This window comes from Neoarius graeffei, chromosome 14 (assembly GCF_027579695.1).
Source record: "Neoarius graeffei isolate fNeoGra1 chromosome 14, fNeoGra1.pri, whole genome shotgun sequence".
Lineage (NCBI taxonomy): Eukaryota > Metazoa > Chordata > Actinopteri > Siluriformes > Ariidae > Neoarius > Neoarius graeffei.
This window is the reverse complement of record NC_083582.1, coordinates 61,188,763-61,477,120: the sequence shown is the minus strand read 5'-3', so window position 1 is coordinate 61,477,120 and position 288,358 is coordinate 61,188,763. Positions and strand designations below refer to the sequence as shown.

Sequence of the window (288,358 nt, the reverse complement as noted above, 5' to 3'; positions counted from 1 at the left end):
AAAAATTTCTCTCTCTCTCTCTCTCTCTCTCTCTCTCTGTGTTTAATAATTCATTTACGAAATGATTAGATGACAATAAAGGTAAACAAATCTTTCATATTTTACAGTGATTATGGATCTGTGAAATAATTGGGCTGAATTTTGTTCCCTAGATTGTGAATAAAGTGAGAGCCGGTCATTTGTATGAACTTTATATAACACAGAAAGTGGCGGCACGGTGGTGTAGTGGTTAACGCTGTCGCCTCACAGCAAGAAGGTCCTGGGTTCGAGCCCAGCAGCCGATGAGGGCCTTTCTGTGTGGAGTTTGCATGTTGTCTGCGTGGGTTTCCTCTGGGTGCTCCGGTTTCCCCCACAGTCCAAAGACATGCAGGTTAGGTTAACTGGTGGCTCTAAATTGATCATAGGTGTGATGATTGTCTGTGTCTATGTGTTGGCCCTGTGATGACCTGGTGACTTGATGGATGGATTACACAGAAGTGCATGATTGTCGCACCCTTGTGGTCAAAGTTATGAATAAAGGCTCAATGTACATTTCAGACTTGGAATCAGAATCGAGTTTATTGCCAGGTGCGTTCTCACGTATAAGGAATTTGCTTTGGTGGCTGGTGTCTTAACAGTTAAGATGCAGGATATCGAGGGAGGTTGGGGGGTGGGGGTTGTAGGATTAGAAACATTTTAGTATTCATAGTTTTGATTGGATGTTTTAGCGGCTGCTTTATTTATTTGGTGTCCTTCGCATCCTGTAGGTGGGAGTTTGGCTCATGGGGGAATGTACTCTTTTGGGCAAGGAGGGAGGGTGGGGTAGGGTGGGGTGGGGGTGGTCAGGAAATGGGAATAGGGTCATGGGTATTGTTATGTTATTTAAATAATATTGGCTGGCTTTGAGTGGTCTATCAGATATATTCCATTCAGCTAGCATGATATTGAATGAGTCGAAGATGAGTTCAGTATCATGCTAGCTGGATGGAATATGTCTGATACACCACAACAAAAAGCCAGGCAATATTGTTATTATTATACATACACACTCTTCATATCAGCATTCTCAAAGGCCAATGCTAGCTTACCCGCAACTCGGTGCTGTTAGCACGGCAGTCCAGTTACCTTCTAGCTGGTGTAGTGCTAACGCGGGTGTGGCCAAGCAGCAGTCTGTGAATGGAGGGCGGGGTCGGGGAAGGTAAGTGGCTAAGTCATTCCACCTGCTGTCAATTAGTGTGTGTGTGTGTGTGTGTGTGTGTGTGTGTCACTGTTTGTTACAGGGACTGAGCAAAGAAGGAGAGAGAGAGAGCAGAGGAAGGGAGCTCTCTCCCCAACCACAATGCATGTGTGAGTGAGTGAGTGAGTGAGTGAGTGAGTGATAGATAGATAGATAGATAGATAGATAGATAGATAGATAGATAGATAGATAGATAGATAGATAGATAGATAGATAAAAAGGAAGCTAAAAAGCTCAATAAAGGTTTGGATAAACATCAACTCTCGCCTGCCGTGCTTCTGTGCTCTACCCACATCAGGAAGTGTTACAGTGGTGCTGAAACCCGGGAGCACAGAAGAGAATCACCCCATGGAGTCCCCGCCATTCGAAGAGCTCATCCTTGCCCTCACTACCGCCCAGCAGAACCAGCATCAAGCGCTGATCGCCCTCTGAAAGGAGCAGGAGCAACGCTTCAAAGCCTTGATGCTGGCCCAGCAGGAAGATCGCCAGGCGTTCTGGCACCGGCTCGCGTCAGCAGGGGCATCGACCACCGCTACTGCCACCCTCACAAAGATGGGACCGCAGGACGATCCGGAAGCATTCCTCGATCTTTTCGAGCAAGCAGCCGAGGCGTGGGGGTGGCCGCAGGAGCAGCGCGCGGCGCGCCTTCTCCCGGTCTTGACTGATAAGGCGCAGCTCGCAGTGCAGCAGCTCCCTGCTGACAGCCGGCTGGTCTACGCTGACCTAACAAAAGCCATCCTGCAGCGGCTCGGCCGCTCCCCGGAGCAACATCGCCAGCGCTTCCGGACACTGGCGTTGGAGGAAGTCGGCCGGCCGTTTGCATTCGGCCAGCAACTCCGGGACGCCTGCCGGCGGTGGCTGAGGGCGGAAAACCGCGACGCCGATGAGATCATCGAACTGGTGGCACTGGAGCAGTTTGTCTTTCGACTTCCGGAAGGAACGGCAGAATGGGTCCAGTGTCATCACCCGGCATCGCTGGAGCGAGCCATCGAGCTGGCGGAGGACCATCTGGAGGTGGCTCCCCTCGCTTCTCTTCTCTCTCTCTCTTTTCTCCCCCTGTCTCTCGTCCCCCTCCCCACCCCGTTCCCCTGCCATGGAGGTGGTGGCTGGCCCCTCCCCAGCTGGCCCGTCACACCTGTGGTGTCCTCCCCTCTCCTGTGTCTGTATTGTCTCCCCCTCAGGTGAGTGACACCCATAACACCAGTGCAGAGGGAAGGCCTGGGCCAGTGTGCTGGCGCGGCGGGGAATCGGAGCATCTCCGAGGCCAGAGCTCTGCAAGGGAGGTGGGTGCTGTAATCCGGATCCCCGACGTGCCAGAAACTGCCCCCGATCAGGCCGGAACATATCGCATACTGGTGAGTATCCAAGGGGCTACATATCACGCTTTGGTGGATTCTGGTTGCAATCAGACCTCAATTCACCAATGCCTGGTGCAAGGTGAGGCATTGGGGGAAGCACAAGCGGTGAAAGTATTGTGTGTGCACGGGGATGCTCACCATTACCCTCTAATGTCTGTCCAAATTCTATTCCAGGGCCAAATGCATAGAGTAAAGGCGGCGGTTAGTCCCCGTCTCACCCACTCGTTGATTTTGGGTACTGATTGGCCGGGATTTAAAAACCTAATGGAATATTTAACACGCAGTGGGTCTTGCACTAGTAGGTCACGGGAAGGTCCTGGTGTGGCGTTGACTGGAGAAGCTGTCGCGGAGCCGTCTACATCAACACCGCGACAGAGTGAGGAGCAGCCCGCTCCTCCTCCCTCTCTCGGGGATTCCCTCAGGGATTTCCTGTTAGAGCAATCGCGAGACGAGACTCTGCGGCATGCGTTTGACCAAGTGAGAGTAATCGATGGTCAAACTCTTCAGCCAAGCGCAGCACCGACCTTCCCCTATTTTGCCATTATTAAAGATGAATTGTACCGAGTGACGCAGGACACTCAAACCAAGGAACAAATAACCCAGTTGTTAATCCCAAAGAGCCGTAGGGAACTCGTGTTCCATGCGGCTCACTTTAATCCCATGGCTGGACACTTGGGGGAAGATAAAACGCTAGCCCGAATAATGGCCTGGTTCTATTGGCCAGGGATTCGCGGGGATGTCTGTCGGTGGTGTGCGGCATGCCGTGAATGCCAATTAGTAAATCCCACGGCCACTCCAAAGGCGCCTTTGCGCCCTCTTCCTCTAATCAAGACCCCGTTTGAGCGAATTGGGATGGATCTCATCGGGCCATTAGATTGGTCAGCACGGGGATATCGCTTTATTTAGTTCTAGTGGACTATGCAACGTGATATCCGGAAGCAGTGCCTCTCCTCAATATCTCAGCACGCAGTATTGCGGAAGCGCTCTTCCGCTTTATCTCCCGGGTCAGGATTCCGAAAGAAATCCTGACAGACCAAGGCACTTCGTTTATGTCACACCCACTGTGCAAGCTGTATGGGTTACTGGGGATCAAGTCTATCCGCACCAGTGTTTATCACCCACAAACGGATGGCTTAGTAGAGCGATTTAACCAGACACTCAAAAACATAATCCGTAAATTCCTAAGTGAAGATGCGCATAATTGGGATAAGTGGCTCGAGCCCCTGTTGTTTGCAGTACGAGAGGTCCTCCAAGCCTCCACGGGGTTTTCTCCCTTCGAATTATTATATGGACGTAAGCCGTGTGGCATTCTGGACGTGCTACGGGAAAATTGGGAGGAGGGACCTTCACCGAGTAAAAATGAAATCCAGTATGTTCTCGACCTGCGCGCAAAACTCCACACCCTCACGCACCTAACCCAGGAGAATTTACGGCAGGCACAAGAATGTCAAAGCTGGCTGTATGACAGGGGTACACGCCTTAGAGAGTTCACGCCGGGAGATAAAGTGCTCGTATTATTGCCCATGTCAAGTTCTAAATTAGTCGCCAAGTGGCAAGGGCCCTTTGAGGTCACACGGTGAGTCGGGGACGTCGACTATGAGGTGAAGCGAATGGATAGGGGTGGGGCACAGCAAATCTACCACCTCAACCTTTTAAAATGCTGGAATGGGGGTACAGTGCCAGAGTGCGTGAATATAGGTGTCCAGGCAGTTTTGAGTACAGTGAGGGCAAATGTCTGTGGAAAAACCCATGCAAAACAATTTGTGGCCCGTGAGATGAGTCCTGTGGATAATCTTATATTGGATTAATTGTAGGTTGGTATTTTTGGTCATGAGAAAGGTATTTTTGCAGACTTGAGTCCAGAAATTGGCATCAGTAGAGATAGAGAGATCTGAATCCCATTTGGCAGATGGTAAGCTCATACTGGTATCAGTTTGTATCAATAACTTATAAATTTTGGATAATAGCTTTTTTGAAGAAGATATATTAATAAAATTTGAGATGGGTGTAGTGAGTTCTAAATTGGGTGTTGAGGTATTCATTGTGGATGTGATTGTTGATTTGATCTGTAGGTATTGTAGAAAGTGCTTGTTGGTGATGCCGAATTTCTGGACCAAGTCCGCAAATGTGGAAAATTTGCTGTTCGTAAACAAGTGCTGTAGGTGTGTAATGCCTTTATCTTTCCAGGTGCAGAAATTAAGTGTTCGTTTGTTGCAAATTAAATCTGGGTTATTCCAAATCGAGGTGAGCTTTGAGAGTGAGTGCTTTGTGTTAGTGACTCTGGCACTGTACCCCCATCAAACAATTTTGGGAGAAGGTAACAGATCTACTTTCCACTTTCTTTGGCTGCTGCATCCCAACCTCTCCATCACTCTGTTTGCTTGGAGATACCACTGTATCCACCTTGAATCACTTTAACAACATCATCCTATTGGTTGCTCTAGCTGTCGCCAAGAAAACTATCCTCATGAACTGGAAATCAAAGAACAAAATTCACATATCTGCCTGGAAAAACTTGTTACTGGACCACATATCATTAGAAACCTCTAATATCCCATCTAATAACAACCTAACCTGGTCATCACTTTCCAATTTCTTACAGTTATAACTGCTCTGCTGGCCCTCTCTGCCTGAGACAGGATGAGACCCCCCAATCCCCCCCACCCCCCCCTTTCCATTGTTTATCTATCCCCCCCTGCACCCCCCATCAAAAACACAACATAACATCAGTCTCTCCTCTGTACTGCTTTGGCTTCCAGGGGTCGGGGGCTGGCTGACTTGTGTGGGGGTTCTGGCCATGGTGGGGCTGTGGTGGGGCCTCTCCCCTGCTGCCTCTGCTGCAGACCCCATCCTCCCCTGGAATGGACCGGGCTGCCTCCACTCTGCGTGTCTCACTTTTTAACGCTCCACATTAGCTGACTTGGAAGGTACATTCCCACTCAATAACACAAACACCTCCAGTAAGTAAGGGCCGAGGTGGGGCGCTCTGTAGAGTGGCCTGTAAAAAGGCCCGAATCAGCTTGGGCCTCACTTCTTTTAATGCATCACATCTTAGAAAAATCACAATCTCAATTTATAGGAAAGGTGGGGGTGGGTCGGGGGGGGGAGTCTTTAGTAAGGCTCTCTCTCTGCTCTGCCCCCCTCTTTTTAATGCATTTAGACATTAGATAAAACACATCATAGGGCCAGTGAGGCACGTGGATTGGGAGAGCCTTGGGCTCCTGTTCTGTTCGGGATGGTGGGGGCCGGGGGTGGTCTGGGGGTCTCTGCGGCGGCCCTTTCCTGTCCTCTCCTCCTGCTAGGGTTCGGCTTGTACCTCTGATGCACTGGGGCTTGGAGTGGTCAGAGGAAGTCATCTTACCACCCCCCCATTTTATTTTATTTATTTTTTCTCTTGGGGGTGTGATTGTGTCTGGGGGGGTGCGTCAGTTTGCCCGAAGTCTGCTTCTCCCTCCCTTGTCTCTTCCTCCCTTCCTCCACTCCCTCCCAGTGGGACTCATCCTAATCCCCCATGCCCCAGACTTTTCTGCTCACATATCATTTACATAGTTGCTAAACTGATAATATACATATGTATTCATGTACACACACACACACACACACATACACACACGCATACACAAATACCCCCTCACACCCACACTCAAACATCCCCCTCTAACACACTCACAGACACACACACACACATACATTCTAATACCCCCCCCCCCCCCCCCCCCCCCCCCCCCGTACCATGTCCCTAGCCCTCATTGAATGTCCCATGTCCTGGTTCACTAATGTTGTATGTTTTTTGTTATATTGTTTGTTACACACATCTTGGTTTTGTAGTAAATTAAAATAAAAAAAAAACGCTGGAATGAGGGGGTCCCTGTGGCGTTGGGGTCAGTAGTCCCAGAGAAGGCGGAGCTGGGACCAGAGGTAAAAAAGAGAACATCTCAGACCACTCCGGTTCCTTGTGGAGACCACCTCTCACCGACCCAACTCACGGAGGTAGCAAAGTTGCAGAAGGAATTTTCTGACGTGTTCTCGCCCCTTCCTGGTCGTACCTACCTCATAGAACACCACATCGAAACGACCCCGGGAGTGGTAGTGCGTAGCCGCCCTTACCGCTTGCCCAAACACAAGAAAAAGGTGGTTCGGGACAAACTCAAGGCCGTGCTCGAAATGGGCATAGTCGAGGAGTCCCACAGTGACTGGAGCAGCCCAGTGGTCCTGGTTCCCAAGACTGTGGGGTCGGTCCGGTTCTGTGTGGACTATAGAAAGTTCAACGCGGTGTCTAAATTTGACGCATACCCAATTGATGAGTTGCTTGATCGATTAGGTGCTGCTCGCTTTTATTCGACACTGGATCTAACAAAGGGATATTGGCAGATCCCCTTGACTCCTCTATCCCGAGAAAAAATGGCCTTTTCCACACCGTTTGGATTACACCAATTTGTCACGCTCCCTTTTGGGTTGTTTGGGGCGCCTGCTACATTCCAGCGGCTTACGGACAGGGTCCTCCGCCCTCACGCTGCCTACACGGCCACCTATCTAGATGACATTGTAATCTACAGTAATGATTGGCTGCGGCACTTGGAACACCTGAGGGCTGTCCCAAAGTCGTTGAGGCGAGCAGGCCTCACAGCTAACCCAAAAAAGTGTGCGATTGGGCAGGTGGAAGTACGGTATCTGGGGTTCCACTTGGGCCATAGGCAGGTGCGTCCCCAAATTAATAAGACCACAGCAATTGCAGCCTGCCCGAGGCCCAAGACCAAAAAGGAGGTGAGACGGTTCTTGGGGCTGGCTGGCTATTATCGTAGGTTTCTACCTAATTATTCTGACGTCACCAGCCTGCTAACCGATCTCACTAAAAAGGGGGCTCCAGATCTGGTCCAGTGGACGGAGCAGTGCCAACAGGCCTTCTCGGAGGTAAAAACTGCACTGTGTGGGGGGCCACTTTTACACTCCCCGACTTCTCTCTCCCGTTTATTTTGCAGACTGATGCATCGGACAGAGGGCTGGGGGCCGTTTTGTCTCAGGAGGTGGAGGGTGAGGAACGCCCCGTGCTGTACATCAGCCGGAAACTCTCGATGCGTGAAAGCAGGTACAGTACAATCAAGAAGGAGTGTCTTGCCATCAAGTGGGCGGTCCTCACCCTCCGATACTACCTGCTGGGGCACCCTTTCACTCTCTGTTTGGACCATGCGCCCCTCCAGTGGCTCCACTGCATGAAGGATGCCAATGCGCGGATCACCCGTTGGTATCTCGCCCTCCAGCCATTTAAGTTCGAGGTGATCCACAGGCCGGGGGCGCAGATGATGGTGGCAGACTTCCTGTCCTGTCGGGGGGAGGTGTCAGCTTCAGGCCAGATGGCTCCCCGGCCTGAGTCGGGCGGTGGGGGTATGTGGCAGCGGGGGCGTGGCCAAGCAGCAGTCTGTGAATGGAGGGCGGGGTCGGGGAAGGTAAGTGGCTGTCATTCCACCTGCTGTCAATTAGTGTGTGTGTGTGTGTGTGTGTGTGTGTGTGTGTGTGTGTATGTCACTGTTTGTTACAGGGACTGAGCATAAAAGGAGAGAGAGAGCAGAGGAAGGGAGCTCTCTCCCCAACCACAATGCATGAGTGAGTGAGTGAGTGAGTGAATGAATGAGTGAATGAATGAATGAATGAATGAACAAACGAACGATAGATAAAAAAGAAGCTGAAAAGCTCAATAAAGGTTTGGATAAACATCAACTCTCGCCTGCCGTGCTCCTGTGCTCCACCCACATCAGGAAGTGTTACAGCAGGCCAATGCTAGCGCAGTCAAGCAGAATATTATTATTATTTTCCCTGTGTAATTTACTTAGTCACTTTTAAAATAAACAACGACACACAACGGAGTGACCTGGCAGCCAAAATTCTCTCAAAATCTTCAGCTTTTAATGAAACAAACCTCACGGCCATGTTTGTTTACAAACTGTCAGTCACTCACTAGCGCGGAAGTTTTACATCACCAATGTGTGTCTTTTCCAGTTTTTCAATGTCTGTTGGTATGTTTTTCTCTTGTAAATACGTGTGAATATATAACGAAGTTTTGGTAGCCTTTTGGGTGTTCAGCGCATCTTTAGTTTCAGTTTATTTATTTAGTGCTTAAATCTAGCACTGGATTAGCCTTGTCTTCTCTCTCTCTCTCCCAGCCAACAAAGAAATGATTCTGCACATGCGCAGCAGAAAAGATTTGTCATTGGATCTTCACATGAGCTCCGACTTGTGACGTCGTGTTTTCTTGATAACATGCAATATTAACAATATCGCACGCTCATTCTCTATTGGGGAGAGTGGCATAATACATGGAGGATAAGCAATATGAAAACAATATCACATGTCATCAATAAACCCACTTGAAGGGAATAGAATACATGTTTTTATTCCATAGAAAAAGTGTCCCATATGTATAATAATTTGTGATGTTGTCTACCTTTTCTATTGCCCTACCCTACCGATTGTTCTTGTGTCTGTCTACCTGTTGCAGGGATTACAGATGGAAGTTAGCTAAAAGCTATACTCTGGTGCAATACATCTTCTCATATATTTGAGTTCAATGTCTGTTGTACATGGTCCCTGACAAATAAACAAATGAAATAAATGAAAGAATTTAAAAACGTTTCATATTTTAGATTCTTCAAAGTAGCCGCCGTTTACCTTGACGACGCTTTGCACAGTATTAGCATTAGCCTAATCAGCTTCATCAGGTAGTCACCTGGAATGTTATTCAATTAACAGGTGTGCCTCGTCAAAAGTTAATTACTGCAATTTCTTGCCTTCTTAATGCATTTCAAATCAAATAGTAAATAATAAAAATACAGTAAACAGCCCTATTCCGTAACTGTAGTAATAAATATTATGTCAAGAACCACTTAACTAAGTAAAGAGAAACGACATCCATCATTACTTTAAGACATAAAGTGACTTTTAATTCATAAAAATAATGAAAACCATTGAATTAGGTGTGTCTAAACTTTTGATTAGTACTGCGTGTCTGTTGCAAAAAAACATGATCAAGTATTAAATTGATCAACTGTCCTGTAAATATGATAACAGACTGTAATACTGTAATCAGTGCCGTATTAAGCCAATACGGTGCCCCTGGGCACTATACCTCAAGTGCCCCCCACCACCACCCTGTGCGCACGCGTTCAGTAACCTCCTGCACACACTCACAAACCTTGCCCTTTGCTGTCAAAAATAGTAGCATATACATAAACAATAGTACACATAAACAAGGTCATTCTTCCTCATTGAAAATGTATTAAGTAGGCTACATCAGCCCATCAAATTCACTGAAAACAACCAATGATATGCATGTAGGCATATTGAAATGTCTTATTCAAAAATGAGCAGCATATATTTGTATGTCTCAATAAAAACCTTCAAAGCATCCATACTCTATTCTATCCATATTAAAATGTCTCAATTCAAAATGTGTATCAGTTCAAACAGCATCAGCAATTTAAACAGCATCCATCTATATACAATACAGCATATTCAAATGTGTCAATTCAAAATGTGTATCAATTAAAATAGCATCGATCTAGGCAACATATTCAAATGTCTCAATTCGAAATATAAATTCAAATAACATCCAGTACGGCATATTCAGTCGCCGATCCCTCGGCTAACACTGGCTGTGGTTGTAGCATCTCCCCGGCTAGTGCTAGCAGGGCCATCTCCCTCACTAGCATCGCTGATTTCACTAGCTTCGGCTTCAGCGCTGGTAGTGACAGCAGTTGTCGATGTTTTTATAAAAAAACGATCTAACACTGGAACATTTTTAATTGCAGCTACACGCCTGGAGTCTCTCTTTTTTTAATTTTCTCTTTGCACAACCACTCAATTGATGTCTGTCCATTTTTCATTTCTACCGCGGTTTTTAAAAAATTTATATATTTCACCGTAGGTGGACTGGCTCAACTGACAGGTTGAGGAAAGGGGGGTTAATGGTCACATAGGCCACTCTTGCTCAGAATTATGATTATTGTTGTTGTTCTTATGAAATTAATGTTCATAATGAATTATATATGACTATTTAACAATGTCAAGTGAATAACCATTTTAAGTGTACAAACATTCACGAAAAATATTTTTAAAGTTTCTGTCATGTGGTGCCCCCCCACTGGCTGTGAGTGGTTAGTGCCCCTGGGCACTGTGCCACAGGCCCATATAGTTAATCCAGCCTTGACTGTAATTCATTTGCCTTTGAAATGTACACTTCTCCATCTTAAATAATTTACAGTTAATGTAAAAGTTTATGGAGGATAAATATGATAAAGTTATGAGTCAGGTATATTAGCTGTTTTGTAAGACACTTGTGACCCTGATTGTTTGTTTGTTTGTTTGTAGTTAGTCTAAGAGAAACGTGTTTGTGCACACATTAGGCCTATAAGAATTATGTAGAGACATTAAAATGTAATTTTGATTCAGGAAAAAAAAGAGTTATTTATGCCCAAATCCGACCAAACTGACCACATGACACTGCCAAATACACTGCCAAAGGTCTCAGTGATTTGCGGTGGTTCGCGGTTAAGCCCGTGTTGGCCTTCGAGAAGGCCGAGGGTGATATATTTTTGGTCCCTCCCACTATAAATCCAAATCTGATTGGTTAATTCATCTGTCACTTCCTACATAAACATACACTGCCATGGTCTTCTGTCCTGACAGTTAAGTCCTAACCAATGAGTGAGCCAGCTCTAAACTCTTCAGCCTAAAGACAACAAACAAAAAATACAATTGATTAACTCTCCTCCTCTGTCTCGCAGTCAGTCAAAAATGACAAGGACTGTGCTATGATATAGACTTGGGTTTAATGATACTTCTCCATTTTTCTTTTTGCTTCCTAACTTTTCACTGGTCGCTGGCGCGAAAGCAGACCAGCGCAAACCTTGTTTACCCAGGCGAAACCTTGTTTACCCGGGCGACGTTCGAGCCGGTATGAGAATTAATTTCCATATCCATAATCCATAATAGTGTATTGCAAAAGTTTAAGTGATACTGGCTTTTGCATTACCAGAATCACTCTCTCGGCAGGGCAAAGGTGTAGTCCAGCGGGCAAGAACAGGTCGAGACATGCTGGCATCTTTGCCATGTTGCAGCGGCTGGCTGGAAGATAAGTTTGTCTATCCCCACCCTTGAGTGCTGCCACGGGGCACTGTGCCAGGACTGATGCCGAATTGACAAAACAGCCCTGTCATTTGCCAGAACTACCATTGAGTTGTCGTGTAGAACTGCCATTTTGTAAGCCGTAACCCTGGCCAAGGGAGGCTGGGGGAGTACTGACACTTGCCCAAGGTGAGCACCCAGACTAGTGGAGGGAAGGGGGCATCTTACTTCCCCATTCTAGACTGGTTTCCAATTCCAAACTAGGTCTAGCCACTGCCCACAATTCTATTGTAAAGTTTTCAGAACAGTAATCCTTTTATTTCTGAAGCAAATTTCATAGAAAATGAAGCCAAATTATAAGAGAATAATTATAACGAAACTATGAAAGAATGAAAGCAATTAAATGTAACATTTAAAATCCTGACATGTTTGGGCCTTTTGGGATTTTGACCTTGCGTGTGAACATACTTGGTCAATAAACATGGTTCTGATTCAGATTCTCTGCTGCTCTCAGCCAATCAGAACACACTGCACTGCTCTCAAACTGTACTGTGTGACTGTTACACTCTTACAGCACGATGACATAGTGGCTACCGCCTCTATATGAAGCAGTAGACACAAAAACCTTGACCTTGACTGGATGACCCCCAAAATGTTGGAGGTTCTATTGAGACCAATGCCCGTCTATCCTGAAAGTTTCATGAAGATTGGTCCAGTGGTTTTCCCAGAATATCATTAACAAAAAAACAAAGAAACCACACCGAAAACAATATTTCACCCTCGTAGCGGGCGAGGTAAATACGTTTGGGCCTTCTCTGAAGGCCGCCCTGACGGTTCCTATCTGATGATAACAGGCTATAATACCTACAGTTTATTTACCTTTGAAATGTACACTTTTCCATCTTAAATTATTTAAGATTAATGAAATAAATACCAGTTAATGTAAAACTTTATGGAGGATAAATGTGATGAAGTTATGAAGCATGCAGCTTATATTAGTTTTTGTGTAAGACAGTTGTGACCCTGATTGTTTGTAGTTAGTCTAAGTGTTAGAAACGTGTTTGTGCACACATTAGGCCTATAAGAATTATAGAGGGACATTAAAATGTAATTTTGATTCAGGAAAAAGAGTTATTTGTGCCCAGATCCGACCAAACTGACCACATGACACTGCCAAAGGTCTCAGTGATTTGCTTTATTCACTGCCAGAAGCCATAACAGAAGCACTTTAGGGCCTTGAGAACAGGAATGTTGACTGCGTTCTAATTGAGAACGGTTTTGGAATATCACGTGACACTGTGATACTATGACAACGTGAGGAATTAATTCTAAACTTCTTGAGCACAAACGCAGAGTTTTCAGTAACCCACCGGTTTTCCTGCGACTCCCCGTGTTTAGACAGGGCTCTGAGCAGTACTGAGCGACGGTTTAGAACATGTTTGGTTTGAATCTTTCTTTGCGACCCCTGCTGTGTGTGACTGGCATTGCAGTCACGGCCATTGGCATTTTTTATTCCGTTAAAAAGCGTGGCGATGGAGAGAGAACAACTGGGACCGAAGGTAGGTGAATTTCTTTTACTTTCTTTCTCAGTCCTGGTGTAACCATGCATTGTTAAGTTTACAGCGCCCTCCACAATTATTGGCACCCCTCGTTAAGATATGTTCTTAGGCTTCTAATAAGTTCATTTTTAAAAAATAATAATAATATTGGACAGCAATGCAAAAAAAGAGAGAGAAAAAGCCAACCTTTAATTCAAGTGCATTTATTCAGTGAGAAAAAAATCCCACATTAAGAAATAATTATTTTACATGAAATCATGTGTGCCACAATTATTGGCACCCCTGATGTTAATACTTTGTACAACTCCCTTTTGCCAACAAGAGTCAGCCCCGTCAGAGAGCAAATAAACAACAGCGCCCCCCAATTTTTGTTGTTGCTATACTTAATGTTCCATTCGTATTTAAAAAAATGGTTGTTGTACACATTATTTTTTTTTATTTTACACATTTTAAGCATCTGTGCTTTTAAAAAAAACATCTTGTTTTACACATTTTAAACATCTGTGCTTTTTTTAAAAAAACATCTTGTTTTACACATTTTAAACATCTGTGCTTTTTTAAAAAAACATCTTGTTTTACACATTTTAAACATTTCTGCTTTTTTTAAAAAACATCTTGTTTTACACATTTTAAACATCTGTGCTTTTTAAAAAAAAACATCTTGTTTTACACATTTTAAACATTTCTGCTTTTTTTAAAAAACATCTTGTTTTACACATTTTAAACATCTCTGCTTTTTTTAAAAAAACATATTGTTTTACACATTTTAAACAGCTCTGCTTTTTTTAAAAAACATCTTGTTTTACACATTTTAAACATCTGTGCTTTTTTAAAAAAAACATCTTGTTTTACACATTTTAAACATCTGTGCTTTTTTAAAAAAACATCTTGTTTTACACATTTTAAACATTTCTGCTTTTTTTAAAAAACATCTTGTTTTACACATTTTAAACATCTGTGCTTTTTTAAAAAAAACATCTTGTTTTACACATTTTAAACATTTCTGCTTTTTTTAAAAAACATCTTGTTTTACACATTTTAAACATCTCTGCTTTTTTTAAAAAAACATCTTGTTTTACACATTTTAAACATCTCTGCTTTTTTTAAAAAAACATCTTGTTTTACACATTTTAAACAGCTCTGCTTTTTTTAAAAAACATCTTGTTTTACACATTTTAAACATCTCTGCTTTTTAAAAAAAAAACATCTTGTTTTACACATTTTAAACATCTCTGCTTTTTTAAAAAAAACCATCTTGTTTTACACATTTTAAACATCTCTGCTTTTTTAAAAAAAACATCTTGTTTTACACATTTTAAACATCTCTGCTTTTAAAAAAAACATCTTGTTTTACACATTTTAAACATTTCTGCTTTTTTAAAAAAAAACATCTTGTTTTACTCATTTTAAACATCTCATTAGCATCGTTAGCTAGCACCTCTTGGCAGACAACACACTGTGGCAGTGGAGCATCTTCAGATCCAGTCCATGAAAATCCAAACTTTAATAAATAATCGTGGTCATACTTCCTTCTTTTTTTTGCTTGGCCCAGACTCTGTCTCCTCACTCACTGTAGCTTTAGGTACTAAAAATCGATCCATTTTGTCTCTGGCAAAGGCTAGCTAGGGGAGGCGCGCCCCACACTTTGAAAAGCCCTGTCTATAACATTTCACAAGATGGGAGAATACAGAGAGAGGGCTATTCGACCATTCCTCTATGTACAATCTCTCTAAATCAGGCCTATTCAAATAGCGGCCCGGGGGGATGAAATTGGCCCGATTGAAATTTAATCCGGCCCGCGGCAGATTTTTTAAAACAAAACAAAAAAACATATCTACGTATCTGCCGCGGTGCACAGTTTTCTCTACCGCTCTGGCACAGACCACAATACAGGTCGTCTCCATGGTGACAAACACTCATTCTCGCCGATTCTCGCGATGTGACACTCCATGCAGCTACAGCAGTGGCACCATGGCGCTGTCCAAGCAATATCGCAAAGTTGACAGAGAAAACCGTAAATTTCAAAGCGAATAGACTGAAAAGTACTTATTTACTTTGCCAGCTACGGCAAGCGATAGACCTGTGTGTTTATTGTGCAACGAATCTGTAGCTGTGGCCAAAGAGTACAACGTGAAGAGACATTTTACACAGGGTGACCAGATTTCCCTAGTCTGAAACCGGGACACTTTTGCGCGCGACCAAGCTCGTGCACGCACACCTTTTTTTACGTAACCGTGACACTCAGAGAGGTGCTCTTATCATTTTATTGAAGCTCACATTTATCAACATCTCACATGAAATAAAACAAACAGGCATTTTGTTATCTAGTAACATGGTGGTATACAGATCAGTTAAATTATGGTCAGACAACAGATTTTGTAATGGCTGAGAATAGGCCAGGCTATGTCCATAGGCCAAATTTAAACTGATTTATTTCACCTGTTTGTAAGAACACCAAGAAGAATGCAGATGCACATGTAGGCTATATCTCTAAAATTGTATGCACTATAGCATGAACTTCAAAAGTAGATATGTGACCTCAACATAGCCTAGGTCAGACTCAACCTTATTAACCATTCCTCACAACTGAATGAATAAAGCAAGAAGATGTGTACAAAAGTGAACACTTTAATGGAAGGTGCAACAAGCTGTTCAACACAGCAATATGGCCAAACTGTCAGAATGGTATGTTAAACAGAAACAAAAAAGAGACAAGTGATTTGAGAATATACACTCAAACAAAACAGCAATAAAGGAGGAGAGGGGCGACAGCCCGAGGAAAGCCCCCACAGGAGCGCACAGCATTTGCAACATAGGCTACCCAACTCAGTACAAGAACAAAGCACTTACAGTGTGTGCAGTAGGCTTCGTGCGCATTGTTCTGCACCTCTCGGAGGAAGGGGTAGGTGCCCTGTAAATCTTTGGAAAAGGTACATTTTCTTTTCGGCATAATTGCTGCGGCATTACTGCTGCTAGCTACTAGACAAAGAACATTCGTGCCAGTTAATGTTTATTTTATTGTTGCATGGCAACACATTCTGTTGTCTGGAATAATGTGGCTAAATAAACACCCATGCCACAGGGCCAGGGGGCAGTAACCAGGAAAGTTTGCGATTCCTGTCAATTCATCAAAATAGTAAATGCAGACATTTCTCCGCTAATTATTCTCACGCTGCTCAGTCGCAAACGTCGCGAGTGGTGAAAACCGGGACATATCCGTGTCCCGACAGACTTTTGTCGGGACTCGGGACACACAACCCCAAATCGGGACTGTCCCGGTAAAACCAGGACGTCTGGTCACCCTAATTTTACAACAAAACATGCTGCATTTTCTGAGCAATACCGAGAGGGCTCCGAGGAGAGACGAAGGAGAATAGACAGACTGGTAACTTCTTTTGAACAAAGTCAGCGTGCAATTGGTGGCTTTTGCACAGAACAAGAGAGAGCTTTTATTGCATCTCTACAAGTGAAGAAAAAATTATAAAATTGAATCAAATTGAATTATATTTCATAATAAAGGAAAAGAATAATGTACCTTATTTTATTTCATATATTATGTACCTTAGTATAGTATATTTTAATTGCCTTTAGCTGATATCAATTTTATGTCACTTGTCTGTCCGGCCCTCACAAATTTTGTAATTTTCTAGTTTGGCCCCCCTGCAAATGTATTTGAATAGCCCTGCTCTAAATCGTCCAGAGTCCTGGGTCCTCTCCTATGCACTCTCCTCTTCAGCTCACCCCACAGGTTTTCAACTTGGTTGAGGTCTGGGGACTGAGGTGGTGTTTACATTAGACCGTATCCGTCTCGTTTTCATCGCGGATGCACTGTCCGTTCACATTAAAACGCCGGGAAACGACTCCACAGGCGGAACAACTTGAATCCGCCAGGGCCCACGTATTCAACCCAGTTCATATCTGATCCGGTGCTGTGTAAACATTGAGATACGAGGAAATGCAGTGCTGAGCTCCAGCTGACGTCGTCATTGGACAACGTCACTGTGACATCCACCTTCCTGATTCGCTGGCGTTGTTCATGCCACGTTGGTCATGTGACGCAACTGCTGAAAAACGGCGCGGACTTCACTTCCTGCTATTGTTTCCGCCTTGTATCACCTTTTTGTTTTTCATTAAAGAGTATAAAAGTATGAATATAATGCTTTGCTTTGTCATTCTTAATGTTGTTCATGGTAAGATGCAAATACTGCCCATTGTGTAGTTATGATTGTCTTTAGGCTTGCCATCCTTCCACTTGCAAGTGGTGAGTGACTTGCGCATGCCCGATATGCACTGGGATCACACACACAGCGGCTCAGTCCCGAATCACTGCTCGTGCGCTTCACTCGCGCGCTCTGTGAGCTGTGCAGGGCCGGAGTGCGCACCCTCCAGAGGGCACTCGCTGTTCAGGGTGGAGTGATTTGGAGCGCAGCCGCTGAGGAGGAAGTGCTGAGCCGCACTGACACATTTCAACTTACGTGCCGTCTAATTAGTCATGTGATTAGCGTATCCGTGTATTGGCGTTGCTGTGTGCACGCGAATTGTGTATTGGCATTGCTGTGTGCACGCGAATCGTTTTAAAAACGTTAATCTGATGATCCGCTGATACGGTCTAATGTAAACACCACCTGAGATGGCCATGGGAGGACCTTGATTTTGTGTCTGGTGAACCATTTTTGTGTAGATTTGGCCACATGTTTAGGGTCATTATCTTGCTGAAAGACCCAGTGATGACCCATCTTCAGCTTTCAGGGGAGGCCACCAGATTTTGATTTAAAATGTCCTGGTATTTCATGATGCCATGCACCCTAACAAGGTTCCCGGTGCCTTTGGAAGAGAAACAGGCCCACAGCATCACCGATCCTCCCCCATACTTCACAGTGGGCATGAGGTGCTTTTCCGCATACTCATCTTTTGTGATGTATTAGAGTGTTTGTTGCCAAAAAGCTCTATCTTGGTCTCATCTGACCAAAGCACACGGTCCCAGTTGAAGTCCCAGTACCGCTTAGCGAACTCCAGACGTTTATGTTTATGCTTGTAAGTGAGAAAAGGCTTTTGCCGTGCATGCCTCCCAAACAGCTTGTTGGCATGTAGATAGCACCTGATGGTTGTTATGAAGACTTTGTGACCCCAAGATGCTACTCTTTGATGCAGTTCTCTAACAGTGAGCTTTGGAGAACTTTTTACTTCTCTTACCATCCTCCTCACTGTGCGTGGTGGCAAAATAAACTTGCATCATTGTCCAGGCTTGTTTGCCACTGTTCCAGTTGTTTTAAACTTCTTGATGATTCCTCTGACTGTAGATATGGGCAGGTGTAGGCGAGCGGCTATTTCCTTGTAGCCATTGCCTGACTTATGAAGGTCGACACACATCTGCCTTACTTGAATGGTGTGTTCTCTTGTCTTTCCCACGTTGAAGAGTGGATAAGAGAAATAGGCCTCTGTGTCACATCATATTTATACCCCAGGGAAACAGGATGTGATGAATTACTAATTAAAGGTTCCTAGATACTCTGATCAACTTTATAAACTACAGTAGAAATGACAGAAATGCTTCAATTACATTTATTTTCTAGGAATTGTTATGAGTGCCAATAATTGTGGAACAGGTGATTTTATGAAAAAATAATTATTTCTTAGTCAGGGATTTTTTTTTAATTCACTTGAGTTAAGGGTTACATTTTTCTACAATTTTCAGTGTGAGATTATGCTTCTTCAATAAAAACTGAATTTATTTTAAGGTTTTAAACACATCTTAACCAGGGGTGCCAATAATTGTGGAGGGTGCTGTATTTCTCTGTGTTTTATGTGGAAACACATTTCTATTTCGAAGAAATTTCTGTTCAGCTGTTCATAAGCTGAGTGTATTTGAGCAGAGGTGTTAAACTGAACTAAGGGTCTGGAGTAGAAGCGCAGCCTCTTTCCAATTATCCAGATGAGAAAGGCGACGTGGTATTAAACATAAATGAATTAAGAAGCATTGATTAAGTTAAAATTGTTTACTCATCCTACTTCACCTTGTATCCATCTAATTTTCAACCTGTTTTTAAACTGTATTTATTTAAATTTGATGTGAACAGACACTTCCTGTTTACTTCCGCCTGCACTGTGTTCAATTTAGCTAATATTGGACATGTGCACAGTTACCGTAATGTCAGTTCAGTATATTTACTACAGAGGCCATGGCAAACAAACAAACAAACAAAAAAACTGTTGGGCTTCAGGCAGGAAAAAAAATTTTGGAATATGTCTGTTGTAGAAATGCATCAAGATCAGAACTGGTAAATACAGCTTGTCTAAAAAAAATTATATATAAAATAAAGAGCTTATTTTATTCACACTCTGTGGATTATGTGGTGATGTTATGTCATGGCTTTTTGTATTTAGACCCAGTGCAGTCCATGGAACCTGTTCTGGTCCAGCCCACAAATCTCCCGAAAGACCAAGTCACAGAATGTGTTCTGGATCACGCCACCTTCTGCCTTCCTCTTGCTTGCTGCAGCGCTCCAGAGGTAAAACTAAACACAATTCTTATGCTTCAAACCCTAACCCTAAATTATAAGAGATATCAGTGTCTTAATGTCAGCAGAGTTGCGTTGCAGGAAGTTACTGTAATTAATATTTACAGCATTCATACTGTGTTGTTTCTTTACAGTAATGGCAATTTGTACTGTGTATTTAAACAGAGTAAATCTGTATTGGTACAGGATTACATATTGGTAAAAGTATATTCCTGTAAAAAAGTAATCGCTGCAGTTTTACCTCTTATTGCTGCATTACCTCTTTTCTTTCATCAGTAGATATTTTGAGTTGCCAACGAGATAAACCTGAGAGCTAAATATTAAACTGTTCAGCTGGGGCTAGCTGTTAGCTAGGTACATTGACAGCAGCTCACTTTTTAACACTGAATTAACGTTTAGGTCCAGTATGTTAGAAGAGTCTCTTTATCCATCAGAGCATCCAGTTTTAATTGGCTGTTTTTTCATTGTATTTGTATAGGTAATCGTATGGGGCCGAGTAAAATTAAGGATTAATTTCACGAGTGATTTCAAAACTTTGAAATCATGAGTGAAATTGATCCGTAATTTTACAAGGAACCATACGATTACTTGTTTATAATATACAGGGCCAAATTCATACTTCGGAAGCCATTCAAGTTCACAACATTTGTCATTCACTTTTTCTGAACCAATCAGGGCGCAAGACTATCTAGCACGTTTGAATCGGTTTCTAAAGCATTCCTTGTTTTCGCAAATCTCTCGCTTTTCCCTCGAGGACTGTTTGTGATTCTTGAAAAGTAACATCTTTCAGGATTGATCCTGGATATTTCTCTTGTCTCAGATGCCGGTCCAATGCTGCCTGCATTACTTTAAGAGAGTTTCCCCATGTTTTTGCACGTTTGAATCAGTTTCTAAAGTGTCTTTCATCATGACACGGCGACACGACATGAGGATTTTGAAAGTGGTTTACAAAATGTTATTGGAACTTCTTTACAAAAGCCATTTTGTTGACAAAATTTGCTAATTTTTGTAACCGTAACCAAGCAACGAACTAGCCAATAGCATTTCAGAAATACGGCCCCGTGTTAAGGAAAAAAGCCCTCCTTGATTGACCGCTAGTAGTTACTGCCAGGGCGGCACGGTGGTGTAGTGGTTAGCACTGTCGCCTCACAGCAAGAAGGTCCTGGGTTTGAGCCCAGCAGCCGGCGAGGGCCTTTCTGTGTGGAGTTTGCATGCTCTCCCCGTGTCTGCGTGGGTTTCCTCCGGGTGCTCTGGTTTCCCCGGAGATTAGGTTAATTGGTGGCTCTAAATTGACCGTAGGTGTGAATGGTTGTTTGTCTCTGTGTGTCAACTCTGTGATGACTTGGTGACTTGTCCAGAGTCTACCCTGCCTCTCGCCCATAGTCAGCTGGGATAGGCTCCAGCTTGCCTGCGACCCTGTAGAACAGGATAAGCAGCTACAGATAATGGATGGATGGATGGATGGATGGATGGTTACTGCCAGCTGTGTAAACTAGTAGGCAGTCGGGTCACTCACTGGAGACCTTTTGTCTCAAAGTGTTTGTGTGCCCACAGTATGTATGTACATGTGTGTTTGTTTGTTCTTGTTTATTCTGATTTGAGTGTTTTAAACATCCCCAAAATCTGGCTATGACATGAGATAAACCCAACAATATTTGGATAATAACTTTTAGGATTCTCTGCCTGAGGCTGTCGAGAAACATCAGGAGCTTGTAGCATGCAATGCTGAGCTGGAAGATAGAGTGAAGGAACTGGAGGGACTGCTTCGTGAGGCACGCAAAGAGTGTGAGGAAAAAAACAAGGTATGAAATACCAAAGACAAAAATGTGTATTGTGAGGCAGAAAAGTAAACACAGTATTTCCTGACATTTTAAAGACATACATGGTTAATACTAACAGTGTAAAGATAATACCTGAAGCCTATTCCAGGAATGCTGGGTTTGAGGTGGGAATTCAGCCCAGAAGGCATGCCAGTTCATCACAGGGCACCAGGCACACAATTTACACACTCATTCACAGCTAGTGGGAATATATCTTAGCCAATCCACATACTGGCATGATTTTGGCATGGAGGTGAAAGGAAACCAGTGAACCGAGAGGAAATGGAGAGAACATGCACAGAAACTCCACACAGACAATAACCTGATCTCAAGATCAAACCCTTGAGCCGTGAGGTAACAACGCTACCCGCTGTGCCACTCTTCCTTCCCTGAGCTAGTGGTCACAGTTCAAATACGTTTAATTTCTTACGTAGTAATGCAGGGAACTATGGGGAACATCATTCACTGAGAACCTCAACAGCAAACTTGCAAACACACCCAAATAGATACAGAGGAGTTCAAGTATTTATATACATGGACATGAATGTCATTGTGTGTGTCTGTGTGTGTGTGTGTGTGTAGTAGTAGTTAAAGTTAACAAGCCTTGTTCTTTGAACTTCCATTTGAGCAGAAACATCAGAACGCAGTGGAGTGCATCAGTCAGCTGGAGGGAGAGAAGTCTAACCTGACACAGCAGGTGACATCATTGCGTGCATCAGTGTGTGAGCTGAGTAACGAGCTCATTCAAACTAACATGGAGTTAGACACGCTAAAGCAGGTAAGTGAGAAAAGCGTTGCGTTATGCAATTCCTTAAGAAATAATGTTCATTCTGCATGATGACTTGCACCACAGGCCATACTATGTACTAAACCTTACATAATTCAACAATAATCAACATAGGGTCATAAATATACATACAGGGTCAAAAATGTACAGCACACCCAACTAGACATTTTGGTAGCCATCAATAAGCTTCTGGCAGAAGTCTGGTTGGATGTTTGACCACTCTTCTTGGCAGAATCAAACAAGTGTGTTTACAATCCTACAGCAGAAAGGAAATACCTGCAGACTGGAAATGATGCTCCTCAAACAACATTTTGACTTTTCACACCCGACCCAGCTCAGGATAACTAACGGATGCAGAAAAAACAAGCAGAAATTTACACACAATATCCTGAATGTATCTCTGTGAATGGGAAAGGTTTTTTTTAATTATTATTATTATTAAAGATGTGAGGCAGGTAATAGTAAAAGGAAAACAGTGAGGCAAAAGTCTGGTGCAGGTTTAATTACATCACAAGATCAGTTTAGTACACATTTGAAAAAGTGGAATGGAAGTGGTCTATTATAGATGTGAACATTAAGCACTCAAGTTTGAACCGCTTTTGCTCCATGGCTGTGTTTTAGGAGTGTGAGGAAAGGCAGGAGGATCACGATGACCTGCTGCTGGAAATTGATGATATGATGAGGGCGCTGACACACAAGGAGGACTTACTATTGGTAAATCTTTCTTCTCTTGATAGTGTGTGAGAGACTATGGCTGAGAATTTTGGCTTACAGGGCTTTGAGTGTGTGTGTGTGTGTGTGTGTGTGTGTGTGTGTGTGCGCATGCGCACGCTTTTTTTTTCCCACATTTTGGGGAAGTTCTGTTCTCGAAACATTAAAAGTATTTGAGTGAGTGTGTGTGTGTGTGTGTGTGTGTGTGTGTATTGAGATAAATAAAGCTGATAAGCCTTGGTTGATGCATTTCCAGGTGTCCCTGGCTGATGCTGAGGAGAACCATCGCAATGCTCTCGAGTCCATCACTCTGGTGCAGGGAGAGAAATCTGCCCTGATTCACCAAGTGCAAAAACTGGATACATCACTGCAGAAGATTGGGAAACTGCTCTTTGAAACTCAAGCAGAATGTGACAACCTAAGAAAGGTAAGCAGAAAAAAGCTTTGCACTAAACGGTTTCCTTAGGATTAATGTGAGGACTTGATGATGTGTGTGATACCATAGCTGAGAACTTTGGCTTACAGGGCTTCTCGTGTGTGTGTGTGTGTGTGTGTGTGTGTTTACTGCTTCATGTGATTGTGTGTGTAGAAGTAGTTAACAAGCCTTGTTCATTGAACTTCCATTTGAGCAGAAACATCAGAACGCAGTGGAGTGCATCAGTCAGCTGGAGGGAGAGAAGTCTAACCTGACGCAGCAGATGAAGTCATTGCGTGCATCAATGTATGAGCTGAGTAACGAGCTCATTCAAACTAACATGGAGTGTGACACGCTGAGGAATGTAAGTGAGAAAAGCATTGCATTACACAGTAAGTAATAATGTTCATTCTGCATGACGACTTGCACCACAGGGCTTATGTACTAAACCTCAATGAAAGCTGTATTTTAAGTTGCTATTTTTTTATTGAATGGAAGTGAACCATTACAGATGTGAACATTAAGCACTCAATTTTGGACCTCTTTTCCCTCATGCCTATGTTTTAGGTGTGTGCCCAAGAGCACCTGACTCGTAGCAGTTTTCTCCAAGTGTGAAAAAATGAAGAATTTGTGAAAAGAGCATGAAGTGTTCCTCATGGTAAGCTTTTCTTCACACTAAGCAATATGGCAGAGTGCGTGTCCGTTATGGGCCCAACAAATAAAAACACTGCGTCTGGGCATTTCAAACAGATTACAATGAACTATACAATTTCTAAACTATTGCCCATCACTCGATAAGGTGATTCATAAATCTGCAAGTGTACTGTTGTGGATACTGTAGTGATCCTGAACAGATGGTCATTTCTGTTTTCATATACAGCGTATATATATATTGCAAAGATTGATTTAGGATGCTCATTTGGGGCCACAATGTCATTACTACAAACAGTAAAACCTTAAATTAGGCCCTGTCCACATGGCAACGGATTCAGGTGAATCTGATAAAATTGTTTATCGTTTCGGCCTGGCGTCCACACAGCACCAGCGTTTTTGGTGCCCCAAAACGAAATCTTTTGAGAACAGGTTCCAGAGTGGAAAAATCTGGCAACGGCGCTGTTGCAAAGTTGTCTGGATGAGTAGAACGGATTTGTTTACGATGACGTCACAACCACATGACTGTCAGTGCTTTGCGCCGGGTAGAAGTGTAACGAACTCGATGTGAGTTGTCAACAAATCCTATAACTTGGTTCATGAAACGCGCTTACAAAATATTTTCACTGTGAATATTTATTGTGTAATGGTGTAAAGTGAGAGGGTGAGAGAGAGAGAGAGAGAGAGAGAGAGAATAGCCCTTAGGGCAGAGTCTTTAGTCCAAACACTGCGGAAGTACTGAGTATAACCAAACTGCGCACCGCCCGTGCGCTTTCCAAAAACAAAAACAATCCCGCCAGCAAAAATAGAAAAAAAAAAGGAGCCATCTCACCTCTTCAGATGTTGGTTTAAGTCTGACAATACATTCCTCAAAAAGGGCGTAGAAGAACAAAGTAATCCATCAACGTGTAGCATTCAATTTATTCCGGACCATTATAGAATTCTGGAGGATATCAGAATGTTGGCGTACCGGCTTCCATCTACCCCCATTCATTCCTCTTTCCGCGTCTTTCCTTTTTTATGCTACTGATTAATAATCAAAACTTTATGTGGCTAATGCTTCAGAAGAAGGGGTTTATGCGTGTGCGTCTACTTCTTCTATTGTTCTGGTGTCTCCGATGGGACCGTCTTACAGCGCACGTAGAGGTGTGGCATGTGTATTGCATCGTTTTCAGCAAGCGTTGCGTTGCAATATGTACCTGATATTTTACTGATCCGTTGCCCATGTGGACGCGATATTTAAAAAAAAAAATCTCATTGCCGTTGTCGTGTGGATGTAGCCTTAGTCTCAACACTCAATTGATCCACCATTGTTTTGAAAGCAGCGCCAGTACGTTTGAGGTATTCATATTCACGTCACCCTCGATACCGACACCCTGTTGTGATGCATCACGCCTCTGGTTGCGAAAAGCCCTCTCGAGAGAGAGAGAGAGAGAGAGAGAGAGAGAGAGATGGCAATTTCAGCAATAATTAGTTCAGAGGCACGTTTTCGTTTTGAGCAAACAAATGTGTGAAAATACACTTTTAATACAAGAGCCATTAAAAATGACAATATAGAACAATAAATACAGCAATTTTCTTTCACAAATGTTACACTATATGCGATAAAGATGAAATATCTGATAGTAGAGTATCTCTTGCTTCTCAGTCAGACAGGATGTCAGTAAAATATGAGAAAAATCTTTTTTGTTGTTTTAATCAACAGTGTCCAGTGGCCTATGTTTCTGTCCACCGGCGGTACGGTGATGTGGTGGATAGCACTATCGCCTCGCAGCAAGAAGGTTCTAGGTTCAAGCCCAGTGGCTGGCGAGGGCCTTTCTGTGTGGAGTTTGCATGTTCTCCTCGTGTCTGCGTGGGTTTCCTCTGGGTGCTCCGGTTTCCCCCACAATCCAAAGACATGCAGTTAGGTTGACGTGGGGCGGCCTTGGGCTGAAGTGCCCTTGAGCAAGGTACCTGACCCCTGACTGCTCCCCGGGTGCTCTGGTGTGGCTGCCCACTGCTCTGGGTGTATGCGCATGTGTTCACTGCTTCAGATGGGTTAAATGTAGAGGATGAATTTCACTGTACTTGAAGTGTGCATGTGACAAAGGTTTCTTCTTCCTGGTGAACGTGATGAATAAAAAGCTGGATGGATGCAGTTGACCATCACACCATTTTTCACACCAGCTGAACTAGAGCCCATCATCCACCGCATCACATTAACATCCTGTTCATTTTCATTTTATTTGTTTTATTTGTTGCTGCCAATATTATTAATTTTATAGTCAATTTATTCAATAAACTCAAATATTATTTTACCATGACTTTGTGTGTGTTTGTGTGTGTGTGTGTCCAGAGTACCAGTCAAAAGTTTGGACACCCCTACTTATTGATAGGTTTTTCTGTATTTTGACTTTGACATGGTAGAACAATACTGAAGACATCAAAACTATGAAGTAACATATGGCATAATGTGGAAAACAAGAGTGTTTAAAAAAATATATACATATGTTTCATCTTTTAGATTCTTCAAAGTTGCCACCATTTACAGTACCTTGACGCTTTGCACTCTATTAGCATTATCTTAACCAGCTTCATGAGGTCGTCACCTGGAATGCTTTTCAATTAACAGGCGCCTCGTCAAAAGTTCTCATCTCATCTCATTATCTCTAGCCGCTTTATCCTGTTCTACAGGGTCGCAGGCAAGCTGGAGCCTATCCCAGCTGACTACGGGCGAAAGGCGGGGTACACCCTGGACAAGTCGCCAGGTCATCACAGGGCTGACACATAGACACAGACAACCATTCACACTCACATTCACACCTACGGTCAATTTAGAGTCACCAGTTAACCTAACCTGCATGTCTTTGGACTGTGGGGGAAACCGGAGCACCCGGAGGAAACCCACGCGGACACGGGGAGAACATGCAAACTCCGCACAGAAAGGCCCTCGCCAGCCACGGGGCTCGAACCCGGACCTTCTTGCTGTGAGGCGACAGCGCTAACCACTACACCACCGTGCCGCCCTCGTCAAAAGTTAATTAGTGCAATTTCTTACCCTCTTAATGCTTTTCAATTAACAGGTGTGTCTTGTCAAAAGTTAATTAATCTTCATGTATTTCTTAGATGAAGACTATTGTTTTTGCTGATATTCATTCATTCATTCATTCTTCCAAAAGTTGTTCAGTTTTAGACGAATTTTAATCACTGGTAGCCACGAACAATGGAAGCTCACTGACCCAAGATGAGTGACCTTGACCTATTTTTCAAGGTCATAGAGCATATTTTGTGTTTTTTTGTTGAAAATGTCATTTCATTTATTACAGTATCTATGAAAGACATGGGGCGGCACGGTGGTGTAGTGGTTAGCACTGTCGCCTCACAGCAAGAAGGTCCTGGGTTCGAGCCCCGGGGCCGGCGAGGGCCTTTCTGTGCGGAGTTTGCATGTTCTCCCCGTGTCCGCGTGGGTTTCCTCCGGGTGCTCCGGTTTCCCCCACAGTCCAAAGACATGCAGGTTAGGTTAACTGGTGACTCTAAATTGACCGTAGGTGTGAATGTGAGTGTGAATGGTTGTCTGTGTCTATGTGTCAGCCCTGTGATGACCTGGCGACTTGTCCAGGGTGTACCCCGCCTTTCGCCCGTAGTCAGCTGGGATAGGCTCCAGCTTGCCTGCGACCCTGTAGAAGGATAAAGCGGCTAGAGATAATGTGATGTGTGTGTAATGACGTGCTCATTTCTTGCTCAAAAAGCTTCGATGCCAGTCAAGCGGAAAGTGACACGTTCTGGACCGTGGTCGAAAACAGTTTGTTTCCTCAATAGCCAAAACCACAACATGTTCAAAAATAGGTATCCTATGGGTACATGTGGCTACTGCTAAAAAATAAATTGTTTTCTGATATATATATATATATATATATATATATATATATATATATATATATATATACTCTGTGAGGCAGTAGCCACAAAAATGAAGCGTAATCCAAAAATGAACAATTTAAAATCACAGAAGTAAAATATACCAAGTGTCTGTACTTTATATTATTCTACTCTTACCTCTTACAGTTTTCAAAACTGAAACCTCCAAACTGAGGCTGACATACACACGCTGTCGCCATGACCCAAACTCTTATTTCCTGGAAAAGGCCCAGCACTCGGAAGCGCGTCACATCTACATCACACATGGGACCACTGGCCGAAGAAGACGAGGAAAGGTGGACGACCTGGAGTACATTTTAAAATAGGAACGCACTTTCCCTCGGTAATAAGCATAAACATGTCTGAAAGCAATTTCTTTAGTCCATTTATTTCGAAAGGTGAACCCAATTGTGTACAGTCAGTGGCCATTTTAATAGGAACACCACCTGTATGCGCAGTGCGCCATTGTTACACTCATTCTTATATTCTTACAACATGATGACATAGTGGCTTCAGCTTCTCTCTCTCATATATATATTATAATCTCATTGGATAACTCTATTTTAATGCTTTCAGGACAGCAACCCTTTTATTTATGAACCAAATTTTATAGAAAATGAAGCCAAATTAGAATTAGAAGAGAGTAATTATTATGAAAGAATGAAAACAATTAAATATTAACAAGTGTTGCCAGGCAAAACAAACCTCGCCAGGTAGCACTTATGATGAATATGAAGGAAGATATTGCAAAAAAGTGATTGACCTTTTTGGTGACAGTGACCTTGACCTTGATTTTGACCTCGCGTGTGAACATACTTGGTCAATAAACATGGCTCTGATTCTGATTCTGTGCTGCTCTCAGTCAGTCAGAACACACTGCACTGCTCTCAAACTGTACTGTGTGACTGTTACACTCTTACAGCACGATGACATAGTGGCTACCGCCTCTATATGAAGCAGTAGACACAAAAACCTTGACCTTGACTGGATGACCCCCAAAATGTTGGAGGTTCTATTGAGATCAATGCCCATCTATCCTGAAAGTTTCATGAAGATTGGTCCAGTGGTTTTCCCGGAATATCATTAACAAAAAAACAAAGAAACCACACCGAAAACAATATTTCACCCTCGTAGCGGGCGAGGTAAATACGTTTGGGCCTTCTCTGAAGGCCGCCCTGACGGTTCCTATCTGATGATAACAGGCTATAATGCCTACAGTTTATTTACCTTTGAAATGTACACTTTTCCATCTTAAATTATTTAAGATTAATGAAATAAATACCAGTTAATGTAAAACTTTATGGAGGATAAATGTGATGAAGTTATGAAGCATGCATATTAGTTTTTGTGTAAGACAGTTGTGACCCTGATTGTTTGTAGTTAGTCTAAGTGTTAGAAACGTGTTTGTGCACACATTAGGCCTATACGAATTATAGAGGGACATTAAAATGTAATTTTGATTCAGGAAAAAGAGTTATTTGTGCCCAGATCCGACCAAACTGACCACATGACACTGCCAAAGGTCTCAGTGATTTGCTTTATTCACTGCCAGAAGCCATAACAGAAGCACTTTAGGGCCTTGAGAACAGGAATGTTGACTGCGTTCTAATTGAGAACGGTTTTGGAATATCACGTGACACTGTGATACTATGACAACGTGAGGAATTAATTCTAAACTTCTTGAGCACAAACGCAGAGTTTTCAGTAACCCACCGGTTTTCCTGCGACTCCCCGTGTTTAGACAGGGCTCTGAGCAGTACTGAGCGACGGTTTAGAACGTTTGGTTTGAATCTTTCTTTGCGACCCCTGCTGTGTGTAACTGGAATTGCAGTCACGGCCATTGGCATTTTTTTATTCCGTTAAAAAGCGTGGCGATGGAGAGAACAACTGGGACCGAAGGTAGGCGAATTTCTTTTACTTTCTTTCTCAGTCCTGGTGTAACCATGCATTGTTAAGTTTATTTCTCTGTGTTTTATGTGGAAACACATTTCTATTTCGTAGAAATTTCTATTCAGCTGTTCATAAGTTGAGTGTATTTGAGCAGGCAGGATTCAGAGCAGAGGTGTTAAACTGAACTAAGGGACTGCAGTAGTGACGGCTGGTTAGTAGGGGGTGCTGTGGCACAGCCCTCCATTATCTCTAGCCGCTTTATCCTGTCCTACACGGTCGCAGGCAAGCTGGAGACTATCCCAGCTGACTATGGGCGAAAGGCGGGGTACACCCAAGTCGCCAGGTCATCACAGGGCTGACACATAGACACAGACAACCATTCACACTCACATTCACACCTACGGTCAATTTAGAGTCACCAGTTAACCTAACCTGCATGTCTTTGGACTGTGGGGGAAACCAGAGCACCCGGAGGAAACCCACGCGGACACGGGGAGAACATGCAAACTCCGCATAGAAAGGCCGTCTCTGGCCACGGGGCTCGAACCCAGGACCTTCTTGCTGTGAGGTGACAGTGCTAACCACTACCCAGTGGTTCCCAACCTGGGGGTCGCGACCCCCTAGGGGGGTCGCCAAAGATCCACGGGGGGTCGCGAAGCCCTCGTGATTTTAAGGGGATTGATAATTTTAATGCAAGTCGTATATGTTAAATAAATGAGAGAGCATTTAATTCATATACAGTATGTTACAAAACCAACAAAATTCAAGGGCTGCATTAAACATGTATTCAGTATTTAAATACATAAACAAAAAATAAGTTACGATAGGACAGTTATCACGAGAAACAGTGTGTGACGTCACGTCATTGCTTCTCGTGCAGCGCTGCGCAGCCGTTGCTAGCAACGTAAACTGCGCTGGGAACTGTGAAAGATGGCGAATCGTCAGGTAGAAGAGACTGCGGAATGTGTCAAAAAGAAAAAGAGGGGGTACCAAGAAAGTTATTTAGAGTTTGGTTTCACAGAAGCAATGGATAAAATTAAAGCTGAATGTGTCTTTTGTCATGAGAAACTAGCCAACGAAAGTTTGAAGCCCTGCAAGCTGAAGCGACACCAGACAACTAAACATCCCGAGACGGTGGGTAAACTGAAAGAGTTTTTTTTCAGAAAACGAGAGCTTGTTGTCACTAACAGGCCCCAAAACATCAAGGACCGTTTCTTTAGGGCTGGCAGCGACCAGAGGCAAGCAACGATTGCATCTCTTGAGTGCTCTCTCCTAATTGCCAAAGCCAAAAAGCCGCACAGCATCGGCGAGACACTGATTAAACCTGCTTGCATTAAAATGGCTGATATACTGTGTGGACCGCAGGTGGCTAACAAATTTAAGACTGTACCACTGTCTGACAACACAGTGAAAGACAGAATCGACAGAATGGCAGGAAACGTTGAGCGCACACTCGTCGAAAAACTCAAGACCGGCCCGTTTTCAATCCAGCTGGATGAAACCACCACTGTGGCGGAGGAAGCAATCCTCATTCTTTATGTAGGGGAGAGTGGGGAGGAGTGAGCCGCTTTTTTTTATTTTTGGACCCCTAGCCAAAATAAAAGGGCTGAAGTTAAAATGATCCTATGCAAATGAAAGGTATTCAGAGTAGTTGCAACACGAACCAAGTTGTACAACTAATCGTGCAACCATCAGTTCTACAGATGGGAGAAAAAGCCTGTTAATTTTATGGCTCACTCCTCCCGATCTAAGGGAGGTGTGAACCACCCCATGGGGAGGACTGGGCCACTGGCTTGAAATCATGAACAAATGACATTTGTCATGAAATACAAACTTTTATTTGAACTGTAACAAATGAAACGTATTAAAAAAAACAAATCAGACTGTAAAACTTGTAAAACAGTAAAGATATCAAAAAAATCTAAAATCTTAAAAAAAAAGTCCAGCTATTATAAGGTTTTTTTTGTAGGAACACGTGTTTGCACAGCAGCATTACAGTCTATAAAACATAATTAAACCTGAGGCCTGTCTTTAGCCGAAACACCAAAATAATCTGAAATGAGATACTAGTAATGGGCACGCTTAGCCAAATAACCAACTAACCTGAAATTGGAACTCAAGGCTTCTTAAAGCCTACAACAGAAGTATAGGTACCTCGTATGCCAGGGCTATTCAACTTTAGTACCAAGAGGGCCGATTGGAAATATCACTGAGTTTTCGGGGGCCGCATACAAAAAGACACCGCAAAATAATTGCATCCAACTGCATTTAATGTCAAAGCAAAATTTTATCCAGTGCAAAAGCAATTACTCAAATTTGTAAACAAAAAACACACCATCTTCTAACATCTTCTTCTTTTTTTTTTAAATAGTTTTTGATTTAGCTATTTCAATTTGATTTTATGCTGACATAACACACTTGTCCATAACACACATAACACTATCCATCCAAAACATTCTTCCTTCTGACAAAAAAAAGTTTTCTGTTGACGTTCTCAGCAAGCAACTCCACTCTACGTAGGGTAGTCGTGTCTGATAGAGGCACTTTCTTGACAGCCGAAATTACAGTTTCTTTCATTTTTTCGTCAGTTAGCACCTCATCTATGACCGCTAGCATGCATTCCCTCACTGTCTCTGCCTCTGTGAAGGGTCGTTTTTTACGAGTTAGCGTCCAGGCCACTCGCAGTGATGCTGACATAGCCCTCTCTTGAGCTGTATAAAAGTGACCAAGAGCCACTTGACTGTTTTTAAATGATCCGACCAGTCCTTGTACCTTTTTCCTCCGTTCCCCCGAGCCCTCGGGAAAGTTAGTGGAAAAGGAGCTGTGGTTTGAAGAGAAGTGCCTCTTGACATTATATTCCTTCATTACAGCGATGGATTCATTGCACAATAAACATGTGGGTCTCCTACTTGTTGAAGAGGGTAAAATGAATAAATATTTGTCAGTCCATTCTACTTTAAACTGACGATTCTCGTCGTCAATTCGACGTTTGGCTTTAGACAGAGCAATCTTCAACCCACTTGTGGGAATGAGATTGTTTACTATTAACGGCACGCTCTGCTTTCGAATCTTGGCGACTTGAAATTGTTACACAGAGACGTATGACACGGAGCTGCAGACCTATCAGTGGCATTTATTTTTATTTTAATTCAACACTAATTTTCTCGCAAATATTCAATCAGGAAAGGTCAGGTTGAGCAGTTTCATGTGTTGTGCTTGTGTGAAAACTCAAGAATTAGTATGACCATTGGGGGCAGCGTTGCGCTACTTGCAAATCATAGGCCTATGCTCGACAATCACAGCAAGTATGATTCAGCAAGATCACGAGGAGTCCGTTCTCATGGCGGGCCGCACAAAATTTTCATCGGGCCGCATCTGGCCCGCGGGCCGCTAGTTGAATAGGCCTGTCGTATGCCATCCCAGCATACAAAAATTAACAGTGTTTCAATTTTGGGTGATAGTTTAGAGAAAATTTAATCTTGATTAACAGGCAATATTGTTGCCTGGAGAGAAGAGATTTAACAATGGTAAGGGTTGGTAGGATTATTGGTAATCTGTGGATTATAGCCCCATACCTTAATTACATGTAAAAGTATTAGTACGGTATGTATCACCATGACACAAGATTAGTTAAGGGAGGAGTGGGCCACTGAAGGGAGGAGTGAGCCTAGGCTCACTCCTCCCATGCACTGTGTGGCTCACTCCTCCCAAAACGACCCGCCATTGCTTCTGATGTCGACCTACATTTGAACGGAAGGATGTGGCCCAGGTTATGTCATCACACAATACCATAGTACATGCCTAATAAACAACAACAACAATGTGATTGTTATCTTGGTTTATTAGACAATAGGATGAAAAAACATGTTAAGTGAAATATTTACTTACTACCTTGAATTTTAGACTTTTGTTCTCCTATTGTGAGCAGGGTGCCAGGCTTCCATCCACTGTGGGTTGAAGTCAGGGGAATTCCCTGGTGACTTCATATGACAAGTTAACTGGGATAAACCCTGGCTAAATTTAGAAAAATTTTAAGTGGTTCACTTCTCCCCATGGCTCACTCCTCCCCACTCTCCCCTACAGTACACTGAGGAAAGTGAGCTTAAACAAGATATTCTTATGTCTGTCAATCTCACATCCACCACAAGAGGAGAGGATATATTCAGTGTAGTTGACACATAGTACTTCACAAGCCACAACATTCCCTATGAAAATATAGTTGCATGCTGCACAGATGGAGCCGCGTCAATGATGGGGAAAAATAAGGGCTTCAACAGCCATTTGAAAGAGAAGGCACCGCACTGCTTAGTGTTTCACTGTATGATACACAGACACGCACTGGCAGGCAAACACCTCTGCGAAGACCTGAACGAAACCTTAAAGACTGTGGTCAAAATAGTAAACTTTATAAAAGCTCGTCCGGTCAACAAAAGAATCTTTGCACAGCTGTGTGAGGATGAGACGCATCAGACACTCCTCCTTCATACCGAAGTCCGCTGGCTTTCTCGTGGGAAAGTGTTGATGCGATTCATGGAACTTAAACAACAAATACAGGAATTCTTAGCTGTGCACAACACGAAATTAGCGGACGAAATGACAGTCGAGTTTCTCATCAAGACTGCGTATCTTGCGGAGATATTCAGTCTGTACAACGAGGCAAACAAACGTATGCAGGCCGCGGACGCCACCGTCATGGAGTGCAAAGAGACAGTGGATGCGTTTTTGCGGAAAGTGGAGTACAGACGGAATAAATTGGGAAAGGGGGACCTGCGACAGTTTCCCTTGGTACTACAGTAATCAGGGGGGAAGCTACCTGATGCGTTGGCCAGACAATTCATCTGCCACATGGATCAGCTTCAAGAGGAGATGCGCTCGCGTTTTTTGGATATTAATGAACATATCTCAAAAGACGCATTGGTGATGGACCCATTTCTCGCTAAAGAGGAAGATGTGGAGCACCTCCAGGCTGAGGATGAGCTCGTGGATATAAAGTCCAATTCTCTCTGCAAGCGGTTCTATGATGAGCATGGATACAAGCGGTTTTGGTTGGTAAAGGGAGCAGTAGTCGCTCCCAGGCTTGCTCATCATGCGATCACCAGACTCATCTTGCCTTTTGCCACAACGTACCTGTCAGAGACTGCTTTCAGCACGCTGGTCACCATCAAAACAAAGGCACGCAACAGACTGGATGTGCACAGTGACTTTCGTTTGGCTGTTACCAACGTCACCCCAGACATCCCAGCACTGGCTCAGGAAATACAGTGTCAAGGCTCTCATTAAAAGTTAGGTTGCCTGGAGATTAAAAAAAAAAATCAACGAAAATGTGTGCCTATTGCAAGTGTGTTAATTTTACACAGGTTTTCCTCATTTTCCGTGTTGTTGCTGTTTTTTTTTAATTTGGTAATATATTGAAATATAATTAAGAAACATGTTTTACAAGTATAGTTTATGTAGCCTAATTTCACACTGGTTTTTGTCATTGGTCTGTGTTGTTTAAGCAGGTAATAGGCCTATATTGAAATATGATTAAGAAAGATATGTTTGTTAAAGTAGGCCACAGGTTCTGAAGTGAAATTGCAGGTAGCCTGAATTATTCCAAAATAATAAAGTACTTCATGTAAAAGAGGTAGGCCTATTATTTCATAATAAATTTCATAAGGGGGGGGGGGGGGGGTCACCGAAGCTTACAATGGTAAAAGTATGGGTCCCTTCAGAAAAAGGTTGGGAACCACTGCACTACACCACTGTGCCACTGTGGCGCAGCCCCTTACCAATTATACAGATGAGACCCAGTCAGTGACAAGATAGTGAATAATACTTCTAGGATATCTGAAATCATGATTAAACATTTCATTTCTGTTGGTTCCAAGTTGGCAAGCAAGATAGCCCTCAGAAATAAAAAAAAAATGCTGATTATTTAGCTCATATAAAACAAAAAAAATTTGTTTTTCTTTGTACTGGTTACTAAAGAGGAGGTAGAAGAGGGAAAAATCTAATTATTTGAATGAAACTGTATTTATTTAAATTTTATATGAACACCAACGGGGCGGCACGATGGTGTAGTGGTTAGCACTGTCGCCTCACAGCAAGAAGGTTCTGGGTTCGAGCCCAGCAGCTGGTGAGGGCCTTTCTGTGTGGAGTTTGCATGTTCTCCCTGTGTCTGTGTGGGTTTCCTCCGGGTGCTCTGGTTTCCCCCACAGTCCAAAGACATGCAGGTTAGGTTAACATGGGGTGGCCTTGGGCTGAAGTGCCCTTAAGCAAGGCACCGAACCCCCAACTGCTCCCCGGGTGCTGTATCATGGCTGCCCACTGCTCTGGGTATGTGTGTGTTCACTGCTTCAGATGGGTTAAATGCGGAGGATGAATTTCACTGTGCTTGAGTGTGCATGTGACAAATAAAGGCTTCTTTAAATAAAAGCTTTCCTCGTTATTTGACTATCTCTTTACACAAACTAAATAAAAACTCAAATAAATCTAGCTCTTAATTCACAATCTGGTTTAAATAAACCTAGCTCTTAATTCCTAAAAAAAAAAAAAAAAATCAAACTAAAACCGCTTATGCACTCAAACTAGACTGAAATGAACAGACACACACACACCGGTTTTTTAGCACCAGCCACCACTGGACTGTAGTGTGAACAGTTATCATTATTAACCTTGTAATACATTATAAAATGGACATTTTGATACTTTAGTTCATTTCCTATCTCATTTAGGAGCCCTGTAGTCACAGTTTAAAACTTCGACCCATGTTTAACACTGAAAATAGCTACAGTGCCAAATGTCACACTCAGTATAATGAACAGAACTGACCACAATGTTTTCAAATCATCTACCTGCAAAGGTAAACTAGATCTGCAAGCAGCACAACCCAGAATATATATTATGTGTTACGGCTTGGAAGCAAAACTTAGGTAAAAAGATAGCTGAAAATATTATCTCATTACATGCACATGCTCACACACACACACACACACACACACACACAAGTACTTCTGTTTTTGTAGTGACACTCATTAAAATAATGCACACCCGAGCCCCTTACCCTAACCTTACCCATCACAACGAAATATCTAATCCCAACCCTAACTCTAACCGAAACCTCATTCTAATCTGAACCCTAAAACTAAATCTTAACCCTCAAACAGCTCTTTGAAGAAGTGAGGACCAGCCAAAATATCCTCACTTCACAAACATATTGTGACTTTGTTGGTAAAAAACATTTTCCAGTTCTTAGTATGTAGCAAGTACACACACACACACACACACACACACACACACACACTATTCTGAGAGACCATGTATTACTAAGTAAAGTGATATTAGTAAAGGAAAAGTTTATAAACTTATTATATGCTTTATTTTTCTAAAATGAAACATAAAAATTACATATAAAGTGTTTTTGCTAAATACATTATTCACAGGTTGGCAGGAGAGTTAGATTGGAAAAGCTGCGATTGAGAAAGCAAATAGAATTCTGTAATTTTTTACCTTTCATGGCCAATACTGAGCAATAATGTAGACGTATCATTACGGACTCCTAAATTGATCCATACGAACTATACTTCCGATCAGTCCTGTGGACGTATCAGTATGAAATCTGAAAATGCACTGCTGTCTGTTCCTGTGATGGTGAATGTGACTAAATCAGTTAGATGTATTAAGTAGTTGATTGTTTCTTGGCTTATTGTTTGTGTTCATTCATGATGTCTGCACTGCTCAGCATTATACTGTACATGTAGTTCATAATTGAGGAGTCCATATATGTTTACAGTATTGCTCAGTATTGTCCAAGAAATGTTAAAACATTACATAATTCTATGTCCTTTTTCAAAAATACACGAAAAATTCTGTCTTCGTGTTTTATAATGACGACAGATAAGCCGTTATCTGTGTGTGTGAGAGACAGATAGCTTAAACTTTCTTTAATTTTAATGTACCAATAACATCAGCTACCCTCAAGTGTCAGGAGTGTAACAAATCTGACTATTTTAGCATACAAAGCTCAAATAATTATGGCATCATGATGCACCAAGATGCCACCTGATATTTTTTTCTTATTCTTATCAACAAACAGTATATACTTAGAATGTGAATCAATCAAAGTGCCATAGATGTCCAAGAATTAAAAATATTTAATATATCTATATATATAAAATTTATCAATTACTCCCAACAGCTGATGCATTTTAATTCAGTTGCTTTGTCTGTAGATTGAATCTTGTACTTAAAATACTTCAAAGATAAAAAGGAAACATTTGTCAGATTTAGTTTTATATGATAACTAACTAAACAAGATTTCCAAGCTTGGACGTCCCCCAAGGAGTTCATTTTTGTGGAGTTGCAGTGTATAATTTAAGTTTTGCGTCAAACTAGGGAACCATTTTTTGATTTTCATCCACTAGAAACATCCAGCAGCATCCTCACTTTCTGTCAAGTTAAATGAAGGATGAAAATTGAGTTCATTATTGTGAAATAAAATCTGTCAATGTGTTCAACTTAGCTAATAAAAATAATAATAAGAATAAGAATAATAAGAAGAAACCTTTATTCATCACATGCACACTTCAAGCACAGTGAAATTCATCCTTTGCATTTAACCCATCTGAAGTAGTGAACATACGCACACACTCAGTGTTAGGGTTTTGCTGGGATTCGAACCTGGTTCGTAGGTGTGTGATAATCCAGCAAACCCCCACTAGGCCACCAGGGGGATGACTCAAATGCAGAGGCGTGAGGCAGAAGTAGAAAAAAGTATCAAAAGGTTTATTTACAATATATACACAAAAAATCCAAAAAGTAATAATCCAAAAACGCTCAGAAGATAAGGGAAAAAAATAAATCCAAAAGTACAAAACAAACGCCAAAAAACCAGAAAAGAAAAGGCAAAAATACCAAAGCTCAGAAGATCCAAAAACACAATAACTACTAGGTCCAAAAGAAAAGCAAAATGCAAAACAAAGAACACGGTACAGAGGAAACTGGAGATAAGCATAACAGCACAAAGACTCCGTGACAAGAGGACTGAACTCAGGGGGTATAAATACACAAACTAAATAGAACACAGGTGAAGATAATCAGGACTAAACAGGCAATTAACACAAACACAAAACACAGGAACAGTGGCGGCCTCTAGAGGCCAAAATAAACATGACACGAAAAGGAAATAACAGCGGCCTCTAGAGGCCAAAACAGTCCTAGTCCTAACACTCAGAGCAGTGGGCAGCCACACCAGAGCGCCCGGGGAGCAGTCAGGGGTTCGGTACCTCGCTCAAGGGCACCTCAGCCCAAGGCCGCCCCATGTTAACCTAACTGCATGTCTTTGGATTGTGGGGGAAACCGGAGCACCCAGAGGAAACCCACACAGACACGGGAAGAACATGCAAACTCCACACAAGAAGGCCCTCGCCAGCCTCCGGATTCGAACCCAGAACCTTCTTGCTGTGAGGCGACCGTGCTAACCACTACACCACCGTGCCGCCCATATTAGACATGTGTACAGTTAGTGTCAGTTAAGTATATTTACTACAGATGCCATGGCAAAAATCAAAAAAGAAAACTGTTGGGCTTCAGGCAGGGAAAAAAATGTTTGAATACGTCTGTTGTAGAAATGCATCAAGATCAGAATTGGTAAGTACAGCTTGTCTAAAATTAAAAATATACATATGAATAATAAAGAGCTTATTTTATTCAAACTCTGGGGATTATGTGGTGATGGTATGTCATGGATTTTTGTATTTAGACCCAGTGCAGTCCATGGAACCTGTTCTGGTCCAGCCCACAAATCTCCCGAAAGACCAAGTCACAGAATGTGTTCTGGATCACGCCACCTTCTGCCTTCCTCTTGCTTGCTGCAGCGCTCCAGAGGTAAAACTAAACACAATTCTTATGCTTCAAACCCTAACCCTAAATTATAAGAGAGATTAGTGTCTTAATGTCAGCAGAGTTGCGTTGCAGGAAGTTACTGTAATTAATATTTACAGCATTCATACTGTGTTGTTTCTTTACAGTAATGGCAATTTGTACTGTATATTTAAACAGAGTAAATCTGTATTGGTACAGGATTACATATTGGTAAAAGTATATTCCTGTAAAAAAGTAATCGCTGCAGTTTTACCTCTTATTGCTGCATTACCTCTTTTCTTTCATCAGTAGATATTTTGAGTCGCCAACGAGATAAACGTGAGAGCTAAATATTAAACTGTTCAGCTGGGGCTAGCTGTTAGCTAGGTACATTGACAGCAGCTCACCTGTTAATGCTGAATTAACGTTTAGGTCCAGTATGTTAGAAGAGTCTCTTTATCCATCAGAGCATCCAGTTTGTAATCAAAAGTTGTTTTTTTGTTGTATTTAAAATTTAAATGTAAGTAGCTACTGCCAGCTGTGTAAACTAGTAGGCAGTTGGGTCACCCGCTGGAGACCTTTTTGAGCTTGTAGCATGCAATGCTGAGCTGGAAGATAGAGTGAAGGAACTGGAGGGACTGCTTCGTGAGGCACGCAAAGAGTGTGAGGAAAAAACCAAGGTATGAAATACCAAAGACAAAAATGTGTATTGTGAGGCAGAAAAGTAAACACAGTATTTCCTGACATTTTAAAGACATACATGGTTAATACTAACAGTGTAAAGATAATACCTGAAGCCTATTCCAGGAATGCTGGGTTTGAGGTGGGAATTCAGCCCAGAAGGCATGCCAGTTCATCACAGGGCACCAGGCACACAATTTACACACTCACACCTAGAGAGAATATATCTTAGCCAATCCACATACTGGCATGATTTTGGCATGGAGGTGGAAGGAAACCAGTGAACCGAGAGGAAATGGAGAGAACATGCACAGAAACTCCACACAGACAACAACCTGATCTCAGGATCAAACCCTTGAGCCATGAGGTAACAACGCTACCCGCTGTGCCACTCTTCCTTCCCTGAGCTAGTGGTCACAGTTCAAATACGTTTAATTTCTTACGTAGTAATGCAGGGAACTATGGGGAACATCATTCACTGAGAACCTCAACAGCAAACTTGCAAACACACCCAAATAGATACAGATGAGTTCGAGTATTTATATACATGGACATGAATGTCATTGTGTGTGTGTGTGTGTGTGTGTAAGTAGTTAAAGTTAACAAGCCTTGTTCATTGAACTTCCATTTGAGCAGAAACATCAGAACGCAGTGGAGTGCATCAGTCAGCTGGAGGGAGAGAAGTCTAACCTGACACAGCAGATGAAGTCATTGCGTGCATCAGTGTATGAGCTGAGTAACGAGCTCATTCAAACTAACATGGAGTGTGACGAGCTAAAGCAAGTAAGTGAGAAAAGCGTTGCGTTACACAATTCCTTAAGAAATAATGTTCATTCTGCATGATGACTTGCACCACAGGGCTTATGTCCTAAACCTTACATAGTTAATGCATGTTACTATGGGGAACATCATTCACTGAGAATCTCAACAGCAAACTTGCAAACACACCCAAATAGATACAGATGAGGTCAAGGATTTATATACATGGACATGAATGTCATGGCTATATTGGGCTTTCATCGACTTCTTTGAACAGTTTTCATCCTTAATAGAAATTTATTTTGGGTTTTCTGAAATCAACACAGGGTCATAATTATACATACAGGGTCAAACATATACAGCACACCTATCCAGACATTTTGGTAACCATCAATAAGCTTCTGGCAGAAGTCTGGTTGGATGTTTGACCACTCTTCTTGGCAGAATCAAACAAGTGGTTTTACAATCATACAGCAAAACTGAAATACCTGCAGACTGGAAATGATGCTCCTCAAACAACATTTTGACTTTTTCGCACCTGACCCAGCTCAGGATAACTAATGGATGCAGAAAAAAAAATCAAGCAGAATTCTACTACAAAATCCCTAACATATGTCCGTGAATGGGAAAGTTTTTTTTTAAGTTGTGAGGCAGGTAACAGTAAAAGGAAAACAGTGAGGCAAAAGTCTGGTGGAGGTTTGATTACATCACAAGATCAGTTTAGTACACATTTTAAAAAGTGGAATGGAAGTGGTCTATTGTATACAGTGGTGCTTGAAAGTTTGTGAACCCTTTAGAATTTTCTATATTTCTGCATAAATATGACCTAAAACATCATCAGATTTTCACACGAGTCCTAAAAGTAGATAAAGAGAACCCAGTTAAACAAATGAGACAAAAAATATTGTACTTGGTCATTCATTTATTGAAGAAAATGATCCAATATTGCATATCTGTGAGTGGCAAAAGTATGTGAACCGTTGCTTTCAGTATCTGGTGTGAGCCCCTTGTGCAGCAATAACTGCAACTAAACGTTTGCGGTAACTGTTGATCAGTCCTGCACACCAGCTTGGAGGAATTTTAGCCCATTCCTCCGTACAGAACAGCTTCAACTCTGGGATCTTGGTGGGTTTCCTCACATGAACTGCTCGCTTCAGGTCCTTCCACAACATTTCCATTGGATTAAGGTCAGGACTTTGACTTGGCCATTCCAAAACATTAACTTTATTCTTCTTTAACCATTCTTTGGTAAAACGACTTGTGTGCTTAGGGTTGTTGTCTTGCTGCATGAACCACCTTCTTTTGAGATTCAGTTCATGGACAGATGTCCTGACATATTTTCCTTGAGAATTCGCTGGTATAATTCAGAATTCATTGTTCCATCAACGATGGCAAGCCGTCCTGGACCAGATGCAGCAAAACAAGTCCAAACCGTGATACTACCACCACCATGTTTCACAGATGGGATAAGGTTCTTATGCTGGAATGCAGTGTTTTCCTTTCTCCAAACATAACACTTCTCATTTAAACCAAATATTCTATTTTCGTCTCATCCATCCACAAAACATTTTTCCAATAGCCTTCTGGATTGTTCACGTGATCTTTAGCAAACTGCAGACGAGCAGCAATATTCTTTTTGGAGAGCAGTGGCTTTCTCCTTGCAACCCTGCCATGCACACCATTGTTGTTCAGTGTTCTCCTGATGGTGGACTCATGAACATTAACCTTAGCCAATGTGAGAGAGGCCTTCAGTTGCTTAGAAGTTACCCTGGGGTCCTTTATGAACTCGGCGACTATTAGATGCCTTGCTCTTGGAGTGATCTTTGTTGGTCAACCACTCCTGGGGAGGGTAACAATGGTCTTGAATTTCCTCCATTTGTACACAATCTGTCTGACTGTGGATTGGTGGAGTCCAAACTCTTTAGAGATGTTTTTTTCACCTTTTCCAGCCTGATGAGCATCAACAACGCTTTTTCTGAGATCCTCAGAAATCTCCTTTGTTCGTGCCATGATACACTTCCACAACCATGTGTTGTGAAGATCAGACTTTGATAGATCCCTGTTCTTTAAATAAAACAGGGTGCCCACTCACACCTGATTGTCATCCCATTGATTGAAAACACCTGACTCTAATTTCACCTTCAAATTAACTGCTAATCCTAGAGGTTCACATACTTTTGCCACTCACAGATATGTAATATTGGATCATTTTCCTCAATAAGTAAGTGGCCAAGTATAATATTTTTGTCTCATTTGTTTAACTGGGTTCTCTTTGTGTGTAAATCTGTTGATGTTTTAGGTCAGGGCTTTTCAAAGTGTGGGGCGCGCCCCCCCTGGGGGGCGCCAGAGTTCTTCAGGGGGGGCGCAACGTGAGAGACAAAATGGATCGGTTTTTAGCTGTCTATGGTTTTTAGTACCTAAAGCTTCAGTGAGTGAGGAGACAAAGTCTGGGCCAAGCAAAAAAACCAGAGCCTCCAGGATGTTGCGATTTGCAACTTCAGCGCAAATTCAACCAATCCCCGCGAATTCAGGGCGGTGTTGCAATTATATCCAATCACCGCAACTTTCCCGCAAATTTGACCAATCGTTGGCGTCGTCTTGAGGTGACGTCGACAAACTACCTACCGCCTTACTTCCGTGTGTTCAAGAGAAGCAGCATGCGCGTCGTGTTGCCAGATTGGATGATTTCAAGTGCATTTTGGCGGGTTTTGAACATATTTTGGACTGGAAAACGTCAGCAGTATCTGGCAACACTGAAAGTGTGTTATGTTTACAGTGAAGGACTGTGTGCACTTTATTATTTTTTTTACTTAATACAAGAAGTTAATGGATGCCAACATTTTTGCCAAAATGGTATTTTATTTTCCATTGTTTAGGCAGCTTCAGCATCATACTCTGAGATTCTGTTCAAATTGTTTTTTTCTTCTATGAAGCCTGAGCCATTTATTTTATTAGTTTATAATTATTGTTTAATTTAGTCTTCAGGAGAGACTGCCTGTACACAGTACTAGGATTAATAGGGTTTTTTTTCTTACATGAAAGCTGAGGCATTTATATTATATTTTAAGGTAACTTCATGTTGTGCTGTGAGGTTCTCTGCACTTTAACTTTTGAACCAACAGGTGCATTTGGATAAGTAAAGCCTATTTTTCTGCATTTTTGTAGTCCTGCTAATCTTTTATATTGGTAAAGTTGTTTATAGGACCATTTCTCTTTGTTTTTTTAATCAATAGTTTTTCAGTAATAACTTAATATTTAACATATCACTCAATTTTAATCACAAAAAGAGAAAATCGCAACAATTTCTCGCAACTTTCACTTCCTCCCGCAATGTAATCGCAACAAAAACCTAAAAAACACCGCAACTTTCATCGCAACTTTTTGGAAAACCCCCGCAACATCAGACATTTTAGCCCGCAACAATCACAAAAAAGGCCCGTGGAATCCTGGGGGACTGGAAAAAGAAGGACCACGATTATTTAAAGTTTGGATTTTCATGGACTGGATCTGAAGATGCTCCACTGCCACAGTGTGTTGTCTGCCAAGAGGTGCTCGCTAACGATGCTATGGGATGTTTAAAATGTGTAAAACAAGATGTTTTAGAAAGCACAGATGTTTAAAATGTGAAAAAGAAAAAAATAATGTGTACAACAACCATTTTTTTTAAAAATACGAATGGAACATTAAGTATAGCAACAACAAAAATTGTAAGGGGGGGGGGGGGCGCTGTTGTTTATTTGCTCTCCGAGGGGGGGCTGACTCTCCCACACTTTGAAAACCCCTGTTTTAGGTCATATTTATGCAGAAATATAGAAAATTCTAAAGGGTTCACAAACTTTCAAGCACCACTGTATGTGAACATTAAGCACTCAAGTTTGAACCACTTTTGCTCCATGGCTGTTTTAGGAGTGTGAGGAAAAGCAGGAGGCTCACGATGACCTGCTGTTGGAAAGTGATGGTATATATGATGAGGGCGCTGACACACAAAGAGGACTTACTGAAGGTTGACTTTCTTCTCTTGATAGTGTGTGAGAGACTATAGCTGAGAATTTTGGCTAAAGGCCCCGTCACACTTATTCAGAATTAGCAGGAATCAAGCAGAACCAGCCGGAATGCAAAATTTTTCAAAATTCGTGCCACATTCGGGTGGGAATTTCAAACTGACCAACATTCTTACAGCTTTGTAAGAATGCCGTTCAAATACTTAGAATGCGCTTTGAACCCGCCTCGAATGATTCTTGCACATTCCGGCTGTATTAGCTTTCAAATGCAGTTCAAATGTAGTTGGAACGCAGTAGGAATACCTAGAATGCTGTTAGAATGCAGTAAGAATATTAAGAATGCACTTTGAATGCCGTATGAGTGTGGTACGAGTGCGGTTCGATTGCTGCCCGAATACCACCCGAAGTCTGGTCGGAAGGTGCCTCGAATGCTGTACAAATTTGCCTCGAATGCAGTCAGAACGCTCCCGGAATAGCCGCCGAATATGTTTCGAACGTCAAAGAATTCAAAGAGAATGCAGCTCAACTACTTAGAATATACTTTGTATATCCTGGAATATACGAAGAATTTTAATTCTGACGGCATTCCGGCTCATTCAAGGCCCATTCGGTACATTCTGGCAGGATTTGAAATGGCTTGCCATTTCGATTTTTCCCTCGAACGCGATCAGAATGTTTTGAATGCTGTAAGAATATTTAGAATGCAGTCAGAATACACTTCGAATGCCGTTCAATATTTCTCCTCTTCGAATGCACCTCGAATGTTTTGAGCATGAGCAAAACATTTGGGCTGGCCACAAGAATGGGCCCGAATGTTTGGAATGCACTCAGAATGCAGTCAGAATTTTTAGAATGCACTTCGAATATCCCGGAGTATATGAAGAATTTTCATTCCGACGGCATTCCGGCTCATTCCACCTCTAGTGTGACTACCCTATTACAGGGCTTTGTGCGCGTGTGTGTGTGTGTGTGTGTACATAAAGCTGATATAAAGCTGATAAGCCTTGGTTGATGCATTTCCAGGTGTCCCTGGCTGATGCTGAGGAGAACCATCGCAATGCTCTCGAGTCCATCACTCTGCTGCAGGGAGAGAAATCTGCCCTGATTCACCAAGTGCAAAAACTGCATACATCACTGCAGAAGATTGGGAAACTGCTCTTTGAAACTCAAGCAGAATGTGACAAGCTAAGAAAGGTAAGTGGAAAAAGCTTTGCACTAAACGGTTTCCTTAGGATTAATGTGAGGACTTGTCATGTTTATTTTGCATGATGACTTGCAGCACAAGCTGAACTGTTGATTCCCAAGAACAATCCTGGTGACATTTTTGTGTCTTCCCTTCTTTCAAGACTCTAATAACAAGCTAGTAGGTGCACATGATCAAACAAGTGTGACAATCATACAGCAAAAAGTAAAAAAGGAAATACCTGCAGAATAGAAATGATGCTTCTCTAACAACACTTTGATTTTTTCTCACCTGATCCAGCTCATGATAATTCTTACTAATGCAGAGTTGCTCTGAAAAAAAGAAAATCCTAGCCGTCCATACATGTCAACCTTTGGTCAATCAAACCTGTATAACCAACCTCCAAAATCCGTATTTCCCTTATAAAATCCGTATAAGATGCAAATTAAAATAATTTACCTAAAATTTGAATGATAATTAACAATGATATATCCAAGTTATTTTTTATTCAATATTATTAACAATAAACCTTCAGAATGAATACAAAGCTCCAATGTTTGACAAAACCACAAAGTGTCATTCTAATCTTCTGAATTGTACTCCATGACAGCTTTTTTTGAGCACTCTGCACCATAGGCTACATGTCACAGCAAGTGTCTGTGTTGATCTTGCCGGAGTGCCCATTCAGAATCTTTTCAGTCGCTAGTGAAAGTCGCTCAGGTGGAAATACGCGTTTCAAACAAAATGTTACTTCCCGGTTGGCGGGATTCTCGCAATGCAGTGTGCGCATGATCAGAAGTGGAACGAAGTCTCGCTACCACAAGATAACGCGCGATTTCATAAGACTCTTTACTGGCTGTCTGTGCTTTCTGTGGTGTACAGTACGTTTGTAAATGTTATGCGCTCTTTTATCATCGTGGGAATTGATTATAGCTCTAAATAAATATTGAAGTTTTTTTAAAGAATCCATATAACTTTATTTGTACGCCCGTATACTATGTTTATTGAATCAAATCCGTATAAAATACGGACATTCCGTATAGGTTGACATGTATGGCCGTCATAAAGCACAAGCAGAATTTTACTACAAAATCCCTAACTTATGTTAATGAATGAGAAGGTTTTTTTTTTTAAAGATGTGAGGCAGTTAACAGTAAAAGGGAAACAGTGAGTGTGTGAGAGACTATCGCTGAGAAGTTTGACTTACGGGGCTTCTTGTCCATGTGTGTGTGTAGTCAGGCCCGTTTCAAGCTATTTGGGGGCCCTAGGCAAAGGGGGATCTGGGGCCCATAATTATCCCCCCCTCGACGAAAGGCCTTATGGCCGCCTACCCACTGAAGACTTAATAAATAAACATCACACATATTGTAATCATTCTTACGATTTTTACTTAATAAATGAACTCTTTACATTATTATAAATAATTATCAAACCCAATTAAACACAAGAATAGACAAAATATACACACATATATAACTACCATTAACGTAAGCTAGCTACCAAATTTGCTTGTCGACCCGCTTGGTATTAATGAGTGTGTACATTCTCACTTACCAGTGTCTTGTTTTTTTCTGTCTTCCTCTTCCCTTTTCTTCTTTCTCTTCTGGCTCCCTGAGGGGTAATTTCGCTTCATATTTGATTTTTTTTTTTTTTTTGCCGCGGAGCTCTGCAACCACTTGACTGGACGGAGATGGGCATTGAGGGGTTGACAACAGACTGTCATTGCACTTTTTAGCCAAAGCATGTAGGGAGGCGCTGTTGTGCATTAGGGGGCCCCCCTTGGAACTAGGGTATTTCAACAAGTGTCATTAGGCGCTGCGCTGCCGCGCTCAAAAAGTTGTCATTGCTATTGAATACATAACCAGTCGTTCGGCAGCGGGGGCCCTTCGAGGGCTGGGGCCCTAGGTAATTGCCAAGTCTGCCTACCTTGTTGCAACGGGTCTCTGTGTAGTCAAATTTTGTGAATTTTTTTTTTCTGATTGCGCTTCATGCTTCAAAACATTAAAAGTATGTGTGTGTAGAAGTAGTTAAAGTTAACAAGCCTTGCTCATTGAACTTCCATTTGAGCAGAAACATCAGAACGCAGTGGAGTGCATCAGTCAGCTGGAGCGAGAGAAGTCTAACCTGATGCTGCAGATGAAGTCATTGCGTGCATCAGTGTATGAGCTGAGTAACGAGCTCATTCAAACTAACATGGAGTGTGATGAGCTAAGGAATGTAGGTGAGAAAAGCATTGCATTACGCAGTTCCTTAAGAAATAATGTTCATTCTGCATGACGACTTGCACCACAGGGCTTATGTACTAAACCTCAATGAAAGCTGTATTTTAAGTTGCTATTTTTTTATTGAATGGAAGTGAACCATTATAGATGTGAACATTAAGCACTCAATTTTGGACCTCTTTTCCCTCATGCCTATGTTTTAGGTGTGTGCCCAAGAGCGCCTGACTTGTAGCAGTTTTCTCCAAGTGTGAAAAAATGAAGAATTTGTGAAAAGAGCATGAAGTGTTCCTCATGGTAACCTTTTCTTCACACTGAGCAATGACTGCTGTAGCAGAGTGCGTGTCCGTTATGGGCCCAACAAATAAAAACACTGCGTCTGGGCATTTCAAACAGATTACAACGAACTATACAATTTCTAAACTATTGCCCATCACTCGATAAGGTGATTCATAAATCTGCAAGTGTACTGTTGTGGATATTGTAGTGATCCTGAACAGATGGTCATTTCTGTTTTCATATACAGCGTGTGTATATATATATATATATATATATATATATATATATATATATATATATATATATTGCAAAGATTGATTCAGGATGCTCGTTTGGGGCCGCAATGTCATCACTACAAACAGTAAAACCTTAAATTAGTCTCTGTTCTGAAATTACACTGAAGAAAATTCATTGAATTCACCAGATTTAAATGTGTACATTGGTTCTAAATGAATAACCGGAGTTGCATTTACTGTACACAGTTTGTTTTTGTAAAAACAAAAGTCAACTCAGCGTGTGCTGACCTCAGCTGAGGATCGAACCAGGGATCTCTGAACCACTACACTGCCCAAGCATATCATGAAGCTGTGCTCATTTACGTCTACTTATTTCTTCCTGTCAGCAGACACATCACATATTTGTTTAAAATCCTTTGAAATCACTTTTTTATGAGAAACGGAATATTTTCTGTAAACTATCCATAATATTTCTTTTACATCTGAACAACCACAACTCCCTTTTTTGAGTGTACTGACGTACAAAAATGCAGAAGATGCGGAGACTCATTTAAGAATTTAACGATTGTACTGATGACATCACGATCCCAAATGAGTGTCTTGAGAGCCAAACAGATAACATCGTCACCCGTGGACTCACTGTTACACCGGATACATTGTTCTTAATCTAGCACAGCATGCTGGGAACCTGGCAACCCTACCGCCACCATGTTTTCTCAGGAAAGCACACTCTGAAAAGGCGGGGTCAATTAGCATGTGAAAAAAAATTATGTTTAGATAAAAATTACATTTAATATTTAACATTTAGCTTGAACATTTATATTTAAAACACATTATTTACACTTGCAAATAATGAGTAATTTTCACGTCATTTTACATGGAAAGATAATGTGAAGAAATATATATATATATATATATATATATATATATATATATATATATATATATATTATTTTTTTTTAATTATGTTTCATCTTTTAGATTCTTCAAAGTCACCATCGTTTACCTTGACGCTTTGCACACTATTGGCATTATCTTAACCAGCTTCATGAGATAGTCTCCTGGAATGCTTTTCATTTAACAAGTGTGTCTCATCAAAAGTTAATTAGTGCAATTTCTTGCCTTAATGCGTTTGAGATCAAACAGTAAATAATAAAAATACAGTAAAAAGCCCTATTCCACAACTGTAGTAATCCATATTATGGCAAGAACGGCTCAACTAAGTAAAGAGAAACAACATAATTAGAAGTTGTGCCGAAACCTTTGACTGGTACTGTACAAAAACACATGCATAAATATATCTAAGAAATCTCATCTCATTATCTCTAGCCGCTTTATCCTTCTACAGGGTCGCAGGCAAGCTGGAGCCTATCCCAGCTGACTACGGGCGAAAGGCGGGGTACACCCTGGACAAGTCGCCAGGTCATCACAGGGCTATATCTAAGAAATGAAAAAAATTATTATATATTACACACACACACACACACACACACTCTGGTGCTTGAAAGTTTGTGAACCCATTAGAATTTTCTACGTTTCTGCATAAATATGACCTAAAACATCGTCAGATTTTCACACAAGTCCTAAAAGTAGATAAAGGGAACCCAATTAAACAAATGAGACAAAAATATTATACTTGGTCATTTATTTATTGAGGAAAATGATCCAATATTACATATCTGTGAGTGGCAAAAGTATGTGAACCTTTGCTTTCAGTATCTGGTGTGACCCCCTTGTGCAGCAATAACTGCAACTAAACGTTTCCGGTAACTGTTGATCAGTCCTGCACACCGGCTTGGAGGAATTTTAGCCCGTTCCTCTGTACAGAACAGCTTCAACTCTGGGATGTTGGTGGGTTTCCTCACATGAACTGCTCGCTTCAGGCCCTTCCACAACATTTCGATTGGATTAAGGTCAGGACTTTCACTTGGCTATTCCAAAACATTCACTTTATTCTTCTTTAACCATTCTTTGGTAGAATGACTCGTGTGCTTAGGGTGGTTGTCTTGCTGCATGACCCACCTTTTCTTGAGATTCAGTTCATGGACAGATGTCCTGCCATTTTCCTTTAGAATTCACTGGTATAATTCAGAATTCATTGTTCCATCAATGATGGCAAGCCGTTTTGGCCCAGGCCATGATACTACCACCACCATGTTTCAGAGATGGGATAAGATTCTTATGCTGGAATGCAGTGTTTTCCTTTCTCCAAACAGAACGTTTCTCATTTAAACCAAAAAGTTCTATTTTGGTCTCATCCGTCCACAAAACATTTTTCCAATAGCCTTCTAGCTTGTCCACGTGATCTTTAGCAAACTGCAGATGAGCAGCAATGTTCTTTTTGGAGAGCAGTGGCTTTCTCCTTGCAACCCTGCCATGCACACCATTGTTGTTCAGTGTTCTCCTGATGGTGGACTCATGAACATTAACCTTAGCCAATGTGAGAGAGGCCTTCAGTTGCTTAGAAGTTACCCTGGGGTCCTTTGTGACCTCACCGACTATTACACGCCTTGCTCGTGGAGTGATCTTTGTTGGTCGACCACTCCTGGGGAGGGTAACAATGGTCTTGAATTTCCTCCATTTGTACACAATCTGTCTGACTGTGGATTGGTGGAGTCCAAACTCTTTAGAAATGGTTTTGTAACTTTTTCCAGCTTGATGAGCATCAACTACGCTTTTTCTGAGATCCTCAGAAATCTCCTTTGTTTGTGCCATGATACACTTCCACAAACATGTGTTGTGAAGATCAGACTTTGATAGATCCCTGTTCTTTAAATAAAACAGGGTGCCCACTCACACCTGATTGTCATCCCACTGATTGAAAACACCTGACTCTAATTTCACCTTCAAATTAACTGCTAATCCTAGAGGTTCACATACTTTTGCCACTCACAGATATGTAATATTGGATCATTTTCCTCAATAAATAAATGACCAAGTATAATATTTTTGTCTCATTTGTTTAACTGGGTTCTCTTTATCTACTTTTAGGGCTTGTGTGAAAATCTGATGGTCATATTTATGCAGAAATATCGAAAATTCTAAAGGGTTCACAAACTTTCAAGCACCACTTTCAAATACACAAAACACACACACACACGCGAGGTTTTTAATTTCAAAATGGCGTTTTTCAAAGAAATACTTTATTTCCGGGGACTTTTATTTTCTAAAGCCACATTTTGTTCCCAGGGCTTCCTATGAGGTCTTCCCCCCCACACCCATCTTTAAACTAAAAGTCCTTTAAAAAAACATTTCGAAGTCAAAACCTTTTTATTTAATTACTGAACTTTTATTTATACATTTATTTTATTTATATACAGTATGTATTTTCTCGTTTATTTATTTCAGCATTTATTTCATAGAAATGTTTATTTTATAGGCATGGTAATTTGCGTTTATTTATTTCTTTAATATTGACTTAAATGGCATTCTATAGTTGAAACCTGTTGTCACTTGCATTCTTTAAAATAAAAAAAATAAAAAATAAATCTTTGCCTGACGTCATCAGAAGGCGCCGTCTCGCTCTGCCTAGTGTTTATTTATTTAGCTAATTTCGGAAGGCTCATGTGGTGTATATAGAGCGTGATGGAAGTGAACAGGGATGAAGCGGAAAGGTGCATCGATATTGCAGTTAAAGCAATAAAGAGTCATGAAGCTGACAAAGCGAAACGGTTTTTAGAAAAAGCACAGAGACTCTTTCCGACGGACAAGGCACACGGTAAGCAGTGATAAGCCGACTAGCTAGTTTCCTACGGTCACTTAGCTTGGGTCTAGTCTTTAATCTCAAATAAGACTCAATAATCGCCTTTGTCATGTTTTACAAGATGCATATTATCGCTACCTCCGTGTTTTAGATGAACGCCTCGGCATGTTATTGCCTACTGTGTCTATCTTTAGGCTATATTTTAGGTGTTGACTGTGTGTCAGGTTTATTCTGACTGCATGCCACAAATATCTACATGCAGAAATGTCATTCTGTAAAATTGTAAAAAAAAAAAAAAAAAAGTGGAATTATACCTGTTTTATCAGAAGTGATGGTGAGTAGCTGTTATTCTACTGTGATTAAACCAGCCATTTGTTTATATAGATTTTTTTTTTATTGCAATAAAACAACAACAATGACATTGACGTGACAATAAGGTAAAACAAGAACAAATGACTAAAACAAGTATATAAAGACAAAGTAAATTACATTAATCAACTAAAAAGAAAAAAAGAGGAATATATATTAGAGAACGTTCAGAAGTCTTCATCTCATCTCATTATCTCTAGCCGCTTTATCCTTCTACAGGGTCGCAGGCAAGCTGGAGCCTATCCCAGCTGACTACGGGCGAAAGGCAGGGTACACCCTGGACAAGTCGCCAGGTCATCACAGGGCTGACACATAGACACAGACAACCATTCACACCTACGGTCAATTTAGAGTCACCAGTTAACCTAACCTGCATGTCTTTGGACTGTGGGGGACTCCGGAGCAAACCCACGCGGACACGGGAAGAACATGCAAACTCCACACAGAAAGGCCCTCGCCGGCCCCGGGGCTCGAACCCAGGACCTTCTTGCTGTGAGGCGACAGCGCTAACCACTACACCACCGTGCCGCCCTCAGAAGTCTTGTATTTTTCTTATTATGTACAAACTTAAGAGAGTTGAGAAGAGAGGTCATTTCTAGAATCTCATCTCATCTCATTATCTCTAGCCGCTTTATCCTTCTACAGGGTCGCAGGCAAGCCGGAGCCTATCCCAGCTGACTATGGGCGAAAGGCGGGGTACACCCTGGACAAGTCGCCAGGTCATCACAGGGCTGACACATAGACACAGACAACCATTCACACTCACAGACATGTAAAAGTTTTTACCTTTACCTGACATGTTTCGACGGTGTAACTTACGTCTTCATCAGAGGGTCACCAGTTGGTGACCCTCTTATATAGATGGAAGTTACAGTACACCATCGAAACATGTCAGGTAAAGGTAAAAACTTTTACATGTCTGAAACAAAAGAAAACTAATGATTTGGTTTGAAGTATTCAGATCAGCTCTGCATAAAGCAGCTAAATACTCTCTCTGTCTCCTGGCAGAAAGCTCCTTGGTTTGCTCCCCTTGTGTCTCAATCACAGCTGGTATTCTGTAGAAAGACTTCTTTTCCCCTTTCCCATCAGCTTTGTTAGAACACCCTAACGCAGCACAAAAGTTTACCATTGTAGGTTGTTTGATGAACCAAGTGCATGAAATTCTAACGAAAACACCTTAGTCATTAGACACACTAAATGTGTCAGTGGCTGGCTGTAATAAATGCAGCCAAGGGACAAAACCATCAATCAGAGTCAGTTTCTCAACATATCGCTTCCTTTCAGCAGGCTTCAGGGTTTTGAAATAATCTGCCATGTCCACAGATCATGCACAGACTTATCCACAGTTATATCCACAGTTTTTTGCCAAGTCTCTCACAGGTTTCTTTCAAGTCTACTGTTGGGCCAATAAATCATAAATAAAACAGCTCAGATTTGTTTGTTTAAGTCGTTTGCCACTCCACTTTATTCTCGTGGGTTCACATACCGCTGCCATTATTTCCCCCAATCATGAGTTTGTTGGTCTTCCAATATGGCGCAGGGTCTGTTTACTTCCGGTTTCGGGTGACGTCAGTAATATCCCTCTATACGGTGGTATGCAAAAGTTTGTGCACTCCTGGTCAAAATTGCTGTGACTGTGAACAGTTAAGCAAGTTGAAGATGAAATGATCTCCAAAAGGCATAAAGTTAAAGATGACTCATTCCCCTTATATTTTCAGCAAAAACTATTTTTTTTTTTAAATTTTCATCTTTTACATGTTCAAAATGACAAAAAAGGAAAAGAGCCCGAAGCAAAAGTTTGGGCACCCTGCATGGTTAGTACCTAGTAACACCCCCTTTGGCAAGTATCACAGCTTGTAAACACTTTTTGTAGCCAGCTAATAATCTTTCAGTTCTTACCTGGGGGATTTTCACACATTCGTCCTTGCAAAAGGCTTCCAGTTCTACAAGTTTCTTGGGCTGTCTTGCGTGCACTGCTCTTTTGAGATCTATCTACAGATTTTCAGTGATGTTTAGGGGTCATCCATAATTTCATTATCATGAGTCTACAAAGAGTAGACTTTTGAGCAACCCCCTCCCCCCAAAAGTGTACATTAGCGGACAAAAATATGATGATGGCTCTACGTGGAATAGGAATTCAAAATAAAACCATGTCTTGTATTACTTTTTATTAGAATTGGATGACAGGACAATACAAAGATTCACAAGAGAAGAAAAGAAGACACAAGACGGGTCCAGAAGTTTTCATAGAAAGCAGGCGATTCATTTTTCAGTCCCCCCAGGATTTTGCGGGCCTTTTTTGTGATTGTTGCGGGCTAAAATGTCTGATGTTGCGGGGGGGTTCCAAAAAGTTGCAGTGTTTTTTAGGTTTTTGTTGTGATTACATTGCGGGAGGAAGTGAAAGTTGCGAGAAATTGTTGCGATTTTCTCTTTTTGTGATTTTAAAATTGAGTGATATGTTAAATATTAAGTTATTACTGAAAAACTATTGATTAAAAAAAAACAAAGACACTGAGAAATGGTCCTATAAACAACTTTACCAATATAAAAGATTACCAGGACTACAAAAATGCAGAAAAATAGGCTTTACTTATCGAAATGCACCTGTTGGTTCAAAAGTTAAGGTGCATAGAACCTCACAGCACAACATGAAGTTACCTTAAAATATAATATAAATGCCTCAGCTTTCATGTAAGAAAAAAAAAACTATTAATACTAGTACTGTGTGCAGGCAGTCTCTCCTGAAGACTAAATTAAACAATAATTATAAACTAATAAAATAAATGGCTCAGGCTTCATAGAAGGAAAAAAAAACAACAATTTGAACAGAATCTCACGGTATGATGCTGAAGCTGCATAAACAATGGAAAATAAAATACCATTTTGGTAAAAATGTTGGCATCCATTAACTTCTTGTATTAAGTAAAAAAAAAAGTGCACACAGTCCTTCACTGTAAACATAACACACTTTCAGTAACAGCATTTAAGCCTATATAAACACTGACTCACACATGCTGCTTCTCTTGAACGTATACATGGAAGTAAGCAGTGTTGCCAGATACTGCTGACGTTTTCCAGCCCAAAATATGTTCAAAACCAGAGGTGGAAAGTAACGAATTACATTTACTCATGTTACTGTAATTAAGTAGATTTTTTGTGTAATTTGTAATTTTTTAAGTAGTTTTTGAAATGGGTAATTTTACTTTTACTCAAGTACATTTTGATTCAAGTATTTTACTTCGCTACATTTGAAAACCGCCCGTTACTGAGTAAAAAAAATTAAATGCGGGGGAAAAAAACACAATTGGCCTGAACTGAAAGGAAACTGGCGCAGGCGCGCGCGGAATATCCATATTAGCCTACTACATGTATGGTTGGATGATGGCTTGTGCCGAGGTAGCCGAGCAAGAGATAGAGGAGGTCATGGAGGAGGTTGAGGATTGCCAAGAAGAGAATTCCCACGGAACAGATGTGCCAGACAGCGTGGGAAATCCTTGGCCGTATCTCAGCCAGTACTTTGCATTCAAACGCAAACGAGGCAATAACATAATAATGCAATGCAAAATGTGCCTGCCCTGCCGTACAGAGCTATCAGTCTACAAAACTTCCACATCAAATCTGTGGAAGCATGTGGTGGTAAGTAGATATGTGCATTTACCTGTGTATCCCAAACGTTATATTTATTGTTTGGTTAAAACGTTCCACTGCTGAGTAAAATGTGCTTTCATTATCAATTCTTTTGGCCGCCTAGCATTCATACTGATCACTAACGTTTCAAGTGAAGTAGCCTAAATGAAATGAATCACCTCACGTTTACAAATTTGTTTTATCAGGGCTACCTTGCCTGTGTTTCAGAGAGCATGGACCTTCTTAACTCCTTTCCAAAAAAAAAAACTTTCCCTGAAACTCAACACAGGCCTTCCGGCCTCAGCTGCCTGTGAGCGCCTTTTCAGCTCGGCTGGTTTATCGTTTACCGCAAAGAGAGCACGGATTATTGCAACAAACTTTGAGAATCAGCTCCTGCTGAAACTCAACAAGAGCTTTTCGGTTTAATGTTTTAGTATTCAGTGGGCAGAGTGGGCAGGGCACTTTATTTCATTTCTTTTATCAGCAGTCAGTGTGTTCATTTTTCAGTTAAGACAATTAATATAATTTATGTTTGCTACAGAAAGAAAAAGAGAGCACAGTTTGTTAATAAGGAATTGCTCAACATTTTCACTGTCTTGGATACTTTGTTTGATTTTGGTTTTCTTTTCTTTTTTTTTATTGTGGTGTTTGAGTTGGACCATACAATTCAGAATTTGGCACTTTGCTTAAAAATGTTTTATGGGGTGGTCTCAAAATAGTTTGCACATTACCTCTCGACAGGTTGTAAACATTATGCAGTTAATTTGTCAATTATATTTTCTATCTAAGGAAGAGCACAGTGTTACTAAGGAATCGCTTAGCTGTCTTTAAATCGTGAGAGCCCTGGACACTTTGGTTGGTTTACGTTTCATATGTGTCATTTAGTAAGTCTGCTTTAGGGCAATTCCATGTAAATGTCAACCTCACCATGCAAAAATAAAGCAACATGTAATACATCAAAACCACTCCCAGAGATATCACCTAGGCCTGTATTTTACAGATGTGAATAAGTTGAACCAATTTGTAACCAACCTAATATGTCACTGTCAGTCTTTCTTTCTTATAATGTAAACCCCAAGCTAAAATCAACTTTGATCATGTACAATTCTATATTATTGCCACAAGCCACAGAAATGTATGCTAAAATCCACAAAACAGCAAAACAATAGCCATCCTAAATATTAAAGAACTTTGATAGTTTTAGCTGATATTTAGAGAGTTTTCAAAGGGTTATGGTGGTTAAATTGCTGATTTTCTAAACATATGCCATGTCTATTTCAGACGCGTCACATCCATAACGGAATTTCGTCACATCCATAACGCTGACTTTTCCTTCCGAAACTCTGCATGAAATACAAAATATTTTAAACAAAGATTTTTTAATATTCACCTTGGACCCCTCTATCAAATGGATATCTCCATTTCGACATTAGGTTTACAATTTCACAGAGTTTGATAAAAATGTACAGTAACCCAAGAAAAGTGATACTTTTTCTGTCACATCCATAACGCATCTTTTATTGGCATTTTCTGGCATGCCCTAGATGTACTATGGGAATTGTTCTTGTTCTATCACTTCTCCAGTATGGTACAGCCTTAAAATATGCAACACCTGTTTAAATACTGGGAGACAATAAAACATGCACTGGGTCATTTGTTGCCATTTTGAGTTCAAGTGTCACGTCCATAATGCTGGAATTGCTCTTTAGTGGCTTTAATAGCAGGCATTTGTCAGTAAAGAAAAAAAATGGATGATAGAATTTACAAGTTATGCCACTTGTACTTGAAAATGTTTTATGGGGTAGTCCAAACAAAGCTTTATACATTATACTGCCTGAAAGATTATTATGTGGACTAATAGTTCATTAAAAACAATTTGATTTATGACTTGTCCTTTCTTTTTTTACATCAAATAATTGAAAGTAACTAAGTAACTTTTACTCAAAGTACATTTTAAATTGAGTACTTTTTTTACTTTTACTCGAGTAGATTTTTAGATGGGTACTTTTACTTGAGTAGAATTTAAGCAAAGTAAAGATACTTTTACTTAATTACAATTTTTCAGTACTTTTTCCACCTCTGTTCAAAACCCGCCAAAATGCACTTGAAACCCCCCAACTGGGCGGGAAACCGCCCAATCTGGCAACACTGGAAGTAAGGCGGAAGGTAGTTTGTTGACGTCACCTCAAGACGACTCCAACAATTGGTCAAATTTGCGGGAAAGTTGCGGTGATTGGATATAATTGCAACACCACCCTGAATTCGCGGGGATTGGTTGAATTTGCGTTGAAGTTGCAAATCGCATCATCCTGGAGGGTCTGATTTTTGAAAATTAGGAACTGTCTTTTTAAGGGGAGCTGTTGCCTTTTGGCTTTGAAACGTTCGTTTTTGATTCTTTCCAAGCAGCCTGTCCTGCCCTAACTGCCTCCTGCCACTTCTCAGATGAATGCAGGAAACAATAAATGTTTAAAAACTGTTCGTACTCATTTGAAGGAGTCTTGTGAATAGCGGTATTTCTGCTATTCACAAATTTGTAAATGCGGTCAAAATCTGGGTCAGCCATTGTTGTATTGAAGAAAGAAAGCGTGTAGAGCTAGCTGGCAACACCGATGTGGCGCGAAATTTTTAACGTGGCGGCCGCTGATTCACACATTGACGGATCATAATTTTTTCATTTTTAAAAAGTGTACGCCTGGTCATTAACCCCCTCCCCCCTGCGTACGGTTTGTACGCTCGTGGTAATAATGATAAATTATGGATGACCCCTTAGGTCAGGGGACTGTGAGGGCCAGGGCAAAACCTTCAGCTTGTGCCTCTTGAGGTATTCCATTGTAGATTTTGAGGTGTGTTTTGGATCATCGTCTATTACCCTGTCCACACTAGGGATTTTGTACCGATACGAAACTACTTTCGTACCGCAACACCTGTCCACACTAGCAACTATACCGGTACTGTAGCGGTATAACTGTATCGGTATGAAACCCACGAATGTATGGGTTTCGTACCGGTACAGTATCGGTACTGTAGCGCTTCGCTGTAGTGTGGACAGATGAAGCGGCTCTGTATCGATACAAATATAATGCGCATGCGCAAAGTCACACACCTCAATCGATGTCTTCGCCGAATAAAATAGTGAAGAACGGAGATTCGTTTGTTTCTTTCTCAACTGCTTCGCGTGTTTTATACGATTCAACTGAATAAATGACCACCAGAAATACAGACTGTACATTGACAACAAAAAGCACACACGCGTTGTTTCATCCGCCATATTCTCGGAAGGAAGTTACTCGGTAACCACGGAAACATTTCGCGCACGCGCATTTCAACTACCGTGAAAGAAAACCGCAAACGTTTCTCGCTAGTGTGGACAGATGCACTAAACTGTACCGGTATACTTTGTATCGATACAGTTATACCACTATCGTACCGGTATATATGTGAACACAGCATTATTGTAGGACCCATCCTCTTTTTAACTTCAACTTTTTTCAGATGGTGTGATGTTTGCTTCCAGCGTTTGGTGGTATTTATTCGAATCCATGCTTCCCTCGACCAATGAAATGTGCCCTGTGCCACTGGCTGCAACATAACCTCAAAGCATGATCGATCCACACCCATGCTTCAGAGTTGGAAAGGTGTTCTTTTCCTGGAATTTGGCCCCCTTTTTTCTCCAAACATACCTTTGCACATTTTAGCCAAAAAGTTCTGTTTTGATTTCGTCAGTCCACAGGACTTGTTTCCAAAATGCATCAGGCTTATTTAGATGTTCATTTGCAAACTTCAGATGCTGATTTTTGTGGCTAGGATGCAGGAACGGTTTTCTTCTGATGACTCTCCCACGAAGGTCATATTTATTCAAGTGTCGCTGCATAGTAGAACAGTGCACCACCACTCCAGGGTCTGCTAAATCTTTCTGAAGGTCTTTTGCAGTCAAACAGGGATTTTTGAGGGCCTTTCTAGCAATCCAACAAGCAGTTCTTTCAAAAAGTTTTCTTCATCTTCCAGACCTCACCTTGATCTCCACTGTTTCTGTTAACTGCCATTTCTTAATAACATTACGATCTGAGGAAACAGCTACCTGAAAACACTTTGCTACGTTCTTGTAGCGTTCTCCTGCTTTGTGAGCGTCAATTATTTTATTATTCAGAATGCGAGGGAGTTGCTTAGAGGAGCCCATGGCTGTTGATTTTGGGGACAAGTTTGAGGAGTCAGAGAATTTATCGAGCTTTGAAATCTGCATCATCTGACCTTTCCGAATGAAGAATTTGAACAAGCCACAGCTCAATGAACTAATTAAGGTCTGGAACCTTGGTAAAAGTTACCAGAGAACTCAAATGTATTGGGGTGCCCAAACTTTCGCATGGTGTTCCTTTTCTTTTTTCACTCTCCAATTGTACAAAACAAAAATAATACACAAATCCTGCAGAAAATGCTGAAAAGAAATGTGTCGTCTTTACCTTTATGCCTTTTGGTGATCAGTTCATCTTCTGCTCACTTAACTATTCACAGTAACAGACATTTTCAGTAAGGGTGCCCAAACTTTTGCATGCCACTGTATATTTTAATTGCTTATTTGTCTTTTTAATTTATTTAAATCACAACTGTCTTGTAATTCTATTCACCAAGATTCTAAAATCAGCAGAAATTCTTGGTTTACTCTGCTGAGAACTGCATCTCTCTGGTTTAAAGCTCATCTCATCTCATTATCTGTAGCCGCTTTATCCTGTTCTACAGGGTCGCAGGCAAGCTGGAGCCTATCCCAGCTGACTACGGGCGAAAGGCGGGGTACACCCTGGACAAGTCGCCAGGTCATCACAGGGCTGACACATAGACACAGACAACCATTCACACTCACATTCACACCTACGGTCAATTTAGAGTCACCAGTTAACCTAACCTGCATGTCTTTGGACTGTGGGGGAAACCGGAGCACCCGGAGGAAACCCACGCGGACACGGGGAGAACATGCAAACTCCGCACAGAAAGGCCCTCGCCGGCCACGGGGCTCAAACCCAGGACCTTCTTGCTGTGAGGCGACAGCGCTAACCACTACACCACCGTGCTGCCCTGGTTTAAAGCTTGGTGTATAAAAATGGATTAAGTAATATTACCGGATGGTCAAAATCCATTGGGGATTCAAAAGTGATGACTGGTTTACAAGATTAATTATTTTGTCTTTATAGCATCTTGCGTCTTTCCCTGTTCAAGTCAAGCCTTCATAAGTGTGTGTGGGTGGGAGTACTACACAGCTTACCACTTTCATTACTTTATCATGCCAGATTCAGATAATGAGTTTAATGTTCATGTTGATATGATGACTTTATTGTGACCCAGTCAAGTTTATTTGTATAGCGCTTTTAACAATAGACATTGTCGCAAAGCAGCTTTACAGAATTTGGATAAATTAAAACATGAGCTAATTTTATCCCTAATCTATCCCCAATGAGCAAGCCTGTGGTGATGGTGGCAAGGAAAAACTCCCTCAGATGACATGAGGAAGAAATCTCGAGAGGAACCAGACTCAAAAGGGAACTCATCCTCATTTGGGCAACAACAGACAACATAACTATAACATAACTTGAAGTCGGTTTCGTTGATGTTATAAACTCTTCACTGATGGAAACTTGAGTGCAAAACTGTTCATGACAACTGCAGTCCTAAAGTTAGCAAGTCAGCTGTAGTCCTCAGCCATAAAAGCATTACTGTAAGAGTCCAGAGCGTCTTCCAAGTGTGACTTTCAACTGTCCGTATGGGGCCGTCCTCTACAGGAGCGATGTGATGAGACTCCAACCAGACACAGGGCATCAGGATGGATCAGGCAGGTCTGAGGAGCAGAAGAGGTCAGCATCTCGATCCCAGGATTGACATGTAACTCAGAGGAATAGATTGTGGGGGGGGAAACACAGGTTGTTAGGTATGCCCAGTGTCACCTGAATAAGTAGGAACAGTATACATTTTGCGCTGAGCACAAGCAGGGACTCTGGCAAAACTAACTGACAGCATAACTAAAAGGGGAGAGCCAGAAGGTAACACAGGCATGAGGGAGCCCTGGGACATAAAGCAGCAGCCACTACACCGTCAACAAACTCGAGTGAGCAAGTGAGTTGGGGACTGACAGCATCCATACATCCCAGTTTACCAAAACACTCTGTCTGAGGACCCTCCAGATCTACACCTTTACCTCATAAACACCATTTACAAAAAGCTTGACTAAACATATGTTTTCAGCCTAGACTTAAATGCTGAGACTGTCTCTGATTCCCGAACACTACTTGGAAGGCTGTTCCATAACTGTGGGGCTTTGTAAGAAAAGGCTCTGTCCCCTGATGTAGCCTTCACTATACGAGGTACCAGCAGATAGCCTGCACCTTTTGATCCAAGTAGGCATGGCGGGTCATAAAGGACCAGAAGTTTGCTCTGGTACTGTGGTGCGAGACCATTCAGTGCTTTAAAGGTCAATAGTAATATTTTATAATCAGTACGAAATTTGATTGGGAGCCAATGCAGTGTGGATAAGACGGGTGATTTGGTCATATTTTCTAGTTCTAATAAGGACTCTTGCTGCTGCATTTTGAACTAACTGGAGCTTGTTTTTGCACTTTATTGGAACATCCAGACAGTAAGGCATTACAATAATCAGAAATTAACTAGACCTGTTCTGAGACTATGCTGCAAGAAATGAGATCAGCACCTTCCCGAGTGGGATGGATACTGTCCCACCCTAACAGGCCAGCAGTGCCCTCAAAATTAGCCCAATTATCTACAGTGGTGCTTGAAAGTTTGTGAACCCTTTAGAATTTTCTATATTTCTGCATAAATATGACCTAAAATATCATCAGATTTTCACACAAGTCCTAAAAGTAGATAAAGAGAACTCAGTTAAACAAATGAGACAAAAATATTATACTTGGTCATTTATTTATTGAGGAAAATGACCCAATATTGCATATCTGTGAGTGGCAAAAGTATGTGAACCTTTGATTTTAGTATCGGGTGTGACCCCCTTGTGCAGCAATAACTGCAACTAAATGTTTCCGGTAACTGTTGATCAGTCCTGCACACCGGCTTGGAGGAATTTTAGCCCGTTCCTCCATACAGAACAGCTTCAACTCTGGGATGTTGGTGGGTTTCCTCACATGAACTGCTCGCTTCAGGTCCTTCCACAACATTTCGATTGGATTAAGGTCAGGATTTTGACTTGGCCATTCCAAAACATTAACTTTATTCTTCTTTAACCATTTTTTGGTAGAACGACTTGTGTGCTTAGGGTCGTTGTCTTGCTGCATGACCCGCCTTCTCTTGAGATTCAGTTCATGGACAGATGTCCTGACATTTTCCTTTAGAATTTGCTGGTATAATTCAGAATTCATTGTTCCATCAATGATGGCAAGCCGTCCTGGTCCAGATGCAGCAAAACAGGCCCAAAGCATGATACTACCACCACCATGTTTCACAGATGGGATAAGGTTCTTAAGCTGGAATGCAGTGTTTTCCTTTCTCCAAACATAACGCTTCTCATTTAAACCAAAAAGGTCTATTTTGGTCTCATCCATCCCAAAACATTTTTCCAATAGCCTTCCGGGTTGTCCACATGATCTTTAGCAAACTGCAGATGAGCAGCAATGTTCTTTTTGGAGAGCAGTGGCTTTCTCCTTGCAACCCTGCCATGCACACCATTGTTGTTCAGTGTTCTCCTGATGGTGGACTCAGGAACATTAACATTAGCCAATGTGAGAGAGGCCTTCAGTTGCTTAGAAGTTACCCTGGGGTCCTTTGTGACCTCGCCGACTATTATATGCCTTGCTCTTGGGATGAACTTTGTTGGTCAACCAATCCTGAGGAGGGTAACAATGGTCTTGAATTTCCTCCATTTGTATACAATCTGTCTGACTGTGGATTGGTGGAGTCCAAACTCTTTAGAGATGGTTTTGTAACCTTTTCCAGTCTGATGAGCATCAACAACGCTTTTTCTGAGGTCCTCAGAAATCTTCTTTGTTCATGCCATGATACACTTCCACAAACATGTGTTGTGAAGATCAGACTTTGATAGATCCCTGTTCTTTAAATAAAACAGGGTGCCCACTCACACCAGATTGTCATCCCATTGATTGAAAACACCTGACTCTAATTTCACCTTCAAATTAACTGCTAATCCTAGAGGTTCACATACTTTTGCCACTCACAGATATGTAATATTGGATCATTTTCCTCAATAAATAAATGACCAAGTATAATATTTTTGTCTCAGTTGTTTAACTGGGTTCTCTTTATCTACTGTTAGGACTTGTGTGAAAATCTGATGATGTTTTAGGTCATATTTATGCAGAAATATAGAAAATTCTAAAGGGTTCACAAACTTTCAAGCACCACTGTATAAAGCCCACACTGTTTTCAGAGCACCACCTGGACAACCAGCAGTTCAGCGGCCATAACCTGCTGTAAGCTATATCACCACGCCGCATTGGGATGGGGCCAGAGCATACTACAGCATCGAATATCGCCTTTGCTAATTTAAACACCTCTACAAAGTTGCTCTTAGTACCCTCAGACTGATGAAGGCGTATATCATTAGCTCCTGCATGGATAACTATCTTTGAGAACCTGTGCTTGCCTAGGACCCTAAAATTACCGGCTATGTCCGGCGCCCTGGCTCATAGTATACACCTGACTAAAACTGCTGGTGCCCCTAAAGGCCTAGCTAATTTCACGTTCCGTATGATAGAGTCCCCTATAACCAGAGCTCTTTCAGGTTTCCCAGTGGGTGCGTTACTAAGGAGAGCAAACCTGTTTGACACATGAAGCGGAGAGGAGTGGTGCTCCCGTGGGCGAACCTCAGCGGTAGCTTTTACTCTACACTTATGGCCCCAAGTCGTCACCCATTCGCCCCGCTGTGAGGGCTCTAATGCTGGAGTTGGGGGATTACTAACTCCACCTAGGGCATCCAGACTTTCTCCTCCTTTTTTATATTTCTCCTCCTTTTTTCTCCTCCTCCTTTTATAGGGCCTCCTATAAAAACTACACTGTTCTCATTCTCACTGGCCTTCTCTAAAGCCTGGATACACACTTCTAAAACTGCAATCTTCTCCGTCAGAGAGCTAACTAATCTGCACTTTTCACAAATAAAGCTATCACTAGTGACGGAGGAAGAATGACTAAATATCCTGCACTCAGCACACTGAACAAGCAGGTGTGCCATGATGAAAGGATTCACGTACCTTAATCGAGGATCTGTTGATATTAAAGCAGGTCTGATGTGGATGGCCTCCGCTTGTGGTCTTTACGCAGGAGGGGAAAAAAAAAAGAAAGCTTCCGGTGTTGGTGTTCTTCCGAGGAGGAAAAAAAACAGAAAAAGGAGAGCAAAAGTGGAAAGTACAAAAAGGAAAGTGAAAGTACAATAAAAAATGAAGAGGATACTGGAAAATTATTTATAGAAAAAATAAAGATTAGTGATTAACGCCAACACTCGCGGAAAAAGACTGGTCACAAACAACTCGGAAACGAGGAAGTGCATAGCACAGAATACGCATGTGCCAACTCCATTAAACTGTCCTGAGATGTGCCAGAAGGTGCAGGGAACATGGTAAGATCTTATAAGGACACAAAAGACATAAACATGCCTAAGAAGTGGGAATTAAAAAAACAAACATTGTTCCAGTTTTTCCCTACTTGTCCACCAGTTTGGAACAACCCTATACATGGTGACTGTGAGAGAGTCCTCCTTTCCCTCGATTCCCAGTTGAAATCGAATAAATGTCCTGCTGTTGTGGATTATAAGGTGTGTGTTTAAGGTAATACAGTTGAGTCTTGTATTTGAAATCTCTTTCATAGCTTGGTTTACTGTGCTGAGAACTGCATCTCTCTGGTTTAAAGTTTCTGAATTAACGGGAATCTAATTATGGAGCTAGCAGCGTCATTAAAGCTAGCACTGGGCAATATTATGTCATTATGTGCCGTTAAGTATTTTTTTTTTTAAGATAAAATTTCAGCAAAATGATATATTGTGTGTTAATATCATCATGTGCTGTGCTCTTCTATTTTTGCCATATCGCCCACTGTTGTGGCTGCAGTGTTTGCATACTGTGGAAATGCTTTAGTTTATTTCCAGCTAGGGTTTTTTTTTTTTTTTTAAACCCCCATCTGAGAGTAGCTTTTAGTAATTTGGTAATTGACTGACTGCGAATATTCACTTTCTTATACTTTTGGTGTTTGCAGCATTGTTGGAGTCTCTGCAGCAGAATGGACATGCGTCCAATCACAGCAGTTCTGCAGGAGACGGTGAGAGTCCAGAGGAAAACCAGTCCAGTGCTAATAACCATAGTGCTGCAGAGGAGAAGAAATCTGAATCAGCCAAAGCATATACTACAGAACAAGCAGATGCTGTGAGAAGGTAAGGGTAGTGGATTGTGTCATTTTAAATTTTCGCCTGGCAGACATAGTGTCGCTAATTCTTACTGCAGGCATGCACTTTGATCCAAATAGAAAGCCTCTAGTCATAGGGTTTACTTGTATTTATGCTAAATTATACTGACATTGCAGCTTTGCGCATGTTTTGTTTTTGTTTTTTTCTCTTTTTGACGAAACAGAATGAATCATACTGTCTGCATGAGGTCTACTCAGCCTTTGAGTAGCCCTGTAGATAACCATTAACCACCATACAGTGGTGCTTGAAAGTTTGTGAAGCCTTTAGAATTTTCTGTGTTTCTGCATAAATATGACCTAAAACAACATCAGATTTCCACGCAAGTCCTAAAAGTAGATAAAGAGAACCCAGTTAAACAAATGAGACAAAAATATTATACTTGGTCATTTATTTATTGAGGAAAATGATCCAATATTACGTATCTGTGAGTGGCAAAAGTATGTGAACCCCTAGGATTAGCAGTTAATTTGAAGGTGAAATTAGAGTCGGGTGTTTACAATCAATGGAATGACAATCAGGTGTGAGTGGGCACCCTGTTTTATGTAAAGAACAGGGATCTATCAAAGTCTGATCTTCACAACACATGCTTGTGGAAGTGCATCATGGCACGAACAAAGGAGATTTCTGAGGATCTCAGAAAAAGCGTTGTTGATGCTCATCAGGCTGGAAAAAGTTACAAAACCATCTCTAAAGAGTTTGGACTCCACCAATCCACAGTCAGATAGATTGTGTACAAATGGAGGAAGTTCAAGACCATTGTTACCCTCCCCAGGAGTGGTCGACCAACAAAGATCACTCCAAGAGCAAGGGGTGTAATAGCCGGCGAGGTCACAAAGGACCCCAGGGTAACTTCTAAGCAACTGAAGTCCTTTCTCTTCATGAGTCCACCATCAGGAGAACACTGAACAACAATGGTGTGCATGGCAGGGTTGCAAGGAGAAAGCCACTCCTCTCCAAAAAGAACATTGCTGCTCGTTTGCAGTTTGCTAAAGACCACATGGACAAGCCAGAAGGCTATTGGAAAAATGTTTTGTGGACGGATGAGACCCAAATAAACTTTTTGGTTTCAATGAGAAACATTATGTTTGGAGAAAGGAGAACACTGCATTCCAGCATAAGAACCTTATCCCATCTGTGAAACATGGTGGTGGTAGTACCACGGTTTGGGCCTGTTTTGCTGCATCTGGGCCAGGACGGCTTGCCATCATTGATGGAATTCTGAATTATACCAGCGAATTCTAAAGGAAAATGGCAGGACATCTGTCCATGAATTGAGTCTCGAGAAGATGGGTCATACAGCAAGACAACGACCCTAAGCACACAAGTCGTTCTGCAAAAGAATGGTTAAAGAAGAATAAAGTGAATGTTTTGGAATGGCCAAGTCAAAGTCTTGATCTTAATCCAGTTGAAATGTTGTGGAAGGACCTGAAGCGAGCAGTTCATGTGAGGAAACCCACCAACATCCCAGAGTTGAAGCTGTTCTGTATGGAGGAACGGGCTAAAATTCCTCCAAGCTGGTGTGCAGGACTGATCAACAGTTACCACAAACGTTTATTTGCAGTTGTTGCTGCACAAGCGGGTCACACCAGATACTGAAAGCAAAGGTTCACATACTTTTGCCACTCACAGATATGTAATATCGGATCATTTTCCTCAATAAATAAATAAATGACCAAGTATAATATTTTTTTTGTCTCATTGGTTTAACTGGGTTCTCTTGATCTACTTTTAGGACTTGTGTGAAAATCTGATGATGTTTTAGGTCATATTTATGCAGAAATACAGAAAATTCTAAAGGGTTCACAGACTTTCAAGCACCACTGTATACTCACTAATCCTTGTTACCCTGCACACTGAATGGTTTAGTCATGTTGGACTACAAGGCACATAAAGAGGATTCGTTGTTTCCTCATATCTCTAGATTTCTGCTGAAGCTTTGCTGTAAACTTGCACAACGCACAAGAAAAATCTCATGTTCAGCAGCACTGAAATTTTTGCTGTTCATATCTTCATAAGCAAAAGCCAGCCTGTCTGATCTGTATTTAGAGCCTGACTTCTCGAAGCTGCTTAAAATGAGTTCTTTTTTTTTTTTTTAATTCCGCTCCTGTCTTCAATATCTGTTCGTTCTAGAAGTTTTTAAAAATTGCTGTTAAAATTAGTTAGTTGCCTGATTCACACAGACGACGCATACAGAGCCTGTACTTGTCCTCACATCAGTGTCATTCTATTCTTGGTAGAATAAAACAATGTAAAAACTACTATGAGATTCTCGGGGTGCAGAAAGATGCATCAGATGATGACCTGAAAAAGGCGTATAGGAAACTGGCCCTGAAGTTTCACCCTGATAAAAACCATGCACCTGGTGCTACAGAAGCTTTTAAAGGTGAGCGAGACATTTTAGTTATATTGCTTATTTATATTGCAAAGTAATTCAAGCCTTCTCTTGACACTGATGTATGCCATTTCTACATTATACATCGGGCTGTGTGATCTGTTACTCAAGACTGCTAGTGTTTTCACAGCTGGAAGTGGTACTCATCATCTTTACATACCTTACACAGTACTGACCACTGTTCCAGATGTTCCATATGTATTGCTTTTGTGGTTGCATGCTAACGGTAGTGTGTTGCGTAGCTATTGGGACTGCGTACGCCGTGCTGTCCAACCCGGAGAAGAGGCGTCACTATGATCAGTATGGGGAGGTGAGAAGCTGCGCTGGTAGACGAAGGCACTCCGAGCGAGACTTCCAGCCTGATATCTCCCCAGAGGATCTATTTAACATGTTCTTTGGAGGAGGATTTCCCTCTAGTGAGTCTCTGTGTGTTTATTACACTGCACTATTAGACTCGCAGACATTATTTAATTCTGATACACACCTTTTGTACACCGTGACTCTACTGCTGTCTGCAGCAACACATTTCCATGTGTTGTGTTTTTTTTTTTTTGTATCTCCTCAATGACCTCATGTTAGCATAGGACATACACTATATTGCCAAAAGTATTTGCTTACCCATCCAAATTATCGGAATCAGGTGTTCCAATCACTTCCATGGCCACAGGTGTATAAAATCAAGCACCTAGGCATGCAGACTGTTTTTACAGTTTGGAGCTGGCCCCTTCCTCTTCCAACATGACTGTGCACCAGTGCACAAAGCAGGGTCCATAAAGACATGGATGACAGAGTCTGGTGTGTATGAACTTGACTGGCCTGCACAGAGTCCTGACCTCAACTCGATAGAACACCTTTGGGATGAATTAGAGCGGAGACTGAGAGCCAGGCCTTCTCGTCCAACATCAGTGTGTGACCTCACAAATGCGCTTCTGGAAGAATGGTTAAAAATTCCCATAAACACACTCCTAAACCTTGTGGACAGCCTTCCCAGAAGAGTTGAAGCTGTTCTAGCTGCAAAGGGTGGACCGACGTCATATTGAACCCTATGGATTAGGAATGGGATGTCACTTAAGCTCATATGTGAGTCAAGGCAGGTGAGCAAATACTTTTGGCAATATAGTGTATAATAAAAAGCTGAGCAGTGATTTGAATATTCAAATACTGGTATCTGATCCCCTGAACTTGGGGAAAACCTGACGATAAAAGGATGATGATAGGATCTGATTATGATTAAAGAGGTGTTTGTAGCCATGCACATCCCTTGAAACTAAGTATTTGATAGCTCTTGGATGAGCTGTTGTAGTCTACTCATTATGTTCTGTGTGTGTGTGTAAAATATAATCTAAATAAAAACAAAATGGGTGGCACGGTGGTGTAGTGGTTAGCGCTGTCGCCTCACAGCAAGAAGGTCCTGGGTTCGAGCCCAGCGGCTGACGAGGGCCTTTCTGTGCGGAGTTTGCATGTTCTCCCTGTGTCCGTGTGGGTTTCCTCCGGGTGCTCCGGTTTCCCCCACAGTCCAAAGACATGCAGGTTAGGTTAACTGGTCACTCTAAACTGACCGTAGGTGTGAATGTGAGTGTGAATGGTTGTCTGTGTCTATGTGTCGGCCCTGTGATGATCTGGCGACTTGTCCAGGGCGTACCCCGCCTCTCACCCGTAGTCAGCTGGGATGGGCTCCAGCTTGCCTGCGACCCTGTAGGACAGGATAAGCGGCTACAGATAATAGATGGAGATGTATTATACCTACATACACACACTTGTGTGCAAAATAATAGCAGTGTCTTTAAAACAACTGACAAAAACCTCAATCCTCATAATAGCATTTATTTCCATATACACAAAGGCACTGGGAGCACTGCACATTCAATTCCAAATGAAAACATGAACAAAATATCAATTTTAAACTGAAAATGAAGAAAAAAAGAATAATAGGCTGTTCAAAAAAATAGCAGTGTCTGCGTTTTCATTTACAAACTCGAATATTTGCGGTATAAACTGAAACTTGTTTACAGATTTAGCTTTTCTGTTAATCACTGAACTAATATTTAGTTGTATAACCTTTATTTCTGATAACTGCTTTACATCTGTGTGGCATGGAGTCAACTAACATCTGACACCTGTGAAGAGAGATTCCAGCCCAAGCTGACTGGACTACATTCCACAGTTCTTCTGCATTCTTGGGTTTTGCATCAAAAACAGCATTTTTGATGCCAGTCTACAAATTCTCAATCGGCTTGAGGTCTGGAGATCGGGCTGGCCACTTCATAACATCAATCTTGTTGGTCTGGAACCAGGAAGTTGCCTGCTTAAACACCCATTTCAAGGGCCTTTCTTCTTCAGCATAAGGCAACATGACCTCTTCCAGTATTTTGATGATATATTCAAACTGGTCCATGGTGCCTGGTATGCGATAAATAGGCCCGACTCCAAAGTATGAGAAACATCCCCAAACCATTATGCTTGCACCTCCATGTTTTACAGTCTTCACAGTGGACTGCGGCTTGAATTCAGTGTTTATGGGTCGTCTCACAAATTGTCTGTGGCTTTTAGACCCAGTAAGAACAATCTTGCTCTCATCTGTCCATAGAATGTTGCACCACTTCTCTTTAGGCCAGTCAATGTGTTCTTTGGCAAACTGTAACCTTTTCAACACTTTTTTTTTTTTTCCCAGCAATGGAAGAAGAAGAAGAAACCTTTATTTGTCACATGCACACTTCAAGCACAGTGAAATTCATCCTCTGCATCCCAGGGGTTTGGTACCTTGCTCAAGGGCACCTCAGCCCAAGGCCGCCCCACCTTAACCTAACTGCATGTCTTTGGACTGTGGGGGAAACCGGAGCACCCGGAGGGTTCCCACGCAGACACGGGGAGAACATGCAAACTCCACACAGAAAGGCCCTTGCCGGCCGGTGGGTTCGAACCCGGAACCTTCTTGCTATAAGGCGACAGTGCTAACCACTACACCACCATGCCGCCCTCTCGGTACTTTACGAGGGTTTCTTGCAAATAGTTTGGCTTCACATAGGCGTCTTCTGATTGTTGCAGTACTCACAGGTAACTGAAGATCTTTTGATTTCCCTGGAGCTGATCATTGGATGCTTCTTTGCCATTCTTGTTATTCTATGATGTACGCGGATGGCAGTATTTCTTTTCCTACTACGTGTTTCGGGTTTTGTTTGCCATTTTAAAGCGTTTGAGATCATTTTAGCTGAGCAGCCATTTATTTTCTGCACTTCTTTATATGTTTTCCCCTCTCCAATCAACTTCTTGATCAAAGTTCTTTCTCCTTTGGTACAATGTCTGGAACGACCCATTTTACTCACTGAGCAAGGGCTAAAACCAGCAGGTACAACGTTTGCTGCCCTCCTTTAAATAAGGGCCCTAATTGACACCTGTTTCTTCACCGAATGAATGACCTCACTAATTGAACTCAATTACACCCAATTAGCAGAGTGCATGTCATGACTATTGATTCTGTTGGTTGCCTGTTACTCGGCTGCACCTATCCATCCATCCATCCATCCATCCCCCCCCAAATGTTGTATCATCTTTTCTGCCAAAATCAGTAATTAAACACATTAGTAATGTTAGACTGCTATTATTTTGCACATAACTGTATATGCATGCGTGTATGTGATGTTATTTCTCAAATAACAGCAAGCTTAGCATATAGTTATGCAGATTTATTTTATGTCATATTGTGTTCTCAGGTAACGTTCACATGTACAACAACGGGCGAGCACACTTTAGCCAACAGCGTGGTGCAAGAAGGGAAGAAAGAGGTGTAAGTATAGTGTACTTAACTCTGTAAACTCAAGTATGAAAGCAGATTCCTGCCACACCAGGAAAAAAAAAAAATCAGTGTCAAGTTATAACAGTATATTTTTCACTTTATTACGTGATAATTTGGTATCGTGCTATAACGTGATAACTTTAAACACATGTTTGAAGCTATGGTTTGAACGAGGTGTGTGGAGAATAAACTGGGTAATATGGAGAATAAACTGGGTACACTGGCTAATATGGCTCATTTACATCAGTGTTCCTCAACTACTGGGCAGCGGGATGCGAAGCACCATCTAGTGGGCTGCGAATTATGGGTGTCCATATACTTTTGGCTATAGAGTGTACTTCAGACGAGTTTTGACTATACAGGAGTTTTGTGAACTGTTGTTTCCCCACAGTATTTGTTAAAATTGGAATCGCTGCAGGATTTATGTAGAGCATCCAAAGCTTGGGTGCTAATTCTTGGAGTGTATTGCTGTGGTTTTGCTAACCTTTGGTGGTATTGTTTATGGATATGATGATGGCAGGATGGTGCACAGTAAGACCTTTGGCATGTGACGAACAGGAGAGGGCAGCAGTGAGCTGTGTACGCCACTGACACTACAGTATACACGACCTGTAGCAGTCCTGTAATGTTGTAGAAAGCTGATTGCTTACTTGCACAAATACATTTTGTCAAATAGTTCACCATGTTGCGCGTATTTATTATTTTCCTTTAAGGTACTATTTCGAGTACGTGGGTCATTTTACAGGCTATTTTGTCGAACTTTATGTATAAATGTGACCTGGCTTTGGACTATTTAATTAATTTAACCCTCGGCCCGTATTTCTGAATTTGGATTTAGCTTTGGTTAAGTTTGGTTTCTGCCAGCAGAATGGTGACACTGGGCTTTGGGTCATGATCTGTTTTTCAGTTTGGGTTGATCAGTAGGGAAAATTTAAAGAAGTTTAAAGTGCATATCCTGGACCAAATTCTTTTTTTTTTTATTTATTTTTTTTATAAATATATGAAAATATGTCCGTTTACACACTCATCCAGAAGGGTGATTTTGCACAAGGCCATCTGTCTACAGCAGAAAAAAATAAAATAACAAAACACGTCTGGAAAAATCTCAAGGGAGTCTGGAGTCAGATTCGTAACGCCACCTGCGAAAGCACCAGCAGGCTGCAAGAGTTTGCAGGGTCTCAGTGCACAGCCTGTGTAGACCAAGTTTAGCAGCTAGCGATTTTGCATTGAAATATGGAATTGTCACCTGAGTGCAATGCTGCTTCACGTTTGGATGAAAAATGTAATGTTGCTACACCCTCCTACGATACATCTGTTAACCATTTTAATAATTACGTGATAACGTTGAAGAAATTTGCAGAAAACCACCAGGTCGTTTTCTCATAAACAAACCAGCGCTGACGTAGGATTCAGAAGGAGGCGTCCCGCACGCGACGTCACGAAAATCAATGTTTGCCGGGAAATCCAAATGCCAAGTTTTTTCAGAGGCGGACCAATTCGCCTCAAATGGCTTGATTTCAACTGAATTTTTCTGGTATTGCGCAAGGTAAAAGAATTGCCCAAAATGTGACAGATATTTGACCAAAATAGGAGAATTACATTGATCTTGCTCCTGAATTTACCCGTGATATGCACTTTTAAGGGGTGTGTGTGTGTGTGTGTTTGTGGTGGTACAGGGTGGTTTGGCTCTCTTCGTCCAGCTCATGCCCATCCTCATCCTTGTTATTGTGTCCACTCTCAGCCAGATGATGGTGGCTGACCCTCCTTACAGCCTCAACTACAGACCGTAAGTTCACACACACCACATACATCTTTAGCCCAAGGATTTAATTATGATTTGAAGATCTGTCTTGCATATTAAATGCACAGACTCACACAGCCGTCCACTTTGCCACTGACGGCCGCACACACATTCTCGCTGCCTCGGTGACTGTCACACACACACAGGTGTGCAGTATGTAGTCAGTGACACATACAGTCTTGTGAAAAAAACAAACAAACCGTTATTTAACATGCAAGAGCCACGTCATGTTCATACACAACACCTTCTGATCATCTGTGGGAGGCTTTTCAGCTAACTGAACCATCTTTATCAATAATGTTTTGTAAAAAGCAGGCAAAGTTTACCCCAAAGACTTTATTTTTGAAAAATCTAAAAGGAAGCCATGTTCTTTATGAACTTGGGTTGCTTAGATTGCATCATTCTTTAATTGTTAATTACTAAATTCATTACAAAGTTAATTTTAAAGCACTTTCTCTGTACCTCCACCAACATCAATAAACAAAGTGAGCATTTGAGTTATTGATCCAGACTGTTCACTCAGTGGTGTTATGGGAAAACCTATGAGGACATGATGGCCATGTGGATGCTTAGTACTATTGTATAATCCAGCTTTCGTGTGCTCATGCTGTCACTGAGTCACCTGTTGATCAATAACTAATCTTCATGGAGTGACCAGCCTGTTCCAGCTCCAGCAGACACATCCAGTTCTTATACTTTGACGTAATTCCTGGCCACACAGACCGTGAGATTTACTAAACCATTCTTTGCATGCACATATGGGCCTTTTAGCGTGCGCGCACACAGCTAATTTACAGCTAAAGTAATTGAACAGATATAAATCTGTATGGCCTTCCTAAAGAAGGGAGTGTTAATATTGTGCAAATTGGACATGCATGCACCATGATATTTTATTTATTGGAGCCCTAGGAGCCTTTTATTTTTATTCCTGAAATTTCCACCTACAGAACCCACAAGTCTCCCTGTCCTTTCAAAAAAAAAAATTAACCTCCGTCTTGGGCCTGTGTGCTGTTCATGTTCTTAGCTGGGTCCTTAGAAACCTCATGTCACGTTCCTCAGTCAGACCACCCCAGTGATAATGATGATGATGATGAAAGAACGAAACCCTCAGCAGAGTGGACTGATTTGGGCCACAGTATCACCTGAGAACATGATGTCTTCAGCCTTCCCTTTGACCCTAACTGCCTATCACATGTAATTTGTGTTGAAAGAAAAGTGTTCGAGACCCTCAACCTTCTCTGTATCTCATTCTGTCGTCTTCTCCCTGGTTGAGCTGAGCAGATGAGTGAACAATAAAAAAAAAAGTCCAGTGACGCTGACTTTATACTACTAGACAGTAGGGTGCATCAGTTGCCCTCACTTTCATAAAATCTGATGCATTTTTGTTTGGGTGTTCCTTTTCACCAATAAAGACATCCTGTAAAATTTTTTGACCATATTCAAAAGTCTAATGGTGGCACCATGAGGTTCATTTTTTGACAAAAAACGCTTATTTTATGTTTTCGCGTAAGGTTTGAATCTCAATGTTGGACTCCATTTATTGATTTCTTGTGAGCCAGAGATCATGTTAAGAACCTTTGCAAGGGATTGAGAAGCATTAATGTGATTCATAATACATTTGTATTGTTTAAAAGTAGTTGAGCAATGATTCAATGAACAGCTAAAACTCAAACTGTGCTTGATAATATATTTAGAATATGGACTAAAAATGTGTATCTAAGATATTTGGTATACTCTATAAGGTGCCATAATGTTTCATGAAAAGTGATCGAAATTTTGTCTTAAAAGTCATAAAATAGCAGCTTTTTCCATAACTTTGAGCTCCTGGTGCCACCATTAAACTTTTTGAATTTTGTCAAAATATTTCACCCAGTGTGTTTTCTTACCAAAAGGAACATAAAAACAAAAATGCATCATGATCGGAGGAGCTTTTCATTTTTAGGGGGCAACTGATGCACCCTACTAGACAGTTCATTGATCAGGCTTCCGCCGCAGCTGCAGTTGTACACGTGATCAGTTTCTCTGGCTTTAAAACATATGTGCTGTTTTGGGTTCTAGGTCTGTAGGTCACACACAGAAGCGACTGACTGAGACCCTGCATGTGCCGTACTATGTGACGGAGCGTTTCAGTCAGGAGTACAGCGGCATGAGTCTGAGACAGGTGGAGCGCAGCGTCGAGGACCACTACATCTCCAACCTCCGCAACAACTGCTGGAAGGAGAAACAACACAGTATGCATTTCCCACAAACATGCTAAGTCTTTCCACCATTCCTCAAGACACGTTCATAGTGTCGCTAGGAAGTTTGTGAACCCTTTACCGTTTTCTGTATTTTTTGCATAAATTGGATCTGAAATGTGATCAGAGCCTCAAACTTGAAAGAGAACCCAATTAAACAAACAATGTGAAGCATTATAGTTTTTACATTTACTTATTGAGCAAAATTATCCAACATTTAAATAACTTTATCAGGGGGGGAAAGTATCTGAATGTTTGCCTTCAGTAACTGATGTGAGCAGCAATAAGTTCAACAAAACTTTTCTGGTAAGTGGGGGATCAATTCTGCACGATGGGTTGGAGGAATTTTGGCCCATTCCAATTTACAAATCCGCTTCAACTCGGTGATGTTAGGAGGCTTCCTTGGATGAACTTCTCTTTTTGGGTCCTTCCACAACATTTGCTGTTAGCTTAAGTTCTGGACTTTGATTTGGCCTTTCCAAAATGTTAATTTTTTTTCCTGCTTTCACTACTGCTTTGTAGACTTGTTTGTATGCTTAGGGTTGTTGCTGCTTGACTCACTTGCAGTTAAGCTTCAGTTCACAGAAAAATACCCTGACATTCTCCTGCAGAATTTGCTGGTACAATCCAGAGTTTATAGATCTATCATTAATGGCAAACTGTCCTGGAACCTAAGGAGGCAAAGAAGCCCAAAATCATGATACTACCACCCCCATGTTTCACGGTTGGGATTAAGTTCTTATGTTGGAATGCAGTGTTTGGTTTTTGTCAAACGTAATGCTTCTCTTTTAAACCAAAAAGTTCTATTTTGAATTCATCTGTCCACAGAACATTCTTCCACAAGGCACTGGCTTATAACTGGTCTTGAGCAAACAGGCAGCAGTAGGGGTGTCGTTCCAAAAAAAAAAAATTTTGGCTTCTTCCTTGCTATCCTGCCATGCACACAGTTCTTGTAGAGTGTTTGCCTGATGGTGGACTCATGAACATTGACATTATTCAATAAAAGAGTGGCCTGCAAGTCCTTAGATGTTACCGTGGGGTTCTTTGTAACTTGTAATATTTGCCACACCATATGAGTGAGGGTTTTTTTGCGCTGGATGGCCATTTCCTCCATTTGTACATCATCTGCCTCACAGTGGAGTGGTGGAGACCAAACCATGTCTTTTTAGAAACAACTTTGTAATCTTCTCCAGCCTGGTGAACATTGTTACCCCTTTTTTTGAGGTTCTCGGGAATCTCCTTTGATCATGAACACGGCACACTTCAATAAACCTGCGTAGTGAAGATCGAACTTTGAAAGTGAGGACCCATGTTTATGTTCTTGAAACATGGAAAGGCCTGCTAAACCCAGCACGGTGGTGTAGTGGTTAGCCTCACAACAAGAAGGTTCTGGGTTCAAGCCCAGTGGCTGATGAGGGCTTTTTTGTGTGGAGTTTGCATGTGCTCCCCGTGTCTGTGTGGGTTTCCTCTGGGTGCTCCGGTTTCCCCCACAGTCCAAAGACATGCGGTTAGGTTAACATGGGGTGGCCTTGAGCGAGGCACCTAACCCCCAGCTGCTCCCTGTAGCATAGCTGTAGCATGCTCTGGCCATGTATGCGTGTGTTTTCATTGCTTACTTGTGTGTGTGTGTGTGCGTGCATGCGTGCAGAAGATGAATTGCACTGTGCTTGAGTGTGCTTGTGGCAAATAGTCTTCTAAACCCATGCCTGATGGCCATCCCACGACTTCAGTTACCCCTTTAAATTAAGTCACACTCCTAAAGGTTAACGTACTTTTTTTTGACGAAGATATTTAATGTGGGATAATTTTGCTCTGTAAATAAATGTAAAAACTATGTTGCATCATTTGTTTAACTGGGTTTGCTTAATCTAGTTTCACGATTTAGATGACGCTCTGATCACATTTTAGGTCATTTTATGCAGAAAACTGTAAAGGGTTCACAAACTTTCTAGCAGCACTGTATGCCTGAGTAATAAATAATAAGATACGAAATAGTAAGAATAAGATTTCAGCCAATTGATGTGTGTCTCAGATTCCAGTAAGAACTTTGTTCTCTTACTTGCATAATGTGCTAATCTGAAGCCATGGGGTGATCGCTGTTAAATGCTGTCAGCTTAAAAATTTGTGTGCAATGCACTAGAAGGTAGATGATAAATTTTCAAATGATCAGCCTCGCCGATTTATACCTTTTGTAACAAACATGGGCTTTAATTTTCCTCGGATGCAAGGATTACCAATTTGAAATATTCACTATAGAGCTGTATTTTTAGAGTTGGAGTTTAGAGTAGTTTAAAAGGTACATCAATATTTTATGTAGAGAAAATTCTCCGAGTTATGTGAAGTCGCCGCTCAAATTTCGAGTCACTTTTCATGCTTCTGAGGTCGCTAGATTTTCTTGGTGAGACCTGTCACAGGAAGTGAGTTTCTCAAACGTGTCTAGGTCACGTCCTGTAAAATAAGCAATAGGAAATGTGACCTGGTTACGCAAATAGCATTTGAAGGGTAAAATATTCTGACAATATGCAACACAATACAGCATAATCAAATTCATCATAAAATTTGGACTGATACAAAACTGTTCAAATTTGTATTAGACAAGATTCCAGTGAACAGCTAATACGTGGCCTAGTTATAACCTGCTTCTTAGAGATGGGAAGGAAGAAATTAACTAATTAAATAGTGGTGCTTGAAAGTTTGTGAACCCTTTAGAATTTTCTGTATTTCTGCATAAATATGACCTAAAACATCATCAGATTTTCACACAAGTCCTAAAAGTAGATAAAGAGAACCCAGTTAAACAAATGAGACAAAAATATTATACATGGTCATTTATTTATTGAGGAAAATGATCCAATATTACATATCTGAGTGGCAAAAGTATGTGAATCTTTGCTTTCAATATCTGGTGTGACCCCCTTGTGCAGCAATAACTGCAACTAAACGTTTGCGGTAACTGTTGATCAGTCCTGCACACCAGCTTGGAGGAATTTTAGCCCGTTCCTCCATACAGAACAGCTTCAACTCTGGGATGTTGGTGGGTTTCCTCACATGAACTGCTCGCTTCAGGTCCTTCCACAACATTTCGACTGGATTAAGGTCAGGACTTTGACTTGGCCATTCCAAAACATTCACTTTTTATTCTTCTTTAACCATTCTTTGGTAGAACGACTTGTGTGCTTAGGGTCATTGTCTTGCTGCATGACCCACCTTCTCTTGAGATTCAGTTCATGGACAGATGTCCTGACACTTTCCTTTAGAATTCACTGGTATAATTCAGAATTCATTGTTCCATCAATGATGGCAAGCTGTCCTGGCCCAGATGCAGCAAAACAGGCCCAAACCATGATACTACCACCACCATGTTTCACAGACGGGATAAGGTTCTTATGCTGGAATGCAGTGTTTTCCTTTCTCCAAACATAACGCTTCTCATTTAAACCAAAAAGTTCTATTTTGGTCTCATCCGTCCACAAAACATTTTTCCAATAACCTTCTGGCTTGTCCACGTGAACTTTAACAAACTGCAGACGAGCAGCAATGTTCTTTTTGGAGAGCCGTGGCTTTCTCCTTGCAACCCTGCCATGCACACCATTGTTGTTCAGTGTTCTCCTGATGGTGGACTCATGAACATTAACATTAGCCAATGTGAGAGCGGCCTTCAGTTACTTAGAAGTTCCCCTGGGGTCCTTTGTGACCTCGCCGACTATTACACGCCTTGCTCTTGGAGTGATCTTTGTTGGTCGCCCACTCCTGGGGAGGGTAACAATGGTCTTGAATTTCCTCCATTTGTACACAATCTGTCTGACTGTGGATTGGTGGAGTCCAAACTCTTTAGAGATGGTTTTGTATCCTTTTCCAGCCTGATGAGCATCAACAACGCTTTTTCTGAGGTCCTCAGAAATCTCCTTTGTTCGTGACATGATAGACTTCCACAAACACGTGTTGTGAAGATCAGACTTTAGATCCCTGTTCTTTAAATAAAACAGGGTGCCCACTCACACCTGATTGTCATCCCATTGATTGAAAACACCTGAATCTAATTTCACCTTCAAATTAACTGCTAATCCTAGAGGTTCACATACTTTTGCCACTCAGTTATGTAATATTGGATCATTTTCCTCAATAAATAAATGACCAAGTATAATTTTGTCTCATTTGTTTAATTGTGTTCTCTTTATCTACTTTTAGGACTTGTGTGAAAATCTGATGTTTTAGGTCATATTTATGCAGAAATATAGAAAATTCTAAAGGGTTCACAAACTTTCAAGCAACACTGTAACTAACTAATTAACTAACTGCAAGTGCCATCAAATAATACTTGATACCAAAGGTGTTTGCAGGAAATCCTAATTATAATGAAAAATGTATTCAAAATGAAGCAATTCTTAGGTTGGATGCAGCTGTTTCACTCCTGAATGACTCATTGCTATTTTTCGAAATCAGCCAAAGTTCCTCTCGGTTATTTAACTTTGACAGCAACTTGTGACTATTAAAACAGTATTGTACTTTGCATTTGTTTAAAAAAAAAAATTCAAAATGAATGTAAAACCAATGGTGATGTTTATTTGCACTGACGAACCAAATACATAATCCTTCCTGCATTATTATTGCACCTGCTGTGTCTGCACTTAACTTTTTTTTTTTTAAATTAAAAAGTAGAAATTGAAGATCGCCGTCTCATCACTGATATTTAGGATACCTCCCAGTATTCACCTTATAATGAAGCAGTCAGGCTCTTAAGTTTTTCCAGTCAGATTGAGAGCAGAGTATATCATAGTCACCCAAAAAAACTGGCTCTGCTTCATTCATTTATTCATTCATTCATCTTCAGTAACCGCTTTTGGGTTGAGGAGGCTCCTGGGTGCAAGGATTGAGAATTCACTGCAGATGTGACCCAAGTCCTATTTTTGTGCATCTTTTTATCAGTTTTTCTGGATCAAATTTCTTCAAATGCTCAGAGAACGTGTGTGTGAATGTCGCTTGGTTCCCTGACTCAGCACTACTCCTTCAGCTGTTCCCATTCGTCCTCCAGACAAAGCCACAAACCACAAAACATTTCCTCCAATTGTGTTTGGGTTTTTTGGCTATTTCTACACAAGCGGGCACGTCATACTGTATCATGGTTAATCAGAATTGCCTTAGGGCGGTTAGTACAGGTTTCTCAACTCACTTGCATTCTGACTCGCAGTTTGCAGCTTCGTCATCGTCTTGCTTCATCATCAAAATCGTTGTCGGACGTCAGAGTATTCAGTAGAAAGAACTGCTGTCTTCCTTTTAAACCATGTATCAAAATGTTTGCAGTTCAGAAATCGAAAACCTGGACTGACCGAAGCGCTGCTTATCGGCTCTGCTTTATCAGTATTGATGGTGTCGGTGTGTATTTTCTCAGTAGCTGAGTAAACACAGCCCCTGATAATCCTGCAGCAAGACGATTGAAGGGTTCGTGGGTACATGGTGGTGTGGTTGTGGTATAATTTTTTTTTTGTGTGTGTGTGTGTGTGTGTGTAAATATAAATAATGAGGGTAAGTCAAAAAGTTCTAAGACAAATGAAAAAAAATCTTTATTTATGAAAATAGCAAAGGTGTTTCTCTACATATCCTCCATTTAGGTCTAAACACTTCTGTACATGATGTTTCCATCTGAGAATTCCGTCTTTGTATTCCTTTTTTTTTAAGTTCCTTTTGAAATTATAACATCTGTCTGAGAACTTTTTGACTTACCCGTGTGTGTGTGTGTGTGTGTGTGTGTGTGTGTGTGATTATTTATTATTTTTATTTTTCCCCATATACGGATGTGATTCTGGGGAAGAGGAGTTGCCATGACGACTTGTTCATGTTAGGAAGACTGAAAATAAAACCGTTTAAACGATCAGTATTGCAGTGTGCAGATTGAATATCATGTCCATGTGTGTATGTCCACAGAGGAGGGTTTGCTGTACCGTGCACGCTATTTTGGTGATAGTGACCTCTATCAGAGAGCTCAGAGAATGGGCACCCCCAGCTGCTCCAGATTGGCAGAGGTTCAGACTTCTGTCCACTGATAAACCAGCACGATCATGGCAGGTGAGGAGGAGAAATGTGTGACACTGTTCGACGCACTGCTTTATTTGTTTTAACAGGTTTGTATTCTAATGGCTATAGATAATGTTTACTAAAGAACCAACCCAGATCAGAGAATAAGGTGCAGTCTGACTGTGAGCGACTAATTCTTGAATCCTGATGGGTGCATAGGTGTAGAAAGTGAACATTTGGGATGTACGATTGTCATTAGCTCATACACATCAACAAATATGAATTGTGTACAACCATGCAATCAGTTTTATGTTAATCTTTAATTAAACTGTGTAAACTATCATGCACGAGTTAATCCCCCCTGCATGTATTGTACCTTAATCAGTATGTTAAGGAAGCATTTTTGGCAAGATATCACTCTTAAACTCTGTGCTGATGCAGGGTTAACAAAATGGTGCATTTTATGTAAGGAATAAAATATGATTGGGGCATGTGGGTGGTAGAAAAGAGCAATTGGACTCGCTTGAAGATTCTTGAAAACATTCCACCTCTCATCCGAAAGGCTTCTTCAGTTCTGTCTGACTAATAAGGAGTATCAGATTGCCCGTTAGGGTGATCAGTGGAAAGCTGACTCTCTCTTGCCCCTTTTCCACCAAAGCAGTTCCAGGGCTGGTTCGGGGCCAGTGCTTAGTTTGGAACCGGGTTTTCTGTTTCCACTGACAAAGAACTGGCTCTGGGGCCAGAAAAACCGGTTCCAGGCTAGCACCAACTCTCTGCTGGGCCAGAGGAAAGAACCGCTTATGTCAGCGGGGGGGGCGGAGTTGTTAAGACCAACAACAATAACAAGACCACGAAAGATCGCCATTTTTAAGCAACGAGAAGCAGCAGCTGTACAAACGCGAAGTCATCCATTATTATTATTGCTGTTGTTGCTGCTGCTTCTTCCGTGTTGCTTTTGCTTCGATATTTGCGCCAAGGTTTATGCAAACGTAGCGACGTAACTAACGTATACAGTAACGTAATGACGTGGCTTCCCTTAGCACCGCGAGCTATGGAAAAGCAAACTGGTTCTCAGCTGGCTCGCAAGTTGAACGAGTTGTGAACCAGCACCAGCACTGGCCCTGAACCAGCCTTGGAACTGATTTGGTGGAAAAGGGGTATCTGTCCTCCTGTGAGTCACCGAAAACAGCTGGGTCTTGGCGTGCACCCAGCCGTCTGGGAAGTGTGCCCAAGACCACATTGTAGATGGTTGATAAATGATGTCTTAGACCCCCACCTCTGTTCAGTGATGGTCGTTCCAGGTTGACAAAAATAGCTTCTTTAACTCCTCGCTCATACCAACAATCCTCTCTGGCTAAAATGCATACGTTACAATCCTGAAATGAGTGTCCTTTTGTTGTTAAGATGAATGTAGACAGCAGAGTCCTGGCCTGAGGAGCTGGCTCTCCTGTGTTGAGCCATGCGCCTGTAAAGCGGTTGTTTTGTTTCCCCAATATGAGTCCGTGCATTCCTCACTGCACTGAATTGCATACACTACGTTGTCCTGTTTGTGTCTGTGTATTCTGTCCTTAGGGTGAACCAGTTTCTGCTTCAGGGTGTTACTGGGTCTGAAATGTACCGGAATGTTGCGTTTGTAGAAGATCCTCCTGAGTTTCTCAGATAGACCAGAAATGTAGGGAATGACAATGTTCTTGCGTTTGTTCCTGTTGTCATCCTTGTCCGTTATGTTCCTTTTTCTGCTCTTTAGGAAAGCCCAGTTGGGATACCCGCAATTCTGAAGTGCTTTCTTGATATGATTCTGCTCCTTCTCTTTTCCCTCTACCGTTGTAGGGATGTTCTGAGCCCTGTGTTGTAAGGTCCTAATGACCCCCAATTTATGTTCCAGTGGATGGTGAGAGTCGAAAAGTAGGTACTGGTCTGTGTGTGTGGGTTTCCGGTAGACCTCGATACTAAGGCTTCTGTCTTGTCTAATGTGTACATCACAATCCAAGAAGGCTAGATTATTATTAGTCAGACAGAACTGAAGAAGCCTTTCGGATGAGAGATGAAACGTTTTCAAGAATCTTCAAGCAAGTCCAGTTGCTCTTTTCTACCACCCACAGTTTACTATGACCTGGATGACTGAGAATCTTCACAGACATGATGGGGGCATGATATTGTTTTCCTAAAAATCAACCAAAGGGTGGTACAATAAAAAGCAGAGTCACCACACCACCCTGAAGCTGATGATTTGCCAACAACAGCATGCATGTCTTAAGTGTTTTTTTTTTTTTAAATATAATTACCCCAACAATTTCCCAACGATTACAGTTTTAATTTAGTGAGGAATAACCTTAAGTCAGGTGAACTTTTTTTTGTCCATTCTGGCATAATAGGACATGCACAGGATTGAAATGTCGTTTCTCCCAGACCCTCGGTGTAAATGTAAATAGACAAGTATTTAAAAAAAAAAAAGCCCCACACAGATTTTTTTTTTTTTTTTTTAGACACGAGTATAAAAAAGGCACACTCGTATACAAAAAAAAAAGCCCACGCAAGCAGAAATGGTGCAAATGTCTGAACATGTATGGGAGTATCTACAATGCACAAATGTTCCATGCTGTGGTATTAACCATTTTATAGTTGTTTAATGTTGTGGAACGTCCGTGAGACAGATGGGCACATTTTCACTGCTGTAGTTTTCATAAAACCAGGCCCAGTGAAAGGCAGCATGTTTATGTAGCAGTTAAAGTACTTTTCTGCATAATAGAAGTGACTGGAGAAAAGGAGAGCAAACAGCAGTAGAGTAGCGCTGAAGAATTGTCAGAATTAACATGTTTGCAGAGCTCTCCTCTGTCCAGTGTCCCCTTTCAGTCCCTTGTCAGACCTTTAGTGAGTTATGAAGCGTGACCTGGTTCTTAGGTGGTCCATACCTGACCCTTATCAGTGTGAGAAGACCATACAGCCCCACCACACTGTGTGCGTCATGTTCATTTCATCATGACTATATTTTAACGATTTTCTCTTCTTTTTTTTTAGGTGTAAAATTGACTCCCTGTTAAAATGGTGGCAAACTGGTGACTTTCAGCCAAAGGAGAGGGGGGTGTGTGTGTGTGTGTGTGTGTGTGTGTGAGAGAGAGAGGGGGAGAGAAAGCGATATCCATGTTGAAGGATTCTCTTGTAAGGGTTTGTAAAGGAAAGGATCTTTTTCCTGCCCTTTACAGACCTGTGCTACACCTCAGTTAAGAAATTATCCTATCGTTTTAGAGATATGAAATGTATTTAATTCCCTTCAGGCTGAAATATGTGTTTAGATCTTTATCTGGTTCCTTTTAGACCATGATCTAGTCACTTTGTATTAATTTATATAATTGTACATTTGAGATTTAGCTATGCAGGAGTTTATTGATTGTCACATGTTAAATAAGCATTAATAAGTGCTCTATACACTTTAAGTTATTCCACGAAAGCGAGTCGTACATGAGCCGATAGCCGACGAGGCACGTAGCACCGATTTGGCTATAAGCCATGTATGATGAGATTGAGTGGAATAACTGTTTTTTATTCTATCCACATTCACTGGATTTTGAGAAACGGAGCATTTTTTTTTTTCAAATTCAATAAATAAAAACTTTTATACAAAACGTCCGTCAAAACAATTTCCACCTAGAATGTAAACAAAACCGTGCAATGACGGTAGCAATTTGTGAAAAATGCTATCATTCTTGAAAAATAAAGATACATTCTTACCATCAAGTACTTTTTATTCCATATTTTGTTGCTTTTTTTGGGGGGGGGTTGAGTAGTTTTTATTTCGTCTTCGGTTGGTTCAGCAACACGTGCCACCATTTTGTTTTTCTCTACTCACGGTGTGCGAGCTGATAGCCTAGTAGTAGAGTAGCCAATCAGAGCATGCAATTGCTCATATCCAGTGAATGTGGATAGAATAATAACCTTTATCTTCACAACTAGAATTTACGCAGCTCTGTAGTGAAGTAACATTTATTCAAGGATCAGGACATTTTTAAAATATCTAATATAAATTTGGAATGCTGATTAAACATCTGTAGCAATGCTTCTCTGGATGACAACGGAACAATAAAATCCTATATGCCACTCTTCAACCTTTCAAGTTGGTGTGGTTTGTTTGTGCTGAGGAAGTGTGATATTGTGTGCACAGGCGTGGGACTGGTGGGTTCTGTGTGTGTTTCAGGAAGGGAGGAGAATGAGAATAGGAGTGAGACTGGAACTGTGTGTGCCCGGTTGAGTCATGGCCAATTTTGGCAGGCTGTGTTGTCAGTGAAAACATGCAGCAGCGCACGTTCCTCATCATGGCGAGATCATACCAGTCTGTGCTGGATTTGCATTTCTGCTGTGGATTCTTTTGTTATATAGATTTTTTTTTTTTTTCTTTCAAGCTTCAGCCTGTTGAATGGTTTTCTAATTGAATAAGCACTTCATAAGTACACCATTTCAAACACTTCTTACAGTATCAAGTTGATCAAATATGAATTTGAAACTTGTGAAATTCACTTGCTTTTGAAAGCAGATCTTGGTCATTTAAATTCACAGACGAGGAAAGTTACAGTTGGAAGTTTTCCCTTCTCTCTTAAAACCTAATCCAAATGGGCTGGGTTTCCCAAGAAGCATCGTAACACAAATACGGTAGAGGGAGCAAAAAACCCATCTCTATACTTGTGTGAAACTGATCAGTTAGTTATTTAGCATAAGGGACTCCTTTTCAATTGGGGAATGAGCCCTGTTCTTCTCCCTTGCCACCATGTTTTTGTATTTGGTTGTATTAAATTTTTTTGGTATTTTAATTTTTTTTGCAAACCCCAATAAACTAAACACAAGGTACCTTAATGAAAACTCACTCATTCTCCAGCACAGAAATGTTAAGGTCCTGAATTAAATCTGATGGAGCTGGTTTAGTAAAGCATTCTCTGAAAATTCATATAACGTGCACACCTCTATGCAAGTACTTGACGGATTTGTACCGTCAGGAAATGAATTTTTACTTGTGCCTTTTTATAGCAGCGGTCACGAACCTCTATTGCAGCAGAAGAAAAGGCCCAGCGTCTGCAGATCACAGGGTATTCTGGGTTTTATTCTTGGGTTCCCCCCCTTGAATGACTCTGCAGTATTGCTGGTTCACAGGGCCCTCAGTTCAAGCCTGAGAAAGTTACTGCCCGAATTTGCATTAGACTTCCCGTGGACACGTTTTAAAGGGGAGCAGAACTTTCACGCAAATTTGCCTTCAATAGTGATGGTTAGTTTATACAAATGCACATCAGGCAAAGTCACCACTAATTATTACTGTAATTCTCCACGTACATCCTAGAAGTAAAATCTAGGACCTTAACAGCTTCTGTTCATCATTCTTAAGAACCCCTTACAGCAGGTTTCTTAGCAAAAGAGGAAAGGGGGGGGGACCCCAACCATCCAACTAGAGCCTGGATGATTAATTGTTCCAAAAGAAGCCCGAACACCCTTGTGTAGTGTCGTGTAGGCATCTTTCAGAAATCAAACGCCATGTTTTGCAGCACAATGAGGCCAAATCTCACACTGGTGAACATAGTCACTGAAGCAAATATTTCTTAAAAAATAAATTTTCCATGTTCCCTTAATTTACATATAAAACATTTGAATATCAAATAAATAAATGATGCACAAATGAATATGCATGACGTGCTAAAACAATTAAGATGCTAAGAGTCCATTTTAACTAAAAGATCAAGCTTGGGTCATGAAATAGTGCTTGTTGGATTAAAACAAAACCACAAATTTCGAGACACGGGTAAATCAGGTTGATAAAATAGCTGCCGCAGTCGTCATTTTCAGAAAATAAAAAGTGAGGTAAATATTTCAACACAGTCAACAAAACGGCACCAGACAGATTAAAAAACTGCCTGAAAGGAGTGCAATCTATGATGTACATATAGCAATCAGCAAGTATGAGAATGCCTTTACATTTGCTGTACCCTATGCTCTTTTTGTATAAATACCCTGGTGATAAGTGAGACCTGCAATGTCTGGTAATATTGTCAATAGATACACAGTATTGTCTTTAGTCCTTTGTTGAGAACAGCTCTCAGATCACTAAAACGGTGACCTAATAGAGCCAGAATGCCTCAGAAATGTCCAGATTTGGCACTGGGGCTCAACACTCTTCAATAAGCAGCTCTTCGGAGCTGTACAGTTTCCTTTTGATCACTCTGAAGCCAGTGCAGAGTTTCAGGGCACCTCTCGGAGACGTTGATGAGGATTTAGCAGCAAACAAGCCCTGGATCTTCGGCCAGATGCCCCCTGACTCAGGCCTGAGGACGAGCGTGAGCTGAAATGTGGGTACAAGGCAGGGGTCAGCAGCAATCTGGCTTATGCTATGACACATCTCTCCCTGCTGCACACACAGATCAATGAGTGCCCCCCGGAGGCCGCATGGCTCGCTCACTGCCAGCTGCACCAACTCGGTCCCTATATGCTCCAGAAGCTTGTTGGGGATGAGAAGTTTGGAGCAGTGCAACGTGCAGCCTTTTGCTTCAATCAGGCTAAGAGCAATCTGTTGGACTACTTCTTTACAGAGGCTCTCCTCTGTTGGATCGTAGAACATGTCAGCATCCAGAGCAGACAAGTCAGGAAGACATACAGAACCTGGAAGAGAGAGAAATTGTGAAGAAATTAGTTTTATATAAGAATACTGAGTAACAAGAAAACATGTTAACCAGCATGCATCATAAAGCATCGCAATATGAATGTGATGCTTTCGCTCGATTAATTACGTCATAATGCGGTTTTCTAATCGTACTGCAGGTATCAGGTGTTTTTATAAATTAAAAAAAAAAAAAAACCTCGCCAACCCCACTGCTGCTCACAGTAACAACTAGCTGTCTAAACAATTCAAGACCCCGAGTACCACATTTGATGCTTGTGATAAGATGAGATTGATTCACACAATGAACAAGCCACTTAAGACTAGAGATTTATATGTAACTCACCAGTGTCCGAGCCATCATCTGTGCCGCTGTGTTCGGAGTCAGAGTCTATACTGTAACTGCTGTTGAGTTTCTGCACCAGGCCGCTCCAGGACAGTCGCTGTGGAGCTCCATCAGCCCAAACACCTTCACTGTGGATCTTCTGCATGACTCCAAACCTCTAAGTGCAGCTGTACAGGATCAAATGTGCTTACCTGAGAAGGAAAAAAAGATAGCAACTTCTAAATGTACGTCTAAGACAATAACCAAAAATTGTCATTCAGGCATTCAAAAGAACAATGTTGAAGCAACATCTAATTATGCATTCCTCCCCCCATGCATAGAAAAATCCAGATTTTTGCTATAAAGTGAGCTTCAGAAGATTACACAGTCAGAAAAATAAGCTCCTTCTGGATGGCTCAATGCTTCAGTTAGCTTAAGGGATTCGATCTAGAACCTTCTGTCACTTTGTTGAAGAAATTAAATTTAAAAAAAAAATTAACATGCTACATTTAACCTCGTTCCTTGAGTACTGGCTTTGTGTGTTAGTGCTAGAAAAGATCAGTTTTGCAAACTGCATGACTGAATAGAAACAAAACCAAGCTTCAGACACACAAAAATAACCTCGACACTCACCCAAACCGTGTGGTGATAACCTACGGGGAATGTTTTGCCAGGACTTAATGATATATATCCTAAGTTTTCGGCGAATTACTCTGTTCAAAGTAACAAAGAGCAGAGAAACCAGGTTGAGTGCTCAGTCCTTCCTTCAGTGCAGCAGCAGAACCTCTTCTGCAAACACTGATGTCATGAACAAAGCTGTTTATATAACTCCGCCCAGCTCCAGCTTTCCATGCCCCCTGGAGACAACTCAGCCAATCAGCTTTGAGCGCACGTTCAGAGCGTTCCACTTTGCCCAGTAACACGAAACGTGCACCAGTTATTGTCTGCCGAGGAAAGGAAAAACACAGCAAGTAGTCTTTTGTTTCACCTTTGACAAGTTGGGACAAAACCTGTCTGTCTGATTGTGTGTCCGAGCTAAATGGACAGTTAGTATTTGGTAGGCTATTTTATATTATGCTGTATGTGTGTGCACACAAGTGTGGTGACAAACAAGAATACATTAGCAAAATGTGATATTGCAGTAAAAAAAAACAACTTTGCATGCATTTTTCATGAAGCACATCTGATGAAATGATAAAATAGCAGTACATGTAATACAATTTAAATAAAAAAAAAATATGCATGCATTAAAACTGATTTCAGTATCCAGAAAGAATAATTTTTGTGGGCTACCATATGACGTCATCATCATCATCATCCTTGCACTGCACTGTTTGTACACTCATACATCAGACTAGATATCTATGAGAAGCGAGTGTACAAAAAGATGCAAGTTCCAGAGAAGATTGCAGCCTGTGATGCAACATTACATCATTCCATATAAGTCAGGTGATGTCTGTCTGAATACACTCCATGCACCAGCACTATGACATAAACATTAATTTAGTGGCCTAGTGAATATTTGTAACCACTCTTTGCTGAAAACGAAACCGATCGTGTTAATAAATGTGCCTTGATATGGTGGGAGAAGTCTACTCTGCTATTACAGCACCTCTTGTGGAAACAGAATTCAGCATGATGCAATGTTACATGGTATCGTCTTGGTATCATCATCTTGCAACTTCAAGAACATCCTGGGAATGATGAAGATCTGAGATAACTGGCTGGAAATGCACAGATATATCAACAGTCACGCATCCCGTCCATCAATTATCTGGAGCAGATGGGATGTTCGACAGGGTTGCAGGCAAGCTGGAGCCTATCCCAGCTGACTACGGGTGAAAGGCGGGGTACACCCTGGACAAGTCGCCAGGTCATCACAGGGCTGACACAGACAACCATTCACACTCACATTCACACCTACGGTCAATTTAGAGTCACCAGTTAACCTAACCTGCATGTCTTTGGACTGTGCAGGAAACCGGAGCACCCGGAGGAAACCCACGCGGACACGGGGAGAACATGCAAACTCCACACAGAAAGGCCCTCGCCGGCCACAGGGCTCGAACCCGGACCTTCTTGCTGTGAGGCGACAGTGCTAACCACTACACCCAGTCACATATCAGTCATTTGAATTTACATAATGCCACTCATCTCATCTCATTATCTCTAGCCGCTTTATCCTGTTCTACAGGGTCGCAGGCAAGCTGGAGCCTATCCCAGCTGACTACAGGCGAAAGGCGGGGTACACCCTGGACAAGTCGCCAGGTCGTCACAGGGCTGACACATAGACACAGACAACCATTCACATTCACACCTACGGTCAGTTTAGAGTCACCAGTTAACCTAACCTGCATGTCTTTGGACTGTGGGGGAAACCGGAGCACCCGGAGGAAACCCACGCAGACACGGGGAGAACATGCAAACTCCGCACAGAAAGGCCCTCGCCAGCCACGGGGCTCGAACCCGGACCTTCTTGCTGTGAGGCGACAGCGCTAACCACTACACCACCGTGCCGCCTCGTGTCAATTTTAACTAACATTTTATGACAGATAAGTGGAACAATATAGTTCTGTATATTAATACATTTCTTGAAAATTAATTCTGTTTAGCCATAAAATCAGATGTCTTTTAATCCTCGTCCTGTTTTACATTTTGATTTTATTTTAGATAACCATGTTGGAGGCAAAAACAACCCCATGGCACATAAACACCAATAAAATGACACCAGTTAAAAACGAACCCTGTGGATATTTACTCATTAACAGATACAGGTAGTTGCACAACAATCAGGACATGACATTTATTTTAGGATATCCTTCCAACATAAACATGTTCATGTTATGTTGGAAGGATATCCTAGGAAGCATAAACATATGCTTCCTAACTTTGACTGTAATGGAGCAGTTTATTGTTAGAAGTCAGTTAAAATGCGTTAGTGATTTACCTGAAGCTGTTTGGCCAACTGAATACATCCGTTCTTCTGTGTGCATTTCAATTTGCTCATTAAAAAGTGTGAAAGTTTTGGCACATTGCCCTGAGTTCATGGATATTTTGAGGGTACAAGTGAGAGCTGGACCTGTACAACACGTACAATGTGCAAGTATGAGCATGAATGAAGATTTAAAAAATAAAAATCACAGGTATGGTACAACACTGTTAATAATTCTAACATACATAAAACAGGTTTTAGATTGAGGATGTGAGTTGAGATGGTTTGTAGTGTCTTCAGGACCCAGCAGTATGTGCTGTAGGTTTGGTCCCACCCTTTTTTGGAACAGAATGTACTGTACTTTCCCTCATGTTTATCACTGCCCTTTTCATTCATTACGATGCAAAACATCCAGCAGGACAAACCGTACCACAAACTGAGTTCTGCAAAGCCAACTTAGGAAACAGTGTATATGAGCAAAGCTCAGTGGACATTGTTTGTTCTACTCTCAAAGAGAGAGGGGAAAAAACAACCCAAAGCCACCAACTCTGCATAGATTATTTTTGCCACTAAATAGTTAACAAAAACTATGAAAGCTACATTAGATATAAGTATGCATATACTTAGTGTGCTGAGAGCTTGTTATGAACACAGTAGTTAGCTTTATAAGACAAAAAGTGTGGGTTTTATTTGGCATCTTCCTGCACCCCCATCTCACTTTGTCTTCGGTTTCTACAGCTGCTGCTACAAGTAGGCTACATGCAGTCGCTTACTTTCTCTCTCTCTCACACACACGGGGGTGGGGGGTTAACCTCACAGACCACAGCAAGAAAATTAATAGTAACAGTGCAGGAGTATGGAACAAAGCATAGGGCTCAGGTACACTGAAGACAAAAACAAGATAAGTTTGGGCTCCTATCAGCTGACTACATTTGTAGCAAAGATATGTGTATGCATCTAAACAGCTTTACATTCAATAATTATTCAGTTGGTCGGGTTCAATGCCCAAACTGATAATCACATCATCAGTTTTTCATTGGTTAATCAGACACAAGGTACACCACCACTCTTGGCGGCGCGGTTGGGGGTTAGCTGCCTTGATCAAGGGCATTTAAGCCAGTGCTGCTGGTCAAGGGAATTGAACCAGCAACCTTTTGGTCCCAAAGCTGTTTCTCTAACCATTAGGCCATGGCTTCCCCTAATAATAATAATAATTATTATTATTATGGGCGGCACGGTGGTGTAGTGGTTAGCGCTGTCGCCTCACAGCAAGAAGGTCCGGGTTCGAGCCCCGTGGCCGGCGAGGGCCTTTCTGTGTGGAGTTTGCATGTTCTCCCCGTGTCCGCGTGGGTTTCCTCCGGGTGCTCCGGTTTCCCCCACAGTCCAAAGACATGCAGGTTAGGTTAACTGGCGACTCTAAATTGACCGTAGGTGTGAATGGTTGTCTGTGTCTATGTGTCAGCCCTGTGATGACCTAGCGACTTGTCCAGGGTGTACCCCGCCTCTCGCCCGTAGTCAGCTGGGATAGGCTCCAGCTTGCCTGCGACCCTGTAGAAGGATAAAGAGGCTAGAGATGATGAGATGAGATGAGAAATAATACCTAGAATTGCAGCTCTGAGCGTACACTCATTGTGTAGCTCTTTGAAATGGATAAAAGGACCAATAAAATGATTTTTGAACTGATATTCTTCAAACGTTTTAATCTCACAGATTATGGCACTTTTATTCCACAAAAAAAACAAACTTTAAAAACAAAACATATAAAAAGTCTGAAATTTTGGGTACACGTGATTAGTCTGCTATGACATAATTTGTAACATCAATGAAACCATTTTGGACATTTACCCAAGTCTGCAGGGAAATGTGCATAAATAAATTACATGAAAATATGTTTCCGTTCTGGTTCAAACATTAAAAAAATAAGAAACAAAACTTTATTGCAATTCATGAATTAATATGAGCAGCAAGTGGTTAGCTATGAAGTTGTGAAACCCAATAGCTGTTCAATCGGCTTATATTTCCACTCATCTGCCTCCAGCTCCTCTACCAGGCTGGCCAACTTTTCCATACGTGATACCTGCTGATCTGAGAACACACACACACACACACACACACACACGAGAGCACACCATACCAAGGAGTCATTAGAATTAGGTTTCCAGACCTTAGAGTTAAATTAGTAGCAATTGTACTTGTGACAATGTGATCACAAGGGCTGACATTCAGTTAATTATTGTTGATTAAATCAGAACAATGTACATCTTACCATGCTTCACCTGCTTTAGAGTCGATGCCACTTGATAACTGAAGACTGATTCACACAGAAATCTGTCTGAGCCATCTGAAATATAAAGAGGAAGAGTGACTTTCAAATATCTACTGACAGTAAAATACCTTTGCTTACTGGCCCATAAGTAACAAACAAAAACACAACTAAACTGTTATAGGATTATATAATTAAATGACTGTCATGGCAATAATTGGCATTCAAGGATTTCTTCAAACTGTTCTTTTTCTGCAGAACAACAATTGTACAACATCCAACCCCGGTTCCAAAAAAAAAAAAAAAAGTTACCACCCGTGATGATATGGAAATGCATTCGTGCACATGACAGAGGTCGCTTGCACATCTGGGAAGGCACCATAAAAGGTGAATGATATATAGGGGTTTTGGTGCAACATATGGTGCCTATCCAGACAATGTCTTTTTCAAGGAAGGGATTGCTTATTTCAGCAAGACAATGCCAAACCACATTCTGTACGTATTAAAACTGCATGGCTCTGCAGTAAGAGACTGGGTGCTAAACTGGCCTGCTTGCAGTCCAGACCTGTCACCCACTGAAAACTTTTTGCACGTTATGAAACAAAAAAATATGATAAGGAGACCCAAACTGTTGAGCAACTGAAATCCTCTGTCAGGTATAAATAGGACAACATTTCACTTTCAAAACTACATCAGTTGGTCTCATCAGTTCCCAAATGTTTACCAAACATACTTGTTAAAAGTAGAGGTGATGCAAGACACTGGTAAACATGCCCCTGTCCCAGCTTTTTTTTTTTAAACTTGTTGCTGGCATCAGATTCAAAATTAACACATTTAAATTACAATAAAATTTCAATGTTCGAACATTTGCTGCATTGTCTTTGAAATATTTTCAATGAAATATAGGGTTTCCATGATTTACAAATGATCACATTATGTTTTTTATTTACAACCCAAAAATATTGGGACATAAAAGTTGGGATGGTTGAAAGCAGCAATTTCTAAATTTAGTTTGACTTGTATTTCATTGCAGACAGGATGAATCCAACATATTCCATGTTTTGTCTCGTCAACTTCATTTTATTTGTTAATGGACATCCATTCTTGCATTTCAGGCCTGCAACACATTCAAAAAAAAAAAAAAAAAGTTTGGACGGGGCAATTTAAGGCTAGTAATGAGGTAAAACAATTAAATAATGATGTGATTTGAAACAGGTGATGTCAACAGGTGATTGTAATCATGATTTGGTACAAAATCAGTATCCAGGAAAGGCCTAGTCTTTGAGGAGCAAAGAAGGACCAAGGATCTCCAGTTTCTCAACAAATGCATGAGAAAAGTATTGAAATGTTTAGAAACAATGTTCCTCAAAGAAAGATAGAAAGGGATTTGGATACACCTTCCTCTACGGTGCAGAATACGATTAAATGATTCAAAGAATCTGGAGGAATAAAAGGGCAAGGGCACAAGCCTAAGCTGAACACCCGTGATCTCTGATCCCTCAGACAGCACTGCATGGGCTGGGGATTACTTTGGCAAACCTTTGTCAAGCACTACAATACAGAGTTACATCAACAAATGCCAGTTAAAACTTTACTATGCAAAAAGGGCGCCTTATTGTAACTGTATCCAGAAGTGCCGTTGACTTCTCTGGGCTCAGAGGCATCTGGGATGGAGCATCACTCGGTGGAAATGTGTACTGTGGTCAGACAAATCAGTATTCCAGGACATTTTTGTAAAATATGGACACGTGCTCCAGACCAAAGACGAAAAGGACCATCCAGACTGTCGCCAGCAACAAGTCCAAAATCCAGGTTCTGCCACGGTATGGGGTTGTCAGTGCTCTTGGTAAAGGTAACTTACACTTCTATGATGGCAGCATTAATGCAGAAAGTACATTTTTGAGCAACATACGCTGCCTTCAAGACGACCTCTTTTCCAGAGATATTTCAACAAGACAATGCAAAACCACATTCTGCACACATTACAAAGGCATGGCTGAGGAAGAAGAGGGTCCCTCTGTCCCCAACAAAGAATGTGTGGTGAATTTTGAAACGAAAAACATGACAATGATGACCCCGTACTGTCGCACATCTTAAGACCTGGTTGCAGGAAGAATGGGACAAAATAACACCTGAAACGCTTCATCACTTGGTGTCTTCAGTCCATAAAAATACTTTAAGTGCTGAGAGAAAGAATGGCAACATGACAAAGCCGCAAATGCTTTCCCGTCCCAACTTCCTTTGAAATGTGTTGCAAGAATCAAAATGAAAATGTGTTTCTGAAAAATAAAAAAAAAACATTCATGAGGTCTCATCTCATTATCTCTAGCCGCTTTATCCTTCTACAGGGTCGCAGGCAAGCTGGAGCCTATCCCAGCTGACTACGGGCGAAAGGCGGGGTACACCCTGGACAAGTCGCCAGGTCATCACAGGGCTGACACATAGACACAGACAACCATTCACACTCACATTCACACCTACGGTCAATTTAGAGTCACCAGTTAACCTAACCTGCATGTCTTTGGGGGAAACCGGAGCACCCGGAGGAAACCCACGCGGACACGGGGAGAATATGTAAACTCCACACAGAAAGGCCCTCGCCAGCCCCGGGGCTCGAACCCAGGACCTTCTTGCTGTGAGGCGACAGCGCTAACCACTATGCCACCGTGCCGCCCCCATTCATGAGGTAAGACATCAAATAACGTGCTGTTGTGTTGTTTTGAATGCAATACAGGTCAAAGATTATTTACAAATCATTGTTTTCAGTTTTAATTTCAATTTAAACATTGTCAGTGGGGGCATCATGGCTCAGGTGGATAAGGCGCCATACCATAAATCCGGGGACCCGGGTTCGATTCCGACCCGAGGTCATTTCCCGATCCCTCCCCATCTCTCTCTCCCGTTCATTTCCTGTCTCTACACTGTCCTATCCATAGGTGAAAAAAGCCCATTGTCAGTATGGGACAACGCTACTGCAAAAATAGAAGTGAGGTATTTGGCAGACCTTCCATCATCTCCCCAGCTCCTTTAGGGTATGTGTAGAGGACTTTTCTAGGGGGAATGAGCTCTGATGCACTGAAGCCAGATCCAGTAACGGAGCTTCCGCTAACCCCTCCAGCAGAAGAGGATGATGAAGAAGCTGCTGCCATTTGGCCTGGAGTGCTGGATCAACACGAGGCAGCTTTTCCTGTGTGGGGGGGGGGGAAAAAAGATTGTCCAATCCATAAATAAGCTGAAATAGCTTCAACACAGTGTTTAAAATGGGGCTACGCTGGATTCAGCACACAATTCTAGATACAAGTGCATTACGAGGGGATGAAACAATAGCTTCTTCACCATATATAGTTGATATATTAAGTATACCTACCTTGTATCTACAATTACCAGCGAATTTATCCGTTATACATACCATATTGGTGACTCTGTAAGTATGTACTGATTGTAGCTGATCTGTTTCAGCAGTTTGTCAGCACCTTTCTACCCTGTCCATCAATGGACCACAACTAACCAGACATTTCAGTGATCTATCATTCCCAAAACTGCAGCGCAGTGTGTGTGATGCTGAACTGATAGCAATGTTATTGGACTCACAGAGACGTGCAATTATTACTGACAATACGCTCATCGGTACGCCTCCACTGCTACTTAGAATAATAGTTGATTGAACATACATATTTTAACTGAAAACAACACTGGATTTATAGTTTTTCATATTGTGGCTCTGCTGTTTTGAAGTATTTTGTGTGTGCACCAACAAAATAGCGTGATACATATTTTGTAACACAAAGACATCTTCAGGCGATATGTGATCTATACTTTTATTAGACCACAGCATTGGTAAATTCTAATTGGTCAAAAGGTGTTGATTAATTTTCCATGAAACCAGATCTGATCATAGTGTTGACTGCAACGGTGGCATCACACCATTCCATCACTGATTATTTTTATAGCAGCAAACCCCATCGAGTGTTATTCCTTCCAATCCACACACATCCCATACTATGGTACACGTTAAAGCTAGATGGCTTTTCGATTTCATAAAATTAATGAAATTTCGTTCCCTCTGAAATTTGGTCATTGTGATATATGTTTATTTCTGTAATATCTCACAAAATACAGGGATGAGAATGAAAAATATTAAAAAAGTCTGAAAAAAGCCGGGGGTTTGGGGGCCGCAGGCACCCAGCGGGGCCCAGGGGCAGAGAGCTAATGATTTTTGGTTATTTTTTTTTACCCCAAAACCATTAATTTTATCAGCAAAAAGTTGCAATTTATTTGGAAATAAATTCCCCTTCTTGGTGGACTACCAGGTGAAAATGATTAATATGGTACAAGAGACTTGTTTTTAATCAATTCACATTTGATGATTTCAAAAAATCAATACACCTTTTAATATAAACGAGCTCCACAGTATTATATTTCTGCATTTTTGCTATTCATGTCTTTGAATACTCTAATCCTTTAAAATGAAGTGCAAACCGGAAAAAAGTTCTATCATATAATTCTCTTAAGCTTTCTTCTGATGTTATCATGGTAGCAAGAGGTCTTGCATATTAAGCAGGCAACATTCAACATCACTCATCACTTCCCTTTCAACTGTTGTGTGTAGTAACAGTTTTATCTGGACAGGATGTTGTGTAATGTAATACAGATACCATATGGTCAATTTGAAGATCAAGATGGTGATTTTGAATTAAAGAACAGGCATGTACAATTGGCATTACATATTGGAAATTTTTTTTAAATCAAAAACTATAAGTTCATCTCGGCCTAAAAAATTTGGGCAGACGCTCCCGCGCGGCACATGCCAGCAATTCCCCCCCCGTCCCCCATGAAATGAGCAATAAATAGGAGAGTTCATCTCATCTCATTATCTCTAGCCGCTTTATCCTTCTACAGGGTCGCAGGCAAGCTGGAGCCTATCCCAGCTGACTACGGGCGAAAGGCGGGGTACACCCTGGACAAGTCGCCAGGTCATCACAGGGCTGACACATAGACACAGACAACCATTCACACTCACATTCACACCTATGGTCAATTTAGAGTCACCAGTTAACCTAACCTGCATGTCTTTGGACTGTGGGGGAAACCGGAGCACCCGGAGGAAACCCACGCAGACACGGGGAGAACATGCAAACTCCACACAGAAAGGCCCTCGCCGGCCACGGGGCTCGAACCCAGGACCTTCTTGCTGTGAGGCGACAGCGCTAACCACTACACCACCGTGCCGCTAAATAGGAGAGTTATCATACCTAAAATTTTATCAGAAATATAGATATGATACTATGATTCTCCCCAACATGCTACATTAGATAAGCTAACCCCATTTATAAAAGATACACACTTATATATGACGTGTATTTGATATATATGTGTGATATACAGTGCTCAGCATAAATGAGTACACCCCTTTGAAAAGCAACATTTTAAACAATATCTCAATGAACACAAACAATTTCCAAAATGTTGACAAGACAAAGTTTAATATAACATCTGTTTAACTTATAACAGGAAAAAGTAAGGTTAATAATCTAACTTAGATTACACATTTTTCAGTTTTACTCAAATTAGGGTGGTGCAAAAATGAGTACACCCCACAACAAAAACTACTACATCTAGTACTTTGTATGGCCTCCATGATTTTTAATGACAGCACCAAGTCTTCTAGGCATGGAATGAACAAGTTGGTGACATTTTGTAGCATCAATCTTTTTCCATTCTTCAACAATGACCTCTTTTAGTGACTGGATGCTGGATGGAGAGTGATGCTCAACTTGTCTCTTCAGAATTCCCCATAGGTGTTCGATTGGGTTCAGATCAGGAGACATACTTGGCCACTGAATCACTTTCACCCTGTTCTTCTTCAGAAATCCAACAGTGGCCTTAGATGTGTGTTTAGTCATGTTGGAAAAGTGCACAATGACCAAGGGCACGGAGTGATGGTAGCATCTTCTCTTTCAGTATAGAGCAATACATCTGTGAATTCATGATGCCATCAATGAAATGCAGCTCCCCGACACCAGCAGCACTCATGCAGCCCCACATAAGGACACTGCCACCACCATGTTTCACCGTAGGCACCATGCATTTTTCTTTGTATTCCTCACCTTTCCGATGCCATACAGTTTTGAAGCCATCAGTTCCAAAAACATTTATCTTGGTCTCATCACTCCAGAGTATAGAGTCCCAGTAGTCTTCATCTTTGTCAGCATGGGCCCTGGCAAAATCTAGGCGGGCTTTTTTGTGCCTGGGCTTTAGGAGAGGCTTCTTTCGTGGACGGCATCCATGCATGCCATTCCTCTGCAGTGTACGCCGTATTGAGTCACGTGAAATAGTCACCCCAGTTTGGCTTTCTACTTCTTTAGATAACTGCAGTGAACTTGCATGCCAATTTTCTTCAACCCTTCTCATCAGAAGACACTCCTGTCGAGGTGTTAACTTCTGTGGATGACCTGGACATCTCTGTGAGATGGTTGCAGTTCCATCTTTCTTAAATTTTTGTACCACTTTTGCTACAGTATTCTGACTGATAAGTAAAGCTTTGCTGATCTTCTTGTAGCCTTCACCTTTGTGGTGGAAAGAAATTATTTTCTTTGGGAATTCTGAAGAGACAAGTTGAGCATCACTCTCCATCCAGCATCCAGTCACTAAAAGAGGTCATTGTTGAAGAATGGAAAAAGATTAATGTTGCAAAATGTCACCAACTTGTTCATTCCATGCCTAGAAGACTTGGTGCTGTCATTAAAAATCATGGAGGCCATACAAAGTACTAGATGTAGTAGTTTTTGTTGTGGGGTGTACTCATTTTTGCACCACCCCAATTTGAGTAAAACTGAAAAATGTGTAATCTAAGTTAGATTATTAACCTTACTTTTTCCTGTTATAAGTTAAACAGATGTTATATTAAACTTTGTCTTGTCAACATTTTGGAAATTGCTTGTGTTCATTGAGATATTGTTTAAAATGTTACTTTTCAAAGGGGGTGCACTCATTTACGCTGAGCACTGTATATGATGTATATTCATACATTGTTACTTTACGGAAATCTTCAGTAAGTTTGGTCTTTTCATGACAGCCTGTTGTAGACCTAAATATAATGCACATGAAATGACACTCCTCACCTCAACATGCCCTTTACAATCATTTAAGCCACCATGGGCAATGCTGAAACCACTGCTGCAAACAGTACATCGCGCGAAACTGTCATTATTTTTTACCCTTATTAGACAGGGAGATTCTTTTGTGTAATCTGAGGTGAAGTGGGTTTTGTACTTTGTTTTTTTGGGGCGCGCGCGTGCTCTCTCTCTCTGCCATGCCGATCCTGTAGGCTGCACTGACTCAACTGAAAACTTCGGTCCTCGAGAAAAGAGATAAAAGCCCGCCCACACTGAAAGCTGATTGGCTTATTTTGCTGAGTAACCCAATCAGGATGCTCTTTGTCTAGCATGCGCTACATGAACAGGCACACACGCAGTCTCTCTCGCGCACTCCGTCATATGTGCGATGCAGACATTAATGTTTCGCGTGCACGCTCTTGCTCTAGATTCCGGGAGATATTATCCAATTTGCGGCCATCAGGGAGCCACTATCAATATGCGGGAGACTCCAGGAACTTCCGGGAGACTTGGGATGTCTGCCTTATAAGGTGACCATTAGGGTTGGGCGGTATTACGGTAAGAAGGTATCCCGAGGTATCCAAAAGTACCAACGGTATCGGTCTCATTACCGTCATTTTAAAAAAAATATATAATATCTAAATATGGAGTACATGAGGTCATAATATAAAATAATAAATTGAAGATCATCCCGAATAACTGTGTGATCGTATTTTCACTAATTCTATCAATTTCCTAAAGAAGTTCTCATCGCGTGCAGGGTTGTTTATGTCGTTACCATGGCAACCCTGCGTGACATTGGGAGTCTGACAGAAAGCTTCGCAAGAGACTGAGACTGCGGTTGAAAGATGGCAAGTCAAGATAACGAGTTAGTGGCAAAAAAAAAAAATACAACATCGGCAGTGTGGCAGTATTTTGGTTTCAAACCAAACGAAAAGGAAGAGCCAGCAATAATGTAAATGACCGCGCAAAATCGAAAAAAATCTAATGTGTCCCCTAAGGCACACCATAGCCTGGGGTACTCCACTTCCACGAGATCTCTCCAATGAGTTGTGTTTTGAGTAGGTTACATGAGTAACAACAAGGTAAAATAATATAACCTATGACATTTGGGATGTGGGTAATAAACGTTTGAAATGTCATCTACTGAAGAAACGGAAAAAAACATCGTAGCGTAAACTGTTAGGTTTCTGGTGGGAATTAGCAATGCGCTTGCTATCTTTGTTGGGTGTGTTAAACCGTATGGATTTAAGTGGAATAATTGTAAGGAGTTATGTGATCAAGACAACGTTTTAAGCAAGGTAAGGCCATTTGATTATTAATTTCCCCGCCATGGCATGACGTGGGCCCATATGATTTTGCCTTGTGCAGCTATCACGCATTTGAATTAGGTTCGCCTCATTTGCGCTGAAGAATATGGTTTATCGCGCAGTCTAAACGGACTTGGGTGTTGGTTGATTCTTTTTCTTTTCTTTTTTTTTATTTCCCATGCTTGAAAGGGTATGATCCTGCTCATCATGTACTTTTTTTTTGATGGAGTAGGTGAAATAGTGCTGCAAATGGTGTTTCAACGCAGACGTGTAAACGACAGTTGAATGCTATTTTCAAGATGAAGGAAGAGTTGCGTGATGCTTTGAAATATCTCTTAATCCATTCATCAATGCACAAAATTCGCTTTGCTGCTTAATCCATACCACAATGCACATAATTCGCTATGCTGCTTTTAAATAGTACATTTGAGGCATAGGCGCAGGTCTGGACAAGGTCCGCCGGTATAGGCGCACGTTACACAGTAGGCCGAAACAAAATATTTTTTTCTCGGTAATACCGTATACCCCGGGAAAACACAGAGACAGTTTAAAGGTATCAAAATTTGGATACCGCCCAACCCTAGTGACCATAGATCGTTAACCATACACCCCCCCCGAACATTTCTCAACGGATTTACATCAATCTCAAAAATGATCATTTTGGTCTGAAAAAGTCGGAAATCCGCCGATTGGCGGAAAATTCTCATCCCTGAAAATATCAGGCCATTCTGTGGCTGGGAAGTTATTTAACTTGAGGGGATTCCCGAGCAAATAATGTGCATGAAATCACTCGCTTTGCGCAGTCAAGCAGACAGAGGAAGTCCGTGGGCGCATGCGCAGGTTTACCACCTTCTTCTTTTGGGTCTTACAGCAGCTAGTATCCACAGTGTTGCATTACTGCCACCTACAGGTTTACCTTGACCGTGCACTGACGTTATATAATTCTGTCACTAAACGAACAGCTGATCACACCAAGGTGCTCGCTGACCGCCGATATTTATTAGTTTGGTCCTGCGTTTCCTTCGCAACATAATGTATTTTCTTCTCGCTTTCTGTTACTGTAGTCGGTCTTTGCGCGAATGAAACGTGACTCATGTCCTCCATTTTTCTCTCCTGTTTCAAATTTGTATCCCACAAGGCCTTGCGTGAATGGGGAAAGCCCACTGCATGATGCATGACGTAGTATCTTGAACTGGGTCATGGTGAAGCAGGAAAAAACAGTGGAGAATTTAGGGCATGTGGCCCTAAATTCATTAATTGTTCTATTTAAAAATAACATAAAATTGGAAGTCTGTGATTCGAATTTGGCAGCTTTCAGTCCACTCAACAAAAATAATTGGGTGTCAAGGAAAATTCTTTTTATGACCTACACTTGAAAAATCTGAAAGGCAGTCTAGCTTTAAATCCCCATTAAACCACAGCCTTACCTCGAGGTCACCTTCCAGCTCCTGTAGAACTGATTTAGATCCCATTTGAATACCATCAAACATGCCCAAAATCAGTCATCTGTTAAACTGTTTTCCCTTTTCATTGAAGCATTAACTACTATTGGAACGAACGCACACAGAGTAGCTATTCATTTAAAATAATTATAGAGTATGGATAGAGGATTAGGCATTAGTCTGCTCACATATGACGGTGGGGTGTTTGAGTAAACCCAAGCACATTAAAGATCTGAAATATAAGCAAGATACTAGTAGCTGCAGATTAATTGTGAATTGTGGTAACTAAATCATATTGTGAGCATGGCATGACTGAAATTGAACCAGGGCAGCAGGGATGAGCTGTATCGCTTCACAAGTACGACATCATCTTCCAAACAGGGTTCTTGATTGGGTGTCAGGGAAAATTATTTTTATGACCTCCACTTGAAAAATCTGAAAGGCAGTCTACCTTTTAAAGGTGTTTAGTTTTTAAAACAAACAAAAAGCCCTACTCCATCTGAAACACTGTCAGTGTCACTGCTGTGCTGGTCCGTAATGGTACTGTGATAGCCCCTTTAGAGAGAAACAAGGATGGAGGGCATGGCGGAGGGATGGCAAATTGTACACAGCAACAGACAGGTTACAGGTCAGTAATTGTATATCTGTAAAGTGAACTATTTGGTAAGTCAGTCACAGGTTCCCAAACGTGGTCCTGAAGTACCCCTTTCCTGCAAATTTTAGTTTCAATTCACCTGATCAGATGTGTTAGAGCAGAGAAAGCACCAAGAATGTAGAGGAAAAGGGGAACATCAGGACCAGGGCTGGGAAGCAAATAGATTCCAGACAAAGTGCAGTTACAAGGTGTCAGAGATATTACACAAATACTACAAAACATTTTTGTGGACACCTGAACATTAACACCCATACGTGCTTGCTGAACATCCCATTCCAGCGTTAGAAAGAAAGAAAGAAAGAAAGAAAGAAAGAAAGAAAGAAAGAAAGAAAGAAAGAAAGCACAACTTTATTCAGCACACACTTGTGAAATTCCTCTCTGCATTTAACCCATCTGAAGCAGTGAACACACACGTGAGCAATGAGCGCACACACATACCCAGAGCAGTGGGCAGCCATGCTAACAGCACCCGGGAGTTAGGTGCCTCGCCAAAGGGCACCTCAGGCCAAAGCCGTCCCATATTAACCTAACCGCATGTCTTTGGACGTGTCTTTAGTCCCCCTTTGCTGTTCCAGTAACTTTCATTCTTTTGAGAAGGGTTTCCACTCGATTTTGACGCGTGGCTGTAGGGATTTGCATTCAGTCAACTCCAAGAGCATTAGTGAGATCAGGCACTGATGCCATGTGAGGAGACCTGGGGTGCCATCGGTGTTCCAGTTCATCCCAAAGGTGTTCAGTGGGATTGAGGTCAGATCTCTGTTCAGGATACTTGAGTTATTCCACTCCAAACCTTTGGAAATCCTGTCTTCGTGGATATCGCTTCATGCACAGGGGCATTGCCATGCCGGAACAGCCCTTTAGTTTCAGTGAAAGGAAATTGTCATGCTACAAAATTCAACACAATTGTGTCCTTCCAGCTTTGTGGAACAGTTTGGGGAAGAACCACATATAGGTGTGACAGTCAGGTGTCCACAAACTTCTAGCCATATAGTCCATCTTAACTCATCATACATGAATTAGATCCTTATCTATAAAGCTGAGCTTTTTCTAGTCGGCTTGAAAACATAAGGGTTGTTTTACAATCAGGGTACGCAAGCTAAAAATCACACTTAAAACACTTATCTTCAATATCAAAAGGCTTGACTAAATAAACTTAGTTGTTTATTGTAGCCCTGTGATAGCTCTATTTACCATGCAAAAAAAAACATTTGGTGATAACGTTATTTTTGGTGAACGTTCCAAAAAATGTGTGTCATATTTAGCAAAATTACTCGTGTCATTTAGAAAAAAGTGCTTTTTTGACCACAGGTAGCTCCAAAACGGATGCACTTAAATCATTCTTTATACCATAAAACAAATATTTGGTTCCATATCATTGGAAACATAGTTAAGTTTTAATGTTGAATGCCAGTAGGTTTTCAGACTATTTTGATAAAATTAGTATGTAATTGTGTCAAAAAAAAAATCTCCTTTCCGAGACAGCTAATTTTTCAATATAAAATAACATATCTAAAATGATTATTTTCATCCTAAAATGTGGTCAAGATATTGGGACATAAATATTAGAGACAACTAACACAAAGCTTACAGCCTTATATTTAAAAGCACTATGGAAGTAGTGGATTCTGAATTGTCAAAAAAAAAAAAGTCCTCTCCGAGAATCACTTCATTTGTTTCTCCCATCTTATGCCAGATTACACAAAACTACCATACACATATGTCAAAAAATTACCTGAAATCTGTTCTTTAACTTGTCCTTCACTTAACTGGTACAAGAACCAGTTTGAGTCAATTTGAATTTTGGACCCCTGTGACACAAACTTTGTACCCTGATTGTAAAACAACCCATAAAAAAAATCAGTAAATAACTCAGGAAATGTTGTGTCCTATCGTTGCACGAGATTTTAAAAGGTTTATTTTGAAGCAGTTGTTACAGCAATGTTTCAGACCATCGATCATTTCAAATGTAACCAAACACCAGAATTAATGTTAGTTAAATAACAGGTTATTTGTGACATGTTTACAGTGCGTAGCAAGTTAACCAGCTAGCTGGAGAGCTGACTGTATGATAGTTCATCATTCATTTAGTTATAGCACAGAAACATTTTGAATTTGAACAGTTATTCATAAGAATCACTATAAAACAAACACTTACGCTGTTTATATCCTCGTTCTGGTGCTGCTTTTGGTATACTACATACGCTCTTGCACATCATAGCGCCATCTAGTGCTTCGGAAGAGCGGCAAAGCTAAATACGACATGTATTTCCGGTGACGTAGCGGAAGTAGGAAGTCTTCTTGAGGGCGCCGGCATCTAGAAGGTATTTAACTGTATGATGTTATTTCTCGTTTATGTCCCACTATGGGGATCCCAGTCTCCAAAAGTTGTCTTAGATTTAGTCCTTAAACTCTCTAAACAAGAGGATAGTAGTTGCTACATGTTACAATCAACATTAGAACACATTCAACTCACATACAATATATTTACTGATGGTTAAAAAAAAAAAAAGATTTCGATTGTGCATCTGGTATTGTAATTCCAAGTCTAAACATTTACAAAGATTATAAATAATTTTTTTCGCGGTCCGGTTTCCATCAAATCCTGCGCTCTGATTGGCTGGCGAGTGTTATGAACCTGTGGCAACTCGCTCGTTCACAACAACAAACATAGGAGCAATTTGTCAACATTTATTTTCACATTTCTCAGGAGAATAGCATTAATTTTGCATCATGGATAGTGATAACGACAGTGTTCACAGCAAAAGCGAGTTTTACTACCCTGAGGAAGACAAATAAAAGAAAATATTGCAGGAGAAAAACTAAAACCTGTAACTGTTGCTAACACCGAGCAAAAACATGGCTGAATCCTGAATAATTTTTATTTAAAATAGATGTAAGAAGTTGATCATATATTCAAAAGATATGTTGCACATTTAAGATAAAAACAACAAATTATTCCTCAATTAGTTTAAAACAAATTACAAAACCTCAGCTCTGGCAGAAAATAATGTTTCCTTGGTTGTTTTCTGAAAACATTTCAGGAGAAAGCTAAAAACCTCTAACTGTTGCTAACGCCGAGCAATAACATGGCTGAATCCTGAATGACTCCTATTTGTATAAATAGGGGACTACATAGGTGGCAAAATGTAGTTTTTTTCCTGCCATGGAAGTGCACTTATATACCGAGGAGGAAGCTATTTGCATTACAGCCATGAATGAGGATTCAAAATGGCGGCTCGGCTCGGTTTTCCCTTTTGGGCGCTCTCGTTTTCTGTTAGAATTTGGTAAAGAAAAAAATAAATATATTATTTAAAAAAAACCTGTAACTGTTGCTAACGCCGAGCAAAAACATGGCTGAATCATGAATGACTCCTATTTGTATAAATAGGGGACTACATAGGCGGCAAAATGTAGTTTTTTTTTTCTTGCCATGGAAGTGCACTTGTTTACCGAGGAGGAAGCAATTTGCATTACAGCCGTGAATGAGGATTCAAAATGGCGGCTCGGCTCGGTTTCCCCTTTCGGGCGCTCTCGTTTTCTGTTAGAATCTGGTAAAGAAAAAAAAAATTATTTACCAGCTTAAGGTCGGTCCGTATGGTGAAATACCGTGGTACTTTAAAGACCTCGGTCACGGTATTTCACGATACGGACCTCCCAGCTGGTTTCCATCAAATTCTGTGTTCTGATTGGCTGGCGAGCGGGTCCGTATCCTACGGTACAGACCCCCGTTACGGACCTCTGGCGACTCGCTCATTCACAACAACAAACATAGTAGCATTTTTTGTCAACATTTATCTTTTTTTTAAGAAAAATATATTTTTATAAGATTATCAAATCTTATAAATTTTTGCCAGCATTTCTCAGGAGAATAGCATTAATTTTACAGCATGGATAGTGATAACGACAGTGTTCACAGCGAAAGCGAGTTTTACTACCCTGAGGAAGAAGAAATAAAATAAAACATTTCAGGAGAAAGCTAAAAACCTGTAATTTGCTAACACCGAGCAAAAACATGGCTGAATCCTGAATGACTCCTATTTGTATAAATAGGGGACGACATAGGTGGTAAAATGTAGTCTGAGATGGTTTGGGCACATACTGAGAAGGATGCTGCCAAGCACACGAAAATGAGGAAGGCCAAAGAGGAGATACATGGATGTGGTGAGAGAGGACATGAAAGTGGCAGGTGTGGCAGAGAAGGATGCGGAAGACAGGGAGCAATGGAGACGAAAGATCCGCTGAGGCGACCCCTAATCGGGAGCAGCCAAAAGAAGTTGTTACTAGCGATTACAAAGGCTTTGGAACTTCTTATTGATAAACCTCCCTTTCAAAGTGTGATATTTTCTGATTCCTTGTCTGTCTTACAAAAAATTCAAAAGGAAGATAATGACACACGATTATTAGATTTCCGGTATCTTATGTACCAGTTTAATCTTATGGGTGGTAAGGTGTTTTTTTTTGTTGGATTCCAGCTCATGTGGGTATTATAGGAAATGAAATGGCTGATAAATTGGTTAAAAGATCCGTAAATAAAACCTGTTATGACATTCATTACCCTTTTACCACTTCTCATATTACAAAACATATCAAAGATGTTATTTTTACAATATGGCAAGACAGATGGGATAATTCCCAAACTGGTAGATTCTTCTACCAACTTGAACCAAATATTACAACGCATACCACATATTCTGACAAAAACAGAAATAAACAAAGGATAATTACAAGACTTTTATTTGGAAAATGTCTATTTAATGATACACAGTTTCTTTTAAAAAAATAACCTCCAGTCAATGTACAACTTGTGGTGTAAAAGAAAATGCCAAACACCTGCTTCTAGGTTGTATCAAATATCCAAACTTTCATGATAAAATTGTTCAAAAAATGAAAAATAAACACTTAGAAATTAATATTAAAAAATTACTTTTGCGGGCGGCACGGTGGTGTAGTGGTTAGCGCTGTCGCCTCACAGCAAGAAGGTCCAGGTTCGAGCCCCGTGGCCGGCGAGGGCCTTTCTGTGCGGAGTTTGCATGTTGTCCGCGTGGGTTTCCTCCGGGTGCTCCGGTTTCCCCCACAGTCCAAAGACATGCAGGTTAGGTTAACTGGTGACTCTAAATTGACCGTAGGTGTGAATGTGAGTGTGAATGGTTGTCTGTGTCTATGTGTCAGCCCTGTGATGACCTGGCTACTTGTCCAGGGTGTACCTTGCCTTTCGCCCGTAGTCAGCTGGGATAGGCTCCAGCTTGCCTGCGACCCTGTAGAACAGGATAAAGCGGCTAGAGATAATGAGATGAGATGAAAAAGAAACTCTTATTTAATGTGTGTGTGCTTGGTCACAATATGTGAACTGGTAGTTCCAATCCTTATAGGACGCCAAATCACTTCAAGTGGGAGCGTCCCTAAAAGAAGCTCAAGCAAGCTCTCGTTTATGTTATGGAGAGTTTACTTGGCGTCACTATTTATACCTTTGGGTTCTTTTTAAAAATAACTTGGCTATTAACATGCTGTATTTATAGATATTGCTTTTGTTATGCTACACTTGATAGATATAAGCTAGTTTCATTGGGCTCTCTAAGTGTCCTACATCTTCTTTCTTCTTCTTTTGGCTGCTCCCGATTAGGGGTTGCCTCAGCAGATCTTTCGTCTCCATTGCTCCCTGTCTTCCGCATCCTTCTCTACTATACCTGCCACTTTCATGTCCTCTCTCACCACATCCATGTATCTCCTCTTTGGCCTTCCTCGTTTTCGTGTGCCTGGCAGCTCCATCCTCAACATTCTCCTTCCAACATGCTCTGCATCTCTTCTCAGGATGTGCCCATACCATCTCAGTCTCATCTCTCTTGGCTTAATTCCCAAGCTCTCCACATGCGCTGTCCCTCTGATGTGCTCGTTCCTTATCCTGTCCAACCTCCCATCGCAAGCCTTAAAGGAACAGTCCACCGTACTTCCATAATGAAATATGCTCTTATCTGAATTGAGACGAGCTGCTCCGTACCTATCCGAGCTTTGCGCGACCTCCCAGTCAGTCAGACGCAGTCAGACGCGCTGTCACTCCTGTTAGCAATGTAGCTAGGCTCAGTATGGCCAATGGTATTTTTTGGGGCTGTAGTTACATGCGACCAAACTCTTCCACATTTTTCCTGTTTACATAGGTTTATATGACCAGTGATATGAAACAAGTTCAGTTACACAAATTGAAACGTAGCGATTTTCTATGCTATGGAAAGTCCGCACTATAATGACAGGCGTACTAGCACCTTCTGCGCGCTTCGGCAGCGCATTGATACGGAGCTCAGATATCAATGCGCTGCCAAAGCGCACAGAAAGTGTTAGTACGCCTGTCATTATAGTGCGGACTTTCCATAGCATAGAAAATCGCTACATTTCAATTTGTGTAACTGAACTTGTTTCATATCACTGGTCATATAAACCTATGTAAACAGGAAAAACGCGGAAGAGTTTGGTCGCATCTAACTACAGCCCCAAAAAATACCATTGGCCATATTGAGCCCAGCTACATTGCTAACAGGAGTGACAGTGCGTCTGACTGCGTCTGACTGACTGGGAGGTTGCGCAAAGCTCAGATAGGTACGGAGCAGCTCGTCTCAATTCAGATAAGAGCATATTTCATTATGGAAGTACGGTGGACTGTTCCTTTAACATCCTCAACTCCGCCACCTCCAACTTTGCCTCCTGTCTCTTCATTAAGGGTACGGTCTCCAATCCGTACATCACAGCTGGTCTCACTACTGTCTTATACATCTTACCTTTCACTTTTGCTGGGACTTTCCTATCACAAATGACTCCCGAAATCCTTCTCCAACTGCTCTACCCTGCCTGCGCTCTCTTTCTCACCTCACTATCGCAGCCCCCATTTTCCTGCACAGTTGACCCGAGGTATTTGAATTCACCAACTTTCTTTACGTCTACTCCTTGGATCTTCACTACACTCTCATCCCCATTCTCATTGATGCACATGTATTGTTTCGCTCCTGCTCACCTTCATTCCTCTTTGTTCCAATGCATACCTCCATCTCTCCAAACCCAACTCAACCTCCTTTCTACTTTCACCACATATCACAATATCATCTGCAAACATCATGTTTTATGGTGACTCTTGCCTCACTTCGTCCGTCAAGCTATCCATCACTATGGCAAACAAGAAAGGACTCAAAGCAGATCCTTGATGAAGTCCCACCTTCACCTTGAACCATTCAGTCGTTCCAACTGCACACCTCACTGCTGTTTCACTGTTTGAAGTGTCCTACATAGGGGATGAAATAATGGCTTCTGCACTGTGTCAAATAAAGAGTGAGATGGGATTTAGGATGTTGAAATTGGTTGTGAGACGTCATATCCATATTAAAAATGATCAAAATCAAGAGTTTGAAAAACTCTGGTATTATAAGAAGAGGAAAAAATGCATCATGTTCTTCACATTACATGTATTTGAGTCAAGTCAAGTAGGCTGTATTATCATTTCTGTCATTATCGACATATAATTTGAGGAAATCAAATATACATTGTTCCCCCAGAATCATGGTGCTTCACAACACATGAAACAATGTCAGACATGACGATGTGTAGCACAGTCAGACAGTGCAAAGTTAAAAAAAAAATACAATAAGCAATACAGGACTAAATAAACTAACTATACAGTGAACAATACAACAACTCTATTGCACATACTGTTGATGGCGTAAATAGAGATCATAGTCCTGAGCAGTAGTGTGAACAGGTAAAGTGACTTGTGCATGTAGATTTGGTAAATACAACCATGTTTCCAAAAAAGTTGTGATGCTGTATTAAACTAGAAGGGCACTTGATAGAGTGCATATCTCCTCCAAACCACATATTCATGTTTCATATCATATTCAAAATCAAATCACTGAAATCTAGAATAATACCAAAACTGTACACCAAATTTCATCAAAATCCGTTCACTATTTTCTGAGTAACATTGGGAACAGGCAAGAAACTCCTGAATCCACATACATATCCTGATTTGCATCAAAATCCAATCAATTGATCTTGGCCTATGGCTCATTTTTCTTCAAAATTTTATCAAAATCTGTTCAACAGACACAAACAGACAGAGATAAAAACATAACCATCTCCAGCAAAGTTGGTGGAGGTAAAAAACAAAACAAAAACCAAAGGCAGTGATATGCAAGTTATGGAAACCCTCTGAGCCAGCGACACCAACAGACTCAATAAATTAATAAAGAAGGCTGCCTCCATAATTGGCTGCAAACAGGACACTTTTGAGGCTATGGTAGAGAGAAGGACTCTGAACAAACTGTTATCCATTGTGGATAATCCTGACCGCCCTCTCCACCACACACTCGACAGACTGTTACAGCTTCGCTGTCGTAGGGACCAGTACAGGAAATCTTTACTGCCCCGAGCCGTCATCCTGTACAATAACTCACCTCTGTCTGACTGAGAGAACTCTGACCTCTCTGCTGTATAGTCCTGTTTATAACTCTGGTCCTTCCTGTAAGTTTGCACTGTCAGAGCTTATTTTGTTTACGGTCATATTTTGCACAACGTTATATGGATTATTATTATTAATAATAATAATAATTATTAGTATTATTAGGGCGGTACGGTGGTGTAGTGGTTAGCACTGTCGCCTCACAGCAAGAAGGTCCTGGGTTGGAGCCCAGCGGCCAACGAGGGCCTTTCTGTGCGGAGTTTGCATGTTCTCCCCGTGTCCGCGTGGGTTTCCTCCGGGTGCTCCGGTTTCCCCCACAGTCCAAAGACATGCAGGTTAGGTTAACTGGTGACTCTAAATTGACCGTAGGTGTGAATGTGAGTGTGAATGGTTGTTTGTCTCTGTGTCAGCCCTGCGATGATCTGGCGACTTGTCCAGGGTGTACCCCACCTTTCGCCCGTAGTCTATGTTTATAGTCAAATCAAATCAAATCAAGTTTATTTGTACAGCGCTTTTAACAAACATTGTCGCAAAGCAGCTTTACAGAATTTGAACGACTTAAAACATGAGCTAATTTTATCCCTAATCTATCCCCCATGAGCAAGCCTGTGGCGACGGTGGCAAGGAAAAACTCCCTCAGACGACATGAGGAAGAAACCTCGAGAGGAACCAGACTCAAAAGGGAACCCATCCTCATTTGGGCAACAACAGACAGCCTGACTATAATATTAACAGTTTTAACAGGTATAACCCTCAACTGTCCTCATGGGGCCGTCCTTCACAGGAGTGGGGCGATAAAACTCCGACCAGACACAGGGCACCAGGATGGATCAAGCAGGTCCGAGGGGCAGAAGAGGCCAGCATCTCAATCCCAGGATCAACATGTAACTCAGAGGGACAGATGGGGGGGGGAGAGAGAGAGAGAAAGAAAACACGTTGTTAGGTATGCCCTAAAAATGACAAGTATTAAATCTGTGTGGTAGGCTCGCAGAGACGAGAGTCTTTACATCAGGCATAACACACAATGGCATGTTAATATGGTAAAAAATATATCATGACCTGCTCTGGCTGGATGCTTGATTGGGTGATGGGAGCACACTCCTCAGCAATGATGAGATGCAGAGGGGACCCTTAGGCCCGGCCAAGACAATTCAGTTACATTTCACCGGGTCTGGGACATGCGACAGAATGTCTGACGGCCGATTCCCTGCAGGCTACGATAGCCAGTCGAGTTCCCCACCGTCTCCACCAAAAGATTTCCTGTTGACTCCATGTAACTCAGAGGGACAGATTTGGGGTGGGGGGGAGAGAAAGAAAACACAGGTGGTTAGGTATGCCCAATGTCACCTGAATAAGTAGGAACAGTATACATATTGCACCGAGTACAAGCAGGGACTCTGGCAACTAACTATGACAGCATAACTAAAAGGAGAGAGCCAGAAGGTAACACAGGCATGAGGGAGCCCCGGGACATAAAGCAGCCAGCCACTACACCGTCAACAAACTCGAGTGAGCAAGCGAGTGGGGACTGACAGCATCCATACATCCCAGTTTACCAAAACACTCTATGTCTGAGGACCCTCCAGATCTACTCCTTTACCTCATAAACACCATTAACAAAAGGCTTGACTAAACAGATATGTTTTCAGCCTAGACTTAAATGCTGAGACTGTGTCTGATTCCCGAACATTACTTGGAAGGCTGTTCCATAACAGTGGGGCTTTGTAAGAAAAGGCTCTGCCCCCTGATGTAGCCTTCACTATACGAGGTACCAGCAGATAGCCTGCACCTTTTGATCTAAGTAGGCGTGGCGGGTCATAGAGGAGCAGAAGTTCACTCAGGTACTGTGGTGCGAGACCATTTAGTGCTTTAAAGGTCAATAGTAGTATTTTATAATCAATACGAAATTTGATTGGGAGCCAATGCAGTGTGGATAAGACAGGCGTGATGTGGTCATATTTTCTAGTTCTAGTAAGGACTCTTGCTGCGGCATTTTGAACTAACTGGAGCTTGTTTATGCACTTATTGGAACATCCAGACAGTAAGGCATTACAATAATCCAACCTGGAGGTAACGAAAGCATGGACTAGTTTTTCTGCATCATGCAATGACATTAAATTTCTTATCTTTGCAATATTTCTGAGATGAAAGAAAGCTATCCGGGTGATGTTATCAATGTGAGTTTCGAATGAAAGACTGGGGTCAATAATCACTCCGAGGTCTTTTACTGCTGCACGTGAAGAAACAGAAAGGCCATCCAGAGTCACTGTGTAATCAGAAAACTTACTTCTAGCTGTATGTGGTCCTAGCACAAGTACTTCAGTCTTGTCGGAGTTAAGCAGAAGGAAATTTATAAGCATCCAGTGTCTAATGTCCTTAACACATTCCTCAATTTTATTAAGCTGGTGTCTCTCATCAGGTTTTGCAGAGACATACAACTGTGAAGTTGTCCTGGTCCTCCTGTCACTTTGCACCTTTAGAGCTTACTTGTTTTTATTTATTTATCTTCCTTCACTTTTGTATAGTTTTTATATTCATTCAGCTCAATTCTTGTCTTTAGCACTATTAGTGTACTGATATATAGTTGGCTTGTTCTGCGATTTATTTTCATTCTACTTTATGTTGTACAGTGGTGGGGTGGGTTTTTTTTTCTTTCCCTTTTTTGCATGTCTGACAACTTGCTGCTGTAACATAATTTCCCAGCTTGGGAGGAAGTGAGTGAGCGAGCAAGCCTGTCTGTCTGTTAAAAATAGTACAGACAATGTATTCAATGATGAAACTGAGAAATTTCTGTTTTGGAAAAATATATGCTCATTTTGAATTTAATGCCAGCAATACATTTCAAAAAACTTTTTTTTTTTTATATCGTTTTTGAAACATGTTGCTGCCATCAAATTTAAAATGAGCATATATTTTTCAAAGAACAATAAAAATTCTCATTTCCAACACTTGGATATGTTGTCTTTTTGTACACTACCTATTTCCAGGGAAAATTATACTGCTGTACCCCCATTATACTATTGTACCACTTGTACCTCCAGTATACTCCTGTTTGCACGACCTCACTGCACTCTGTGTATTCTGATTGCCATGTATACTTTTAGTATGTTGTGTATTGTTTGTAAATATCCTGTATATTGTCTGTATATGGTGTACTGTTTATATTGTTGATAGCATATATACTTATAATGTGCATTGTATATTATTGATATTTTTATGAATAATATAGTGTTTATTATATATACTGTATACTTGGATTATAGATAGATATTGTATAATGCAGATATTTTAGACAGATTGTGTATAATATAGTTATTGTATATTAGACATATTGTGTATATAATAGTTATTGTAGATTGTATATTATTATATTGTGTATATATATTGTCCATATTGTACATTACATATATAAATTTTTCTTATATTACATATACATAACTTATTTTTTCCCTTCGGTATCGCTAGAGAGACATCAACTGCCAGAACCAAATTCCTTGTGTGTGTCAACATACTTGGCCAATAAACATGATTCTGATTCTGAAAACGTACTGAAACAAGTGTAACTGAACTTGAAACATCTGCACTTCCTCTGTGAACATACTCTCTGAATGTGTCACACCTGAGACAAGCATGTGATGTTTATTCATGGCTGTTTATTGGCCTTCAGGTATTGGAGATCGCCATGGATGTATTGAGGCCAGTTCTCATTAACATCAACGGGAGGATATACCGAAAAAATCCTGTTAAAGAAGAACATTATGAATATGAAGAGGAGGAAGCTTTCTCCTACTCGGGACCAGGTTATATGTTATGGATATATTTTATTGAACTACAGTTAAATTAATGGCACGTTCATGTTCTTATCTAATCAGCCAATCATGTAGCAGCAGCACAGTACAAAAAAAAAATCATACAGATACAGGTCAAGAGCTTTTAGTTGATGTTTGCATCAAACATCAGAATGGGGAAAAATGTGATCTCCGTGGCCTGGTGGGTGGCACGGTGGTGTAGTGGTTAGCACTGTCGCCTCACAGCAAGAAGGCTCTGGGTTTGATCCCAGTGGCTGACTGGGGCCTTTCTGTGTGGAGTTTGCATGCTCTCTCCGTGTCTGTGTGGGCTTCCTCTGGGTGTTCCAGTTTCCCCCACAGTCCAAAGATGGGGTTAACATGGGGTGGCCTTTGGCTGACGTGCCCTTGAGCAAGGAATCTAACCCCCAACTGTTCCCTGGGTGCTGTAGTATACAGTAGCTGCCCACTGCTCTGGGTATATGTGTGTGCTCATTGCTCACTTGTGTGTGTGCATGCATGTGTTCACTGCTTCAGAGGACAAATTTCACTGTGCTTGAGTGTGCATGTGACAAATAAAGGCTTCTTCTTGGTGCCAGATGGGCTGAATTGAGTATTTCTGTATTTGATAAACTGCTGGAATTTCTGCCAGGGATTTCACACACAACAGTCTCTAGAGTTTACACAGAATGGTACAAGAAACATCCTGTGTGTGGAGAGACTGTAGGCTGAAATGCCTCGTTATTGAGAGAGATCAGAGGAGAATGACCAGACAGGTCTGTGCTGAGCTGATCTGAAGTCTACAGTAACTCAAATAATCACTCTTTACAACTGTGGTGAGCAGAAAAGCATCTCAGATTGTACAACATGTCAAACCTTGAGGTGGATTGCCTACAAAAGCAGAAAGATTCACTGGGTTCCACGCTTGTCAGCCAAGAACAAACATCTGAGAATATCATGGGCAGAAGCTCACTGAAACTGGAGAGTCTGAAGACTGGAGGAAAAAAAAACCCAGGTCATTTTTTTTCTGTCCAGTTTGGCTGAGCCCATGCCCATGATAGAAATGTTCAAGCCATCTGGCACCAATATCCATGCCATGATCAAAATCACAGAGATCATGCATTTTCTTCATTCTGATGCTTGATATGAACATTACCTGAAGTTCTTGGCCTGTATCTGCATGTCTTTTTGCATTGCATTGCTACCACATGATTGCTTGATGACATAACTGCATGACCGTACAGGTGTTCCTAATAAATTATTATTATTGTTTTTTATTTATGCTGCTACATGATATGAGACTAATTTTAGCTGTGGCTTTTATTCATCAAACTTGAGAGAGAGCTCAGTTTAACTTGAGTTGATATTTTGTGACTAATTCAACATGGCTGTGCTGACAGAAAACCTGTAACATAAATTTGATAAGTTACTTCATATGAACTGGACGCTTATGCAATCACAACTGACTTCAGAGAAAAAAAAAAGTGACACATTTCCTATTTTTTTAAAAACTACGTTTTTTAAAGTAGTTATGTAAACATAATTTAAAAAATAAGAAGAATCTAAAATACAGTGGTGCTTGAAAGTTTGTGAACCCTTTAGAATTTTCGATATTTCTGCATCAATATGACCTAAAACAACATCAGATTTTCACACAAGTCCTAAAAGTAGATAAAGAGAACCCAGTTAAACAAATGAGACAAAAATATTATACTTGGTCATTTATTTATTGAGGAAAATGATCCAATATTACATATCTGTGAGTGGCAAAAGTATGTGAACCTCTAGGATTAGCAGTTAATTTGAAGGTGGAATTCGAGTCAGGTGTTTTCAATCAATGGGATGACAATCAGGTGTGAGTGGGCACCCTGTTTTATTTAAAGACCAGGGATCTATCAAAGTCTGATCTTCACAACACGTTTGTGGAAGTGTATCATGGCAGGAACAAAGGAGATTTCTGAGGACCTCAGAAAAAGCGTTGTTGATGCTCATCAGGCTGGAAAAGGTTACAAAACCATCTCTAAAGAGTTTGGACCCCACCAATCCACAGTTAGACAGATTGTGTACAAATGGAGGAAATTCAAGACCATTGTTACCCTCCCCAGGAGTGGTCGACCAACAAAGATCACTCCAAGAGCAAGGCGTGTAATAGCTAGTCGGCGAGGTCACAAAGGACCCCAGGGTAACTTCTAAGCAACTGAAGGCCTCTCTTACATTGGCTAATGTTCATGAGTCCACCATCAGGAGAACACTGAACAATAATGGTGTGCCTGGCAGGGTCGCAAGGAGAAAGCCACTGCTGTCCATAAAGAACATTGCTGCTCGTCTGCAGTTTGCTAAAGATCATGTGGACAAGCCAGAAGGCTATTGGAAAAATGTTTTCTGGACGGATGAGACCAAAATAGAACTTTTTGGTTTAAATGAGAAGCGTGATGTTTGGAGAAAGGAAAACACTGCATTCCAGCATAAGAACCTTATCCCGTCTGTGAAACATGGTGGTGGTAGTATCATGGTTTGGGCCTGTTTTGCTGCATCTGGGCCAGGACGGCTTGCCATCATTGACAGAACAATGAATTCTGAATTATACCAGCGAATTCTAAAGGAAAATGTCAGGACAGCTGTCCGTGAACTGAATCTCAAGAGAAGGTGGGTCATGCAGCAAGACAACGACCCCAAGCACACAAGTCGTTCTACCAAAGAATGGTTAAAGAAGAATAAAGTTAATGTTTTGGAATGGCCAAGTCAAAGTCCTGACCTTAATCCAATCAAAATGTTGTGGAAGGACCTGAAGCGGGCAGCTCATGTGAGGAAACCCACCAACATCCCAGAGTTGAAGCTGTTCTGTACGGAGGAATGGGCTAAAATTCCTCCAAGCCAGTGTGCAGCACTGATCAACAGTTACCGTAAACGTTTACTTGCAGTTATTGCTGCACAAGGGGGTCACACCAGATACTGAAAGCAAAGGTTCACATACTTTTGCCACTCACAGATATGTAATATTGGATCATTTTCCTCAATAAATAAATGACCAAGTATAATATTTTTTTATCTCATTTGTTTAACTGGGTTCTCTTTATCTACAGTGGTGCTTGAAAGTTTGTGAACCCTTTAGAATTTTCTATATTTCTGCATAAATATGACCTAAAACATCATCGGATTTTCACACAAGTCCTAAAAGTAGATAAAGAGAACCCAGTTAAACAAATGAGATAAAAATATTATACTTGGTCATTTATTTATTGAGGAAAATGATCCAATATTACATATCTGTGAGTGGCAAAAGTATTTTTTGATACACTGAACACAAAGAACCTTTGTGTTCAGTATCTGGTGTGACCCCCTTGTGCAGCAATAACTGCAACTAAACGTTTGCGGTAACTGTTGATCAGTCCTGCACACTGGCTTGGAGGAATTTTAGCCTGTTCCTCCGTACAGAACAGCTTCAACTTTGGGATGTTGGTGGGTTTCCTCACATGAACTGCTCACTTCAGGTCCTTCCACAACATTTTGATTGGATTAAGGTTTTTGACTTGGCCATTCCAAAACATTAACTTTATTCTTCTTTAACCATTCTTTGGTAGAACGACTTGTATGCTTAGGGTTGCTGTCTTGCTGCATGACTCACCTTCTCTTGATATTTAGTTCACGTACAGATGTCCTGGTATTTTCCTTTAGAATTCACTGGTATAATTCAGAATTCCTTGTTCCAACAATGATAGCAAATCATCCTGGCCCAGATGCAGCAAAACAGGCCCAAACCATGATACTACCACCACCATGTTTCACAGATGGGATAAGGTTCTTATGTTGGAATGCAGTGCTTTCCTTTCTCCAAACATAACGCTTCTCATTTAAACCAAAACGTTCTATTTTGATCTCATTTGTCCACAAAACATTTTCCAATAGCCTTCTGGCTTGTCCACATGATCTTTAGCAAACTGTAGATGAGCAGCAATGTTCTTTTTGGAGAGCAGTGGCTTTCTCCTTGCAACCCTGCCATGCACACCATTGTTGTTCAGTGTTCTCCTGATGGTGGACTCATGAACATTGGCTAATGTTAATGTGAGAGAGGTCTTCAGTTGCTTAGAAGTTACCCTGGGGTCCTTTGTGACCTCGCTGACTATTACACGCCTTGCTCCTGGAGTGATCTTTGTTGGTCGACCACTCCTGGGGAGGGTAACAATGGTCTTGAATTTCCTCCATTTGTACACAATCTGTCTGACTGTGGATTGGTGGAGTCCAAACTCTTTAAAGATGGTTTTGTAACCTTTTCCAGCCTGATGAGCATCAACAACGCTTTTTCTGAGGTCCTCAGAAATCTCCTTTGTCCGTGTCATGATACACTTCCACAAACATGTGTTGTGAAGATCAGACTTTGATAGATCGCTGTTCTTTAAATAAAACAGGGTGCCCACTCACACCTGATTGTCGTCCCATTGAATGAAAACACCTGACTCTAATTTCACCTTCAAATTAACTGCTAATCCTAGAGGTTCACATACTTTTGCCACTTACAGATATGTAATATTGGATCATTTTCCTCAATAAATAAGTGACCAAGTATAATATTTTCATCTCATTTGTTTAATTGGGTTCTCTTTATCTACTTTTAGGACTTGTGTGAAAATCTGATGATGTTTTAGGTCATATTTATGCAGAAATATAGGAAATTCTAAAGGGTTCACAAACTTTCAAGCACCACTGTACTTTTAGGACTTGTGTGTGAAAATCTGATGATGATTTTAAGTCATATTTATGCAGAAATATCGAAAATTCTAAAGGGTTCACAAACTTTCAAGCACCACTGTAAATACATTTGTTACAGTATACTTGATCATTTATGATTTTCTTTCAAAAGCTTGTGTCCAAAGTGCCTATATTACAGCAATCATTAGAACTTTAATCCTGATTCATGATGTTTTCCAGTCAGTGACCAGTGCATGGATGAACCTTGTGACACGAGTAACATTGAGCAAACAGACAAGGGCTTTCGCTGTGCCGTAGACGTCCCGAGTGTTCTTTACAAGTTAGTATGTAATCACTTTAATTTACAACCATGTCTAAGTTCTACAGCCCAATCAACCGTTCTTTTTCTTAAAGATGAAATAACAAAATGCTTTGCAAGGGTTATGGTTCAAGATCCCTCCAGAGTAAATTAATAATCAATTAAAACCTGTTTTGGGATTTGATGCCTTTTTTTCTTTTTCTTTTTTTTGTTTTCAAAGGTACATCATTGGAAAGAAAGGCGAGACACGGAGACGACTGGAAGCAGAGACTAAAACTACAATCAGCATTCCCAAACAAGGAGTAGAGGGACTGATAGGTTAAAGATCTTTTACCATTTTTATAGAAATTTTCCAGGGCTGTGAAAATTTACTGTTTCTTTTGAGGTTCATAACATCTTAAGCTTCAGGATGGAGCACCCTTTTTTTTTTTTTTTTTAAATCATCATCACAAAATGTTCTGCTAATGTTTACAAGAATGGAAAACTGTGGTTATGTTGTGGTGGGACTGTTTTATGTGGTGTACTTTTGGTTGAAGATTTGTACAGTATGTTCTCTTGGTGTTCTCTGTGCAGCGCTAAGCTTGTGCTTGTTCTTGTTCTGTGGTTTCGCAGTGATCACAGGCTCTCATAAGGCAGCAGTCGCATCAGCAGTAACACGTGTGGAGGTTTTGATCGAGAGCTTCCGTCGGAAACAGCCGTTCACTCACTTCCTGTCCTTCGCTCTGAACCACCCACAGATCCAGGAAGGGTTTAAACGCTTTAAAGAGGAGGTTCTGGATCACTGCTCTCAGGTGGGCAGTAGGCTTCGCGCTTCAAAGTTGTGTTTAACAGTGTTACAAAATCCACAGGTAATATTCCTTAATTAATTTATCCCTGGATGATAAGATGAATCGATGTTCAATTTTTATACTTACCTCATCTGTCTTATACTGCATATCATAAGTAATGGCACCCTGGTTTATTTATTTATTTTTTTAAACCGTGAAGGGCAGGGATTTGTGGATAATGAGAGAAATCAGATCTTTAAATTGAAGTAAATTTATTGTAAAAAGTAAATGATGATGATAGATAAATAGACATTTTCATGCAAAACCATGTTTCAAAACTTTTGGCACCCATGCATTTAGTACTATACATTTAGTGCTTGCGCCGCTGCACTGAGTCTCCTCAGTGTGGGAGTAAATCCACGTGAAACACCACACAGACCGTAATCCAGGCTCAGGATTGAACTGATAACCCTGAAGCTGTGAGATGGAAACACCACCCACTGCTCCATTGTGCTACCTGATTGCCACCCAACCCATGGCTTTGTTATAGATAAATATTTAGTGGCTTTAAAGTTTTTTGTTTTTTTTTTAATTTTGAAGTTTAGTTTTCTGTCAGATTTTCAGTGTGAGATTAACCACAAAAATATATTTCCAAAAAAAATTGTCGTTAGCCATCGCCATTTTTCCATAATTCATAGTCTTCTTTTTTTTTTTTTCTTTTTCCCACAATCATTGCCATTAAGCTACCAAGGGTGCCAGTACTTCTGGAGCTGACTGTAGTCCATAGTGTATAACAAGATAACTTCAGAATGAACAAGATGCAGTTTTTCTTCTCTTTTTTCATGTCTGACTTTCTGTACAGGATATGGGAGTGGATGCGAGCATCTTTCAAAATCAAGCAAAGCTGCACCTCACCATAGGAACCCTTGCCCTCTTAAATGAACAGGAAGTGATGCGAGCATCTGAGCTTCTCGCACAGTGTCAAGGTTTTATCAGGTGTGTCTGAGATGTGTAGAACTGACCTGAGTCTTCAGTTGATTTAAAAAATATATATATTCTGGATTTCTTGTAAAAACATACTGTACATACTTGGTTAAATCTGGTACTTTGTAACATTTATATGTTAGTTTGAAGATGCCTCAGTTAATAAATCCTAATAGAACAGTGCAGAGAAAAATAAATGTGCAGGAACCGCTTAGAGAGAGCAGTTGATCCTGGGTGAAGTTGAACGGTTGTGGAATTAAGGAGGAAATTGCTGTGTATTGTAATATTCATGAGGAATATTATGTTCCAGGTAAAGCCTTTTGTTGTGCTGTGTATTCATACAGGGACATAACAGAAGGAAAGCCTTTAGCTCTGGAGGTAAAAGGAATAGAGTACATGAATGACGATCCCTCCATGGTGGACGTCCTGTATGCTAAAGTGTGTGTTCAGGATGAGTCTGACAAGTAAGTAGCACACCTCACACCTTTACCAATATTATAATAATAATAATAATAATAATAATGTGAATTTTTATGGATGATAGCAAAAACTAATCATTTTGAAAAATCTAATTTGCTGATAAAGTTTTGGTGGTTGTATTTCGTTATACCACAGTGCTATTACACGCTCGATTATGATTGGCCAGAAGGTGTTGATTAATTTTCTATAACACGCTCGGGCAGTAGTTCCAGCTGCAAGGTTTATATTCATACGCACAGGGACTTCACTTCACTTAAGCGGATTTAAAATGTGTAACGTTTTCTGACCTTTACAAACAACCTCAGGACAGAGGAGTTCTGGTTTCTCGGTAATATGACAAGCTGCTTTTTTGTTTTGTTTTATTAACTTTGAGAAAAGGAAAAAAGAGAAGATGGTGAGGGAACACTTGTTTATTTCTTTTATAATGCACGTGATAGGAGGAACTGACTTGTTTCACAGATGTTCCGCACCATTAAATGTAATTCTAAATTGAGAGAAACTATACATTATCATTCTTGAATAAAAAATTGCAGCCGTTGAGAAATTGTTGCGGTAAGGCCATTATTAAAAAATGTTCTGTTTCCGGTCCACCGGCCGGGTGAGTGCCGTTTGTGCGGTTGAAGTTTTTTTTTTAATGCTGGTTTTTCGACATTTTTTTCGGGTTCGTAAATCTAAAATCGAACTTGACATTTCCGCATTCCCAGGGCTTTCCACTAAGGCTCATACTAGCCAGCCATGGCAAATAAGTAGCCAGCTGGGGGGAGTAAACACAAAATAAACTCCTGTGCACGCAGTTCCCAGGATTAAATGTATTTTCCACAGACCATTTATTTATTCACTTTACTCAAATACAAAGTAAAATGGCAGTAAATCTTCTTTCTTTTCTTGCATATTGCATCATGAGGCGTTCCTGGCTTGTAAATCTCTTATTTTCGGTGCATGACACATTCATGCAGCTGAGCATGCTATGAATTAACAACGACAACGGTCTGCAGTGGGGCTACAAAATTAAACACTCAGCGAACATTTCTCCATTTGTGTATGAAAATACACTCCAACCACTCAGTTTGGTTTCATTTACAACCAACGGTGTCTTTTGATGCCAGCACGTAATTGAACGAGAGAAGACTGGGTTTACCGGAGACAAAATAAGCGTTATCTCTGCTTCTGTTCCCTCCGACGGCCCCGACACACTACTGCCTCCGCCGAGTGCGCGCGCGCACCGCATGTCGGGGCCGCGGATGAGTTACTCTCCCTTGATCAACGAAGTCGGCGGGGAATTTGTGGTTATTATCAGTACAAACAGCGCGAATCACAACTTAAATGAGTGCGGTTCAGTTTGACATTATTGTCAGTCCGTTAGATAAACATTTAATTTTAATTAAAATCGAAAATTAATATTTAGAGCCTGTGGGCTACAAAAATAATAGTCATTAAAGTAGCCGGCTGGACTTAATTGTGTAGTCGGCTGTATGGCCGGCAGCCGGCGCTTGTGGAAAGCCCTGCATTCCGCGCAGAATATAGAATTGAATCAGCTCTGCGCATGCGCCGTGCGGCACAAAAAAATGGCAGCCACCATGAAGGAAGGAGATCCAGAGTTTTCAAACATTTGCTTAAGTGTGAAATCGCAAAATGGTACTCTAGCGAACAACAAAATAGTAAAGATTCAGAAAAACAAATCATTCAGTGATCATTTTAATAGTGTAATTTAATCCGAACTAGGCCTAACGCTCGATTTAGAACTACAAAAAGTCCGTGTGTCGGACATTTTAAGTACCTTTGTAAAAGTTTTGCAAATGTTGCAGTCAGCATTTAAAATGCTAACTTAAAGTTTTTGTACAAGTTTCAGTTGATTAAACTGTCATATTTTATTAAATGTCTGCTTTTGTAATAAAAAAGTACTGAAAGAAAAAGCAAACACAGCATTGCGATTTCTTATCCATCCATATATATATATATATATATATATATATATATATATATATATATATATATATATATATATAAAAATCCCTCCCTCCCTACTGAAAATTTTTTTGCTCACCCGGTGGACAGGAAACGGATTTTTTTTAAGGATGGCCTAATGAGAAGAAACATGAATGCATTTGTTTAACTAAAGGAATCACTCCTGAACAAACTGAGTGCAAACTGACGCTTTTGCACTTTTCATGCAACCATGTTTTCTATTATATGCGTTTTATATCTTGAAGTCATTTTTGAGGACTAAAAATGAAAAAGTAAATCTCAGTGGTCTGTGTGCACATGTTGACGTGTGTGTGTGTGTGTGTGTACAGACTGCAGCAAATAGCCAACAGGCTGGTGGAGTGTTTTGTAGCAGCAGGACTGATGAACAAAGAGTGGGACAGAGTAAAGCTTCACGCTACTATCATGAACACATTGTTCAGGAATGATCCCTCAGGTATGCGTGTTCGTTGTACATGTGACATTCCAACACGTCGGTTATAGTACCTTTCCTATAAAAAGGAGTGCATGATGTGTTTGTGAATCAGATTATTTTTATACCTCATTGCACTTGGCAAACACTCATTGCCTACACTTCAGTAACACATGCACATGTTAAAATGAAGATGAGCGAATGAACAAAAATTGGAGTTTGTTTATTTATTTATTTTTATCCTTGTTATCTCCTATCTGTGCAGTGATATCAGTGTGAATATCAGCGTCAGCAGCCCTGGACTGGACAAAACTATGTAGTTTGTAGTAGCTGTGACACTGTTTTTATCAAGCAGCTGATGTGTGATATACACGAGCCTTGTAGTTGGACTGTATGTTCCTGTTTGTTTCTCCTCACTGCGGTACATATTCTAAAGGTCACACCACCTTCGCTCATACCATCATGCTAAAACTGATGCTTTGATTTGTATGGGGTAAAATTTAGACTTTTTTTTTGGATGCACACACACACAGAGCTTTATGATCATGTCTCTTTTCAGGGTCAAGTCAAGTTTATTTGTATAGCGCTTTTAACAATAAACATTGTCGCAAAGCAGCTTTACGGAATTTGAACGACTATAAACATGAGCTAATTTTATCCCTAATCTATCGCCAATGAGCAAGCCTGTGGCGACGGTGGCAAGGAAAAACTCCCTCAGACGACATGAGGAAGAAACCTCGAGAGGAACCAGACTCAAAAGGGAACCCATCCTCGTTTGGGCGACAACAGACAACATGACTATAACATTAACAGTTTTAACATGAAGTTGATGCTATAAACCCCCCACCGACAGAAACCCGAGCACAAAACCGTTCACGACAAGTCAGCAAGTCAACTGCAAGAGTCCAGAGCGTCCTCCAGGTGCGACCCCCAACTGTCCACATGGTGGGGGGAAGAGAGAGAGAAACCCCCCACACACAGGTTGTTGGGTATGCCCAATATCACCTGAATAAATATGAACAGTATACATATTGCACTGAGTACAAGCAGGGACTCCGGCAACTAACTATGACAGCATAACTAAAAGGGGAGAGCCAGAAGGTAACACGGGCATGAGGGAGCCCCGGGACATAAAGCAGCAGCCACTACACCATCAACAAACTCGAGTGAGCAAGCGAGTGGGGGACTGACAGCATCCATACATCCCAGTTTACCAAAACACTCTGTCTGAGGACCCTCCAGATCTACACCTTTACCTCATAAACACCATTAACAAAAGGCTTGACTAAACAGATATGTTTTCAGCCTAGACTTAAACACTGAGACTGTCTCTGTTTCCCGAACACTACTTGGAAGGCTGTTACCCATGACAGGGTAAAATATGATCTAGCCACTCGAGGCCAGAGTTACTGTCTATAAATAACCTCCAGTTCTCCCTTTCAGTCTGTCTCCCACATTTGTAGCATATGTGCAACAATTGCTGACAATAGTTTTGACACGTTTCCACGTATTAAGAAAATAACAGAAAATACTTGATACTCACTTGTAATGAAAGTCTAAGGACAGTTGCTGAGGCATCAGTAAAATTTATGGGAGGTGTGTAATTTTTTTATTTTTTTTAATGCCGTTTTTTAATTCAATGACCTTGCAAATGAAGCTTCAGCTGTGTAAGGTACGCTTTCAGAAATTTCATAAGCAAGGATTTGTGCATATGGATACTGTAAAACTGTAAGAAATGATAGCTAAGCCCAATTTCTTTTAATGACGTTGCTGTAGTGTTGGAAAGTTGACAAAACAATGAGAACAGAAGACATTCTGTCATATCAGTATCTCCTTTATCAGGCGTTTTATTGGTCGAATGAAACGTGTTTTGAATTCACATAGTGTAGTCGTGTATGGGTTGTTTTACAGTCAGGGTAAGTAAGCTAAAAATCACATTTAACACTTATTATTTTCAATATCAAAAGGCTTGACTAAATAAACTTGGTTGTTTATTGTAGCCCTGTGATAGCTCTATTTACCATGCAAAAAAAAAATTTGGTGATAACGTTATTTTTGGTGAATGTATGGCAATATATGTCATATTTAGCAAAATTACTCGTGTCATTTAGAAAAAGTGCTTTTTTGACCACAGGTAGCTCCAAAAGGGATGCGCTTAAATCATTCTTTATACCATAAAAATTTGGTTCCATATCATTGGAAACATAGTTAAGTTTTAATGTTGAATGCCAGTAAGTTTTCAGACTATTTTGATCAAATTAGTATGTAATTGTGTCAAAAAAAATGTCCTCTCCGAGACAGCTAATTTTTCAATATAAAATAACATATCTAAAATGGGGCGGCACGGTGGTGTAGTGGTTAGCGCTGTCGCCTCACAGCAAGAAGGTCTGTGTTCGAGCCCTGTGGCCGGTGAGGGCCTTTCTGTGCGGAGTTTGCATGTTCTCCACGTGTCCGCGTGGGTTTCCTCCGGGTGCTCCGGTTTCCCCCACAGTCCAAAGACATGCAGGTTAGGTTAACTGGTGACTCTAAATTGACCGTAGGTGTGAATGTGAGTGTGAATGGTTGTCTGTGTCTATGTGTCAGCCCTGTGATGACCTGGCGACTTGTCCAGGGTGTACCCCGCCTTTCACCCGTAGTCAGCTGGGATAGGCTCCAGCTTGCCTGCAACCCTGTAGAACAGGATAAAGCGGCTAGAGATAATGAGATGAGATGAGATCTAAAATGATTATTTTCATCCTAAAATGTGGTCAAGATATTGGGACATAAATATTAGAGACAACTAACACAAAGCTTACAGCCTTATATTTAAAAGCACTATGGAAGTAGTGGATTCTGAATTGTCAAAAAAAAAAATGTCCTCTCCGAGAATCACTTCATTTGTTTCTCCCAGCCCTGCTTAAAGCTACACTTAATCTTGTTATAATACAAACTATTACACATGCCTATGTTCATATGTGTATTAATTTCCAAAAGTGTAGATTTGATGGTTTTTTTAAAAATCAGTTTGAATCAATTTGAATTTTGGACCCCTGTGACACAAACTTTGTACCCTGATTGTAAAACAACCCGTATTTTAAACTTTTATTGACAGACTTCATGAACTGCCCTTAGAGTTGCATGATAACTGAGATTTGAGCCAGTAGATTTTCTTAGTATATGGACACAAAGTGGGGAAATGCTGGAGTCTTCTTTTAGCCACCTTCTATCATTTTGAATGTAAAAGTCCATGTGGAAAAACTTTTACCTTTACCTGGACTTTCTCTCTTTCTGTCTAACATACACACGTGTCTCTATGTACAGTTTGGCTACTGAAAGTGCTTTTGCTGACACACACGCATACAAATGTGTCTCTCTCAGTTACTTTGACGAGCGTGGTGGTGTGAGCGAGGCTGTTTTTCCATGCCGCTAACAAAGAGCTCTTTGTGTTTCTTTGAGTGGAAGGTGGTCATCTCTGCACTAGTACACAAACTGCCACTTTGCTCTCTAAATCAGACCAAGTCCTGTTTACCAGGTCTGACCCAGGACTCCAGTTTAGTACGTGTCTTGTGTGGTTCATTGTCACGATCACTTGTATTTGAAACCGCTCGAATGACCTTTGAGAGTGGCTCCAGTTCAGTCCCCTACACTTTCACCGTCACGTATTATGAAGGAAGTGTGCAGATAAAAGTGTGGTCGTAAAGCATTGTTTTTAGTCTCTTATAATCATGTTCATTGTGTTTCAGCGGAGGATAAAGGAGGTGCAGGAAGGCCCGGTATGAAAGAGCGAGAAGCTTTTGATGCCAGGAGCATTTTGGAGGTAGGATTTATTACTGCAGCTTCACTATGAAATTACAGCCTTCTTTCAATTCCTAAGGAGGTTATCAGTTCACAGAATTTCATAATCAGACTTTATTGGTCAAGTACACGTGCAAACAGATTGACACAGGCACCAAGATCTCTGTGTACTTTTATCAAAAGAACAACATAAGCAATAACAAGGACACGGGCACAAACGGCAGTAGTTATACACCCACAGGTGCAGGAAGGCAGACTACATGTACTATTGCACAATAATTTTACAATATCACTTTAGTGTGTTTTTGTTTTTTTTTTTTTTTAATGTGCAAATGTAATATTTAATAGGATTTCAAACACACACACACTGTTAATGGTGCTGGTTACTCTGTTGAGGAAGAAGTCTTTATTTCTCTCTTAGCAAGAGGTTTTAAATTTACTCTGCACTCTTTCAGACAGACATGTTTTTGTCACCAGAATCTAGTAAGTCTTACGCACTTGGAATACTAACAGGCTGCACTGTTCATGTGCCTTTGCATCTGTTCCGCATACACACTTGGTGTTTGCACTGGGCTGCCCCCTACTGCTGGCAGCAGAATTACAAGTTGTTTGGTGTTCCCAAGTACACACTGTTCAGCCCCAGTTCACACACTTCCCAGAACTGTAGTTCGTGAGTATATTCCTCATAGTTATCCTCGGTATTTAAATTTGTGATATGCGATATGGCCACCTCATTACAAGATCATCTTAAAAAACAAAAACAGAAAACAACATGTAGTGGTTGTCACTATATATAGTGCAGTATAATATATGTTTTTTGGCAGTTTGTTTGTAGTGAGTGACATTTTAATCTCTCTCTCTCTCTCTCTCTCTCTCTCTCTCTCAGAGATTTAAGGAGTTTTATTTTGGTAAATGTCAGTTGGACTCGGTGCAGCTCTCTCAGAGATTCTCCTCCGACTCTACAGGATACTACTCATCTTCTGGAAGAGTCAGCTTCATATGATCTGTCTCTTCTGTACACACACGCGCGCACGCACACACACTTAGACTTATTGAATCAAACAGACTCACAGTGAGTATTCTTTATTATGGAGTGTGTATATGTCCCACTATTGTGGGTAATTTTACATTCTCAGAAATATTACACATATATAATTTTTTTAACCTGGCCCCTATTTTCCCATCTCTTTGGATCCAAATATTTACTAGGGACAAAAACGATTGAAATCCAGATGAGTATTGAGTTAGAACACTATAACGATGTAATTCTTCCAAGGCAATCATCTGTATCAAAGTAAACCACTTGTTTTCGCCAATGACGGGCTCATAATGTTATTCTAAGTGTCTGACAGTAGCACCCCATTAAGTGCCTCTAGTGGATTATCATACCGGGGCTGTTTTCTGATGTTTACAAAAGTAGAAGTCACACAGCATTTGCGAAGTCTTATTTCCAAAGTAATGCCTGAATATTTAGCTGATTATGATAATATGAATGAGTGAGTGTCTGAGAACATGGAGAGGATCCTTTTGGTAAATGTTAGAAAACATCCCTGTGTGATAATCGACTACAGGAGCTGAACGCGGTGCTGCGTCAGAGACCAGAAGGAGAGAAAGGTAAATCAATTAGTGAAGAAACAGTCATTTTTTACAGTTATTGAGGTAAACAGATACAGGTGCATCTCTGTAGGGATCCTTTCCATGTTGTCAGACATTTATAATAACATTATGAGCCTGTCGGTGGAGAAAACAAGTGGTTTACTTTTGATGGAGATGAATTAGATAGAATTACATTGCATAGCCGTTTTGCGGTTGCTGGTTGTGGTGTTCTATCTTACTACTGGACCGATTTTAATCATTTTTGCCCCTAGTAAATATTTGGACCCAAAGATGTGGGAAAATAGGGCCCAGGTTAAAAAATCCTTTAAGGGTTCTCAATTTGGGGAAATTCTTAAAGGTTCCAACTAGAATCCTTTTTAGGTAAGAACCTTTAATTATCTAAAGAAACCCTGGAAGGTTTTTTTCCCCCCTCCTAAGAGTGTACAGTTTGGCTACTGAAAACGCTGTTACAGTATCAGTGGTGCATGTTGTTGGTGGTAATATAATTTTATTACATTTGAATAAGTTTCATCAGTTTACATTTTGTGATTATTTCCTTCGTGGTGTTATTTAAATATACAAATAAATCACAAGTCACTTCCTAATTGTTGACACTCTTCATGAAAATGTGCTCTATACCTTTATTGTAACACCGTATTTTTCCCCAAACAGGAAACTCTCTCAATTAATGCATTTTTCTGTCTGCAAAACACTGATTTAAAATTTATCAGCACTCGTACACCAATATACAGTATTCCCCACTGGAGAAAACATCTGCACTGATTCTCTTCCTATAATATCTAACAAGGTTACAGGTTTCAGTCTGTCATTCCACCTACAGAACTCTTGCTCACTCAGTGTTTTTTGTTTTTTGCACCAGTCTGTGTAAACACAAGAGACTGTTGTGTGTGTGAAAACCGCAGGAGATTAGCAGTTTCTGAAATATTCAAGCCAGCATATCACTCACTAACATCCATGCCATGACCAGAATAACTGAGATCACATTCCCCCCCCGTGTAGTGGTTAGCGCTGTCGCCTCACAGCAAGAAGGTCCGGGTTCGAGCCCCGTGGCCGGCGAGGGCCTTTCTGTGTGGAGTTTGCATGTTCTCCCCGTGTCCGCATGGGTTTCCTCCGGGCGCTCCGGTTTCCCCCACAGTCCAAAGACATGCAGGTTAGGTTAACTGGTGACTCTAAATTGACCGTAGGTGTGAATGTGAGTGTGAATGGTTGTCTGTGTCTATGTGTCAGCCCTGTGATGACCTGGTGACTTGTCCAGGGTGTACCCTGCCTTTCGCCCGTAGTCAGCTGGGATAGACTCCAGCTTGCCTGCGACCCTGTAGAACAGGATAAAGCGGCTAGAGATAATGAGATGAATGAGACATTTCCCCCCCATTCTGATATTTGATGTGAACATTAACTGAAGTTCTTGACCTGTATCTGCATGATTTTACACATTGTGCTGCTGCCGCATGATTGACTGGTTGGAGAACGCCATAAAAGTACAGCTGTACAGATGTTCCTGTTAAAGTGGATGGTGAGTGTATTTGCAATCCGGACTACAGCTTTGCCTTCCTCACCATCCTCCTCACTGTGTAGGAAGCCACTATGTGTCTGTTTCCTGGACAATTTTCACCTCTTCTAGACCTAGAAGCCTTCACCCTTTGTTTGAGTGGAATATTTTAGTCTGATATCTGGCTGCACTTCTAAACGCCAGCAGGGGGCACCATGGTGCTAAAAACTAAAGCAGCATCCATCCATCCATCCATCCATCCATCCATCCATTATCTGTAGCTGCTTATCCTGTTCTCCAGGGTTGCAGGCAAGCTGGAGTCTACTAAAGCAGCATTGCGCAGTAAAAGGAGTATCTTAACTGTCATTCTATCTGAAATATCTGATCATTTTGACATTACAAAAGTACTGTATGTCAGATGGAAGGGACACGTCCAGAATTTCTCAGTCCATAAACATAGAGAGAATCACAAGTATAAATTCTATTTTATAGGGTCTGCCCAGAAATCTGGACTCGAATAATACCACTCTGTGGTTCCTGGAGTCTAGGGGGCCAATTATAGAATGATAATCTAAATTAGTGAACCCTTTTGATGCCCTGGGATTTGTTTAATGAGGTATTTTTGATCAACCCGCTATAATGGTGGACTTTTTATTGTCTGCATTAATCAGGCCTGTTTTTATTACAGTTAAAGCACTGTTTAGTGTTTAACATGAACATTTGTCATTTCTGGATAGTCCATCTGAGCTAATAAACCCACCTGAACTAGAAATGTTGAACTTTATTCCCATCTGTGTCTTTTACTGCATTCTGTTACTCACCTATAGTCTGTATGAGTGTGATTTCAAGCAGCGGTAGGACATCTTTATGCTGGTTATATTCTAAAAATTTCTGTCCTTCCCTCTGACTTGCACATGATTGTGTTTATTTCGTCTATGAAAAGCAAATGAAGAATTAGTCTGGACTGGGATAGTGATGGTGACGTGGAAAGTATGATAGCTGTACTAATCTGCAGTACGGAGTGTGATTACAGTAAGCATGTTTACTGTGTTCATATGAATTTTGGCACATTTTATTTGTCTGCCTCCACCGTGGATATTCATTTGCCAGACACTTACAGTCAAAGAGACACACAGTTTGAGACAGGATCCAGTCCAAGCAGTTGAGGGTTAAGTGCCTTGCTCAAGAGGCCAACACTGGTCCTCTGGAAATCCTGGGCTTTGAATTGATCCTCTTGGCCCGTTCTTCATATATAACCGAGTTAGCTGGATTGGATTGTTGATGATTGAACCTAATCTTGGATTTTTCTGTTCTGTGTGGAATCGTTGCCAAAACAAAAAGTCCCTAAGCACAAACCTGTTCATGAGTAGGCTTGTTCAGGGTAAACAAGATCAGATCACAGATTTAGAAGCAATCTCTGTCAAGAAAGTTTGTCTCTCCTTTGAGAGAAATAATAAGAAGGGTGTTTGTAGCAAACTTTGAAATCAACAAGACTCTTTGACAAAACCTGATTTTATAGTTTAGTTTGGTTGGAACTATGTAACATTGAGGCTACACAAAATAAACCTCTTCAATTACACAATCTGTAATTCTTTGTGCTGGTTTTGTAGAGGAGCTGTTTTAGGGCCCTGCACTAGTAAATGGTGTGCAGTGCCAACTTCGCTGCACCAGTACAGCCCTCTCAATATATTTCTGAGAAAGGGGCAAGTAAGAAAGAGTAGTAGGCAGAGGTTAAGCCAGGGATCCCAGCAGTAATTGAAAAAAATAGAGGAATGTAAGAAACTATCAGCATGGGTCAAGGGGGCTACAAGCCCTTTGCGGGGTGCAGGGGCAGCACATCTGCTGGGGGTACAGGGGGCGAAGCCCCATGAAGCTGTTGAGATTTTAACATTTAAAGATGCTATAGAACACATTTTTTACATAGATTTAACATAGAAAAGCAACAGAATTTAACAATAATGTGTATCTATTTGACGCCATATTTTGTAATCTATGACATAAGTGGCAAAAAAAATTATTTATAAAAATTAGACGAAAATGTAGCTTTGAAGAAGATACTTGCCTAAATATTCCACTGATTTTGGTATAATATAACAATAGTATCCATAGTTCATCTCATTTGTTTATTTTTTGTTTTGAGTTAATGTCAATACTGGTCTAATATAAGCCACATTTCATTTTTCAAAAATCATGAATATGAGCAGAAATCAATGATTCAGTAATATTAGATATATATGTACAGCAAATATTAGAAATATTTGATTTAAACCTTTCTCTTTCCGAAAGGTTTCACTGCAGAGGAATTTAAAGCTCTTTTCTGGGGTGCATTCTGTGATCTTTCCTCCAGTTTTCTCTGCTTTTGTTTCTCGGATCTTTCCTTCTGCTTTTTCTGATGTTCCTGCAGTGCTCTTTTGGATAGTTTCTTGGCTACTCTGTTCGCATGAGCTTTTGTTTCAAGTTCTGTATTCACCACATTCTTGGATTCAACATCCTCTCTGGCTAAGCGCAACTACGCTTTCCACGACATATTGAATTAAGTTCAACGCATTAGAAACAAAAGAACGAACGTAGTTAAAACACGTTTTCTAGCAAATGGGCGCAGCCATATTGTTTTCTCTTTCTATCGCGTACAGTCTTGCGGTATTTACATCAATTTAACTTCCAAGTGTTCCCGAATGTCAACGAGAACAAACGAAGCCGACGAAAACATCGCTAAACAAGCAAACCAAATCAGAATGTATTCTGCTGGTCATTTTACTTAAACAAACATATTTTTAACGGATATACAAGAGATTTAAAAACAACAACACTTTGGCTAGAAAAATAGTGGAATTCCGCTAAATAGCAGATGTCTGGGATCCATGTTAAGCGTAAGCTGAGCGGAGGCTACGTTAGCCGCCGCCTTGATGTATAAAAAAAGAGGGGGGGTCTGGGGGTCCTCCCTCGGAAAATTTTGAAAATGTAGATGTTAAATGGTGAATTCTGAGTGATCCTGAATGCAAAATTTTATTTTTATGAAGTATAAATTATGAAGTAAAAACTTATGTATTTCAATTCTTTGAAAAACCACTGTGAGTAGCCGGCAATGGAGCGTTTGTAGGCGGCAAAATCGCCGGGTGCTGGCAGTTATTGAGAGGACTGCCAGTACACAGCTACTGGTCCTCTGTCTTTCTAATTCGTTGAAAGCAGAAAGAACAAGACGACAAAGCCTGCGACCAGTGAAGTTAGTGCTACTGATCAGATGCAGAATGTCGGGTAATACATTGATCTCGTGCCACTGTTAGCTCTGAGACTGGTAATAAAAAACAAAAAAGAAAAAAATCTCATCTCATTATCTCTAGCAGCTTTATCCTGTTCTACAGGGTCGCAGGCAAGCTGGAGCCTATCCCAGCTGACTACGGGCGAAAGGCGGGGTACACCCTGGACAAGTCGCCAGGTTATCGCCGGGCTGACACATAGACACAGACAACCATTCACACTCACATTCACACCTACGGTCAATTTAGAGTCACCAGTTAACCTAACCTGCATGTCTTGGGACTGTGGGGGAAACCGGCACACCCGGAGGAAACCCACGCGGACACGGGGAGAACATGCAAACTCCACACAGAAAGGCCCTCGCCGGCCACGGGGCTCGAACCCGGACCTTCTTACTGTGAGGCGACAGTGCTAACCACTACACCACCGTGTTGCCATAATAATAATAATAATAATAAAATATATATCTAATATATATTTTTTTCTGTGCTGTATACGTGTGTGTGTGTGTGTGTGTTTATTAAAAAAGATGCAAGAGTGGGTCAATGATACAATAAGACAACTAGACATTTAGCTTTTCAGCAATTTTCTGGCATCTTTTTTTTTTTTATCTTTAAAACTTTTTTCCGATTTGGCTATTCTGCCCAAATTCACACGTCCTTGAAGAACGAATTGAACGTGAATAGCAGATACGATTTACTACCTATTCTCTTTCATTAAAGTGATGCATCTATAACTGACTATTTGTCTTTTGCTTATTGCAAGTTGATGAACTGAGATCACACCAACCTGCTGATTTAATTTTGTTTCTCTGAAAAAAAAAACTTTAGAACGAGTATCACTGTTTAGCGAATCTCATTTTATTTTATGTCACTTCTCAGCAGGTGTTTTCACTCGTTTCTATATGCCAACCGATAATGTGATGATGTATTACGTATTTCTTATTTGATATGTTAATTCTCATTTCGCTAGATCATTATTTCATCAGGGTGATGAGGGTGTAGGAGGTGTGTTGCAAACTCACAGCCCCAGAATCCCTGGTTTGAACCTGAGCTCTGTGGCATTTCACATGTTGTCCCTGTGTTCACATGGGTTTCCTCCCTTAAATACATTAGTAGGTATATTAGTTAGCTTGATTTGTGTTTGCATACAGCGCCTTCCAACTGACTGGTGTCCCATCCAGTGTGCGTTTCCCCTTCACACCCGGTGTTCCCAGGACAGGACCCCTGAAACACATGCAACATGAGCTGGAAAGCTTGAAATACTAGTGCAAGAGATGAAGCTTTCAAAATTGACACTGTCCTGATTGGTTGAATATTGGTGGTCTATGTCATTTGTGGGTTGTGTGTGTGTCTGTGTCTCAAATTTTGTTCAAAGCTGCCAGAATGTGACAAGAACTTTTACCAAGTAGCTTATTAATTTTTTTTTTTTTTTTTTTGGCCCATTTTACATTTAGTATCCGACCCCTTAGGGAAAATATCGTTCTTTGGCTTCACTTTCCTTTTTAAGTTTTCTTTTCATTAACACACTTAGAGTGGGTATGTGGTTCTCCATGTTTTTCATCTGTGAATCTAGCATCAGTTAAAAACAGTTACAATCTCACTGGACTGGTTACAAATTCAGCTTCACACACTAATAAGATTTCCCAGTTTAGTTCAGATTCTGTGGCTTTACATTCAACATTAGCTTTTGTTCTATGTATAGTGTGTGTGTGTGTGTGTGTGTGCATGTAATGGAATGCCAAATCAGTCTAATAATTTAATTCATACCTATGGTTGTCTCGGGCCTGCTAGTGGCCAGGGTCCTGAACATCTAGTGCAACATACTAGTGCATCTAAAAAAATTAGATCATGGAAAAGTTCCTTTTTTTTTTGTAATTTAATTCAAAAGGTAAACTTTCATACAGTGGTGCTTGAAAGTTTGTGAACCCTTTAGAATTTTCTATATTTCTGCATAAATATGACCTAAAACAACATCAGATTTTCACACAAGTCCTAAAAGTAGATAAAGAGAACCCAGTTAAACAAATGAGACAAAAATATTATACTTGGTCATTTATTTATTGAGGAAAATGATCCAATATTACATATCTGTGAGTAGCAAAAGTATGTGAACCTCTAGGATTAGCAGTTAATTTGAAGGTGAAATTAGAGGCAGGTGTTTTCAATCAATGGGATGACAATCAGGTGTGAGTGGGCACCCTGTTTTATTTAAAGAACAGGGATCTATCAAAGTCTGATCTTCACAACACATGTTTGTGGAAGTGTATCATGGCATGAACAAAGGAGATTTCTGAGGACCTCAGAAAAAGTGTTGTTGATGCTCATCAGGCTGGAAAAGGTTACAAAACCATCTCTAAAGAGTTTGGACTCCACCACTCCACAGTCAGACAGATTATGTACAAATGGAGGAAATTCAAGACCATTGTTACCCACCCCAGGAATGGTTGACCAACAAAGATCACTCCAAGAGTAAGGTGTGTAATAGTTGGCAAGGTCACAAAGGACCCCAGGGTAACTTCTAAGCAACTGAAGGCCTCTATCACATTGGCTAATGTTAATGTTCAGGAGTCCACCATCAGGAGAACACTGAACAACAGTGGTGTGCATGGCAGGGTTGCAAGGAGAAAGCCACTGCTCTCCAAAAAGAACATTGCTGCTCGTCTGCAGTTTGCTAAAGATCACATGGACAAGCCAGAAAGTTGCTGGAAAAATGTTTTGTGGACGGATGAGACCAAAATAGATTCTCATTTAAAATAAATTCTCATTTGATTTAAATGAGAAGCGTTATGTTTGGAGAAAGGAAAACACTACATTTCAGCATAAGAACCTTATCCTATCTGTGAAACATGGTGGTGGTAGTATCATGGTTCGGGCCTGTATTGCTGCATCTGGGCCAGGACGGCTTGCCATCTTTGATGGAACAATGAATTCTCAATTATACCAGCAAATTCTAAAGGAAAATGTCAGGACATCTGTCTATGAACTGAATCTCAAGAGAAGGTGGGTCATGCAGCAAGACAACAACCCTAAGCACACAAGTCGTTCTACCAAAGAATGGTTAAAGAAGAATAAAGTTAATGTTTTGGAATGGCCAAGTCAAAGTCCTGACCTTAAGCCAATCGAAATGTTGTGGAAGGACCTGAAGCGAGCAGTTCATGTGAGGAAACCCACCAACATCCCAGAATTAAAGCTGTTCTGTACGGAGGAATGGGCTAAAATTCCTCCAAGTCGGTGTGCAGGACTGATCAACAGTTACCGGAAACGTTTAGTTGCAGTTATTGCTGCACAAAGGGGTCACACCAGATACTGAAAGCAAAGGTTCACATACTTTTGCCACTCACAGATATGTAATATTGGATCATTTTCCTCAATAAATAAATTACCAAGTATAATATTTTTGTCTCATTTGTTTAACTGGGTTCTCTTTATCTACTTTTAGGACTTGTGTGAAAATCTGATGATGTTTTAGGTCATATTTATGCAGAAATATAGAAAATTCTAAAGGGTTCACAAACTTTCAAGCACCACTGTATATTCTGTATTTATTACACATATTTCACTTTTTACTTTAAGTCTCCTTTTGTTTTAATTTTAATGATTGTCTTATAGCTCATGAAAATCAGAAATCAACCATCTCAAAATATGAGAATATTTCATTTCGAGTTTGAGTTAAAACAGTATAAATACAGTGCATCTCTCGAGCTAGTTCAGTACACGCAACCACAATCATGGGGAAGAATGCTGACTTGACGGTTGTCCAGAGACGATCTTCGACACCCTCCACAAGGAGGGTAAGTCACAGAAGGTCATTGCTGAAAAGGCTGGCTGGAAAAGGTGCACAAGCAACAGGGATGAATGCAGCCTTGAGTGGATTGTCAAGAAAAGTCAATTCAAGAACTTGGGAGAGCTTCCCAAGGAGTGGACTGAGGCTGGTGTCAGAGCATCAAGAGCCACTACACACAGATGTCCTCAGGAAAGGGGCTGCAACTGTCACAGTCCTCATATCAAACCACTCCTCTCTGTAACAGTTTCTTCCCTCATACCATCAGACTCCTCTGAGGGACTGGACTGATTCTCACGGACTGTTGAACACACCACTCACACTGCAATCTTTGCACAGTGGACAATAATGCACTATTGCTTTACAAAATCTCTCACGCACAAGGTTTACATTTATTTATTCCCTTTTCATATACTACCTCAATATGCACACTTAACTCTGCACCTTATGTTTGTATCATTTATTGTTTGCAGTGTTGCACTCGTTGCACTCTTTCACTTTGTGTGTTGTAGATTGTAGTCCTGTGATTGTTTAATGTAGCACCATGGTCCTGGAGAAATGTTTCATTTTAACTGTGTATTGTACCAACTGTATATGGTTGAAATGACAAATAAATGAACCTTAACCTTAAATCCTGAACCAGAGACAACATCAGAAGCGTCTTACCTGGACTAAGGAGAGAAAGAACTGGACTGTTGCTCAGTGGTCCAAAGTCCTCTTTTCAGATGAAAGTAAATTTTGCATTTCATTTGGAAATCAAGGTCCTAGAGTCTGGAGGAAGAGTGGAGAAGCACAGAATCCAAGGTGCTTGAAGTCCAGTGTGAAGTTTCTGTAGTCTGTGATGATTCGGGGTGCCATGTCATCTGCTGGTGTTGGTCCACTGTGTTTTATCAAGTCCAGAGTCAATGCAGCCATCTACCAGGAGATTTTAGCGCACTTCATGCTTCCATCTGCTGACAAGCTTTATGGAGATGCCAATTTCCTTTTCCAGCAGGACTTAGCACCTGCCCACGGTGCCAAAACTACTATCAAATGGTTTGCTGACCATGCTATTACTGTGCTTGATTGGCCAGACAACTCGCCTGACCTGAACCCAATAGAGAATCTCTGGGGTATTGTCAAGAAGAAGATGAGAAACTCCCGACCCAAAAATACAGACGAGCTGAAGGCCGCTATCAAAGCAACGTGGGCTTCAGTAACTCTTCAGCAGTGCCACAGACTGATCACCTCCATGCCACACCACACTGATGCAGCAATTTGTGATAAAGGAGCCCCAAACAAGTATTGAGTGTATAAATGAACATACTTTTCAGAAGTTGGACATTTCTATTTTGTAAATCCTTTTTTTTGATTGATCGTAGGAAATATTCTAATAATTTGAGCTACTGGAGTTCTGATTTTCATTAGCTATTAGCCGTAATCATCAAAATTAAAACAAAAAAGGCTTGAAATGTTTCACTTTACATCAAATGAATATAGAATATATTAAAGTTTACCTTTTTTAATTAAATTATGAAAAAAATTAACTTTTTCACGATATTCAACATTTTTAGATGCACTAGCGTAACGTTCCTAGGTCCAGTTCATGAGATCTGACCTGCTTGTTTTTGCTTTACCAACATTCTGCACCAGGTTTTGTATTTTAAGTCCTTCTAGACGGATTTAGAACTATGTTTTGTTAAATCAACATCTAAAACTGATACTTGCTTTGTGTAGAGTGAAGCGATGTTCTGTCTGCTGCTTTATGTCTCTTTCCCCCTCATCTCTTTCATCTGCCTCTGTGTCTCTCTCACACTGGTTAATTAGTCAGCTCTCTTCCTCCTGAGGCTGCAGCACTCACCCCAAGAGGATTTGGCTTGATCTTATGTCTCCTCCAATAGGTCGTGATTAATGAGCCATCGTCGCTGTAGGCGTAGACTTCTGGGCCTCTGCAAAGTGAAGACAGAAAACATCTTTTCCTCTGCTGCATCATGTTTAAGATTTAATCTTGTAGCTTGCGTGCTGTTGGAAACGTGCCATGATCTAGTACTTTCGTGATTCCCAGCTTGAGGAATCAGATCAGCATTTTTCTCAATCCAGGAATTTCTGATTGTTGCTCTATCAGCAAATTAGTGACACACAGAAGTGCAAAGATCAGCAGTGGCAATAATGATCTGGTCTAAGTAATTAAGGAAAAGTCGATGATTACAGTAATCTATAGAATTAGTGGTCAGCACTAGAAGGCGCCTCGTCAGAGCCTCTAGTCCAGCAGCTTGAGTGCTGAGATCAGAGGAAAAGCCTTTCACTCTGACAGATCCAATGTCCTGAACATTCACAGCACAAAGCTTGGGCAGGTACAACAACATGCTGCATTCATAAGAGCCAATAAAAGACTAACATCTATTTAACTTTCTAGGAATTAAGTCGGCAGCACGGTGGTGTAGTGGTTAGCACTATCCCTTCACAGCAAGAAGGTCCTGGGTTCGAGCCCAGCGGCCGGCAAGGGCCTTTCTGTGTGGAGTTTGCATGTTCTCCCTGTGTCTGTGTGGGTTTCCTCCGGGTGCTCCGGTTTCCCCCAAAGACATATAGGTTAGGCTAATTGGTGGCTCTAAATTGACCGTAGGTGTGAATGTGAGTGTGAATGGTTGTCTGTGTCTATGTGTCAGACCTGTGGTGACCTGGCGACTTGTCCAGGGTGTACCCCGCCTTTCGCCCGTAGTCAGCTGGGATAGGCTCCAGCTTGCCTGCAACCCTGTAGAACAGGATAAAGCGGCTAGAGATAATGGATAGAATTAAGTCTCATCACTTTTCAGCACTTCAATTTTTTTCTTCTATTGCTATTTCTTTTATTGGTATTTAATCTCCACACTGTTTGTATTGTATTATGCTTATGAATTCTATGCTCTAGAGCTATTTCTAAACATAACGCTACAGTATCTCTGCTAAGTTTGGCACTTGTTTTCGGGTTGTCCATTTGAAACAGCATCTGTAGTGTACGTATGTGTGAATCCTCGAGACAAGAGGTCATGCTTTAACACTTTTTCCCTGTACTGAGAAAATTGTCGACTTGACATTCATTTATAATCAAAGTCTAAAGGTAGTTATTTATTTCTGTCAGAAAACAGTTAAAATATGGCTGTATACTGCACTGTAATTCTTATGTAATCTGATGGCACAAAATATTAAATGCAATTCTTTTTTTTCTTACGCTTTCCCTCAGGCTTTGCAGCGTCCATCGATCAGATGGAATATGAGAAACTATGGACTATATTTTTTGAGCTATATTATGAACTCAACCACAAACTGAAAAGTAGTTTCATATCTGAAAAGATGAATTACACCAATTTACAACTTAAATGTACAAATACCTCTGACTGAGGAATTTATGAAAGAGTCCTACAAAAGTAAGATTTTTGCAAAAAGGTTTATTGATGCTCCAGCAGTTGTGCTTAGGCTTCTATTATGCATGAGTTTGGATACATTATTCTTTTTTTTCCTTTGCTCAGTACAGTGAAATACTGTATATTGAATTCATTGTCTGTGAGAGATGCAGTAGATTGAGATTAGTTAAGGTGAATGCTATGGAACATAAGCAAAACAGGTTAGTTCCTGTTATCACTTCTGTTATTACAGCCACAGTATATAGTCGTGATTCCTTCCCCAGCCTCTCTTTTTTCTATCCCTTGAAGTTAATAAGACAAAAAAACATGCAGCTTGTCAGATTAGATAGAACCTAAAAAACACAACGCCTTTTTCTCCTGAAGACTTTCCCACATCGGAAAACCTAAAGGAACCTGACAGTTAACTAGGGCCTTTCTGTGTGGAGTGTGCATATTCTCCTCCTGCCTGCATAGGTTTCCTCAGGGTGCTCCAATTTCCTCCTACAGTCCAAAGACGTGGATTAGGTCACCATATTCTAAATTTCCCATCGGTGTGAATAGTTGTTCGTCTCTGTATTAGCCTTGCGATAGATTGGCAGTCTGCCCACGGTGTACACCGCCTCTTACCCAAAGTCAGCTGGGATCGGCTCCAGCTTTCCCTGAGATGCTGATGGATAAGCGATATAGATAATGGATGCATGGATATTACACTTGATTTCTTCCAAAAATGCTAAATAAAAGTTTCCTCACAGATATCACCAGAAAGTTGGGGTGTCGAGCCCTATCGTAAAAAGCAAGGAAATGCACAGTCCCTCCACCACCTTTCCCCCCCAAAATACATCACCACCACTCTCATAGAATTATCACTCACTGAATATAGCGTAAAGCTATTTTTTTTTTGTTGATCCACTATTGAGTTCATACAGTCTAACTTTAAAGCCATCAGTTTTATATACGTAGAAGTCAACTCCTAACAGCTGGCCACGAAATTCAAATACAACCAAACTGCTGAAACTTGTTGCTGGTCAAGATAACACTGCTATCTTATTTCCATGTGTGCTGTCAGCCTATGGTTTAAAGTGCATATCACGGGTAAATTCAGGAGCAAGATCAATGTAATTCTCCTATTTTATATTAAACTTTGGCTAAATATCTGTCACATTTTGCATTTTGTGCAATTTTTTACCTTGTGCAATACCAGAAAAATTCAGTTGAAATCAAGCCATTTGAGGCGAATTGGTCCGCCTCTGAAAAAACTTGGCATTTGGATTTCCCGGGAAACGTTGATTTTTGTGACGTCACGTGCGGGACGCCTCCCTCTGAATCCTACGTCAGCGCTGGTTTGTTTATGAGAAAATGACCTGGTGGTTTTCTGCAAATTTCTTCAACATTATCACGTAATTATTAAAATGGTTAACAGATGTATTGTAGGAGGGTGTAGCAACACCCATCTTGATGGGATTAGTACTCATCGTTTCCCAAAAGACCGGACAATGAGAGAGAAATGGGAGCGCTTGGTCTACACAGGCTGTGCACTGAAACCGTGCAAAGCTTGCGCAGCTTGCTGGCGCTTCTGCAGGTAACGTCACGAATCTGGCTCCAGACTCCCTTGGGATTTTTCCAGACACGTTTTGTTATTTTATTTTTTTCTGCTGTAGACAGATGGCCTTGTGCAAAATTACCCATCTGGATGAGTGTGTAAAGGGACATACAGTTGTGTTCAAAATAATAGCAGTGTGTTTAAAAACGTGAGTAAAGCTCAAAATCCTTATAATAATTTTTATTTCCATGCACTGGGAACAATGCACATTATATTCTACATCAAAACATGAAGAAAAATGTATCAATATTTTAATTACTTTACAGAAAATGAAGAAAAATGAACATTGGGCTGTTCAAAAAAATAGCAGTGTCTGCATTTTTCATTACAAACTCCAAATATTTACTGTATAAACTGAAAAAATCTCAAGGATTTAGTATTCCTGTGAATCACTAAACTAATATTTAGTTGTATAACCACGGTTTCTGAGAACTTCTGGCACCTGTGAACAGGTATTCCAGCCCAGGATGATTTGACAACATTCCACAATTCCTCTGCATTTCTTGGTTTTGCCTCAGAAACAGCATTTTTGATGTCACCCCACAAGTTTTCTATCGGATTAAGGTCCGGGGATTGGGCTGGCCACTCCATAACTTTCATTTTGTTGGTCTTGAACCCTGATGCTGCTCGCTTACTGGTGTGTTTGGGGTCGTTGTCTTGTTGAAACACCCATTTCAAGGGCATTTCCTCTTCAGCATAAGGCAACATGACCTCCTCAAGTATTTTGATATATGCAAACTGATCCATGATCCCTGGTATGCGATAAATGGGCCCAACACCATAGTAAGAGAAACATCCCCATATCATGATGCTTGCACCACCATGCTTCACTGTCTTCAGAGTGCACTGTGGCTTGAATTCAGTGTTTGGGGGTCGTCTGAAAAACTGTCTGCGGCTCTTGGACCCAAAAAGAACAATTTTACTTTTATCAGTCCACAAAATGTTTCTCCATTTCTCTTTAGGCCAGTCGATGTGTTCTTTGGCAAATTGTATCCTCTTCAGCACGTCTTTTTTTTAACAGTGGAACTTTGCGGGAGCTTCTTGCCGATAGATTAGCTTCACACAGGCATCTTCTAATTGTCACAGTACTCACAGGTAACTTCAGACTGTCTTTGATCACCCTGGAGCTGATCATTGGCTGAATCTTTGCCATTCTGGCTATTCTTCGATCTATTCGAATGGTAGTCTTCTGTTTTCTTCCACGTCTCTCTGGCTTTGCTGTCCATTTTAAAGCACTGGAGATCATTTTAGCTGAGCAGCCCATCATTTTCTGCACTTCTTTACAGTATATGTTTTACCTCTCCAATCAACGTTTTAATCAAAGCACGCTGTTCTTCTGAACAATGTCTGGAACGACCCATGTTTCTCAGGTTTTCAGAGAGAAATGGATGTACAACATGTGCTGGCTTCATCCTTAAATTAGGGCCACCTGACTGACATCTGTTTTTTCACAGAATGAATGACCTCACTAATTAAACTCCACACTGCTATTATTTTGAACACGTCCCTTTCACTTAATTATTCGATTACACAGACTCAGGAGCATGCATATCATGAATGTTGGGTCTGTTGGTTTTCTATGACTCTGCTACACCTACTGGTAAATAATTTGCCATGTAGTAATATAATTTCCACCAAAAACAGTGATTGATCTGGTTAGTCGTGTTGGACTGCTATTATTTTGAACACAAGTGTACTTTCATATAAAAAAAAAAGAAATTGGTCCAGAATATGCACTTTAAGTTATAGCTTGCTGAGCTCAGTTTTTAGCAAGAAACCATCCATAGCAACTTGTGAGTCAGTAGTGCAGTAGCTCAGTTTTTAGCAAGAAGGCAGCCACAACAACTCTCGCATCATTAATGCATGAGACCACTATGGCTTGTGACACGACAGCTATGTAACCTTTTTTATTAATACTACGACTGATTAAACACACTGCATATGACTCAATAAAACAACCACATAGTGTGGAATGTTTCTGAATGATGTTTTTGATTTAATAATTGGGCCAAAAAGAGGCGTGACACCTTACCTTTATGAGAATGTGCTCTCAGTTGCTGGCTTGTGAATTCTTGCAAAACATTTCAAAAAAAGTTGGGATGGTAAAGCACTTACCACTTTGTAATGTTTTCATTCTTTCTCACAACACTTAAAAGATGTTTAGGGATTGAAGACACCAAGTGATGAAGTGTTTCGGATGTTATTTTATCCCATTCTTCCTGCAAACAGGTCTTAAGATGTGCAGCAATACAGGATCGCCATTGTTTTTTGTTTCAAAAATTCTCCACACATTCTCTATTGGAGACAGAGGGGACAGGTACCGTCTTCTTCCACAGCCATGCCTTTGTAATGTGTGCAGAATGTTGTTTTGCATTGTCTTGTTGAAATATCCCTGGAAAAGGTGTCATCTTGAAGGCAGCATATGTTGTGTCAACGTATCAATTAGATTGGATGGTCCTTTTCATTTTTGGTCTAGAGCACACAGCATCTATTTCTTACAAAAAAAGACCTGGACTACTGATTCATCGGACCATAATACACGTCTGCACTGTACGTATGATGGTTCATCCCAGATGCCTTCAAGCCCAGAGATGCTGACAGTGCTTCCGGACACAGTTAACATAAGGCTTCCTTTTTGTGCAGTAAAGTTTTAACTGGCATTTGTGGATGTAACTCTGTATTGTAGTGCCTGATAAAGGTTTGCCAAAGTGCTCCCAAGCCCATGTGGTTATATCAGCTATAGATGAATGACGGTTCTTGATGCAGTGCTGTCTGAGGGATTGGAGATCACGGGTGTTCAGCTTGGTGCCCTTGCCCTTGATACATCGACATCCCTCCGGATTCCTTGAATTGTTTAATGATGATATGCACCGACCAAGGTGAAGTATCCAAATTCCTTTGCATCTTTCTATGAGAAACATTGTTTTTAAAGATTTCAATAATTTTCCTCACACACTTGTGAACAAACTGGAGATCCTCATCCCATCTTTACTCCACAAAGACTAGGCCTTTCCTGGATACTGATTTTGTACCAAATTATAATTACAATCACTTGTTGACATCACCTGGTTCAAATCACATAATTATTTAACTGTTTTAGCTCATTACTAGCCCTAAATTGTGCCTGTCCTCACTTTTTTTTTTGGAATGTGTTGCAGGCCTGAAACACAGGAATGGATGTATATTAACAAATGAAATGAAGTTGACCAGAGAAAACATGAAATATCATGGGTTCGTACTGTCTGCAATGAAATACAAATCAAAGTAAATTTACAAATCACTGCTTTCTTTTTTGATTTTCATTTTCCATACCATCCCAACTTTTTCTGATTTGGGGTTATATATGTAACTGCTTATTTCCCATATTTAGTCTGGTCAAAATGACAGCTAACTGACAAAGATACAATCCTGAGGTTTTGCTTTTCTCAGCTCCAGTCCGGATGTCCTATGACACTACTTTCTGACTGGCAAGATTTCTGGATTAAGCCCTTGGGGCTGTAGCAGTCTTCCTAATAATGTTATGACCAGATTTAGTTGGTTGGTTATGGAATCATGTTCCAAGAGATCCATATATAACATCAAGGCAGTTTATATATATATATATAGTATGTTATGTACATACAGGACTACAGGACACTATTTTGATGGAATAAAAACATGTATTTTATTCCCTTCTAGTGGGTTTCATTCATTTGGTTTGATAGCATGCAATATTGCTGGCATGTTGCTTATCCTATTTGTATTACAGTGGTGCTTGAAAGTTTGTGAAGCCTTTAGAATTTTCTATATTTCTGCATAAACATGACCTAAAACATCATCAGATTTCCATAAAGAGAACCCAGTTAAACAAATGAGACAAAAATATTATACTTGGTCATGTATTTATTAAGGAAAATGATCCAATATTACATATCTGTGAGTGGCAAAAGTATGTGAACCTCTAGGATTAGCAGTTAATTTGAAGGTGAAATTAGAGTCAGGTGTTTTCAATCAATGGGATGACAATCAGGTGTGAGTGGGCACCCTGTTTTATTTAAAGGACAGGGATCTATCAAAGTCTGATCTTCACAACACATGTTTGTGGAAGTGTATCATGGCACGAACAAAGGAGATTTCTGAGGACCTCAGAAAAAGTGTTGTTGATGCTCATCAGGCTGGAAAAGGTAACAAAACCATCTCTAAAGAGTTTGGACTCCACCAATCCACAGTCAGACAGACTGTGTACAAATGGAGGGAATTCAAGACCATGGTTACCCTCTCCAGGAGTGGTCGACCAACAAAGATCACTCCAAGAGCAAGGCGTGTAATAGTCAGCGAGGTCACAAAGGACCTCAGGGGAACTTCTAAGCAACTGAAGGCCTCTCTCACATTGGCTAATGTTAATGTTCATGAGTCCACCATCAGGAAAACACTGAACAACAATGGTGTGCATGGCAGGGTTGCAAGGAAAAAGCCACTGCTCTCCAAAAAGAACATTGCTGCTCATCTGCAGTTTGCTAAAGATCACGTGGACAAGCCAGAAGGTTATTGGAAAAATGTCTTGTGGATGGATGAGACCAAAATAGAACTTTTTGGTTTAAATGAGAAGAAGCGTTATGTTTGGAGAAAGGAAAACACTGAATTCCAGCATAAGAACCTTATCCCATCTGTGAAACATGGTGGTGGTAGTACCACGGTTTGGACCTGTTTTGCTGCATCTGGGCCAAGATGGTTTGCCATCATTGATGGAACAATGAATTCTTAATTATACCAGCGAATTCTAAAGGAATCTGTCAGGACATCTGTCCATGAACTGAATCTCAAGAGAAGGTGGGTCATGTAGCAAGACAACAACCCTAAGCACACAAGTTGTTCTACCAAAGAATGGTTAAAGAAGAATAAAGTTTATGTTTTGGAATGGTCAGGTCAAAGTCCTGACCTTAATCCAATCGAAATGTTGTGGAAGGACCTGAAGCGAGCAGTTCATGTGAGGAAACCCACCAACATCCCAGAGTTGAAGCTGTTCTGTACAGAGGAATGGGCTACAATTCCTCCAAGGAATTCCTCCAAGTTGCAGGACTGATCAACAGTTACCGGAAATGTTTAGTTGCAGTTATTGCTGCACAAGGGGCTCACACCAGATACTGAAAGCAAAGGTTCACATACTTTTGCCACTCACAGATATGTAATATTGCATCATTTTCCTCAATAAATAAACGACCAAGTATAATATTTTTGTCTCATTTGTTTAACTGGGTTCTCTTTATCTACTTTTAGGACTTGTGTGAAAATCTGATGATGTTTTAGGTCATATTTATGCAGAAATATAGAAAATTCTAAAGGGTTCACAAACCTTCATGCACCACTGTATGTCACTCTATCCAATGGAGAATGAGCGTTAAATATGGTTTATGATATTGCATGGCTGTCAAGACAACATCGGAGCTGATGCAAATATTTTATGAGAGTTTTCTGCTGTGTATTCGCAGAAGCATTTCTTTGTTCGCCGGTGGCGCCGGCAGTAAATTGTGGCAGTGAATTGAAAATGCCATAAGATACGTATTACATGTAGATATGCAAAACTTCCGTACTGGCGAGCGACTGTGACAATTTGTAAACAAACATGGCCACCAGGTTTGCTTTGTTAAATATGGAAGATTTTGAGAGAATTTTGAAACAGTGTAATTATTATTACTATAAATTGTTCCATCAAATGTGTATGTATTATAATAATATTAATAAGAATTATCTCATCTCATCTCATTATCTCTAGCTGCTTTATCCTTCTACAGGGTCGCAGGCAAGCTGGAGCCTATCCCAGCTGACTACGGGCGAAAGGCGGGGTACACCCTGGACAAGTTGCCAGGTCATCACAGGGCTGACACATAGACACAGACAACCATTCACACTCACACCTACGGTCAATTTAGAGTCACCAGTTAACCTAACCTGCATGTCTTTGGACTGTGGGGGAAACCGGAGCACCTGGAGGAAACCCACGCTGACACAGGGAGAACATGCAAACTCCACACAGAAAGGCCCTCGCCGGCTGCTGGGCTCAAACCCAGGACCTTCTTGCTGTGAGGCGACAGCGCTAACCACTACACCACTGTGCCACCCCAACGCCAGCCAATATTATTTAAATATCTGAATTTATCCAGTTGTTCATTCATTCAATCAATCACTGCTTTATCCTGGTCGGCTTCACATTGGATCTCAGACACTCATCCTGAATGCGATAACAGTTCATTTTAGGGCACCATATCCACTGATCACTTATTCACATCTCTGTGTGCAATTTCATACCACCAATAACCTCCTAGTATGATTTTGAAGGGTGGCAGGAAACCAGAAAAAACCCATGCACAGTTACCAGGTTGAAACAGCAAGATATGTTAAAGTTGTACATTCTTCAAGGTGTATTTCTGTAAACTTAGCAGGATTATGAATGAGGCATGTGTGGGTGGAAAAGAGAGAGAATACTGACAGTGCAAGAATGGACCGAAGCCTAGAAAACTGGCTGCAAATGTCTTCCAATCGTCCTTCGGTTGGTGAAAGGTGCTATATGAATTACACTTGTCTTATACGGGTAAGCATGCATTTATAAACAGGAAGACAGGAAAGGCGTGTTCATATTGCTTTTGTTGGGTTGATCATGCAGAAAGGCTTCTGCACTATGGAAATATGTTTGCATCACTGTTTAGTTGATATCAAGCCTTTATTTAGAATATGATAGAATAAATTAGTCTTTCCCCATTGCTGCATCTCTGTGTGTGTCCTTTATTTAAAATATGATGGAATAAATTTGTAGATTGTGTCTCTCCCCATTGCTGCATCTCTCTCTCTCTCTCTCACACACACACACACACACACACACCTACCTCTACTTGCAGCTGAGCTCCTGCCTGAAGACATCATTATCCCTCAGTACTCAGTGTGCTGTGCTCTTGGACGATAGACTGAGGGAGCTCTTTACTCCACACACACACACACACACACACACACATACAGAGAATAGATGGCCGGTTTAAGGAGTGCAGTGCTTCTCCATGTCCTGCTCTTCATGTTGGTGGGATGCTGCGGTGTTCAGGGCGGAAAAGAGCCGGACAACACCGGAGGCAATTTCCTGGAAGATGAGCAATGGCTGTCTACTATCTCCCAGTACAGCCGCAAGATAAAGCACTGGAACCGCTTCAGAGACGTAAGATAGCCTTTATTACCTTCATCTATTACAGGCTTTCGAGAAACTACATCTCACATCCCTGTTCTGTTCATAAGGAGGAATGTTGTGTATTTTTATTAATTTATTTATTTAAACAAAGGTAACCTACCTGTGAGTGAGTCATTTGATAACTTAAACATCAACCTCAAAATTCACACATTATCTATCTATCTATCTATCTATCTATCTATCTATCTATCTATCTATCTATCTATCTATCTATTTAAATTGTATTTTTTTTGGTTCGTTTTGTTCTATTACTGGCAATTTATTTTCTTTCAAAAATGAATTACTCTAAGCTTGGCTATTTTGTAGCAGTCGTGTTTGTTTATCTAAATGCGCATGCGCGTTTCCTCTCAGGTGAGTTCCTCAGACCTGCCTGCTAGCTTCACATCACCTCTGTCACTTCAAACATTGACCTGTCCCTCAGACTTTGTTTTTGTTTGTTGGTTTGTTTGTTTGTTTGTTTGTTTGTTTGTTTGTTTAAGCAGTGGGTTGAGAGATTATATTCAGGACCTACCTTACTGGTTCACATGCCAGAAAATTAGAAATTCAACTGTAACCATCCGTCAATGCAAGGGCATAGCTACTGTAGGATTTTTCAAAAGGGGGTTACAGACACACACTGACTGTCAGCCTGAATACATTATGTAACAAACTAGATAGAACTCGACGCCAACGGCGTCAATGGGGATGCCTCCGCCTGGTAGACTACACGCCTTATTAAGTTGTGATTTGGGGATAGACATTTGACCTCACAGTAATCTTGACCTGTGACCTTTTAACCTCAAAATCTAATCAGTTCATGTTTGTCCCAAAGCGCACAAATGGTGAAAGTTTGGTGAAATTCCTTTCATTTGCCTTGGAGATATTGTGTTCACAAGGTTCTCAGACAGACAGTTGACCTCACTGTAATCTTGACCTGTGACCTTTTAACCTCAAAATCTAATCAGTTCATGTTTGTCCCAAAGCGCACAAATGGTGAAAGTTTGGTGAAATTCCTTTCATTTGCCTTGGAGATACTGTGTTCACAAGGTTCTCGGACAGACATTTGACCTCACAGTGACCTTGACCTTAGACCTTTTGATCTCAAAATCTAATCAGTTTATATTTGTCCCCAAATGCACAAATGGTGAAAGTTTGGTGAAATTCCTTTCATTAGTCTTTGAGATATGGTGTTCACAAAGTTTGGGGATGGACATTGGCCCTCACAGTAATCTTGACCTGTGACCTTTTAATCTCAAAATCTAATCAGTTCATGTTTGTCCCAAAGTGCACAAATGGTGAAAGTTTGGTGAAATTCCTTTCATTAGCCTTTGAGATATCGTGTTCACAAGGTTTCGGGACGGACGCATGCACGGACGCACGGACAGACGGACAACCCGAAAACATAATGCCTCCTGCACCTTAAGGTGGCGGAGGCATAAAAATAATTACCATTCTTAGTTTTAGGTAGCTTAGAAACCGGCTCTTCCATTATTGCTGTGTTCTAGAAACGGCACACTAAAACTTAGCTTCGAAACCACGAAAGAAAGAAAGAACAACTTTATTCATCACATACTTGTGAAATGACTCTCTGCATTTAACTCATCTGAAGCAGTGCACACAGACGTGAGCAATGAGCACACATACATACCCAGAGCAGTGGGCAGCCATGCTAACAGCGCCCGGGGAGCAGTTGGGAGTTAGGTGCCTCGGTCAAGGGCACCTCAGGCCAAGGCCGTCCCATAGTAACCTAACCACATGTCTTTGGACTGTACCACGAGTTGGCCTAGAGGTTAGCGTGTCAATCGGGAGATCGCGAGTTCTACTCACGGTCGGGTCATACCAAAGACCATCATAAAAATGGTACCTACTGCCGTCTGGCAAGGTACGCTGCAATACAGAGAGTCAAACTCTCGTGGTTACCAGAGGACTAGCCCCCCACTGTAACCCTAGCTATGTAATAGGCAAGAGGCTGAGGGCTACGGAAACAGGGCTCGGCGCCACCCTATGCGTCACATGGCGGGGGAAGGACTTTGAGTTGATGATGTCTTTGGACTGTGGGGGAAACCAGAGCACCCGGAGAACATGCAAACTCCACACAGAAAGGCCCCTGCCGGCCGCTGGGCTCGAATCCAGAACCTTCTTGCTGTGAGGTGACCGTGCTAACCACTTATACCACTGTGCCGCCCAAAATGCAACTTTGATGGAAAAAAATATATGATAAATTGCTTACCTGTCTTCACGTCGAAAGAAGGAGGAAAGTTTTGCTTGTTTTGACATGGCGAATTATTAACACGAGAGGAAATACTTGTAATCCACAACTAAAAAGACTGCAGCTACACTGGCAGCTTGACCATGCTTTCTAGTGCGATCGTGTTGTGCTTGCGCAGAACTGGGTTTTCTCGGGCAAACCACAGGAAGTCCATACAAGGTTATAGAAACCCTAATGAGGCTGAGGTGACAATCTAGTTTAAAAAAAATGTTAGAAAAATTACAGTGGGCGCTTTTCTAATATTCTTATGCGGCTATTGAAAAAATGTATGGTCTGGCAAAGGGGGGGGTCCACGGGCCCCCCAGGCCCCCCCCAGCTACGCCCCTGCAATGGTCAATTGTCACCACACCCAAGTCGCTCGTTTTCATAACAGTTCTACTCCAAAGTATATACTACTCTACTAAACAGTAACAGTCAGGACCAACAAGGCTCATCCGTCTCCAATCCTGCATCCAAAGCCGCATACTAACGTACTAAATAGTATTTTAAAAATATCACTATTTTGTTTACTTGGTCAGACATCTTAAATGGACTTTTTCCTCATTAAATGTCCTGTAATTAGGCCTACATAATACTATTTTTTCCCCTCTTAAAGCTTTGCTAGATATAGCATCAACATCCCTACTAAAATAAAACAAACAAACAATGAAACCCACAATAAATATTGTTTCACTTTGTCATCCATTTATTTTCTATACTGCTTATCCATTGTAAATCATTGGTGAGCTGGAGCCAATCCCAGCTGTCCCTGGGCGAGAAGCAGGGTACACCCTGGACAGGTCACCAGTCTATCAAAGGGTTAATACAGAGAGACAGACAGCCAATCACACCTTGTCTCACATTCACACCAATGGGAAATTTAGAGTAGCCAGTTAAACTGCATGCTTTTGGACTGTTGGAGGAAGCCAGGGCACCTGGATTAATCCCACACAGGCATGAGGAGAACATGCAAACTCCACACAAAAAGGTCCCGGTTGACCAGCAGGTTCAAACCCAGAACCTGCTTGCTGTAAGGCGACAGTGCCGACCACTTCACCACTGTGCCACCCCATTGTTTGATTATTAATGAGAACTAGCAAAATGGTTTCCAAGAGTCCATTCATTTTTCATTGAGTTACAGATCCAGGATATATTCAGTGTGTAATTTAATGAATTATTATAACTATATAATTATTTACTATATGAGTGATTCCACGCTTATGGGTACTGAAATGGGGACATGAACTTATTTTTAAAAATTCACCTAAAACCATTTCTTTTTTTACCATCAGGTCACAAAACATGTAATCTTTAATGAATGATATGTTAAAAGATAACTTTAATTTTCTGAGATGTAATAAAAACATATTTATATGCCCAAGTCAGAACGTAACAGAAGTGTTGTGGACATATATATTCTCAATTTTAACAATGTAGAATTACTTTTTGAAACATAGGAAGGTGATGTTTTAGCAAATATAATTAATAAACATGTGTAGTAGAATAAACATACACATTCTTTCAATAAGATTAACATGGTATATAGCTAGATTGTAATTAATTTGTAACAGATGCGAGATGGACAATCGTAACAGAAGTAATGTAACAGACATCATTTTGGAACTCATAGGCTTGACTTTGGCATATAAATATGTTTTTATTACATCTCAGAAAATTAAAGTTATCTTTTAACATATCATTCATTAAAGATTACATGTTTTGTGACCTGATGGTAAAAAAAGAAATAGTTTTAGGTGAATTTTTAAAAATAAGTTCATGTCCCCATTTCAGTACCCATAAGCGTGGAATCACTCATATAATTTATATATTAACTAACTATATAAATAAATATACAATTTAATGAATTATTCTAACGAATGAATTATTGTAATTACATGTTTAGCAGTTCTGTTAACATAACCGTGGCAATTGTTTTTTTTTTCTTGCAAATAGGTTAAATTGTCTATGATGTTCATTAAAACTAGATGGCCTTTCAATTTCATAAAGTCAGTGAAATTTAGTTCCCTCTGAAATTTGGTCATTGTGATATACAGTATGTTTATTTCTGTAATATCTCACAAAGTATCAGACCATTCTGTGGCTGGGAAGTTATTTAATTTGAAGGGATTCCTGAGCAAATAATGTGCATGAAATCGCTCGCTTCACGCAGTCAAGGAGACAGAGGAAGTCCGTGTGCGCATGTGCAGGTTTATCATCATCATCATCATCATCATCATCATCTTCTTCTTTTGGGTTTTACAGCAGCTGGTATCCACAGTGTTGCATTACTGCCATCTACAGATTCACCTTTGACCGTGCACTGACAATTATATCATTCTGTCGCTAAACAAACAGCTGATCACACCGAGGTGCTCGCTGACCACCGATATTTATCAGTTTGGTCCTGCGTTTCCTTTCCTTCACAACATAACGTCTTTTCTTCTCGCTTTCTGTTACTGTAGTCGGTTTTTCACGTTTCATTCGCACACTCACATCCTCCATTTTTCTCTCCTGTTTCAAATTTGTATCCCACAAGGCCTTGCGTGAATGGGGAAAGCCCACCATGTGATGCCTGACGTAGTATCTTGAATTGGGTCACGGTGAAGCAGGAAAAAATAGCAGGGAATTTATGGCCACGTGGCCCTAAATTCATTAATTGTTCTATTTAAAAAAAAAACTAATAAAATTGGAAGTCTGTGATTCGAATTCAGTAGCTTTCGGTCCACTAAACAAAAATAATTGGGTGTCAGGGAAAATTCTTTTTATGACCTACACTTGAAAAATCTGAAAGGCAGTCTAGCTTTAAATCCCCATTAAACCACAGCCTTACCTCGAGGTCACCTTCCAGCTCCTGTAGAACTGATTTAGATCCCATTTGAATACCATCAAACATGCCCAAAATCAGTCATCTGTTAAACTGTTTTCCCTTTTCGTTGTAGCATTAACTACTATTGAAACACACACAGTGGCTGTTCATTTAAAATAATTATAGAGTATGGATAGAGGATTAGGCATTAGTCTGCTCACATATTATGATTGTGGGGTGTATGAGTAAACCCAAGCACATTAGAGATCTGAAATATAAGCAAGATAGTAGCTGCAGATTGATTGTGGGTTGTTGTAACTAATCATATTGTGAGCATGGCATGATTGAAATTGAACCAGGGCAGCTTTGCTAGGCCAGCAAGGATGAGCCGTATTGCTTCACAAGTGCGACGTCATCTTCCAAACGGGGTTCTTGATTAGAGTCTGTATGCCGTAATCAATATTTATTGATTGCCACATGCCTCTGCCTGCACTGAGGAGGAGTTTTACAATGCAGAAAGGATCAGGACACGTATGACTGCATACATGCACCTCAACCTTTCACTGAGAAAATGTTTTCTTCCTCCGAATCACGCTGTTTGAAAAGAATGGAGAAAAACGTCAGCAGAAGACTAGGCTGCTCCCCCAGGAGCTGCCGTCCGCTTGAGTTAGAGTTTGTGAGACACACATTGGTTTATTTATTTCATGTAAGATTTTTCTTTGATGAGACAGCAGGATGCCTGGAGCAGGAGCAGGACAGGTGACAGGTGAAGGGAGATGCACAAGGAGTCAAGCTGTGGGGGAAGCAGGTGCTGTGTATTAGTTATCTCTGGCTGGAATATAAACACTATTTTTGCAGGTTGCCACAATCATGGCAGATTAAACCGGACAGTTTCTAATTAGTTTTATGCCAACATAACATCTAACATTTAAAAATTTACATCAACATAATGATCTAACCTACTGTCTCAGTTTATCCCATTGTTCTACTTTTCAAAAGTGATTGCTAAAAATGATCCATCATCAGGGGGCGGCACGGTGGTGTAGTGGTTAGCGCTGTCGCCTCACAGCAAGAAGGTCCGGTTTCGAGCCCCGTGGCCGGCGAGGGCCTTTCTGTGCGGAGTTTGCGTGTTCTCCCCGTGTCCGCGTGGGTTTCCTCCGGGTGCTCCGGTTTCCCCCACAGTCCAAAGACATGCAGGTTAGGTTAATTGGTGACTCTAAATTGAGCGTAGGTGTGAATGTGAGTGTGAATGGTTGTCTGTGTCTATGTGTCGGCCCTGTGATGACCTGGCGACTTGTCCAGGGTGTACCCCGCCTTTCGCCCGTAGTCAGCTGGGATAGGCTCCAGCTTGCCTGCGACCCTGTAGAAGGATAAAGCGGCTAGAGATAATGAGATCAGATGAGATGAGATCCATCATCAGAGCAACGGTTCAGTCCATCGGTTTTTGTCCCCCGCTGGCCGAAAGGCCCAAAGGGGAACTATGTTGTGGCGATGTCTGTCTGTCCTGAGAAGGGTGCTCACCTTCTGAAATCAACTCCTCTCACGATTTTTGGAGGAATTTCACAAAACTTGGCAAGATTCTTTATGTCGGTAATACGCATATTGTAATTTCGTTAAATTGGGTCACATTTTACCAGAATTACAGCCCTTGATTAACAAAATTATAATTTGACAATTTCACAAGTGTGTTTTCCTTCTGAAATCAACTCCTCTCACAATTTTTGAATGAATTTCTCAAAGCTTGGCAAAACGCCTTGTTATATGATGGTAATACGCATGCTGCGATTTAATTTCGTTTGTGAAAATTTTACCAGAGTTTTGACCCTTGATTAAATAACTTGTACTTTGACAATTTCATGAGAGTGAACGTTCTTCTGAAATCAACTCCTCTCACAATTTGTGGAGGAATTTCACTAAACTTGGCAAAAGGCTTTATTATATGACTGTTATACGCATATTGAAATTTTGTTTAATTTGGCCCTATTTTACTAGAGTTATGCCCTTGATTATTAACAAACTTGTACTTTGGCAATTTCATCAAGGTGTGCTTGCTGTCTGAAATGAACTTCCCTCACAATTTTTATCCCCCGCTGGCCGAAAGGCCCGAAAGGGGGATTATGTCGTGGCAATATCCGTCCATCCGTCTGTCCCAGGAAGGGTACTGACCTTCTGAAATCAACTCCTCTTACAATTTTTGGAGGAATTTCACAAAACTTGACAAGAGGCATCGTTATATGTCAGTAATACGCATATTGCAATTTTGTTCAATTCAGTCGCATTTTATCAGAGTTATGGCATAGTTGCCAGTGGGGGATATTGTACTCTCAGAGCACTCGTTTTTTTTTTTCTCCAATCTTTCCTTTCACCAGAATTCTTGTCTGGTGAGCAGCATTGCCTTCTCAGATAAGGACAGATGTGAGTCGGCATTAACTTATCCAAAATAAAGATCTTTTATATATGAGAAGACAAATGATCCAGATCTCATCTCATTATCTCTAGCCGCTTTATCCTGTTCTACAGGGTCGCAGGCAAGCTGGAGCCTATCCCAGCTGACTACGGGCGAGAGGCGGGGTACACCCTGGACAAGTCGCCAGGTCATCACAGGGCTGACACATAGACACAGACAACCATTCACACTCACATTCACACCTACGGTCAATTTAGAGTCACCAGTTAACCTAACCTGCATGTCTTTGGGGGAAACCGGAGCACCCGGAGGAAACCCACGCGAACACGGGGAGAACATGCAAACTCCGCACAGAAAGGCCCTCGCCGGCCACGGGGCTCGACCCCAGACCTTCTTGCTGTGAGGCGACAGCGCTAACCACTACACCACCGTGCCGCCCCTGATCCAGATCTTGCAATACAAATTCTGCTGATCTCCATGCATGTCTTTCTGAATTCCAGAAGATGTTTTGAACTTGGGGCCAATCTCTTCATGTTATGCTTTATACACAAAATAAAACATTTGAAATAGCATTCATGAGATACCAAGTGACGGGCGAGAGGAAGTGATGCGCATGAGGGAGCAGCTGTGGTGAGTCAGGGGTCTTGGCTCCAGTCAGGCTGCTGGGATGAGGTTTAATTTACTGAGGGGAGCAGTGGGGGGGGAAATGGATTGACAGCTACAGTGGTGAAGGATGAATTATGCTGTCATGTTATTGTAGGACCTTTTCATCTCTTCTTCTCTGTGACAGTACACTGTTTGCTATTTGATCCGGATAAGAGCATCACCCAGGCAACATGATATATCAATATCATATATCGTGATGTATTAACCTCTTGATCCATTTTATTTATTTTCTTTTTAAGCACATTCCTACTCACTTACGGTAAATAAGCAACCGATTCTCTTTCTGTGCAGTTTGTTTTCCTCTTCCTTGTTTTCCGCAATTAAAGAAACGTATCATAACACGACTCTAGGGCTGCAACACTATGGTGCAAGGCACATCGCTGCTGCAATCACATATTTGAATGAAATGTAAAAAGGAATGCAGTTTATTGGTACCCGTAAGAGACTGTATAGTGAGTTTTCAGAAACACTCTTTTCTGACTCAGAACTTCCTACTTTGCACTTAAAGCGTTCGCACAACTAAAACAGTTGAAGGTCAGAATAAAATGGATACTCGCAGTACGCTATTGCAAACCCCTGTAAAACAGAATACTGGTGCATATCTGGATTTTTGAAGGTGTCTTCTCATATCTTGGGAGGTTATTTTTTGCCATAATGTCCAACCATGTAAAATGTGAAGTAGCAATAATTTGATACTCATTTTCCAGAACACACCACAAATCTTGTGACCTTGACTTAGAAACGCTAGATGTGGAAAATAAATTAACAGTGGGTTGAGATCCAGAATGCCCTGGATGACTGAAAACCTTCAGACATCATCTATGATTCAACATTTCCATATGAAAGGTTGTTTGACTTTATGCAAGACCTGAAAGAGCTGAGAGAATAAAGGATGCGCTATTAAAGGGCCACAGAGATAAACTAGCTCGCCTTTGTGTGGTTTTGTGAGCAGGTATCTATGCATCGCCTACCCTGTAGCAGATAATTAACTGATTAAATGGAGGATAGTAGTTGTTGACACATCGGACATGTGTGTCTGCGTCCTTTACGCACCGATGGGACTCATTCACTCAGCTGCCTCCCACCCACCACAACACCTGCTGATTTATCACTCATCATTTACTAACCATGCCTGGCACTGACAAACACATAAACAAAAAAACCTTCAGGACTGGATTCAAACATTTATCTAATTTGTTTATCATTTGAGGATTTCACTTTTCTCCACTCCCAGTTCTGAGCTTTCTGAAGATGGAGTTTTTGCTGTTACCCTTGTGGGAAGCATGTTTATTGGCTCAGACGAGCTGTTTAACTGCAGCTTGTTTGTCTGCTGTGATTCTTTCACCACAGAAAAAGGGAACAGAATGTAATCCTCTTGCTGTTTTGAGATGTGCTTTCGTTTGAGTAACATGTGAAGGCACAAATCCCAAAGCACCAAGAATAGGACAGCAAATAATCTATATACTCGTGCATCTCAGAAAATTTGAATATCGTGAAAAAGTTCTTTTTTTCATAATTTAATTCAAAAAGATAAACTTTCGTATACCGTATTCTTGATTAATTACATGTAAAGTGAAATGTTTCAAGCTTTTTTTGTTTTCAGTCAGGGGCGGCACGGTGGTGTAGTGGTTAGCATGGTCACCTCACAGCAAGAAGGTTCCGGGTTCGAACCCAGTGGCTGGCGAGGGCCTTTCTGTGTGGAGTTTGCATGTTCTCCCCGTGTCTGCGTGGGTTTCCTCCGGGTGCTCTGGTTTCCCCCACAGTCCAAAGACATGCAGTTAGGTTGACGTGGGGTGGCCTTGGGCTGAGGTGCCCTTGAGCAAGGTACCGAACCCCTGACTGCTCCCTGGGCGCTCTGGTGTGGCTGCCCACTGCTCTGTGCGTGTGTTCACTGCTTCAGATGGGTTAAATGCAGAGGATGAATTTCAGTGTGCTTGAAGTGTGCATGTGACGAATAAAGGTTCTTTTTTTCTTTCAAATCCATGAGCTCAAATTATTAGAATGATTTACAATACGGAAATGTCCAACTTCTGAAAAGAATGTTCATTTATACACTTGATACTTGGTACAAGCTCCTTTACCATGAATTACCGCATCAGTGCGGTGTGGCATGGAGTCAGTCAGCCTGTGGCACTGCTGAGGAGTTATTGAAGCCCAGGTTGCTTTGATAGCGGCCTTCAGCTTATCTGTATTTTTAGGCCGGAGTTTCTCATCTTCCTCTTGACAATAGCCCGTAGATTTTCTATAGGGTTCAGGTCAGGCGAGTTGTCTGGCCAATCAAGCACAGTAATAGCATGGTCAGCAAACCATTTGGTAGTAGTTTTGGCACTGTTGGCAGGTGCTAAGTCCTGCTGGAAAAGGAAATTGGTACCTCCATAAAGCTTGTCAGCAGATGGAAGCATGAAGTGCTCTAAAATCTCCTGGAAGACATTTACGTTGATTTTGGACTCTATAAAGCACAGTGGGCCAACACCGGCAGATGACATGGCACCCCATATCACCACAGCCTACGGAAATGTCACGCTGGACTTCAAACACCTTGGATTCTGTGCCTCTCCACACTTCCTCCAGACTCTAGGACCTCGAGTTCCAAATGAATTGCAAAATTTACTTTCATCTGAAAAGAGGACTTTGGACCACTGAGCGACAGTCCAGTTCTTTCTCTCCTTAGCCCAAGTAAGACGCTTCCGATTTTGTCTCTGATTCAGGAGTGGCTTGATATTAGGAATGCAACAGTTGTAGCCCCTTTCCTGAGGACGTCTGTGTGTGGTGGCTCTTGATGCATTGACACCAGCCTAAGTCCACTCTTTGTGAAGCTCTCCCAAGTTCTTGAATTGACTTCTCCTGACAATCCTCTCAAGGCTGCAGTCGTCCCTGTTGCTTGTGCACCTTTTCCAGCCAGCCTTTTCAGCAATGACCTTCTGTAACTTACCCTCCTTGTGGAGGGTATTGATGTTCATCTCTGGACAACTGTCAAGTCAGCATTCTTCCCCATGATTATGGTTGTGTGTTATGAACTAGACTGAGAGATACATGGTATTTATATTGTTTTACTCAAACTCGAAATGAAAAATTCTCATATGTTGAGGGTTTTTTTTGCGCTGTAGGCCATAATTATCAAAATTAAAATAGAAAAATGCTTGAAATGTTTTAGTTTGTGTAATCAGTCTAGAATATATATATGATGCAGAATATATCTATTCTGTATCGAATGTATGATATATCATACAGATTATATAATATAAAATATACATAAAATGATATTACACAGTTGCATGAAGAACCAGCGCTTTCACTTTACATCATTACTATATAGTTACAATCCAGTATTACTGGGCATAAGGACTACTTGATATCAATCTGCGGTAGTTTTAGATGATCTAAAACGAAGGAAAGATGCTCATAATTGCTGTTGAACTATACAATAATTGTTTCCGTGAGTGTGCAGAGTAAGAAATTGTTCAAATAAAAACAAATGTATATAATGCAAAGATATGTTGCCTGCTATGAAAAAGCCAGTAGGATAAATACCTCCTGGAAAACATACTCCTCGACTGAATGAAACATGGACTCTGAGGCTTAGAGCTGCAATCTTGATATTTCAAACTTCATATGTCAAACAGTTGTCTGGTTACAACTGTCAATCGTCCAACAAGCTAGTGGACTTATAAAACTGTTTTAACTAGTTTTATATGAAATGGTCATGAATATTTTCTGTAAAATCTCACATTTTTAAAAAAAGTTAATTAAAAATAAGTGCTGGATTAAAAATCCATCTATCTTATGTAAATAAAGATTCAAATTTCTTTGTCCGGTGGCCAAGCACTTGAGATGCGTTGCCTTGCACTTACGATCAGGTTCTCTGTGGTGATACATGTTCATTGTACGTACCTACAGTACGGACGTTGCACGGTTGCAAAAGCCATCAAAAATCATGTCTGCAGTATCATATTCTCTTAAGTACAGAGCTTCGCTCTGCTATTAACTGTTTTGGTTTATCCAAATGTGAACTATTTTAAATATTACAGCACTTATGAATCTTTACATAAGTCATTATTTTCATCCATCCATTATTTACACTGCTTATCTGTTAGGGTCAAGGCGGAAAGCTGGAGCCCAGCTGACTTCAGGCGAGAGGTGGAGTGCGTCCCGGGCAGGTCTCGGGGATAACATAGAGACGAACAACCAGCAAAGTAGCTGCTTGATCTAATCTGCATGTCTTTGGGAAGAAACCTATGCAGGCATGGGGAGAACATACAAACTCTGCCCAGGAAGGTCCTGGTCGGCTAGAAGGTTCAAACCACAGAACTTGCTGTGAGGTGAAAGTGCTAACCACTGCACCATCGTGCCACCTCATTATTTTCACCGTACATAAATTACTCCACATCAACAGCTTATTTTCTCCCAAAAAGTGTTAGCATTTATCTCCCAGAATTGCAAACTTGAGGCTCATTTATGTAGATGTATTATATCTGCAAATGTCTTTATGATGCACTAAGTGATGCATAGCTGATTAAAATGGATTGCAGTGCTGCTCTGTTGAATTTCATTACTCTAACATGCATTTAGATAATGTTCTTGGGAAAACTGCTACATGCAAAATACTCCAGCCAACAATCATAAACTGTGAAAAACATATTAATTTGCATATAAATGTAATTTACCCCTCAGTGGGCCACATAGCAGAAAACATCGCCTAGCCTTTTAGGAATAATTAACTTGTATTTAATTTCAGAGACTATGTGACATGAGATTAGGAATGGCTCGTGCACTGACGTTTGTGACACTGACTTGGTCTTTGTCTGGCCAGTGAATCATTTTACACTTATCAAAGGTTTTGGATGGCATGTATTCTTCTGAGCTCTCAGTTCTTCAGTTTAGTTTAGTGGAAACAGAAGCAATAGATTTTTTTAAAAAAAGCATGAAAACATTTAAAATACACACATACCAAAAGCTGAATATTAGAGGTGTTGAGAAAATTAAATGATGTAGTGGATAATTTACATTTTCCTTTTTTTTTTGGTGTATGTTCTAATATCAGGTTTGTATTTGTGTAGTAAATGTTGCTATTGGATTGTAGACAAGTGTATCAGTCTAAATAAAAACATGGGATAAGTTAGAAGGGCACTCGGTAGAGCGCATACCTCCACCAAGCCACATATCATCATCATCATCATCATCATCATCATCATCATCAATCACTTGAACCTAGGATAATACTAAAGCTGTACACCAAATTTCATCAAAATCCATTCACTACTTTTTGAGTTGCTTTGGGAACAGAAAAAAAAAATACTGGATCCACATACATATCTGGATTTGCATCAAAATCTAATCAATTGTTCTTTGGCCCGTTGCTCACCTTTCATCAAAATTTCATCAAAAGCTGTTCACTACTTTTTGAGTTACGTTGGGAACAGACAAACAAACGGAGGCGAAAACATAACCTCCTTCAACAAAGTTAGTGGAGGTAATAAACACAAAGCAGAACTGGCAGTAATACTTTTTAAATTATAACCATTTCATTTTTGTCACATTGTCTTGATTTATGGATTTATTAAACGTCTTCGTAATTTTGAATGAGAAAATGTTGCTGCTCAGTAAGTAGATCGCATTTAAGAATGGTTAAGAATGTTCAACTGATTTTCTGATCTCTAATTTCATGAATCTGAGCAGTTACATTGCAAACAAAGTGATCAAATTGGCATGATCACTGGAGACTAATCTGCGGAATTTGGTGCACATGAAAATTGGCTTGTTTTATTAATGTTTTATGGGCAATATCCAAGCATGGATTGGAATGTATTAAGTGCAGTCAAGAGAAACAATCCACTGAAGGTAACACAGGCGAGCTCCTGGGTTGTGTGGGGTGTTTTGTTTGTTTTAAATACAAATTTCTGAAAACGCGTCAGATTTGACTAATCCAAAGCAGGATGTAGAAATCCTATTGTAATGTACAAAAATTTGATTTCATGTGGTTATGCAAAATAAAAAAAGCGCCCCCAAACCATCAAGGAAGCTCTAAAGAATAACATAAAAATTATAAGCCTTATTGCTCAATATTTTTTTTTCTCTGATTGCCCAGTCATTAGTTCTCATTTTTGTAATTGTCTCATGTCCGTAAATAGTATGAGCAGACCTCTGCCCTGAAACCCTGGAGGCACAAATATTATCCTCATCATATGCATGATCCATGTGCATTATAAACAACAAACTGGCAGACTTGCCAGACAATTCCTCATTGGCAGATTGGTAAATGAAAAATTTATAAACTTGGAACACAAGATTATTTGCTCTGGAGTTTAGCTGGCAGCTCGTTTGCTGTTCAAGATTTGAGCTGGAAGGCAGAAAAAGCCAGATGCATAGCTTTGTGTTTGCAGGTATTGGAGTAATTTCTGTGTCAAGGCGTGTTTGTGCCAGGAGAGCAGTCAGCAGTGATGTAAAATAAAAAAATAAAAAGATTTTGATACGGCTAATCCAATGGTGTTTGCATTATCACATATAGGATATCTGATGTAGCATCACATGAAAGTGGCTTAATTGGATTTTATCAGATTTCTTTTTTTGTGTGTGTGTTGATACAGTTCCAAAAATAACTGGGACTCGTTATGTGAACCCAGGTGTAAAAATAAGGAAAATTAGTTGGGAAAGAGGGAATAATGCCGGGGAACTGTGGCAGGAACCGAACTGTAACTACTCCTTCACCTGACGATGGTTTTTTATGCTATTTAAAGAGCAGTCACAGCATTTTCACAGCCGTATCACACCAACAGAAGCATAAAAATTATCATTTTGTTGTCGTTATGCTTTACAGTTTAATCTTCCCTGTTAATGTAACCCCATGATTTTCCCACTTATCTTAATTTGGAAGTAACACATTAACATTGATCTTCAGTAATTGCGGCAAACCACAAAAATATATTTGTCTTTAGTATAATTTATAGCCACATTATAAATCAAATTGTTTGGCTTGAATAGCTTTGCTCGTGTTTATTCAGTACAATAATACTGTCGCATTCCAGAGTCAGGTACAGTGCCAGAGGCAGTACGGACACAAGCTTGATTAAAGCAATTATTCCTCACAGAAACAACCTAGTAAGTCCGTCCACACATTGTACACTAGCTTTTATATTAAATGAGTCAGAGAACGATGCCTAACTATCACAATCTTAAAAAAAACAACAACAATCTGTACCTTTTACTTGTCCTTTTATGTGTGCGCGTGTGTGTGTCTTTTACCTGGAAATGTGGCTACAGTGTACCTTTTATAAAAAGATTTAAGGTACACAATTTGATCTTTCAAGCAGAGGGGAGCCATCAGGGCCTTCTAGGCCTTCAGAGAAAGTCCAAACATATTAGCATTTCAAATGTTAGATTTTGGGTGGCACGGTGGTGTAGTGGTTAGCGCTGTCGCCTCACAGCAAGAAGGTCCGGGTTCGAGCCCCGTGGCCGGCGAGGGCCTTTCTGTGCGGAGTTTGCATGTTCTGTCCGCGTGGGTTTCTTCCGGGTGCTCCAGTTTCCCCCACAGTCCAAAGACATGCAGGTTAGGTTAACTGGTGACTCTAAATTGACTGTAGGTGTGAATGTGAGTGTGAATGGTTGTCTGTGTCTATGTGTCAGCCCTGTGATGACCTGGCGACTTGTCCAGGGTGTACCCCGCCTTTCGCCCGTAGTCAGCTGGGATAGGCTCCAGCTTGCCTGCGACCCTGTAGAAGGATAAAGCGGCTAGAGATGAATGAGATGTTAGATTTTTAATTTCTTTCATTCGTTCATAATTTCATTATAATTATTCTCTTCTAATTCTAATTTGCCCTCATTTTCTATCAAATTTGCTTCCGAAATGAAAGGGTTACAGTCCTGAAAACATTAAAAGAGTTATCTAATTAGATTTTTTTTGTGTGTGTGTTGTCTCTAAGCTAAGAAGAGTTTAGAGCTGGCTCACTCATTGGTTAGGACTTCATCGCTGGGACAGAAGGCCATGGCAGTGTATGTTTTATGAAGGAAGTGACAGATGAATTAACCAATCACATGTTGATTTCTAGTGGGTGGGACCAAAAATGTATTGCCCTCGTCCTTCTCGAAGGCCAATGTGAGCTTACCTGCAAGCTGGTGCCGTTAGCGCAGCAGTGAAGTCACCTTCCAGCCAGTGTAGCGTTCATCAGTAGTGTTCGTGAATGCTAATAAAGCGGTCAAGCCAGTGCTATCGAGAGCAAGTAGCACAGGCTAACAACCGAGAAACTAAGATTTCTGTCTCCAGACTCTTCTTCCATACACGCTCGCCACAGTATTTTTCACTCAGAGTTAAGTATTCCTTTCTCTCTGTAATTTACTTAGTAACTTTTAAAATCAACATCGACAACTACACACAACGGAGCTACAGTACCTGGCAGCCTGCCACTAATCCCTTGCAAAATCCTGTTGCTTTTTTTGGTGTGTCTGGCTAAGTTTTGGCTGAGCTGAAGTCCCAGCTCTGATAGTAATGGTTCGCTACTGCTTTCAAGAAAAGCTTTAAAGGTACACTACATTCACCTTTTTAGATAAAAGGAACAAAATGTAGGGTGGGATAGTGGTGTAGTGGTTAGCACTGTCGCCTCACAGCAAGAAGGTCCGGGTTCGAGCCTCGTGGCCGGCGAGGGCCTTTCTGTGCGGAGTTTGCATGTTCTCCCCGTGTTCGCGTGGGTTTCCTCCGGGTGCTCCGGTTTCCCCCACAGTCCAAAGACATGCAGGTTAGGTTAACTGGTGACTCTAAATTGACCGTAGGTGTGAATGTGAGTGTGAATGGTTGTCTGTGTCTACGTGTCAGCCCTGTGATGACCTGGCGACTTGTCCAGGGTGTACCCCGCCTCTCGCCCGTAGTCAGCTGGGATAGGCTCCAGCTTGCCTGCGACCCTGTAGAACAGGATAAAGCGGCTAGAGATAATGAGAATGAGTTGAGGAACAAAATGTATACATTAATGGTATCCCCCAAGTGATGGTTTAGAACTCGGTTTAATCAGATTGTCTGGACTGGAAGTATTCAGATTAATTAACCCCTAGTTTGACTCAGAGGTGCTACAATACCAGCATTATTTGACAGGTTATACTGTTGATGATGACTCTTAATTTTGTGTTTAGCAGAATATTAAGCTTGTCTACTGAAGCAAATCTGTCCTTTTTCTGTACAGAGACTAAGCGTTCTCTTGCCCACTCCTGAGCTGCTTCTATTCTTCTATGTCCAGAGCCATTCATTTCTCAGAATGTGTAATGAAATGTTTGTCCTTGCATTTTTGTTTAATTTTATAAACCTCATAAGAAAGCAACGTAATGACCGGCACATACGTTCTCATGAAATCATTCCATCTGCGTTGAATGTCTTGAACTTTTTGAACACAAGACTCGGCACATTTAATGAACAGAAATGTCCTGAGTATAACCATCCCTGACAAATGGCCTACATTTTCCTGCACTCTTCATTATGAAGAGAGACACAGGGGACAGTGCCATTTGGTTCATGGGCATCATTTGCTTCATCTGTATCTGAATTGGCAGTCCTTCTTTACAATGTGTGTCATGTCAGTGAGAAAAGGCAGTTTAGTGTCACATTGGCACTCTTAAGCCTCGGTCACAACCGGCCGTACGTGCTCCTACGGCCGGTCTACGTGCAAAAAACGCAAGAAACGCACGGAGGGCGCGCGTGAAATGCACGGAGGGCGCGCGTGTGACGTGCTGATTTTCGAGCCGTAGACTGGCCGCAGACCGGCCACAGAGGTTCTTTGTCATGTCAAATAAACACTACAGGCGCTTACGTTTTTTTCAGGTTGGAAGACAAACTTACGGCCAACGCAAACGCAGCGATTTGGGAAACGCCAAAAATCGCACGGCCAAAAAATCGTACGTCCGGTTGTGACCTAGCCTTTAGGCTTTCTGAAACCTGACATGCTTGTGTTGGATGGTGAATTTTGGTACACAGCACTTTTTCAGGTCTTTACTGTTATGCTAATTGGTTATGAGTAGCTATGATGCGTTTGTGTTGGAAGCCAGTGGCTATTATGCGATCTGCTGTGACCTGGTATATTATTATCCACAAGGGAAGCATATTTCTGAAGTGATTCACTGACAGAACTATGTTACTAATTGAGTTTCTGTACCTTTATGGCTAATAAATCTTTCGAAGAGTTTTTGCTAGCTATGGTAAAGGCATGAGAACAACAACAACAATAAAAAGATAAAAAGGGTATACAGAGATGGGTACACAGTTTTTTTTTTGGATTGTACCCAAATAGGTTTTCTGAAATAATCTGTAAATTAGGCTGACATATCTGGCTAGCTCAGGTTAGTTGGTGTGAGCTAGCTGTCTATTGGGCAGCACGGTGGTGTAGTGGTTAGCACAGTCGCCTCACAGTAAGAAGGTTCTGGGTTCGAGCCCAGCGGCCGACGGGGGCCTTTCTGTGTAAAGTTTGCATGTTCTCCCTGTGTCTGCGTGGGTTTCCTCCGGGTGCTCCGGTTTCCCCCACAGTCCAAAGACATGCGGTTAGGTTAATATGGGACGGCCTTGGGCTGAGGTGCCCTTGAGCGAGGCACCTAACTCCCAACTGCTCCCCGGGCGCTGTTAGCATGGCTGCCCACTGCTCTGGGTATGTGTGTGTGCTCATTGCTCACGTGTGTGTTCACTGCTTCAGATGGGTTAAATGCAAAGAGGAATTTCACGTGTGATGAATAAAGTTGTGCTTTCTTTCTTTCTTTCTTTCTTTCTTTCTTTCTTTCTTTCTTTCTTTCTTTCTTTCTTTCTTTCTTTCTTTCTTTCTATTACTATGCAAGTTTCTGACAGGATGTTAAGTCCTCTCTCATATATATAGACACACACACATACACACTGATCAAACATTATGACCACTGACAGGTGACGTGAATACCATTGATTATCTCATTACAGTGGCACCTGTCAAGGGGTGGAATATATTAGGCAGCAAGAGAACACTAAGTTCTTGAAGTTGATGTGTTGGAAACAGGAAAAATGGGCAAGCGTAAGGATCTGAGCGACTTTGACAAGGGCCAAATTGTGATGGCGAGATGACTGGGTCTGAGCATCTCCAAAATGGCACATCTTGTGGGGTGATCCTGGTATGCAGTGGTTAGTACCTACCAAAAGTGGTCCAAGGAAGGACAACCGGTGACAGGGTCATGGGTGTCGAAAGCTCATTGATTTGCACGGGTCATGAAGACTAGCTCATATGGTCCAATCCCAAAGAACAGCTACTGTAGCACAAACTGCTGAAAAAGTTAATGCTGACACCTTTCTGTTCTAGCCACCATTAACTTTTTCAGCAGTTTGTGCTACAGTAGCTGTTCTGTGGGATTGGACCATATGGGCTAGCCTTCATGACCCGTGCAAATCAATGAGCCTTCCACACCGATGACCCTGTCACCGGTTCACCGGTTGTCTTTCCTTGGACCACTTTTGGTAGGTACTAATCAGCAGGAAAACACTGGAAGTGAAATGGAAATGGAAATGTCACTCAGATCCGCGATGTATTTCGGATGAAAAATGCGAGTTTATCAACACAAGAAGATAAACTTCATATCTTCAAGCCAGCTTGTGATTTTTTTCTTTTTATTATATGGACACATTCACAAACAAAAAGTACCCAAATTTATCAAAACAATTCATCAATTTCTTCGCAAGTAACAAATACGAGTCTCATCTCATCTCATTATCTCTAGCCGCTTTATCCTGTCCTACAGGGTCGCAGGCAAGCTGGAGCCTATCCCAGCTGACTACGGGCGAGAGGCGGGGTACACCCTGGACAAGTCGCCAGGTCATCACAGGGCTGACACATAGAACCATTCACACTCACATTCACACCTACGGTCAATTTAGAGTCACCAGTTAACCTAACCTGCATGTCTTTGGACTGTGGGAGAAACCGGAGCACCCGGAGGAAACCCATGCGGACACGGGGAGAACATGCAAACTCCACACAGAAAGGCCCTCGCCGGCCACGGGGCTCGAACCCGGACCTTCTTGCTGTGAGGCGACAGCGCTAACCACTACACCACCGTGCCGCCCACAAATACGAGTGGCGTATTTTATATAACACACACCAGTCAAAAGTCTCTCTTTTTTTTTCATTAAGACACTTCATGTCTTAAAGTAATGATGGACTCTTGGTTCTCTTTATAAGACATAACATTTTTTTTTAACTTTTAACACTTTTTTGTTTACCACATTATTCCATATATGTTCCATATGCTATTTCATAGTTTTGATGTCTTCAGTATTGTTCTACAATGTAGAAAATAGTCAAAACATAGAAAAACCTATGAATGAGTAGGGGTGTCCAAACTTTTAACTGGTACTGAAAGTTCTATAGTTCTATAAAAAGGACTTAAAATCCTGTCAGAAACTCATTCAGGTCATTCATGTTAGTTAGCTGGTTACCAAATCTATGAAAATACAAAGGTCTACTCTCTTCAGGGGAGAGTCGCTATTGCATGCTTAAAAAGTCTCGAAGTTGCCAAATGACGCCACAGAATCATTTGCATATTTATTGAATTCTCATGCTCAACTGAATACAACAGTGCTTCTCAAGTGGTGGATTGTGACTCAAATGAATGTGGGTTGGCGGCACTTTAAGATTGGGTTGCGAACTGTTGGGAAGAAAAAAAATTGCTGCTAAATGCAAATGATAAAACATTTACAAGGAAAACCATGTAAAAATATGAAAATAAAGCAAATTAGGCATGTCACGATTCACCCAATTCACGATTCGATTCACGATACTGGGCTCATGATTTGATTTTCCCATGATATTTTAAAACAATTAAATGAATCAAATTTTATTACCAAAAAAGCAACATTTATTTTTGTATTATTTAGCAACTTAAATATTCATTTTGTTAAATTAAAAAAAACCCTTTGTTTCATGTTCTTAACAACCAACAATTATTTACCCACATTTGTAAGGGTTGGAGTGAAATATATTAACCTATTAAGTAAACTATTCCTTTTATTAAAAACGAAAAGGCAATCACAAATAGGCATTTTTAAAAATATACTTTTATGAACACTTCTGCTACCTCCATTTTTGTTCTCTTTTCGTTAGCTTTCAGCAGTCTGTACAAAAGAGAGTTCCAATTTCTTGTTCAGTTTAGTCAAACACACATCTCTTTCCCATATTAGAGCTGGTTTCTTGGCATTAGAGCTGTGTAACTTCTGCCTCTGGTGAAGTCATGTGTATTCCTGCTATTTTACATTATTACCAATGCAGTCCAGTGCAATTACCACTAAGATTACGCAGCCTGATAATAATCATGATTTGATTTTTTTCTTTGATTCAAATTCTCATAAATTTATGAGATTTATCGTTGCATGATATATACACCTAAAGCAAATTGTTTCCAAAAAGGAAAAAAAAATTGATACAGGAATACTCAGTGTAGCTGTTATAGCCAATGGAAAAAAAATTATATTGTGTGTCCAATCAAATACTGTCAATTTTGGCACTAATTCATCTGTAAACAGTCGGTGCTAACAGATAAATGGAGTGAAATTCCCTCTTCCTATAAAAGCCTAGGGAAAAACAAAAGCAACTATGCAAGGTAACGGAAAATATAACGAGAATGGTCTGCACAAACCAATGTGTGTGTGTTTTTTTTTTGAGAGTTATAGGTTGTGGAAAGCATGAAGCCATCAGAATTCAAAAAGTGGGCTACTTAGAAGTTTTTTATTTTTTAAAGAAAGCAATGGCATTTGGATATATGTCAAAAACGTGTGCACTGTTCAGGAGCCAGCATTTTGTGCATCGTATAAACTCACCGTGTTTCAAAATGCAAAAAGACCCACACAGTTAGAGGGGATCTTGTTTTGCCTGCTGCTGTCGACATGACCAGAGAGCTTCTTGGTGCACATCAGTTAAAAAAAAAAATCCTGATCTCCAGTGACACCATACAGAGGAGAATACAAAATATGTCCAAGGACATAAAGCAGCAGAAGGTAACACGAATTAAGGCAAGTAGCTATTATGCTCTCAAACAAATTAACAGATGTATCTGATCACGGCATCCTCATTTGAGAAACTTATCATCAACATGAAATTACATCCACAGGTTTCCCACCGACTTGCGCAGGCTGTGATTTCAGCTTTGTTCTTGTTAAATCTCATTGTGATGTGCATTATTCATACTGAGTGTACAATTTGTTATTTAGCACTTGTCTCAGTGTTTGATTTATTTGTTAGTTTAGGTAAATTGCACTAACTTAGGATTATATGTATGCATTTATCTAGTAGTCCAAATTTCAACTGTCATGAGGAATTCATTTTGCACTTGATTAAGCATGTGCATTGCATTTAATAAACTATTTTCCACTGTATTCTAATGAGGTACAATTTTAACAACTCAGTATGCAAGTTGATTTATTTCCTGTTATCTGAGGTAGTAAATGATTACTATTCACCTTTTTTTGGAGCTATGCAATGGATAAGTATGAATATTAATAACTTGAGCATAATTAATATGCATTTTTTCATTTACTTCCATATAATAAACAACTTTAGTGTAATGTGACTTGATGTCCAATATAACCACTGCAATACACTACAGTAGAACAGGGTTTAATGGAAAATAAACCAATTCTAACTGAAGAAATAAGCTTTTGGTCATAGCACCACACTTTACAAAATACTGCATTTCTATCAAGAATGCAGACAAAAGAAGCAGTGAATAGAAATGGACACAAACAAAAAGGAAGGAATAACAAGCTTTATTACTTTTTTCTTTTTATTAAATTAGAGCTGGGGTATCAAACGGAGGTGGCACGGTGGTGTAGTGGTTAGCGCTGTCGCCTCACAGCAAGAAGGTCCGGGTTCGAGCCCCGTGGCCGGCGAGGGCCTTTCTGTGTGGAGTTTGCATGTTCTCCCCATGTCCGCGTGGGTTTCCTCCGGGTGCTCCGGTTTCCCCCACAGTCCAAAGACATGCAGGTTAGGTTAACTGGTGACTCTAAATTGACTGTAGGTGTGAATGTGAGTGTGAATGGTTGTCTGCGTCTACTGTATGTGTCAGCCCTGTGATGACCTGGCGGCTTGTCCAGGGTGTACCCCGCCTTTCGCCCATAGTCAGCTGGGATAGGCTCCAGCTTGCCTGCGACCCTGTAGAACAGGACAAAGCGGCTAGAGATAATGAATGAGGTATCAAACGGACAGCCTGATAAAGGTTCTGATTTTACACACACTTTACAGTGCAGCCTAGACGCATCATCGGTGATGTAACCTGGGGTCATTGGGTGTTTTGGGTCTTTCAACATCATCTACCCTCTCCCAGGCAACCCAGCCAGGGGTGATCAGGCCCCAGCTTGTGTCTAGGTAGCGCTTTTGTGGTCCATGGATCACCCTTTTGATCCATAGCCATCTCGATGCCTTCTCTGCAGCATCAGTGATGTTCCTGATGGCTCTCTTGCTGTGCAGTCCCCTCATCCCCAACAGCATGGGGGCCCTGCAGAGCAATCGGCCAGCGAATCCTTGGCAGCTGACCTCAATGGTGTAGCAACAGGGCTTCCATCCCCTGCTTTGGCATTCACGTGTGAGTTCTTCATACTTGGCCCTCTTCCTTTCAAACGCCGCTACCATTCAATCTTCCCAGGGCACAGTCAGTTCTAGCAGGACCGCCCGCCTTGATGATTCCATCACAAGAATCAAGTCAAGAACCCGGGCCGTTGCCAGAAGCCCACCTGTCGGGTTCGTACGCTGTTGCAGCTTCTCTCCAGCCTTGACAAAAAACAATGGAGTGCTTTGTTGGTTGTTGCTGCCTACTGAGAGAAATCCTTGTGCTGATGGCCTCTGTGATAACCTTCAGCACCTGGTCGTGGCATCACCAGTAACGCCCCTCTACCAGGGCTTTTGGGCAACAGTTTAAGATGCGTTCCAGGGATCCTCTTTCTTGGCACAGCAGGCATGTGGGGGTTTCTGCCAGGCCCCGTGAGAATTCAAATCTGGCCCACCGGATGTGAATGTATATCTTGTGGACTATAGAGTTAATGTCTGTTATTCATGAGAGGGTGAAATCGAGCAGTAACCTCATCTCCTGCCAAAATATGCAAATGTAATTCTTCATTAGCAAGCTAACAATTTTATACCGTAACCATTTCCCTTTCCAAAAGAAGCTTGTTTACGGCTTTCCCAATGAATATCACTTTTAATTTTTTTTTTCCACTATGATTTTGCAAACTATATTGATTTTGCCACCAATTTAATATTAGGGGATGCTTCCAAAACAGTTGGGACTGTGTAAAATATAAATAAAACCAAAATGCGATTATTTGCAAATCATGAAAACTTTGTATATTTCATTTAAAATTGTACAAATACAACATATCAAATGTTGAAACAGAAATTTTATTGTTTTGTGGAAAAACCTGTGCTCATTTTGAATTTCTCTCTGGGATGCGATTTTTATACACAGTGATGTAACTGACCTGTTGCCAGTTAGCGTAATGAGTTGTGAGATGTTCCATTGGGTGTGCTTTTTTTTTTTTTTTTAAGTATTAACTTTAGCTTAAACGTTTCCAGTCTTCTGTTGCCCCGTCTCAACTTTTTTTGACGTGTGTTGCTGGCATCAAATTCAAAATGAATATATGTTTTTCAAACAACGATAAACTTTCTCACTTTTGATATTTTGTCTTTGTATTATTTTCAATGAAGCATAGAGTTTCCATGATTTGCAAATCATCGCATTTTGTTTTTATTCATATTTTACACAGCATCCCAACTTTTTTTTGGAAATGAGGTTGTATAATTGCAGTCTGTTCATGTGTTTGTTTGTTTTTTGTACAAGTTCAATCCATTTGTGCATTTTATAATGTACCTTTTTATGTAAATGAGGATAAATTAACACTTTTTAAATGAGTTGCTGTTGCGTTATTGGTGACAAAACAGTTTTTTTTATTTTTTTGGTCTAACCATACAGTACATGTCAACCTTTGGTCAATCAAACCTGTATAACCAACCTCCAAAATACGTATTTCCCTTATAAAATCTGTATAAGATGCAAATTAAAATAATTTACCTAAAATTTGAATGATAATTAACAATGATATATCCCAGTTACTTTTTATTCAATATTAATAACAATAAACCTTCAGAATGAATACAAAGCTCCAATGTTTGACAAAAACACAAAGTGTTATCAGCGTAGTTACGAAGGAAATACTTCGTTGTTTGGAGACAGGTTTCACCGAGCGGCTATTATGCACGAGACTTCATATTAGCCACAAAGTCAGGAAAATCTGTTCGTAAAATTACGTTATAATGACCAAATACAATGAAAAGTATTTTTCCAGTCTCACCTGTGAAAGGTAATCCCATGTGATCTCGTTTGGACGGTAAACCTGTTGGTACAGTTAAACGCAGCACATGAATGAGGCATCTTTATTCTCGGCTACTGTCTAGACGCTATACCAGAGACGGTTGAAGAATCTCCACTTTGCCACATCCAATATGGCGGCGAGGATGACGTATGATTCTACGCAGAAGGCGGCGTCTATGTTTATATGTCTATGACTTCCAGGTTGGCGGGATTCTCGCAATGCGGTGTGCACATGATCAAAAGTGGAACGAAGTCTCGCTACCACAAGATAACACGCGATTTCATAAGACTCTTTACTGGCTGTTTGTGCTGTACAGTACGTTTGTAAATGTTATGCGCTCTTTTATCATCGTGGGAATTGATTATAGCTCTAAATAAATATTGAAGTTTTTTTAAAGAATCCGTATAACTTTATTTATACGCCCGTATACTACATTTATTGAATCAAATCCGTATAAAATACGGACATTCCATATAGGTTGACATGTATGTCTAACCCACTTGACATTGGACCAAATGTACGGAGGGTGACACACACACACACTTATTTGATCAGGCTGTCACGTACAAACTGCCAGTAATGCAAAAACAATGATCAGTTGCTGCTCGATAGATTTCTGCTGAATGTGTAATTGGAGAATAGGTGTACGGTTTCCCACAGAACACTGGAAAAGTGATACTAATCTACAGAACAGTAAAAGATGAGTGGTGTGGAAATTTTCAGATGAAAAACACTGAATAATTTGATGGAAGATAATGATGGTGGTGGTTATAATTGATTAAACCTTTAAATGCTTTTGCCTACGCGTGCTGATGTAAAGCAAACTTGAATGAAAGGTCAGATGAATATCATCTGTATAGCGTTTATTTAGCCGGAAGTCAGATTTCTCTGGTTTTATTAGCTGCTTAAATGCCAAACTGAGCAAAGCTGTGAATCCGTGACAGTGTACATTAGTCATAGTCAACTGCAGAATTATTGACACCCTTCGTGAACATGGTCACAATGCATTTGCTGTTGTTTTTAGAGATTCTTTGCCAGTAACGTTTTATTAATAACGTGTCTCTAATCATTATTAAATAATCTTTTATTGAAAGTTTTTATGAGGCATTTGATAGCTGAAATTTTTCCTCCAGTTGTTGGAGTGGAAAAATTTTTGAATCATCTGATGTAGTCCATTTGACATCATAAAAATTTCTTCATATGATCATTTTTCTTTCTGTCTTGATCTACAGTACAAAGGATAGTATTTAGTTTTTGATTTGCAACCCAGAGGAGTTTAGAGACAATACATCCTGAGATCCTGCAGGGCTTGGAAATGTCATAAATTAACATAAAACCCTGTCACACACAACCTGTTGTTTGGATTCCCTTATGCTTCAAGCCTAGGAGGAATGAGTCAGATAAATCCTCATTTGCAGCCGTTCGAAATGATGCGTATACTGTAGGTAAGAAAGAGGAGCAACCAGGAAGCATCTTAAAATAATGCAAATTCTCTTTTTTGGCAACACATACTTACAGCATGGACAGAATGCTTGATGGTGAGCCAAAGAAGTGGAGAGGCTAGAGGAAACCCGGCAAGGGTGAATGAAAACCCAGCGGACTCCCGCTCAATGGTAAACGTAAACATCAAATAATGTGGACAACAATATATCTTGTTTTTAACAGCAGACACTTCTCGTAGTAAAAGGAAGGCTGGAAGTATCGTAACAGGGAGACATGGGAGCTCATGGGCGGCACGGTGGTGTAGTGGTTCGCACTGTCACCTCACAGCAAGAAGGTCCTGGGTTTGAGCCCAGCGGCCGGCGAGGCCTTTCTGTGTGGAGTTTGCACGTTCTCCCCGTGTCTGCGTGGGTTTCCTCTGGGTGCTCCGGTTTCCCCCACAGTCCAAAGACATGCAAGTTAGGTTAATTGGTAACTCTAAATCGACCGTAGGTGTGAGTGTGAATGGTTGTTTGTCTCTGCGTCAGCCCTGTGATGACCTGGCGACTTGTCCAGGGTGTACCCCGCCTCTCGCCCATAGTCAGCTGGGATAGGCTCCAGCTCGCCTGCGACCCTGTAGAACAGGATAAGCGGCTAGAGATAATGGATGGATGTATGGGAGCTCACAGGTATGCTAATGAGCACCAAAAGCAGCCAGTCCACATTGTAAATTTTGTCATTGTAAATTTTGGTTTAATAGTCCATGATTCTTTGTGCAGGCGGCACGGTGGTGTAGTGGTTAGCGCTGTCGCCTCACAGCAAGAAGGTCTGGGTTCGAGCCCTGTGACCGGCGAGGGCCTTTCTGTGCGGAGTTTACATGTTCTCCCCGTGTCCGCGTGGGTTTCCTCCGGGTGCTCCGGTTTCCCCCACAGTCCAAAGACATGCAGGTTAGGTTAACTGGTGACTCTAAATTGACTGTAGATGTGAATGGTTGTCTGCGTCTATGTGTCAGCCCTGTGATGACCTGGCGACTTGTCCAGGGTGTACCCCGCCTTTCGCCCGTAGTCAGCTGGGATAGGCTCCAGCTTACCCGTGACCCTGTACTTACTTACTTACTTACTTACTTACGGTCCCAAATATGGATAGGTCCTCTTTGATACAATCTTTCCACCTTTTCTTTGGGTGGCCGTGGGATCTTTTGCCTTTGGCGAGCTCACTAAAGAGCAGTTGTTTTGGTATCCTATGATCTGGCATCCGGCACACATGGCCTAGCCAACGGAGGCGGTTGCTCCGAATCATGGTCTCTATTGTTGTTGATTTAGCTCGCCTGAGGACCTCAGTGTTAGTTACATGGTACCACCATTTTACGTTCAAAATCTGTCTCAGTGATCTTTGATGAAACATCTCAAGAAGGTGGATGTGGGAAGCAAGAGTGCTCCAGGTCTCGCTGCCGTATAGCAGGCATGGGAGGACGATGGCTTTGTAGACTGTAACTTTGGTGGTTATGGTGAGACCTTTACGGTCCCAGCACCTGCTCGAGAGTGAGTGGAATGCGGCTGCTCCTCTAGCAATTCTCCTCTTAATCTCGGCGTCAAGTGAGGCGTCAACGGATAGTTCACCGCCCAAATAGATGAAGTGGTTGGAATTGGTGAGTTGGTGGTTCTCAATAGTAATTGGTGGAGGATCTTCGCATCCAAAGTGCATAACTTCAGTCTTGGGCTTGCTGATTGTAAGTCCCCAGTCGTTGCATGCTCCGTTGAGGGCGTTAACTGTGCTTTGCAGTGACTGTGCCGTTGCTGCGCAGTGTGCCGCGTCATCCGCATACAGGAAGTCATCCAGTCTTGATTCCTTGGCAGCCTTAGTCTTCAGGCGCGACCCTGTAGAACAAGATAAAGTGGCTAGAGAGAATGAGATGAGATGAGAATTCTTTGTGCAGAATTTTCCATTAATCTAAGAATCAATTATTTTTCCCTCTAAGGGCAGAAACTGACTAAAGCAAACATCCTCAGCAGACTTTGTATGCTAGGGTGTAAGAAGAAAAGGAATGCTCCACCCTGAAGCACATTAAATATGTTTGTATTAAAATGTTGAATAATTTTTGGCTGATGTATTTATATTGTTCCTTTGAAAGGTTAGTGGTTGTGGGCCACTCTGTCCTCATAGGGCAACGTTCCTAGTTAAGTTACAGTGGTGTCTAATTGGAGAAAAAAAATTTAGCAACCTCATACATATAGGATAATGGTCAGGTTTTCCACAGTCAAGTTAGGCCCTGGTCACACTACAGCTCATGATGGGTTTGCGAATACTCGATGATTAAAAATTGGTTGCATCACCACCAGTAGAGCTTTGCAAATAGTTTTTGGGTGTATCTCCACTTTGTGAGTGGCCAAAAACATTGCGAAAAATTTTAATACATGCATTGAAATTTGGTGGCGATGTTTTCGTCAGCAAACTAAGCGACGAATACTCACAGATGGTTTGGGAATAATTCCCGAAGCTTGGGAAACCTTTGTCAAGCTTCTTGAGATGTATTTGTCTCAAATCCATGTCCCTGATGCTCGCAGAAGCCTCAACGCAGTGGCTCGGCATAGCCTAACCTTCGCCAAGACTTAAAGTGCATTTACATTTAGGGATCCTTTGGAGCACGTTGTGCGCATGCTTGGGACCCAGTCATTATGGGAAACACCTGATGCTGATTTGAGCGCAATCAGCATGTGCATACAGGGACACCGTTTTCAAAGAGACTTTGCAAGTATTCTGTTCAAGCATGCAGCGGTAGATGGATCTAAGTGCAGGAAGGGTGTTTTTTAGCAGGCGTGATCTTTACAAAAACAAAACATGAGGCAAGGTCAGAGTAACAAAACACAACCGAAACCAGTCATAAACATGGCTAGAAACAAATGTGCCAATGATGATGATAATACTTCGCAAAGTCCCTGTGAAAACAGCATCCTTATATGTGCGTGCTGATTGCACTCAAATTGACATCAGGTGTTTTCCATAACAACTGGGTTCTGCGAGCGAGCATGCCTGCTGGAGTGCGCGAAGGCGTGACTGTCAAGTGTTCGCCTGCTGTGTGACCACAGCTTTTTTAGCTCGCCTGTATATCGCCATGCATAGTCACCACCAAAGCACCTCATTTTCATCGCTAAAGCATCACAAGCTTTAGTGTGATTGTAGCTTTGGCAAGAAAACATGAGCGCAAATGCTTCTTTACTAACCATTTTCCAGAGACATACGATGTTGTATTAATTAGAAATCCAACGTGGAAGTAGAAGAAATATGAAATTTTGGATTCAACATTTCAGAATGCAGTGCAGCTTTATGACAGTTGTGCTGAGTTGTGGCAGAGACAATGGCATTAACAGTGGTGTAAGCATGAAAATTGAAGCTTTGGAACCTGATCTGTTTGAACAGAGTGTAAAGAGGAGGTGAGACAGTTGGATAGACTAAAGGACTAAAGCTCTGTCTGTGGTTAGAAATGAAGTTAGAGTTAAATCCAACTGGCACCATGATCAGCATGTAGCGTAATGGTATTGTGGGTAATGTAGGAAAGTGGCAAAATGAAAATACACCGATGTTAATGAAAGAATTTTTGACGAAAACAATTCACCGATCACGTTAATTACAAAATTAGTATCCAAATTGTTCAAGATTGAATTGCTCAGTTAAGGTCTATAACGCTGTTGAATTTCTCCCAGTCGATTTGTGAGTGCTGTGTAGTGACGGAGAGTTCCTGAGCTGAAACTGAATATGCAGTTCACAGTAGTGCATGATGTTCACATATTAATGAGTACTGCTGTGCTGTGGGAGCCTTTTGGAAGCGAGTCATCAATGCACACACTCCCTCACCTCATCACAGTGCTTAATTCTTAATGAAGCATCTGCGAAGCACACCTGGCCTTTTCAGCTCCTTCATGCTGCTCTGTTCTCTGCTGCATGCCAACTGCAGAGTATAAATAATTTTGGAAGGGACACCACTGAGTGTCCTGCTGCATTTGCTCTTAGGAAGTACTGTGTCTACTGCTACGTGCTCTAGCCAAGGGCAATATGGCTGTCTCACCTTGGGCTCCTCAGGCATTTGCTATCTGATGAGGAGAAAGGCTGCTTTCTTTATGCTGATGTCCCTGTTCTTGTAGAATGATGCAAGATTCGGTGTGCGGTAAATCTTGGAGAATGTTCATTCTCAAACTGTCTCCTACACACAACAGCAGCAGCAACACACCCTTTCATGTATGGGTTTTGATGTTTCACGAAGAACAATTCTAACTTAAACGCCATACATTAAACTGTCCATTGTGCATGTCTTTTTTGTGAAATTACTTTAATCAGCAGTACTTCTTGCTGTGAGAGCGTGGACTGATGGCATTTTCTCTCAGCTGAAAATGAAGCATCACTAGTATGAGAGCTCAAACTGGGACTGTATATACAGCTGCAGATTGCCACCCTTCACGAGAGTGAAAATGAATATAAAATTCTTGTCAGGAAGGACGTCCAAATGGTCTTCCAAACAGCTGGTTCTTAAGGAGGTTTTTTGATCGGTTGGTATTTCTTTAGAGACAGAAAAAGTCAGGAAAAAAGATCGATGATATGTTTTGTTTATTTGATGGTCATTTTTGCACATTCTCTTAGGGTGCCAATAATTATGGAGTTGACCGTATAGCATCATTTGTCCTTGGTTCATAGAAGGTGCTATTTGCAAAATGCACATTTTTTTTTTAAATTAATAAAGCCGTTAAACATTTACCGGATCATTTCCAGATCATGTGCACTGATTCCAGTGAGTCAACACTCCAGTTTTATTTTCAAAGCCGTTATCGTCGTATTCTTGTTGACTTCTGGTGTTTTACAAGAATGCTCTGTGAAGGCGACCTGTGATGTAGTGCTGTATGCACAGCTCAGATCTGAGGATTCAGAGACATCTTATTGCAAATCCTCTCATGTGTCAGATTGGCTTTCAGATAGCAGGAATAATTTACAGCTTTGCTGCATGAAGCTCATAGAGATGTTATCTCTGCATAACAACCGGAGCCGCCTGCTCAGGCTCCCGGTATTGTGTTGTTTTGAAGAGGTATAAATACTCCGTACTCAGAAAACCACTGACTTTGTTAAGAAGTTTGCAGTTCGTGTCCTTTTCCAATAGTTTTTCCATGAACTGTTTTTTTTTTTTAATTGCACAAAATGGGGGGAAAAAAGAGAAACTTGGCACCAAGAAACATATATATTCTCTTTTCTTTTGAAATAAATTAATTAAAAACATGTTTTCCCTCACGGTTGCATGAGAGCAGGTGAGCTAATATTCTTTGTTAGCTTTTTTCGGCATGCCGCTGACTCTTTTGTTGTTAGGCAAGCAAGCATATGGGAGTCCAGCTGTTCTCCAAATTCTTTATTTTTGGCAACATTACGAAGAAGAAGAAACCTTTATTTGTCACATGCACACTTCAAGCACAGTGAAATTCATCCTCTGCATTTAACCCATCTGAAGCAGTGAACACACGCGCATACACACACTCAGAGCAGTGGGCAGCCACACCAGTGCGCCCGGGGAGCAGTCAGGGGTCAGGTACCTTGCTCAAGGGCACCTCAGCCCAAGGCCGCCCCACGTCAACCTAACTGCATGTCTTTGGATTGTGGGGGAAACCCACGGGGAGAACATGCAAACTCCATACAGAAAGGCCCTCACCGGCCGCTGGGTTCTAACCCGGAACCTTCTTGCTGTGAGGCGACCGTGCTAACCACTACAGCACCGTGCCGCCCGACACATCTACATTTAACTATTTCAGCACTTTAGCTACCTAATGCAGGGCCAGTTCCAACTGAAATAATTTAAATAGCACAGTGGGACTACTAATCATCTTGTTAGCCTGGCCAGTAATGATGTGCAGCTGAGATTGGAGCTGTGATCACAGTCATAGCCATATGCACAGCTGAGAATATGGTGCTTTCACAGCAAATTCCTCAGTGTTGAATTAACACTTTCAGAGTTAATTTGTGTCCAATTGGACCTATATAAACACAGTAGGGTGTTAAATCAACACTCTGGGTGTTAATTCAACACTGGGGATTTTGCTGTGTTCCTGAGTTTAGTTTGTGTCCAGCTCATGTAGAATAATGTCCCAAACAAATACATTAAGGATGTGGTGGATTTGCTTTGTATTGGATGGGGCTGTTCAGTCTTCATTCTCCTCTATAGTTTGTGTTAAATCTCTTAAGTTTTCTTAGAATTAATGATGTTGCTGACTTTCTTTGAGGACACTATTAGTGCTAATACGTAGGGCATTAGTGCTAATGACGTAGCTAAGAATTGATGTGGAAACGCACTAAATAAAACCACAGCATGATCTCAGCGATTAAACGTGACACGCTCGTACATTTTGGATGGATGCCAGACAGTAGTGCATATGGTGGTGGTAATCAGAATTTTCCATTTAATCCACCCCCCTCCATTTCTCACCTGAATTTGAGCTCCTGCCAATTTTCACCCATTATTCGGCTCTCGCCTATCATACAAAAGCTACCAGTCGAGGAGGGTGAAGGCTAACACGTGCATCCTTGGAGACTTGCATCTTTTCAATCTGCTCATGCTGTGCTGCAGGGCAGCGTAACACACTCCGAGGAAAGCACTATCGGCCCTCTTTCACGTACAGGTCGTCACAGGTTGTTGTGATTGACTTGAGGGAGATTATTTAATTATTTATGGCAAGATGTACTGTTAATGACACTCACAGGCGTTGGAAATAAAAGACCCGTACGACTGAAAATGATCAACATGCTGGCAATAGAGAAAATTAAATCTTTTTAAACTAGACCTACCATTCTTTTTCTCATTCTGTTATATACCTCCTGCCTTCTCGATATCCCTAAACTCAGAGTTTAGCTAGCTGGTTAGTAGCTTTCAGACAGAAATAGGAAACGTATTAATGCTGTTTATCTTGATGGAGAGAAATGGTTATAATGGCTTTGTAGTCCTTTTATGAACATTTATAGTGGAGCTCCTCATTTATAGTAAAGCGCATGCAGAGCGGAGCCACATACTTACAGTGCCCTCCACAATTATTGGCCCCCCCTTGTAAAGTTTAGTAAAAAGGGTGAGAAAAAATCCACTTTTTGGTGAAGTCGCTTCATCTCACACTGAAAATCCAACTTTTACTTGAAATAAATTTATTCAGAGAAAAACAAATCCCTCATCAAGAAATAATTATTTTCAACAAATACACGTGCCACTATTATTGGCACCCCTTTATTTAATACGTTGTGCAACCTCCCTTTGCCAGTAAAACAGCACTGAGTCTCTCCTGTAATATTTTATAAGGTTGGAGATACAGAACAGGGCATCTGAGACCATTCGTCTTTACACAATCTCTCCAGATCATCCAGGGTCCTCAGCCCTCTCTTGTCCACTCTCCTCTTCAGCTCAGCCCACAGGTTTTCAATGGGGTTCAGGTCAGGGGACTGAGATGGCCAGGGCAGAAGCTTGATTCTGTGGTCAGCTAACCATTTTTGTGTTGATTTGGACATATGCTTCGGATAATTTTCCTGCTGGAAGATCCAATGATGACCCAGTTTTAGTTTCCTGGCAGAGGAGCCAGATTTTGATTTAAAATGTTCTGGTATTTCATGGAGTCCATGATGCCATGTACCCTAACAGGGTTTCCAGGGGCTTTGGAGGAAAAACTGCCCCAAAACATCACAGAACTTCCACCATATTTTACAGTCGGGATTGGGTTCTTTTCATTATAGCCATCTTTCTTTTTGTGCCAAACCCACCACGAGTGTTCATTGCCAAAAAGCTCCATTTTTGTTTCATCAGACCATAGAACACGGTTCCAGCAAAAGCTGTAGTAGCATTTCACAAACTTCAGGTGCTTACATCTGTGGTTGACTGAACAAAAAGGCTTTTTTTCTGGCAAACCTTCCAAATAATCTGTTGGTGCTGGGGTTGGTGTCTGATGGTGGTTTTGAAGACTTGGAAACCACAAGATTTTACTTTTTCTCATAATTCACCAACAGTTATCCTTGGGGATATTTTTTGTTTTTGCCTCTCTTACTCTCCTCACTGTACATGGGGGCAAAATAAACTTCAGTCCTCTTCCAGGCAGGTTTCTAACAGTTCTAGTTGGTGTCCAATTTTTTATTATTGTCCTAACAGTAGAAATGGATATTTTCAGGCAAGTCTTTTTTTTTTAAATCACCATTCCCTGACATGAAGGTCAACATACTTCTCCCTCATTTGGTTTGTGTATTCTCTTATCTTTCCCATGTTGATGGATGAATAAGGGAATTTGGCCTCTGTGTCACCTCATATTTGTTCCCCAGTTTATCAGGAAGTCATGGATTACAGCTTGAAAGTTCCTACACACTCCAATCAACTCAGAAATACTGTACAATTTAAATGGGAAACATGTTTCAGCAGTGGCGTGCACAGACATTTTGGGGGGCAAGTGCTCTGGGGGGAAAAAGGGCACTTTTTTGCGCATGTGGAACACCTTATTATAAAAGTCTGAGATTTAACCCTCCTCTTGTGTTCGGGTCGCCACTGACCCGTTTTAGTTTTTAAAGGTGTAAAACAACCACTTAATGTTAATTTATTACATCAAGGCTTTTTGACTTTGCCAGGAATCTCTAGTTGAACAAAATAGAAAAAGAAATTTTTGTTTTCCTAAATCTGAAAATGGTCTAGCAAAAAATGTAATACTTATGTGCAGTTGTTTCTGTATGCGACGGGCTACTTCACGACAAAATAATTACAGCTTGGGCTTAGAGGGAAAACAATACATTTTCACTCGATTCATGTGTTACCTGGCTGGTGGGGCAGGGGAAGAGCTGACTGACTGCCCGATGTGTTGTCTGCGCTACGACAAGGCCGTGGCTTCCAGGACGCTATGCTGCTGCAACCTCACATTGAATGCACTGCACGCTTGTTCACGTGACAGAGCAAGAGAGACAGAGGTCCGGTGTGTGTGCGGAGGGGGCACACAGCGGGACATTATTTTCATACACGCTTTTAATGCTGCGGCTTTTCTAAAAGATCATGTCGACATTGGCCTCTACGGAGCCGTAGAGGGGACATGGTGAATAAAGGCCTCAGTAAACTGTAAAAAAAAAAAAATTCAAAAGGGCACTTTTTTGGACAGAGGGCAGAGGGGCAGGTGCTTGAGCACCACCTCGTGTCTATCTGTGCACGCCACTGTGCTTCTGTTACATTGTGTTCACTATCATTTCCGGGGTGCCAATAATAGTGGCACATGTATTTTTGTTGAAAATTATTATTTCTTGATGAGGAATTTGTTTTTCTCTAAATAAATTTGTTTCAATTAAAGCTTGGATTTTTCTCTTTTTTTTTTTCCAGTGTGAGATGAAGCGACTTCACCAAAAGGTGGATTTTTTTCTGACCCATTTTAATCATCTTTTCAAGGGGTGCCAATAATTGTGGAGGGTACTGTAAGAGAATATGGTAATGCATCGACCTGATTTTTGATGGCTTGACCAGATGATGTCCGTACATGCGTACAACGTACTGTATGTGTACCACCACAGGGAAGCCAATCATAAGTGTAAGTGTCAGTAAACCCGTCAAGAATCAGCAAACTACAAACATGGACCCTCCAAACTACAATTCCTAGAACACACAGCGCCCTCTGTCTCCCGCCTACTGAATCACAGCTGGCTTCCATTTCCTCAGTCACCTGTCCCTCTACATAAGCTCCCTTCACACACACACCTTTGCGAAGTATCGTTCTGCTCTCAGTTCATACCAAGCCTTCTATCTTTCTAACTGCCTATCACATTCCTGACCCTTGCTACTATCTTCTCGTTTCTCGCTCTTTGTCTTTCCCACATTACGTTGTTCGCTGATCGCCCGACGCTCGCTAGTTTACCGACACCGATTCTAGTCCCTCGATTTGGCTTTGTTGACTTTCTGCAATCTGTCTTCCCCGGTGCATACATCTATAAGTGCCTGCATTCTCACAGTAAGGCAACGCATCTCAGAAACACTTGACCACAGGACAATGAAATTTATATCTTTATTAACATAAGATAGATGGGTTTTTAATCGAGCACTTATTTTTAATTTGCTTTTTAAAAAATGTGGGATTATTAACGAACGCATTTTATGGAAAATATTCCCGACAGTTTCATATAAAATTAGATAAAACCATTTTATTAGTCCACTAGCTTGTGGGACAATTGACAGTTTGTCATGTAAGGGCGATAGACAGATGTAATCGCAGGACGAGTTTTAATATGAGAGGTAACACAATACTTCAAGTTCAAAAACACAAACAGGGTCAAATCCAGAAAAGCGATACAAAATACAAGGCTTTCGCAAAGTCTGTGTGTTACTGAGAGTCCTTATTTGTAACCACACAACTGTTTGACATATCGAGTTTGATATTTGATTGTAACTATATACAACCCCAATTCCAAAAAAGTTGGGACAAAGTACAAATTGTAAATAAAAACGGAATGCAATGATGTGGAAGTTTCAAAATTCCATATTTTATTCAGAATAGAACATAGATGACATATCAAATGTTTAAACTGAGAAAATGTATCATTTAAAGAGAAAACTTAGGTGATTTTTAAATTTCATGACAACAACACATCTCAAAAAAGAACAACTCAAAAAGTTGGGGCAAGGCCATGTTTACCACTGTGAGACATCCCCTTTTCTCTTTACAACAGTCTGTAAACGTCTGGGGACTGAGGAGACAAGTTGCTCAAGTTTAGGGATAGGAATGTTAACCCATTCTTGTCTAATGTAGAATTCTAGTTGCTCGACTGTCTTAGGTCTTTTTTTGTCGTATTTTCCGTTTTATGATGCGCCAAGTGTTTTCTATGGATGAAAGATCTGGACTGCAGGCTGGCCAGTTCAGTACCCGGACCCTTCTTCTACACAGCCATGATGCTGTAATTGATGCAGTATGTGGTTTGGCATTGTCATGTTGGAAAATGCAAGGTCTTCCCTGAAAGAGACGTCGTCTGGATGGGAGCATATGTTGCTCTAGAACCTGGATATACCTTTCAGCATTGATGGTGTCTTTCCAGATGTGTAAGCTGCCCATGCCGCATGCACTAATGCAACCCCATACCATCAGAGATGCAGGCTTCTGAACTGAGCGCTGATAACAACTTGGGTCGTCCTTCTCCTCTTTAGTCCGAATGACACGGCGTCCCTGATTTCCATAAAGAACTTCAAATTTTGATTCGTCTGACCACAGAACAGTTTTCCACTTTGCCACAGTCCATTTTAAATGAGCCTTGGCCCAGAGAAGACGTCTGCGCTTCTGGATCATGTTGAGATACAGTTTCTTCTTTGAACTATAGAGTTTTAGCTGGCAACGGCGGATGGCACGGTGAATTGTGTTCACAGATGATGTTCTCTGGAAATATTCCTGAACCCATTTTGTGATTTCCAATACAGAAGCATGCCTGTATGTGATGCAGTGCTGTCTAAGGGCCCGAAGATCACGGGCACCCAGTATGGTTTTCCGGCCTTGACCCTTACGCACAGAGGTTCTTCCAGATTCTCTGAATCTTTTGATGATATTATGCACTGTAGATGATGATATGTTCAAACTCTTTGCAATTTTACAATGTCGAACTCCTTTCTGATATTGCTCCACTAGTTGTCGGCGCAGAATTAGGGGGATTGATGATCCTCTTCCCATCTTTACTTCTGAGAGCCGCTGCCACTCCAAGATGCTCTTTTTATACCCGGTCATGTTAATGACCTATTGCCAATTGACCTAATGAGTTGCAATTTGGTCCTCCAGCTGGTCCTTTTTTGTACCTTTAACTTTTCCAGCCTCTTATTGCCCCTGTCCCAACTTTTTTGAGATGTGTTGCTGTCATGAAATTTCAAATGAGCCAATATTTGGCATGAAATTTCAAAGTGTCTCACTTTCGACATTTGATATGTTGTCTATGTTCTATTATGAATACAATATCAGTTTTTGAGATTTGTAAATTATTGCATTCTGTTTTTATTTACAATTTGTACTTTGTCCCAACTTTTTTGGAATCAGGGATGTAGTAATGATGTAAAGTGAAAGCACTGGTTTGCTGCTGTCCACCAGGCACCCAGCAGAGTCATACCATAACAAATGTTATGGTGTTGTTTCTGGTGCATGGCATGCTGTGTCAAAGAAAGGAATAAATATGTATTCATAGCTGTCATGCGGATCTCATTGCTGGTATCACTGTCACAAGACAGTGCAGCAATTTATTGACACAAATTACACTACGCAATTCAGTGGTTCATGTGCTATAATCTGAAGCCAGTATCTCACTGCGCTGCGACAGCTTGCAACAAATTGCGAACGTTGTTCGCGAGAAAGTTTCAAAAGTGTCTTGAAACATTCGCGGGGCTTCTGAATTTCCTCGCATGAGTCGCAAAGTGTCGCTCCTTCATCACTGAAATTTTGAACATGTTCAAAAAATTCATGCGACAAAATTTCTCTCAAAATAGCCGCAAATGCATCGCTGGTGTCGCAAAGCCGTCACGAACCCTTCTCAAGTCAGTTTCTGTGAGACAGGAAGTGCGAGCCAGTATCTCACTGGGCTGCAACAGCCTGCGACTAGTTGGAGACACAACAATTGCGATAAAATTATGCGAATATCAATTCAGTGTGATTCCAAATGAAAATTGTCGCTAATTCGCATATTTTATTGCAATTGTTGTGTCTCCAACTAGTCGCAGGGTGTCACAGCCCAGTGAGATACTACCCTTATTCTATTCAGGTTGAATTTGTGCCCTTGCAAATGTTTTGCTCATACACTCATTGGGATTTCCGTTTTTAGGCAGTGCCTGACTACATTAGCATAATTACTATGTTCCAGGAAGGGGATTGCCCCACACCAACTAAGTTTCTGGGCGAATATTACCATAAGCACACGAGCATCAACTAGGGTCAGTTCCATATGTATTAAATGAGCGTCTGTACTAATTTAAGTATCAGTGAGAGTATTTCAGTTGACCCACTACTAATACCCAAAAGATATGAAATACATAGGGTAGGCATATGTCGCATATTATCCACCTACGTTCACAAAAACAGTATGAGTCATAGAGGATAAGCATACCAAACATGATCCTCCTACTCTCAATCATGAAGCGCTTGCTGTCAAGGTGCTGAATCACCTTAATATGGTATCCGGTTATTTAGCACAAAAGTCTTTTAGCACAAATCCAAAGTCTTTTAGCACAACTCTGGATTATGGTCACAATAATTGGAAAAAAATTCTCATCTTGACATAGGAAGGGGTTTATTATGATTGCTTAGGTACTGGAAGCCAGAATTTCTGCTGCCGATTCTTTGGTGTCTTTGGATATTTGTAGTTAAGCCATAACAAACCTTGAATTGTCGGCACCTTCAAAGATAACTTCAGTCACTTCTGATCATATCACAAATTCAACTGACGGTCAATAATTACGCGTTTGCCGAATTAGTTAACCGGGGGATTATGTCTCTTGCCCTACTTCACATGTGTTTTGCCAACTAAGAAGTAACCAACAGTTGTGTAAACAAACGAAAGAAATTTCCACTAAAGTATCCTAGAACGGCGGCACGGTGGTGTAGTGGTTAGCACTGTCACCTCACAGCAAGAAGGTCCGGGTTCGAGCCCTGTGACCGGCGAGGGCCTTTCTGTGTGGAGTTTGCATGTTCTCCCTGTGTCTGCTTGGGTTTCCTCCGGGTGCTCCGGTTTCCCCCACAGTCCAAAGACATGCAGGTTAGGTTAACTGGTGACTCTAAATTGACCGTAGGTGTGAATGTGAGTGTGAATGGTTGTCTGTGTCTATGTGTCAGCCCTGTGATGACCTGGTGACTTGTCCAGGGTGTACCCCACCTTTCGCCCGTAGTCAGCTGGGATAGGCTCCAGCTTGCCTGCGACCCTGTAGAACAGGATAAAGCGGCTAGAGATAATGAGATGGAATGAGATGAGTATCTTAGAACGAATGGCAATTAAATAAAAGTGCAATATAAACGTTCAGGAATGACAAAACAGCCCAAATTAATATCAATTGTTTATAGTACAGCAATTGGGAAGCAAGAAAATGAAGAAGAAGAGATTACGCTAAGATGTAAGGGTTGTTTGATCATCAAGACAAGTCTCGAAGATGTGGCTAGTTTACAGGGAAATTCACTTTTCGATCGGAATCTCGGCAACTTTCATTAAAAAAAATCCATCAAACATCTTTAAACATGATCAGTAAGTATTCATGATAAAGTGTTCTTGGATCTTGTGCTAAAGAACTTAGACTTGTGCTAAAAGACTTTTGTGCTAAATAACTGTAAGTCAAGTTTGAAGACAATGTAGATTCGACCTAATCTGCTGTGTAAAGCTTTGAGGCTGATTTTTCTTTATTGCTTTGGAATTATCAGCTATTGTACAAAGTAGACTGGCGCCTGGAGGAAAGCGTGTACATTAAACACACTCGGAGCCTCTTCCAGTTGAAACCACTGATTATGCAACCTATTATTTTCTGTGATTAAGCCCCATAACATGGGTTTCTCGTTCTGCATGAGTGTATAAGGACAAAAAGGACATGATTTTATTTACTCACACTATATACAGTACATTTCTGAAAAACGAAAAAAAAAACCCATCAGTTCTATCTGGGAATAATCTTAGGAATGACCTTTAACTGTTAAACAGGTTGGGAAAATGTGATGTTTCAAACCTGTTTAACAGTTAAAGGTCATTCCTAAGATTATTCCCAGATACAAACAAAGTCCACACATACACATGTTGAATACACACAAAAATAGTTGTCAAATATCTATTTGGATAGACAGTTAAGTAAAGGTTTGTCTCCCAGGGAGGGGCCCCAATTGAAATTCGGATTATTTGACCACATCAGCTGTTCGTTGGTTTTTAGAGAGGCACTATAATTTTCAAGCGTTGTTTGAGAACATCATATGCAACGTACACATTCTTTGGTCTAACAGAAAGAAAGCATTGTTTTTAGAGATTCTAGTTTTAAACTAGAAACTAAATTCTAATAAACAATCCAAAACGTATGGTACATGTAAAGGGAATTCAAAATGAATTAGAACGTTTATTGATAAACACAATATGCTCAGTGTTCAAGCAGGAACATTGTTCCTAGGCTAAGCATTTAAAGCCAGCTAATAAAAAAACTACCAGGAATATCACCATTTACTTCAGATACGTTTTGTATATTACTAAGACTCAATTACGCGACTATAATTACACTGTAATTGGCTGTAGCATGGCTCACTAGACTTTCAATGATTCCACCATATTGAAATAAATCAGAAAATCCTGCCAACTTAAATTGTGAACACTACAAGTGTATTAAATCTTTTTATAAAAATGGCGAAAACATAATCCCATTTGAACACGGCGTTAGATTTTATCAATCTATTTAAGACCCTGAAGGAGAATTTAAAGAGCTGTTTGAGCCCTGGCACTTTGCAGAGAAAATGTACTGCATGCTAAACATCTCCTTTATTCCTTTTATTGTTTGAGTTCTATAGCCGTCTCGTGGTTTTGTAAGCATTCAGTAGAACCTGTACGTCAGGGTTAGACATTTCTTTCTGTTGGCTCATGATTTATTTATTTTAATTTCATCTTGTCAAGGTACCAGTGCAGGGTATACCTCGGCCACGTAAATTGGCGTACAGACATCAGTAGTCATTACAAGTTAAAATTCTCAGTTGTCAGAAAGTAACCATTATTGGCACTTCTTGGAAAGATTAATAAAAAGGGTTTAAAAAAATCCACCTTTTGGCGAAGTCGCTTCATCTCGCACTGAAAAACTGAGAAAAATCCAACCTTTACCTGAAATAAACTTATTCAGAGAAAAATAAATCCCTCATCAAGATAGAATTATTTTCAACAAAAACACACGTGCCACTCAGTGGCGGCTGGTAGTCTTTCAAACAGGGGAGGCTGGTTGGTTACGATATTTCCAGATTTTAAAAGAAAAAAGAAAAAACACATCAATTTTGCCCATACTCTTGCCTCTGATCTGGCTGATTGTTGGCAGGGTCACAAACTGTGAAATAACAGGTTCTTTTGGCCCATTAGCCTACTGTCCAATATACATGATGGCGGTGTTGGGGGGTATATTTTAACATTTTATATTTTAAAATTGTGGCATGTTGTTTAAAAATTGATCATTATTGAAAGCAGCTCTTTGTCAGGAACCTCAGCAGTAACAGCAGAGTGTTCTGGAATAGGCACAAGCACTGACCTTGGGGAGCCAAACATAGAGCTGGGTGCCACACATTTCATTCAATGACACTTTCCCTATATTTTACTTATTTTGACTGAGAAATGTTTTATTGACAATTTTGATAACCCTTCACTTTTAATCCAGGTCTGTAGTGTGAAATGTTCTCGGCTGTGTTTTTGTTTAAAATGTTTTCCAAATTGTAGCTGTGTTTAATTCATATCCAGAAAAATATATATTCCAATATAATATACTCAGCATAAACATTTTAAATAGATTCTATATTTTTGGTCCATCCATGACATATTACTAAAGTAGCCTATTTACTGTTGTTGATGTGGGTCACTTGCTGTTAGCCAATTCACTTTCTCGTACCAGGAGAGCTGAAAGGAACGAGTATTATTCCCTACCTTTTTCACCAAGTCAATTTGAGGCGTTGGTCTACCCTCTCTTTAATTTTAATTTTTTCCTCGAAAGGAAGACTGGCAAATGGCTTCGCCAAAATTAAATCAGCAATGCTTGGCATCCGTGCACAGCTTTCTTGCTAGCTGACTAGCCCCCTCAAGTTCAGTCACTCAAATAAACGAAATTTCTGGAACTAAGATAGCCAGTATGACAACACTATATTTACAATGAAAATATATACAAACTAAAAAAGCTGGTAGAAACCATATGTAATGAATGAAATCAAAATGTAAGCTGATCTCTTACAATACACCACAGCACTTGCGAATCCGCATGGGACTGAACTGAAATTCACCGCTGCCTGTCTATATTTGAAACGAGCTGTCAATCAAAGAAAATATCCGGCTGCTTTCACCAATCACCAGTCTCCTCGCGGAACGCTTTGCCATGTCCCTCTCACTGTGAGGCTGGGAGTCCGTGGGCGGGCGTTTTCGCAGTATTTGTCCAATAATCGTCTTGCATTTTGATATTGAAAAGCGCATAGCTCCCAAATGCCATTGAAGTCCACTGAGGCTGGGCTGCATCGCGCTGTCACGAGGGGGAAAAACTCACGCACACATTAGGCGAACTGGGGAAAATTATAACGGAATGATTTCGCACTGTAGTTGGGTTGAGCACATATATTTCTATGATTCTGGATCTGAAATAGCAATGTTATAAGGTCGGCTATAACATAAGCCTAGCGCAATTCATCCTACACGATGTTTGTCATTTTTAGAGGAGGCTGAGCCTCTCTCGTTGTCTTAGAGCAATCGCCCGTGGTGCCACTATTATTGACACCCCTGAAAATTATAGAGAACACAACATAACTGAAGCATGTTTTCCATTTAAATTGTACATTTTTTAGTTGATTGGCATGTGTAGGAACTTTCAAGCTGTAATCCATGACTTCCTGATTAACTGGGGAACAAATATGAGGTGACACAGAGGCCACATTCCCTTAGTCATTTGTCAACATGGGAAAGATAAGCGAATACACAAACCAAATGAGGTGAGAAGTGTGTTGACCTTCACAAGTCAGAGAATGGTTATTAAAAAAAATAAATAACCAAAAAGCTACTCCCCTGAAAATGTCAATTTCTACTGTTAAGGCAATAATAAAGTGGACACCAACTGGAACTGTTATAAACTTGCTTGGAAGAGGACCCAAATTTATTTTGCCCTCATGTACAGTAAGGAGGGCGGTAAAAGAACCCCCCCCCCCCCCCCCCCCCCCAAAAAAAAAAAAAAATCACCAAGGATCACTGTTGGCGAATTACAAGAAAAAGTAAAATCTTGGGGTTTCCAAGTTTCCAAAACCACCATCAGACTCCACCTCCATGCCAACAGATTATTCAGAAGGTCTGCCAGAAAAAAAGCCTTTTCTGTCAGTTAACCACAAACATAAGCAACTGAAGTTTACGAAACGCTACTACAACTTTGACTGGAAGCATGTTGTATGGTCTGATGGAAGAAAAATGGAGGATTTGGGTGATAAACACTCAAGGTGGGTTTGGTATAAAAAGAAGAATGGCTATAATGAAGAGAACCCGATCCCAACTGTAAAATATAGTGGAAGTTCTGTGATGTTTTGGGGCTGTTTTTCCTCCAAAGGCCCTGGAAACCTTGTTAGGGTACATGGCATCATGGACTCCATGAAATACCAAGACATTTGAAATCAAAATCTGGCTGCCTCTGCCAGGAAACTAAAACTGGGTCGTTATTGGATCTTCCAGCAGGACAATGATCCGAAGCATGCGTTTCCAGATCAATACAAAAATGGTTAACTGAGCACAGAATCAAGCTTCTGCTGTGGCCATCTCAGTCCCCTGACCTGAACCCTAATGAAAACCTGTGGGCTGAGCTGAAGCGGAGAGAGCACAAGAGAGAGCGAGGACCCTGGATGATCTGGAGAGATTGTGTAAAGAGGAATGGTCTCAGATGTCCTGCTCTGTATCTCCAACCTTATAAAATGTTATAGGAGACTCGGTGCTGTTTTACTGGCAAACTGAGGTGGTACAAAGTATTAAATGCAGGGGTGTCGATAACAGTGGCACGTGTTGTTTTTGTTGAAAATAATTATTTCTTGATGAGGGATTTGTTTTTCTCTGAGCAAATTTATTTCAAATAAAGGTTGGGTTTTTCTCATTTTGTCAGTATGAGATGCAGCGACTTCACCAAAAGGTGGATATTTTTCCCCCCTAACCCTTTTTTCTAATCTTTACAAGCGGTGCCAGTAAATGTGGAGAACACTGTAATTTGACTGCCAGATCTAACTTGTTCAATCTTTGTGTCCTTGAAAAGCACTCTGTTGGTCTTCATTACTGCCTTGATTGCCGAAAGCTGTGAGGGTGTGAAGCTGCAGACTCTTGAGTGTTTTGAGCTCATGTACCAGACCAGTGCAGCTTACAGATGCAAATATAAACCAAGCTGTATATCCTTAGAGGCTCCCAGTAGGTCATGCTCCACTTACACTAAAGCAAGATTAGAGCTTAAAAGGTCTTTCTGTAGCACTCGCAGAATTCTTGTCTTGTTTGCCTCTGCTGTTGTTCAGTGGATTGAAATTTGCATGGTACAAGAACCTAAGAACCTTCCCTAGAGAACCTGCAGAGACTAGTGCAGAGCTTTTGGTGGAGGTGGTGGTGGAGGTGGTGGTGGTTGGTTTTTAAATTTTTTTTTTATGGTAACCATTTTAGCATGTATACATATTTTGAATCTACACTATACGGCCAAAAATTTGTGGACACCTGACCATCATATGCATTTTTTATCCTCTTTGCTGCTATAATGCCTTCCTGGAAGAGTGGAGGTTTTTTCACTAGATTTTGGAGGATGGATATGAGGATTTTCCCATTCAGCCACAAGAGCATGCGTGAAGTCGGGCACTTTTTAGTCTGTAGCCTGAGGAGCAGGCTACATACTAAAAAGTACTCCGCAAGTACTCCACAATGGCACACGTACTCCGCAATGGCCAAGTACTCCGCAATGGCACACGTACTCCGCAATGGCAAACTCCGCAGACTAAAAGATGTACTCCGCAATGGCACACGTGTGTGCCATTGCGGAGTACATCTCCGTGTGACGAGACATGTGGCTCTGATGGTTTAATCTTAAGGACAGAGAACATTGTTCTGTCTGGTATGTCTCGTGTCTAACAGAGTGTTGCAGCCAGCCTTGTGTCCAAACTCTGCTGGAATAGCTTTAGGATTAGCATTAACACAAAGCCCAGGAGAGCCAGAGCAGCATCTGGACAGTTATGCTCCATTAAGCTGAGCATCCTACTACAGTGTCCTCCTCTATAGTGGCTATACTAGTGCTGTCAGCTGCTATGAATCCAACGACCTTTGGGATGCCCTCATGTGAAGAACACAGCTCATCTCACCCCCACTTCAGAGTGGGCTTGTCTCAGCATGGTGGGGAGTACAGGCCAGGTGTTGTCGTGAAAATGCACATTAATTACTGAATTAAAAAAAAAACCCTGTCATCGTGCTGGATATCGAAATGCTGTCAACAATCAGTATTTATATTGTCTATGTTCAGTATCCGCTGTCATTGGTATCGTCAAAGTTAAATTTCACACACCATCACACATCTCCGTTAAGCATAAGGAGATGTATGCCTACTGAAGGCTTTTATTTACACATTAGGTGTTAAAATGAGCAAGTGGTGCTGTGTTTACTTTGGCACAGCACATTTGTAGAATAAAATAAATCCGAGGAGTGTGAAAAGCATTGAGCGTTTACCGAGCATGAGTAAGCACTGAGAGGGAACTTGTGTTTCAGTATTGCTCGGCGCTTGAAAAATCGCACTTTTTTTTTGTGAGTTGTACTGTTTCTCATGCATGTGCTTTTCCTGTAGAGTGGTTCAAATGTCAAGGGCATTAAAATGATCATACTGTCATTTGTACACAACGGGCAGATATGCAATTTAACGGTAGCTTATTATTTATTAATAAACAGTGTGTGTTTACTTTTCTGCGATCTGCAACATTTCCTCTAATTCATTTTATTGCCAACCAAAATCTATTTCTACTGGGTAGACCCTTTAGCTATTTGAGCAGAAATACCCCATGAGCTACACAGATTGTGGCTGCTCTGATTGCGGATGGCTAGCCTGGGAAATCTCATGGCAGCACCGCTAGGCTAACCAGATTTATTGGATGATTATCAGAGACAGTGGCGTATTAATATGGCTTGCTAAGCTACCGTTATTTGTGATTGGGTTTGAATTTTGGTGGTAATGGCATCATCTCTGTTTTGACGTCCATTCTTGTTTGGGCTTTCAAGAGTGGTGTGTGTGTGTGTGTGTGTGTGTCTGGTCCAATCTGCACGGCAATCATCTGTCCATTACTCCAAATTCCTAACACATTTGTGTCTGTATGGATTTAATTCTGTTCTATACAGTATGAGAGCATTGTCGGATATGGGCGATCATATAGAACAGGTATATGTGCACAGCTTAGAGGCAACAGTGGTGATCTGTGATCACATTTTGGCAAAGACGTTCATTCTATATTCATACGAAGGAATCCACAGCCTGATTCCAAGACTCCCTACAAGCTACAGGGGCATCCTGGACCTTATGCTCTGAAGAGAAATTCCCATGACTTGCTATTGTGACACTTCTCCGTGCCCAAACTTTTGACCACAGGATACTATAATTTGGGGGGGGGAATGATGATAAACAAGTAATAGCTAAAATTTTTAAAGCATATTTCTTACATTTGTGACACTCTGCCGGAATACAAAATATTCAGAAATGTAAAGCATTCAGGAAAAGGTACATACGTAGTAAAAACTAAACCTAAATTGAATAAAAACCAGCAGTAAAGCAGATGGAATGTTAATTGTGCAGCTATCCTTGAAATGATTTTAGAACTTGCTATGTATTATTCATTTCCTCTCCGGTTTCTCATGTACACCAACCAATATGCTCCCACTTTTGCTGTTTTCTCATAGATGGGCATGTTTGCTCATGTTGGTTCAGTCGTATGGGGCAGATTTTTAGCCTTGCCCCTGGCTAGGTGTGTGAAATATATATTTTAAACACAGGAAGACGTGGTCATCATTATCCCCCACCACGAGCGTTTTATGAAGACCTCTTAACACTGAAAGCCCATTGCTTTAATATTGACTTATAATGTCGTAAGTGCGATGGCACCTTCATAAAATGCTGCCGGTTTTCTTCAGTAGTATGAGCACGCAAAGTTTCATTGATGCACTGTAAAAAAAAGATATATTAGCAAGTGAAAATGTCTTGAAAATAGTTGAAACGATCTAGCATTTCCTATTAGAAGAATACAAGACACCAATTCTGAGATTATTAAACCTAGTTCTAGATTGCAATCAACTTATTCTAAGATGTCTTGTCAAGTAAAAATATCTGTCCATGCAGCAACATAATTTCACTAGTATTAAGGAATTTTCTCCTCAAAGTCAGTTTTCAGTTTTTTGCAGTGTGTAGCTTAGGCCACACCAGTTCAATTAGTTGGTTCTCGGAATCGCCGCTTGAAGAAAATGCAAAATGAAAAAAAAAAATCGAAACCAAACTCCCACCAACAGAAAAGGTCACGTGACGTCGAAAACCAATCAAATCGCCCCTTTCACTTTCGATAAAGACTTGTGGAAGAAACATGCTTGTGGAGGGGAGTCCTGCAAAGCCTATGTTTGTGATTGTTAGGATATTCAGCGAACAGAAGCATAAAATCTTTGACAGGTGTGTTGAAATTCTGTTTACTGGTTTGCCTGTATTGTTTGGCCTATTTCCACCGCTAATTTTACCATCAGAGCATTTTTTTAATTTTATTTTTATTTTGCCCGCTCGCTTCATATTTTTCCTGAAAAAATACGAGAACCATCTCATCTCATCTCATTATCTCTAGCCGCTTTATCCTTCTACAGGGTCGCAGGCAAGCTGGAGCCTATCCCAGCTGACTACGGGCGAAAGGCGGGGTACACCCTGGACAAGTCGCCAGGCCATCACAGGGCTGACACATAGACACAGACAACCATTCACACTCACATTCACACCTATGGTCAATTTAGAGTCACCAGTTAACCTAACCTGCATGTCTTTGGACTGTGGGGGAAACTGGAGCACCCAGAGGAAACCCACGCGGACACGGGGAGAACATGCAAACTCCACACAGAAAGGCCCTCGCCGGCCACGGGGCTCGAACCCGGACCTTCTTGCTGTGAGGCGACAGCGCTAACCACTACACCACCGTGCTGCCCATCCGAGAACCAACTAATTAAATTGGTGTGGCCTTATGTAGTTTCTGAGAAAACTTGTCCAGATTGAGTCCACTTGTACAAAGTCCAATAACGAAAATCAAGGGCCATAACTCTGAAAATAATAATTTCTCGTAAATGATTTTCGAACTCTACTTAGATCATGAATAGTAATATGAGCACGCAAAGCTTCATTGATGTAGCTTATGTAGTTTCTGAGAAAACTTGTCCAGACCGAAATGGACGGACTCCATTCCTATAGCCCCCTGTGCACTTCGTGGCGGGGGATAATAATGGGAAACCAAAGAATAAGCAGTGGGATAGATTGCTGGCTAGATTCCCAATGAGTCAGTGGGAATCTATCCAGTGGCGGCTGGTAGTCTTTCAAACAGGGGAGGCTGGTCGGTTACGATATTTCCAGATTTTAAAAGAAAAAAGAAAAAACACATCAATTTTGCCCATACTCTTGCCTCTGATCTGGCTGATTGTTGGCAGGGTCACAAACTGTGAAATAACAGGTTCTTTTGGCCCATTAGCCTACTGTCCAATATACATGATGGTGGTGTTGGGGGGGGGTATATTTTAACATTTTATATTTTAAAATTGTGGCATGTTGTTTAAAAATTGATCATTATTGAAAGCAGCTCTTTGTCAGGAACCTCAGCAGTAACAGCAGAGTGTTCTGGAATAGGCACAAGCACTGACCTTGGGGAGCCAAACATAGAGCTGGGTGCCACACATTTCATTCAATGACACTTTCCCTATATTTTACTTATTTTGACTGAGAAATGTTTTATTGACAATTTTGATAACCCTTCACTTTTAATCCAGGTCTGTAGTGTGAAATGTTCTCAGCTGTGTTTTTGTTTAAAATGTTTTCCAAATTGTAGCTGTGTTTAATTCATATCCAGAAAAATATATATTCCAATATAATATACTCAGCATAAACATTTTAAATAGATTCTATATTTTTGGTCCATCCATGACATATTACTAAAGTAGCCTATTTACTGTTGTTGATGTGGGTCACTTGCTGTTAGCCAATTCACTTTCTCGTACCAGGAGAGCTGAAAGGAACGAGTATTATTCCCTACCTTTTTCACCAAGTCAATTTGAGGCGTTGGTCTACCCTGCTCTTTAATTTTAATTTTTTCCTCGAAAGGAAGACTGGCAAATGGCTTCGCTAAAATTAAATCAGCAATGCTTGGCATCCGTGCACAACTTTCTTGCTAGCTGACTAGCCCCCTCAAGTTCAGTCACTCAAATAAACGAAATTTCTGGAACTACGATAGCAAACTTGACAACACTATATTTACACTTTATTTACAATGAAAATATATACAAACTAAAAAAGCTGGTAGAAACCGTATGTAATGAATGAAATCGAAATGTAAGCTGATCTCTTACAATACACCACAGCAATTGCGAATCCGCATGGGACTGAACTGAAATTCACTGCTGCCTGTCTATATTTGAAACGAGCTGTCAATCAAAGAAAATATCTGGCCGCTTTCACCAATCACCAGTCTCCTCGCGGAAAGCTTTGCCATGTCCCTCCCACTGTGAGGCTGGGAGTCCGTGGGCGGGCATTTTCGCAGTATTTGTCCAATAACCGTCTTGCATTTTGATATTGAAAAGCGCATAGCTCCCAAATGCCATTGAAGTCCACTGAGGCTGGGAGTCCGTGGGAGTCCGTGGGCGGGCGTTTTCACAGTATTTGTCCAATAATCGTCTTGCATTTTGATATTGAAAAGCGCATAGCTCCCAAATGCCATTGAAGTCCACTGAGGCTGGGCTGCATCACGCTGTCACGAGGGGGAAAACTCACGCACACATTAGGCGAACTGGGGAAAGTTATAACGGAATGATTTCGCACTGTAGTTGGGTTGAGCACATATATTTCTATGATTCTGGATCTGAAATAGCAATGTTATAAGGTCGGCTATAACATAAGCCTAGCGCAATTCATCCTACACGATGTTCGTCATTTTTAGAGGAGGCTGAGCCTCTCTCGTTGTCTTAGAGCAGTCGCCCGTGAATCTATCCCAGCTGTACCTTAACAGTCCGCTCTAATGATGTTTTTTATGTCCTGTCCTTGGATTTCACATGTGCTTAGCTTTTGCAAGAATAACTAAAGTAGTCTGTCTCATGTGCACTGCGTGAAAATGCATACAATTTGATGCATCTTTCACTAACATGTCTTCTTATCCATCTCTCTCTTTTTGCATGTTCCTCTTCCTGCTCTGCCTCCCACATGGAAGGAAGTCGAGGTGCGTAATTCTGTTTTGGAAAGTGGTGCGTATGTGTGTGTGTTTTAATAAAGTGGAAGAAGTATGACACAGGTTGCACTTTATAAAACCAATCTGAGCTGTCTTTCAGCTTGTAAAGACTTTAGGGTCGCCCGAATATCAGCAAAACCACATTTAATTTTCACAGTTTTGAGTTAGATTTCTTTCCTGCTGTGTATTAGCAATAAAATGTGCCTATTGACTGAACAGGTCACAGCCATCAAGTACACGTTTCTGAGAGAAATACACGTGCAGCACATTGACGTCCCTTTGCTTTTAGTCACAGAGTCCATTTCATCTTGTTCTGTTACTGTGGGTGTGAAATTTGTGTCAAGTTGTGATCTGTGTTCCCATAGTAACAGAAGCACGAGCTCTTTAAGTTGTGACTTATAATGTTTAATGTTTGAAGAATATATACAGTGTGTGTGTGTGTGTGTGTATATATATATACAGTGTATATATATATATATATATATATATATATATATATATATATATATATATATACACACAGTGTATATATATATATATATATATATATATATATATATATATATATATACACACAGTGTATATATATATATATATATATATATATATATATATATATATATACACAGTATGTGTATGTATATATATATATATATATATATATATATATATATATATATATATAAGTCTGTATTATTAAAACAAGCCTCTCACTGAAGTGCATTTATCTGTAAAATCATGTACAATGTTTATTAATTAATTAATAAATAATTGATTGTTGTTTTGTTAGGATGACGATGTCAGAACTGTGGAGGATCCCCAGGGTTCTGAGGAAAGTGAGTACAGCAGTCTCCTCTCCTGGGTGTAAATTATTTTTCAGTCATCATGCAGCGTAACCCACAGTGTCTTATATTCACCACTTCAGTTTGAGTTGTGCACATTTTAGCTTTCCTTTCTTTGAAATTGAAGAGCAATTTGAGTCAACGGCTTCCTCACGTCTCTCGTCTGCCACAACTGATTAAATCAAATATATAAGATAAAGAGGAGGATCATTTCTGACATGGTTTCCCATGCGTTCATTGTTCTGCCTCTAATAAGCACTCGTCAGAAAACATTCTTCATCTTTGTGCATTTGTAAACACAGTCGTCTGACACGGATGCGCTCAATCCCTGACCTCAGCACTGGAGGTACAAATGTACACCAAATGAACAGAAAAACCAGTGGCTGTGTTGGGCAATGGAAGATATTTTTCTGGCATGGTGGTTTGGGTCCACTTGTCCCGTTAAGGTTGAGAGATAGCTGCTTTGTAACCACGCGTTTGTGTAGACAACTGGCTGTGTCATAAACATAATTGTTCAAATACTTGCCTATGTACTACACGTGTTACTGGAGGATTTCACTAGATGGCACACCAGACTCGGACCCCATAGAACTTCTGGATTTGCATGATGTAAACAAACATGCCGACACTCAAGGAGGTTAGTATTTGGTTATGCTGCTTCTACGCTGCCCCATTGTTCTTGTGTGTACTGTATTTTGCGGACACATAGCATTCATTTTTGAGGACCCACACAACTGATGCACCAAACAGACACAGGATACGCGAGGCAGCCATCATGCACATATGAATGTCAGTGGCGGCAGCGGGGGGCAACCCCCCCAAAAATTATGTCCAGGGGCTATGCCCCCACACGTTACGATGGGAGCCCTTTGACCATTTACAAGGAAGAAAAGGAGAGAGTAGTGTGAATAAACAGCCCGCTGCGCCCCTTTGTTTTCCCTCATTAAATCCCGCTGTGTCCCTTCATCCCGGCGCCCCGGAGCTTTCTCCACCTTGAAAAGGGTGTTGACATACCTTCGGTCTTCGATGACCGAACAACGACTTAACAACTGTACACTGCTACATGTACATAAAGATATCGTGGACACCATGGACTTGACCCCTATTGCTGCTGCCTTCTCGTCTTCCAATGACGAGAGAATGCGCTACTTTGGTTCCTTCAATTAAGCAAGGTACATTTGAACATTGTATTTGTATTTACTCACATGTAAACACAGTAGAAAGTACCAAACCCATGGTAAGAGGGTGTTATCCTTTCAACGATACTAGGTAGACGTAATAGTATCATTGGTTCTGTTTCATATAGAAAAAAACATGGACCAAATGTACTCTAATAGAGACATTAAACTTAGCTTTACTCCACCAAAATTTGCTTCTCAAAATGCGGGAAATGGCGTTTTAGAGGGTTAAAAATTCCAAAATTTCCAGAGGGGGCATACCCATGGACCCCTCTAGATTTGGCGCGCCTTCATCGCGCGACACGTGGCCCCCCCCCATCCAAAACTTCCTGCCGCCACCTCTGAATGTGTCATTAAAAGCAACACCTTAAGCCTCGGTCACAACCGGCCGTACATGCTCCTACGGCCGGTCTACGTGCAAAAAACGCAAGAAACGCACGGAGGGTGCGCGTGTGACGTGCTGATTTTCGAGCCGCAGACCGGCCGCAGAGGTTCTTTGTCATGTCAAACAAACTCTACGGGCACTTACATTTTTTTTCATGTTGCAAGACAAACTTACAGCCAACGTGCATCTTTCTCCACGAACAAAAAAAACCGCAGCGATTTGGGAAACGCCAAAAATCGCACGGCCAAAAAAATCGTACGTCCGGTTGTGACCTAGGCTTTACACATTATTTTGCTATTTTCCTATTATCACTCATCTGTAGGAGGCTTTTAAAAATCTTTTTGGGGATAAATTTGAAAAACCTGATTATACGGTATGTTAAAGGAACAGTCCACCGTACTTCCATAATGAAACATGTTCTTCTCTGAATTGAGACGAGCTGCTCCGTACCTCTCCGAGCTTTGCGCGACCTCCCAGTCAGTCAGACGCGCTGTTACTCCTGTTAGCAATGTAGCTAGGCTCAGCATGGCCAATGGTATTTTTTGGGGCTGTAGTTAGATGCGACCAAACTCTTCCACGTTTTTCCTGTTTACATAGGTTTATATGACCAGTGACATGAAACAAAGTTCAGTTACACAAATTGAAACGCGGCGATTTTCTATGCTATGGAAAGTCTGCACTATAATGACAGGCGTACTAATACCTTCTGCGCGCTTCAACAGCGCATTGATACCTTCACTCAGGAGTTGTACAGTACCATTTTTTTAGACAGGGCGGACGGACCAGGGCATTCACCCGCCTGGCCGTGCCCGACGAGGGGCGCTCTCGGCCGGCTTGGGAGGCAGACGGCAGCCCCTCCTGGAAGTGTCGTTTTACCATGGGCCTCATGCGGAAAAATGACAAAGTCCCAATTTTACCATGGGGCTCGAGTTGTACCATTTTTTTAGACAGGGCGGACGGACCAGGGCATTCGCCCGCCTGGCCGTGCCCGAAGAGGAGTGAAGGTATCAATGCGCTGTCGAAGCGCGCAGAAGGTGTTAGTACACCTGTCATTATAGTGCGGACTTTCCATAGCATAGAAAATCGCCACGTTTCAATTTGTGTAACTGAACTTTGTTTCATGTCACTGGTCATATAAACCTATGTAAACAGGAAAAACGTGGAAGAGTTTGGTCGCATCTAACTACAGCCCCAAAAAATACCATTGGCCATGCTGAGCCTAGCTACATTGCTAACAGGAGTGGCAGCGCGTCTGACTGACTGGGAGGTCGCGCAAAGCTCGGAGAGGTACGGATCAGCTCGTCTCAATTCAGAGAAGAACATATTTCATTATGGAAGTACGGTGGACTGTTCCTTTAAACCTACAAAAGGGCAAACTGATTTCAGTAAATAAATCTGACTCAAATGGAATAGGATTGTAGATGCTAGACCAGTGGTTCTTAACTGATTTTGCTTTAGGACCCACATTTTACGTTTGAGATCAAGTCGCGAGCCGACATTACACTAAAGTTGTTTGTCATATGGAAGTAAATGAAGGAACACATAATGATGTTGTTAATACGAATAATCATCCATTGCGTAGGCCTAATAAACTTGGATTATAATCATTTACTACCTCAGATAACAGGAAATAAATCAACTTGCGTACTGGTTTGGTAAGGTTATACCTCATAATTATTTACAGTGGAAAATATCTCATCTCATTATCTCTAGCCGCTTTATCCTTCTACAGGGTCGCAGGCAAGCTGGAGCCTATCCCAGCTGACTACAGGCGAAAGGCAGGGTACACCCTGGACAAGTCGCCAGGTCATCACAGGGCTGACACACAGACAACCATTCACACTCACATTCACACCTACGGTCAATTTAGAGTCACCAGTTAACCTAACCTGCATGTCTTTGGACTGTGGGGGAAACCGGAGCACCCGGAGGAAACCCACGCGGACACGGGGAGAACATGCAAACTCCGCACAGAAAGGCCCTCGCCGGCCCTGGGGCTCGAACCCAGGACCTTCTTGCTGTGAGGCGACAGCGCTAACCACTACACCACCGTGCCGCCCCAGTGGAAAATATCGGTTTATTAAATGCAATGCACATGCTTTCAAGTGCAAAATTATTCGCATGACAGAAATCTGAAAATACCACTGTATAAATTCAAACACATAATCCAGAGAAAGTGCAATTTACCTAAACTAAGAAATAAAATAAACTGAGACAAATATTGAATTACAAATTGTATACGAACACGAAATATGCACAGCTGTTAAACACAAACATATTAATGAGGTTTAATAAGAACAGAGCTGAAATCACAGCCTGTGCAAATCAGTGGGAAACCTACGGATGTCATTTCGTTTTGATAAATGTCTCAAATCAGCATGGCACAGTTGCATACATCTTTTGAGTCATCTAGTTTGAGTGCATAATAGTCACTTGCCTTAAAGTGCATATCCTGGACCAATATTTATTTATTTATTTATTTATATGAAAGTATGTCCCTTTACACACTCATCCAGAAGGGTAATTTTGCACAAGGCCATCTGTCTACAGCAGAAAAAAATAAAATAACAAAACGCGTCTGGAAAAATCCCAAGGGAGTCTGGAGCCAGATTCATGACGTCACGTGCGGAAGCGCCAGCAGGCTGCAAGAGCTTGCACGGTTTCAGTGCACAGACTGTGTAGACCAAGTTTAGCAGCTAGCGATTTTGCATTGAAATATGGAATTGTCACCTTCAGCTTCTAAACCCATGGATTCATGTATCAATGCTCATCTATCTATTGTTATATAAATCATAATTTTTTCTATTTACTATTATTTATTTATATATTTCTTCATTTAGAAGAGTACTGGCTACTGTAGGAGAAAGATTTCATAAGCTACACACATGGAATCGGGTAAGCAGGGTTGTGTATATACTGTACATTTAATGTGTTTGACAGGCCCCAAGATCTCAAGCCCTGACACGTATATCCCTTGATACATGTGAAGTAAGTGTATTATCGCCCAGCGCTTTCGTGTTGTTTACTTTTGTGTGTGTCAATAAATAACATTATCCGTGTACCACACAAACACAGGATCACCTAATTTAGAGTATAGTCTCTCTTATTTCTTGCCCTGGCAACAGTCAATTTGTGAATTGCCGATTTTCTTGGTCTTTTTCTCGGCTCTGCTTGGTCCTCGGCTTCGAGGGCCTCAGCTGACTACAGGCGAAAGGCGGGGTACACCCTGGACAAGTCGCCAGGTCATCACAGGGCTGACACATAGACACAGACAACCATTCACATTCACATTCACACCTACGGTCAATTTAGAGTCACCAGTTAACCTAACCTGCATGTCTTTGGACTGTGAGGCAAACCGGAGCACCCGGAGGAAACCCACGCGGACACAGGGAGAACATGCAAACTCCACACAGAAAGGCCCTCGCCGGCCACGGGGCTCGAACCCGGACCTTCTTGCTGTGAGGCGACAGCGCTAACCACTACACCGCCGTGCCGCCCTCTCTAAATGTTTTTTAGAGGGAATTTTATTCCATTTATCAATTTTGGCACCAATTGTTTAGAGGTGAATTCAAGTCAGAATTGACAATTTTACTGCATGTAAAATATGACGTGATCGAATTTTACACTGGCATCGGGGAGCGTTTCTTTTTCTATTTTTTATTACATTTTTTTTTACTTTTTGGAAACAATAATTTGCTTTTTTGTAATATTTTTCTATTTCTATTGTCTGTGTGGGTTTCCTCCGGGTGCTCCGGTTTCCCCCACAGTCCAAAGACATGCAGTTAGGTTGACGTGGGGTGGCCTTGGGCTGAAGTGCCCTAGAGCAAGGTACCTAACCCCTGACTGCTCCCCGGGCGCTGTAGTGTGGCTGCCCACTGCTCTGGGTGTCTGCGCGTGTGTTCACTGCTTCAGATGGGTTAAATGCAGAGGATGAATTTCACTGTGCTTGAAGTGTGCATGTGACAAATAAAGGTTTCTTCTCTTTTCACTTTTATCATTTGCATTTAGCAATATTTTTTCTTCTTCCCTGCAGTCCCTGACTCAATCTTAAAGGGCCCACAACCCAACAGTTGTGAAACACTGTGCTAGACTGTCACCTTTTCTGAAGGTCATGTACTTATTTCAGTGTGTCACCGTTTCTGTAGACAAAATTCATGTTTGTAATCACAATCCTCCCAAGACTCAGAAAACTTCTTATAAGAAAATGTTCCTATACTGTATACAACCCCGATTCCAAAAAAGTTGGGACAAAGTACAAATTGTAAATAAAAACGGAATGCAGTAATTTACAAATCTCAAAAACTGATATTGTATTCACAATAGAACATAGACAACACATCAAATGTCGAAAGTGAGACATTTTGAAATTTCATGCCAAATATTGGCTCATTTGAAATTTCATGACAGCAAGACATCTCAAAAAAGTTGGGACAGGGGCAATAAGAGGCTGGAAAAATTAAAGGTACAAAAAAGGAACAGCTGGAGGACCAAATTGGAAATCATTAGGTCAATTGGCAATAGGTCATTAACATGACTGGGTATAAAAAGAGCATCTTGGAGTGGCAGCGGCTCTCAGAAGTAAAGATGGAAAGAGGATCACCAATCCCCCTAATTCTGCACCGACAAATAGTGGAGCAATATCAGAAAGGAGTTCGACAGTGTAAAATTGCAAAGAGTTTGAACATATCATCATCTGCAGTGCATAATATCATCAAAAGATGATATTACGGAAGATGGAAGATGGATGGAAGAATCTCTGTGCGTAAGGGTCAAGGCCGGAAAACCATACTGGGTGCCCATGATCTTTGGGCCCTTAGACGGCACTGCATCACATACAGGCATGCTTCTGCATTGGAAATCACAAAATGGGCTCAGGAATATTTCCAGTGAACATTATCTGTGAACACAATTCACCGTGCCATCCACCGTTGCCAGCTAAAACTCTATAGTTCAAAGAAGAAGCCGTATCTAAACATGATCCAGAAGTGCAGACGTCTTCTCTGGGCCAAGGCTCATTTAAAATGGACTGTGGCAAAGTGGAAAACTGTTCTGTGGTCAGACGAATCAAAATTTTAAGTTCTTTATGGAAATCAGGGATGCGGTGTCATTCGGACTAAAGAGGAGAAGGACGACCCAAGTTGTTATCAGCGCTCAGTTCAGAAGCCTGCATCTCTGATGGTATGGGGTTGCATTAGTGCGTGTGGCATGGGCAGCTTACACATCTGGAAAGACACCATCAATGCTGAAAGGTATATCCAAGTTCTAGAGCAACATATGCTCCCATCCAGACGACGTCTCTTTCAGGGAAGACCTTGCATTTTCCAACATGACAATGCCAAACGGCATATTGCATCAATTACAGCATCATGGCTGCGTAGAAGAAGGGTCCGGGAACTGAACTGGCCAGCCTGCAGTCCAGATCTTTCACCCATAGAAAACATTTGGCGCATCATAAAACGGAAGATACGACAAAAAAGACCTAAGACAGTTGAGCAACTAGAATCCTACATTAGACAAGAATGGGCTAACATTCCTATCCCTAAACTTGAGCAACTTGTCTCCTCAGTCCCCAGACGTTTACAGACTGTTGTAAAGAGAAAAGGGGATGTCTCACAGTGGTAAACATGGCCTTGTCCCAACTTTTTTGAGATGTGTTGTTGTCATGAAATTTAAAATCACCTAATTTTTCTCTTTAAATGATACATTTTCTCAGTTTAAACATTTGATATGTCATCTATGCTCTATTCTGAATAAAATATGGAATTTTGAAACTTCCACATCATTGCATTCCGTTTTTATTTACAATTTGTACTCGGGGTTGTATTAATTTTTATAATGGCTGTATGTAGATTCATGTGCTGATGCGCCAATATGTTCCAAAGGTCTTTGTGTACTTTTTTTTTAAATTTTTTAAATCAACCCTGCTTACGGTACCTCCCATCATTCACATACAATTTTTTGCTACTAGGATTTGGAAACTCCCTGCCTAGTTGCCACTATTCATGCAAACCATCGGTGTACTAGATAATATCTAAATTTTTTCCTTCATTACATTATTCATGTCTTTGATTTTGTTTACAGAACATTTACTTCATTTCCAGCCATTCTCCTAGATAAGCTTTTAGACTCAATTTGATTCCAGACAGCAACATTTAAATTTATCTATGGCAAGCTTATCTTTCCACTCATTTTCTCAAGGCACGTTAGAAACAGGATTGGAAGTGACAGCTTTCCAGATAATGTTTAAGTTAATTTTGTAAGTTTACATTTCTTTTACACAGACAGATCTGTGACCCAGCTCCGGTTTCCCCCACAGTCCAAAGACATGCAGGTTAGGTTAACTGGTGACTCTAAATTGACCGTAGGTGTGAATGTGAGTGTGAATGGTTGTCTGTGTCTATGTGTCAGCCCTGTGATGACCTGGCGACTTGTCCAGGGTGTACCCCGCCTTTCGCCCGTAGTCAGCTGGGATAGGCTCCAGCTTGCCTGCGACCCTGTAGAACAGGATAAAGCGGCTAGAGATAATGAGATGAGACGAGATCTGTGACCCACAGACTGCTACAGTCTAAGGCTACGTTCAGACTGTCAGTCCAAATCCAATTCACAGTGGTGCTTGAAAGTTTATGAACCCTTTAGAATTTTCTATATTTCTGCATAAATATGACCTAAACCATCATCAGATTTTCACACAAGTCCTAAAAGTAGATAAAGAGAACCCAGTTAAACAAATGAGGCAAAAATATTATACTTGGTTATTTATTTATTGAGGAAAATGATCCAATATTACATATCTGTGAGTGGCAAAAGTATGTGAACCTCTAGGATTAGCAGGTAATTTGAAGGTGAAATTAGAGTCAGGTGTTTTCAATCAACGGGATGACAATCAGGTGTGAGTGGGCACCCTGTTTTATTTAAAGAACAGGGATCTATCAAAGTCTGATCTTCACAACACGTGCTTGTGGAAGTGCATCATGTGAAGTTCGCTTTTACATCACAGGAAGCTTGCTAGTTTGGTGGTGCATGAAATAAAGCAGAGCAGGCACGCTGTCTCCGTCTCTCATGCTGTTTCATTATTTTAAAAAACCCTGCACCACAGCTCCACGTTGCCATGTAGTAAATAAGCTAGCCCATTACATTACCTTCCATTTTGGCTTGTTTTGTTCAATTACTTCTACTTTCGGGCACAATGTCATTACTTTCAGGGACAGTCTCATTACTATAGCAACCAATGTAAAGAAGACTAAAAATGAGGATTGCCACATGAACATGTAGATCAAATTTGATCACTTGCGATATACAGTGGCATGCAAAAATTTGGGCACCCTTACTGAAAATGTCTGTTACTGTGAATAGTTAAGTCAAGTCAAATCAACTTTATTGTCAAATGTGCTATACATGCTCGACATACAGCAAAGATGAAATTTCAGTCCTCTCTGACCCACGGTGCAAACAGGCAATGCAATAAATAAAAATAGAATAATTGAAATAAACAATATAAACAGTATAAACACTCTAGATAAGAACTAGACATAGACTAAACACTCATATACACAGACACACACACATAGATATATAAATTGGAGCAAATAAACAGTCAAGGGCACTTGAGGTATAGCAGGTAAACATGAAATAAGCAGTATAAACAATAAACTAACAGCTGTTAAGGTGAGGTAGTGCGAATAGTGCGAATGAGCTAGGTAAAGTGAAATGTGCAGTCCCTGAGTTCAGTGTGTTAATGAACGTTGAGTGTGTGTGTATATGCATGTGTGAGCAGAAGATGAACTGATCACCAAAAGGCATAAAGGTAAAGACGACACATTTCTTTTCAGTGTTTTCTGCAGGATTTGTGTATTATTTTTGTTTTGTACAATTGGAGAGTGAAAAAAGAAAAGGAACACCATGCGAAAGTTTGGGCACCCCAATACATTTGAGTTCTCAGGTAACTTTTACCAAGGTTCCAGACCTTAATTAGCTTATTGAGCTGTGACTTGTTCAAATTCTTTGTTAGGAAAGGTCAGATGATGCAGATTTCAAAGCTGTACAAATTCTCTGACTCCTCAAACTTGTCCCTAAAATCAACAGCCATGGGCTCCTCTAAGCAACTCCCTCGCATTCTGAATAATAAAATAATTGATGCTCACAAAGCAGGAGAAGGCTACAAGGACATAGCAAAGTGTTTTCAGGTAGCTGTTTCCTCAGATTATAATGTTATTAAGAAATGGCAGTTAACAGAAACAGTGGAGATCAAGGTGAGGTCTGGAAGATGAAGAAAACTTTCTGAAAGAACTGCTTGTTGGATTGCTAGAAAGGCAAATAAAAACCCCTGTTTGACTGCAAAAGACCTTCAGAAAGATTTAGCAGACCCTGGAGTGGTGGTGCACTGTTCTACTATGCAGCGACACCTGAACAAATATGAACTTCATAGGAGAGTCATCAGAAGAAAACCGTTCCTGCATCCGAGCCACAAAATTCAGCGTCTGAAGTTTGCAAATGAACATCTAAGCAAGCCTGATGCATTTTGGAAACAAGTCCTGTGGACTGATGAAATCAAAATAGAACTTTTTGGCCACAATGTGCAAAGGTATGTTTGGAGAAAAAAGGGTGCCAAATTCCAGGAAAAGAACACCTCTCCAACTCTGAAGCATGGGTGTGGATCGATCATGCTTTGGGGTTGTGTTGCAGCCAGTGGCACAGGGCACATTTCACTGGTCGAGGGAAGCATGGATTCGAATAAATACCAGCAAATTCTGGAAGCAAACATCACACCATCTGTACAAAAGTTGAAGTTAAAAAGAGGATGGGTCCTACAATAAGACGATGATCCAAAACACACCTCAAAATCTACAATGGAATACCTCAAGAGGCCCAAGCTGAAGGTTTTGCCCTGGCCCTCACAGTCCCCTGACCTAAACATCATTGAAAATCTGTGGATAGATCTCAAAAGAGCAGTACATGCAAGACAGCCCAAGAAACTTGTAGAACTGGAAGCCTTTTGCAAGGACGAATGTGTGAAAATCCCCCAGGTAAGAACTGAAAGATTATTAGCTGGCTACAAAAAGTGTGTACAAGCTGTGATACTTGCCAAAGGGGGTGTTAGGGTGCCCAAACTTTTGCTTCAGGCCCTTTTCCTTTTTTGTCATTTTGAAAATGTACAAGATGAAAATAAAAAAATTGTTTTTGTTTAAAATATAAAGGGAATGAGTCATCTTTAACTTTATGCCTTTTGGAGATCATTTCATCTTCAACTTGCTTAACTGTTCACAGTAACAGCAATTTTGACCAGGGGTGCACAAACTTTTGCATACCACTGTATAACATAGACGGTCAATCAGGAAGATCGGATTCAGATTGGATACGCAAAAAAAAAATCAGAATTGAAGTGACAGTCTGAACATAGCCTTAAACCATAATCTGGAGACACTGGACCAAATAGAAACCGCCTAAGTTTTTGCCTCACATTAACCTGTCTAGTGAGCACTGGATAACCACTGCAGAAATGCAACAAGCAACATGTAAAGCTGGTTTTACTGTCCATCAAAGTCTGTCAGGCATGACTGGCACAGATACAAGTGATGAAAAATGTCATCGTAGTTACTGTATACTTCTAGTGGCAGTAGAGAACAGCACAATTTTAAAACGAAATGCGTTGAAACATCAAAACTGTTGCACTGTTTTCAGTACATCTTTAAATTTACATAACTACTTCTAGGAACTCTGTACATCCATCCATCCGTCCGTCCGTCCGTCCGTCCGTCTATTATCTGTAGCCGCTTATCCTGTCCTACAGGGTCGCAGGCAAGCTGGAGCCTATCCCAGCTGACTATGGGCAAGAGGCGGGGTACACCCTGGACAAGTCGCCAGGTCATCGCAGGGCTAACAGAACTCTGGACTTCTTACTTTTTGATTCTGAAACGCTTTAGATTTTAAAGCTGTTCAGGTCGCAGTATTTTTTTTGTGTGGCAGAACCGTTTATGGCAGAGGAGTCAGGAATAGCAGCTTCATTTTCGTTTCTTGTTCCTTCTGAGTGCACTAGTGTTGTCGAAAAAAGAAAGAACAACTTTATTCATCACGCACTTGTGAAATTCCTCTTTGCATTTAACCCATCTGAAGCAGTGAACACACACATGCGCACACACATGTGAGCAATGAGCACACACACATGCCCAGAGCAGTGGGCAGCCATGCTAACCACACCCGGGGAGCAGTCGGGAGTTAGGTGCCTCGCTCAAAGGCACCTCAGCCCAAGGCCGTCCCATATTAACCTAACCTGCATGTCTTTGGACTGTAGGGGAAACCGGAGCACCCGGAGGAAACCCACGCAGACACGGGGAGAACATGCAAACTCCGCACAGAAAGGCCCTCGCCGGCCGCTGGGCTCGAACCTGGACCTTCTTGCTGTGCCGCCAAGTAAGCTCAATAGAATAATAATAATAAGAAGAAGAAGAAACAGTAGAATCCCTATGGGTGCCTGCGCAGCTTTGCTGCTTGGCCCCCAATAAAATAGAAATGACACAAAAAGCAAGCATGTGGCCTTGATGTCACTTATTAAAGCGGAAACTTATCTGTTGCTCTGACGGGAATCTTGGACGCAATAAAAATCCCTCATAAACTCATCTAGTTTCTTGCGTTTGCTCATTTGCGGATTGTTGCTTATGAGATTCTATTAGCAGATATTGCTTCGGACGTGACATCCATCAGTGCTGTCTTCTGGCAAATTACTTCCACCCAAATGCAAATTGTATTTACTTTACAACCCAAAACCTGGGATGCTTATTGTCCTAATTAAATTCTGATTGTTTTTTTCCCCTCAAGTGGGAGCTTAATTGCTTATAATCCAGGGTGTCGGAACCAGAGCTAATGATTATTAGTATATTAACTACAGTCTGTGGATAGCCAACCCACTTACTCTTGCTGAACTCATGCAGGCTCACACTGAAATCAATGAGGATGAGCAGACTTCCTCTTGCTTTTAACCCATGTCTCTCTCAGTTCTCGTATCGATGAGGAGAACTAATGCATCTGTGATTCAGCTCAGCAGTAAATGATTAATCAGTGCCTCAGAGGAACAGTTCTGCAGTGCAAGTGTCACCTCCTTCCCCTGCTGAGCAAAAGACAGAAATCAGTGAGCGAGCAATCAGTTATGACTGGATTACCTTTCAAACTCCCACATTACTAAACGCCTGGGTTTTGTAAGCTCGCCATTATAAATGGAGGTTATTTGATGTCAGTTCTTTAGCAAAGAATTTCCCATATTTTAGGAATATTTCTGTCTGCTTGTGTCTTGTGAACAATTAAAAAAAAAATGTTTTCCAGAAATAGTTTCGAAATCATTATACATGAATTATGTTGTATTTTGGTTATGCTGTTTAACATTCTGTGCATTTCTCACATTAGCAATGTCAATCTGTTGTACATGTTAAACTCTAAGGTTCGAAACAGCTAGGCGGCAAATAATGCAGCTCCATGCTCTCTAAAATGGTCATAATTGTATTGTGGGATCCAGATAGGATTAATGCTTTCTTATCAGTTAATTAAAGTTAGTTAAAGTCCTTCCCGCGCCTGTGGCGCATCGGGTGGCGCCGATCTCCGTTTCCGTAGCCCTCGGCCTCTTGCCTATTACATAGCTAGGGTTACAGTGGGGGGCTAGTCCTCTGGTAACCACGAGAGTTTTATCAGTTAATAGGTTGATAAAATTCTCCTGTTGTAGGTTTTCTGAGCAGGAGGATTAAGAAAAGAACTGCAGGGTTTTATTTCTCCAGGCTGTACTTTGCATAATTTATTTTGATAACAGACAAACTGCTCGGGGATAAATAGGTTAATAGCGTTTTAAAGAAAACACTTTTGTGGATTGAATCACAAAGTATTATGAATATATCCAGTCAACCATGAGACCGTCTGTCTGTATACATTCAGCCATCTATCCATCCGTTCATACATATCAGTAGAAAAACAGGTGGGTGGATTTGTTTTGTTCGTTTATTATTTATTCTACATACAGGACGCTTTTTCGATGGGATAAAAACACGTATTCTATTCCCTTCTAGCAGGTTTCAGTTATTTGGTTTGATAGCATGCAATATCGTGAGCAGATCACTTATCCTACGTGTATTAAGTCACTCTACCCAGTGGAGAATGAGCCTTGAATATGGTTTGAGATTGCATGGTTGTCAAGACAACATGACGTCACATGTCGGAGCTGATGCGAATATTCAATGATGCACAGAAGCAATTCTTTGTTTGCCGGTGGCACTCGCAGTAAACTGTTACATTGAATTGAAAATGCCATAAGGTGTGTATTACACATAAAACTTCCGTGCTGGCGAGCAACTGTGACAATTTGTAAACAAACATGGCCGCCAGGTTTGCTTCATTAAATACGGAAAATTTTGAGAGAGTTTTGAACGAGAAAGATGCGTTGAACACCCGAAAAGAATGTATATGTAGAATAATATTGGCTGACTTTTTTTCATGGTATATCAGATATATTCCATTCAGCTAGCATGATATTGAACTCATCTTCGATTTGTTCAGTGTCATGCCAGGTGAATGGAATATATCTGATGGACCATTCAAAGCCAGCCAATATTCATCCATCCATCCATTGTCTGCAGCCGCTTATCCTGTTCTACAGGGTCGCAGGCAAGCTGGAGCCTATCCCAGCTGACTACAGGCGAAAGGCGGGGTACACCCTGGACAAGTCGCCAGGTCATCACAGGGCTGACACATAGACACAGACAACCATTCACACTCACATTCACACCTACAGTCAATTTAGAGTCACCAGTTAACCTAACCTGCATGTCTTTGGACTGTGAGGCAAACCGGAGCACCCGGAGGAAACCCATGCAGACACAGGGAGAACATGCAAACTCCACACAGAAAGGCCCTTGCCGGCCACAGGGCTCGAACCCGGACCTTCTTGCTGTGAGGCGACAGCGCTAACCACTACACCACCATGCCGCTCCAAGATGTCTTGTCAAGTAAAATGATCTGTCCATGCAGCAAGATAATTTCACCAGTATTAAGGAATTTTCTCCTCAAAGTCAGTTTTTTACAGTGTACTGTAAAAGCCTCACTCACAAGCCAATACCAGACTCAATCACCTCCAGGTCAGAAACACGTGTAGATGAAAAGAGATCCATTCGCGTGATGTCGCTTCCTTTATAGTAATTGTGAGAAAGGGAAAGGATAAATGGGTGTAATGCTCAAAGGGATGAAGAGTAGCTCTGATATCTCTGCATGGTCACTGGCTGCAGGCTGTGTGAGCGTATTACTGACCCAATAAGGGGAAAATCGGTCACATCTCACTCCCCCCCCAGCTTGAAGCTGTTCTGAAGGTGTTTCCATAGAAACGTGAGCATGATGGAATTTCTGCAGCAGAATGACATGCTCATTCATTAATGGAAGACTCTCTACAAATACTCTACTCCTCTCATGCTTCACAAAATGAGTCAAAGCTACCCTACTTCAGCATATCAAATGAGCTTAGGCAGTCATCCTAATCATCTGGTTTTTGCTGGGGGTTTTTCTCCTCTGACTGCTGCTTTCATCATAACCTGTGGCCTTGCTGGACCCACACAACTGCTGCAGCCAATTAGAAATTCAAGTCCTTTTTTTTCTTTATTTATTAAGTGCTTAATAATTATAGCATAACTAATCCTAGCACTGGCAGCAGACATTTCCTGGGCTAAAATGTCCAAAAATTACAACATGAATACCTATACACAAGTTTGACGAGTGTGTGTGTGTGTGTGTATTTTAAAAATAATATTGGCTGGCGACCTGGCGACTTGTCCAGGGTGTACCCCGCCTTTCGCCCGTAGTCAGCTGGGATAGGCTCCAGCTTGCCTGCGACCCTGTAGAAGGATAAAGCGGCTAGAGATAATGAGATGAGATGAGATATTGGCTGGCGGGTGGCACGATGGTGTAGTGGTTAGCACTGTCGCCTCACAGCAAGAGGGTACGGGGTTCGAGCCCAGCGGCTGGCGAGGGCCTTTCTGTGTGGAGTTTGCATGTTCTCCCCATGTCTGTGTGGGTTTCCTCCGGTTTCCCCCACAGTCCAAAGACATGCAGGTTAGGTTAACTGATGACTCTAAATTGACCGTAGGTGTGAATGTGAGTGTGAATGGTTGTCTGTGTCTATGTGTCAGCCCTGTGATGACCTGGCGACTTGTCCAGGGTGTACCCCGCCTTTCGCCCGTAGTCAGCTGGGATAGGCTCCAGCTTGCCTGCGACCCTGATAAAGCGGCTAGAGATAATGAGATGAATGATGAGAAGACATCTTGGAACAAGTTGGTTACAATCTAGAACTAGTTTTAATAATCTCAGAGTTGGTGTCTTGTTTCCTTCTAATAGGAAATGCTAGATCGTTTCAACTATCCATCCATTATCTTATCCATCCATTAGCTTATCCTGTCCTACAGGGTCGCAGGCAAGCTGGAGCCTATCCCAGCTGACTATGGGTGAGAGGCAGGGTACACCCTGGACAAGTCGCCAGGTCATCACAGGGCTGACACATAGACACAAACAACCATTCACACTCACGGTCAATTTAGAGCCACCAATTAGCCTAACCTGCATGTCTTTGGACTGTGAAGGAAACCGGATCACCCGGAGGAAACCCACGTGGACAACATGCAAACTCCGCACAGAAAGGCCCTTGTCGGCCGCTGGGTTTGAACCCAGGATCTTCTTGCCATGAGGCGACAGCGCTAACCACTACACCACCGTGCCACCCTCGGTTCAACTATATTCAAGATATTCTAACTTAAGATATCATTTTTGCAGTGTAGAAGAAAACAAGACACCAACTCCTGAGATTATTAAAACTAGTTCTAGATTGTAACCAACTTGTTCCAAGATGTCTTGTCAAGTAAAATTATCTGTCCATGCAGCAAGATAATTTCACTAGTAGTAAGGAATTTTCTCCTCAAATTCAGTTTTTTTGCAGTGTAGGATTGCTGAGAAGAGGATGAAGGTTTAGGGCTGAACGTGAGTAATAAGATTTCGCCATTCTCAAGGCAGATTCTAGTCTTATTACAAAGCATATCCCAGGGTGTACCCCGCCTCTCGCCCGTAGTCAGCTGGGATAGGCTCCAGCTTGCCTGCGACCCTGTAGAACAGGATAAAGCGGCTACAGATAATGAGATGAGATGAGATCAAAAAGAAATGTTACAGAGAAACAGAATGTCTCCATCACAGACTTCCGTCAGAATATTGCCTGGAGATGTGTGTATTAGACCTATTGTGCACACATTTCCTGTCTCAGAGGGAAACGCAACAACACTGCATACTAAAGCTGTTCTGTCTTCTCTCCTTTTGCTGGTTTGAGTTTTGGTTCTACATTCATAAAATAGGTATCTTGGAACTTTTCTGATGGGTGTACATGTTTATGCATACTGATTGTTGTTTAAAAAAAGCCTTCGCAAGACGTTGGTTTCAGAAGCTAGGGGACTGTTTTAACTTGCATTGTAGCCAGCGTTCATATTCCCAAAATACAAGAAAATGACGATTTGGTATCGCTCCATTTTTATTGCTTTGTTAGAAATAGACGCTGTATAAGTACGTCAGAACGAGGAGTCTCTGGCACACTAAAAAATTAATTAAGGCCTCATTACAACTTATATGTAACTTATTTGTATCTGTACATTACCGTTCAAAAGTTTGGGGTCACCCAGACAATTTTGTGTTTTCCATGAAAAGTCATAAAATGAATAGAAAATATAGTCAAGACATTTTTCTGGCCATTTTGAGCATTTAATCGACCCCACAAATGTGATGCTCCAGAAACTCAATCTGCTCAAAGGAAGGTCAGTTTTATAGCTTCTCTAAAGAGCTCAACTGTTTTCAGCTGTGCTAACATGATTGTACAGGGGTTTTCTAATCATCTATTAGCCTTCTGAGGCAATGAGCAAACACATTGTACCATTAGAACACTGGAGTGATAGTTGCTGGAAATGGGCCTTTATACACCTATGGAGATATTGCACCAAAAACCAGACATTTAGTAGAATTTAGCTAGAATAGTCATTTACCACATTAGCAGTGTATAGAGTGTATTTCTGATTAGTTTAAAGTGATCTTCATTGAAAAGAACAGTGCTTTTCTTTCAAAAATAAGGACATTTCAAAGTGACCCCAAACTTTTGAATGGTAGTGTACGTATATGTAACTTGAATTATAAGTTACAACTGCACTTTCAAGCAGATGCATGGAAACACTCCGATTACAATCCAGCATCTTTGTGAATCATAATCTTGCGAAATGCCTGAACATGGTTGAAAAATTAATGTAAACTTGCATTCATTTCATCGCCATTTCTTATGTTGCAGAGCTGTTGACAGACTTGTTGCAAAGACTAGATGTTTTTATGAGCTTAAACCCAGGCCTTATTCATTGTATGCCACTTAAGAGACAAGATAAGATGGTATGTTCGTTCCAGGTTAACTTAACTGGCTGAGGAATTTTCTCGAAACAAGCTTTTTTTTATATTCTAAAAATTTTAAATAGCAAATTGAGAGCATGAATAAGTCTGAGCTTGTGAACTATGATTTCTTGCAGCCACTCCAAGCTCAGTACCGTATTCATTCATTAAGCATCGACTTGCTGATTTATGGTTTCAAGTCTCAAAACATCTGCATTTTTTCAAATCAACATAGCATTGTAACGTCACTCTTTTTTTTTAAGTTCAACCTGGTTTTTGTCACATCTTGACTGCAACCTCACTTACAGTGGTGCTTGAAAGTTTGTGAACCCTTTAGAATTTTCTATATTTCTGCATAAATATGACCTAAAACAACATCAGATTTTCACACAAGTCCTAAAAGTAGATAAAGAGAACCCAGTTAAACAAATGAGACAAAAATATTATACTTGGTCATTTATTTATTGAGGAAAATGATCCAATATTGCATATCTGTGAGTGGCAAAAGTATGTGAACCTCAAGGATTCGCAGTTAATTTGAAGTTGAAATTCGAGTCAGGTGTTTTCAATCAATGGGATGACAATCAGGTGTGAGTGGGCACCCTGTTTTATTTAAAGAACAGGGATCTATCAAAGTCTGATCTTCACAGCACATGTTTGTGGAAGTGTATCATGGTATGAACAAAGGAGATTTCTGAGGACCTCAGAAAAAGCGTTGTTGATGCTCATCAGGCTGGAAAAGGTTACAAAACCATCTCTAAAGAGTTTGGACTCCACCAATCCACAGTCAGACAGATTGTGTACAAATGGAGGAAATTCAAGACCATCGTTACCCTCCCCAGGAGTGGTCAACCAACAAAGATCACTCCAAGAGCAAGGCGTGTAATAGTCGGTGAGGTCAAAAAGGACCCCAGGGTAACTTCTAAGCAACCGAAGGCCTCTCTCACATTGGCTAATGTTAATGTTCATGAGTCCACCATCAGGAGAACACTGAACAACAATGGTGTGCATGGCAGGGTTGCAAGGAGAAAGCCACTGCTCTCCAAAAAGAACATTGCTGCTCATCTGCAGTTTGCTAAAGATCATGTGGACAAGCCAGAAGGCTATTGGAAAAATGCTTTGTGGACGGATGAGACCAAAATAGAACTTTTTGGTTTAAATGTGTTATGTTTGGAGGAAGGAAAACAATGCATTCCAGCATAAGAACCTTATCCCATCTGTGAAACATGGTGGTGGTAGTATCATGGTTTGGGCCTGTTTTGCTGCATCTGGGCCAGAACGGCTTGCCATCATTGATGGAACAATGAATTCTGAATTATACCAGCGAATTCTAAAGGAAACCATCAGGACATCTGTCCATGAACTGAATCTCAAGAGAAGGTGGGTCATGCATCAAGACAACGACCCTAAGCACAAAAGTTGTTCTACCAAAGAATGGTTAAAGAAGAATAAAGTTAATGTTTTGGAATGGCCAAGTCAAAGTCCTGACCTTAATCCAATTGAAATGTTGTAGAAGGACCAGTTCATGTGAGGAAACCCACCGACATCCCAGAGTTGAAGCTGTTCTGTACGGAGGAATGGGCTAAAATTCCTCCAAGCCAGTGTGCAGGACTGATCAACAGTTACCCTAAATGTTTAGCTGCAGTTACTGCTGCACAAGGGGGCACACCAGACACTGAAAGTAAAGGTTCACATACTTTTGCCACTCACAGATATGTAATATTGGATCATTTTCCTCAATAAATAAATGACCAAGTATAATTGTCTCATTTGTTTAACTGGGTTCTCTTTATCTACTTTTAGGACTTGTGTGAAAATCTGATGATGTTTTAGGTCATATTTATGCAGAAATATAGAAAATTCGAAAGGGTTCACAAACTTTAAAGCACCACTGTACTTTTATTGATTGAGGGCAAGCGTCACTCAAACTCGCCACAGAACACGCGAGTGTGGAGACGACATTAAGTCTGTAGAATCTGATTAAGGGGGCTGTGAACGCCATCACTGTTTTCACAAATGTCTACTGTTTACCCTCCTCTTATTATATCCATGACTTCTTTTGGTTTGTTTGACAAGTTGCGCAAACTATCTAGCACTAAGTCTGGGTCTCACTGTTTGACCATTGCTTTGTATGGAGGTTGGAGACATTTCACACCTTTAAGAAATGTTCTTCCAAATTCATGCGCACTGAGAGACAAACCGCCAATCAGTCCCAGTTGGTAGCCAGTTCAATGTATCTAGAACTTGTTTACCCAACTAAAGATTTTCAATTTTGTGCCTCCACGGTGGTGGGTGTAAAATACTACCATAGGAATTTCTGCCATCACTCGAATATGCGACCTCCTTAGGGGCTGCAACATGAGCCACACAGCTTTCATTTTGATATGCTGATGCTTAAGCCGCATTCTTCCACCTTTCTTACACTTTCAGATTTATCCATCCAACTCCCCAGTCTTGCTGGTGGGCATTTGTAATTACTACTTTTCTCAGGGAAATCTCCCTTGGCTTGAAGGAGAAGGAATGATGGTACAATGCCTCAAGATGCACATGCTTCTGTGCCCACTGATACAGGCTTCTGCGATATGGCTGTCAAGCCCTGAGCATTCAGCCAACACTGAAATTGTCCGAGATGTAAATGTTCCTAATTTTACACTGGTGTTGCTAATACCAACCTTCCTACCAGATGTAGAAAATCTGCATATGGGTGATGCTTGGCTGTTTGCAGTTCTGGGAGTGCTTTCATAATCAAGGCAGCTCTGTCTTTTGTTAAAAAAGGCTTACATAGTGCACTAATTAAGTTTTAGTCCTGCGAACTGCACAGTCTGTCTGGCTCTTCTTGGGGTTGATATTTACAGTAGCTGCACATCGACCCTGGTGTTGCAGGGACTATGGGAGGACATAAACATCCTGGGTGGTAGAAGGATGGTCTCTAAATTGGTATGTCACTCTGCTTACGTAGAAGTAGAGGAATTTTCTATTATTTACAGCTGTTGGAATGTGAACTGTGCATATTTCAGACCAGTGGTCACAAACCAGTGTTTGTACATCTGCTGTGCAGAGAATACATAGTGGCAGCCACTTTAAGAAGACATATAGGCCTCTCAAATCTAGAATGATTTGCATTCTACCGCTTTTCTTTGAAATAAGAACAGATCATGAAATAAAATCTGCCCAGTCACTCTGACTCTTTTACAAATCACTTTTGCCTAATTTCTAGCAGTGACTGAACTACTTCGGAGTCAACACGACCAATTGGTTTTAGTCTTGCACTTCTGTGGAATGGATCCGTGTTTGGACTCAAGCATCGATCATTCGTTCAGTGGCTCCTGGACCTCCTGCAGCAAAGACTTGCTCAAGCATCAGGGTCAGGTGGCAGAGAGTGTTTTTACCAGCCTCTGGCAATGGCATTTGAGCAAGTAAAACCTACAATTTTGGCCTTGGTCATGTCCATTATTCAACTCCATTGGGGCTTGGCAACACAAACGACTTGCCCTTTTCCCTGAAAAACAGGAGATTAAGAAATTGGAAAAGGTTGAACGTTTTAGAATTTTATGAATTTTTTAAGTATGGTATAAATTACTCTGTGCTTGCTGCAAAATGCTGCTGCATGCCAACACAAAGATAGACTGCATGTCTGCTCTTTCAATCTGTGGTACATATCAATAAATCAATACCAATTGAATTTATCATCCAGTGTGGACGTCATACTCTCCTTGGCAGTGCAGATTTCTCTCGAACGTTTTTATGTCTTTTAAAAGGACACTAGTTTAACAAGGAAACCACCCTGGTGAGCTGAAAAACAAGGAAGTAGGTACCCTGGTGTACTTAATGATGTCAACCTTGCAGAAAGAGTGGGTAGACAGAAGACACACGTACAGTACCAGTCAAAATTTTTGACACACTTATTCATTCATAATAATGAGTAAGTCTGTCCAAACTTTTGACTGGTACTGTATGCAATGACAGTTTGCACTCTTTCTTTGAAATTGTTTTTCCTTAAACGCTGTACATGTCACAAAGGCAGATCATGACCTGTTGGTGGCGTCGCTGTTACTTCTGTATATAAGGGAGATATTACTCCTGCTTAGGAAAACTCCTTTTGTCTGTGTTTCATGTACTACTGTATTCACTTGGCCTCTGCATTTAAATATGATCTCATCTCATTATCTCTAGCCGCTTTATCCTTCTACAGGGTCGCAGGCAAGCTGGAGCCTATCTCAGCTGACTACAGGCGAAAGGCGGGGTACACCCTGGACAAGTCGCCAGGTCATCACAGGGATGACACATAGACACAGACAACCATTCACACTCACATTCACACCTACGGTCGATTTAGAGTCCCCAGTTAACCCAACCTGCATGTCTTTGGACTGTGGGGGAAACCGGAGCATCCGGAGGAAACCCACGTGGACACGGGGAGAACATGCAAACTCCGCACAGAAAGGCCCTCGCCGGCCACGGGGCTCGAACCCAGGATCTTCTTGCTGTGAGGCAACAGCGCTAACCACTACACCACCGTGCCGCCGCATTTAAATATATCTTTCTCAAATAAAGCAGTCTGATGAGCTGCATTCAGTATTAGAATAGCTTGGCCATATGTTTTGAGAGCTACTCAGTCATTCATCCTGGTTTTGTCTAGCCTAATACTGTAGATTTGATGTCTGATGGAATGATCATTTAGCTCATGACATTTTCCATCCCAATTTTAATGAATGATGACTCTACAGCAATTTAGATGATGACTCTACAGCTGCTTTATATGCCACAAAGCTCTTCTTGGTCTTTTTCGAGAAAATATTAAAAAGGCACACTGTATGCATCATAGCTCTTTGTTTGTCATTACCATGAAATACAGAGTTTTCTCAGCTACTGCTTAAAACTTGTTGCTTATTGCTATTCTTGAAAGATTGCTGTTGCTTTATTCACAACTGTTTGAGGTTAAACAAATTTAAAAGAGTTGCTAATTTAAAAGACTGCATGTGATATCTTAATATGTCCTCTGTTCAATCACTAAACATTACAAAAGCAAAATTTTCCGGTTTTATCCTCAACGTTTTATACTGTTGCCTCCGGCTTGCTTATTAGAGATCTAAATCTAAAGTCTGAATTTCCGTAAAGCTGTTTTGAGTGCGAGTGTCTCTTTTTAAGGAGTGCTATACAAATTGAATGGACTTGAACTTTGTCAGCAAATCTGTGGCTGTAGCAGTTTATTAAATACAGTATAAGAAGGATCAGTATCATTTCAAGTGTAACAAAGTCAATTATTCTGTCGTTTCACTGGCATTCATCCATCATCGATACCGCTTATCTGTCAGGTGGGGCTGAAGCCAATCCCAACTGACTTCCAATACGAGACAGGGTATATCCTGGGTAGGTTGCCAGCCTATCACAGAGACAAACAATCATTCATGCTCATATTCACACCTATCGGAAATTTAGAGTAGTAGCTTGACCTAACCCGTGTGTCTTTGGACTTATGGGAAGAAACCAGAGCACCCAAAGGAAACCTACGCAGGAATGGGGAGAACATGCGAACTCCACACGCAAAGGCCTCAGTCAACCATGAGTTTCGAACCCAGGAGAGAACTTTCTTGCCTTGAGGCAACAGTGCTAATCACTGCACCACCGTGCCACCCCTATAAAATTCAAGCCATTAAAATGCATTACTACAACATTGGTGGTAGTACTTTTGAGTCTGTATTTGTGTTTTTAGGTTTTTTTTCCCCCGTTTCCTTCAGACGATCACATTGAGAATCATAAACTCCCCAGAAACCAGTTAGTAGCTTTGCTCATGTGAGCAAGCTGTCAGGTTGAATAATAAGAGTGGTGTGTGCTGGTGTATGGAGTCCCATGCTCCATCAGAATGAGTGGGCTGAGGACTATTAAACCCTCAGAGTGACAGCAATAAGAAAGAGGAATGTGACGGGCAGAAAAAAAACAACACAATCCATCCTCACCAAGCCACCAGCAATTTATCACAGAAGCCATCAGCATCAGACAAACAGAAAGCTGCTCAGGAATGATGGTGGTTGCTTTTGAAAGTCCGCCCTTTTTGTTGGCTTTAGTTTTCCTCTGTTTAGTGTGCCATTGAGAGATTTCTGCACATGTTTAGTGAAAGTTGAGGGAAATCGAAGCTTTCTGATGAGCTACAAACGGTCATGAACGCTAAGCTAGTGCCTGTATTTCGATATGATGTGTGGTAAGATTTTGGATGTTATTTTTAGGGCCCGAGCACCGTTCGGTGCGAGACCCTATTGTTTTTCAAAGGATTATTATTATTATTATTATTATTATTATTATGCCGTGTTTGGCAGTCCTCTCAATTACTGCCGGCACCCGGCGATTTTGCCGCCTACAAACGCTCCATTGCCGGCTACTCACAGTGGTTTTTCAAATTCATAAGTTTTTACTTCATAATTTATACTTCATAAAAATAAAATTTTGCATTCAGGATCACTCAGAATTCACCATTTAACATCTACATTTTCAAAATTTTCCGGGGGAGGACCCCCGGACCCCCCTCTTTTTTCATACATCACGGCAGCGGCTAACGCAGCCTCCGCTCAGCTTACGCTTAACATGGATCCCAGACGTCCGCTATTTAGCAGAATTCCACTATTTTTCTAGCCAAAGTGTTGTTTTTTTAAAATCTCTTGTATATCCATTAAAAATATGTTTAAGTAAAATGACCAGCAGAACACGTTCTGATTTGGTTTGCTTGTTTAGCGATGTTTTCGTCGGCTTCGTTTGTTCTTGTTGACATTCGGGAACACTCGGAAGTTAAATTGATGTACGCGATAGAACGAGAAAACAATATGGCTGCGCCCATTTGCTAGAAAACGGGTTTTAACTCCGTTCGTTCTTTTGTTTCTAATGCGTTGAACTTAATTCAATATGTTGTGGAAAGCGTAGTTGCGCTTAGCCAGAGAGGAAGTTGAATCCAAGAAGAGATAATGAATGTGGTGAATACAGAACTTGAAACAAAAGCTCATGCGAACAGAGTAGCCAAGAAACTATCCAAAAGAGCACTGCAAGAACATCAGAAAAAGCAGAAGCAAAGATCCAAGAATAAGACAATACTGTGATGTCTTTATTGTGTTTTGGGGTGAATGTGACTGAAAAAAAAAATGGTACAAACGTTCACATTTTGTTAACCATTGCTTTGGGAAATTTGATTGAATAAATGACATTTTTTGTAAGGCAACCTCGTTTTTTCCATACTCTTACCAGTCTTAACAGCTTGTAAAAACAATGTTATTTACTGCTTTATATAAAGAAATACAATTAATATTATGCAGAATTTAGTTCAGCCTTTTGGTCCGGCCCTCCACAAAATTTTCTGTTTCTCATGTGGCCCCATGGAAAAAATAATTGCCCACCCCGTCCTAGACGGTTCATGAGATTCATGTGAAATTTGTTATACGTGATGCCAAGATGTCGCTGATATTAAATTGCGAAGGGATTTTTGATATCTTGTAATATGTTGAAATGGCCTTGTGATTTTAATATCTTGCCACATAAACAGGAAATGTGTCAGAAAGCCACAGTGCATTGACTGTATGATCGGACACTTCTTACTTCAATAGATATTATGATTATTATGATAACCTGACGCCCAATGGGCCTGCCTGTTATAGCGCCACCACCTGGCCAAGCAGGAAATGTGCCAGAAATTGGCAATGCCTTAACTGATTGATCTAACACTTTACAAAATATTTTGTATTATGATTGTGATGATATTCGCATGTGTAATTCAGATGCCTAGCACAGCGCCACCATCTGGCCAAGCAGGAAATGGGGAAAAATGTTCAATTCATTGATGGATTGATCTGAAACTTTACAAAATATTGGATATCATAAGTCTGATGATATAACATATACAATTCTGTGCACACTCATACACACACAGTCATATGCATATTTATGCATACACACATACACTCTCACAAGTATGCACTCATGCACACGCAACATGTGTGCCAACATGTGTGCAACATCTGTTTACATGATGTATGATGTCTGAACTGTGTGAATGAGGCAACTGGAACTGTGTAGGTATGTGTGAGTGTGTGGTCTGTGTGTTTTGGGCTTAGGCCACTGTTTTTTGCTTTTTACCCTATTATTTTACCCTATTTATTGACTCTTTGCACTGACTGGATAGCACTTTCAATTTCGTTGTACTTGTGGCAATGACAATAAAGACATATTCATATTCAACATCTATGAGCACACTCTCTCTTTCTCACACACACACGCACGCACACACACACACACACGCTCTCTCTCTCTCTGCCCCCCTCTGACAAACAGACACACACACACACAATAATAGTGGAGCTCCAGCGGAGCACCATACCTAAGAAAAAAAAGGTAAACCCATCAAGTCGATTTTTTATGGTTTGTCCGTGTACGTGTACCACCAGTCATACACACCGCCTAGTGGTCAGTGTTAGTAATTACCAGTCATACACACCGCCTAGTTGCCAGTGCTAGTAATTACCAGTCATACACACCGCCTAGTGGCCAGTGTTAGTAATTACAGTCATACACACCGCCTAGTGGCCAGTGTTAGTAATTACCAGTCATACACACCGCCTAGTGGCCAGTGTTAGTAATTACAGTCATACACACCGCCTAGTGGCCAGTGTTAGTAATTAGTCATACACACCGCCTAGTGACCAGTGTTAGTAATTACAGTCATACACACCGCCTATTGGCCAGTGTTAGTAATTACCAGTCATACACACCGCCTAGTGGCCAGTGTTAGTAATTACCAGTCATACACACCGCCTAGTGGCCAGTGTTAGTAATTACCAGTCATACACACCGCCTATTGGCCAGTGTTAGTAATTACCAGTCATACACACCGCCTAGTGGCCAGTGTTAGTAATTACCAGTCATACACACCGCCTAGTGGCCAGTGTTAGTAATTACCAGTCATACACACCGCCTAGTGGCCAGTGTTAGTAATTACCAGTCATACACACCGCCTAGTGGCCAGTGTTAGTAATTACCAGTCATACACACCGCCTAGTGGCCAGTGTTAGTAATTACAGTCATACACACCGCCTAGTGGCCAGTGTTAGTAATTACAGTCATACACACCGCCTAGTGGCCAGTGTTAGTAATTACCAGTCATACACACCGCCTAGTGGCCAGTGTTAGTAATTACCAGTCATACACACCGCGTAGTGGTCAGTGTTAGTAATTACCAGTCATACACACCGCCTAGTGGCCAGTGTTAGTAATTACAGTCATACACACCGCCTACTGGCCAGTGTTAGTAATTACCAGTCATACACACCGCCTAGTGGCCAGTGTTAGTAATTACCAGTCATACACACCGCCTAGTGGCCAGTGTCAGTAATTGCCAGTCATACACACCGCCTAGTGGCCAGTGTCAGTAATTACCAGTCATACACACCGCCTGGTGGTCAGTGTCAGTAATTGCCAGTCATACACACCGCCTAGTGGCCAGTGTCAGTAATTACCAGTCATACACACCGCCTAGTGGCCAGTGTTAGTAATTACCAGTCATACACACCGCCTAGTGGCCAGTGTTAGTAATTACCAGTCATACACACCGCCTAGTGGCCAGTGTTAGTAATTACCAGTCATACACACCGCCTAGTGGCCAGTGTCAGTAATTACCAGTCATACACACCGCCTAGTGGCCAGTGTCAGTAATTACCAGTCATACACACCGCCTAGTGGCCAGTGTTAGTAATTACCAGTCATATACACCGCCTAGTGGTGTGTATAAAAACACTAGGACATAAGAAAATTCTACAACCCAGAAACCGATGGGAGCTCCGCTTTTAGGCAGTGCCTAAATCTATATATTAGTGACCTGCCATCATTGTGCATTTTGTTGCAGACATATGAAAACTCTGTATGTACACACACACACACACACACACTGCAGACACAGGAAAGCTAAGATGACTTAAGATTACAGCGTGAGATAGAGATAAGGAGGAGACATATGTATAGTTTTGTATATATATAAATGTACATTTTCACACCACAGAAACACACACACACTTAGTCTTTGTTTGACTATCTCTTATCCGTCAAGCAGTCATGCACATCACCTTTGCAACATGCATGTCACCTTTGAACATTTGATGGATATATGACATGTGACTGTTTTGTTGGGTGGCAGGATGTCCTAGGTTGCGGAACCACACGTGCGAGGGCCCATCAAGGCCGCTAGCGGCTTTAATATCTACTTGTGTTTTGAGCACACATTTGAAACAGACCTGTTTTTCTCTAACAAAGCATGGGCCTTGGCTTGTAGTGTGCTCTCTCTCTCTCTCTCTCTCTCTCTCTCTCTCATTTTCTGAGTCAAGTGGTGTTTTTTTTGTTTTGTTTTTTGTCTTGAATTATTCATATTCAGTCTGAGTGAAGACACTATTTATGAACTGTTTCATAAAATTAAGCTTCTAACTAGATCTAAAACCCTAACATAAATATTTTTGTGGATTTTATTTCTGTTACGTTTTTATTCGTACCAAAGTACTGATGGTACTATTTTACAATGTTGTGATTGATGTTTTGATTTAGAGACTGTAAAACCTTCAGCAGTAGCAATTTTTTTGTAATATTAATATACATGAGCTATAGTAGATGAGCAGGTTATAAAGACATTGCAAAAGAAAAACAAATTTGCTACATACCGTACAGTGGTACTTGAAATACCCAGCCAATGGGGTTGCACAAGCCAGTGCATACTTGGCGCCGGTCCCAAGCCTGGATAGACTGGGGAGGGTTCCATCAAGAAGGGCATCCGGTGTAATATGAATATCAAAAATGCGGAACAGATCTGCTGTAGCGACCTCTAACAGGAGCAGCCAGAAGATGATGACAACATACAGTGGTGCTTGAAAGTTTGTGAAGCCTTTAGAATTGTCTATGTTCCTGCATAAATATGACCTAAAACATCAGATTTTCACACAAGTCCTAAAAGTAGATAAAGAGAACCAAATCCATCCATTCTGGCATATCACTACAGTGACGTGGCTGCTCTGACGGCTTCAGCCATCAAAGTCTCCAGGGAACGTTACAGTAGTGGTTTCCCATTGCCTTCTTCTGGATTATTATAGAGGTTTTTTCCTCTCAACAGTTCACACCTATGGACAATTTAGAGCCACCAATTAGCCTAACCTGCATGTCTTTGGGGGGAAACTGGAGCACCCAGAGGAAACCCACACAGAGACAGGGAGAACATGCAAACTCCACACAGAAAGGCCCCCGTCGACCACTGGGCTTAAACCCAGAACCTTCTGGCTGTGAGGGGACAGTGCTAACCACTACACCACCGTGCTGCCAATTAAACAAATAAGACAAAAATATTATACTTGGTCATTTATATATTGAGAAAAAAGATCCAATATTACATATCAGTGAGTGGCAAAATTATGTGCAAATCGAGGATTAGCATTTCATTTGAATTAAATTAATTTCAAGTGAAATTAGAGTCAAGTGTTTTCAGTCAAGGAGTTGACAATCAAGTGTGAGTGGGCGCCCTGTTTAATTTAAAGAACATGGATCTATCAACATCTGATCTTCACAACACATATTTGAGGACGTGTATCTTGGCACAAACAAAGGAGATTTCTGAGGACCTCAGTAGAAAAGTTATTGATGCTCATCATGCTGGATAAGGGTACAGAACCATCTCTAAGGACTCCATCAGTCCACAGACATATGGAGGAAATGCAGGGTTACCCTCCCCAGGAGTGGACGACTAGCAAAGACCACTCTAAGAGAAAGGTGTCTAATTCTGCAAGGTCACAAAGGAACCCAGAGTAACTTCTATGCAATTAAAGTCCTCCCTCACATTGGCTAATGTTCATGAGAACACTGAACAACAATGGTGTGCATGGCAGGGTTGCAAGGAGAAAGCTACTGTTCTCCAAAAGAACTTTGCTGCCTGACTACAGTTTGCTAAAGATCATGTGAACAATCCAGAAGGCTATTGGAAATATCTTAGGAAAGGATGAGACCAAAATAGAACTTTTTGGTTTCAATGAGAAGCGTTAGGTTTGGAGAAAGGAAAACACTGCATTCTAGCATAAGAACCTTATTCCATCTGTGAAACATGGAGGTGGTAGTGTCATAGTTTGGGCCTGTTTTGCTGCATCTGGGCCAGGACGGCTTGCCATCATTGATGGAACAATGAATTCTGAATTATTCCAGAGAATTCTAGAGGAAAATGTCAGGACATCTGTCTGTGAACTGAATATCAAGAGAAAGTGGATCATGAAGCAAGACATTGAGCACACAAGCCGTTCTACCAAAGTACGATTAAAGAAGAATAAAATTAATGTTTTGGAATGACCAAGTCAAAGTCTTGACCTTAATCCATTAGAAATGTTGGGCAGACAGTTCTTGTGAGGAAAACCACCAACATCCCTGAGTTGTGCAGAGGAATGGGCTAAAATTCCTCCAAGCCAATGTGAAACACTGATCAATAGTTGTAGAAAATGTTGCATTAGTTAATTTTATTGCTGCAAAAGGGGTCACACCAAATACTGAAAGCAAAGGTTAGCCTAATTTTGCCACTCATAGACATATAATATTGGATCATTTTCCTTAATAAATAAATGACCAAGTAAAATATTTTGCCTCATTTGTTTAATTGGGTTCTCTTTATCTTCTTTCGGGACTTGCTTGAAAATCTGATAATGTTTTAGGTCATATTTATGCAGAAATATAGAAAATTCTAAAGGGTTCACAAACTTTCAAGCACCACAGGTTGTATAGGGCAGTATTGTGGTACTGCACATACAGTAAGGTTGCCAGTCCTGGGTTTGATCCCGAGTTCAGAGTCCTGTCTGTAGGGAGCTTCAAGTTCTCCCTGAGTTTCACTTTTGGATCTGCTGTGACCCTGATCAGGATAAGACAGTTACTGAAAGTGAATGAATGAACTGTGTGTGTGTGTGTGTGTGTGTGTGTGTGTGTGTGTGTGTGTGAGAGAGAGAGATAAAATCTCCACTTAAATCTTTGTCTACCTTTCAATTGTGGTGTGAGGAGATGGGTCTGTCTCAGAAACTGGGTACTATGGGGGAACCCCACTAAATATACTCAGTCAATAAACTATACAGTTTTGAATGGTGATTTTGGTTTTAATTTGAAATAAAATGATGAAAGAAATAATACAGATAAAACTAAATCTTTGATGTGAATACTCTATTCAGAATTTGGCAAAAATTCTGCAAATTTGTGGAACAATGGTGGCTTGATCTGGGACATGATAAATGGTTGACTACATCGCATTCCCTTAAAAAGGTTGTAGTCCACTGAAAAGTCTATAGTTATCACTAATTGTATTTTAAGCTGTAACTTTATACACCTAAGGATTGGTGCGCTCACAGAATAATCATAACCGTAATAAAACATCATGCAAAATGTTTGATCACCGTCGTAACTCCATTTTCCGCAGACCCAAAACCAATACGATCGTGTGTTTTGATCTAAACGGAAAGCCTCAGGGTCAAGGTCACTACCTCACCAAAAGTAGGAACTTAAAATCACTACGGCATATAAACATTTACTTATAAATCTGGATTTTGTTTTTTAAAACGAGCGCTGAAAGTTAGGTATAGAATATGTTTCTTACAGAATATGTTACGATGGTAGCTGGTCTTGTATGAATTTCTGAGCTATAAAATGCGTTATGGTCTATTTTTTACCGTAGCGTGTTATTTGTGTGCGGGGAAGGACACACATTAATAATTTGCATGTGTAGAATGGAATTTTCCACTCCAACAGTTAGAAGTTGATCGCGCTTCCATTTGCGGTCTTTCTGTTACGCGGGTGATCTGTTTGGACGTTATCACTGAAAAGATGAGTTTTGACAGTTTTATTTTGTTTTAGTCTTGCAGTATGAGGCAATAGAATGTTTCTTTTTCATCTTACTTTCATATTTCGTAGTGTTTGCGTATTTTTGGCCAATATTTTGCAACCATGGTCAATTTAGATCGAACTTTTGATAGAATCTACGGCCAGTCATTTTGCCCCGCTCTGTCCGGTGCAGTAGTGATGTCCCGTTGCTCGCGTGCCGCAGCAGAGACCCGCGCAGCCTTCAGCCGGTACAGTCGCTGTTCTTTTACCACCGCCGTTATTCTCATCTTTCCAGTGTGTTCTTGAGTTTTCCATTGTGTCCTATTTCACCATATCAAATACCCAAAATGTATCACATTATTCATATTTAAGTGAATAATCAATTCAGTCATCATAACCTGGCATTTTTAACCCAAGCAATCAAAAAGAGGAAATTTATTCAATATTTTCACTCATCTGTGAAGGAGGGGCTTTAATTCTTCATGATGTAGTTATTTTATATGGAAATCAATTTTACAAAAGCATTTAAATTGTAATCAAAAAATTTTCCACAGTGGAGGCCAGATAAAGCAAGATACTCTCTTTATTCTTATTAAACATGGCAAGAGAAACATTGAGTGTTAGGTAAATGCAAAAAAAAATAGTAAAATTAGAAAATTAATTTTTTGACCATAATGTCCCAAATGAGAGACCAGTTTCTGAGATGGACCCATTATATATATATATATATATATATATATATATATATATATATATATATATATATATATATATAGGCTTAATTATCAGTAGTAAGGTTAAATTGTCATTTCTCAGCAGGTGTGGACACCACCAAGGACCCGTGTCAGAAGGTGAAATGCAGCTGGCACAAAGTGTGTGTGTCCCAGGACTACCAGAGACCCATGTGCATCAACCGCAAGAAACTGGAGCACAGGCAAGTCACATGACACATGCATGCTGACTAACTGAAAAGACGACAAAAAAAAAAGCAATCCTGAAAGAAAATTGTATCAATGGGTTGATGTCAATTCATGCAATATGTGTGTAAGGTATAAATAACTTAAAAATCGAACTTTGTTCGCTGTGTGTCCATTTGTCTGTCAATCTCTGACTATCTGTAACGGCCTTAGTAACTGTTACATTTTCTGTTTTTATCAGAAGGTTCAAATTTAATACAAAATATTTAGTTCAGCTTAAAGCTATAGTTTATTTAAATTGTAAAATTTTATTTGACAGACATCCAATTAGGATTGTCTCTTACATAGAATATTATATATTATTCTATCCACATTCATTGGATATGAGCAATCGTGCGCTCTGATTGGCTACTTGACTACTAGGCTATCAGCTCATATACTGTGAGTGGAGAAAAACAAAATGGCAGAGTGTGTTGCTGAACTAATCAAGGACGAAATAAAAATTCTACTTGAAAACAACCCCCCCCCCCCCCCAATAAATAAATAAATAAATAAATAAATACAAAATAAAGCAACAAAATATGGAGTAAAAGTATTTGATGGTAAGAACATTAACTTTTTTTCCCAAGAATTATGATAGCATTTTTCACAAATTGCTACTGTCATTTTGCCATTTTTTTCACGTTCTAAGCGGAAATTATTTTGTCGGATGTTTGGTATAAAGTTTTTATTTATCAAATTTTTAAAAAATAAAAATGCTGTTTCTCAAAATCCAGTGAATGTGGATAGAATAAAACAGTTCTTCCACTCAGTCTTGTCGTACATGGCTTATCGCTGACTCAGCGCTACATGCTTTGTCGACTATCAGCTCATGTATGACTCGATTTCATGGAATAACTGATAACTATTATACTAGCAATAGTTTGTAACATTTGAAACTGTTACTCTGCTTACTACAGGCTGTCAGTCAGTCTGGCTTCTTCAGTAATTATTTATGTTAGCGGATCAAAAATGAATAAAATATATGGCCATATTTTGTTATTAATGTCAGTAACTTGATGTTCATTTCTTCTTTACAGAACACTTGTATAAAACCAATAGCACACTTACAGTCGTGATAATGTACTGAATATCAGCACAGCTGTGATTACCGACAGCAGCTGTGCCTAAGGCCAAATTACAGCCGTGCTGATATTCAGCTTAACAGCACTCTTGCTCATGTAATATTACTTTCATATAATATTATTGGATAATGTAGATAAACCTTATGAATAGCCATTTATCAATATTTGACATAAGTAAATTACATTTCTGTGTGCCTTTTAAACATTAAAAAGTTGCAAACAGAAGACATGGCATAAATGGTAACAGCTATTTTTGAAATACACAAAGAGGTTACTGAAAATAAATATCATTTTCAGGTAGTTTTTGGGCACAATAGTCTAAATTGTCCATCCATCATCTATGCCGCCTGTCCTGTTGAGGATCGCAGGTGAGCTGGAGCCAGTCCCAGTTGACTTTGGGGAGGAGACAGGGTACACCCTGTATAGATCGCCAATCTGTTGTGGAGCAACACAGCGAAACAAACAGCCATTCACATTTGCGGGCAATTTAGAGTAGCCAGTTGAGTTAATCAGCATGTCTTTGGACTGTGGGAGGAAACTCGCACAGGCATGAGGAGAACATACAAACTCCACACAGAAAGGCCCTTGTCGACCAGCAGGTTTGCACCCTGAACCTGCTTTCTGTGAGGCGATAGTGCTAAATGCACCACCATGCCATAATTTAGGTTTAGTAAGAAATACCATTAACTATTACAACAAAACTACTACAACTATCACAAAACCTCTGACGGAAATTTATACTTGAACTATAATGATTCAGAGATGTGATGGTTTGCATTTATATGGAAGCATATACGATTCAGGAATCAGCTCATCATCATAATCACAAATAATAGCAATAAGCTTTTATTTATTTATGCGAACCTTTGCTTTCAGTATCTGGTGTGACCCCCTTGTGCAGCAATAACTGCAAATAAACGTTTCCGGTAACTGTTGATCAGTCCTGCACACCGGCTTGGAGGAATTTTAGCCCATTCCTCCATACAGAACAGCTCCAACTCTGGGATGTTGGTGGGTTTCCTCACATGAACTGCTCGCTTCAGGTCCTTCCACAACATTTCAATTGGATTAAGGTCAGGACTTTGACTTGGCCATTCCAAAACATTCACTTTATTCTTCTTTAACCATTCTTTGGTAGAACGACTTGTGTGCTTAGGGTCGTCGTCTTGTTGCATGACCCACCTTCTCTTGAGATTCAGTTCATGGACAGATGTCCTGACATTTCCCTTTAGAATTCGCTGGTATAATTCAGAATTCATTGTTCCATCAATGATAGCAAGCCGTCCTGGCCCAGATGCAGCAAAACAGGCCCAAACCATGATACTACCACCACCATGTTTCACAGATGGGATAAGGTTCTTATGCTGGAATGCAGTGTTTTCCTTTCTCCAAACATAACGCTTCTCATTTAAACCAAAAAGTTCTATTTTGGTCTCATCCGTCCACAAAACATTTTTCCAATAGCCTTCTGGCTTGTCCACGTGATCTTAGGCAAACTGCAGACGAGCAGTAATGTTCTTTTTGGAGAGCAGTGGCTTTCTCCTTGCAACCCTGCCATGCACACCATTGTTGTTCAGTGTTCTCTTGATGGTGGACTCATGAACATTAACATTAGCCAATGTAAGAGAGGCCTTCAGTTGCTTAGAAGTTACCCTGGGGTCCTTTGTGACCTCGCTGACTATTACACTCCTTACTCTTGGAGTGATCTTTGTTGGTCGACCACTCCTGGGGAGGGTAACAATGGTCTTGAATTTCCTCCATTTGTACACAATCTGTCTGACTGTGGATTGGTGGAGTCCAAACTTTTTAGAGATGGTTTTGTAACCTTTTCCAGCCTGATGAGCATCAACAACGCTTTTTCTGAGGTCCTCAGGAATCTCCTTTGTTCGTGCCATGATACACTTCCACAAACGTGCTGTGAAGATCAGACTTTGATAGATCCCTGTTCTTTAAATAAAACAGGGTGCCCACTCACACCTGATTGTCATCCCATTGATTGAAAACACCTGACTCGAATTTCACCTTCAAACTAACTGCTAATCCTAGAGGTTCGCATACTTTTGCCACTCACAGATATGTAATATTGGATCATTTTCCTCAATAAATAAATGACCAAGTATAATATTTTTGTCTCATTTGTTTAACTGGGTTCTCTTTATCTACTTTTAGGACTTGTGTGAAAATCTGATGATGTTTTAGGTCATATTTATGCAGAAATATAGAAAATTATAAAGGGTTCACAAACTTTCAAGCACCACTGTAATTGCTATGGTAATTAATTAGTCTTGCCAGTTGCTTGTTATCCATGATTAATTTGTCTGTTTAAAGCCTCTATGCTTCTCCCATGGATTTATATTGTTGTGCAAAGCTGTTTTGTCCAACATCTGTTACTTTATCTGTTTTTTTCTTCTTCTAGGTTTTAGTCTTGTCCTTATTCTGAGTTATTTGTGTTTAGTTTACTCCGGTTTTAAAACTTTCTCGTCTGTATGAGTGTCTGGGATTTTGATTATGGATTTCCCTTCATTGGGCCTCATTTATCAAGCTGGATATGCATTCATAAATCATTTATTTACACAATAAATGTGCTATTCATGAAAATGGTTAATTCTGAAAATTATTCATCCTGGGAGAGCACTGGTGTTTGTTTATTAGAAGACTCACTAATATGAACCTTACATTGTTAGGCTTCAAATGGTATAATTGGCATACAGATAATGTCGAGTTTTTGTTTAATAACAGGAAAGAAAACAATCCAAAAAAATCCATAAATTAAGACAAATAAGTTTAGCCATTCACTTAATGAGAAACTTAATGGTACTCTATAAAAGGAGGAAGAGTTAGTGGTATGTGGTAGCTGACACTGCAATGGCTGAGCTGCAATATTGAAAGATTTAGTACGCACTGTGCTTAGGAAGAGCGCTTTCAGCATTTAGGTGTTGTTTTGTCATTTTCAGCTTTCTTAACTTTGACTTTTATGGAGTTTTGAGAGTTTCACTAAATGCAAATGTTCTGTGAACGCACTTGATACTTTACGGATGATTTTCAACATGCGCATGTGAGTACAAAAAAAAAAAAGCATCATTAGCAAAACGTTTGTAAATCAGTTGGGAATTTTTAGTTCTGTTTTGACCTAAAGAAACATGTACACAATACATGACTGCCCAGACCTCATGTATCATTCTTGATGGTTATATTTTGGCCTAATATTTTTTCACCTCTAACTACATGTAACAGTAAAGTCATTTCTATCTGTCATATCATCCCATCGTATTCCCTCATGTATTGCGTACACAGCACAACATACGTAAAGTAGTGAAAGTGAAATACACATGCAATGTTTCAGACATCCATCCATTATCTCTAGCCGCTTTATCCTGTTCTACAGGGTCGCAGGCAAGCTGGAGCCTATCCCAACTGACTATGGGCGAAAGGCGGGGTACACCCTGGACAAGTCGCCAGGTCATCACAGGGCTGACACATAGACACAGACAACCATTCACACCTACGGTCAATTTAGAGCCACCAGTTAGCCTAACCTGCATGTCTTTGGGGGAAACCAACACAGACACGGGGAAAACATGCAAACTCCACACAAAAAGGCCCTCGCCAGCTGCTGGGCTCGAACCCAGGACCTTCTTGCTGTGAGGCGACAGTGCTAACCACTACACCACCATGCTGCCTGTTTCAAACGTTCAACACAAAACTAAAAATGAATACACAGGACCGTGTATTAATACAACATGCTGAACACAGTTGCACCTAAAGGCAGCAGGATGAATCAGCTTGCATAATTAATACACCATAACTAATGGACACTCAAGCTGGTGGACAAAAAAAAAAGCTGGAGACCTGGGTGGTATGTGATTTTGACATTTCCACTGAAGCAGTCATACAATGGTTCAATGGTTTATAAATATAGATGTTGTATTACATTTTCTTATGAACATTTTAGGCATGGATCATCAAACACAAAATAATAGTTTTGAATGTCTGAGTTTTTTTTTTAATTATTATAGCGTATTATTGTATGTAGGTTTTCTTTTTGTGAATGGTGAATACATGTGAGGTGACGACTGTGCACTTATGGTTTGTTTGCTACATTTAAATAGAGTACAGGAGAACGTCTTTCGAAAGCTGCATTGGAATTGCTGAAACTAATGGTCTGAAACATCATCGCCTGTAGAGTTATATCTGTAGCAAAGGATGTTTAAACACCCCTCCAAAAAAAAAAAATGTATGGGTTTGAATGGAGAATGTGAGTGAGAGAGTGCTCGGATCGTTCTCTCAGCACCATTAGCTGTTGATGGAGTCTGAAACAGTCGGATCACATCATGGGTCATTTTTGTAACTATAAGCTGTTGAACAAGGAATTAAATGTTATCACTTGCCTTTAGTACATTTCCTTATGGCTATCGGTGCCAACAGGTTAATGGTCCAGCAAGTACAATTGATGTAGCTCTTCTGGACATGACAATACCACGAACGTTTTTACGCTGAATAAAAAAAAATTATTGTAATCATCCACTGGGCTGACATTCAAATCAGCATTAATGTACAGGACGTTCCACTGATCTTCTATTCTGGTGAATTGTAGGATCGGCCAGCCTGACCTGAAACCTCATGTAAACAGCTGTAAACCGTGTCCCCTGTCAGCTTCAAACCCTGTGTGTGGATCTGATGGACATAACTATGCTTCACAGGTACACATGTGCAAATGCACACTCTAAACTCACAGATACACACATAAAATGGTACATTAGTACTGCTGATTTTCCCAACCAGCTCAACCAGGAGCCAGTTCAAATATTTATACGGGTGACTAGAGTTAAGAGCATGAGAGAAGAGTGAGCCAGGGGGGACTGAGAGAGAAAAGAGAGAGCGGAATCGGAAGGAGAGAGGACGAGAAGGTGGGAGGGATGACACTTGCATTTTGCTTTAGCACTCTTGTGCCCAAGGTCAAAATTAAAAACAATACATAAATCAATAAATCCAGCAGCAGGCGAGTGATCCGCTACTCAAATCATCGAGGGCCATTAATCAAACTGCTGCATTCAGCTACAGCAGCACACTCACACACTCACACTTAACAGCAGGCACATTCCAACACACACACACACAATGGAGACTCTTGGTCTTAAGGGAAAGAACTCCATTCTCCACATGCATCATAAAATGTCTATGGGTCCGTCTCAGAAACTGGTTTCTCATTTGGGATATTATGGTCAAAAAATAAATTTTCTAATTTTACTATTTTTTTTTTGCATTTACCTAACACTCAATGTTTCTCTTGCCATGTTTAATAAGAATAAAGATAGCATCTTGCTTTTTCTGGCCTCCACTGTAGAAAATTTTTTGATTACAATTTAAATGCTTTTGTAAAATTGATTTCCATATAAAATAACTACATCATGAAGAATTAAAGCCCCTCCTTCACAGATGAGTGAAAATATTGAATAAATTTCCTCTTTTTGATTGCTTGGGTTAAAAATGCCAAGTTATGATGACTGAATTGATTATTCACTTAAATATGAATAATATGATACATTTTGGGTATTTGATATGGCGAAATAGGACACAATGGAAAACTCAAGAACACACTGGAAAGGTGAGAATAACGGCGGTGGTAAAAGAACAGCGACTGTACCGGCTGAAGGCTGCGCGGGTCTCTGCTGCGGCACGCGAGCAATGGGACATCACTACCGGACGGAGTGCGAGGCGGGGGCGGGGCAAAATGACTGGCCGTAGATTCTATCAAAAGTTCGATCTAAATTGACCATGGTTTAAAAATATTGGCCAAAAATACGCAAACACTACGAAATATGAAAGTAAGATGAAAAAGAAACATTCTATTGCCTCATACTGCAAGACTAAAACAAAATAAAACTGTCAAAACTCACCTTTTCAGTGATAACGTCCGAACAGATCACCCGCGTAACAGAAAGCCCGCAAATGGAAGCACGATCAACTTCTAACTGTTGGAGTGGAAAATTCCATTCTACACATGCAAATTGTGAATGTGTGTCCTTCCCCGCACACAAATAACACGCTACGGTAAAAAATAGACCACAATGCATTTTATAGCTCAAATTCATACAAGACCAGCTACCATCGTACAACCCCAATTCCAAAAAAGTTGGGACAAAGTACAAATTGTAAATAAAAACGGAATGCAATGATGTGGAAGTTTCAAAATTCCATATTTTATTCAGAATAGAGCATAGATGACATGTCAAATGTTTAAACTGAGAAAATGTATCATTTAAAGAGAAAAATTAGGTGATTTTAAATTTCATGACAACAACACATCTCAAAAAAGTTGGGACAAGGCCATGTTTACCACTGTGAGACATCCCCTTTTCTCTTTACAACAGTAAACGTCTGGGGACTGAGGAGACAAGTTGCTCAAATTTAGGGATAGGAATGTTAACCCATTCTTGTCTAATGTAGGATTCTAGTTGCTCAACTGTCTTAGGTCTTTTTTGTCGTATCTTCCATTTTATGATGCGCCAAATGTTTTCTATGGGTGAAAGATCTGGACTGCAGGCTGGCCAGTTCAGTACCCGGACCCTTCTTCTATGCAGCTATGATGCTGTAATTGATGCAGTATGTGGTTTGGCATTGTCATGTTGGAAAATGCAAGGTCTTCCCTGAAAAAGACGTCGTCTGGATGGGAGCATATGTTGCTCTAGAACCTGGATATACCTTTCAGCATTGATGGTGTCTTTCCAGATGTGTAAGCTGCCCATGCCACACGCACTAATGCAACCCCATATCATCAGAGATGCAGGCTTCTGAACTGAGCGCTGATAACAACTTGGGTCGTCCTTCTCCTCTTTAGTCCGAATGACACGGCGTCCCTGATTTCCATAAAGAACTTCACATTTTGATTCGTCTGACCACAGAACAGTTTTCCACTTTGCCACAGTCCATTTTAAATGAGCCTTGGCCCAGAGAAGACGTCTGCGCTTCTGGGTCATGTTTAGATACGGCTTCTTCTTTGAACTGTAGAGTTTTAGCTGGCAACGGTGGATGGCACGGTGAATTGTGTTCACAGATAATGTTCTCTGGAAATATTCCTGAGCCCATTTTGTGATTTCCAATACAGAAGCATGCCTGTATGTGATGCAGTGCCATCTAAGAGCCCGAAGATCACAGGCACCCAGTATGGTTTTCCGGCCTTGACCCTTACGCACAGAGATTCTTCCAGATTCTCTGAATCTTTTGATGATATTATGCACTGTAGATGATGATATGTTCAAACTCTTTGCAATTTTACACTGTCAAACTCCTTTCTGATATTGCTCCACTATTTGTCGGCGCAGAATTAGGGGGATTGGTGATCCTCTTCCCATCTTTACTTCTGAGAGCCGCTGCCACTCCAAGATGCTCTTTTTATACCCAGTCATGTTAATGACCTATTGCCAATTGACCTAATGAGTTGCAATTTGGTCCTCCAGCTGTTCCTTTTTTGTACCTTTAACTTTTCCAGCCTCTTATTGCCCCTGTCCCAACTTTTTTGAGATGTGTTGCTGTCATGAAATTTCAAATGAGCCAATATTTGGCATGAAATTTCAAAATGTCTCACTTTCGACATTTGATATGTTGTCTGTGTTCTATTGTGAATACAATATCAGTTTTTGAGATTTGTAAATTATTGCATTCTGTTTTTATTTACAATTTGTACTTTGTCCCAACTTTTTTGGAATCGGGGTTGTAACATATTCTGTAAGAAACATATTCTATACCTAACTTTCAGCTTTCGTTTTAAAAAACAAAATTGCAGATTTATAACTAAATGTTTATATGGCGTAGTGATTTTACGTTCCTACTTTTGGTGAGGTAGTGACCTTGACCCTGAGGCTTTCCGTTTAGATCAAAAACACACGATCGTATTGGTTTTGGGTCTGCGGAAAATGGAGTTACAACGGTGATCAAATATTTTGCATGATGTTTTATTACGGTTATGATTATTCTGTGAGCGCACCAATCCTTACGTGTATAAAGTTACAACTTAAAATACAATTAGTGATAACTGTAGACTTTTCAGTGGACTACAACCTTTTTAAGGGAATGCGATGTAGTCAACCATTAATTATGACCCAGATCAAGCCGCCATTTTTCCACAAATTTGCAGAATTTTTGCCAAATTCTGAATAGAGTATTCGCATCAAAGATTTAGTTTTATCTGTATTATTTCTTTCATCATTTTATTTCAAATTAAAACCAACATCACCGTTCAAAACCGTATAATTTATTGACTGTGAGTATATTTAGTGGGGTTCCCCCACAGTACCCAGTTTCTGAGACAGACCCATATACGAACATCATTTAATGTTAATGATATGTGTTGTGCACTATACAAAGATGTTATATATATTTTAGGAATTAATGTATGCTTATATTTGTATACTTAATGTATACTTTGTATAATTAACGTATATCTATACATAATATATTCATAATTATAAATTGATGATATATTAGCAATGAAGTACAAGAAAGCATCGTTTTATTTCAATATCTCTCTCTCTCTCTCTCTCTCTCTCTCTCTCTCAGTGTAAGCTGGAGCAGCAGGCATGTTTGAGTGGTAAAACGCTAGCTGTTAAGTGTGCAGGACCCTGTCCATGTGTTAATGAGCCTGTTCAAAAACTTGAGACAGAAACACCTTCTGTTTCCAAACCAGGTGAACACACACACAGACTAATGTAAGGTTGTATACATTATTGCTGTTGTTGAGTTATTGTAAGTGTGTAAAAGCAAATGGGCAACATTTAAAATGTATCGTTTATATTTTCGGAACATGTTTCGTATTGCATACAAGTAAGATCCATCTGTCACTGTTAGTGTTCTTTATTATATGATGATTTATATCCTATAACCTCTTTTATTGTGCTGTTTTTATAGTGTCTTTTTGTGAGACAGATCAGTTTAAAATTCAGAGATCCTGTATGTCACATGCCGAGAGACTTTTTAAATAAATAAATAAATAAATAAATAAATATATTATCATCTTGAGCCAAAGTCCCGCAAGGTGATGGTACGTGTGGAAAATGTTGTCAAATGGCTTTATGTGAAGGTATAGTGACGGAACATACACACACACACTACAAGTTTCTTCAGAAGCACAGAAACACAGTATGTTGTTCGTTGGTGTTAACTTTTACAGTGTCCATTGCTATTAATCTTACATTTCCTTTGTCCATCCATCATCTGTAGCCGCTTATCCTGTACAGGGTCGCAGGCAAGCTGGAGCCTATCCCAGCTGACTACGGGTGAGAGGCGGGGTACACCCTGGACAAGTCGCCAGGTCATCACAGGGCTGACATACAGACACAGACAACCATTCACACTCACATTCACACCTACGGTCAATTTAGAGCCACCAGTTAACCTAACCTGCATGTCTTTGGACTGTGGGGGAAACCGGAGCACCCGGAGGAAACCCACGCGGACACGGGGAGAACATGCAAACTCCACACAGAAAGGCCCTCACCGGCCACGGGGCTCGAACCCAGACCTTCTTGCTGTGAGGCAACAGTGCTAACCACTACACCACTGTGCCATCCCATTTCCTTTGTGAACAATGTAATTAATGTAACTCTGTAGTTTTAGATCCTGCATGCTAGGCTGGATAATATCCACATTTTCTAAATATAAAACGCCACCACAGTCTACTAGCCTTGCCAGCAGAAGCAGATGATTCTTTTGCACTATTTATCATCTTCAAAAAGTCAAGCACATAAAGAATATACAGAATTTTGACAGAATAAAAGTCAGAATATACAGAATTTCAGGTAAAGTGAAGAAGACAAGTGGTGGAATTCAGATTAATCTTCGCTTTTCCTGATATTGAGCTTTAAATTACAGACAAATGCACTGTGTACAGTAATGACCTGAGTGCCCATTTTTCTGGCTGATCACTCAATATTGACGACTTCTACTGATTAGCTAATAAATTCATGACATGTAATCCTTAGTACTGTAAATCCATTTCAATTCCAGGACGTAATACTACAAGATGTGGAAAGGTCCAAGGAAGGTGATATTTTTATAAAGATATCTGTATAGTGGCCCTTGTATACTGTACAAAACGAACCTACAACAGAAAACCAGGCGTACAGTTATTTCCACACAAAGATCTGCATTTATCAACATGGACATGAGCGTAGGCTATGATCAAATTTCACATCAAGTCTTACCTCATGTATAAAAGTTTTCGAGTCAGTGTGGATGTGCGGTGCAGCATAGTACAATAAATGTGGCTGAGTGGAGAATTGTTATTAGACCATATATTCTGACTGGCGTCTAAGCATACACAGCCACATATTCATCACTTAACTATGTAGCGTATAGCAAAATGTTATTTTATAAAGGCCTAATCAACTACGTCATATATCCCTAACATACACTACCGTTCAAAAGTTTGGGGTCACCCAGACAATTTTGTGTTTTCCATGAAAAGTCACACTTTTATTTACCACCATAAGTTGTAAAATGAATAGAAAATATAGTCAAGACATTTTTCTGGCCATTTTGAGCATTTAATCGACCCCACAAATGTGATGCTCCAGAAACTCAATCTGCTCAAAGGAAGGTCAGTTTTATAGCTTCTCTAAAGAGCTCAACTGTTTTCAGCTGTGCTAACATGATTGTACAAGGGTTTTCTAATCATCCATTAGCCTTCTGAGGCAATGAGCAAACACATTGTACCATTAGAACACTGGAGTGAGAGTTGCTGGAAATGGGCCTCTATACACCTATGGAGATATTGCACCAAAAACCAGACATTTGCAGCTAGAATAGTCATTTACCACATTAGCAATGTATAGAGTGGGTTTCTGATTAGTTTAAAGTGATCTTCATTGAAAAGAACAGTGCTTTTCTTTCAAAAATAAGGACATTTCAAAGTGACCCCAAACTTTTGAACGGTAGTGTAGGCTAACTAGATGTTTTCAAATTGTTTGCAATTTAGGGGCTTAATTTTTTTTTTTTGGTGTAAGATTACTTTCTCTTTCATTTTGAGAAAGCCTACTTGTTAGGCTAGGCTACTGGTGACATAATTACAAATAAACAATTAAAAGCCATGCCGATTTGCACTGTGATAGGTTAGATGCTTATTCAGTCACCTGTTTAGAGAGAGCTGGCTTTAGATCTCGGCAATGGTATGTCTGGCTCTGTTAGAAGACCCCTGCACATCTCAGACGTGAGGAGGTGTTTTTGGGAGCTCAGGGGATTTTTTTTTAATGGAGAGTGACAAGTGGCTATTAAGTCGCTTTCATTCCGTTTTAAGGCATCCAGGGTGGTGGTGTGACAGCACAGGGGGCGGAGGGGACGCGTGCTCCGTCTCACAGCTCACGGTGCTCCAGGCTGCTTTGTCGAGCCGAAGGCTGAACACTACTGGTGCTTGGTTCTGACTGATCTGAAACATCATTAAAATGAGGAAATAAAGAAACTCCACAACTGTTTAATTTTGGTGGTTTGAGATCTGATCGTTTTGTTTGTTTGTCCCCCCCATTCACCTACGTGTAAAGATTTGCAATATAAGCTACTATATTAAGAGGGCGGCACGGTGGTGTAGTGGTTAGCGCTGTCGCCTCACAGCAAGAAGGTCCTGGGTTCGAGCCCCGGGGCCGGCGAGGGCCTTTCTGTGTGGAGTTTACATGTTCTCCCCGTGTCTGCGTGGGTTTCCTCCGGGTGCTCCGGTTTCCCCCACAGTCCAAAGACATGCAGGTTAGGTTAACTGGTGACTCTAAATTGACCGTAGGTGTGAATGTGAGTGTGAATGGTTGTCTGTGTCTATGTGTCAGCCCTGTGATGACCTGGTGACTTGTCCAGGGTGTACCCCGCCTTTTGCCCGTAGTCAGCTGGGATAGGCTCCAGCTTGCCTGCGACCCTGTAGAAGGATAAAGCAGCTAGAGATGATGAGATGAGCTACTATATTAGAGTACGGGGCGGCACGGTGGTGTAGTGGTTAGCGCTGTCACCTCACAGCAAGAAGGTCCGGGTTCGAGCCCCGTGGCCGGCGAGGGCCTTTCTGTGTGGAGTTTGCATGTTCTCCCCGTGTCTGTGTGGGTTTCCTCCGGGTGCTCCGGTTTCCCCCACAGTCCAAAGACATGCAGGTTAGGTTAACTGGTGACTCTAAATTGACCGTAGGTGTGAATGTGAGTGTGAATGGTTGTCTGTGTCTATGTGTCAGCCCTGTGATGACCTGGCGACTTGTCTAGGGTGTACCCTGCCTTTCGCCCGTAGTCAGCTGGGATAGGCTCCAGCTTGCCTGCGACCCTGTAGAACAGGATAAAGCGGCTAGATGAGACTATATATGGGGAAACCATGGCCTAAAGGTTAGAGATGCAGCTTTGGGACCAAATGGTCTCTGGTTCAATTCCCTGGACCAGCAGGAATGACTGAAGTGCCCTTGAACAAGACACCTAACCCCCAAGTGCTCCCCAGGCTGTTCTGGGTATGTTGTATGTCACTCTGGATAAGAGCGTCTGCTAAATGCCTGTAATGTATGTAATATCGCAGATGTATTTAAATATTCAAACATCAGCTGGATTTCTATTGTTGACGTTAGAGCTTCTGTTTTGAGGGCGGAGAAGTTTCTCTTCTTGGCCATATTACGCCTCTCCATGTCGTCAAGTCTAGGGGCACAGCCTCTAACCCGAGACTATTTAGGGGCATTATCATTTATGTGATGGTTTTCAGCCGCTATATTTATCAACGCCTGATCGTTCTTGCGCTGTGATTGGCGAGATACGAATGTTTTATGAATCACATGTGAACCTTGTCGTACAATGATTTCTCCACTCGAATCTGCACTGTGTTCTTTGGTAGATTGACAAATGAGGGCCATTGCCTTTCATTTCTTTCTTCTGTCTGTTTTTTCTGTTTTCTTTTTTAATTTTGCCCAGAAGAGTATGGGTTTTGAGTTTGTTTCCTGTCAACAAAACAACCTTGTGTTGTTTCAGGGAGTTTTTGCTTTTCACTTATGCTTCTGTCTTGTTCACTGGGGGTCTATGCCTGGATTTCTTCAAAATGTCATTTGTGACATGCTATACAAATAAACTTGAATAGATTCTCTCTCTCTCTCTCTCTCTCTCTCTCTCTCTCTCCCCTTTTTCTCTACAGAGAGCTGCACAGGTCAGGACTTGGCAGATTTGGGGGACAGGCTCAGGGATTGGTTCCAGCTTCTCCATGGCAATGCGAAAATGAGCAGCTCTGGCAGACAGGGATCAGGAACAGCTTCAGGTTAGTAACAATGCATACTTTATCTCTCAGTGATAATACACACACGTGGATTCGTTAGTTTATTGTACACACATACAGGAAATGATCTCCTCCTACTCCTTCTGCAGTGTTTGAGAAGAACTTGGTGGCAGGCTGCAAGGACTCGATTGGCTGGATGTTCTCCAAGCTGGACACCAGTAATGACCTCTACCTGGACCATTCTGAGCTGGCTGCTATAAACCTGGAGAAGTATGAGGTCTGTATCAGACCGTTTTTCAACTCATGCGACTCGTACCGCGATGGCAAGGTTTCCACGGCTGAGTGGTGTCTCTGCTTCTGGAGAGAGAGTGAGTTGATTCGAAGGAGATATTATTCTCCCATTTTTGAATACGCTTTTATTATGATGCTGTGGAGATATGCAAAAATTGTTTTGGCAATTGAGACAGTTTGATTTTGGACCATTTGAGATGGCTCTTCTGTCCTTTAGAGCCCCCCTGTCTGGCTGAGATTGAGAGACTCCAAGTGAAGGAGGTAGCCAAGAGAAAACCAGGTACATCATAAATTATAATCATGTGCACATGTATGTCTGCAGCATGTGTGTATCGCGTAATTGTGTAATTTCTGGAAGAGGGCAGCGGAAGGTACAGTTGGGGCTTGATGAGCTAGATTTCTGGCCACTGTTATGATTTTACTGCTAATTATACTTGGATTATGGGGCAGTCTAAAAAGAGAATGAGAGATAGAGAGAAGCTTAACATTTCCCAGAGGCATTTTGTGCTTGTACGTGTGCATGTATAGCTCAGCTGGAGGAAGACTTTTTTTAAAATTTCCATTAAACTCGGAAATAGTACGCCAGTGAACAGGGGGAAAATTAAACCCTATATATTGAACTATAAAGTACACTGTTTTTTAAATCTAGATGAAAAATGTACTTATTTAATATATTACTTATAGTGTCTATCATTTTAAATATGCTTATAATAATTTATTATTATTATTATTATTATTATTATTTACAATTATCAGGTGGATATTTTAGTATTCTCTCACTCCCTTGGTCTGTGTTTCACAGTATCTCCTCATCGCCCTGCCATATGATATCCCTCCCTCTTTCATTCTGTCTTATCTGGTGCATAAGACACCTGCATTGAGCTGTAACGTAGAGAGAATGTGTTTTATGACAGACGTCCCCTCGGGAGGCGTAAACAGTGAACCAGTCATCATGCTGTCACTGGTTTAAGTGTCCATCCTTGTACAGAAGACAGAGAAGTGACATCTTCCTGTCCTACAGAAATTCTATTCAATTTATAGCCAGTGAAAAACCTATGAGTTGAAATCACATTTTACATGAAAATGTACATTTTCCTTCATACTTCTGCCTTGAAACCAAACAGTTTTTGTACTAAATGACACAGTGACCGTAACAGTGTGCTATCAGCTGAGAACAAACCACCACCACCACCACCTGCTCTAAGTGCAGGCCATCAACAGGAAATACAGTGGGGCAAAAAAGTATTTAGTCAGCCACCAATTGTGCAAGTTCTCCCACTTAAAAAGATGAGAGAGGCCTGTAATTTTCATCATAGGTACACTTCAACTATGAGAGACAGAATGGGGGGAAAGAATCCAGGAAATCACATTGTAGGATTTTTAATGAATTAATTGGTAAATTCCTCGGTAAAATAGGTATTTGGTCACCTACAAACAAGCAAGATTTCTGGCTCTCACAGACCTGTAAATTCTTCTTTAAGAGGCTCCTCTGTCCTCCACTTGTTACCTGTATTAATGGCACCTGTTTGAACTCGTTATCAGTATAAAAGACACCTGTCCACAACCTCAAACAGTCACACTCCAAACTCCACTATGGCCAAGACCAAAGAGCTGTCAAAGGACACCAGAAACAAAATTGTAGACCTGCACCAGGCTGGGAAGACTGAATCTGCAGTAGGTAAGCAGCTTGGTGTGAAGAAATCAACCGTGGGAGCAATTATTAGAAAATGGAAGACATTCAAGACCACTGATAATCTCCCTCGATCTGGTGCTCCACGCAAGATCTCACCCCGTGGGGTCAAAATGATCACAAGAACGGTGAGCAAAAATCCCAGAACCACACGGGGGGACCTAGTGAATGACCTGCAGAGAGCTGGGGCCAAAGTAACAAAGGCTACCATCAGTAACACACTACGCCGCCAGGGTCTCAAATCCTGCAGTGCCAGGCGTGTCCCCCTGCTTAAGCCAGTACATGTCCAGGCCCGTCTGAAGTTTGCTAGAGAGCATTTGGATGATCCAGAAGAGGATTGGGAGAATGTCATATGGTCAGATGAAACCAAAATAGAACTTTTTGGTAAAAACTCAACTTGTCATGTTTGGAGGGGAAAGAATGCTGAGTTGCATCCAAAGAACACCATACCTACTGTGAAGCATGGGGGTGGAAACATCATGCTTTGGGGCTGTTTTTCTGCAAAGGGACCAGGACGACTGATCCGTGTAAAGGAAAGAATGAATGGGGCCATGTATCGTGAGATTTTGAGTGAAAACCTCCTTCCATCAGCAAGGGCATTGAAGATGAAATGTGGCTGGGTCTTTCAGCATGACAATGATCCCAAACACACCGCCCGGGCAACGAAGGAGTGGCTTCGTAAGAAGCATTTCAAGGTCCTGGAGTGGCCTAGCCAGTCTCCAGATCTCAACCCCATAGAAAATCTTTGGAGGGAGTTGAAAGTCCGTGTTGCCCAGCGACAGCCCCAAAACATCACTGCTCTAGAGGAGATCTGCATGGAGGAATGGGCCAAAATAACAGCAACAGTGTGTGAAAACCTTGTGAAGACTTACAGAAAACGTTTGACCTCTGTCATTGCCAACAAAGGGTATATAACAAAGTACTGAGATGAACTTTTTGTTATTGACCAAATGCTTATTTTCCACCATAATTTGCAAATAAATTCATTAAAAATCAGACAATGTGATTTTCTGGATTTTTTTCTCATTTTGTCTCTCATAGTTGAGGTATACCTATGATGAAAATTACAGGCCTCTCTCATCTTTTTAAGTGGGAGAACTTGCACAATTGGTGACTGACTAAGTACTTTTTTGCCCCACTGTAACTGGAAGAGTCTTTCTTTAGCTGCGAAGCTTTCTTGTCTTTTTATAAGTTCTTTCTAATCAGCATCACTGTTCAACATTAATCACTAATATAGACCGCTGTATAAGGGCAATTCCACGGGTAACTGACGCAACATTCAGAGGGTTTAAAATTAAACTGTGTGGCTGGTTATAGAAAGAGCAAACTCAAACAAATGTATGATGACTTAAGGCCCAAAGGCCATCTTGGACAACACAGAGTTTTTCCCAGATATGAATAATTTATTTAGTGGCATGCAGATAGCATTGGTAACTAACGCAACTTGGAGAATTCGACAACTGTGAACACACAAGTAAAAAACGCCAATTTCTGTGAAACTTGTTGCAATTTTCTGAACATTTTTTCCAACTTTGCGTTTAACATGCCATAGTATACAATGAAAGAAATAAACTATGGAAAATGTTTCGAACTGACAGTTGAGATCATGGAATGTACAGTAACTGACGCAACATTCTTGGTAACTGACGCAACACTTTCCAAATTTACATCTGATCTGATGTACAGAGAGAGAGATGAAATGTTGTAATTTTCTCTTTCTTAGTCATAATATCAATCAGTGAACAAAGCTACTTGTTAGATCTAAAAGGCCCCAAAGCTGTGATACTCAATGGAATCAATTTTTTCATGGAAATGTAAAGAATAAGGTCCATTTGATATAAAACGCAGTTTAACTTACCTGGTGGGGACTTTTGACAGCAGTTTGAGTGCTTCTTTGTGTCTGTTAGTTTTGGGTTTAAAGTATGTGCTTGGATCTGCCAATTTCAAAATGGCTGCCAGTCATGTGACATGAGTTCAGCACAAAAATATTGACTGCAGTGAATGAACCAATCATTACTAATACAATCAAATTTAACACCATATATACAAAATGAGAGCAGCACGGTGGTGTAGTGGTTAGCGCTGTCGCCTCACAGCAAGAAGGTCCTGGGTTCGAGCCCCGTGGCCGGCGAGGGCCTTTCTGTGTGGAGTTTGCATGTTGTCCGTGTGGGTTTCCTCCGGGTGCTCCGGTTTCCCCCACAGTCCAAAGACATGCAGGTTAGGTTAACTGGTGACTCTAAATTGACCGTGAGTGTGAATGGTTGTCTGTGTCTATGTGTCAGCCCTGTGATGACCTGACGACTTGTCCAGGGTGTACCCCGCCTTTTGCCCGTAGTCAGCTGGGATAGGCTCCAGCTTGCCTGCGACCCTGTAGAAGGATAAAGCGGCTAGAGATAATGAATGAATGAATGAATTTTCACCTCTTGGGTTGACTATTTCGTGGAATTGCCCATACATGAATTGTGCATTTGTATAGCTGACTCCATGCTCCAACAACAGTACAGAGGAAATGGGTATTTCTGTGTATGCAGGTATGTTCATCCCGAGCTGTGATGAAGATGGCTACTACAGAAAGCTACAGTGTGACCAGAGCAGAGCAGAATGTTGGTGTGTCGACCTACATGGCACTGAGATAACTGGGTCACGGGTTCGTGGCAAGCCTGATTGCGGTAAGTGGCATGTATGGAATAAAAGCAATGTTTGGTAATTAATTTTCAGTTTAAATAGACTTGATGATGAAAATGAGAAACAAGATTGCTGCTAATAGTTCAGGTTATACTTTCAACAATGTGCAAGCATAACAGGCTTATACACTCACCGGCCACTTTAATAGCAACTTGTTCTTGACTCTAAGATTCCTGTTCTTGGCTGGCAGGAGTGGAACCCAATGTGGTCTTCTGCTGTTGAATGCTGAGATGCTTTTCTGCTCACCGTGGTTGTAAAGAGTTGCTATGAGTTCCTATATCCTTCCTGGCAGCTCGAACCAATCTGGCCTGGGTTTCCCAAAAGCATCGCAGCACAAAGATCATAGTTAAATGGAAGAGCGAGCAACACAATGAATGCTCTCTCTCCTAGTTAAGACACTCTTAGTGTTCAGAGGCTTTTGGGAAACCCACCACTGGCCATTTTCTTCTGACCTCACTTATCAACAAGACATTTCCACGCACAGAACTGTTGCTCACTCGGTGTTTTTTGGTTTTCGCACCATTCTGTGTAAACTCTAGAGACTGTTGTGTGTGAAAACCCCAGGAGATCAGCAGTTTCTGAAATACTCAAACCAACACCCGTGCCACAGTGAAAGACACACTTTGAGATCACAATTTTTCCCGTTCTGATGTTTGAAGTGAATATTAGCTGAAGCTCTTGATTTGTATCTGCATGATTTTATGCGTTGTGCTGCTGTCAAGGGATTGGCTGCATAAAACAGCAGGTGTATTGCTGTTTCTAATAAAGTGGTCGGTAAGTGTATATTGTGCAGGTATTGCTCGTTTGGTCATAAGCTGATTTTTATCCCATTTGTTCTCAATGGGAATTTTTTATGGTCGTAAATGAGCAGCAGAACAGGAGACTGTGATATTTAGAATCTGTAACATGCACTACTCTTCATCGATGGTCACAAACCTAACACTGCAAACTTGTGCTTAGTGCCAATAATCACTGACATTTCTAACGCTCAAGAATATGAATGTGTAAAAATACAAGGTTGGACAAAATACAACCCCGATTCCAAAAAAGTTGGGACAAAGTACAAATTGTAAATAAAAACGGAATGCAATGATGTGGAAGTTTCAAAATTCCATATTTTATTCAGAATAGAACATAGATGACATATCAAATGTTTAAACTGAGAAAATGGATCATTTAAAGAGAAAAATTAGGTGATTTTAAATTTCATGACAACAACACATCTCAAAAAAGTTGGGACAAGGCCATGTTTACCACTGTGAGACATCCCCTTTTCTCTTTACAACAGTCTGTAAACGTCTGGGGACTGAGGAGACAAGTTGCTCAAGTTTAGGGATAGGAATGTTAACCCATTCTTGTCTAATGTAGGATTCTAGTTGCTCAACTGTCTTAGGTCTTTTTTGTTGTATCTTCCGTTTTATGATGCACCAAATGTTTTCTATGGGTGAAAGATCTGGGCCCTGTACTATGAACGGAGGTTAACCTACCCAGAAGTAACCCAGGGTTCCCCCGCTAAACCGGGATTGACAAAACCTGGTTATCTTGTTTGGGGTTAAACGGTACTACGACGCCAGTTATGAAGTTGATTTGTTGAACCTGTGTTAACCTAATCAGGGTTAATGCGCATTCACATGAAAGGGGAGGTTATCAGCGCAAATCACCACTGTTCACAATGGCACGGTCGCCGTACTTCACAGAGGAAGAATGCGCGGTTATAATGCAAAGCTACGAGGAGTTCAAAACAACATTAAGAGCAAAATCTAACACAGCGGCTGCCAATAAGGAGCGGCAAGCATGTTGGCAACGAATTGCCGATCGGGTAAATGCGTAAGTACATTCTCCCTTCTACATGTTCCAGAACAGAAGTATAGGATGAGAGAAAGCTTCATGATCAATCACAAGTTACAGAAAATGGTCCTTCGACGTGGCCCCAGTCATATATAGCTTGTTTAATGTCCGAAAAATCCTGAATAAAATTTGGTATGGTAAATTCATGGAGTAGCCTACTTAAGCTGATATGTGCACAGAGTCACATGAATTAGGATGACTGACTGTTCAGTCCCTTTCACTAAGTTGTATGTCCTGTGAACATTTCAGAGGCAACAGCAGTGCCAAACGCACCTGGCAACAGGTGAAAATGAAATATAAAAACATCATTCATAATGGTGTGTGTGTGCGCGTGCAAGCAAGCATTCATTTGCCTTTCATTTATTCAAGTTTTATCTGTTTGCCTAATAGTTCAAATTGTTTTGTATATAGTTTATAATGTTGTTGTGTGATATTAATGATAATATTGTGGGAAAACTACTTTGCATGGACGTTCATTTAATTTATTCTATCGTCATTTTGTTTGTTCTATTTTTGTGTATTTTATTTATCTGTTTGTCTAGTTGTATCTATTTTTCTAATAATATATTTTTTGCATTAAGTTTGTTTTTTCCTATTAAAATAATCTTGTGTTCTTGTTATAACTTTATCTATTTATCTGACTGTTTAGTTGTATCTATTTTTGTTATAATTTCAATATTTTTAATATAGAAAGTTTGTTTTTTCTATTAAAATGTTCTTGTGTGATAACTAGTTCTTGTGTTATATTTATTGTAGTTGTATCTATTTTGTATCTCAGACTTAAATATTTTTGTAAAACAAGTGTTTTTCTATAAAATATTCTTGTGTTCTTGATAACTATGTTCTTGAGTGGGTTCTTTTTTTTTTTTTTACAGAAAAGCCGTTCTGCATGGACATTCATTGAAGCCCTCATTGTTTTGTAATGGTTATTTATGAGCGTTTAGGGGTTACAATAATGTAAGTCTAGGTTGCTTTATATAAAAGGTATGTCCAGAAATATTGATGTCACTGTCTAAGCAGAGGGATCTGGCTTCTTTAGACGCTGTCTTCTTAAAACTGAATAAATATTTAAAAAGAGCCAAATGAGCCAGTCTTTTGAACGGCTCTTTTCAAAGAACGGATCACAAAGATGCGGATCCCATCAAAGAGCCATAAATCCCATCTCTAATCTGCGCTCCGATATCGCACGGGTCATCCAGGTACGCTGGCATTGTCTCTAGAGGAAATGTCGGTGGAGAGGTGGTGTTTAAAAAGGGTGTGGTTAATCGGAAACCTCGGGTTAACCAAGAACATAACCTGAGACGAGCAGGTTTGAGATGCAGCGCAAATTACCATGGCAGCATACCTCGGTTTGAACATAGCCAACTTTCGTAGTATGGGTTAATCGGGAAGTTACGCTGCACGTGATCAAGTTACTCTCGAAGTTACCCTGGTAAGCCAAAAAACCCGCTTCGTAGTACAGGGCCCTGGACTGGAGGCTGGCCAGTTCAGTACCCGGACCCTTCTTCTACGCAGCCATGATGCTGTAATTGATGCAGTATGTGGTTTGGCATTGTCATGTTGGAAAATGCAAGGTCTTCCCTGAAAGAGACGTCGTCTGGATGGGAGCATATGTTGCTCTAGAACCTGGATATACCTTTCAGCATTGATGGTGTCTTTCCAGATGTGTAAGCTGTCCATGCCACACGCACTAATGCAACCCCATACCATCAGAGATGCAGGCTTCTGAACTGAACTGAGCGCTGATAACAACTGGGGTCGTCCTTCTCCTCTTTAGTCCGAATGACACGGCGTCCCTGATTTCCATAAAGAACTTCAAATTTTGATTCGTCTGACCACAGAACAGCTTTCCACTTTGCCACAGTCCATTTTAAATGAGCCTTGGCCCAGAGAAGACGTCTGAGCTTCTGGATCATGTTTAGATACGGCTTCTTCTTTGAACTATAGAGTTTTAGCTGGCAACGGTGGATGGCACGGTGAATTGTGTTCACAGATAATGTTCTCTGGAAATATTCCTGAGCCCATTTTGTGATTTCCAATACAGAAGCGTGCCTGTATGTGATGCAGTGCCGTCTAAGAGCCCAACGATCATGGGCACCCAGTATGGTTTTCCGGCCTTGACCCTTACGCACAGAGATTCTTCCAGATTCTCTGAACCTGTTGATGATATTATGCACTGTGGATGATATGTTCAAACTCTTTGCAATTTTACACTGTCAAACTCCTTTCTGATATTGCTCCACTATTTGTCGGCGCAGAATTAGGGGGATTGGTGACCCTCTTCCCATCTTTACTTCTGAGAGCCGCTGCCACTCCAAGATGCTCTTTTTATACCCAGTCATGTTAATGACCTATTGCCAATTGACCTAATGAGTTGCAATTTGGTCCTCCAGCTGTTCCTTTTTTGTACCTTTAACTTTTCCAGCCTCTTATTGCCCCTGTCCCAACTTTTTTGAGATGTGTTGCTGTCATGAAATTTCAAATGAGCCAATATTTGGCATGAAATTTCAAAATGTCTCACTTTCGACATTTGATATGTTGTCTATGTTCTATTGTGAATACAATATCAGTTTTTGAGATTTGTAAATTATTGCATTCTGTTTTTATTTACAATTTGTACTTTGTCCCAACTTTTTTGGAATCGGGGTTGTAAAACTGTCATCATATATTAATATCAAGGAGCTAATAAGGAGCAGGGTCAGCTCTTGCTTTCAGGAGAGCTTCAGTTGTTCTTGGAGTACAGGTTCTGTGTGGTTTGTGGTGGGATGTTGGACCATTCTTCAAGAGGGATGAAGGAGGTGTATATCTGCTTTGTCTGCTCTCCATAACTTAAGATTCAAAAAATATATAATGTTGAGTTCTGGTGACTGGGGAGGCCATGGAAGGTGCTTGACAACATGCAGGTGCTCCTCAAACCACTCTTGAAACTGCTTTGTGGCAGTGCCATGAATTTGATCAACACCAGAGAGAGCAATGTCGCAATATGTTCGAGCCTGAAATATATGCCCATGTGCTATTTAGATTACAGGCTCTTTATTGTGTTTTGTAGTGTTTCCAGCTCGAAAGTGTGTGTGCGTGTGTGTGTGTGTGTGTGTGTGTGTGTGTGCGTGTGTGTTGATACGTGCTGCCAGTGTAAAGGCGTAAAGGCCACTTTGATTGAAATGACAGTGTTTTGGACTCGACACTGCTGTGATCTAGCGTAAATTGGGCTTAAGTGAAGCTCTTAATTGAATGAAAACCAATGAAAGTTGAATAATAATAGTGAGTTTTAATTAACAATTATTCTCCAAAGGTGAAGTGAATATCCGTGAATAATAACCTCGACTTTGTTTCGGTTATTATTCACCGATATTCACTGAGCCCAAGGCAGATAATTGTTTTAGTATAAATACACAGGTGATTATTTTTAAAAAATGAAAATCATATTCAAGAAAAAAAATCCTTTATTTCAATCTTCAAAAGCGGCATGCAAATGTAATGCGCGCAAACTTGTCATTTATCAGTGCCGAGTCACATAAAATACTTTTGTTTTGAAACAGATAAAATAAATCCCAGTTCCACCTTCCCTTTGAATAGTTTTAGACCAAACTTCGTAGCATCTTTAGTGCTTTTAGGAACAGCATTTTCTTTATAATTTGTCATTTTTCCTCACTTACGGTGACGAAGCGATTGGCCGCGAATTTGCCGAGTCACTCAAGGTGATTACCAAGAAATAACCTGAATCTCTCGACCAATCAGCACGCACGATTTCCTGTAATCACCTCTGTATTTCAACTAATTACTATTAATTATTAATTTTCAAATATTCTATCACGTTTATGTGCATTCTAAATGATGGTTGACTTAAAAATTGCCTGTGACCCCACGAGGTCATGACCCCAAGGTTGAGAACTTGTGCTTTTGTCTGTCATCGTATACTTTAATAGACTACTTTTAGAAAATGGCTGAAATGAGGCTGTAGGTAGTTTCCAAATGCAATGCTGAGTTTATAAAATCTACCTTCTTGGATTTTGGATCACATACATTCTGTTAATGTTTCGGCCGTTCAAAGAGCGGTCGATATATTCATACGTGTCTCTGGTGCAGATGAGTTCGTGGGCTACTCTGGAGACTTTGGCAGTGGAGTGGGATGGGAGGACGAAGAAGAGAAAGAGACAGAGGAGAACGCAGAAGAAGAAGAAGAGCCTGAACCAGAAGAGACTGATGATGGAGGATACATCTGGTAGACAAGGTTCACCATTCTCATTGCACCTGTGCTCCTCAAAGCCCATTTGTTCTCAGTCTTAATTCATTTAATAGCATATTGCTTGAAGGAAGCTGTTGGAAAGGCTTAATGGGCAATTTTTACACATTTATTATGGATTTTAGTTTTATTCTTTAAATTCTCATGCTGTTGCTTTCTCAAAACATACAAATCTGATCAGGTATTTAAAAAAAAAAAGATATTTGAACATGAAATGATCATGTTGGCCATCTTGGCTGATAGTCACATAATGTGCTGAGTATAACGTGTTAATCATGAATTAAATCTAAAACAGTGATGTGAGTGGGATTCTACACTGCTGCGAGAAAGTACAACTAGGGAACTTGCTTACTTATTACTGGGAAACGTATCAAACTGGGCTGTAGATCAGTACATTAAACAGCAACTGAGAGGAAGTTAAAGAAATATGGATAGGCTTTTATTCTGATTAGAGTATGCGTCATAATTGCTTGTATAATATCTACACAGCGGCTCTGCTATACTGAGGAAGAACCACTAATTTAAGGGAATTTTAATTTATGTAATTCATTTAATTACCTGTCCATATTAAACAGACATGAACACAAGGTTGCCTCAGTCGATTTTCCTATTCATAACAATTGATCTACAATAAATTTCTGTCCACAACACTCACTATAGATTTATAGATTTATTTCAAAACAATAATCGTCACTGACCGAAAAAAAGAAACACATATTTAGGATCAGGAGTCAAATGTTTCAAACTTTCCAACCACTCTATTTAAATTCAGAATGACCATAATGACGCCACAGTTATTACTTTTCTTCATATTTACACACAACCACATCAGATAGTGTCATGTGTGTTCATTTCCTTGAATGTCTTTTTCTGCATTTTCTTTCTACTGTACTCGAAAAGTTGTAAACTCAAAGACACGTGATTTACTCATGCCTTTTGCAAGATAAATAAGATTGATTGGTTGATTGTTTTGACAGTAATTGCATGTTTGTTCAGAAGAATGTACAGTTACTGTATGAGTGTTGAATATTATGGCTCTCTGATACGACATCCTTTTGTTCGTCATCTCCTTGTGATAGACAGAGACATCAGTGCAGTCCAAACAAGACGTCAGAATGGCAGCATTAAAAAAATAAAAAATAAATAAAGTTATTGTGAATGAACAATATATGAAGTTGTGTTTAGATTGTTATACATGTCTTTTATTATATGGAAATACAAGTACTGTATATTGTGACATTTTGAAGGAAACATTCTTTGACCAAACAACCGAGACTAAAGAGTTTAAATGTGCAGGAATGTTAAGCAGGATCGCTGTGTACATCATATAAACATAGTGACATAATGACAGAACTATGTATTACTATTATTATTGAGCGATTTACTAGAGGAATGATTAGAAGTGACGAACACATCACACAGTGTACCAGCACTGTAATGGCTTTGTAATGACACATATTTTTGCCTTCTTTCATGGATCTAAGACGAGCAGAAAAAAAAAAAAAACTTTTTGGTGTACAACTGTAGCTATCTGCTGCAATTTATTGTGATTATGCTTGCGTCATCACTGTTTATGTATGTAAAGTCGGTCATGCGTTTTTTTTTTTAATATAGAGCTGCTGGAATTGGTTGAATCAATGCGCTTTAATGTAATGTGAGAGAATATCAGAGAAATGCAGAGATTGTGATTAGTTGATGCTTCACACACGCTGGGTTAAAGCTTACAAATGAGTGACGAACACACTGTAATTCCAAGATGCTACACTTATTTAATTTTGTACTTATTTAATTTAATAAAAAAAAGAATAACTGATTTAGTCTTTATTGAAGCAGTCATCTGAACAGATTAATGTCTAAATGGAATCATGAAACATTACAGAATATTAAAGATCGAAATCTTAGACATTTGGGACAGAAATACAGAAGAAAACCCACTCCTTCTCTCGCTTCACATTAACACTGAGCTGCTACTGTATACTCATTGCTGCTTAGCTCAGCTCGTGACATGTTTTCTCACTGTGTTTGATATTTGATAATAAACCAGCACTGGACTCATTTTCCTGTTTGGTTTCTCATTAGGTTATCTGTGTATTTGTTGCCTTTTCAGATATCATGTATAACAATGCATTAAAACACAGGAAGCTAAACCCAAGTGATTTGAATAACAGGATAACGTCCATTAGGGTGCATCAGTTGCCCTGACTTTCATAAAATCTGATGCATTTTTGTTTGGGGGGTGGCACGGTGGTGTAGTGGTTAGCGCTGTCGCCTCACAGCAAGAAGGTCCGGGTTCGAGCCCCGCGGCCGGCAAGGGCCTTTCTGTGCGGAGTTTGCATGTTCTCCCCGTGTCCGCGTGGGTTTCCTCCGGGTGCTCCGGTTTCCCCCACAGTCCAAAGACATGCAGGTTAGGTTAACTGGTGACTCTAAATTGACCGTAGGTGTGAGTGTGAATGGTTGTCTGTGTCTATGTGTCAGCCCTGTGATGACCTGGCGACTTGTCCAGGGTGTACCCCGCCTTTCACCCGTAGTCAGCTGGGATAGGCTCCAGCTTGCCTGCGACCCTGTAGAACAGGATAAAGCGGCTAGAGATAATGAGATGAGATGAGATTTTTGTTTGGGTGTTCCTTTTCACCAATAAAGACATCCTGTAAAATCTTTTGACCATATTCAAAAGTCTAATGGTGGCACCATGAGGTTAATTTTTTGCCAAAAAATGCTTATTTTATGTTTTCGTGTAAGGTTTGAATCTCAATGTTGGACTCCATTTATTGATTTCTTGTGACCCAGAGATCATGTTAAGAACCTTTGCAAGGGATTGAGAAGCATTAATGTGATTCATAATACATTTGTATTGTTTAAAAGTAGTTGAACAATGATTCAATGAACAGCTAAAACTCAAACTGTGCTTGATAATATATTTAGAATATGTACTAAAAATGTGTATCTAAGATATTTGGTATACTCTATAAGGTGCCATAATGTTTCATGAAAAGTGATCGAAATTTTGTCATAAAAGTCATAAAATAGCAGCTTTTTCCATAACTTTGAGCTCCTGGTGCCACCATTAAACTTTTGAATTTTGTCAATATTTCACCCAGTGTGTTTTCTTACCAAAAGGAACATAAAAACAAAAATGCATCATGATCGGAGGAGCTTTTCATTTTTAGGGGGCAACTGATGCACCCTAACGTCCATATTGTTTGGATGTTGGCAATTTGTTCTCGCCAAGGTTGGAAACTTTCCTGGTCTTGAGCTGCTCCCTGTGGTGGAAAATGTAACCGCGTCCACATAGAAAGCATTATTGTACATCCGAGACTCAAATCAAATCTTAAGCTTTGGGCTTCAACCACAAATTCAATTTGTTGTCTACATGTGCTGATAAATGACAATAAGTGTGAAGAATCATGTTAGTGGTTTAATATTAGATTTCTGTGCAGGTTAAAAGAGATTATTGTGATGTCCTCAGTGCTGTCTCACAACAAGCTGATGAAGGGTCGACTCAATGACTCGGTTGGTTTTCCTATCGGGTATTTGAGCTGTGGAAATGACTAAATTGCACATTTCGATGTTCTAACCACATGCAACTAGCATAGAGTGTTTGATGAGCCAGTGAGTGTGGCAGGGTGTGAACAGTGAGACAAAAAGAGTTTGATGCTGGGGGACAACAGGAAAACAAGCTGCTGATGTTGCTTGATCATGCTGTGATTTTAAGGGTGTTATGTAGAGACTGGTTTTTGGTTTGGCAGTTAAAAATGCTCCGGTAGTTCGAGTGTGGCATCCATCCATCCATTATCTCTAGCCGCTTATCCTGTCCTACAGGGTCGCAGACAAGCTGGAGCCTATCCCAGCTGACTACGGGCGAAAGGCGGGGTACACCCTGGACAAGTTGCCAGGTCATCACAGGGCTGACACATAGACACAGACAACCATTCACGCTCTCATTCACACCTACGGTCAATTTAGAGTCACCAGTTAACCTAACCTGCATGTCTTTGGGCTGTGGGGGAAACCGGAGCACCCGGAGGAAACCCACGCGGACACGGGGAGAACATGCAAACTCCGCACAGAAAGGCCCTCGCCGGCCGCTGGGCTCGAACCCAGAACCTTCTTGCTGTGAGATGACAGTGCTAACCACTACACCACCTCCAATGGATTCAGGGTTTTGTCATTTGCTGTTCAGATGGTGTGTGTACGCGTTTTTCTTTTTAAACTCTTAAAGCCAGGCAGTGGATGCTCAAGGGTTGAAAACCCCTTATAGTGATCTGGTTTCAGTTACACTATCAAATGTAGTGGATTCTCCTTCGATAAACAATGGTCTCATCCCAAATATATAAAAACTATAACATTATAGGACTTTAAACTGGATATTCAGCTGTTAGTCTGACTCTGAGGTTGGCTTTCATACTTTGTGTCCTTTTCCTCCCAGGATGAAAACTACAGAGATTTGTTTGATGAGCACAATGAACACTTGTACACTTTTTTTTTTTTTGCCTGCAAAATCACCATACCTCAGTCCCGTAGAAAACTTGAAGGACAGCAGGTGAAAGGCAGGTGATCGGCCCTATGAATGCATCCAGTCAATGAAAGAACGGGCAAAAACTGACCAGAACTCCTTTCAAGATCCTTACCCAAGAGGACAGGCACTGTTAAGAGAAAAGTCCACCCTGAAACCATCTCATCTCATTATCTCTAGCCGCTTTATCCTGTCCTACAGGGTCAGAGGCAAGATGGAGCCTATCCCAGCTGACTATGGGCGAGAGGTGGGGTACACCCTGGACAAGTCGCCAGGTCATCACAGGGCTGACACATAGACACCCATTCACACTCACATTCACACCTACGGTCAATTTAGTCACCAGTTAATCTAACCTGCATGTCTTTGGACTGTGGGGGAAACTGGAGCACCGGGAGGAAACCCACGCAGACACGGGGAGAACATGCAAACTCCGCACAGAAAGGCCCTCGCCGGTCGCGAACCCAGGACCTTCTTGCTGTGAGCCGACAGCGCTAACCACTACACCACCGTGCTGCCCCGCCCTGAAACTGATTACATATATTTATATTCAAATATTTAGCAATTCTGGTGCTGTATTTTCGATATTCCTCTAAGACATTAGTGGTTGTGCACCGCTCTGATATATTGAAACCATGCTAGAGCGCTTACAGTGGTGTATAATAGACAAAAATATTTCAGATAAAATGGATGACTCCTTAATAAAAATTCCAACATCAAAATAGAGGAGTAAACAAAAGTTAAAGTTTCACAATGCAATGCAGCTACATAACACAGCTGCACTGAGTTCTGGTCGAGACTCAGCTCTGTAGCTTAGAGATCTACGAGCTGACGAGTGTGATGGTGTTGATGACCGTTTTAGCACAAATGGTGAAGCTTTGGAGCCTGATCTGTTTGTGCAGAGTGTATAGATGAGGAGCTGAACAAGCAGGACAGACTTGGGGGAATAAAGTGCTGCTGCATCGGTCTAATATAGGAACTCTTTCACTGTGCTGATGACTCCCCCCAAGAAAATCAGTTCAGAATTTCATAAAAAACAGACATAACTGATGATCCTATGATAATTATAAAGCTTAATATACTAATTTGGCAAGCTTATTTCACTGTAAACGGAGAGCTCTACAATTAACCTCTCGGTTTAGGTTGTAAATAAACCTAATTAGTCTGAATGTACAAGTTCCCCTCTTCAATGTTATCATGTCCACATTTCAGTAGCTAACTGAAACAAAACAGATTGTACAAAATATTTATGGATGCATTTTTTTTACACAATGTATTATTTTAATACCGTTAAATCAGTTCAAGGTAATGAACTGTAGACATACACATCACCACATACAACGATTTTGTGCAAAATAAAACGAGATGACGACGCTCACATTCGTGCACTGCTCCCTGCTGCATATACTCTCCGATCAGCAGATGCTCATAAAATACCTGCAGCCTGTGAAGAACTTGTTTACGCTTTTCTGTTACAACAAAATATGAATATTATCTACAATATGACGTTATATACCTGAATATATGATTGTATAATATCTATAAGAAAGATAAACAGGATATTTGAGAAGTACGATGGAAAATGTTTGATAGAAAAAAAAAATCTTACTGGAAAAAGATAAAGCTTCCATTTCACACACAGACTTATTCACGTTGAGCAGAATTGTTAGTTTTAATACAAAACATGTTCGTGAACAAGATCAGTCAAAAGTTTGAACACACCTAATTCAGTGGTCTTTATTTTTATTAATTAAAAGAAAGATGTTTCATGATGGATGTCGTTTCTCCTTACTTAGTCGAGCGGTTCTTGACACATCGATTACGACAGTAGTTGAACAGGGCTATTGACTGTATTTTTATTATTTACTCTTTGATCTCAAATGCATTAAGGTGGTAAGAAATTGCACTGATTAACTTTTGACAAGGCACAGCTATTAATTGAAAAGCGTTGCAGGGGACGACTTCACGAAGCTGGTTAAGATAATGCTAAGTGCGTGCAAAGCGTCATCGAGGTAAACGCTGGCGCTTTTGAAGAATCTAAAATATGAAACATTTCAACACTAACACATTATTCCGTATTTGTTCCATGTGTTATTTCAGAGTTTTGATGTCTTCAGTACTGTTCTACAATGTAGAAAATAATCACAAGCCAGAGAAACCTATGAAGGAGTAGGGGTGTCCAAACTTTTGACTGGTACTGTATTAATGCACTTATTAAATACAGAACCAGGGGGTACTTGAGACGCTGTAATTTCTCTCATCATTTTAATAGTTCAAAGCAATGTGGGTCATGTGTGTAAATATGTAATAGCATTTTGTTTGTTAGTTTGGGTGCATGAATAGCTGTAAGGCCCAAAATGCAACGTTAAATACTTTAATACTATAAATGTCTTCAGACAACATAACTTAAAATCATAATTTGGGTGGAATGTTCCAGGTGAAAGGAATGCATGTCTGTGTGTGTGTGTGCGTGTGTGTGTTAATTTTTTAAAAACTATCTCATGCTAATACACCATGTTCTTCCTTAGTCCTTTATCACAGTCTCAGTCTCTCTTTTTTAATGTTCATCACTCAGAGGTAGGAGTCCTTTTAACTGGAAACCTCCGTTAACTTAATCAATGTACTGCGAGAGCCACCGGAACCCTTCTCCGTATCCCTGCTTCTTTAGCACGCTGCACATGAAGACTTCTAATGGCCGTGCGTTCAGCTCCTTCAATGACACGATTCCCTGAAAAACAACACTCAGGATGAATATTGCACTCATCACATTCCACTTGTTTTACTATACGGAGCTAGATCTGGAGTAGGAAGGAAAAGAAAAGAAAAAAAACAAAAAACACCCCACACAGTTTGTTCTAACAATTCGATTGTCCTCCATCATAAATTCCTGTGAAATTATTTCAATCATATGCACATCTTACTGTACAGACTCCAGTGTTCAATATTACATATGCAAATTTCAGGAAGTGCATAACTACCACAAAAATTATGTAATTAAACCAAAAGGGGAGTATAACACATTATTTACCAGCTGGGAGGGCCGTATTGTGAAATACCGTGACTGAGGTCTTGAAAGTACTGACCGAGGTCACGGTATTTCACCATATGGACCGACCTTAAGCTGGTAAATAATATACTTATTTATTTTTTTCTTTACCAAATTCTAACAGAAAACGAGAGCGCCCGAAAGGGAAAACCGAGCCGAGCCACCATTTTGAATCCTCATTCACGGCTGTAATGCAAATGGCTTCCTCCTTGGTATACAAGTGCACTTCCATGGCAGGGAAATAAATAAATAAATAAAAATACATTTTGCCGCCCATGTAGTCCCCTATTTATACAAATAGGAGTCATTCAGCCATGTTTTTGCTCGGCGTTAGCAAGTTAGAGGTTTTTAGCTTTCTCCTGAAACGTTTTCTTTTATTTGTCTTCCTCAGGGTAGTAAAACTTGCTTTCGCTGTGAACACTGTCGTTATCGCTATCCATGCTGTAAAATTAATGCTATTTTGAATCCTCATTCACGGCTGTAATGCAAATTGCTTCCTCCTGAGTATACAAGTGCACTTCCATGGCAGGAAAAAAAAAAAAACTACATTTTGCTGCCTATGTAGTCCCCCATTTATACAAAATTGAGTCATTCAGGATTCAGCCATGTTTTTGCTCAGCGTTAACAAGTTAGAGGTTTTTAGCTTTCTCCTGAAACGTTTTCTTTTATTTGTCTTCCTCAGGGTAGTAAAACTCGCGTTCGCTGTGAACACTGTCGTTATCGCTATCCATGCTGTAAAATTAATGCTATTCTCCTGAGAAATGCCGGCAAAAATTTATAAGATTTTTGATAATCTTATAAATAAATCTTATTAAAAAATAATGATAAATGTTGACAAAAATTCTACTATGTTTGTTGTTGTTGTGAAAGAGCGAGTCGCCAGAGGTCCGTAACTGGGGTCTGTACCGTAGGATACGGACCTACTCACCAGCCAATCAGAGCGCAGGATTCGATGGAAACCGCACCGCGAAAAATATAATAATAAATTATTACATATTATATGATCTTGACCCTGCATTCACACGACAGTGATCAGCTGCTAACGTCGCTTCCAGTGTGTTTCTTGTGAATGTGTTTTACATGTAGATTTTATATAATGTTATACTGATGAACTCAAATCAGATTGATCAGATATTGTTTTCTATAACAGGAGTTCCGGCTGCAAAGCAAATCATAGGTTTATATAAAAATGCTCCAGCTTTTTTTTTTTTAAACACCTAATTCAAGGAGACCTGTATGGCAGATACGCCACATAATTTATGGCTCGAGTCCATATATGGATGGCGTCTCCAGTCATAGCACTTTTGAATTTTTTTTTTATTTTTTATTAAGTACTCTTCTGTAGTGTTGGCAAATTTCTGTGGAATATAAGGAATAAGACACAACAGGGTTATGTCAAGTTGTATTTTATTCCTTATTAATATTATACTGCAGTAAAACAAAAAGGAACATGGAATTTCTTTTTCCATCAACTGCTGTGGAACACAATCAGGAACTAAAGTGGTGGGAACACTGACTTCCCATCATCTGAATGTTTTACTTTAGTGCATCCTTTACGCCCTGCAGCTTTACCCCTTCTAGCGCTTAGCATCATTACACAAGAAATAAACTGCCGCCTGATATTTGCTCGTGTGAATGTGGAGTAACCTCTACGTAACACTGTTTACAAAATATGGAGAGGGGGAAAGAAAAAAAATTAAAAACTGATTAGATGTTTCGTACAGTTTCTACCATATTTCTCGAGTGTGTGAATATGTACATGCGTGTCCTAGATTCTGACCTTCCCAGTGGTCTGTCCATTCAGATTAAAGATCCCCCGTAGACTGTCTTCACTCACTGCTTCCGGTCGATCGATTTTATTCCCCAGCACCAAGACCGGCACGTTCGATATGGTCTCGTCTGACAGCAACGCCTGAGCATGCGACAAACATTGAGGCGTGTTTACATATTCAAACCACATCCTAAAAAGATACAACAGTAAATAAGACGAACGTGTGTAAAAACTCACATCGAGCTCAACTTTGGACTCGAGGAGACGCTGCTGATCTGCGCAATCGACGAGAAAGACGATTCCGTTCACAGCTGGGAGGTAGTTCTTCCACACTCTCCTGGCTGCAGGAAGAACAGTGAGATTGATGTTAAAGAGCTCTGTCTGAGTGGCCCCAATTTCACTGCACTCAATTTGAACAGGGTTGTTGTTAATGCCAGTATATTTACACTACAATAAATCTCACCTTGTAAATGACCACCAAGATCAAACGTAGTGAAAGTCATTCCAGCAATCGTAAGCTCTTCTGAGGCTAACGAGACAGACGTGCATCAGTAACGGACATTATTTGAATGATATTAATGTGAAATTGTATTTGCACAAAGAAAAAGTAGGTTTACTAGGATGTAGCGTAGGCACATGTTGTCCCAGTCTATCATCTTTCAGCATGTGGAGTAAAGTCGTCTTTCCAGCATTGTCCAAGCCCAGGAACACAAGCTTCCCGGATTTCTTGTACAGACCTACCGATTAAAGAAAGAAGAAAAAAGCCTTGTTACACACCACAGCCTCCTTAGATTGATCTAGTGTGTAGGAATAATGCAACACCTCATTGGAACTGTATTCAGCATCCAGTGGTGTGAAAAAGTTTGCAGCCCCTATGGTTTCTGGATGACAGAAACCTAAATGCACGTTTTATTTTTCTTCATTTATTTACACAAACTTAAAAAAAAAAAAGTTACATATGAAACATGGGTGTACCCTGCAACAGGACAACAAACAGTAAGGCATAATTCATAAAACATTGTTTAAAATGAACCAAAAAAAGTGATCAAACTTTTGCTAGGACCGTTCTGGTCTTGTTTAGACCTGATTTAAATGTAGCAGTTTATGGAATTACACAAAAATAAAATCGATACAGTGGAGTCCAAAAGTCTAAGGCCACACTGAGAATCTGGGACTTTTTTTTCCCCCCCGTTTAAAATATTTAATATTCAAGATTCTGCAGTATTTCAAAGTCTGTATTTATACCCAAGCAAATTTTGTGATGTTGACCGATGTTAACTGCTTTGTACAAAAAGATCAGACTGTTCACTTCTTCTGAAGAACGTTTTCAGAAATGACACTCCGATGGATCGGATCTAAAACGGATCATAAGGTTTGTAGAGCTCATGCCAGCTTGAGTGCACAGTCATTAAAGCAAAAACCAGACGTACCAAATCCTAAGAAACTCAAATTCATGTAAACATTCCAAAGATTCTTCTTTTCCCTCAGGATGCTGTCAGTAATGTACAGTAATTTGTAATGAAAATTGTATGAACTTCAAAAAAAGTGCAAAACAAAAGCATGAATGCTCGCAGATCAGTGTGCTCGCCACACTCTGCGTCATGAAAAAAAATGGGCAAAGATCAACCAACAGTGAGTTAAAACACCAACAGGCTGTAGGAAAAGTGCAACTGAGAGGAAGCTGCTTTGAAAACGGAGTTCAAAGGGCAAAGAAGAGTAGACCGTACAACACCGATATTACATCTTATCAATTTAACGCACTACACTTTTCTGAATATCATCAGGTATTAGTGCTTTCAGTACTTTGTTAACATACAGAGCAACAAGCGAGCAATATGGTGTTAAACCCTAACCTTTTTCGTACCAATCATTTCAGGTTCTTTCGATTTTTCATTTCAAGAATTTCATTTTAGATTTTTGTAAAAAATAAATAAATAAATAAAATAATGAAACAAACTGAACTCAATGCTTTTGCGTAATTTATACACATTTCATGATGCGTGTTGTGGAAAAAGTTATATTTTGGCCACACTGACTCGAAATATTTACTCATTTTTATAAATCACGTTCAAGCAATAATTGATCCTCCTTGATATGGATTTGCTTTTATTACCTTAACACACATTATTTGAGCACTTTGTTACTTTTGATAATGAAGAAGGAACATCTCATCTCATTATCTCTAGCCGCTTTATCCTGTTCTACAGGGTCGCAGGCAAGCTGGAGCCTATCCCAGCTGACTACGGGTGAAAGGCGGGGTACACCCTGGACAAGTCGCCAGGTCATCACAGGGCCGACACATAGACACAGACAACCATTCACACTCACATTCACACCTACGGTCAATTTAGAGCAAGAAGGAACATCTCATCTCATCATCTCTAGCCGCTTTATCCTGTTCTACAGGGTCGCAGGCAAGCTGGAGCCTATCCCAGCTGACTACGGGCGAAAGGCGGGGTACACCCTGGACAAGTCGCCAGGTCATCACACGGCTGACACATAGACACAGACAACCATTCACACTTACATTCACACCTACGGTCAATTTAGAGTAAGAAGGAACATGTCTAAGTTAATTTAAAAAAAAATCAAAATGCTGCTTTTGTTACCACTAAAGCCTTCGTAAATCCAGTCAGATATAAATGACACCGCTGAGGCATCCTGTGGTGAAAAGAAAGAAAAAAAAAAAAGCTAGGTTTGTGTGTGTGTAGTCGTGTCACGGTCTTGACCAAATTCCAGGCTGTGCGCTGTCTAACCGGGTCATGATGCCTTAGCCATTAGGGTTTTATTTTTCTCCATTTAGTTGTACTTTGTCAGCTCATTTCTGTAGTTGGCTTGTTTTCCTTAGCTGTTTAGGGATTGTTATTTCAGTAGAATATTACACTTGGTCTTATTAATTTGTCACTTGTACATTTGGCACTAGTCAAGAAGTTCAGCACTGCTACCTGACTTTTGTGCTTGCTGGATAAGAGCGTCTGCTAAATGCCATGTAATCTAACTACAAGATACATTTCTTTGGTTTCTTCCTTTTCTCTTAAGCCTGTGCAAGCATTTTATAAGGATATAGACTTACCGAGAAACTGTAGCACACCGCTAAAGCCTTTGTAGATCCAGTCAAATATAAACGACATGGCTGAGGCGTCCTGTGTAAACACTAACAGCTAGGAATGTGTGAGCACTTGTGTCACAGTGGAACCTGAAATAAAAAAAGGGGGAAAGGAAAAAAAAGCAGAATAAATGTCTTAGAAACTGTAATCATTCCACTTGTGAAAGCGGCGAAACAGCATTACTGAGTTTAGCTCGGTGTGAATCACTGAAAACCCGAACTTCCGGTCTCGTCGCCCGGCAGGCTGACACGTGTATCTAGGCGAAGGGTCAACATGACGTGCCAAGTCACACGGAAATGCTAACAAGAACCTCCCATCTGTGTGAACGCGCTAATCTGGAGCTATTAGTTAGCTATCAGTTAGCTATCGACGCTTTCGGCTCATCACGTGAGCTACACAGCTATTGTTTTCGACACCCAGTTGCGACTCAGTAACAAAGACCCTGAAATCTGAAAGAAAAATAAAAGCTAGCTACAAGGCTAACTGATTTAGCTCGCAAGCTAATCAGTAAAATTCCACAACGCTCTGACTGAAGGGCTGTGTGTTGTCTAACCAAACATACCCATGTTATTTAATAAGCTCAGTGATACAGCCTCAGAACACAATTTAGCCTTGAATATTATAGTTTAGTTCTTTCTACTGCTGCTAAAAATTTACCAGATTTGCGTGTCCTCGCTTTTTTCCACAATACCGCTCAAATGATCCCGTTTGAGATTTTTTCTTTTTTTTTTTTAAATAAATGGATAATGGAGATTAGCTACATGAATAAGCCGCTAGCTAAACCGCTGTGACAGAGAACAGCGTCTCCGTAATAGCTATAGACAGGAAACGGTATCAATGTTTTTTCTGCGACAGGAAGTACAATCAGGACCATGTTTAACTCTCTATCGCCATCTGCTGTTCTGGAGGAATTAAAAACACTATTTGCCTGGGCTGCCCATGGGCGGGGCTTACTTAATGGGAGGAGCCAGGCTTAATGATGAGGTGGCGCTTAGCCCCGCCTAGCATAGCCTTATTATTATTATTATTTATTATTATTGTTGTTGTTGTTGTTATTATTATCTGGTAAATTAGCCAGCGCTTATGTGTCCTGCTACATCACAATCCCACCAAGCAGTTGTTGGGATGTTGCTTTGAGTTTGAGACTTCTCCTTAGCTTAGTCACTCCTCTGCTCTGTATCAGTCCACCAAAGACTTCCCTCCTTCTAGGAGAACCGCCGCTTGCATCCTCGTAACTACTCTGGAGGTGTTTTTCTCGTCGATTAATTTCTTAAAACCTTCGCAGCAAGAAGGTTCTGGGTTCGAACCCAGCAGCCGGCGAGGGCCTTTCTGTATGGAGTTTGCATGTTCTCCCTGTGGGTTTCCCTCACAGTCCAAAGACATGCAGTTAGGTTGACGTGGGGTGGCCTTGGGCTGAAGTGCCCTTGAGCAAGGTACCTGACCCCTGACTGCTCCCCGGGCGCTCTAGTGTGGCTGCCCACTGCTCTGGGTGTGTGCGTGTGTGTTCACTGCTTTAGATGGGTTAAATGCAGAGGATGAATTTCACTGTGCTTGAAGTGTGCATGTGACAAATAAAGGTTTCTTCTTCTTCTTAACCACTCTTGCTGCCTTCTCAACGCCATCGCCAAGACATCCGATAATGACTGGGACAATCTCGACTGCCAGCCCTAGTCTCCCTGGTCTCAAAAGCAAGTTGTTGGTACTTGTCAAGCTTCTTCCTTGTCGCTCGCTCCAGGCTTTCCTCTTGGGGACAGGCCATATCGACAATCCAGATCTTTCTTTCATTTGCATCCTCCAACATGAGATCAGGTCTTCGCGCTGCAGTCTGTTTCCTCATTTTGAACTCAAAGTCCCAACAGAGTTTGGAACTTTATCTTTACTTTATCCATTATCTGTAGCCGCTTATCCTGTTCTACCCCAGCTGACTATGGGCAAGAGCCAGGGTACACCCTGGACAAGTCACCAGGTTATCGCAGGGCTGACACAAAGACAAACAACCATTCGCACCTACAATCAATTTAGTGTCACCAATTAACCTAACCTGCATGTCTTTTGGACTGTGGGGGAAACCGGAGCACCCGGAGGAAACCCATGCAGACAACATGCAAACTCCACACAGAAAGGCCCTCACCAGCCACTGGGCTTGAACCCAGGACCTTCTTGCTGTGAAGCGACAGTGCTAACCACTACACCACTGTGCCGCCCCAGCAAATAGCAATCAACTTTTATTTTATTTTTAACATTAACAATATCCACTAATTGGAGCCTAGCATACTTCCTCAGATGTAACTTACTACTACTACTACTATTATTATTATTATTTACAAAAAATACAGGTTAAAGCTTCAGCCTCACTGTCTATTTTATGTCTTTTTGGTTTCTTCAGTACAATACCTATTTGTTGGAGAAACAGACAACTGTAGTTCTATGCATAAAAGTAAAGTTTTAGTCAGTTTTTGATGCAAAAGATACTCAGTATTAGTTTCAAGCCACATATTGTCAAGAGCAACACGCAAGCAAAAGTGGCAAAAAATGTTGGAATGTGACAGAAATAATAATTAAAATTGAAATACATATCATCTTATATATTACCTGTATTAGCTCAGTAACACCCTCCTGTTCAGCAATCTGTCATCTGTTGTCCCTTGCTGATCACTTTCTGTAAAAGTACCATTTGTCAGTTGGAAATACAGAAAGGAATGTCATCAGATGAAAACTGTGAAATCAACCTGTGACTTGCATTCATTTTTGGAAACTAAATGTGTAAAGAAGGTAAAGCTCATCTGGAGCTTGGTTAAATAAGCATTTTTGCATCAGCATTACATGTAGTTTTGCGCATTGTGAGAAGACAATGAGGACTGAATGTCATGTACAGAATAATGATGATTACATACCTGAACAAGGAATAGGCTCTGATGCACCATATGCACTTGCCTGAGAGGGAAAAGAAATATTATTCATTTAGCACATTCTTGGCAAATCCATCCATCCATCCATTATCTGTAGCCGCTTATCCTGTCCTACAGGGTCGCAGGCAAGCTGGAGCCTATCCCAGCTGACTAAGGGCGAGAGGCAGGGTAAACCCTGGACAAGTCGCCAGGTCATCTTGGCAAATCACATCATGATTTCTCTGTTGACTGTTAATTAAGATTTTCAGTAACACAATTTAATTTAGAGATATATTATTGTTGATTTGTTTAATTTTCCTTCTGTCCATTGATGTCAAGAGATGAATATTTTAAGTCCTCCCCGTGTTGGGCTCTGATTGTAAGGTACTCAGAGTCAGTGGCTTTGGCATCCACTCCAGAGCAAACATCTGTGACACATATTCAGGCTGGAGAATACATTAGAAATAAAGAGAATACACTCAAAACCCAAATGTTGAAGAGATTTTAAACAATACTTTAACTCTATTATCCAAGTTTTATACATCCATCTATCCATTATCTGTAGCCGCTTATCCTGTTCTATAGGGTCACGGGTGAGCTGGAGCCTATCCCAGCTGACTATGGGCGAGAGGCGGGGTACACCCTGGACAAGTCGTTAGGTCATCGCAGGGCTGACACAGAGATACAAATAACCATTAAGTTTTATACATATTTTATATATTATATAATAAGGGCACAAGTGTTTTACTGGGAAATACACCACTCGTATTTTTCATATGAACTAAATCTGGGACGCTCGTGATTAAATCAATGAATTGTTTTTGATAAATTTGGGTACTTTTTGTTTGTGAATAAAAAGAAAATCACACATTGGCTTGAAGATATGAAGTTTATCTTCTCGTATTGAAAAATTCGGATTTTTCATACAAAATACATCATGGATCTGAGTGACATATTTAAGTAACGTTGGCTGGTGTTGAGTGGTATATCAGATATATTCCATTCAGCTAGCATGATATTGAACGAGTTGAAGACGAGTAGCTTAATGGAAGATATCTGATAGACCATGAAAAAAAGCTAGCCAATATTATTATTATTATACATACACACTCTTCACATCAGCATTCTCGAAGGCCAACGCGAGCTTACCCGCGACTTGGTGCTGTTAGTGCAGCAGTCCAGTTGCCTTCTAGCCGGCATAGCATTCAGCAGTAGTGTTAGCGAAAGGCAACGCAAGCTTACCCATGACTCGGTGCTGTTAACATGGCAGTCCAGTTACCTTCTAGCTGGTGTAGTGCTAGTGAAGGCCAATGCTAGCACAGTCAAGCCTATTATTATTATTATTATTATTGTTGTTGTTGTTGTTATTATTTTCCCTGTGTAATTTACTTAGTTACTTTTAAAATCAACATCAACAACTACAAGCAACGGAGCGACCTGGCAGTCAAAATTCAAAATCTTCACTTTAAATGAAGCAAACCTCACAGCCATGTGTGTTTACAAACTCACAGTCACTCGCTAGCGCGGAAGTTTTATATCTCCGATGTGTCTCTTTTCCAGGTTTTTAATGTCTGTTGGTATGTTTTTCTCTTGTAAATATGCATGAAGAATAGCTAATGAAGTTTTGGTAGCCTTCCAGGTGTTCAGGTGTTGATCGGGAGATCGCAAGTTCTATGTCATACCAAAGACCATCATAAAAATGGTACCTACTGCCACCTGGCAAGGCACATTGCAATACAGATGCGAGTGGGGAGTCAAACTCTCACGGTTACCAGAGCACTAGCCCCCCACTGTAACCCTAGCTATGTAATAGGCGAGAGGCCGAGGACTATGGAAACGGAGATCGGCGCCGCCCTGTGCGCCACATGGCGTGCGAAGGACTTTGATAATATAAAGAACATTACACGGTGACATGAAGATATGAAGTTTATCTTCTCGTGTTGAAAAATATATCACTTGTTAGCTTCACTCACTCATGAATATATTCACCACTTGAAGATAAACTTCATATCTTCATGCAACCATGTAATATCCTCAAGTATATGAAAGTTGGCACTTCTCAAGTTCACCGGCTCAAAAGACCTGACTTGTCTATGAATGACATCAGTAAAAGCATACTATCAGATGGTGAACACAACAGATTGAGACAATATTAGATCCTAAAATTCGCTGTAGAGATAATACTCCATAATATCAGTTAATAAAACTGATTAAGCTGTTAAAATATACAGTCCAGGATATGAGATTACTCACTAAAGTAGACTCTGTAGTCCTGTGTGTTCGGTTTTCCTCTCTCTTCAGTACTGAAGATCATATTGATGTAGCAGTGCTGTAGTTAATGTCAAGCTCAGATGTTTCCCTTTAAATCTGTACAGGATGTTTCAGAAAGCTTGAAGGACGAGCTCCTTCTTGGGTTATTTAACATATGGTGGCTCTTAAGCCACTGGTGAGCAGTTCCTCTCTGTTTATCCCTCTGTTAGAAGTCAGATGATTATTAAAAGAAAGGGGAAAAAAGGTTATCTATGTCGTTATGGTGCTGAGGAGTTTCTGGGAGACATTAGCTTCAGAATTCTCATCTCATCTCATCATCTCTAGCCGCTTTATCCTGTTCTACAGGGTCGGAGGCAAGCTGGAGCCTATCCCAGCTGACTACGGGCGAAAGGTGGGGTACACCCTGGACAAGTCGCCAGGTCATCACAGGGCTGACACATAGACACAGACAACCATTCACACTCACACTCACACCTACGGTCAATTTAGAGTCACCAGTTAACCTAACCTGCATGTCTTTGGACTGTGGGGGAAACCGGAGCACCCGGAGGAAACCCACACGGACACGGGGAGAACATGCAAACTCCACACAGAAAGGCCCTTGCCGGCCATGGGGCTCGAACCCGAACCTTCTTGTTGTGAGGCGACAGCGCTAACCACCAATCCACAGTCAGACAGATTGTGTACAAATGGAGGAAATTCTTTTTTTTTTCAAAGGTCTTTTTATTGATAGCAAGTCAAGAATAATACAGTCACCATACAGGAAAGTAAATTTAGTTTTTCCAAACAGCATCCACCCGAGTCACAACATGTCTCATGCCCAAACATGGGCAAACACAGGCAACCATTGACAAAATTGAGAATAGACAGAACAAGAAAAAAGAAAAAATACATAAAAATCATCAGCAACAGTGCATCGGAAATATAAGTGAATACAGTATAAATTGTGAACAGAGAAACCCGACAAAAAAAAAAGGGGGGGGGGCTACTCAGAAATTTTGGTTGTGGGTTTTTCATAGAATACTAAGAAGGGGTGCCATATTCTGTAGAATTTATTCTCTGATCCCTGGATAGTGTATCTGATCTTTTCTAAGTTCATGCAGGACATCATGTCTCTGAGCCAGTGTGAATGAGAAGGAGGAGCTGGATCTTTCCATTTAAGTGAGATGGCTCGTCAAGCTAGTAAGGTGGCAAAAGCCACAAAGTTGAGCAGAGCTTTAGGCAGATCTAAATCTGGAGCAATGCCAAAAATAGCAGTCAGAGGATTTGGCTCGATTCGGTGATGAAGGGTCTCTGAAATCGCCTGAAAGACTAACGACCAGAAGTTACCTAAAGAGGGACATGTCCAGCACATGTGATACAGTGAGGCAGGTGCACCCTTACATTTATCACATGTAGGGTCAACATCAGGGAACATTCACGCTAGTTCGGTTTTTGATATGTGAATATGATGCACTACTTTGAATTGCAAAAGTGCATGTCGAGAACACATAGAGGAGGAGTGTATCCGATCAAGTACCGAGCCCCATATGTCCTCTGTAAAGGTATAATTCAAGTCTTGTTCCCAAGCAGATCTCATAGCTGCCGTTGAGGAACAGTGCAGTTTGGAAATAAGATTGAAAAGGTTAAACATAATACCTCTAGATGTGGGGTTAACCGAGAGAAATGTGTCATCGGGGTTGTCGGGGGGTTTACAAGGAAATTGGGCCATTAAACGCTGTATAAAATCTCTAATTTGTAAAAATCTAAAAAAAAGTGTCTTGGCAATACCAAAGGTGTCTGTCAATTGAGAGAAGCTAGCAAAACAATTATCAATGTATAGATCATCAAAGCATTTCAATCCTTTCCTGTGCCAGATCTTGAATGTGCCATCTTCCATTGAAGGGACAAAAAGATGATTAGCAGCAATTGGGCTTTGAAGTGAAAAATGTTGTAACCCAAAACTCTTCCTAAATTGGCCCCAGATTAGCAAGGAGTGTTTAACTACTGGGTTACTGTTGGGGATAGCCGAAGCTAGAGGAAGTGCAGCGCCTAAGAGGGTAGGTAAGGAAACAGGGTTACTAGCACAGACCTCAAATGGAGGAAATTCAAGACCATTGTTGCCCTCTCCAGGAGTGGTCGACCAACAAAGATCACTCCAAGAGCAAGGCACGTAATAGTCAGCGAGGTCACAAAGGACCCCAGGGCAACTTCTAAGCAACTGAAGGCCTCTCTCACATTTGCTAATGTAAATGTTCATGAGTCCACCATCAGGAGAACACTGAACAACAATGGTGTGCATGGCAGGGTTGCAAGGAGAAAGCCACTGCTCTCCAAAAAGAACACTGCTACTCATCTGCAGTTTGCTAAAGATCACATGGACAAGCCAGAATGTTTTGTGGATGGATGAGACCAAAATAGAACTTTTTGGTTTCAATGAGAAGCGTTATGTTTGGAGAAAGGAAAACACTGCATTCCAGCATAAGAACCTCATCCCATCTGTGAAACATGGTGGTGGTAGTATCATGGTTTGGGCCTGTTTTGCTGCATCTGGGCCAGGACGGCTTGCCATCATTGATGGAACAATGAATTCTGAATTATACCAGCGAATTCTAAAGGAAAATGCCAGGACATCTGTCCATGAACTGAATCTCAAGAGAAGGTGGGTCATGCAGCAAGACGACGAGCCTAAGCACACAAGTCGTTCTACCAAAGAATGGTTAAAGAAGAATAAAGTTAATGTTTTGGAATGGCCAAGTCAAAGTCCTGACCTTAATCCAATCAAAATGTTGTGGAAGGACCTAAAGCGAGCAGTTCATGTGAGGAAACCCACCAACATCTCAGAGTTGAAGCTGTTCTGTACGGAGGAATGGGTTAAAATTCCTCCAAGCCGGTGTGCAGGACTGATCAACAGTTACCGGAAACGTTTAGTTGCAGTTATTGCTGCACAAGGGGGTCACACCAGATACTGAAAGCAAAGGTTCACATACTTTTGCCACTCAGAGATATGTAATATTGGATAATTTTCCTCAATAAATAAATGACCAAGTATAATATTTTTGTTTCATTTGTAACTGTGTGTTCTTTATCTACTTGTAGGACTTGTGTGAAAATTTGACGTTTTAGGTCATATTTATGCAGAAATATAGAAAGTTCTAAAGGGTTCACAAACTTTCAAGCACCACTGTGACACCATATTTTTCTTTATTTTAATTTTACATTCTATATTTTGCCTTCATTTTGTCACTTGATTTTATGGACCACAATGGAAGTAAGTGTTTTCACTTTCTTGTGTAATCCCTGTATTTTTAATGTATTTGCAGTTGTTTGTCTGTATCTACATCGAATTTACTAAATAAAATCAATCAGCCTTTGAACGCTTTAGTTCCTTAAGAGGCTGCGTTTCCGATAGTGGGCGGGGACTGTTGCTATGATACAGTAAACACCTGCGTCTCAGTGGGTCAAGAACTCGCGATCGTCTCAATCTTTAAAAGGAGCAGCGAGTGAAAGAGAGAAGTTTATTTAATATTAGTAAGTGTCGACTCAGGTAAGGATTTCACAGCGTTAAAACTTTCTCTGACCGGAACCTGTCTGTTCTTCCCATCGCTGCGGATCAGTGCAGTTTCCGGATGGAGGGGTCAGGCTCGCGCTCACATTTTAACACACCGGATACGAACATCCCACTTTCACGCGCGTCTTCGGAGTAAAATCTGCGCGTGCAGCTCCTGTGACTGCTCTGCTTTAGGTGTCTAAAAATGTGCCTGAAAATAAACATGTGCTCCACACATCACTTCTCTCTGTCACATCAGTGTGTTTTGGTTCTGGTTCTGATTCTGATTCGTCATTTTGAACTACAGTTTCGTCATTTTCATCCGGTGGATTGACGCGCCGGTTATAATCAAATAGATTGTTTATTCTCTCTTAGGTATGTTTTTATTTGTAGGCCATTTGTATATTCGTTCATGCAGAAAAATAGAAAGCAAAAAAGATTCACGAGAAATGAATAAGAACAGCAGAATTTTTCACGCGTTTTCTACAGCAACGTTAATAGCCAGTGGACTGACGCATGCGCAGATGTCTATAGGAGGAGGCGTGTCCTGTACAGTATGGTAGTCAATAAATGCTGAAACTATGTACAGTTCTTTTAACATTTTATAACCAGTTAATGCTTGAGAACGTCTTTAAAACAAGAAACTATTGAAAAAGATTGATGAACACAACTTTTTTTTTTAACAAATGTTCATTTCAACATTTCAGTTGAAACTTGTATAATTCATGACAATAGACTGTGGGCGGCACGGTGGTGTAGTGGTTAGCACTGTTGCCTCACAGCAAGAAGGTCCTGGGTTCGAGCCCCGTGGCCGGCGAGGGCCTTTCTGTGCGGAGTTTGCATGTTCTCCCCGTGTCCGCGTGGGTTTCCTCCGGGTGCTTCGGTTTCCCCCACAGTCCAAAGACATGCAGGTTAGGTTAACTGGTGACTCTAAATTGACCGTAGGTGTGAATGTGAGTGTGAATGGTTGTCTGTGTCTATGTGTCAGCCCTGTGATGACCTGGCGACTTGTCCAGGGTGTACCCCGCCTTTCGCCCGTAGTCAGCTGGGATAGGCTCCAGCTTGCCTGCGACCCTGTAGAACAGGATAAAGCGGCTAGAGATGAGAAATGATGTTCATTTCAACATTTCAGTTGAAACTTGTATAATTCATGACAACAAACTGTGGGCGGCACGGTGGTGTAGTGGTTAGCACTGTCACCTCACAGCAAGAAGGTTCGAGAAGGTTCGGCGAGGGCCTTTCTGTGTGGTTCTGTGTTAGGCTCCAGCTTACCTGCGACCCTGTAGAACAGGATAAGTGGCTACAGATAATGGATGGATTGACAGCAAACTGGGGAGCGGACTGAACTTTTTTTTTTTAAAGCTTATAAAATATACCTGGCATTGATACATTCCCTTCCCTTCTGGGTCTGGTTCCTCTCAAGGAACATCTCTGGTTCCTCCTCATGTTATTTCTGAGATTGTTTCTTGCCACAGTGGCTGCTCATTAAGGATCTAAATCTCAGTCTTCATACAGATTTCTATAAAATTGATTTATGTCAGTGTCTGTCATTTTCTTAGTCTCTGTCCATCTCTCCATCCCACTAACTGCACTGAATATCAATTTCTAGGATTCACAATGGAAATTGTGCATGCATACACTAAGAAACGCAGGGAGTTTGGTCGCCCGTGTAACTTCTCGGACCGGCCAGCTGAGCTGAATGTGGACATTCTGCCCGACCCCTCTCTTATTGATGACTTCATAGCCCGAGATCCGTGTGATGTAGCCACACAGTGCACACCGGAAATGTCTGAACATGAGGTAAGTACAGGAAATTATCTAGTCACTCAATCATCTAGAATTTTCATCACAGTCATTTAGGGCAGCACGGTGGTGTAGTGGTTAGCGCTGTCACCTCACAGCAAGAAGGTCCTGGGTTCGAGACCAGCGGCCGACGAGGGCCTTTCTGTGTGGAGTTTGCATGTTCTCCCCGTGTCTGCGTGGGTTTCCTCCGGGTGCTCCGGTTTCTCCCGCAGTCCAAAGATATGCAAATTGGTGGCTTTCAATTGACCGTAGGTGTGAATGGTTGTTTGTCTCTGTATGTCAGCCCTGCGATGATCTGGTGATTTATCCAGGGTGTACTCTGCCTCTCGCCCATAGTCAGCTGGGATAAGCTCCAGCTCACCTCAACCCTGTACAGGCTAAGCGGCTACAGATAACGGATGGATGGATCACACTCATTTACTGCTCAGTCCATGGTCATTCCATTACATCATACCTCATCTCCGGTTTTATAGGTTATTTTTCTAAGAGAACAGATCCTAGAGCAACACACAAGCTCCAAGATACTTATTACAATAAACCTGATTCAGTATAAATACACTATATAAACAAAAAGTGTTTGTAGACACCTGACCATCACACCTATCTGTGGGCGTTTCC

At 40.9% G+C, this 288,358-nt stretch overlaps 7 protein-coding genes and 1 long non-coding RNA gene across 13 annotated transcripts in view; 4 read left to right on the top strand and 4 right to left on the bottom strand.

Annotated features, from left to right (window-relative positions):
* The first annotated feature begins 52,645 nt into the window (after nt 1-52,645).
* dnajb12b (DnaJ heat shock protein family (Hsp40) member B12b) lies at nt 52,646-87,597 on the top strand. Its single transcript, XM_060940176.1, has 9 exons — nt 52,646-52,858; nt 67,052-67,226; nt 69,497-69,642; nt 69,894-70,067; nt 73,362-73,435; nt 75,121-75,230; nt 77,304-77,476; nt 83,405-83,545; nt 86,513-87,597. The coding sequence occupies exons 1-8, from the start codon at nt 52,726-52,728 to the stop codon at nt 83,521-83,523; spliced, it is 1,104 nt and encodes a 367-aa protein (XP_060796159.1). The 5' UTR covers nt 52,646-52,725; the 3' UTR covers nt 83,524-83,545; nt 86,513-87,597.
* A 1,472-nt stretch (nt 87,598-89,069) lies between these two features.
* Nucleotides 89,070-92,667, bottom strand: ddit4 (DNA-damage-inducible transcript 4). The gene is made up of 3 exons (XM_060940177.1): nt 91,084-92,667; nt 90,472-90,662; nt 89,070-90,127 (listed from the first exon to the last, which is right to left on the bottom strand). Exons 2-3 carry the CDS (start codon nt 90,614-90,616, stop codon nt 89,637-89,639), a joined length of 636 nt encoding a protein of 211 aa, XP_060796160.1. The 5' UTR covers nt 90,617-90,662; nt 91,084-92,667; the 3' UTR covers nt 89,070-89,636.
* Nucleotides 92,668-95,053: 2,386 nt separating this feature from the next.
* Nucleotides 95,054-108,424, bottom strand: anapc16 (anaphase promoting complex subunit 16). Its single transcript, XM_060940178.1, has 4 exons — nt 108,323-108,424; nt 98,650-98,832; nt 95,649-95,723; nt 95,054-95,467 (listed from the first exon to the last, which is right to left on the bottom strand). Exons 2-4 carry the CDS (start codon nt 98,792-98,794, stop codon nt 95,358-95,360), a joined length of 330 nt encoding a protein of 109 aa, XP_060796161.1. The 5' UTR covers nt 98,795-98,832; nt 108,323-108,424; the 3' UTR covers nt 95,054-95,357.
* Nucleotides 108,423-145,228, top strand: ascc1 (activating signal cointegrator 1 complex subunit 1). 4 transcript variants are annotated; one of them, XR_009656543.1, is made up of 11 exons: nt 108,423-108,488; nt 118,272-118,404; nt 123,316-123,415; nt 123,615-123,712; nt 124,007-124,242; nt 125,024-125,157; nt 125,490-125,609; nt 127,920-128,044; nt 131,743-131,816; nt 132,681-135,932; nt 145,141-145,228. XR_009656543.1 is itself a non-coding variant. In XM_060940174.1 (10 exons), exons 2-10 carry the CDS (start codon nt 118,287-118,289, stop codon nt 132,795-132,797), a joined length of 1,065 nt encoding a protein of 354 aa, XP_060796157.1. In that variant the 5' UTR covers nt 108,423-108,488; nt 118,272-118,286; the 3' UTR covers nt 132,798-136,965. The 4 variants fall into 4 exon arrangements, 3 of the variants coding, with proteins under 3 accessions (XP_060796157.1, XP_060796156.1, XP_060796158.1); XM_060940174.1 differs by lacking the exon at nt 145,141-145,228 and having other exon boundaries at nt 124,007-124,185; nt 132,681-136,965; XM_060940173.1 differs by lacking the exon at nt 145,141-145,228 and having other exon boundaries at nt 132,681-136,965.
* Nucleotides 145,229-149,107: 3,879 nt separating this feature from the next.
* Nucleotides 149,108-266,867, top strand: LOC132898508 (testican-2-like). 2 transcript variants are annotated; one of them, XM_060940171.1, is made up of 12 exons: nt 149,108-149,779; nt 150,059-150,164; nt 153,773-154,080; nt 206,921-206,966; nt 239,625-239,742; nt 245,444-245,549; nt 249,406-249,532; nt 253,978-254,097; nt 254,205-254,423; nt 254,564-254,626; nt 258,568-258,705; nt 264,656-266,867. In XM_060940171.1, exons 3-12 carry the CDS (start codon nt 153,898-153,900, stop codon nt 264,793-264,795), a joined length of 1,260 nt encoding a protein of 419 aa, XP_060796154.1. In that variant the 5' UTR covers nt 149,108-149,779; nt 150,059-150,164; nt 153,773-153,897; the 3' UTR covers nt 264,796-266,867. The 2 variants fall into 2 exon arrangements, with proteins under 2 accessions (XP_060796154.1, XP_060796155.1); XM_060940172.1 differs by having other exon boundaries at nt 149,108-150,164; nt 239,628-239,742.
* A 4,111-nt stretch (nt 266,868-270,978) lies between these two features.
* Nucleotides 270,979-278,081, bottom strand: sar1aa (secretion associated, Ras related GTPase 1Aa). The gene is made up of 7 exons (XM_060940170.1): nt 277,907-278,081; nt 277,216-277,338; nt 274,760-274,879; nt 274,606-274,671; nt 274,380-274,483; nt 274,152-274,283; nt 270,979-272,053 (listed from the first exon to the last, which is right to left on the bottom strand). Exons 2-7 carry the CDS (start codon nt 277,271-277,273, stop codon nt 271,937-271,939), a joined length of 597 nt encoding a protein of 198 aa, XP_060796153.1. The 5' UTR covers nt 277,274-277,338; nt 277,907-278,081; the 3' UTR covers nt 270,979-271,936.
* A 1,758-nt stretch (nt 278,082-279,839) lies between these two features.
* The window catches only part of LOC132898505 (uncharacterized), a 22,854-nt gene continuing 14,335 nt past the window's right edge, over nt 279,840-288,358 (bottom strand). Inside the window, exons 2-4 of the long non-coding RNA XR_009656541.1 lie at nt 282,391-282,610; nt 280,144-280,183; nt 279,840-279,908 (exon numbers count right to left, since the gene is read on the bottom strand). This is a non-coding gene — a long non-coding RNA (uncharacterized LOC132898505). The remainder of the gene's footprint in view (nt 279,909-280,143; nt 280,184-282,390; nt 282,611-288,358) is intronic.
* The window catches only part of dnai2b (dynein, axonemal, intermediate chain 2b), a 23,062-nt gene continuing 20,545 nt past the window's right edge, over nt 285,842-288,358 (top strand). The window contains exons 1-2 of one of the 2 annotated variants that reach the window (XM_060940169.1): nt 285,842-285,918; nt 287,547-287,737. In XM_060940169.1, coding sequence (XP_060796152.1) covers nt 287,555-287,737 — 183 coding nt within the window. In that variant the 5' untranslated portion in view covers nt 285,842-285,918; nt 287,547-287,554. Of the gene's footprint in view, nt 285,935-287,546; nt 287,738-288,358 lie in introns of both variants that reach the window. The other variant, XM_060940168.1, reaches the window with a different exon arrangement.

What these genes read in the sequence shown, in the direction of transcription:
- ddit4 (XM_060940177.1), bottom strand. Translation starts at nt 90,616, where the DNA reads ATGCAGAAGATCCACAGTGAAGGTGTTTGGGCTGATGGAGCTCCACAG. An exon ending in AGATGATGGCTCGGACACTG is followed by an intron (nt 90,128 to 90,471) that starts GTGAGTTACATA and finishes TCTCTCTTCCAG; the next exon opens with GTTCTGTATGTCTTCCTGAC.
- dnajb12b (XM_060940176.1), top strand. Translation starts at nt 52,726, where the DNA reads ATGGAAGTGAACAGGGATGAAGCGGAAAGGTGCATCGATATTGCAGTT. An exon ending in CAAGAAGGGAAGAAAGAGGT is followed by an intron (nt 73,436 to 75,120) that starts GTAAGTATAGTG and finishes GTGGTGGTACAG; the next exon opens with GGTGGTTTGGCTCTCTTCGT. An exon ending in TACAGCCTCAACTACAGACC is followed by an intron (nt 75,231 to 77,303) that starts GTAAGTTCACAC and finishes TTTGGGTTCTAG; the next exon opens with GTCTGTAGGTCACACACAGA.
- anapc16 (XM_060940178.1), bottom strand. Translation starts at nt 98,794, where the DNA reads ATGGCAGCAGCTTCTTCATCATCCTCTTCTGCTGGAGGGGTTAGCGGA. An exon ending in AGCTGGGGAGATGATGGAAG is followed by an intron (nt 95,724 to 98,649) that starts GTCTGCCAAATA and finishes TTTATATTTCAG; the next exon opens with ATGGCTCAGACAGATTTCTG. An exon ending in TCTAAAGCAGGTGAAGCATG is followed by an intron (nt 95,468 to 95,648) that starts GTAAGATGTACA and finishes GTGTGTTCTCAG; the next exon opens with ATCAGCAGGTATCACGTATG.
- LOC132898508 (XM_060940171.1), top strand. Translation starts at nt 153,898, where the DNA reads ATGGCCGGTTTAAGGAGTGCAGTGCTTCTCCATGTCCTGCTCTTCATG. An exon ending in TCCCCAGGGTTCTGAGGAAA is followed by an intron (nt 206,967 to 239,624) that starts GTGAGTACAGCA and finishes GTCATTTCTCAG; the next exon opens with CAGGTGTGGACACCACCAAG. An exon ending in TCTCTGCTTCTGGAGAGAGA is followed by an intron (nt 254,424 to 254,563) that starts GTGAGTTGATTC and finishes TCTGTCCTTTAG; the next exon opens with AGCCCCCCTGTCTGGCTGAG.
- sar1aa (XM_060940170.1), bottom strand. Translation starts at nt 277,273, where the DNA reads ATGTCGTTTATATTTGACTGGATCTACAAAGGCTTTAGCGGTGTGCTA. An exon ending in TGTGCCTACGCTACATCCTA is followed by an intron (nt 274,672 to 274,759) that starts GTAAACCTACTT and finishes CTGTCTCGTTAG; the next exon opens with CCTCAGAAGAGCTTACGATT. An exon ending in AGTCCAAAGTTGAGCTCGAT is followed by an intron (nt 274,284 to 274,379) that starts GTGAGTTTTTAC and finishes TCGCATGCTCAG; the next exon opens with GCGTTGCTGTCAGACGAGAC.
- ascc1 (XM_060940173.1), top strand. Translation starts at nt 118,287, where the DNA reads ATGGATGTATTGAGGCCAGTTCTCATTAACATCAACGGGAGGATATAC. An exon ending in CAGTGTCAAGGTTTTATCAG is followed by an intron (nt 125,158 to 125,489) that starts GTGTGTCTGAGA and finishes GTATTCATACAG; the next exon opens with GGACATAACAGAAGGAAAGC. An exon ending in GTTCAGGATGAGTCTGACAA is followed by an intron (nt 125,610 to 127,919) that starts GTAAGTAGCACA and finishes GTGTGTGTACAG; the next exon opens with ACTGCAGCAAATAGCCAACA.